The 237,959-nt window shown below is 59.0% G+C and overlaps 21 protein-coding genes and 1 long non-coding RNA gene across 110 annotated transcripts; 14 read left to right on the top strand and 8 right to left on the bottom strand.

Annotated features, from left to right (window-relative positions):
- Positions 1–754: 754 nt before the first annotated feature.
- Positions 755–4,506, bottom strand: LOC147649195 (uncharacterized). The gene is made up of 3 exons (XR_015279545.1): positions 4,401–4,506; positions 1,254–1,467; positions 755–1,101 (listed from the first exon to the last, which is right to left on the bottom strand). It is a non-coding gene; the product is annotated as an uncharacterized LOC147649195 (long non-coding RNA).
- Positions 4,507–17,212: 12,706 nt separating this feature from the next.
- On the bottom strand, positions 17,213–20,790 carry NEUROD2 (neuronal differentiation 2). The gene is made up of 2 exons (XM_086864416.1): positions 20,418–20,790; positions 17,213–19,295 (listed from the first exon to the last, which is right to left on the bottom strand). The coding sequence occupies exon 2, from the start codon at positions 19,288–19,290 to the stop codon at positions 18,214–18,216; it is 1,077 nt and encodes a 358-aa protein (XP_086720542.1). The 5' UTR covers positions 19,291–19,295; positions 20,418–20,790; the 3' UTR covers positions 17,213–18,213.
- Positions 20,791–31,372: 10,582 nt separating this feature from the next.
- On the top strand, positions 31,373–35,934 carry PPP1R1B (protein phosphatase 1 regulatory inhibitor subunit 1B). The gene is made up of 8 exons (XM_086864345.1): positions 31,373–31,547; positions 32,621–32,681; positions 33,169–33,191; positions 33,909–33,981; positions 34,072–34,179; positions 34,749–34,817; positions 35,275–35,421; positions 35,503–35,934. The coding sequence occupies exons 1-8, from the start codon at positions 31,467–31,469 to the stop codon at positions 35,589–35,591; spliced, it is 651 nt and encodes a 216-aa protein (XP_086720471.1). The 5' UTR covers positions 31,373–31,466; the 3' UTR covers positions 35,592–35,934.
- A 655-nt stretch (positions 35,935–36,589) lies between these two features.
- STARD3 (StAR related lipid transfer domain containing 3) lies at positions 36,590–57,106 on the top strand. Of its 2 annotated transcripts, none has more exons than XM_086864286.1 (15): positions 36,590–36,699; positions 42,487–42,737; positions 45,517–45,594; positions 45,786–45,863; positions 45,955–46,008; positions 46,111–46,228; positions 47,241–47,336; positions 49,056–49,111; positions 49,768–49,860; positions 51,027–51,089; positions 52,024–52,119; positions 52,599–52,678; positions 53,011–53,115; positions 54,251–54,344; positions 56,222–57,106. In XM_086864286.1, the coding sequence occupies exons 1-15, from the start codon at positions 36,594–36,596 to the stop codon at positions 56,324–56,326; spliced, it is 1,473 nt and encodes a 490-aa protein (XP_086720412.1). In that variant the 5' UTR covers positions 36,590–36,593; the 3' UTR covers positions 56,327–57,106. The 2 variants fall into 2 exon arrangements, with proteins under 2 accessions (XP_086720412.1, XP_086720413.1); XM_086864287.1 differs by lacking the exon at positions 36,590–36,699 and adding an exon at positions 36,879–36,993.
- A 779-nt stretch (positions 57,107–57,885) lies between these two features.
- TCAP (titin-cap) lies at positions 57,886–59,301 on the top strand. Its single transcript, XM_086864364.1, has 2 exons — positions 57,886–58,042; positions 58,692–59,301. Exons 1-2 carry the CDS (start codon positions 57,897–57,899, stop codon positions 58,945–58,947), a joined length of 402 nt encoding a protein of 133 aa, XP_086720490.1. The 5' UTR covers positions 57,886–57,896; the 3' UTR covers positions 58,948–59,301.
- Positions 59,302–60,294: 993 nt separating this feature from the next.
- Positions 60,295–63,328, top strand: PNMT (phenylethanolamine N-methyltransferase). The gene is made up of 3 exons (XM_086864362.1): positions 60,295–61,236; positions 61,406–61,613; positions 62,749–63,328. The coding sequence occupies exons 1-3, from the start codon at positions 60,966–60,968 to the stop codon at positions 63,182–63,184; spliced, it is 915 nt and encodes a 304-aa protein (XP_086720488.1). The 5' UTR covers positions 60,295–60,965; the 3' UTR covers positions 63,185–63,328.
- A 578-nt stretch (positions 63,329–63,906) lies between these two features.
- On the bottom strand, positions 63,907–68,555 carry PGAP3 (post-GPI attachment to proteins phospholipase 3). Its single transcript, XM_086864354.1, has 8 exons — positions 68,327–68,555; positions 67,564–67,661; positions 67,336–67,488; positions 66,557–66,619; positions 66,385–66,446; positions 65,626–65,762; positions 65,013–65,217; positions 63,907–64,459 (listed from the first exon to the last, which is right to left on the bottom strand). Exons 1-8 carry the CDS (start codon positions 68,511–68,513, stop codon positions 64,396–64,398), a joined length of 969 nt encoding a protein of 322 aa, XP_086720480.1. The 5' UTR covers positions 68,514–68,555; the 3' UTR covers positions 63,907–64,395.
- Positions 68,556–69,863: 1,308 nt separating this feature from the next.
- ERBB2 (erb-b2 receptor tyrosine kinase 2) lies at positions 69,864–80,195 on the top strand. Of its 2 annotated transcripts, XM_086864276.1 has the most exons (27): positions 69,864–70,063; positions 72,649–72,800; positions 72,880–73,066; positions 73,331–73,468; positions 73,543–73,611; positions 74,199–74,311; positions 74,446–74,587; positions 74,657–74,773; positions 75,176–75,302; positions 75,381–75,454; positions 75,535–75,625; positions 76,038–76,237; positions 76,324–76,456; positions 76,545–76,635; positions 76,717–76,877; positions 76,976–77,023; positions 77,102–77,240; positions 77,330–77,452; positions 77,529–77,627; positions 77,706–77,891; positions 77,967–78,122; positions 78,216–78,291; positions 78,369–78,515; positions 78,603–78,700; positions 78,773–78,943; positions 79,087–79,345; positions 79,443–80,195. In XM_086864276.1, exons 1-27 carry the CDS (start codon positions 69,982–69,984, stop codon positions 79,778–79,780), a joined length of 3,717 nt encoding a protein of 1,238 aa, XP_086720402.1. In that variant the 5' UTR covers positions 69,864–69,981; the 3' UTR covers positions 79,781–80,195. The 2 variants fall into 2 exon arrangements, with proteins under 2 accessions (XP_086720402.1, XP_086720401.1); XM_086864275.1 differs by having other exon boundaries at positions 76,545–76,877.
- A 432-nt stretch (positions 80,196–80,627) lies between these two features.
- Positions 80,628–82,665, bottom strand: MIEN1 (migration and invasion enhancer 1). The gene is made up of 4 exons (XM_086864420.1): positions 82,543–82,665; positions 81,912–82,009; positions 81,539–81,615; positions 80,628–81,300 (listed from the first exon to the last, which is right to left on the bottom strand). Exons 1-4 carry the CDS (start codon positions 82,629–82,631, stop codon positions 81,217–81,219), a joined length of 348 nt encoding a protein of 115 aa, XP_086720546.1. The 5' UTR covers positions 82,632–82,665; the 3' UTR covers positions 80,628–81,216.
- A 1,171-nt stretch (positions 82,666–83,836) lies between these two features.
- Positions 83,837–90,642, top strand: GRB7 (growth factor receptor bound protein 7). 5 transcript variants are annotated; one of them, XM_086864525.1, is made up of 15 exons: positions 83,837–83,889; positions 85,973–86,111; positions 86,211–86,355; positions 86,830–86,986; positions 87,063–87,184; positions 87,266–87,340; positions 87,429–87,566; positions 87,647–87,757; positions 87,874–87,972; positions 88,740–88,820; positions 88,890–89,006; positions 89,084–89,144; positions 89,229–89,316; positions 89,652–89,745; positions 89,820–90,642. In XM_086864525.1, the coding sequence occupies exons 2-15, from the start codon at positions 85,981–85,983 to the stop codon at positions 89,964–89,966; spliced, it is 1,566 nt and encodes a 521-aa protein (XP_086720651.1). In that variant the 5' UTR covers positions 83,837–83,889; positions 85,973–85,980; the 3' UTR covers positions 89,967–90,642. The 5 variants fall into 5 exon arrangements, with proteins under 5 accessions (XP_086720651.1, XP_086720650.1, XP_086720649.1 ...); XM_086864524.1 differs by having other exon boundaries at positions 83,845–83,889; positions 87,263–87,340; XM_086864523.1 differs by lacking the exon at positions 83,837–83,889 and having other exon boundaries at positions 85,581–86,111; positions 87,263–87,340; positions 89,087–89,144; positions 89,820–90,056.
- Positions 90,643–90,916: 274 nt separating this feature from the next.
- On the top strand, positions 90,917–98,412 carry LOC111942956 (retinol dehydrogenase 8). Its single transcript, XM_086864583.1, has 6 exons — positions 90,917–91,013; positions 91,085–91,246; positions 91,738–91,917; positions 91,989–92,082; positions 92,169–92,352; positions 92,961–98,412. The coding sequence occupies exons 1-6, from the start codon at positions 90,917–90,919 to the stop codon at positions 93,198–93,200; spliced, it is 957 nt and encodes a 318-aa protein (XP_086720709.1). The 3' UTR covers positions 93,201–98,412.
- On the bottom strand, positions 96,863–134,911 carry IKZF3 (IKAROS family zinc finger 3). Of its 50 annotated transcripts, none has more exons than XM_023942682.2 (14): positions 134,719–134,893; positions 134,515–134,602; positions 133,539–133,661; positions 132,333–132,434; positions 131,863–131,925; positions 127,819–127,920; positions 127,406–127,512; positions 126,429–126,482; positions 125,083–125,193; positions 111,754–112,014; positions 110,918–111,085; positions 109,850–109,966; positions 102,996–103,112; positions 96,863–99,347 (listed from the first exon to the last, which is right to left on the bottom strand). In XM_023942682.2, the coding sequence occupies exons 5-14, from the start codon at positions 131,907–131,909 to the stop codon at positions 98,644–98,646; spliced, it is 1,788 nt and encodes a 595-aa protein (XP_023798450.2). In that variant the 5' UTR covers positions 131,910–131,925; positions 132,333–132,434; positions 133,539–133,661; positions 134,515–134,602; positions 134,719–134,893; the 3' UTR covers positions 96,863–98,643. The 50 variants fall into 50 exon arrangements, with proteins under 50 accessions (XP_023798450.2, XP_086720663.1, XP_086720654.1 ...); XM_086864537.1 differs by having other exon boundaries at positions 127,819–127,899; positions 134,719–134,890; XM_086864528.1 differs by having other exon boundaries at positions 134,453–134,602; positions 134,719–134,857.
- ZPBP2 (zona pellucida binding protein 2) lies at positions 134,895–144,264 on the top strand. Of its 8 annotated transcripts, none has more exons than XR_015279552.1 (10): positions 134,908–134,991; positions 135,884–135,961; positions 136,434–136,559; positions 136,876–137,037; positions 137,786–138,004; positions 139,190–139,275; positions 139,858–140,035; positions 141,189–141,235; positions 141,310–141,609; positions 143,176–144,264. XR_015279552.1 is itself a non-coding variant. In XM_086864581.1 (9 exons), exons 1-8 carry the CDS (start codon positions 134,910–134,912, stop codon positions 141,197–141,199), a joined length of 942 nt encoding a protein of 313 aa, XP_086720707.1. In that variant the 5' UTR covers positions 134,908–134,909; the 3' UTR covers positions 141,200–141,235; positions 141,310–144,264. The 8 variants fall into 8 exon arrangements, 2 of the variants coding, with proteins under 2 accessions (XP_086720706.1, XP_086720707.1); XR_015279551.1 differs by having other exon boundaries at positions 142,950–144,264; XR_015279550.1 differs by having other exon boundaries at positions 140,571–141,235.
- Positions 144,265–146,182: 1,918 nt separating this feature from the next.
- LRRC3C (leucine rich repeat containing 3C) lies at positions 146,183–177,265 on the bottom strand. Of its 21 annotated transcripts, none has more exons than XM_086864589.1 (8): positions 177,070–177,208; positions 176,717–176,802; positions 174,128–174,311; positions 173,831–174,035; positions 173,068–173,300; positions 172,753–172,912; positions 162,364–162,496; positions 146,183–148,827 (listed from the first exon to the last, which is right to left on the bottom strand). In XM_086864589.1, exon 8 carries the CDS (start codon positions 148,771–148,773, stop codon positions 147,979–147,981), a length of 795 nt encoding a protein of 264 aa, XP_086720715.1. In that variant the 5' UTR covers positions 148,774–148,827; positions 162,364–162,496; positions 172,753–172,912; positions 173,068–173,300; positions 173,831–174,035; positions 174,128–174,311; positions 176,717–176,802; positions 177,070–177,208; the 3' UTR covers positions 146,183–147,978. The 21 variants fall into 21 exon arrangements, 15 of the variants coding, with proteins under 15 accessions (XP_086720715.1, XP_086720712.1, XP_086720711.1 ...); XM_086864586.1 differs by lacking the exon at positions 174,128–174,311 and adding an exon at positions 165,480–165,570 and having other exon boundaries at positions 172,753–172,931; positions 173,831–173,996; XR_015279555.1 differs by lacking the exon at positions 146,183–148,827 and adding an exon at positions 158,513–159,885 and having other exon boundaries at positions 160,582–162,496; positions 172,753–172,931; positions 177,070–177,239.
- On the top strand, positions 153,890–163,402 carry ORMDL3 (ORMDL sphingolipid biosynthesis regulator 3). Its single transcript, XM_086864601.1, has 4 exons — positions 153,890–153,989; positions 157,813–158,013; positions 159,166–159,317; positions 159,446–163,402. Exons 2-4 carry the CDS (start codon positions 157,840–157,842, stop codon positions 159,579–159,581), a joined length of 462 nt encoding a protein of 153 aa, XP_086720727.1. The 5' UTR covers positions 153,890–153,989; positions 157,813–157,839; the 3' UTR covers positions 159,582–163,402.
- LOC111940114 (gasdermin-A-like) lies at positions 164,002–170,850 on the top strand. 2 transcript variants are annotated; one of them, XM_086864576.1, is made up of 11 exons: positions 164,002–164,119; positions 164,217–164,315; positions 165,418–165,682; positions 165,846–166,041; positions 167,372–167,537; positions 167,610–167,703; positions 168,101–168,154; positions 168,378–168,532; positions 168,728–168,878; positions 169,585–169,658; positions 169,794–170,850. In XM_086864576.1, the coding sequence occupies exons 1-11, from the start codon at positions 164,081–164,083 to the stop codon at positions 170,028–170,030; spliced, it is 1,530 nt and encodes a 509-aa protein (XP_086720702.1). In that variant the 5' UTR covers positions 164,002–164,080; the 3' UTR covers positions 170,031–170,850. The 2 variants fall into 2 exon arrangements, with proteins under 2 accessions (XP_086720702.1, XP_086720701.1); XM_086864575.1 differs by having other exon boundaries at positions 164,217–164,319; positions 165,422–165,682.
- Positions 171,505–176,394, top strand: GSDMA (gasdermin A). Of its 3 annotated transcripts, none has more exons than XM_086864577.1 (10): positions 171,505–171,595; positions 172,692–172,955; positions 173,119–173,314; positions 173,559–173,724; positions 173,797–173,890; positions 174,288–174,341; positions 174,565–174,719; positions 174,915–175,065; positions 175,771–175,844; positions 175,980–176,394. In XM_086864577.1, the coding sequence occupies exons 2-10, from the start codon at positions 172,736–172,738 to the stop codon at positions 176,214–176,216; spliced, it is 1,347 nt and encodes a 448-aa protein (XP_086720703.1). In that variant the 5' UTR covers positions 171,505–171,595; positions 172,692–172,735; the 3' UTR covers positions 176,217–176,394. The 3 variants fall into 3 exon arrangements, with proteins under 3 accessions (XP_086720703.1, XP_086720705.1, XP_086720704.1); XM_086864579.1 differs by having other exon boundaries at positions 171,528–171,595; positions 172,669–172,955; XM_086864578.1 differs by lacking the exon at positions 171,505–171,595 and having other exon boundaries at positions 172,376–172,955.
- A 213-nt stretch (positions 177,266–177,478) lies between the features above and the next one.
- On the top strand, positions 177,479–182,901 carry PSMD3 (proteasome 26S subunit, non-ATPase 3). Its single transcript, XM_086864526.1, has 12 exons — positions 177,479–177,763; positions 178,654–178,844; positions 179,574–179,711; positions 179,876–180,012; positions 180,100–180,290; positions 180,470–180,573; positions 181,216–181,330; positions 181,552–181,671; positions 181,747–181,850; positions 182,061–182,216; positions 182,311–182,361; positions 182,448–182,901. The coding sequence occupies exons 1-12, from the start codon at positions 177,592–177,594 to the stop codon at positions 182,523–182,525; spliced, it is 1,557 nt and encodes a 518-aa protein (XP_086720652.1). The 5' UTR covers positions 177,479–177,591; the 3' UTR covers positions 182,526–182,901.
- Positions 182,902–185,121: 2,220 nt separating this feature from the next.
- Positions 185,122–187,918, top strand: CSF3 (colony stimulating factor 3). The gene is made up of 5 exons (XM_023942526.2): positions 185,122–185,229; positions 185,656–185,825; positions 186,177–186,284; positions 186,401–186,547; positions 186,951–187,918. The coding sequence occupies exons 1-5, from the start codon at positions 185,214–185,216 to the stop codon at positions 187,119–187,121; spliced, it is 612 nt and encodes a 203-aa protein (XP_023798294.1). The 5' UTR covers positions 185,122–185,213; the 3' UTR covers positions 187,122–187,918.
- Positions 187,919–190,009: 2,091 nt separating this feature from the next.
- MED24 (mediator complex subunit 24) lies at positions 190,010–207,442 on the bottom strand. 2 transcript variants are annotated; one of them, XM_086864761.1, is made up of 25 exons: positions 207,019–207,442; positions 204,682–204,764; positions 204,130–204,168; positions 202,713–202,786; positions 201,429–201,652; positions 200,836–200,947; positions 200,199–200,349; positions 199,884–199,997; positions 199,228–199,275; positions 198,990–199,072; positions 198,570–198,656; positions 198,172–198,283; positions 197,481–197,623; positions 196,773–196,810; positions 196,072–196,154; positions 194,659–194,837; positions 194,477–194,576; positions 193,982–194,157; positions 193,326–193,590; positions 192,985–193,166; positions 192,669–192,762; positions 192,235–192,334; positions 190,703–190,780; positions 190,441–190,589; positions 190,010–190,321 (listed from the first exon to the last, which is right to left on the bottom strand). In XM_086864761.1, exons 1-25 carry the CDS (start codon positions 207,146–207,148, stop codon positions 190,205–190,207), a joined length of 2,961 nt encoding a protein of 986 aa, XP_086720887.1. In that variant the 5' UTR covers positions 207,149–207,442; the 3' UTR covers positions 190,010–190,204. The 2 variants fall into 2 exon arrangements, with proteins under 2 accessions (XP_086720887.1, XP_086720888.1); XM_086864762.1 differs by lacking the exon at positions 204,130–204,168 and having other exon boundaries at positions 207,019–207,435.
- A 4,567-nt stretch (positions 207,443–212,009) lies between these two features.
- Positions 212,010–226,178, top strand: THRA (thyroid hormone receptor alpha). Of its 2 annotated transcripts, none has more exons than XM_086864225.1 (10): positions 212,010–212,125; positions 217,484–217,529; positions 219,782–220,001; positions 221,157–221,218; positions 222,849–222,949; positions 223,029–223,176; positions 223,528–223,733; positions 224,330–224,476; positions 224,577–224,835; positions 225,593–226,178. In XM_086864225.1, exons 3-10 carry the CDS (start codon positions 219,949–219,951, stop codon positions 225,841–225,843), a joined length of 1,227 nt encoding a protein of 408 aa, XP_086720351.1. In that variant the 5' UTR covers positions 212,010–212,125; positions 217,484–217,529; positions 219,782–219,948; the 3' UTR covers positions 225,844–226,178. The 2 variants fall into 2 exon arrangements, with proteins under 2 accessions (XP_086720351.1, XP_086720352.1); XM_086864226.1 differs by having other exon boundaries at positions 212,028–212,125; positions 217,481–217,529.
- A 2,726-nt stretch (positions 226,179–228,904) lies between these two features.
- NR1D1 (nuclear receptor subfamily 1 group D member 1) lies at positions 228,905–235,223 on the bottom strand. 2 transcript variants are annotated; one of them, XM_086864223.1, is made up of 8 exons: positions 235,104–235,223; positions 232,176–232,517; positions 231,999–232,087; positions 231,770–231,914; positions 230,686–231,149; positions 230,343–230,528; positions 229,394–229,604; positions 228,905–229,115 (listed from the first exon to the last, which is right to left on the bottom strand). In XM_086864223.1, the coding sequence occupies exons 1-8, from the start codon at positions 235,129–235,131 to the stop codon at positions 228,916–228,918; spliced, it is 1,665 nt and encodes a 554-aa protein (XP_086720349.1). In that variant the 5' UTR covers positions 235,132–235,223; the 3' UTR covers positions 228,905–228,915. The 2 variants fall into 2 exon arrangements, with proteins under 2 accessions (XP_086720349.1, XP_086720350.1); XM_086864224.1 differs by lacking the exon at positions 235,104–235,223 and adding an exon at positions 232,625–233,872.
- Between the last annotated feature and the right edge of the window lie 2,736 nt (positions 235,224–237,959).

Here is a 237,959-nt window from a genome sequence, read left to right as displayed (position 1 = left end):
TTGGCCCCAAACCTTCTCCCAGCTCCTGGCAGCCCTTTGGGCACCCCGGGGTGTCCGGAGGGGATGGATTGTGCTCCAGCCTGAGCCAGCAGGGCAGGGAGAGGGAGCTGTGCCATCCCCCCATCCATCCCTTCCTCCGCACAAACCCCTCCGTGCCTTTTCTCTCCGCTGCTCCCAACCCCATCGCGGCTCCTGAAGGGCTCGGGAGGCTCTGTCCCATCCCCCGTGCGCCGGGCAGGGATTTGGGATGGTGGGAGCCAGAGCTGCTCCTGGAATCGCCTCCTTCCAGCAAACCGGGACACTCGGGCAGCCCCTCCCTGAGGCTCGGGGGGGCTCTGTGTCCCCCGGGCCGTGTCCGTGCCTCCATCCCCGCAGAGCCCGGCCGCCGTCTCCCGCTCCAGCCCCGGCTTTCTCGCTCTCCTTTCGCCTGGTTCCGATCCCTGCGCTGACACGTCTTAAAATATATCCCTGTGCAGATGGTGGGGGGGTGGCGGCGGCGCCGGGCGCTTCCCGGTGCCTGGGAAAGCGGGAGCGAGCCCCCAGCGCCCACCCTGATTTATGGAGGGGGCAGCTGGGCCCCGTGCACTCGGCTGGATCCCTAATCCAGCCCTCCTGGTCCCTGCCCGCGGCTCCGCCGGGCTCCGGATGCCATCCCGAGCATCCTCACATCCCACCTTCCCTTCCCGCTGCCGCCAGACAAAGCCCCACGTGGGCCCGGCTCCTGCGGCATCCCGATCCAAAGGTGACCAGGCCGTTTTATGCCATTTAATTTATTTTGGCATTGAACTTCCTCGGCAGCAGCTGCCGTGCCAAATGGCCGGGGGCTGCCCGGAGCCGGCGCTGTAAATCTCCGGCGTTCCCGCTTGGAATATGCTCGTTGGAGCGGCGGCTGCTCCATCCCGACATTCCTGGCTGCTCCATCCCACCGTTCCCGGCTCCATCGGCTCCAAATGCGGGATCTGGCGCAGTTCTCCTCCCTCCTCATGCCCGCGGTGCTCTGGGGGCCTTGGGGATGTGCTGGCGGCTCCATCCAGACCCGCCGGCTTCGGGAATATCCCGGTGCTCCGGGCACGCTCCGGGAACGGGGATGGAGATGGGATGCTGAGGATGAGGAGGAGGAGGATGAGGATGAGGAGGAGGACGGGGCCTTCCCACGGAGCGGATCACCCGCGTCCCACGGGCTCCTGCCGGAATCTCCAGCTGGAGGAGGCCTCGCACTTCCCGGGTGGATGTCCCGGGGTGTGCGCACACACCTGGGTGCCACACGCGTGTTCACACGTGTCCGGGGGGGGGTGACTGTCACCAGGTGTCGCTCTCGGCACGGCCACCACCTCCCACCGCGTCCCCGTCCTCCTCCTCCTCCTCCTCTCCGGCTATATTTGTCCTTCCAGCTGCTCCGGCTGTCGGCATTAAAGGTTTTTCATCCAATTTAGACGTTTCCTTCCAAAAATCCGTTCACACCTTTCCCTGGCATTTGGAAAGGGGAAAGAAGAAAAGGATTGAGAAGGATAAAACCACCCCCAAAAAAAAAAACCCCTTGGAGGTGTTGGAGGCCACGGATGGGGGGTGGAGGAGGTGTTGGGGTTGGGTTTTGGGGGGAAGGATGGGGGTGTGAGCCCCCCCAGCATTACCCATCCCGTGGCATCCCGCATTTTCCATCCCTTGGCATCGAGATGCCGCATTCTGCGGGCACGGGCGGCTTTTTGGCACAGGCGTGGATGGGGCGCGGGCTCCTCGGGCAGGGTCTGGGGGCGCGGGAGGAGGATGGCGGGGGGGTGGCACCGTCCCTGTGCCATGGGGCCACCTGGCCGTGTCCCCTGGCCCTGGCAGCTTGATGAAAGCGGCGGCGCTGGCGGTGGCACAGCTGGTGCCTGCTGCCAGCACCCGGAGCGGGAAGCGCCCGCCATTAGCGGCTCCAATTAACGGGAACGCGGAGCCGCCGCCGCCCGGGGGGTTCCCCGGTGGGCACCCCCCGCTGCCACCTCCCAGGGACATCCCAGCCCCCGTGCCGAGGAGGCGGCAGTGCCACCACGTTCCGCCCAGCCGGGGGTGAGCGCGCCTCGATTTTGGGGACGTTCCCCCGGCGGCTGCCACCACATGCCACCTGCCATGCCCGGCCTGCGGGAGGGGGACAGGCGGGGTGACCCCACCCCAGCGCCCCAAAGAACGTCCCGGAGGGGACAGGGCCTGGCGTGGCGGCGGTGGCAGCGGGGACAGGAGCTGGCACCGCACCCCGGGCGGGCACATCGCCCTCCCCGCTGCCACCGGCGCAGCTGAGCCAAGGCGCGGGGGGACTGTGCCTGCACGCTTTCACCTGCCATTTAATTGGATGTATTTTTAATTAATGGCGCCTCTGGGACCAACATGAGACAACATGATCTCTGAATAGGGGCAGGGGAGGAATTGGGGCCGCGGGAGGATTGGGCCGCCGGGTGCCCTTACGCGCCAAACGCTGCCATCAATCACCCCCTACTTTTCGGCTCTGGACTTTTGGCTGAGGCTCAAGGCGGGCGCCGGGGCCACCCCCGCTGTCGCCTGGCACACGAGTGATGAGCGCCACGTCCTCAGCCGCGCCTGGCGACCGTGGTGGCGGAGGCAGAGCCGCTCGCCGCTGCTTTTGCCAGCAAATCCTGCCCCAAATCTGCTCTTGGGAGGATCTTGGGCTCATGGGTGGCATCTGGGGAGCTCTCAGCCCCTCTGCCCCCCGCCCCAGCACGGTGCTCCCCGCGCCTTCATCGTTTTGTCCCTCCCGCCTGGCTCTGGGGAGGGGACACAGCTGGGTCTGGCGTGTCCCCCCCACCTTCTGGCGCAGTCCCGGTGGTGCCGGGGCAGCCGCTCACCCCCGCGAGGGCCGGCGGGGCTCGCCCGTGGCAGGTGCGGCGGCGCAATGTAGGGCAGCATTAATATTTAGCGACACTGGGGGGTGGCACAGCTGCCTCCTGCGCTGGAATGCAGACGGCAGCCAGCGGGGACAGCGGCCACCAGTGCCACCGCCTCGGCCACCACTGCCACCGCCTCGGCCACCACTGCCACCCCCTTGGACACTGCTGCCACCACCTCGGCCACCACTGCCACCGCCTCGGCCACCACTGCCACCGCCTCAGGCACCACTGCCACCACCTCAGCCACCACTGACACCTCCTCGGTCACCACTGCCACCCCCTTGGACACTGCTGCCACCACCTTGGCCACCACTGCTACCACCTCGGCCACCAGTGCCACCACCTCGGTCACCACTGCCACCACCTCAGCCACCAGTGCCACCACCTCGGTCACCACTGTCACCGCCTCGGCCACCACTGTCACCCACCTCGGTCACCACTGCCACCACCTCGGCCACCAGTGCCACCACCTCGGTCACCACTGTCACCGCCTCGGCCACCACTGCCACCTCCTCGGCCACCACTGTCACCCCCCTCAGTCACCACTGCCACCACCTCGGCCACCAGTGCCACCACTTCGGTCACCACTGCCACCACCTCGGTCACCACTGCCACCCCCCTTGGCCACCGTGGTCCCCATGGCCCCATGCACCCCCAGCCTGCCCGGGGGGACATCACGGAGGGGGCACAGCCCCCACAGATCCAAGCTCTTGGCACATGGTGGCCAAACTCCAGGCCCTAAAAGCCACCGGCCACATGAGGGGGGATAGGAAGCTGCTGGGGGTCGTAGCCCGGCCCTGGGCCCGCTCCCCGCTGCTGGGGCAGCCAGCCACAAAGCCATCGTGGTGTCAGGGTGGCACATGGTGGCCTTGGCGTTTTCCAGGGAAGTGTGGTGTCACCAGAGCCTGGCTCTGTGACAGCGGTGACAGTGGCCATGGCTGGGGAGGTTGGACCCATCTTGTCTGGCATCCCTGGATGCTGTGCCGGGAGCAGGCGGGGCCTGGGCCACCAGCCCTTCTCTCTGGTGAGTGGGGGTGAGCCCTGGGGGTGGCCCTCACCATGGCTGGACCCTCACTGTGGCCAGACCCTCACCATTACCAAACCTTCACCATGGCTGGACCCTCACCGTGGCCAGACCCTCACCATGGCCAGACCCTCACCATGGCCAAACCTTCACCATGGCCAAACCTTCACTACGGCCAGACCCTCACCATGGCTGGACCCTCACCGTGGCCAGACCCTGACCATGGCCAAACCTTCACCATGGCTGGACCATCACTGTGGCCAGACCCTGACCATGGCTGGACCATCACTGTGGCCAGACCCTCACCATGGCCAAACCTTCACCATGGCCAGACCCTGACCATGGCTGGACCTTCACTGTTGCCACAACCCTCAGCATGGCTGGACCATCACCACAGCCGGACCCTCGTCCTGACCAGACCCTCGCCATAGCTGGACCCTCACCATGTCCAAACCCTCCCCATGGCGGGACCCCCACCCCAGTCAGGCCCTCACCACGGCCGTCCCCTGCCCACGGCCGGAGCCCGGCGGTGCCCGGGCGGTGCGGGCGCGGTGCGGGCGCGGTGCGGGCGGTTGATTAGCGTGATTCCGGCATTGTGATGCAGAGGCGGTCGGGGCACCAGCTGCTCCTGCCCGGGTGTTTATTGTTACCTAGAGACGCCCCTGGCTCCCGCCCAGCTCCCCCCAGCCCCGCACGATGCAAAATTTATAGCGCGGCGGGTCCCGCGTTAACTCTCTGCCTCCCGGGCGGGGGGCGGCGGGGGAGGCTGCGGGAACCCACCGGGGTGGGCACGGCCGGGGGGCAGCGGCCGGGCAAAGCCACGACGGGCGGTGCCACACGGGGGGATGGCAGGCTGCACCGTGCCGTGTCCTGTCATGCCACCGTGCCGTGCCGTGCCGTGCCACCGGAGCCTCAGGCCTGCAGCACGGCGTTCCCTGCGGAGTCCGTATCCATGGCACGGCTAATCCTCCGGCCGGGCAGGGAGCCAGCCCGTCCGCGGTGCCCGCCGGCTGCCAGCCCGGCTGCTGGAGAGGACACGGCCCCGGCTACCCCCTGTCCCGGGCGGGCGGTGCCAGCCCAGCGCTGCGGTCCCTCAGCCCGGCTACCCCAGCCCTGCTCAGGGGGACAAGAGGGTCCCCACACGTCCCGGAATGTCACCGGGCGGGCAGAGGGGACGCGGCCGGGAGGGTCGGGCAGGATGGGCTCTCACCGCGGGGATCCGCTCGGTGCCCCGGTCCTGCCCCTTCCCGCTGCCGTGGGGCGGCACAGCCCGGCGGGGAACGGCTCAGCGAGGCTCCGCTCCGCACCGAACGGCGCAGCACGGAGCGGCACAGGCGGTGCCATCTGCCCCCGCGTGACCCTGAGCGCGGCCACTCCCTCCGTGTCCCCGGCCAGCCCCGGTGACACCGGTGTCGCCGTCACCTGCCCCCAGCCGAGCCCCGCCACACCGGGGGCCACCGGGACCCCGCCGTGTCCCCCCGCCGTGTCCCCCCGCCACCGCTCCCGCTTCCCCCCCTCCCCTCCCTCCACCTCTCAGCAAGTTTTTTATGTGATTACAGGCACTGCATGGTAATTAGTGCTAAACTCATTTGCACAACTACAGTTAATTGGCTACAACAATTAATTAATGTGTTGGAAATTTGGCACTGGAAAAAAAAAAAAAAAGAGAGAGAAAAGGGAAAAAAAAGTTTGTCATGAGAGGGGAAGAAGGGGGGAGAGGGGAGGATGCACCCACCTGCACCCACCTGCAGCCCTGCTTCTTCCCCTAAGTTTCCTCCAGAGCTGCAGTTCCTGCCTCGCTCTGTGCTTTGTTTTCCAGTTTTCTTCCTTCTTTTCCATTTTTTCCCTTTTGTTGTTGTTTCTTTTTTATTTCCTCCCTTTTTTTCCTGTTTTCCTGCTTTCTTTCACCCCTTTTCCCGTTTATGTTGTTTTGTTGTTTTGTTTTTTTTTTGCAACTTAAGCAAACTCATTTCCCTGATAAAATACAGCATGACTAATGACTGAAGCATGTAAAAATCATTGGGAAAATGTCCTTGGAAGACGAATGCATTTTCAGCAGAATAATTAACTTAATTAACAAATTCACATGCATATTCATCAGGCTATTAATGTCTTCTCAGCTCAGCTTGACGAACATTGCGGTAATAACCATCTCATTTGCATATTGCATTCTACTGCTATCCAAAAAAAAAAAAAAATTAAAAAAATAAAAAAAAAAAAAAGAGGAGGGAAAAAAAATTAAAAAAAAATAAGGAAAAAGAGGTGGATGCACACGCGTGTGCTCCCGGGGGACGGCCGGTGGGTGGGGTGTGTGTCCCGGGGAGGCTTCGGGCCTCGTGTGCCGGGGTCCGCGTGCCGGCGCGGAGCGGAGCGGCGGGAGGCGCGAGGCCACGGCGCCGTGCCGGTACCCGCCGCTCCCGGCCCCGGCATCTGCGGCAGGCGGCGCTGAGCGGGCGCGGAGGGGGAGAAGGACCCGTAGCAGCTGTCGGCCTAATTCGGCAAACGTGCTGCTCGTGGGCGGCTTAGAAAAACAGATTAGGCGCCTGCGACAGGCACTGATTCCTGACATACGCTCGGGGTCTGCGTCTTCATCGGTGGAGAGTGGAGGAGGGAGGGTGAGGAGGGTGGTGGGGCCGTGGGGAGGGTGGGGGTGGTGGGGGTGAGGGGGATGACAGGGATGAGTGGGGTGGTGGGGAGGATGGGGAGGAAGGGAATGATTGGGGTGATGAGGAGGATGAGGATGATGAGGATGATGGGGTGAAGGAGGTGATGGGGATGAGTGGGGTGAAGGGTATGACAGGGATGATTGGGGTGATGAGGAGGATGAGGAGGATGGGATGAAGGAGATGATGAGGAGGAAGGGAATGATTGGGGTGATGAGGAGGATGGGGGTGAAGGGGATCATGGGAATGATGGGAGTGATGGGGTGAAGGGGATGACAGGGATGAGTGGGGCGATGAGGAGGATGAGGATGATGGGAACGATGGGATGAAAGAGATGATGGGGACGATTGGGGTGATGAAGAGGATGAGGATGATGAGGATGATGGGGTGAAGGGGATGACGGATGAGTGGGGCGATGAGGAGGATGAGGATGATGGGGATGATGGGGTGAAGGGGATGACAGGGATGATTGGGGTGGTGGGGAGGATGAGGATGATGGAGATGATGGGATGAAGGAGATGATGGGGATGACAGGGATGATTGGGGTGGTGGGGAGGATGAGGATGATGGAGATGATGGGATGAAGGAGATGATGGGGATGACAGGGATGATTGGGGTGGTGGGGAGGATGAGGATGATGGGGATGATGGGAAAGATGGGAGTGATGGGGGTGACAGGGATGAAGGGAATGTGGAAACGAGGTGGGAATGGGGATGAATGAGATCATGAGGATGATGGGGGCGATGGGATGAAGGAGATGATGGGGATGACAGGAATGATTGGGGTGGTGGGGAGGATGAGGATGATGGGGGTGATGGGATGAAGGAGATGATGGGGATGAAGGGAATGATTGCAGTGATGAAGTGAAGGGGATGATCGGGATGATGGTGAGGATGGGGATGAAGGGGATGATGGAAGTGATGGGTTGATGAGGATGATGGGGGTGATGAAGATGTTGGGGGTTGTGGGGAAAATGGGGATGATGGAAGTGATGGGGATGAAGAGGATGAAGAGGATGAAGAGGATGATGATGATGACGATGATGAGGATGATGGGTGTGGTGAAGGCGATGAGGATGAAGGGGAAGATGGGGATGATGATGAGGATGATGAGGATGATGGGTTGATGAGGATGATGGGTGTGGTGAAGGCGATGAGGATGAAGGGGAAGATGGGGATGATGATGAGGATGATGAGGATGATGGGTTGATGAGGATGATGGGTGTGGTGAAGGCGATGAGGATGAAGGGGAAGATGGGGATGATGATGAGGATGATGAGGATGATGGGTTGATGAGGATGATGGGTGTGGTGAAGGCGATGAGGATGAAGGGGAAGATGGGGATGATGATGAGGATGATGAGGATGATGGGTTGATGAGGATGATGGGTGTGGTGAAGGCGATGAGGATGAAGGGGAAGATGGGGATGATGATGAGGATGATGAGGATGATGGGTTGATGAGGATGATGGGTGTGGTGAAGGCGATGAGGATGAAGGGGAAGATGGGGATGATGATGAGGATGATGAGGATGATGGGTTGATGAGGATGATGGGTGTGGTGAAGGCGATGAGGATGAAGGGGAAGATGGGGATGATGATGAGGATGATGAGGATGATGGGTTGATGAGGATGATGGGTGTGGTGAAGGCGATGAGGATGAAGGGGAAGATGGGGATGATGATGAGGATGATGAGGATGATGGGTTGATGAGGATGATGGGTGTGGTGAAGGCGATGAGGATGAAGGGGAAGATGGGGATGATGATGAGGATGATGAGGATGATGGGTTGATGAGGATGATGGGTGTGGTGAAGGCGATGAGGATGAAGGGGAAGATGGGGATGATGATGAGGATGATGAGGATGATGGGTTGATGAGGATGATGGGTGTGGTGAAGGCGATGAGGATGAAGGGGAAGATGGGGATGATGATGAGGATGATGAGGATGATGGGTTGATGAGGATGATGGGTGTGGTGAAGGCGATGAGGATGAAGGGGAAGATGGGGATGATGATGAGGATGATGAGGATGATGGGTTGATGAGGATGATGGGTGTGGTGAAGGCGATGAGGATGAAGGGGAAGATGGGGATGATGATGAGGATGATGAGGATGATGGGTTGATGAGGATGATGGGTGTGGTGAAGGCGATGAGGATGAAGGGGAAGATGGGGATGATGATGAGGATGATGAGGATGGTGGGGTGATGAGGATGATGGGTGTGGTGGAGGTGATGGAGATGAAGGGGGTGATGAGGAAGATGGAGATGAAGGGGGTGATGAGGAAGATGGGGTTGAAGATGAGGATGAAGATGAAAGTGATGGTGGGGATGAAGGTTGTGATGGGGTGAAAGGGTCGAAGATGATGATGATGGGGATGATGAGGGTGATGAGGATGAAGGGGATGATGAGGGACAAAGAGGATGATGGACGTCACAGGGATGAAGGTGATGAAAGGGATGACGGGAAGGATGGAGATAATGGGATGAAGGGGACTGTGAGGATGATGAGGATGGTGGGGATGAAGGAGATGAAGAGAGTGATGAGGGTGATGGGGGCATCAAACAAATCCCACCCCCAAGGAGACTCCACTGTCCCTCCCTGCGTCCTGCCACACCCTGATTGGCTCCACCCACCCACCCACGCATGTGCACACAGACGGATGTCAGCCATGGAGCACACGGGGATGATGGATGGATGGATGGATGGATGGATGGATGGATGGATGATGGATGGATGATGGATGGAATCCATGGATGGGTGGATGGATGGATGATGGATGGATGGATGGATGATGGATGGATGGATGATGGATGATGGATGGATGGATGGATGGATGGATGGATGATGGATGATGGATGGATGGATGGATGGATGGATGGATGAATGGATGGATGGATGGATGGATGGATGGATGGATGGATGGATGGATGGAATCCATGGATGGAATCCATGGATGGATGGATGGACAGGTGACAGGTGACCAGGTGGGAAGAGTGTGGCTGGACAGACTGGCATACAGGGTTGGACAGGCAGACAGACAGACATGATGGCTTTCCTTGGCCAGGAGCCATCACTGAGGGGACTCTGTCCCTGTGTTGCCCCCTACAGAGGGGACAGACTCCTCTGTGACCCCTTGGTGGCACCCAGGACCTGGAAGGGGACATGGAGCTGTGACCCTGGGGTCAGGTGTGAGCCCTGGGACAGGGCTGGGACAATGAGGGGGGTCCCTGGGACACCCATGTGTCCCCATCACTGGGAGGGCCACCAAGGACCACCTGGACACCTGGGATGGACACAAGCCTCAGCCAATCCCCATCCAGGGCTTGTGCTGGCAGCCAATCCCCTGCCGGGGCTGGTGCTGCTGACCAATGACAGCCTTCCCTGGATTTGGTCCCGCCCACCCTGGGTATATAAAGCCCTGACCGAGCTGTGCCCGAGGGTCCTTGGTATGTCCTGAGTCCTTTAGGGTCACTCTGGGGTCTCTGTTGTCCCTCCTGGTTCTTCCCCATCACCACATCCCCAAGGAAGTGGATGGACCAGGGCAGGACCCAACCCCCCTTGTCCTGGGGGTGTCCCCCAGCACCCTCAGCTGTGCCTCGGGGTCCCCATTCATGGGGGGACACAGCCCAGCGCCACCATCCCTGTCCCCACAAACCCCTCTGGTGTCACCGTGCTCCTGGGGCATTGTGGTGGCAGAGGGTGGGTCACTGGCACGGGGTGGGACATCAGGGATGGGGCCACCCCACGTTTGCTCACGGCTTGTGAGGTGCCACCAACCTCCCCCCCAACCTGTCTGTCCCCATGGCCACACTGGGGACATCCCCGTGGAGAAATGGGGAAACCGAGGCACGGGTCACCCGGGGTCACCACAAGGCCAAGGAACAAAGCCACCCCCCATCGTTTCCCCAGGACCCCACAGGCATCCCTGGCTGCTCACACCCGGACAGAAATATCCCAAACCGATTCCCAAAATGGGGGCGGGGGGGGGGATCCATGGGGAAAAAAGGGGGGTACGGATCCCTCGGGAGGGGGTGGAGGGGCGAAGGTCGGGTGAAGGGCGCCGGAGGAGGGGCGGGGGAAGCTGCGGGCGCTCCGTGCCAGCTGTATCCAGAGAAAGGCAAATAATTCAGCGGCACCAACCGGAGAGGAACCAGCCCGCGGAGCCACGTGCCAAAATACCAGCAGTAAAGTAGTTAAATGGATCCAGCGCGGGAGCGAGGAGCTGCGAGAGCGCTTGGGCCCCCATCCAAAGGAGTTAATGTCCCACAGTATGATCGATTAGTTGTCAGACGTGATTTCAAACCAATACAAGATGAATGGCATCATTTTCCTTCCCTCGGTTTCGGCGGAATTAAGAAGCCATTAGCTAACACAAATTTTTGGCAAGTTTAATAAAAAAAGAAAAAAATTAAAAAAAAAAAAAAAAAATTAAAAAAAAGAAATGAAGAAAAGCTCCGGTGTACGTTTTGTAACGAACGTTCCCTGAGGTAAGGGCCGGGGTGGAAATGTCACTCCGTGTCACACCCGGGTGACAGCGACCGTGGCGGTGGCGGTGCCAACGCCGTGCCCACCATGGCAGGTGCCAACAGAGCGTTGTCTCCCGAGCAGAGCCACACTCCGAGGCTCCCTGCCCTGCTCGTGACGGTGCCACGCGCGTGACAAGCCGGGGGTCTCACGGCGGTGCCGGGGGGCTTTGTGCCGGGGTGGCAGTGCCAGGCTGGGGCGGCCACGCGGGGACTTGTCAAGGACAAACGGCGCACAAGCTGCTCCTGCCCGCGTGCCCGCAGGCGCGGGGCCTCCGTGCCAGCCCAGCCGTGGCCATTACGGCTCCGTGCGCCAGCTGCGGCCGCCCGATCCCCCCCTGTCCCCAGGGATGGCAGGGGGGGCTTGGGCACCGTGCCACCGCCCAGGCACCGGGGCAGAGTCGCGGCACGCGGCGTCCGAGAGGTGACGGGGTCAGACAGGGCGATGGGCAGCGCTGATTCGGTGACCGAGGGTGGGACATCCCCGTGGATCCCAAAGGGTCGTGTGATCCTGTGACTCCCCGGGGATCCCCCAGGGACCCCCAGTTTTGTCACCTCTGTCGTGAAAGGACAACCTGGAGGGCAGAGCTGGGCCACAGGCACCCCCCGACCCCAGCTTTCGCTGCCGGATCGCCGGATTTTAGGCACTAAATGGGGTTGAATTAGGATTATTATCACAGCTGCTCTAAATGTAATTAGTTTTGCTCAGAACTTGTTTGCTTTCCCGGGATTACGGCACAATCCTGCCGCCCTTCCCGGCGCTAACTTGGGGAAGGCTTTAATCACTCTGATAACGCCGCTGCCGGGTTAATGCCACGATTCCAAAGGTGTGTTCTTCAATTACATTTAACAAAACGATTTGTAGTCGGGTAAAATTTAATTAGGAGTGTGCAGGAGGGTGGGGACAGCCGGGACACTGCTCACCGCTGGTGGCAGGACCTCAGCTCGGGCCTTGCTGCTGCCACCGTGCCCAGGTGTGCCCAGCCTGGCGGCTCCTGGTGGATCCCATCACCCCATCCTGGAGCGAGGGTGGATGGAAGGGGGGTCCAGCGTGATGTGAAGCCACCCACGTGCTGTCCCCAACCCCTGCCCGTGTCCCCTCCTGCCTCAGGAAAGGTGTTCCGGTCCCTCCATCCTGGAGGCATCATCTGGCCTCTCAAGGGCATCGGGATGTGCTGGGGGCAGATGGGATCCAGGGATCAGGGGAGCGTGGCCAGGGGGCACGGGAAGGGGCCAGGGGCTTGCGCTGCCCGGCACAGACTCCGGCGAGCCCGGGCGAGCCAGAGCTGCCAAGAGAAATGGGCAGATTATGGGATGAACGCAGGCCAAGGCAGGGCTGGGATGCAGCCGCCGTAAATCAGCTTTTAAGTAGCAACAAAATGGACATTTCCCATATGAAATGAGGCACCGGCTGCCACCGAGCGGGGGGAGCAGGACCCCGGCCCGGGGGCACCGGGACACGGTGGGACCCCCAGCCCGGGGCTCCGGAGGGGCTGTGGGGATGGGCTGGAGCCCAGGATGGGGGAGGGAAGGGAAGGGAAGGGAAGGGAAGGGAAGGGAAGGGAAGGGAAGGGAAGGGAAGGGAAGGGAAGGGAAGGGAAGGGAAGGGAAGGGAAGGGAAGGGAAGGGAAGGGAAGGGAAGGGAAGGGAAGGGAAGGGAAGGGAAGGGAAGGGAAGGGAAGGGAAGGGAAGGGAAGGGAAGGGAAGGGAAGGGAAGGGAAGGGAAGGGAAGGGAAGGGAAGGGAAGGGAAGGGAAGGGAAGGGAAGGGAAGGGAAGGGAAGGGAAGGGAAGGGAAGGGAAGGGAAGGGAAGGGAAGGGAAGGGAAGGGAAGGGAAGGGAAGGGAAGGGAAGGGAAGGGGGCTGGGCTGCTGTGGGGTGCTCAGGTGGGCACCACCTGCTCTCCAGTGTTCCCAGCCAGAGCTGGCCTGGTGTCTGCTGGATCCATCCTCCCCCTCTGCCCCTGCTTGGGTTTTGTTCGTTTGCTCCCTTGGAGCCCGGGAAGGGCTGAGGTTCCCTCCTTCCCACAAACCTTGGGGCTGCAGACCCCGGGCTGCTCACAGAGTTCTGACCCCCCAGGTGCCCCCAGCCCTGCCCTTCCCTTGGCTACCACCTGCCCCCTTTGCTCTCACCCCTCCCTGTGCCCCACCGGAGTGCAGGGCCCTCTCCTCACCCCCGTACCCCGCGTGGGGCTGTGGGACAGGACTCAGTGGGGCAGGGGGTAAATGGGGGAGAACAACACGACCCCCACGGGGCTGCGACTGGCGGGGGCACGATGGGGACAGACACAGGTGGGGACACTGCCCAGCCGGGCCCAGGCCCTCCTGGCCTCGCAGCCCTCGGGGCCGGGCCGGGGCTCCGGGCGGAGCTGCCGGCGGTGCCGCATTCCGGAGAAGCCGCCTCCGCCGGCGGCCGGTGCCAGCAGGCGCTGGCAGGTTCGGAGCTTCGCAGCGATTCCAGGCACAGATGTCCTTGTTTTAACTCCTCTGCGATGGAGCCTGGCAGACCGGGCGGGGGAGGGGGCGGCTCTGCAGCCCCCGGGGCGGCGGGGATCGTTGCCAGCCCGGCCCGCCCCGGCCGCGGCTCCGGGGACCACCGGGACCCCCCGCTCCCCACGGGGGTCGGCGTTCTGAGCTCCCCATGGCACAAAAACGGGGACAGCCCCCCCCCCTCGGACCCCCACACCCCTCCAGGTCCCCCACGTCCCTCCCGACCCCCGGGCAGCCCCCGGCCCCCGGAGCGGGGCCGCCTCCGCAGCGCGGCGAGCGCCGGGCGCCGGGAGCCTCCGGTTTTTTATGGTATCTGCAATTTTGGCAGAAATCTGTCTTTAATTTAGCTGTCCATATAAAAATCCGCACTGTATAATAATGAACAGATGCCATGAAATTTAAACTGAAGCAATGACTCCTCCTCCCCCCCCCCCCGGCTGGCACTCGCCGGTGGCAGCGGCGACCCGGAGCTGGCGCTCGCCCCGCGCCCCCGCCGCGCTCCGCCGGGCCGGGAGAGGGGCCGGGCCAGCGGGCACCGGGGGCACCGCGGGCACCGGGGGTCCGGGGGAGGGGGGGGAGGCACCCACCGCCATCTCATCCCGCTTTGAAACAGCGGGGCTGGGTCCGGGAGCGCCGCCACCGCGAGGTCCCCTCGGTGCTGGCCGAGCTCCGCTGCCCCCGGTGCAGCCGCGCGGGGTCCCGGCAGCTCCCCAGACCTCCCCACACACCCGGGCTGAATTTGATGCCACGGTCACACCAAACACTCGCAGAACTCGGCGGGGCGGCGGCTGCCGACCTCCCGCTTCCCTCCCCGAGAACCGCCGGGCACCGGGGCCGCTCGGCGGAAGGGCTGGGCACCGGACACCGGAGCTGTGAACCGGGCCGGGCACCGGAGCCTTGAACCGCCGCTGTGTTTCGGAACCGGGTACCAGCACCGGGCACCGGAACCTCATAGCGAGGCCGGGAACCGGAGCTTTGCAACGAAACCGTTCACGGGGACCGTGCACCAAAACCTTCCACCGGAGCTTTGCACCGGGGCTGTTCTCCGGAGCTTTGCACCGGGGCCGTGCAGCGAGTGCGGGGCCGCATTGCGGGGCCGGGGCCTTGCCGGAGCAGCCGGGCCGGTTCCCGCATCTTCGGCGGGGCCGGGCGGGCACCGGGGAAACAAAAATCCCGACAATTGAACATAAACCGTAGCCCCGCCACCGGGGCCGGCACCCCTGGCATAGCCGGCCTCGGGAGCAGATGTCGGCGGCCCCCCCGCAGCCCCCGGCCCCCGCTTCCCCCTCCTCCCCTCCGCGGGGGCATCCGCCCTTCGCCGCCGCTGCTCCGGGCCGCGGCCCCGGTGCCGCTGGTAGCGGATGGCGGCAGAAGGGCCGCACATCGACAGCCTCGGCCCCACGGAGCCTCCGACCCGCCCCATCGATTGCCCCCGGGTCCTCCCGGGGCTTTTTCCCCCGAGAAACGAGTCCCGGGAGGTTGTTGGGGCCAGAGCCGTCGGAAGAGGAGCCGCTGCTTTGCGGAGAGCGGCGAGTGCCGGGGCCCGACCGGGGGCTCGTGGGGTCGTGGCGGATCCGCTCCCCGGCCCGGGCCTGACTCCTCGCTGCCGGCGGCTCTGGGACGGGACCCAGCACGTCGGGGCTGCGCTGGATCCGGCCCCAGTTTGCAGTCACGACCCGACCCTAAACCGGCCCGGTTTATCCCCAAAAACCGCGGGGCTGCGGGGCGCGGTACCGGACACCTCTCCCGGGAGGAAACCGGTGGCTCCGTCCCTGCAGCCCCGGTGCGGCCCCGGCGCACGGTGATCCTGCGGACAGCCGGTCCCCACGAGCCGCGTGGCCGGTGAGACCGGGAGCGCAGTGCCCGCCGCTGCGCGGGGCCGGCGGCCGTCGGGCGGCGATGAGCCCCGGTGCTGCGGACGGGAAATAAACGGACGGCCGTTGAGAGGCCCCGGAGCCCGTTCAGCACCGCTGCAGCGGACAGCTCCGCTCCGGGCACCGACACCGCGCTCCCGGGGCTCCACCGGGCACCGGCACCGGGTACCGGGAACGCCACCGGATATTGGGCACGGGCAGTGGCACCGGAGCCGCATCGGAGGTCCCGGGGCTCCCACGGGCACCGGCTCCCTGAACCGGCGCGGGAGCTTCCGGGGCTCCAACGTGCGCCAGCGCCGGGAACCGGCACAAGCATCAGCGCTGGCACCGGCGCTGGCACCGGGCACCGAGCCGAGGCGCCATCGGGAAGCAGCACCAGGAACCGGCACCAGCCCCGGGCACCGCGCCGGGAGCCGACCGAGGAACCCGGCCTTGGCTACCGGCACCGCGCGCCCTTCCCGAGGCCACGGGCACCGCGGCCCGGTGCCAGCCCCGGGCACCGAGCTCCGAGCTCCCGCTCCCAGGGGACCGGAGCGGTGTCACCGCCGGTGGACCGAGCCGGGCCGCAGCACCGGCTCCCGGTGCCTTTATTGGTGAGGGGGGGACACCGCCTCCCCGGTCCCGGGGGGGACACCCGTGGGGCAGAGCCGCGTTATATCAGCGCCGCCGCCCCGCGGGCCGCGCATTCGGGCGGCGGGAGCGGCGGTGGCACCGCCGGGGGCGGGGGGTGGAGGGCTCGGCCCGGTGCCCCCGGTGCCCCCGGGGCGGAAGGAAAGCGGCGAAGGCGGCGGAGTCAACATTGAATATTTATTAATCGCCGTCGAAGGACGCTCGGTAATTACAGGCTCGCCGCGATCGCACCGGCGGCGGCTCGTCACGGCCGACGAGTCCTGGCGGGGCCGGGACCGGGCCACGAGCGTCCAGCGGGGCCGGGGGGGGGCGGCCCCGGGAGGGAGGGGAGGGGGCCGGTGCATGCAGTACGGCCGGGCCCCCCGGCCCCGCGCCCCGCGCTCCGCAGCCGCCGAGCAGTGTCCGGGCGGCGGGGACGGGGACCGGGAACCGGGACCGGGGAGCGGGAGCGGCGCCCGGCACGGGGGGGGGTCTTGCATATCGTTGGCCATAAATATTTATTAATCGAAATGAAACGGAACGGAAACACGAAAGCACTTCTGGTGTCGGGCAGCGGGTCCCCTTTGCTACAACGGTTTGTGGGTTTTTGTTTCTTTTTCCCTTTTTTTTTTGTTGGTTTTTTTCCCCGTTTTAGTTTCTTTTTTTCCCAAAACTTTTTTCTTTCCTTTTTTTCCCTCCGTTTTTTCTTTTTTTTTTTTCCTTTTCTTTTTTTTTTTTTTTTTCGTTTTCAGAACATTTCTCAGAAATCCTCCTCCTCTCCTCCTCCCTGGTCTCTAAAAATGCTGGTTTCTCGAAGGTGGTGCGGGCAGGTTCCGACAAAAAGAAAAAAAGAAAAAAGAAAAAAAAAAAAGAAAAATCAAAAAAAAACAAAGAAAACTCAACAAAAAAAAAAGCATTATCGGCTTCCCGGCGTCTCCCGGCTAAAGGAATGCGGCAAACCGGGACGGAGACCCCCGGGCCGGGCGCCGCGGGGGGGGCGCAGCCCCACCAGCCCCCCCGGAGCCCCGCTTGCATAGCTGCGGGCTGCGCTTCCCGGCTCCGCCAGCTCGGGAAAACCGGGGCGGCTCCGTGGGAGGGTTGGGGTGTAATTATTTTTTTTTTTTTCTTTTTAATTATTATCGTTATTTTTTTTCCTTTTTTTTTTTTCTATTTTTTTCTTTTTTTGTTGTTTTTTGTTTTTTGTTTTTTTTTCCGTTTCAAGTTTTTAAAACAGGTAAAAAACGTCCTGACACACGCGCTGCGAGGAGCTCCCGGGGCGGGGAGCGGGGCCGGGGCCCCCCCAAAGCAAAGTGCATCTCGGAGCGTCCGCCGGGCCGGGCCTCTTGCATAGATAGAAATTGGGGTTCGTTCCTCCCTGCGCCTCTTTATTGCTTCGGAAAGTTTCGCTCCGCGCCGCAGCGCGGGCTCCTCTCGCTCCCACGGGCCGGGGCAGCGGGTGTCCAATGCCGGGGGGGTCCGGGGGGGTCGGGGTTAGGGCTGGGGAGGGGAGAAACGGCCCAAAAAAGGGGTGGGAGGGGGGGGGGAAAAATATTTTTAAAAAGAAATATATAAAATTGAATTAAAACGAATTAAAAATGAAACGAAGCGGCTCGACCCAGAGGGTCGTGCTGGGCACCGGGGGGGCTCCGGTGGGCTGGATGGGGGGGTCGGCCCGTGAGGGGCATCTCCCCCTGGAAAATAATAAATTGATAATAATAATAATAATAATAATAATAATAATAATAATAATAATAATAATAATAATAATAATAATAATAGTTATAATAGCTGTGATAGTTATTGTAATAATAACGACGACAACAGCGATAATAATAAAAGAACTAAATAAATTACATTAAGCAATAAAGAAATAGCAATAAATAACGAAAATTTTAAAATAACGGAATCGACAATAATAATAAAAAAAATTAAGGAAAAGGGGAAAAATCCTCCCAAAAAAGCACTTTGTCCCCACGGGGCGCGGGGACCCGCCGCCGGGGCCGGGTCCCCATATTGCACCAAAGCCCACGGCGGAGCCCCGGGGGCCGATCCGCGGGGCTGCCGCGGGTTGGGGGGGGTTGGGGATGTGGGGGGTGGGGAATCTCCCCCCTCCCCGCCACCTCGGCGATGGGGAGGGGTGTGGGGAAGGGGTCAGTTGTGGAAGAAGGCGTTGAGCTCCTCGTACATGGGGCCCCGCTCGTGCGGGAGGTGCATGTCGTAGGGGAAGATGTTCTCGGAGTGGACCCCCCCGCGCATCCCCGCCGAGCCGAAGACCAGGTTATGGGCGGCGGGCCGGGAGCCGGGCAGCGCCGAGTAGTGCATAGAGTAGTGGTAGCTTTTCTCGTGGTCGGGGGATGAAGAGTCCTGCTTGAGGGAGAAGTTGCCGTTGATGCAGAGCGGGGGGCTGAGCCCCCCGTCGTACTCCGAGCTGTTGTAGTCGGGGGAGGTGTTGCCGTAGAGGCTCTCGTAGGCGGAGGCGCAGTAGCCGTGTGTCCTCAGCCCGTGCGGCCCGGGACCGGCGGCGGGCGGGCAGGGCGCCGCGGCCAGCCGCGAGCAAGGGTAGGGGTAGGGGTGCACGGCGAAGGAGGCGGCGTTGGGGCCGTGGAACCGACCCCCCTCCTGCCCCTGCTCCGTCAGGAAGTTGCGGGAGTTGAGCTGGAGGCAGCCGGCCACCAGGTTGGTGGTGGGCTGGGACAGCCCCTTGCACAGAGTCTGCACGTAGGAGACCAGGTCGGGCCGCTTGCCCGAGCGCAGGATCTCGGAGAGAGCCCAGATGTAGTTCTTGGCCAAGCGGAGGGTCTCGATTTTGGAGAGTTTTTGGGTTTTGGAGTAGCAGGGAACCACCTTGCGCAGGTTGTCCAGGGCCGCGTTCAGGTCGTGCATCCGGTTCCTCTCCCGGGCGTTCGCCTTCTGCCGCCGCAGCTTGGACCGCTCCAGCCGAGCCTTCGTCATCTTCCTCTTCTTGGGGCCGCGCTTCTTGGGCCGCTCGCCCTCCGCCTCCTCCAGGCCTTCCTCCTCCTCCTCCTCCTCCTCCTCGTCCCCTCCTAGCTCCCCTTCCTCTTTGCTCTCTCCCAGCGAACCCTCGGGCGGCTCCTCGGGAAGGGCGCAGCCCTTCCCCGCCCGCTCCTCCTTCTCGCTCCGGGCATCCTCCTCGCACTCCTCGGCCCAACCGGGGAATTTCGGGACTTCGGGGACCAGGCTGGGCTCGCTGAAAAGTCGCGTCAACATGGTGGCTGCAGCGGGGGGCAAAGAGCCAGGCGTTACCGGCGGCCCCGCCGCCCGCCCCCCTCCCCGCCCCGCTCCCACCCGCCGGGACCGGCGAAAACGAATTGGGCGCGGGGCCGCCCGCCGCTGCCCCCCGCCCCGGCTGCCCGACCCCGGGGCCACCGGGGCTCTCTCGAGGCGCGGCGATTCCGCCCCGGCCCGACCCCCCCCCAGCCCCACCGCCGGGGTCCCCGCGGCCGCCGCCCGCGCCCCTCTCCCGCTGCTCTGCACAAACCCCCGGCCCCCCCCGCTCCCGGCCCGCCCGATGCCCCCCCCTACGGTGCCCCGAGGGCCGGGCCCGGTGTCGCCGGTCCCTCTTTGACGCCTCCAACTTTTCCCTGCCGCGGGCGCGGAGCAGCTCCGGTCGCGGCTCCGCTACCGCCTTCCCGGGGCCGGGGGGGTCGAGTCGAGACCTCCGCCCTCCCCCGCACCCCCAGGTACCCCCCGTACCCCCTCCGGCCCGGTCAGGCGAGCTCGGCTTCCCCTCCCCGCCCCGGGGCTCCCCGCGGCCGCCGGAGCGCGGCCCGTAAAATGCGGCGGCACCAACCGGGGGGCGGCGGGGGCGGCGGGGGCGGCCGGAGCCCCCCCGTGGGGGCGCGGGGGCCGCGGGCGGCGGCGCTGCCGGGGGCGCCCCCGGGGCCGGGCGGCGCGGCGGGGCCGGGGCGGGGGGCACCGCCCGGGGCGAGGGCCGGGGGCGCGGCGGGGGAGCGGGGGTGCGGCTCCGCCAGGTCGGGCCCCCCCGGGGCGGCGGCGCGGAGGCTCCGCGCTGATTTCGTTGATGCCGCTCGGCCGCCGCTGCCCGCTCCGTCCCACCGGGACCGCGGCGCCCCGGGCGTGCCCAGGCTGGGGGGGGGAAGACCGGGGGCGGCGAAACCCCAACAACCCCCCTTGGGGGAGGCTCCGGCGGGGGGAGAAAACCCCATCAGCGGGACCCGCGGGGAGTGGGAGAACCGAGGGCCGGGGGAGAACGAAAGACGGGGGGAAAAAAGGGCGAGACGTGGCGGAGAAACAAAATCAACATGGAAGTTGCCTTTTCTCCATTCAAGTTTCCTCCGCTGCCCTCCCAACCCTCCACTTCTTACATAACTCACCTTCGGGCGGACCGCAGGAATTCTTATTTCATTGTTCCCAGCATCTTCTGGGAGCGGGACGCGGCTCCTTGAGGTGCTCCAGCCTCCTGCAGTCCTCTATCCAAAAGGAGGCGAGAGTGGCATCTCTACCCAGCAAAGGGGGTACCAGCTCTGCTGCCAGTGCCATATGGTTGGCACGTCATGCGCGAGAGCTATCACATGAGAGCTAATGATTGACATGCGCTTGCATTCAGGGAGATTTGTCTCTCTGGGGAAGGAGGACTCGCCATCTGTCACTCTGTACTCTAAAAAAAAAAAAAAAAAAAAAAAAAGAAGAAAAAAAAAAAAAAAAAAAAAAGAAGAAAAAAAAAACCAACCTCTTCCAAATCTCCAGCTCTGCCTACACGCTGCAAAATGGGACCCGGGCGAGATGCAGGCGATGGCGGGGCCGGGAGGAACAATGGAGCCAGCGGGAAAACCGGCCATCCCGGCTGGGCCAAGCGTGGCGGGGACACAGGCGGGCGCTGGGGTGAGGGGGGAGATGCCACGGGGACCCTCGCTGGGAGCTGGCATCTGCGGCTCGCCGCAAAATGCCGCGGCGGCTCGCCCAGGTCCGTCCCCACCCTCAGCCAGCAGCCGAGCGGCGATGGCTGCGGTGGCGAGGGCCTGGAGCGGGCTGGGGGCTGCGGCCGGGCACGGCAGAGGTGGTGGCAGTGCCCGCTTTGGCCACGCCGGTGCTGGCGGGGGGCTGCAGGTGTGGCGTGGGCAGGGCTGGTGGCTGCGGGGCCGTGTGTCCCCATGCGGGTGGCACATGGACGTGCTGGCACCCCCGTGGCCACACGGCCACGCCAGCGTCCCTGCACCCCATGGCACAGCCCCACACACCCTCTGTGTGCATACACACCGACACACATCCCCTCGCACGCTCACAGCCTCCCTCAGCACATGGCGGATGAGCCTCCACGGATCCCGATGCCACCGTGGTGGTGGGATCCCGAGGCCCGGCCGTGCCAACGAGGCCTTTGTCTGTCAGGCAACTCCTCACGGCTCTGTCACCCTCTGGTCCCCAAATCTGTCCCCACCACAGTGGCTGGGCACCCAGAAATGGCCACTGCCCTTTTGGGGCAGCAGCTGGGCCGCAGAACATAAATGGGCACGCGGTGTCCCCAGAAGCCACTTCCCATCACCCGGAGCTCCGGTCCTGGCTGCATCCATCGAGGCCAATGCCGTGTCCTGGATCTCCTGTCCCCACAAAACCGGGGGGTCAGGACGTGCCCGGCCTGAGGGGCTGGGTGCCACACTCCAGCACGTGCCGGCCGTACGCGCTAGGCCAGGGTGGCGTGGACACGGTGACGGCGGTGGCTGTGCCCGCACGCACACAAAGGGCTGGCCGTGCCCGGCCACCGGGGCTTTGCCAGGGCCATCAGCGGTGCCCATTCCCCCCGGTGCAGGTGCCGGGACTGGCATGTGACAGAGGGGCTCCGCCGGTGGCGAGCGTCCCCCCAGCACGAACCCTCCGACTGTCACTCACGGCTGCGGCCGAGCAGATGGCACCTGGGCTGGAGCCGGCCTGCGGTGCCCACCCCGGCCCTGCCGGTGCCACGCTGGGCACGGCTTCACGGGCATCCTCCTGGCACAAGGCGTCCTTTTCCCTCAGCGCTGTTCAGCTCCCTCTGTCGCTGCCATCTTCGTTTTGCCGGTGGGTGACCCGCTGGGGTCGCCATGCTCCACGAGCCCACCCTCACCTGATGCCTGTGGCACGTCAGAGCCCGCTCTGGGTAAGTCCCCGCTCCTCTGCCATCGGTCCCCAGGCCAGGGGACACCCAGCCCTTGGAGGGTGGCCACGCCCCGGGTGTCAGGGCAGTGAGGCCATCGGTGCCCCATTCCTGGCATCAGACTGAGGGCCCGTGGGGCACCGATGGGGGCCCTGATTGTGCCTGAGGCCGAGGAGATGCCCCGGCGTGAGTGGCTGAGCTGGCCCGTGTGGGGACAAGGGACAGGGACGAGCAGCGAGGCCCTGGCCCAGTGTACCCATTACAGCCTAATTAGCAGCCGGTGAGCGCGAGGGTGGGCGCCGGCGTGAGGCTCATCAGCATGCGCAGAGCTTGGAGGGAGAAGAAAGTGGAGACATGAAACGGGGAGAGGAGATGAAAGGGGAGCAGGGAGATGAAAACCCAAACTGCTGCCTCGTGGCCGGGCTGTGCCTGGACACGGCCCCCAGAGAGGGCAGGAGTGGGGTCCCGGTGTTGTCCCTGTGCTGTCCCCTCCACCGTGGCCGCTGATGGCACAGGGCAGGGCAGAGCAGGGGCAGCACCATCCTCATCCTCGGGTGACTTTGGGAAGGGAGGTGAGCAGGGGATGGATGAGCAGCATCCATCCCACGGGAATTGTGGCTGTCCTGTGCAGCAGGGGCAGGTGAGGTTGAGGTGAACCCAGCACCAGGCACAGTTTGGGGAGCAGGGTGGGAGCAGGGCAGGGCTGGGTGCTGCCTTTTTGGGTGTGGGGGCTGGGGGAGATGGTCCCAGTGACCCCGGGGCTCTACTCCCCATCCCTCTGATGGTCCTCGTGTGCAGGGACCGGCTGTCCCAGCGCTGCCACCTCTGGTCCTGCTTCTGTCTCTGGTGGCCCCGGTGCCAGGCACACAGCGAGGAGTTTGGCTGAGGCATGAAGCACTTTCCTCCTCCAAAATCCATCCTCCAGCAGGAAGGCGATGGATGCAGACGGGGACCCTGCCTGCGGCAGCGACGGCTCCGTCCCCGAGGTGCCAGGGGACACGTGCCACGGGGAGGGACACGGTGAGGGCACGGAAGCAGCTCGGCGCTGGCGGAGCCGGCGGTGGGAGCCGGGTGCTGGGTGGTGCCGGGACGCGGCTGGGAGCCAGCTGGGCCCGTGGCGGCTCCAGGGGCCCCGCGTGGGGCGAGTTCGCCGGGGCTCAGCCGGTGCCACAGCCCCCGCGTGGGGCCAGCGCCTCGGCCAGGCCACGCTACCCCTCCCCGGGGTGGCACGGGGGTCATCCCAGCTGTCCCCCATGGCCGGGGGGGTCCCTGCTGCCCCTCGGCGAGGCCGATCCGTGCGGGGCCCGAGCGATGGATCCGGCTTCAGCATCTCCCCGCGAGCGGTGGCGGGGGGAGGCGGGGGCCGCTGCCAGATGGAGCCGGCTCTGCACTGCAATATTTCTGGGAGGTGAAGGCTGGGGAGAGATGGATGCGCTAACGTGCGGCGGAGCCACCGCCGGGAATGTCACTGAGGGGAGGAGAGCAGCGGGAGCAGGAGCTGAGCCCATCCCTGTCCCCATCCCTGTCCCCGTCCTTGTCCTCGCTGCCTTCGGGCCGGGTCCCTGGAGCAGCTCCTCCCTCGTAGGACCCATCCCTGGGCGTCCTCCAGTCACCGGGTGAGCAGGGCCCCGGCTGCGGGCGGGGGGCTCTGGGGGATGGGGAGGGGTGGGTGGTGCCCTGCCTGTCCCCGTGTCCCTAAATGTCCCTGCAGTGGTGACTGCAGGGTCATGGGTGGGGAGCTTGGGAGGAGGAGGAAGCTGATGGAGGAGGGAACTGAGGGAAGAGAGGGGGGGGCCCTGGCTGAACTGGCGTCAGGGGGGTTTGGGGAACTCCTTCATCTTCTGACAGAGGAGGATGGGGAGATGCTGTGCCAGCCCTGGGGCTGTGGTGTGGCTGCTTCACCCACTGGATCCTGCTGCCAGGGCATCCGAATTCCTGCTCATATCCCCCGCGGGTGTCCCCAACATGTCACCCAGCCTGTGTCCCCAACATGTCACCCAGCCTGGCCCCCCAGCCTGGCCCCCACACTCACACACAGGCCAGGGACTTGACAAGTGCTCTTTAAGCCACACGTTGTTAATTAGGAAAATGACACCTGGGAATTGCCCAGTGGGAAACTGCCAGAGCCGCGGCTCCGTGTGGCGCTGAGGACAGATGATCACGGGGTGGGGACACAGGGGACTCACACCCCCTGCCCCACGCTCCTCTGTCACCTGAGGGGGTCAGATGTCCTTCGGGGACAGTGAGGGGGCTGGGACAGGGGACCCCAACCCAGGGCTGCCATTGTGCCACCAGCAGAGCTGGCTGCTGCTGAGGTAACAAGGCCACACTGATGACGTCACAAAGGTCGATGTCATCACAACCGCTCTGTGACGTCACCAGGCTGCAGGACTGGCCACAGCAGCCTCTTCATGGCCACCGTGGCGGGTCGGGGGTCCCACACTGGCGGTTTCACCGTGGCTGGGCGGGTGCTGCTGGCAGCGGCCCCGGTCCCCCCGTGGCAGGTGGCAGCTGCCAGGGCCCGTTTTGGGGGGCTGCCAGGGCCCGGTGCTCGGGGGATGCGGCACGTGGGGGTGATGGGGGCTGCCCGTGGCCGTGGCTCCCTCCATCGTCCCCCAAAAGCAGAGACAGGCAGCGGGTGGCCCTCCCGGCAGTGCACTGAGTGTGTCAGGCCTCAGCCAGACGGGTGGGCACAGGTGAAGGGACACTTGGGTGGCACCAGGGACAAAGGCCAAGGGGCTGGGGGTGCCAAGCCGCATCCGCCGGAGCCTCAGGTCACATCCCTCGGGAGCGGCTCCAGGGCTGCCATCGCACAGCTCAGCCGCTCCCACCAGCCCCGGGGACCCCGGTGAGGGGCACCCTGGGATGCTCCCGCCATCCCCGGGTCCTCCAGTCCCGGGGGACCCCCATCCCACCTCCCGGGTGCCTTTGGAGACCCCCATCCCGAGAAGCAGCGCCCCCACCCCAGCCCTGAGCTGGGGGGAGCCCGGCAGGGAGTGGATTTGGGGAGATGGGGAGGGTCTCCATGGCGACAGAGCGCGATGACGACAGTCGCCATGGCGAGGCTGCGTGGCCCGGCCCGTTGCCATGGCGATGCGCCTGGCACAGCGAGTCGCCATGGAGATGGCCGAGGGATGGAGCGGTCCCCATGGCTCGGGGACCCGGGCTGGGATGGGATGGGGGAAAGGGGGTGACCCGGGGGCTGAGCCCCCCAAACCCCACGCGGGGCCTCGCCGGTGCCGCCGCCTGCCCGGTGCCGCCTCGTGCCCGGTGCCGCCGCCGCCGCCCGGGATCATTTTCACGAGGCTTTTCCACTCCAGTTCACACTCCCATCTGACAGGCCCAACTTCTCATTTTCAGAGTAATCACTCCACTGCACTAATTGCACATGCAAATATGCAAATTCGTATTAATTAATTACTATACTAATTAGTTCTGTGGTATTTGCGAGTAATAAATCATTCGGAGGGAGCGGGAAGCTGGAGACCTGGCCCATTTACACTTCGCATAAAAATTTAATAGGCGCTCCGGCTGATCCGGGACAGCCGCGCCACCGCACTTAAAGGGACAGAGCTGGCCTGGCACGGCGTGGGGGGCACCGGCCCCCCCGGCCCCACCGCAGCGAGGGGGTCAGGGCGTGCAGAGTGGGCGGGGAAAGGCAAAATTGGGGAAAAGCACCGGGGAGGAGGAATAGGGGTGGTTTGGGGGCGTGTGATGTGAGGGGGGTGATGGATGTGGTGGGCTCGGTGGTTTCCTCGTGGGGAAACTGAGGCAGGGAGGACAGGCTGGTCCCCACGCTGCACCCCGGTGTGGGGGGGTATTGCCTTGCCTGGTGGTGTCAGACCCCTCCTGGCACTCAAGGATGGGGGTACCCAGTGGGGTCACCCTGCTTGGGCAGCCGGGTGGGCTCTGACCGGGCACCGCTGCTGCACCGGCACGGTGACCACGCCACAACGGTGACCACACCTGCACTGCCACCAGACTGGCACCATGACCACACTGCCACCATGATTGTGCCAGCGTCACAACTGTGACCACACCAGCACTGCCACCAGACTGGCACTGTGACCGTGCCAGCGTCACAACTGTGACCACACCGGCACAGTGACCACATGCCACCACACGCCAACACGGTGACCACACCATCACAGCGACCACATTGGCACCGTGCTCGCTCTGGCACTGCCACCACTGTGACGCTGCCAGCACAGTGACCACGCTCTCAGGGTGACCACGCTGGCACCACGACCAGGCTGGCATTGCCACCACACCAGCACTGTGACCGTGCCAGCACAGTGACCACGCTCTCAGGGTGACCACGCTGGCACCACAACCAGGCTGGCACCGCCACCACACCGGCACCGCGCTCGCGCCAGCTCGGCGCAGCCGCTCCCCGCTGCCACCTTGGGGGATTTTGCGAGCCTTTAATTGTCGTAAGCACAGATTAATTAAGCAGCGATAAACACAAACCCATGCATTATTGATGAATAAGGGTGAGTTCAGGTTGGTGCGATCGGTGTAATTAAATATAAACCTCAAGCTGCCCATTGTTAACGGACAAATTACATTACTATTGCGACACGTGTCGGGGCGCCGCGGCCGGCGAGGGGCTCACGCCCTTGCACCTCCACCCACAGCCTCCGGAGAGGGGGTGTGGGGCAGGAATGGGGACCCCCCAGTGCCAGGGTCGGGCCCTTTCCCATCCTGGATCCGTGTGCAGCGAGGATGGTGCTCCATGGGCCCAGGGACGCATCACCAGCCCATGGATGCGTGCGGACGGCAGGAGAGATGGGGGGGTCCCTGCAGGGCCCCGCTGGGATGTGTGGGGGCTGTGTGGGGGCTGTGGACGGCACAGCCCTGCCCCACACACGGATGCACACGCATGAACATCTCTGGCACACACATGAGCACACACGTGCCCGTCCCTGGCGCACACACACATCCACACACAGCCAGGCTCCTCCTTCCTTGTTCCCTCCTCCCGTACCCAAACACCCCCCTCGCAGCAGGGACCCCCCCCTCACCGTGTCTCCACATCCCCGACCCCCCCCGCATGACCAGAACCCCCCCATGGGCATCACACGGTCCCCTGCGCCCCTCTGGGACCCCCCTGTGCCAGGCACTGTGGCCGTGTCCCCTCCCCGCAGGCACCGGGCTCTCCCCGTTGTGTCCCCGGGGACACCCCCGCACCTCCACGGGGACAAGTGACAATGACCCCGGGGGGCTGCGGGAGAGTGGCGAGCCCGGCTGTGCCCCCCTGGCCCCCCTCGCCCGGCGCGGGGTGGGGGTGCCAGCTGGAAGCTATTTATTAACCAGTCATGGTTAAATTGGTTTATAAATTAACAGATGTTTTAACTTTATTCTTTCTTCTGGGAATGGAGGCAGCAAACTGGTCTGTGCTGGCGGCCGGGACCCCCCCGGGGGGGGTCAGAGATGGGAGTAGGGGGAGCGGGGCTGGGAGCCCCCCTTCAGCCCACCCTGGCAGGGATCCGAGGGGGCACCAGGATGAGTTTTGGGCTCCCTTGGTGTCCCACCTCCGCAGCGAAGGGGGCGGGTGAGGCTTCAGCCTGTAGAGGCCTCGTGCTACAGGTGGGTAAACTGAGGCACGTGATGTCCCCCAAGCAGAGGAGACCCCCGGGGTGCCTCTTCGAGCCTCAGCATTGCACCCCTTCCCTCCTGGAACTCCCCAGACTTGCCCACGCCCCATTCCCCCTTTATCCTCCCGGTATTCCCCCGCAAAGTTCTCCCGTCCGAGGTTTGACCTCGTGCACACCCTGGCACCGGGCATGAGCCCCCCAAAGCAGCACAGCCCCTGCTTGGCTGGGTGCCCACCCCGGGGGTGTTGTCTCAGGACCCCCCAGTGCCCCCAGCCCCCAATCCCACCCCGCCGTGTGGCTGCGAGGCTCGGCACGGGCCGGTGGCCGGTGGCTGCCAACCAGGACGGCTCCGCTCCGGCCACCCTGTGCCAAAGCCCTTGAGCCGCTGCCCGGCCCACGCGGCCGTGCCAGCCCCGGTGGCCGTGCCAGGCTGGCCATGCCAGCGTCGGCAGTGACATCTGCCACCGCGTGCCGCGGAGCCCACGGGCACACGGGGCTGCTGAGGGCACCCATGGCACCGGGACCGGGCACAGCCCGGGGGGGCCGGGGGAACGCAGCCCCCTGCCCACCCTGTTGGGGGTTCAGGGGTGCGGCGACTCCTCGTCGTGCTTGGTGTGGGGACACAATACTCCATCCTGCCGGGAATCCAGGGAATCCAGGGACACAGACCCTCCTCTGGCCAGCCTTGGAGCCCCCGCACTTTTCCGGGCATAGTGTTTTGCAGACCACCCCCCATCATGCTAAAGACATGGGATTGGAGTCCCCCGATCGCGGTGGGCTATAGGGGTGCAGCCCCCCAGTCCTGCCAGCGCTGGTCAGCGCCTCAGTTTCCCCATGGCACCCCCAGTGCTGCCCAGTGACCCTGAACAGGGCAGTGGGTGCCCCTTCCCCAGCCCCCCATGAAGCCCCATTTAGGAAAGGTCTCTCCCAGGCCCCCTTTCCCTCTGCAGCCCCCCAGGGTGGTCGCTGGGGGGGTTCCCGGCAGCGAAGGGGTTAAGCCCCCTGATCACCCACCCCCCTCCCACCGCCCCCTCGGGCTCCCACGCGTGCTCTGCTCCCACGCGTGTTCCCACTCCCGGCATCTCCTCTGCACCCAGGGGAGCACCGGCCCCCACCCGCCGCCCCCGCTGCAGCTCCTGGGGGGCGGCGGCACCCACGGGGGGTCTTGGGGTGCTGGGGGGTCCTCGGGGGGCTCAGCCCAGGGGGAGCTGGGAGGGGACACCCCACGGGGCTGGGCGGGGACACCGGGCTGAGGGGAGCTGGGAGGGGGGTCCCGGCACCCCCGAGCCGACCCCCGCCCATCCTGTGGCCACGCCCCCTCAGTGCACAGGCCCCGCCCCCCCGACACTCACCCTTGGACCGTGCCATCGTCCCGGTGTGTTTGTCCCCACGATGCGCTGTCCCCGCAAGGCCCTGTCCCAGCCAGGTCCTGTCCCCGTGGCGCCCTGTCCCCCACAATCCTGCGTCCCTGATGCGCCACAGCACTGTCCCCTGCACACCCTGTCCCCACCATGCTCCGTCCCTGGGACACTTCGTCCTCACGGGACCCTGTCCCCGCGGTGCTCCATCCCCAGCACACCCTGTCCCCGTGGCACCCTGTCCCCACGACGTTCGGTCCCCCACCACCACAACGCTCCGTCCCCAGCTCTGTCCCCGACTTGTCCCCACGCAGGTCCATCCCCACACCCTCTGCCCCCGGGACACCGCGCCACGTCCGTCCCCACGGCTCCGCGGTGGGCGCAGGCTCCTGCTCCTCGCCGGTGCCCGCTGGCGGGGGGCGAGCGCTTCTTCCCTCAACCTGCTGCTATTTTTACTCTCTCTGCGGGAGGATTCGCTGCTGCGCGGAGCTGCAGCCCCCGCGGCACGGGCACGGGGACGGGCACGGCACGGGGACGGGCACGGCACGGGGTGCCCACGGTGCCGTCCCGGCGACGAGCGGGGCCATGTGTGCCACACGTGTGCCTGGAAGGTGCCCCCGTGTTCCGGGCCCGGTGCGGCCCCCCCGTGCCACGCTGCAGGTGCCACCCGCGGGTGACGGTGCGTGGGCGCGGGCGCGGGCGGCGCGTGCCGATCCCGGGGGGCTGCGGGTGCTGGCGCTGCCGCAGCGCAGGGAGGGGAGGGGGCCCGGCCACCCCCTCACACGGCGTCTTCGTGGGTGGGAGAAGCGGGAACAGCAGCGGGATGGAGCCCGGGAACCTGTTGCCATAACGACTCCGGTCCCGGGATGGGGACGATGCTCAGAACCTGGCACGGGATCACCCGGCACAGGGTGACCGAGGGATCCCTCACTTTGTCCCCAGAGTTTGGTCTCCATGAGGACACTGGGCTCTGACGGAGCCTGGCTCTGATTTGTCCCCACCTGCGTGGTCACTGCCACAGGGATAAGTTTGTCACCAAGAGCTAGGTTTTGTCACCCAGAGCCCGGCTTTATCACACAGAGCCAAGATTTGTCGCCCAGAGCTGGACTTTGTCACCTAGAGCTGGGCTTTGCCACTCAGAGCCGAGATTTGCCACCCAGAGCCGAGATTTGCCACCCAGAGCCGAGATTAGTCACCCAGAGCCGGGCTGTGCCGTGTTTTGCCGAGCTTTGCCGCGTGGTGCCGGGCGGGCGGGAGGCTGGTCCATGGCTCGGTGCCACTCGGGTAAATATTTTGCTGGAGCGGTGGCTGCTGGCCCAGGGCCACCCGCAGCCGTTGGAGCACCGGGAGATCCGGGGGACGGAGCCAGTTCCCAGCTCCCCCTTCCTCGTTCCTGCTCAGAGGCGGCTTCCATCGACACCGCCCCGGGACATCCCAGGAGGGGACGAGCCAGCGCTCCGGCTGCTGGCCACCCCGCTGTCCCCCTGCCTGGGGACCCCCTGGCTGTGCCCCTTCAGTGGGGCAGGAGAGCTGCCCTCGATGTCCCCCGCTCCCTGCCTGGACTGTGCAGCCCTGGTGCCCAGCGTTGCCCTGGGGGATGAGCCCCCGCTTCCCCAGGGGGAACATTTTGTGTCCCGTGGGGTTTTCTATGAGGAAAATCTCCAAAAGCTGGGGAAGAGCCAGGGCAGGTGGGCACAACCCTGGCTGAAGACACAGCCCCCCTACCCCCGACATCCCGGGGGCTGCAGCTGAGGGTGGGGGGACCCCCAGCACACAGGCGATGGGATGTTTTGGGAGTCCCATGTCCCCACCGATGTCCCCTGCACAGATCCCCGGAGTGGTGTCCCCGTCTCGTGTGGCACAGAGTAGCCGGGTGGGGGGAATTTTGCCGCTGCCCACACAGGGGTGGGAGCGGCTGTCCCCCCGTCCCCTCTCCCCCACCTCTGGGGAGACTCGGACATAAGGGACAGGGACACACATGGAGCCACCCGTCCCTGTCCCATCCCAACCGGCCACCGCCGGCGGGGTCCCCCATGGCAGGGAAGGGGTTAAGGACCCCCCATAGGTTGGCTGAACCCCCTGGGGGGCTCCCCAAGGGCTCATTACCGCGGCCTCAGCCCCCCTGCCCGGGGAGGGGGGGATGAATAATTCAGCGCCTGGTAGGAAGACGTGTCCTCCCTCCCTCTCCTTCCTCCTCCTCCTCCTCCTCCTCACCGGCTCTGCCTTTCCCACCTCCCGCCACTCTCATTCCTCGCCGTACCGAGCCCCGGGTGCCACCGAACTCCGCTCGGTACCGGTGCCAGAGACCCCCCCCGGCTCCGGTGACTCCCGGCCAAGGCCATGGACCCCAAGGAGCGCAAGAAGATCCAGTTCTCCGTGCCGGCCCCCCCCAGCAACCTGGACCCCCGCGCCGTGGAGATGGTGAGGGCGGGGAGCGGGGACACCCCGGGGGTCCCTCCTCTCGGCCAGGGCCAAGCGCTGCCGGTGACCTCCGGGCACGGAGGGACCCCCGGGATGACCGTGTGGGACGGGAGGGGGACGCGGGAGAGCCGCAGGAGGGAGGCGGGGAAGGACGGGGACACTGGGGATGGGATGGGGACAGAGCGGGACAGGAGGGAGGGGATGGGACAAGGGGGATCGGAGGCGACAAGAGGGACGGGATGGGAGCGGGAGAGCAGAACGAGAGGGATCGGAGGGGACAGAGGGGACAAGGCAGGGGATGGGACAAGGGGGATCGGAGGGGACAAGAGGGACGGGATGGGAGCGGGAGAGCAGGACAAGAGGGATCGGAGGGGACAGAGGGGACAAGGCAGGGGATGGAAGGGACAGAGGGGACGGGGGGGATGCGTTGGGACAGATGGGATGGGACAAGGGGGAGGTGGGAGGGGACAGAGGGAGGGAGGGGATGGATCCGGGAGGAGATCGGAAGGGACAGAGGGGACAGCAGGGAGAGGATGGGACGGGCAGGGCGAGGGGGATCGGAGTGGGCAGGGAGGGACAGACCGGACGGGACTGCGTGGGGGACACCGAAAGGGACGGGAGGTGGGAGAGACGGGGACAGACGAGAGAGCTCCAAGGTCCCCGTGGAAGCTGCGTCCCGAGAAGGAAGAGTTGTGCCGGGGGACAGGGACAGGGACGGCACAGGAGAGCAGGGAAGGGATGAGACAGAGGACACAGATAAAGACAGAGTTGGGATGAAGGGGACGGGACACGCTGGGAGTCGGTGCAGCCACCCCCACGCGTTGTCCCTGATCCGAGGGGACGTCCCCAGCACACGCCGGACCCAGAGCCCCCGGGAGGAGCTGGTCTGGGGCTCTCATGGGGCTGGGACGCACTGAGGACACCCCGGGGACCCCGCGCCGGGTGGGCTCGTGGCCCTGCACCCACAGGCGCACACACGCTCACACACGTGCAGACACGTGTCCCTGGGGCGCAGGGCAGGGGACAGGGGGACCCGGGGCGTCCCCAGCCGGTGACACCCCGCTGTGCCCCAGATCCGCCGGCGGAGGCCCACGCCGGCCATGCTCTTCCAGCTCTCCGAACACTCCTCACCAGGTGAGCGGGGTACGGGCGGGACACGGGGCAGGGGATGTCCGGTGTAGGGACGGGAGGCGGTGGCAGGGATGGGACACGGTGTCTGTCACACGGTGTGGCATGTCTGGGATGGGACACGGTGTCTGTCATACACCGTGTGGCATGTCTGGGATGGGACACGGTGTCTGTCACACGGTGTGGCATGTCTGGGATGGGACACGGTGTCTGTCATACACCGTGTGGCATGTCTGGGACACGGTGGCAAGGAGGGGACGTGATGGGGGGTGGGATGTAGTGTCACCTGTGGAATGGGATGTTTGGGAAGCGAGACGGTGGCAGGGAGGGGACAGGGTGTCACATAAGGAAGGGGGTGGCAGGGAGGGGACGCGGGTCTCCGGCGGGCAGGGAAACCCCTGGAGGGGGGGTCCGAGGGTGGGTAGGGCCCTGTTCAGCTCCGCTCGGTGCCGGTGTCCCGCTCACCCTTCTCTCCCCGGCGCCGCTGACACAGAGGACGAGAATCTGCCCTACCAGGTGAGTGGGCGCCGGGACCCCCGCCACAGCCCCGCTCCCCCGTCCCTTGTCCCCCGGGGGGTTATCGGGGCCCAGCCCCGGCGCCCGGAGCTTATCGGCTCCTTCCCGGCACGGGCACACGGCGCCAGCGCCGGGGACGGGGACACGGGATGGGGACATGGAGCCGAGCCAGGCTGTGGAGTTTGGCCGCGGTGCAAACCAGCGCGTGACCGCGGCGGGGTCACCCCTCCAGTGTCCCCAGTACTGTGTCCCCAGTGCCACATCCCCATGGTGGGGTCCCGAATACAAGGTCTCCGTAACAGGGTCACCAACAGGCGAACCCCAAAATCACGGCCCCAAGGCAATGTCCCCATAGTGGGGACACCAATGCCACGTCCTCATGGCAGTGTCGCCTCAATGGGGGTCCCCAGCATAGGACCCCCATGACAGGGTCCCCATGGAGGGGTCCTCAGGACGGTGTCCCCAGTACCCCACCCCCAATGCGAGGTCCCCAACGCAGGGTCCCATCATGGTGTCCCCAACTCCGTGTCCCCAGTGCCACATCCCCTTAGCAGGATCCTCATTGCTGGGCATGGGGTGGGTGTCAGCCTTGGGTCCCCATCGCGAGACCCCCATCGCAGCCCCCCACCTCGCCGGGGGGGTTCCCGGCTCTCCCGGGGCCGCGGTGACCCCCGTGGGGACACCAGACCCCCCATCCCGACACCGCTCCCCCCGCAGCGCTCGGGCGAGGGCTGCCTGCTCAAACCAAAGAGGACCAACCCGTGTGCCTACACCCCGCCCTCGCTCAAAGGTACCGCCCGCGGGGGGCGCGGGGACAGCGGGGGGACTGGGGGGACACCCCGGTGCTCCCAGTGCCCCCCTGACACCGGCGTCTCCCCAGCGGTGCAGCGCATCGTGCAGTCCCACCTGGAGAGTGGCATGGGAGGGGGTGACAGCTCCGACGGGGAGCCCGATGACGGCTGCGACCCCGACAGTGCCCTCGAGTCTGGTGAGGGGGACGGGGGACGTGGGGATGGGGCTGCCGGAGCCCAGGGGACGAGGGGACATGGATGTCAGAGCCTGGGGAGCACAGGGACATTCTGGAGCCCGAGGGATGTGGGGATGTGGTGATGGGGCTGCTGGAATCTGGGGGATGGGGACATGGCACTGCCAGAGCCCAGGGGACCGGGCGACACTGGGGACACAGAGACAAGGATGGCGGAGCCGAGGGGATGTGGGGACAAAGGAACAGGGCTTCTGGAGCCCAGAGAACGTGGGGATAGGGTTGCTGGAGCTTGGGACTGGAGTCGTTATCCCATGTCTTCGGGGACGAGGCGTGTGCCGGGGCTGGCACACGGACTGGCTGCTGCCTGTCCCTGCTGCCGGTGCTTCTTGTCCCCCCTGCCCTCTCCGGGCACCACGTCCCCCCGCCGGGCCGTGTCCCCGTCCCCCGCGGGGCCGGGTGACGCCAGCCGGACCCCCGGCCGCTGTCTGACGCGGCAGTGCCCGGTCCCGGCGGGGCCCCGGTGCCGCGCGTGCCTCGCGGTGCCCCGGCCTCATCGACCCCCGCCCGGGCAGCCCCGGGGAGCCAGGGCAGAGCCGAGCGCAGCTACTTCCCCGCCGGGCTCAAGGCGCACAAGCGGAAAGGTAACGGGATGGGGACGGGGGGTGGCGGAGGGATGGGGATGGGGACAGGGAGGGCAGGATGGGGATGGATGGGGGTGACGGGGGGACAGGGACAGCGGGGGATGGGGACAGCCGGAACATAGGGACAGTGGGAGGAACGGGGATGGCAGGGGGACAGACGGAGTGGAGGTGATGGCGGAGAGACAGAGGTGGCAGGAGGATGGGGACAGTGAAGGGACGGGATGGGGAAGGATCTGGGGGCGGTGGGAGGATTGGGACAGCAGGACAGGGATGGCAGAAGGATGGGGATGAAGGGGACACGGGGACATCGAGGGGACGTGGCTGCTCCCTCGCCCGCTGCATCCCCTCGCCTGGGGATGCCGGGCGGGCACCGGGGCTTGGGGTCGCGTCCCCCCCGCGCCTCAGCGGGGTCACCTCACGCTGTGGGTCCCTGAGGCCACCGTGCTGTCCCCTCCAGGCGGACAGAAGGTGTCCTTCGCCGGCGGCATCGACGAGCGCGAGGAGGACCTGAAGTCGCTGACGGTGTCAGAGATCCCCGAGGACCCCGAGGGAGCGGAGGGTGACGAGGAAGAGCCGGGGCAGGAGCAGGACGGTGGCACCGGGGGTACGTGGGCCGTCACCCCCTTGTCCCCGCCTGTCCCCGGTGCCACCGCGCCCGGCGCTGACGCCCCGTTTGTGTCCCCAGAGCGGCGACACGTTGGCTTCGCCGAGGTGCCCTCGCGCCCCATCGGCACCGAGCGCCACTCGCCCACCTTCCCGCTGGGCACCAGTTAGCTGGCACCGGGCACCGGGCACCGGCCCCCCGGCCCCCCCGGCCCCCGCAGCTTCGCCTGTGCCCCCCGGCTGCCCCCCGCCCGCTGCCTGCGCTTCGTCTGCCGTGTGCCATGTGCCGTGCGCCATGTGCCGTGTGCCGCGCCATGCTGGGCCGCGCCGGGACACGTCGGGACCCCCGGCCACGGCCGCCCCCTCCCCACGGGCCTCGTTGCCCCCCCGGCTGCCGGCGCAGGAGCCGGGGATGGGACCCCCGGGCGCTGGTGGGGTCTGGGCCCCCCCTGGCTGCTGCCCCCCGGCCCCAACCGAGCAGAGCCCCCTGCCCGCAATAAACGGCTGTACAGAGGCTGGAGCGTGTTTGGGGGGGCTGCGGCCATGGGGGGCTGCGGGCTCTGAGCCCCTTCGGGGGGAGGGGGGTTCTGGCCCTTGCTGGGGGGGTGACAGACTGGGAGGGTGGGGGTCTGCGGGCCGGAGCAGGAGATGTGGGACAGGGCCACGGGACACCCCGTGAATCCCCCTCTCTCACAGGAGAATGGTTTGTCCCTCGCCCCACTGATTCCCCCCATGTGCGGAATGGTGTCTCCCAGCCCCATGGATACTCCCCTACCACGGAATGGTCTCTCCCAACCCCATGGTCACCCCCCACTGGAGAATGGTCTCTCCCAGACCCATTGGCACACCCCCAAAGGGGGGGAATGATCTCTCCCTTGCTCGCCCCACACACGGGGAGTGGCATTGCCTTCACCCCACTGATTCCGCATTTTGGAATGGTCTCTCCCAGCCCTACTGATTCCACCTCCCACCAGGAATGGTCCTTCCCAGCTCCACTGATCCCCCCCGCATAGGAAATGGTCTCTCCCAGTCATAGTGATTCCCCCTCCCGCGGGTAACGGTGGTTCCCAGCCCCACTGATTCCCCCTCCCGCTGTGAATGGTCTCTCCCAGCCCCACTGCTCCCCCCCTGCTGCGGTGAATGGTCTGTCCCCGGCTCCCCCCGCGGCCGGCGATGGTCGGTGCCGGCGCAGCCTCGCTCTGGGGTTTCCCTTCCGGGGTCAGAGGTGGCGGCGGGCCCGGAAGCGGCGCCCGGCGGGACTCGGAGCCGGCACCGGGAGGTACCGGGGGGGACACGCGGGGGCAGCCCAGGGGGCTCAGGTGCATCCCCGAGCCTGGGGCGGGCGGTGCCGGGCGGTGCGCGGACCCCCGTGCCTCAGCCTCGGTGGGGCCTCGGTGCCACTCCCGGGCCCGGGAGCGCAGCCGCCGGTGGGAGCGGGACGGGACAGCGCTGTCCCTGCGGGTCCTGAGCTCCGTCCCGCCTCAGAACGCCGTTACCGGGTTCGGCCCTACGGCTCCGGAGGCCTCGGGCAGCCCCGGGGGTGCAGTTGGGGCCCTCCCCGGAGAGTCCCCAGGTGAGCCCCGGGGGCCGGGACGGTCCCGTTATAACCCCCGGGCCCCGCTTCACGGGCGCTCCCGGCAGCGAGGCCCGAGGGGTGGCAATCGCTCCGCTCCGGGCGTCTTTCACCGGTGTCAGCTCCGGGAGGCTGCGGGGAACGGGAGCCCAGGACCGGGGGGTGTTTGGGGGGCTCTTTGGGGGGCTCGGGGGGCCCGAGAGGCTCTCGGGGGTCGGGGGCTCCGAGCTGGGTCTGTGCCGGGATCCCGGGCTCTTCCCGCTGCTCCGGGATGCCGGAAAAGCCCCCGGGCTTCGTTCGTGCCCTGCTCGAGGAAGGGCAACGCCGGCAGCACCCCGGGGACCCTTCTGCTGGGGGAGGGCAGCGTGAAACCCCTCCCTGGTTCCAAATCCCACCCCAAATCCAGCCCCACATCCCACCCCAAATCCAGCCCCACATCCCAAATCCAGCCCCACATCCCACCCCAAATCCAGCCCCACATCCCAAACCCAGCCCCACATCCCACCCCAAATCCAGCCCCACATCCCATCCCAAATCCAGCCCCACATCCCACCCCAAATCCAGCCCCACATCCCAAATCCAGCCCCACATCCCACCCCAAATCCAGCCCCACATCCCAAATCCAGCCCCACATCCCACCCCAAATCCAGCCCCACATCCCAAATCCAGTCCCACATCCCATCCCAAATCCAGCCCCACATCCCATCCCAAATCCAGCCCCACATCCCACCCCAAATCCAGCCCCACATCCCACCCCAAATCCAGCCCCACATCCCAAACCCAGCCCCACATCCCATCCCAAATCCAGCCCCACATCCCACCCCAAATCCAGCCCCACATCCCAAACCCAGCCCCACATCCCATCCCAAATCCAGCCCCACATCCCATCCCAAATCCAGCCCCACATCCCAAATCCAGCCCCACATCCCACCCCAAATCCAGCCCCACATCCCACCCCAAATCCAGCCCCACATCCCAAACCCAGCCCCACATCCCATCCCAAATCCAGCCCCACATCCCACCCCAAATCCAGCCCCACATCCCACCCCAAATCCAGCCCCACATCCCAAACCCAGCCCCACATCCCATCCCAAATCCAGCCCCACATCCCATCCCAAATCCAGCCCCACATCCCACCCCAAATCCAGCCCCACATCCCACCCCAAATCCCCTTGGGAATGGTCTTTCCCGACCCCCGGGGGGGGTCACAGCACGGGGGTCCCCAGCGCTGAAACCCCCGAATGTTGGGCTGGGCTGTGCCTCCTGCTGGCTTTGGGACACAGGGAGGAGAGCCCTAAATTTCACCCCAGAACCTCTGGAAATGAGGGAAAACACGGGATGCTGCAGGATCCCACAGCTGGCTCCAGGACAGAGCTGCTTTTCCTGAGGCTCTCCAAGTTTCGGTGCCAGGGGAGAACAGGCTCCCGGGGGTTTCGGTGTCCCCACTTTGCACTGAACCGAACTCCAGCGCTTTCCCAAAACCGCTCCTTCCCTTTTTTTGTGGATGGAGGTTCCGTGTCTGGTTTAATGTTGACCTTTTTTGCTGTTTTAAAGGGAAGCTCAGACTCCCCTTAGTGCCCAGAGCAACAGTTGGGGTCTCCATCCCTCTGGTTCTCCAGGTGTTCTCTCACCTGGCAACCTCCTCCCTCTGGAATATCCCACATTGATCCCGTGTCCTTTGCCCCTGGGATGGCTCGGGGGGCTGCAGGGGTTTTGGGGGTCCTGCTCTGGGTGTTCCCCGTTCCCGGGAGAGGGGACAGGAGAGGCGACAGGAGGAATTGTCACATGAGCTTGGGGGAAGCATGGGAGGAAGGAGAAGTGGTGTCACAGGGTGGGAAGATGGGTCATTAACGAGCAAACAGGGCTAACGAGGGGCTGGGGAAACAGGAAAGCAGCTCGGAGGGGGTGACACGGGGCTTGGGGGGCTGTGGTGGGGTTGGGACATGCCTTGGCACAGCCCCTGGGAATGTTCTGGTGGCCAATGTCCTGCTGGAACTGGGCTGACGGGGTTTTGGGGTGGTGGCACTGGGCTGTGGTGGCACTGAGCTGTGGTGGCACTGGGCTGACGGGGTTCTGGAGTGGTGGCACTGAGCTGTGGTGGCACTGGGTTACTGGTGGCACTGGGCTGTGGTGGCATAGGGCTGCTGGTGGCACTGGGCTGTGGTGGCACTGGGCTGTGGTGGCACTGGGCCATGGTGGCACTGGACTGACGGGGTTCTGGAGTGGTGGCACTGAGCTGTGGTGGCACTGGGCTGTGGTGGCACTGGGCCATGGTGGCACTGGACTGACGGGGTTCTGGAGTGGTGGCACTGAGCTGTGGTGGCACTGGGCTGTGGTGGCACTGGGCTGTGGTGGCACAGGGCTGCTGGTGGCACTGAGCTGTGGTGGCACTGGGCTGTGGTGGCACTGGGCTGACGGGGTTCTGGAGTGGTGGCACTGGGCTGTGGTGGCACTGGGCTGTGGTGGCACTGAGCTGTGGTGGCACTGAGCTGTGGTGGCACAGGGCTGCTGGTGGCACTGAGCTGTGGTGGCACAGGGCTGCTGGTGGCACTGGGCTGTAGTGGCACAGGGCTGCTGGTGGCACTGGGCTGACGGGGTTTTGCTGGGTGTTGGTGCTGACTATCAGATCAGGATTTCACCACCCGCCTCTCCTCTGCGTTTGTTTCCTGCTGGGATCTGCAGGATGTGGCATCACCCTCGTCCCTGCCACCCCTGCCACCTCCTAATCCCCAAACCAGGAGGTTTCCCCAGCAAAACTCCTTTCCCAGAGCCTCAAAATCCCCTTTTTTCAAGTCAGAGAAGCCCACAAGGGTCCCTGGAGTGTCCCTTGGGCTGTGATCTGTCTCCTGGGGTGTCCCTTGGGCTGTGATCTGTCACCTGGGGTGTTCCCCAGGCTGTCATCTGTCACCCAGAATGTCCCCTGGGCTGTCATTTGTCACCCAGGGTGTCCCTCAGGCTGTGATCTGTCACCTGGGATGTCCCCCAGGCTGTGGTTTGTCACCCAGGGTGTCCTCTGGGCTGTGATCTGTCACCCAGAGTGGCCCCCCCAGAAGTGTTTGTCCCTCGCTGGAGTGGAATCCTGGAATCATTTAGGCTGGAAAAGCCTTCCAGGATCATCAAGCCCTTAAACCCAGCATGACCATGTCACCCCACCCGTGTCCCCAAGTGCCACATCTGCACCTTTTTAGCATTCCAGGGATGGTGACTCCACCAATGCCTGGGCAGCCCCTTCCAGCGCCTGTCCGTCCTTTTGGAATAAATCCCCTGGTGTCCACCCTGACCCTCCTCTGGCACATCTTGAGGCCTTTTCCTCTCATCCCATCCCTCGTTCCCTGGGAGCAGAGAATGAGCCTGACCCCCTCCTTCCCAGCGCCTGGGCTGCCGGAGCGGGATGCGGAGGATGCTGGAATGCATAATGGAGCACTCAATAATTCATCTGTCACCCAGGAACAGCCACGTTTCTCCACATCCAGCCCCTGCTCCGAGCTCTCAGCTCCAGGGGAAGGAGGGGTGGGGGCTTGTCTGGGATCCAGGCATTCCTGCTCTGCCCCACAGCGCGGGTTCTCCCTCGGGAATTGGATGGTTTGGGAGGGGTGTGTGTCCAGAACAGCCTGAACCTCCTCGGGAAGGCTGGGATTGATGATGGATGAGCTGCACCAGGGTGCTCTGGTGCCGTGTCCTGCCGTGTCCTCGTGTCCTGCCATGTCCCAGCACCTCACCACGACCCCGCTCGGCCCCCCAGGATCGGGTCCCTGGAGCCTCTCTGGGTGATTTTAAAGCGCTGTGAAAGTTGGGGAGGAGCTGCCTAAGTGCAAAGTGCTGTTGGAGGGGAGGAGGAGGCGACAGCAGCCCCAACGGGGGGGGATTTATTATTTATCCCTCACAGATGTCCTTAACTTTTGTCACTTCGAGCCAGGCCCGGCGTGAGGAGCAGCTGATCCGAAGTGACAAGGATTCCAGCTCCTTCCCAAGTGCCTTTGAGAGGGACTAACGGGGATTTGACAGGAGTCCAGCTTTGTTTCCTTTCCAGCCCCGGCACTCCCCGGGGGTGGGATGCAAAAACCGCTGGTTCAGGGATCCAAACTGGCCCTAACTGCCCCAAATCGGACTGTGCTCCTGCAGGTGCTCCTGGAACACGCCTGGCTTCACATTCCTTGGGATTTCCACTTCCCACAGATCTGGCCACAAGCTGGTGACCTTTTTTCCGTGGGTGCTGCAGCCTCCTGGGTGTGACGAGTGGGATCTGTGTTGGGCAGACCTCGATGGGATCCCAGCAGGCACAGAACCGCTGGGGCAGGAGCTCACACCACGATCCAGGGTGGGATTTTTGGAGGCAAAACATCCTGGAGCGGGAGGATTTAGCAGGGAAGGAGTTTGTGGCTGTGCCGTTGCCGTGGGTGACAGATCCCTGGCCCGACCTGTTTTGGGATCCTCGTTCCGTGTTTGTCTCCCGCGTGCGCTCCCGTCACGCTCCCTTCCCACAGGGGCCTCCTTGTGCTGCGCTGACGGAGAGGAAAAATTTCAATACAATGCTTGGCACAGCTGCAGGAAAACAGCCCTGGCCTTCCAACACCTCACTCGTGCCGGGATCGTGTGCCCGGCACTGCCAGGCGGGGCTGGGACACGGAGCAGCTCCTTCCCTGCTGCCTCCTGATCCAGGGACATGGAGCAGCTCCTTCCCTGCTGCCCTTTTCCTGATCCAGGGACATGGAGCAGCTCCTTTCCTCCTTTCTCCTGATCCAGGGACACAGAGCAGCTCCTTCCCTGCTGCCCTTTTCCTGATCCAGGGACACGGAGCAGCTCCTTCCCTGCTGCCCTTTTCCTGATCCAGGGACATGGAGCAGCTCCTTTCCTCCTTCCTCCTGATCCAGGGATACAGAGCAGCTCCTTCCCTGCTGCCCTTTTCATCCAGGGACACGGAGCAGCTCCTTCCCTGCTGCCTCCTGCTGCTGTGCCTGGCCCAGGCATCAGCCCCAGGTTTTGTCCTGGCTGTGCAGGTTGGGATCTGTTCCAATGGGATGTCTGGCTCCCGAGGCTGTGCCTTCCCTGCAGAGGAAGGCTGTGAGGTGGCTCCATGATTTCAGGGAGTGCTCCCAAAACATCCTCAGACCCCTTTTCGTGTGTCCACAGTGTCCCCGTGGGGTTTGGGGCCCTTTTTTCTTCTTCCACAACATTTTCATGAGGTTTGCAGCTCCTTTCCCTGCTGCCTTGGCATCTCCGTGGTCCCTTTTCCTACTGCCATGGCATTAAATCCCATCCCCTGCCATGGGCAGGGACACCTTCCACTGTCCCAGGGTGCTCCAAGCTCCATCCAACCTGGCCTTGGACACTCCCAGGGACAGCCACGGCTTCTCTGAGCACCCTGGCCTGACCAGCCTCACAGGGAGGAATTTCTCCCTGGGATCTGATTTGCTCCTGGGATCGTGATCCCCAGAGCGGGGACAGGAGCAGGGGTGTGGCGAGGCCTGAGTGTCCCCTGCTGTGTCCCTGCAGGTGACGCTGCCGTGGCCGATGTCCCCGGAGGCCGGAGGATGAGCAAGCCCACGGACCTGCAGCACGACCTGGAACGCAGCCTGCCAGCCATCTCCTCCATCAGCTCCTCCTTCTCCCAGAGCCAGGGCTTCTCCCCGTACCTCTTCTGCCCTGAGAAGAGAAAAGCCATCTCGGATGTGAGGAGGACCTTCTGCCTCTTCGTCACCTTCGACCTGCTCTTCATCTCCCTGTTGTGGATCATCGAGCTGAATGTGAGTTGGAGGAAGCAAACCCGGGGAATCTTTGCCCTTTTTAAGCTCAGTTCCCTCCGTTAATTGCTGTGTTTCAGCACTCCCGGGACAGATCTTTGTTTGCTGTTCCCAGCGCTGGCCAAGGAGCCGCTGTTCTTTAGTGTAAACTAAAGTCCAGCTCGTTTCCTGCCCCGGGGCTTTGTTGGGGCTGTCCGGGGTTGTTAACACCGTCCCTTTGTGGTGCTGTAACGAGATCCAGGCCCTCTGCAATCACCAAGCTGAGCCAAATTCCCCTCCTGCTCCCCTGGCCTGACACAAAGCTGCTCCCTGGGTTTGCTGCTGACGTGTTCACAGATCAGCAGAGGAGCAGGGGAGGATCCTCCAGGGGTTTTGATCCCAAAATTCTGCTGCAAATCTCAGTTTTGGGAAGCTGGAGGTGCTGCTCCACCTCCCAAGGGATTGTTGAGGGGGATGTCAGTGGTTTGGTTTCCTCCGAAGCGACTCACAAGCTGCTGTGTTTGCTCTGTGTTGCAATAACAGGGAAAATCCAGTTTATTTACCTCAGTCCCACCGAGTCCAAATCCCTCCCTGGGCTATATTTTGTTTTTATTTTCCCTGAACTGGCCCTGGCTGGTTTCAGGTACTGCCTGTCCTCCCTTGGAGCACCCAGAGCAGAGATGAACAGATAGACCCTGAGCTCTGGCCTGCATTTATCAGCTGGATCCTGCTGCTCCCTCAGCAGCTCTTATCTCTGCCCTCCTTATCTCTGGGTGTCTGCACTTAAAAAACCATCCTGGCCAGCAGCTCCTCACCCTGCCCCGATCCCCCTGCTCCCCACCCTCCTTAGGAAAAGCCCTCTCCCAGCCAGCATTCCAGCCATGCCGACGGTGTCCTGCCTGCCCAGCTCGGACCCCGGCCCCCTGCCCTTGTCCCAGTCCTCTCTTGAGAGCTGCTGGAATTCCAGCCCCCAGGAGATAATCCTGGCTCGGTCACCAGGGTGATGCTGAGCGTGGGTCGTGCAGGTAGCCATTAATGAGTGACTAAGTGCTGATATTTGGGCCCCGAGCTGAGATGCTGCATATTTAAAGCCATTAGAGCAGCTTATTTGCCTGGTTATGAAGGTTTGATATCATGACTAATGCCTTTTTTTGATTCTTTTTTTTTTTTCTTACCCAACCGTTTCCTTCGCTGCGAGATAAGCCGAGCAAATTGCCCCTCGTTAAAAGCAAACCGTAATTGTGCAGGCTGGCTGCTCTCAGAGCCAGGGAGATGCCTCAGGTGGTTCATGTGCCTGGTGTACAGCCTGTGTTTAAGCTGAAAACACTCCCCAAAATCCATCACCCAGAGCTTTCCCTGTGTCTCCTCCTTCCTGCAGCATCCCATGGAGTCGGGGTGTGGGGATGAGGCTTTTGGTGGCCACTCAGCAAAGCTGGTCCAAGTCCTGTGGCCACAGCCCAGCTGGAGACACAGCCCAGCTTTGCCACACTCTTTTTGGCCCCTTTGTTGTATATTAAGCCCCATCCCAGACTGGGAGGAATCCCTTCCCATTCCTGCTCTGTTCTGCCCTTGGGGTGCCAGGACACCCCTCTGCCAGGGACTGGCACCCACCAACTCCTTCCTCACAGCCCATCCACCACAAACACCCCCCAAAATCCATCACCCAGAGCTTTCCCTGTGTCTCCTCCTTCCTGCAGCATCCCACGGAGCCAGGGAGGGGGGAGAGGCTCTCGATGGCCGCTCAGCAAAGCTGGTCCGAGTCCTGTGGCCACAGCCCAGCTTCACCCCCCTCTTTCTGCCTCCCTCTCCCTGGCTTTTAAGCCAGAGCCCTGACCCAGAGGGATCCTTTCCCAGTGGCTGCCCTTGGAGTGCCAGGACACCCTGGCTGCCAAGGACTGGCCCCAGACCCACCAGCTCGTTCCTCACAGCCCATCCAACAGCTGCCGGCTCCACCAGCTCCCGGCCAGCTGGGCCCCGTCCAAAGCCATAGCCTAAAGGTGAAGCATTTGTTCCAGTTACCTGAGCCCTCCACTTCCTCACAGACAGCCATTCCAGACGCCCAGGATTTATGGTGGCCAAAGCACCAGGGCTGTCAGAGCCTGGATTATCTCGGGATGAGTTTTTTTCCAGAGAGTGTTTTTGCCTCTCTCAGATTCCCCTCGCAGCCCGTGGTTGCGCATCCCCCTCTCCTCCCTCTTCCCCTTTGCCAGCACGTTTGATCCTGCTGCTTCCCTTCCTCCATCAGGTTTCCTGGAGCACTGCTGGGAGCTGTGGGAAGCCGGCTGGAGGGAGAAGGGACCCCTCAGAGCTTTGCATGAGGAGGATCCTTAAATCCCCCCAGGTCCTCAGTGACACCGAGAGCCCCCCACAGGAAGGTGTTCAGTGCCTTAGTGAAGGTTCCCGAGGAGCGTTTTTCCTGTTGTTTTCCTTTTTTTTTTTCCCTTTTCTCCTCCCATCTGCCACCTGGACGAGGTGGGCAGCAGTGGCAGCTTCACATCCAGGGGCTCCAGGCTGCGAGGAGCTGCTGGCACCACCAAGGATTTGGGATTTGGGTGTTGGAAACCTAAAGGTGTTTGATGTCCCTCCTGCCCCACCTCGTGTGGATCCCAGGGGGAAACATGGTGTGAATCCAGGCAGGAAATGTGCCATGGGATCCTCCCAGGTCCTGTGCTGGCCTGAGGGACCATTTGTATTCCAGGAGCATTCCCTGACCTGGCCATAACCCCGGGCACTGCTTAGCTCCTTCTCCCATGAGTTTCTTATCAGTGCACTCAACAGCTTCCTGCTTCCCTGTCTCCCTCAGACCAAGGAGGGCATCAAGGAGAACCTGAAGGATGAAATCATCAGCTACAAATTCAAGACCTCGTTCTTTGATATCTTTGTGAGTATCTCAGCCTCCCTGCAAGGCTCAGTGGGGCCGGGAGGGTCTGGGGTCTCCCCTTGCCCACCTCGGTGAGTCCCTCCTGCCGCAGCCTTGGCCCATCTGTTCCCCTGGCACCTGTCCCTGCCCTCCCAGCACCTGGCAGAGGGACAAGGGCAGTGACTGGTGTGGCTGGGTGTTTGTTGTTGCAGCTCTTGGCTCTGTTTCGCTTTCTTGTGCTGCTCTTGGGCTACGCCATCGTCCGCCTGCGCCACTGGTGGGTCATCGCGGTAAGGAGGCACTCCTGCCTTTCCTCTGGGGAGTTTTCCCTCTCCTCCTGGACTTCTCAGGGATCTGAGCTCTGTCCACTTATTTTTTCAGGTCACTACCCTGGTATCCAGTGCCTTCCTGATTGTAAAGGTCATCCTCTCCGAGGTCGGTTTCCCTGGGCTCGCAGGAAGTTGCTCTGTGATTTCTCAGTGCTGTTTTATTCCCTCTCTGGCTCATTCCCTGAGGTTTCTGCTTCTTCCCACACAGCTTCTGACCAAAGGGGCTTTTGGGTATTTACTTCCCATCGTCTCCTTTGTCATTGCTTGGCTGGAGACCTGGTTCCTGGATTTTAAAGTCCTAACTCAGGAAGCAGAAGAGGAACGATGTGAGTATTTTTGCTCCTCTCTGGTAGGAGCTGGACAAATCCAACCAGGCCTGGCAGCACCTTGATGTGACATTTCTGGAAAAGGGATCTCCAGCCTGGATGGGATGGGAAATGCCTGACTCAGTTCTGTTATGGTCAACAAGTCCCTTCAGGGGAAGAAAACACCAGATTATAAAAAGCATCTTTTAATTGAGGGCAGGAAAAATGTGCCAGATTTCCCAATGGCTGGGTCCTGCAGCCAGACGTGCTGGAGACAGAGCTGAGCTCTGCATGGGAGAAAGTGTTTGGAAACAGGGAGGCAAATGCCAGGCAGAGTGTTGGACTCCCTGTCCCTGATATCTGTGTTTGGATCTGGCTGCAGCCCTTTCCAGGAGGGCTGCTGGAGCCACAGACACATTCTGTGGCACAGGGTGAGTTATGGGGTGTGAAATTCTGCGACCTGTGGCCTCTGAGGTCACACTGAGCAGGGATTGGGGCTGACCTAATGCTTCACACATCACCCTTTAACTCCCAGGGTCCTTCTAGGGAGCTGGCCTGGATTAGCTGCCCATTCCTGCGGCGGCACGAGGAGCTTGTCCCTCTCCCAGGAGTCACCGCCTGGGAAGTGGCACCAAACTAAAAAGGGACATTTGTCAGGCAGGGCTCAGTCAGAAATGCTCTGACTGGAAAGCACCAGAGGATGTTTGGGTCTTGTAAGGAGGCTTTAAGATGAAAAATGATCAAGTGTTTAATGCCTCTATTGGATTAGGCTCAGGTTCCAAATTGCTTCCAGGGGAAGCTCTTATTTAATTAGATGCTTAATCGCCTTTGGATTATTTGACAGGCAGAAGAGCCCATTGATCTCCGGGGCAGATAAAACGTCTCAGACAAAAGATGAGGCAACAGGAGCTGAGGCTGGCTGGTGTCAGTGGGAAAAGACATGGGGAAAACGTGGGAAAAACGAGAGGGTGTTTTGGCAGGGCTGCGCTCCCAGAACCTGCCAGGTGTTAAATCCTCATGCTCCCATTTCCAGGGTTCCTGGCAGCCCAGGCTGCAGCCTCGAGGCCACTGCTGTACCCCCGAGCCCTCTCCGAGGGACAGTTCTACTCCCCACCCGAGTCCTTCGCAGGTAAGGTCACCTGTGCCATCACCTTGCTTCCCGTGCTCATCCCACCATGGAATTCCTCACCTCCATCCTCTCTTCCCCGAGCTCTGCCTCATTATCCCAACCCTTGGCAGAGCCTCCAAGAACTGACACTGCAAAACAGAGTCCCCTCTGCCCTCTCTGTGCCTGCAGCTGGGCAGGGGTGGCACTGCCACACTGCCCACACGACACCTTTTTATCGGAGCCGCCCTCACCCCTGCGAGCCGGGCTGCAGCTCCGTGGGGAACCAGAGCCTTGTGGGGGCTTGGGATTAAATCCTCTGAGCTGTGTGCTTGGAAAACGTTGCCCTAGGGTGGGGGCACGGGGCTGGGTGTCACAGGCAGGTGAGGGTAAGGGCTGGTGGCACGTCACTGCCCCGTGCCAGCACTGGAGAGCTGCTGGCGTGGGAGTGGGGACATCTCAGCTGGAGTGTCCTGGTGTAGCTGACACCCAGAACAAGCTCAGCTCCCTGGAACACTGTTCCTGGTGTAGCTGACACAGGGATGAGCTCAGCCCCCTGGAACACTGTTCCTGGTGTAGCTGACACAGGGATGAGCTGAGCCCTCTGGAACATTGTTCCTGGTGTAGCTGACACAGGATAAGCTCAGCCCTCTGGAACACTTTTCCCAGTGTAGCTGACACCCAGAACAAGCTCAGCTCCCTGGAATATTGTTCCTGGTGTAGCTGACACCCAGGATGAGCCCCGCTCTCCAGAGCAGTTGTCCCAGTGTAGCTGACACCCAGGACAAGCTCAGCCCTCTGGATCACTTTTCCTGGTGTAGCTGACACAGGGATGAGCCCAGCTCTCTGGAACACTTTTTCCAGTGTAGCTGACACCCAGGATGAGCTCAGCCCCCTGGAACACTGTTCCTGGTACAGCTGACACCCAGAACAAGCTCAGCCCCCTGGAACACTGTTCCTGGTACAGCTGACACCCAGGATGAGCTCAGCCCTCTGGAACACTGTTCCTGGTACAGCTGACACCCAGGATGAGCTCAGCCCTCTGGAACACTGTTCCTGGTACAGCTGACACCCAGGATGAGCTCAGCCCTCTGGAACACTGTTCCTGGTACAGCTGACACCCAGGATGAGCTCAGCCCCCTGGAACACTGTTCCTGGTACAGCTGACACGCAGGATGAGCTCAGCCCTCTGGAACACTGTTCCTGGTACAGCTGACACCCAGGATGAGCTCAGCCCTCTGGAACACTGTTCCTGGTACAGCTGACACCCAGGATGAGCTCAGCCCCCTGGAACACTGTTCCTGGTACAGCTGACACCCAGAACAAGCTCAGCCCCCTGGAACACTGTTCCTGGTACAGCTGACACCCAGGATGAGCTCAGCCCCCTGGAACACTGTTCCTGGTACAGCTGACACGCAGGATGAGCTCAGCCCTCTGGAACACTGTTCCTGGTACAGCTGACACCCAGGATGAGCTCAGCCCTCTGGAACTCTGTTCCTGGTACAGCTGACACCCAGGATGAGCTCAGCCCCCTGGAACACTGTTCCTGGTGTAGCTGACACCCAGGATGAGCTCAGCCCTCTGGAGAGCCAAGCAGGTGCTCAGGGAGACAGGGCCAGAGTCACCCTCAGCCCTTCCTGTTGGACGAGGGACAGGGATCAGACACTGTCCCCCAGGAGAAGGGAGGGAGGTGGTACTGCTGGGGTGTTCATTAACTGTGAGTTAATTGGTGCTTCCCCATAGGCTCAGACAACGAGTCTGATGAGGAAGGCGTGGGGAGGAAGGCCTTGACAACTCAGGTAAACAGGGCCTGGCCCTGCCTTCAGCTCCAGGCTGATTTGGGGCTCTGGGAGTCTCCCCAGCCTTGTGGTCCCATCAGGTTCTGCTGCCCCCCAATCCAGACCCCTCAGCTCTGTGTGGCTGAGCCTGCTCTGAGCCCCCCACTTCCATCCCACTTCCCCAGAGCTGTGTGCTCTTCCCTGCAGCATCCCACAGGGATGTGCTCTGGCTCTGCTCCTGCCTGTCCCTCTCCATTCCCCCTTCCATGGTCTCATTCAGGGACGGGCTCACCTCACCTGTCCCCATGGCCTGAGGCCTCGACCTCCCCAAAACCCGGCTGGGCACAGGCTTTGTGCCCTTTTCCGAGAGATCCTGCTCATGTTCAGCCCCAGTTCTGGCTCCTTCAGGAAGGAAGCTGCACATCCCAGAGCCCTTTTCCTGCTGGAAGCTCTCCTGCTAAGGCGGGAGCCGCCGGGAGCAGCTGGTGTGTGGATCCAAGCCAGGGCGGGGAGCGTGACTTGGAGCTCCAAAATGAGGCCTCTGTGACCCAAATTAAGAGATTTCTGATCCCCTTTCCCTCTGCCAGCCCAGGGAGGGGGGAGCAGCCTCACACAAACACACACACTCCTCAAGCTTCCTGCACGCCCAGCTAATGAAATCCTCCCTTCTTTCCCAGGAAAAGGAGTATGTCCGACAAGGCAAAGAGGCCATGGAGGTTGTGGACCAAATCCTCGCCCAGGAGGAGAACTGGAAGTTCGAGAAAAACAATGCAAGTGTGGTTTTTCCTCCCCAGCTGGCAGAGGGCATGGATGGCTTAGCAAAAACCGGGACAAACGAGGCTTTGGAAACCTCATTGCGCCATGAAAAATTAACAAGCGTTACAATTACCTGATTGAATTAGGAATCTATTCCAGTTCAGTTAAATGTAAAATCCCCTCTTATTTAATTAGACGTTTAATTGCCTTGCAGTTTGTCAGGAGAGGGTCCTTCCCTCCTCCCTGTGTCCGGAGAGTGGGATGGGGCCGGCTCACCTTTGGGATGCAGAGCCATGGGAAAGAGCAGAGGAATGCTGATCCCACAGCCCTGCCCTTGCTCCATGGCCAGGTGCCTTTGAGCCAATCTGGGCTCTTGGCCCGTGTGGGGCACTGACTGCTCATCCCACCCCTAAAGCCACCGGTGTCCCCCTTCCCCAGCACCTGCAACCTGGGTGGGTGCTGGGGTGTAAATTTGGGATGTGGCTCTGCCTACTCCAGGCTTTTCTGGGGTGCACAGAGCTCTTTTCTCTCCCTGAAGAGCAGACAGAGAGAGGAGGGGGGGGTTTGCCCCCCAAAGCCAACCTTGTTTCAGGAGGTTGAAACACGACTGGGGCAGGGGGTGCGAATCCTGCAAACTGCTGTCTCATCTGGTGTTTCAAATTCCCCTGTCAAGTGATCCTTTGTCTGATGCCAAACTAGCTGGGCAGATTGTTTTCTTTTTCCAAAGGGGGATGGATTTAAATAGACTAATCAGAGTTTAACACAGGGCTAACGATGAAAGGTTTTCATCTGCCCATCCCTGGCCCCTCCGGGGAGGGCTCCTCTCGGCCCTGGGTAACACCAGCAGCGCTGGCAGCGAACCCCCTTCGCACCCCGGTGCTGCCACAAAGAGAATGTGACCTTGACGTGGGGTTTGCAGCCTGGCACGGGGCGGATTCTTTTTCTGTCTCATCCCTGCTGCCTCTCTGGATATTGTTTTGTTGATGGAAATTTAGGCATGGCCAGCTGAAACGTGCTGGGGGCGGTTTTGGAGCTGAGGTCGCTGCCTTTGTGTGGGGGGCAGGGGGTGGTTGGGGGCTGCAGGGGGTGACAGGAGCCTCAGAGTTTTAGCAAACTTCAACCCTAAATAGAAACAATCCCTTTCACTGGTAAAAATACAACTTTCTCATCTCTTGCACAGGACTTTGGTGATGTTGTTTACACTTTTGAAATCCCTTTCCACGGCAAGATCTTTATTTTAAAGGTAAGAACATCCTTGGGCCGATTTCCTTGGTCTCTTTGGCACGGGGCAAGACCCACAGCTCAGCTTTCAGGACAGCTCAGGCTGCAGAACACGCTCCCTGTGCTTGAGATAGATGAACAGCACCAGGGAATCTCTCCAGGAAAACCCCTTGGCCAGCAGACAAACTCCCCAGTAAATATCCAAAGCCCCAGACTCTGCTGGTAGAATCGGGAGCAGGTGACTGCAAGACTCGCTTCCAACCCCAGCATCTCGGACTAATCTGACCAAGGAGGCTAATTGGAACTAATTGCCAGCGAGGCCAGGGCTGGGCGTGTGTCTGCTGCTGCCTGGCATCGGGCAGAGCCGCTCGGAAGTGCCGTGCTCCGTGCCCTCTCCCAAGCTGGAGCGGCTTGGCCGGGAACCACGCTTTAATGAAGCGTCGGTGCTGCCGTGGCTTTTCTTTGTTCCAGTGCATATGTTGCCTCGCTGGCAGGAGCTGCCAGTGGAGCAGCTCTGTGTTCACCAGCTAAAGCTGGATGGTCCCACTTTGCTGCGTTAACCATTCGCCTCCGAAGATCCCCGCTCCCCTGGGGGCTGGGGGGGAATGGAATGGATGCTGTGTGTGCTGGAGCTTGGGAAAAAAAAAAACAAAAAAAAAACAGTCAAAAATGCAGCTTCCTGAAAAAATGGTGCTCAGGGAGCTGCTGAGGGTGGGAGAGGGGCAGACAGACAGGCCGAGCTCAGCAATTCCCAAATCCCGAGGTCTGTGTGCCCTGGGAGCACTGGCACAGAGGGGTGACAGCCTTGGCTTTGCATGCAGGGGAGCCAGGCCGGCCTCACCCTTCCCCTCCCCTCTGATCCCACTTGTGCTTTGTGTTTTCCCCTGTTTTTCTTAAAAATAATCTCCCCCAAGGGGAGCAGAGGGGCTGGCTGACTGCTCTGGCTCTGTCCTCAGGCTTTCCTGCAGTGCTCTCCTGAAATGGTTTACCAGGAGGTGATTCTGCAGCCCGAGAAGATGATCCTGTGGAACAGAACAGTGGCAGCTTGCCAGGTGAGCGTGCCGGACAAAGATGGCTTAATCACAGGAGCTCCTTGGAGCGGAGAGCTGGAGCTTCCCCATCCAACACGGGCTGCTGGCGGTGCTGGAGCCGAGCTGGGTCCCAGTCATCGAGGCGTTAAATCTCCGCCGCTCATCCGTGCGCTCCGCGCGCTCCGCGGCAGCCGGCTGCACGCCTGTGCCCGGCCAAGAGCCCCAGAGGTGGGCAGGGACAGGGGCCAGGGCTGAGCCAAACCTGCCTCTGCCTGGTGGGAGGGTCTGGGGCTCGTGGAAGGGAGCTGGAGGTGACACCTGTGCCCCCGAAAAACTCAGGAGATGAACCCGTGCTCATCGCCCTCCGCCCCAAAAGACCCTCTGGTCTGATCCTGGTGTTGATTTGGGGAGGGGCTGTGTCCTCCTGCCACGTGCAGGCTTGGAGGCACAACCTGAGCAAATCTCCCTTCTCTTTTATTTCTTCCCCTGCCCTTCCCCAGATCTTGCAGCGGATTGAGGACAACACGATCGTCTCGTACGACGTGGCGGCCGGAGCTGCCGGCGGGGTGGTGTCCCCAAGGTCAGTTCATCCCACACTGCCCCTAAACACCCCCCAAACCACGGGGACACCCCTCTAGGGCACTGGGAATGCTCTGGGCTGCTGGGAGCTCTGCTTGGCCCTGCAGGTAACGCTCCCAAGGGTGAGCAGCCCCTGAAATTTCCTCCAGGCACTCCTGACAGGACTCTCAGAGCTCCAAACCTCGGTCAGTCGGGCTCCCCGATCTCGAGGCTTGGCTTTGTGCTTTGTCCCTGTGTTGACACAGCCCTGCCACAGCCTCTCCCAGCAGTCCAGAGAGCAGGATCTGCCCCCTCCACACCCCAGGTGTGTTTTTAAGCTCTTCCTTTGCACAGGGATTTTGTGAACGTGCGTCGGATCGAGAGGAGGAGAGACAGGTACGTTTCCTCAGGGATGTCGACCACGCACAGCCTGAAGCCTCCGCTCTCCAAGTACGTCAGGTGAGAGGCAGGTGCTGTTTTTTTAGCTGGGATCACGCTCTCCTCCAGAGCTTCGAGGCAAAGAGCCACTTAACTGCAAGCCCTGCTGCCTTCCTGGCAGGATTTGCAGGAAGCTGAGCTATTTGTGGAGCTTCCCTTGTTCGTCTCCCTTTGTTCAAGAAACTCTCTCTGCACTGTCAGCGGTGCTGGGGCGTTTCCCAGCTTGGGGGAGTGGAGGTGCTGACCAGTAACAGCAGCAGCCCCATCCCAGCCCTACATCCTGTTTATGTAACAGTTCATTCCCAAACAGGGATTTCTGAGGGGCAGTAAACAGCTGGCTGTGGCTCCGAGCCTCTCACATGCCTTTTGCTCCTCGTAAACCGCTCGCTCACCGAATTTGAGGCACTGAGGGATGAAACGAGGATGGAGCAGCTCCCAAAAATCTCAGCAGGGCTTTGGCCTCTCCCCTTCCCAAGGGACAGGCTGGTGATGGATCCCGGCGGGGTCGGGCTCACCAGACAAGGACTCCTTGTTCCTGCCGGGGCCCAGCTGTGCCGCCGCGCACTCCGGCTTCGGTTTTCTCAATAATCTGGTTAAAGTAATTGACATTTTATCTCAGAGCCCTTGGAGCTGCCTCAGTCTATTTAGGAACTGGGGACTTCAAGGCCTGGAAAAATCCTTTAACGAAGGCACACAGCAAAAATAGCGTGTTCTGAAGAGGGAAGGGAAATCTGTATTTGGGCTGCGTGTGCACAGCTCCCGTCTCAGAGACGGATCAGATGGTGCCGGGAAGGATCTGGGGGCTGGAGTGACAAGTGCTGAGCCTGTCCTGAGCACACAGAGCTTCCTGGGACCTTTTGTTTGTACCCAGGGAAAGCTTCCCATGGGGAACAGCTGGCAGGATCCAGAGGCAGAGCTGCTGCTACAGCGGCGGCCCTGGCACCGGCGCTGCCAAGGCACCTGTGGGAAAGCTGCCCTGCCGTGCTGGCTTGTGTGCCTGGAGCCAAGGCACACACCTTCCCGGGCTCCCAGCATCTGCTCCTGCCCCACTGGGCTCTGGCCTTTGCTGCCAGGCTCAGCTCCATGCGGTGCATCCCAGAATCCCAGCCAGAATTCCAGCCTGGCTCTGCCTGACCCGCTTGGCTTTCCTCCGCAGGGGTGAGAACGGACCTGGGGGATTCATCGTCCTGAAATGTCCCAGCAATGCCAAGGTCTGCACCTTCATCTGGATTCTCAACACGGATCTGAAGGTAAAGGCAGCTCCTGTCCCCAGCACAGCTCTCCCCTCTCCCCAGCAGCCCCAGGCCCTGCTCCCAGATCCCGCAGCCACAGAAGCGTCCCCTCAGCAAGCACTGCCCTGAAGGGACTCAGGTTTGGCAGGTGGGGGTTAAACCACTCCAAAATCCTCCTCCTTTCCCAGTGGGAGTTTGGGAAGCTCTTCCTTAACCTGGGAGCTCTTCCTTATTTAAGATCTCACTTAAGGGTTTCACCTGTGAGTGCAGGACTGGGGGGAGAGGGAGTTTTTATCCTCACTGCTGACCAACACCAGTTCGAGGCACGGCAAGTTTTGTGCCTGCTCACTCCCGGGACACACTCCCGAGGGGCAACTCCCTTCTCCCGACCCCATCCACCCCACATCCCCCCCCGGGGGAGCGAGCTGCCGCGGCTCCGGAGCTATTTGCGGAGCTGCGTGTCCTTGCCGATGTCCCGGACAAAAGGCAGCGCACGGAGGGACCGGGATGGGGCGGATGCGGGAGCGGGAGCGGAGCTGGCCCCGTTCCTTCCTCCGCGGAAGGTTGACGTGGTAACGGCGCTGCCGCAGCAGCACAAAGGCTCCATTCATCCCTCGGCTGTGCTGCAGCGCTGCAGCCCCCTCCTCTCCCCTCCCACGGCCCCCTCCCCTCCCCCAGAGCCCAGCGTCTCCTGCCTGGCTTGCCAAACGCTTCGGGAAAGCTTTGGGGAAGCGCCGGGATGGAGCAGAGCGTGCCCATCCCGCCCCGTTGTGCCAGGGATGTGTTTTCCCTTTTGTGGGTCTGGCACCCGTCGCGGGCAGGTTTTGGGGAACGAACCCCCCGTGCTGGGCTCGCAAAGAAAAGAGGTTTCTTGTGTTATCCCGGGCCCGGCCCCGCCTCTGCCGTGCAAGGAATGCCGAGCTATTAATAACCCCCAACTGCTCCCACCGCCTTCCCCAGGGGCTCTGCCAGCGCCCGGACCCCCTCGGCAGCTCCTCGCTCTTCCCTTTGGCCCTGGACGGGTATTTATAGCCCATGGCTCATCCCTTCCTGCTCCTCGGGGGAGGGAGGATTCCACACGTGTGTGTGTTTGGGTCCGGGCTGAAACAGCCCCAGGAGCGGCGGCCTCCAACTTTTCCTGCCCCTGTGCCCGAGGGAAAACCCACTCCAGGAAAAGCTGTGTGCTGGACTACCCCAGTCCCGGGGGAGGAGAGCGTCCTGTGCCTGCCTGACCCTCAGGATAGCTCCACTCATCCCTCCGTGCCTCTGGAGCCGTTCCCAGCCCTGCCTCAGCTCCCTGCCCCCCCAGAGACAAGGATTATTATTTTTTCATGGATCTCCCACCACGGAGCCGAGGCCGAGGCGGGTGGGGGGGGGTGAGTCGTGCAGGGCTTTTTTAGAGAAATCCAACCACGTTGCGGTTCCTCCCCCGGATGGAAGCTCCCCAAGAGCCGCAGCTCCGCGCAGCGGTGCTCCTGCATCCCTGGATCCCTCTGGGGTGGGATGGGATAGGGGCAGACCCCAGCTCCAACCCCCATTCATGGCTTCTGCACCCCTGGGATGGGATGGGGCACAGCCCCCAGCCCTAATTTCTCCAGGGCAGGTTGGGTGCAGCCCCCAGCCCCAAATCCTCATGTCCTTGGAACACCCTGGAATGGGATGAGACCGACCACCAGCCTCGTTTGTGTGTCCCTGGAACCTTCCAGAATGGAATGGGGGCAGCCCCCAGCCCCAACCCCCTCACTGATGTCCTTGGAACCCTCCAGAATGGGATGGGGGCAGCCCTGGTTGATGGCCCTGTATCCCCATCCCTGGAGCCTCCCAGGGCGGGATGGGGGCAGCTCCCAGCTCCAAACCGTCCCTCCTGTCCCCGTGTCCCTGTCCTGTGTCCCCAGGGTCGCCTGCCCCGCTACCTGATCCACCAGAGCCTGGCTGCCACCATGTTCGAGTTCTCCTTCCACCTGCGCCAGCGCGTGGCCGAGCTCTGCTCCAAGCCCTGAGGACATTCCAGAGCCCTCTGTGCTCTGTGGGGATGGGGACAGGACCCTGCACCCCCCCAGGGAGGGGTCCCCCCACTACCAGCCATGGGCTGAGGCCAGGGGGGCTCAGCCCCTCCTCCCACCACGGTTGCCCTCGGTGGGGATCCAGGACCCGACTGTTCCGTGCCAAATCCCTGCCCCCGCCCCTCCCCACGGATGGGCTGGGGGCTCAGCTGGCACCCCCAGATTCCTGTTGCTGCGCCCCAATTCTGTGAGGAAGAGGGGACAGAGGTGGTGGCCATGTCAGTGAGGGCTCAGCTGAGCCCCGGGCCGGGCTCTGCCCCTCCACCAGCAGCTGAAGTTTGTGCCCCCCCCACACCCACGGTGACCCCGGGGCTGTGCCCCCCCACCCTGGGGACAATGCTGGGGACCCCAAAAACCTCCCCTTGGCGCTGGCCGAGCCCCCTCCTCCTTCCCAAACCTGCAGCTCCTGGCGGAGCCAGCGCGGGATTTGCCTTAAGCAGAGACTCGGATCCTTTTTTGGGGGTGTTGTGGGGGGTGTTGGGGGCGGGGGGCGCGGGGGCGACTGCGGTTTCTCTACCTGTGAGCGCCGTGTGCTGCTCTAAAAACAGCAGCAGCAGCAGCAGCAGCGCGGGGCCGCCCGCACGCGGGGGCTGCGCTGCGGGAGGGGGGCACCCACAGCCCCCCCCGAGCTCTCTGCACCCCCCCGGGGGCCTGGGGGGGGTCCGGACCACCCCCCCCAATCTGTGGGGGCTGAATTAAAGCCTTGCACTGTTTGCAGCTCCGTGTCACCCGTGTGCCCTTTGTCACCAGTGAATGGAAGGGGTGGGGGCAGGTGTGGGGCTGGGGTCACCCTGAGGACCCCCCCCAGCGCCAAAGGATGGGGGTCTCCAGGCTCCTTGTGCCACTGGGTGTGGGTGGCACTGTCCCTCACCCCGTGGTGGCAGCGGCAGCTCCATCACCTGGAGTATTTCTGTCTGCACCAGCTGTCCCCAGTGCCCTGGGTTCATCCCCTGGGGTGGGACCCCCACGCCTGGGGACAGCTGGGGGGGCTGGAGCCCCTCGTCCTCTCTGTCCCCAGCCTCATCCCCGTGAGCCTTGTGTCACGGGCACCCGGCTGTTGGCCCTACAAACAGCCCATTGGGGGTCCCTGCAGCCCCACACCCCTGTCCTGGGTGCGGGGGGACACTCTGGGAGGGACCCCAACCTCCCTCTGAGGTCAGCGGCTGCCGTGGGTGGCACGTGGGTGGCACAGGGGTGGCACAGAGGTGGCACAGAGGTGACACGTGGCACCCCAGCGCTGTTGGGGGACAGGGAAATGCCAGGCGTGCCCTGGGTGGGTGCCAGGGGGGTCCTGCCGGTGCCAGCACGTTGTTGGCAGGACCTGCCCCTCATCCCCACGGCCGTGAGAAGGGGGGGGACACACCCGTGTGTGCCACACACGTGTCCGAGGTGCCACCGCCCCCGCTCTCCCCCCTTGGCAGCGCCCGGTGCCAGCGGCGCGTCCCAAAATAGCCCCAGCGGGGCCATAAAAGCGGGGCGGGCTCAGGGGAGGGGGGAAAGCGGCACCATGGTGGGCCCTGGCGTGGTGGGGGTTTCCAGGGGGCTGCTCTCGGCTCGCCTGGGCTGCTGTGTCCAAGAGGAGGACGTGGGGCGGAGAGAGACCTTCAGTGCTGAGTGGCTGGACCTGGAGCTCAGCTCCCGGCCCGAGGACGGGTGAGGGGTCTGGGGGGGTCCGGGGGTGCTGGAGGATTGGGGGTTTCGTTGTGGGGATTGGGCTCGTGGGGGGCTCCAAGGGTTCAAATCGTGGGGTCCCTGTAGCGTTTTGGGGGGCTCCAAGGGTCCCAAAATATGGGGTTTTCATGGGTTTGTGGGGTGGCTCCAAGGGTTCCAAAATTGGAGTTTTCCATGGGAGTTTGGGGCTGTAGGAGACTCCAAAGCTTCCAGTGGGGTTTTGGGCAGCCTAAGGGTCCCAAACTTTGGTGTTCCCATGGGGTCTTTGGGTTGTGAGGGGGCTCCAAGTGTCCCAAATGATGAAGTTTCCAAGGGGTCTTGGGGCTTTGGGGGTTTCTGAGGGTCCCTGTGGTGTCAGAGAAGCTCCAGGGAGGTGGTGGGGGGTGTCCAAGAGGGATTGGGAACCACAGGGGTTCCTGTGAGGAAATGGGGTTCTTTATGGGGCTGGGGGAAGCCGGGGTTCCACAAGGGGCCAGGAGAACACGGGGGTCTCCAGGGATCCCTATGGGGCTGAGAGGGTCCATGGGATATGGGGGGTCTCCAGTGGTCCTGACGGGGTGGGGTGACCCCCAAAGAGTCAGAGCAGGACACGGGGGTCTCTGCCGCACCCCCACGAATGCCCGGTGCGCAGGTGGTGCCGGCGGGAGGTGGACACGCAGCGCCGGGAGACGCTGGAGCAGCGCGGGGCCGTGCGGCTGCTGCAGCAGCGCTCGCCCTGGGGGCTGCTGCGGGTGGGGGTCCTGGGGCAGCCCCTGACCCAGCACCTCCTGCCCTACGCCCGCACCCTCCCCGTGCCCCTCTTCGCCCCCTCAGACCTCCGCGGAGCCAAGGGGGGAATCCCCCGCACCCTCTCCCGCTCCCTCTCCCACGAGGCCCAGCGGGGCTGAGCGCGGCGGAGGGGCCGGGGGAGGTCGGGGGGGGTGGGTGGGGGGCAGGAGGGTGATGTTGGGGGGCTGGGGGGACCCACGCGCCTGGGTCTGCTCAGCCGCCCCGAAGAGGCAGCGCAGGAAGGCGGGGGCAGGTGGGGGTGGGCTCCCATTCACCTGGGACCCCACCCCGCTGCGGGCGTCGTGGAGGCCGGTGGGGATGAGGACCCCGCGGGTCGGGGGTCTCCCGCCCTTCGGGGGGCTCCCGGCAGCTCCGGCGTGACTCAGTTTCCCTGGCGAAAAGAAGGGAATGCGAGGATGAGGAACGCTGAATCCTGCCCGGGGTTGGGGGGCGCCCTGGGGGGGCTGGAGGGGGGGTGGGGGGCTGCGGTGGGGTTGTACCAACCCTGGACTTTGTACGGCAATAAAACGCCTACTTTGGCACGGCAGCGTCTTTTTTGGGGGGTACAAGGGTGGGGGGAAAAGATTTAGGGGGAGAGGGACCGTTTTGGGATGGTGGAATGGAGGCACAGGGGGAAACTGAGGCACAACAGCTGGAGGGACCCGGTGTCTTATGGGACTGGGGGTGTCTGTCGGTTGGGGGGGTTGTGCTTGTATAACACCCCCCCCTCACCCCCCCGCATTGCCCACCCGGTGCCAGGATCCGCAGTGCCCAGATTAGCTGTTCCCACTCTGGATCCCGCTGTCCCTGGGCCCCCGCCAGGCCCTGTCCCCTCCCGGAGCCCGGCCCCATCCCTCTCCTTCCTCCCGGGAGCCGCTGACCCTCCACCGGCACCCCCCTACAGCTCCTGCACAGCCAGACCCACCCTGCTCCTTATCCCGGGGTGCTGGGGGCTCTGGGGGCACTGGGAGCTCTGGGATCACTGGGAGCACTGGGAGCACTGGGAGCACCGGGAGCTCTGGGATCACTGGGGGCACTGGGGGCACTGGGATCACTGGGAGCACTGGGGGCACTGGGAGCTCTGGGGGCACTGGGAGCACTGGGGGCACTGGGAGCACTGGGGGCACTGGGAGCTCTGGGAGCACTGGGAGCACTGGGAGCTCTGGGAGCTCTGGGAGCACTGGGAGCACTGGGGGCACTGGGGGCACTGGGAGCACTGGGGGCACTGGGAGCTCTGGGGGCACTGGGAGCACTGGGATCACTGGGAGCTCTGGGGGCACTGGGGGCACTGGGAGCACTGGGAGCACTGGGGGCACTGGGAGCACTGGGGGCACTGGGAGCTCTGGGAGCACTGGGAGCTCTGGGAGCACTGGGAGCACTGGGGGCACTGGGATCACTGGGATCACTGGGAGCTCTGGGGGCACTGGGAGCACTGGGGGCACTGGGAGCACTGGGAGCTCTGGGAGCACTGGGAGCACTGGGGGCACTGGGAGCTCTGGGGGCACTGGGAGCACTGGGATCACTGGGAGCTCTGGGGGCACTGGGGGCACTGGGGGCACTGGGGGCACTGGGAGCACTGGGAGCTCTGGGGGCACTGGGAGCTCTGGGAGCACTGGGAGCACTGGGGGCACTGGGATCACTGGGATCACTGGGAGCTCTGGGGGCACTGGGAGCTGGCAGAGGCGGTGCCGGCTCCTGCCAGAGCTGGGCTGAGGTCCAGCAAGTTCAGCTCATCGGTGATGGAGAGTCCAGATGGGCCCCATCCCAATCCCTTCCCATCCCAATCCCAATCTCATTCTAATCCCTTCCCATTCTCATCCCCATCCCATTCCACCCCAATGCCTCCACCTTTCCATCCCCATCCCTTTCCAATCCTTTCCCACTCCCTTTCCTGTCCCTTCCCATCCCATTTCTGCCCCTCTCCCAATCCCTCTCCATTCATCCTCATCCCATGTGCTCACGAGGGAGCACAGAGGGGTCACAGCCCCCTCTCGGGGTGGGGGGACATTTCCCCCGGGCTCAGGGACAGGATTCCTGGATGCCCGCAGCCCGGGAAGGGCGGGGAGCCGTTACCAGCTCCGGGATGGATCCGGCCGCGGCCCCGGGGCGCTGGCGCTAACCGGGTTAGGCGGGCTGGATGATGGATGGAGGGATGCGGGGTGGATGGATGGGGCCGTCGCGGCTCCCCGCGGCCCCCCCGGGCCGGGCAGGGATAAAAGCGGCGGCGGCGGGGCCGGAGCCGCAGCCCCTCGCCATGAACAGCCCGGCCGCGCTCCGCGAGGGCTACGAGCACTTCGACCCCCGCGCGTACCTGCGCAACAATTACCTCCCGCCCCGCGCCGACTTCTCCTCCGAGGAGTTCGTGGTGCCCTGGAAGCTGCGATGCCTGGCCGAGACCTTCGCCAGCGGTGAGGGGAAGGCGGCGGGGAGCCGCTCCAAGCTTCGCAGTGGGGTGGGGAAACTGAGGCACGGAGCACCCGCCGCACGCAGGGGCAGCTCCTCTGAGCTTCCCTGGCTTTCCCTCTTCCCCGGATGGATGCGGGGACCCCCCACACCTATGTCCTGTCCCCCTGCCAGGTGAGATCCGGGGGAGGACGTTGATCGATGTGGGCTCGGGCCCCACCATCTACCAACTGCTGAGCGCCTGCGACCACTTCGAGGAGATCGTGGCCACCGATTACCTGGCGGTGAACCGGGAGGAGCTGGGCCGGTGGGCGCGGGGCGAGCCCGGAGCCTTCGACTGGAGCCCCTTCATCCAACACGTCTGCAAGATCGAGGGGCGCGGGTAGGGGGGCAATGGGGGGGCATGGGGGGGCCCGCGGGACCGCAGGAGGAGGGTGGTGCTGGGGTGGTCCCTGCTGGATTGTGTCCCTAAAATCCACGGGATCACAGATCCAAGTCCTCACAGATCCTGGGCTGATCCCTGTAGAACGATGTCCCTGAATCCCTTGGGATCACAGCCACATTTTCCCACAGATGTTGAGGTGATCCTTACAGGACCACGTCACCAAAATCCCACGGCATCACGGCCCCACATCCTTACAGGCACTGTTCCCAAATCCCATGGGTTCACAGCCCCACATCCCTGCAGATGCTGGGGTGATCCCTGCAGGATCCCAGCCTCACATATCCATGGAATCCTGTCTCTCTCCCTGTGGGTGAAGGGTTGATCCCCATAGGAATCTATCCACATGTCCCAGTTGATCCAGTTCCCACGTCCCTGCGGCTCTTGATCCCTCCTGGATCCCATCCCCACATCCCTGCAGCTGCTGGGTTGATCTGTCCCTTTGTCCCTGTGGGTGTTGGGTTGGTCCTGGTAGGATCCTGTTCCTGGGTCCCTGTAGGTTCTGGAATCGGCATCCCAGCCCACAGCCCTGCAGGATCCTGCCCCCATATCCCTGTGTGTGCTGGATTGATCCCATCCCATATCCCTGTGTGTGCTGGATTGATCCCATCCCCACATCCCTGCAGGATCCCATCCCCACATCCCTGTGTGTGCCAGATTGATCCCATCCCCGCATCCCTGTGTGCCAAATCCATCCCATCCCCGCAGGATCCTGCCCTCATATCCCTGTGTGTGCTGGATTGATCCCATCCCACATCCCTGTGTGTGCCAAATTCATCCTACCCTATCCCATCACCGCATCCCTGTGTGCTGAATCCATCCCATCACTGCATCCCTGTGTGCTGGATTGATCCCATCCCCACATCCCTGTGTGCTGAATCCATCCCATCCCCACATCCCTGTGTGCTGAATCCATCCCAACCCCACACTCCCCTGGCTGCCAGCTCCATCCCATCCCCTTATCCCCATGGATACCGGATCGATCCCATCCCCAGCTCCCTGCGTTCGCCGGGTCAATCCCCTCCCCACATCCCCCAGGGCCCCATCCCACTCCCCTTTCCCCCCCGCCCCTCAGGGAGCCGTGGCAGGACAAGGAGCGGCGCCTCCGGCAGCGGCTCCGGCGGATCCTGCCCATCGACGTTCACCGCCCGGAGCCTCTGGGGGTCCCGCTGCGCCCCCCGGCCGATGCGCTGCTCTCCGCCTTCTGCCTGGAGGCCGTGAGCCCCGACCGCGCCGCCTTCGTGCGGGCGCTGGCCCACGTGGGCAACCTGCTGCGCCCCGGGGGCCACGCCGTGCTCCTGGGAGCCCTGGGCGAGTCCTTCTACCTGGCGGGCCCCGCTCGCCTGCCCGTGGTGCCGCTGGAGGAATCGGACGTGCGGGAGGCGCTGGCGGCCGCCGGCTTCGCGCTGCGGGAGCTGCGGAGTTACGCGATGCCCCCCGCGCTCCGCACCGGCGTGGACGATGTGGATGGAGTGTTCTTCGCCCACGCGCAGAAACCGCTGGAATCCTGAAGGGAATTCCCGGGAAATGCCGGGAAATGCCGGGAAATGCCAGCCTGCCCGGCAGCCCCAAGGTTGGGTGAGGTGGGCTGGAATCTGCTCCGGCTCCCCTGGCCGGTTGCGGGCTCGGTGACAATAAAGGCTGAGGTTGTGGCAGAGGATGGAGGCGCTGAGGGGTGTTGGGAGATCTGGGGGGAGGGAAATGGGGTGAGAGCAGGGTGGGAAAGGGGGTGCAGGGCAGGGGGAGGATGGGATGGGATGGGATGGGATGGGATGGGATGGGATGGGATGGGATGGGATGGGATGGGATGGGATGGGATGGGATGGGATGGGTGGGTTCACAGCAGGGGGGATACGGGGCACAAATGGGGGCAGAGGGAGCGAGAACAGGGTGGGAAAGGGGGTGCAGGGCGGGTATGGGGTGGGTGGGGGATATGGGGTATGCTGAGGGGGTTTGGGGCATATGGGGTGGGACAGAGTGAAAGCAGGGTGGGAAATGGGGTGCAGGGTGGGTAGGGGGTGAGTGGGGGGATTGAGGTGGGGGATATGGGGTACACAGGGGGATGTTGGAGGGGGCACAGGGTGAAAACAGGGTGGGAAATGGGGTGCAAGACAGTGGGTGCACTGTGGGGTGACAGGAAAAGGGAATGGGGTCCAGTGGGGTGTGGGGAGGGCACAGGGTGCCCTTGGGGCAGGGAGGGGACACGGGGAGGGGACAAGCACCCAGCACTGCACAGATTCAACTCGGCTTTATTCACATCCCACAGCACACCCGGGGAGGGGGAACGGGGGGGCACAGCCCCACTGAGCTGGGAGGGGGCACACCCAGCCCCAAGGCACCCACACAACACCCCCCACCCCTGCCAGAGCCACCCAGCAGAGCCCCCCATGCACACTGACCCCCCCCAGTCACCCACGTGTCCCCTACGCCGTGAGCCCCAGCAGCCACTGTCACCTCCTGGGGGTCCCCAGCTCAGCACGGGGAGGGTTTGGGGGGTGGGTCTCAGCTCTCTTTGACCCCTCTGTGCCCAGCAGTGGGGGGGTCCCCACCCCCATGGGGAGATGGGGGGCACGGGGGTCGGGGGAGAAAAACAAACCTCAGAAGGCAACCGGGGGGGGCAGGAGGCTGTGGCCGGGGGGGGCCGGGAGGTCGCTTGGCACAGGGCAGGGCACGGCCCTGGGGGGGCACGAGGGGTTTTGCCCTCCACCCCCCCCCAGAAGCTCTAGTCCACTTTGAAGAGGTCGGAGTTGGCCTTCAGGAGGTAGAGGCTGTCGTCCATCAGGAAACTGGGGGGACAAGGGGGGCTGAGGGGGGGGTTCAGAGCCGCAGACCCCCCCGGCTGGCTGAGCCGGGTGGGAAGGGGGGGACTGGGGGAGCCCTGAACCCAACATTGAGCACAGCAACCCCGGGGCTCATGGGGAGCAGCAGAGGGGCCCCTCCAGCACCCCAAAGGCAAGAAGGGGGAGCCTCAATTTCAAGGGTGAGACTCCCAGCACCCCGTGAAAAACTGAGGGGGACCCTGAGCACCTGAATTTTAACAGGGGGGTACCCAGAACTCTGATTTCAAGGGTGACACTTCCAGCACCCCACGGATCTGAGCACCCCAATTTCAAGAGGGGAGCTCCCAGTACCCCAATTTCAAGGCTGAGACTCCCAGCACCCTATAGAAAATTGAAGGAGGCCCCAAGCACTCCGTTTTCAGTCCCCCAGCGATCCAGCAGGGTCCCAAACACCCCAATCCCCTCATCCCCAGACCACAGCAGAACCCCCCCAAACCCCCCTGGGGAGCACGGGGAGCCCCTCACCCCTGTTTGAAATGGTGAGGGGGGGGTCTCTGACCTGTAGAAGAGCACGTTGAGGGGGATGGTCCCGATGTGCCAGAGCGCGTGGGCGTCCAGCACCCAGAGCAGGGGAGGGAAGTCGAGGAGCTCGAGCAGCGCCAGCGCCTGGAGCAGCAGCACGGCGGCCGCGCATTTCCACACGTGCGGGAGGCGCCGGCCCTGCCGCAGGCACCACCGCAGCCACCACGCCACCGTCAGCATTCCTGGGAAAACAGCGGCACCGGGGGCTCAGGGGTGCCCGGGGGGGAAAGGAAACCCCAGTCAGAATTCATGGGAAAACAGGGCGGGGATCAGGGATAGGGGTGTGCACAAAAGCTGTCGGCATTCCTGGGAAAATGGGGAGCTCAGGGACAGGGGGATACCCAGCTCCATGGTCAGCATCCCTGGGAAAACGTGAGGATTCAGAGACAGGGGGATACCCAAACCCCTGGGCAGCATCCCCTGGGAAAATGGGGCTCAGAGATGGTCTCAGGGATGGGGAAGGCACCCCTGACACAGCCCCAGTACAGCCCAGTGGCTCCCAGTACAGCCCAGCACTCCCCAGCCTGGTCTCAGTAGCTCCCAGTGCAGCTCCAGTGCCTCCCAGTCCATCCCAGTGCCTCCCAGCTCACCAGCAGCGGCGTTGGCCACCAGGTTGTAGCCGTAGTCGAAGCGCACGAGGCTCAGGTAGGAGATGTGGCCGGCGAGGAAGAGCAGGAGGAAGGCCCTGAAGATGCTGATTAAGGCCGGGCGCTGCAGCCCCAGCGTCCTGTGGAGGAGGAGGATGGTCAGGGTCCTCCCAGTACGGCCCAGGGTCCTCCCAGGTGCTCCAGCCATGCCCAAACTGGTCCAAAAGAGGCCAGAACCTTCCCCAGCAAAGTCCAGTAGCCCCCAGGAGAGCCCAGTGGCCCCCAGCACCTCCCAGTATGGACCAAGAACAAGCACCAGCACAGCCCAGTCACCAGTAGAGTCTGAGCAACCCCCAGCACAGCCCAGTAGCCCCCAGAACAGAACCAGCACGGCCCAGTGGCTACCAGTATAGAAATGGCAAAGTCCAGTGACCCCTCCCAGCATGACCAGTGCCTCCCAGTACATCCCAGTGCCTCCCAGTACACTCCCCAGTCTAGCTGTAGCTGGCCCCAGTGCCTCCTGGTCTGGTCCTAGTGCGGCCCTGCAGCCTCCAGCCAAGCCTCAGGATAGCCCAGTGCTCCCCAGTCCATTTCCAGTGTCCCCCAGTCCATTCCCAGTGCCCCCCAGTCCGTTTCTGGTGCCCCCCAGTCCATCCCCAGTGCCCCCCAGTCCATCCCCGGTGCCCCCCAGCCCATTCCCAGTGTCCCCCAGTCCATCCCCAGTCCGTTCCCGGTGCCCCCCAGCCCGTCCCCGGTGCTCACCTGACACAGCACAGGTACACGGAGTGCAGGACGACGGCCGAAGCACAGAAATAATCCAGTTTCTGTGGGATTAGGGATGGCTGAGCCGTGCTGGCGGTGTGGGAAGTGGGGAGTGGGGGCCGGGACAGGACCCCCAGGGCTCGGGGACACTACGGGGGTGCCACTCCCTCACCTCCGTCAGCGCCGTGTCCCTCGTGTGGAATATGGTGGACCAGAACCAGGCGTTTAAGGAGACCTGGGAAAGGGGGAAATTTGGGATGTGGGGAGTGAGGGGATGTGGGTCGGGGTCTCCCTCGCCCCTCATTTGGGGGATGAGGGCCCTGGGAATGGGATGGAGGGCGGAGCAGCTGGAGCTGGGTGGGATCAGGTGGTTATGGAAGATCTGGGGGAAGGGGGAGAGAGTGGAAAAGGGAAGGAGGGGAGAGGGAGAAGGAAAAGAAAGTAAAAAGGGAAGAGAAAGAAGGGGGGAAAAGAGGAGAAAAAAGGAGGAAAAGGAGAGGGGAAAAGAAAAAGGAGAGGGAGGAAGAGGAAGCGGAAGAGGAAGCGGAAGCGGAAGCGGAAGAGGAAGAGGAAGAGGAAGAGGAAGAAAAGGAGAGGGGGGAAAAGGAAAAAAGAGAGGGAAAAGGAAAAGGAGAGGGGGAAAGGAAGAAAAGGAAAAGGAAAAGGAAAAGGAGGGGGGGAAGGGGAAAAGGGAAAGGGGAAAAGGGAAAGGGGAAAAGGGAAAGGGGAAAAGGGAAAGGGGAAAAGGGAAAGGGGAAAAGGGAAAGGGGAAAAGGGAAAGGGGAAAAGGGAAAGGGGAAAAGGGAAAGGGGAAAAGGGAAAGGGGAAAAGGGAAAGGGGAAAAGGGAAAGGGGAAAAGGGAAAGGGGAAAAGGGAAAGGGGAAAAGGGAAAGGGGAAAAGGGAAAGGGGAAAAGGGAAAGGGGAAAAGGGAAAGGGCAGGCAGGGCTCACCCAGGCGAAGGCGACGCAGGTGGGGTAGGTGGGGGCGGCGGGGGGCACGGCCGCCCGGTAGCGCAGCAGCATGACCAGGCTGGCCAGGCCGTTGAGGAAGGAGGCGAAGGCGGAGGCTGGCTCCTGGAAAAACAGGAACCGGGAGAAGGGCCACTGGGAGGGGACGGGGGGGTCAGCGGGCACGGGGGGACCCCGAGCCACCCCCACCCCCCCAGGAGCTCCGCTCACCTTTCCATGGAACTGGGGCACGCGGTGGCCGCCCTGCTGGTACAGCCGCACCGTCAGCCACATGCACTCGTACTTGCACTCGTCCCGGCACGTCCAGCCTGCGGGACACACCAGTGCCTCCCAGTATGCATCAGTGACCAACGGGAGCGCCAGTGCCCACCTCAGGGCAGGGGGAGCGCCTGGGGTTCACCCCGTGGCAATGGGGACATCCCCCCTAGGCCTCGCTGAACAATCTGGGAGGACACCCAACTGTCCCCATGGTGACCATGCACGGCCCAGCAGCTCCCAGTATGGCCCAGTGCCCTTCCAGATAGTTCAGGGATGCCCAAACTGGTCCAACACCTGCCCCAGCAAAGTCCAGTGTCCCCATAGTCTGGCTCAGTGACTCCCCAGTGACCCCACTTCATAGCCCAGCACCTCCCAGTGTGTACCAACATGTGCCCAGTAGCCACCAGCATGACCCAGCGACAACCAGTATAGGCCAAGCGACCCTTAACACAGCCCCAGCACAGCCCAGTGACCCCAGCAGAGAAGAGCGGGGTCCAGTGACCCCCCAGTATCAGCCAGGGCTTCCCAGTCCAGCCCAAGAGCTTCAGACCAGCCCAGGGCTCCCCAGCACCTCCCAGTTCAGACCCAGTGCTCCCCAGTGCCCCAGCCCGGCGGGGGCGTGGCTCCAAAGGGGGCGTGGCCTCGGCGATGTTGCGGGTCCCAAAGGAGGCGTGGCCCTGGGATCCGCCAACCAATGAGCGAGGGGGGGCGGTACCTGTCAGGCCCATGTAGAGCGGCTGCCGGGCCCGGAAGTGCCGCAGTGCCGCCCCCGAGCAGTTCTGCCGCTCGCAGCGGCTCAGGCACTCCCGGTACAGCGGTTCCCGGTCCCCCTGCGAGCCCCGGGCCGGGCCCGGCGCCGCCGCCGCCATGAGAAGCAGCAGCAGCGCGGCCCGCGCCGCCATCGCCGCCCGGCCCGGCCGCTTCCGGCCCGCCCCGGAGATGGGGCCGGCGCGGGGCACTATGGGATATACCGCCCCCGCCGGGCGCGGGGGGTGATGGGGTATATCCCCCCATGGGGGCTCATGGGATATATCCCCCCGTTACCTTGCGCTGAGGCTCATGGGATATATCCCCCCGTTACCCGCCGCTGAGTCTCATGGGATATATCCCCCCATGGGGCCCGCGGATCCCAGTGTCCTGCGGGGACCCTCCGGTGTCCTGCGGGACCTGAGGAACTGAGTGGTCCCGGCCGTGCGGGACCCCGGCAGTGGCCGTGGGATGAGGTCCCGGTGGCGGCCTGGCCTCAGGTGACAGCGATGTGCTGGATCCGCACTCCTGCCCCCGTGGCAGGCGGGACCCCAACACCGAGAGTCCCCGTGTTTGGGGGCTGCTCCCTCGTGGCAGCCTCGGTGACACACGTGGAAGCACAGCACGGGCTGGGGTGACACAAGAGTACACGGGGGCCAGGTCCCGGTTCCCATCCCGGCTGCTCCCGGTGCAGTGTCTGGCTCTGCCCGGCCGGGTTCGGGTCCCATCTGGGGGAGTCCCCACCTCTGGGGGACCCCACGTGCCAATTCCCTCCGTGTGCCCAGGGCAGCAGGTGAAGGTGGAACAGGTGGGGGACAGGTGCCAGCTCTTGGTCACCTCATCGGGGTCCCGTTAGATGCTGCTGGACTGTCGCTGTCGCCCAGGACTGTCCCCGAACCCCTGCAGCATCCCGGGGTGCCAGGGCTGGCCCCCCATCCCCTGGGGCTGCCCCCCAGACCCACGAGTGGTGTTTCTGTCCCCCTCCCCACATGGGTGGCAGTGACAACCCCAGGGAGGCACGTGAGGGGACAGGGATGGAGGACGTGTCCTCCTCGCACCCCGAGATCGCAGCAGGACCCCAGGAGAGCTCCGGGGCTGGGGAGTCCCTGGTGCCCCCCACGGAACGGGAACGGGGGACTCCGGATGGGAAGTGCCCGGTCCGCGGTGCTGTGGGGGGATGGACTGGGGGGGAGAGGGGTTCCTGGTGCTCCGAGGGGGTGGAAAGTGGGATCAGAGCCGGGGGGTCCCCGGTGCTCCCCGGTAATGGCCGGGGGGGCCTGGGGCGGGGGGCACCCGCTGCTCCGGGGGATGGGGAGGGGGAACGGGGAGTCCCCGGTGCTCCCGGGGGATGGACGGCGGTGATTCCCGGTGCTACGGAGGACGGGACAGTCCGGGCGGGAGGTGCCCGGTGCTCCGGGGGGTTGGGCGGGGGGGTCTGTCCTGGTCCGGGCCGGCGGGAGCGCGCGGGGGCGGCGGGAGCGCGCGGCGCGCCCTCGCCCGGGGCCGGGACCGGGATCGGGATCGCGAGGCGGAGCCCGGGAGCGGCGGGAGGCGGCGGCTCCAGCTCCGCAAACTTTCCCGGAGCGGCGGCGGGGCCATGGGCCGCGGCCCGCGCTGAGCACCATGATCGCGGCCGGGGGCTGCCCCGGAGCCGGGCTGCTGCTGCTGCTGCTGGCCGCCCTCTGCCCCCGCTCCGCCGCTGAAGGTGGGTCCCACCGGGGAGCTCCGGGGGGCACGGGGACACCGGGAATCGGGAGGAGCCCGGGCCGCGGGAGCGTCCCCCGCGCAGCGACTTCGAGCAAAGTTTTGCACGGGACCGACAGGGACCGGGGGGGCACCGAGAGGGAGAACCGGGAAAGGGAGGGGGGGACACGGGGGGCGTGACCGAGAGGGCACCGGGGGGACATCGGGGGTGGGACCGAGTGGAAAACCGGGAGGGGACCGTGGGGGGAACCGGGGGGGCAGCGGGAGGGGATCGAGGAGGCCCCCAGTTGCGAACGGGGGGGGGCACCGGGGGTGGGAGCGGGCAGCTCTGGGAGTGGGTCGAGGGGACACCGGGCCGCGAGGTCTGGTGTGCCCGGGGGCTGCACGGTTGGAAGTGACGGGATCGCCTCCCCCGGTCATTCCCCAGTCCCCCCGCTGCCCCCTCGGCGCCCCCGGTTCTCCCCGCCGCGGGCAGCGCGTCCTCGGTGTCCCCACGCCGCGAGTCCCCGCCAGGACTGGGGACCGAACTGGTGTGTACTGGGAGGCGCTGGAGCCAAGGAGAGGCCCTGCCCGCTGCGCCTCGGCCCCCCCCTCGAGCGGAACGACCCCCGGTGCCGCTTTCCCGGGAGGAATTTAGGAATTTAGGCTCCGGTAAACCCGGAGCGGGGACCCCCCTCTGCTGCAGCCGGTCCCAGGGCTCCGGTACCGCCGGGAGAAGCGGGATCGGGGGCCCCCAACTTGTGGGGGTTCCCTTCCCGTGGACATCGGGAGGCTTCGGGGTGCGGGGCAGGCGCGGTGCCCCACGGAGCGGCTGGGTGGGCGGCTGGGTGCGTCCCCGTCGCTCCCATCCACATTCTCGACGTGCCGCACCCAGCCCAGCCCCGGGGGGAGCGGGGAGCCCGGCCCGACAGCCCCCGGGCCTCGGCCAGGCACCGCGCCGGGGCTGGCAGGAACGTGGCCAGCAGGGGATGGAGCTGGTGGCCCCAAAGTGGGCACCAGCAGCCCAAAAAGTTGGACCCAGCTGCCTCCCTGTTGCGGGGCCAGCTCCGGCACCGGGTGTTTGGAAAGGGAATGCCCGGTGGGACCGAGCCGGTGTGAGGTGCTGGGACAGGGACGGGGGGACACACCGGATGCCTCCACTGCTGGCACCCCACAGTTCGCTCTGCTCGGAGGGTCAGTGTGAGGCGAGCTCCTGGGTGGGGACACGGCGGTGTGTCCCCTCCCTGGGGCCGGGTTCGTGTCCGGCAGCCCCGGCTCAGGGCAGCCCGCAGGCACGTGGCCGACGGGCTTTGCCGGACACCCGCGGGCAGCCGAGGTGCTTCACGGTGGAGTGAGGCCGGCAGGATGGATCAGACCCTTCCCGGTGCCCAGCCACGGACCTGGGCGAGCAGACAAGGCCAAATCCTCGGGCACGGAGCCGGGATCCCACCAGGACCTGGCGCTGGCGCTCACTTGTCCTTTGGCCCGGGGAAGCCCCAGCTCCCCGTGTTGTGCCGCTGCAGGTGTGGGCAGAGACCTTGAGCTTTGGCCGCCCCACACAGCGGCACGTTTCCTTGCGGGGTTCCCCCTGTTGCACAGCCGGTCGGGTGGGAGAGAGCTGAACCCCAAATTCGGGGGGCTCCCTCCTTCCTGGCCGTGTGTTTCCTGGCTCAGAGGCCTCGGAGCAGGCGGGGGAGGCGAGTGCCAGCCGGGTCCCCTGGACGCAGCTGCCCAGCACCGGGGGCTGTCACTCAGCCCCAGAGCAGCCGACCGGCACACCGAATCCCCGGCTGGCCCCCGTGTGCCCCCCTGCCCCGTGCTGGGATGGCAGCGCCTCAGGGCCGGTGGCTCTGGGAGTGACGCTGCGGTGGCGGCAGGGTCACCGCCGGGCTCGGTGTCGGAGCGGGGCTGGGGTCCGGCGCGGGGGCTCTCCCGGGCTCGGTGTTGGGGTGCCGGGGGCCGCGGGCGCGCCGGGGCTGGGCCGTGCCCGCCAGCCCTGCGTCACCGCTGCTCCCCAAACACGCCCGACCTGAAAAGGCGGTTCCAGCCGGGAGCGGGCGGCCGGGGCCCTGTGCCACCCGCGCCCGTGACTCACTCGCCCGGGGCCCGGCACCCAGGGCGGGCTCCCGCGCCCCCCACCCCGCCCGGACGCCGCGGGGATGCTCGCCCGGCCGGCAGCCCCCCGCAATGGGGCCGGCCGGGCCCCGCAGCCGTCGCCGCTCAACAATCGGGTCTTGTCTCGTCGCGGCCGCCCCGGCGGCGTGGGCAGCGCATTCCTGCCCGCGGCCCCCGCTCCGGCCCCGCCGCTCTGGGGGTCCCATCCCAGCCCCCAGCAGTCCCCGGCCCCCGCCGCGGGCACGGGACGACAGCGGTCCCCGTTGTCCCTCGAGCGGGGCCCGGTGCCAGAGCCGGGAGCAGCTTTGCCGCGTGCCGGGGTGGGAGCCGGGGGAGCCACGATCCAGGAAACCCATCGGAAGCTGTTGGGAGCAGCCCCGGAGATAAACGGCGGCCGCCGCATCCGCGGCGTTTCCTGCGGGGGCCGCAGCTCCACGTCCCGCGGGGGAGAGGAGGGGTCGGGGACCCGCTGAGACCCCGCTGTCCCCACAGTCTGCACCGGCACCGACATGAAGCTGCTGAGTCCCTCCAGCCCCGAGAGCCACTACGAGACCCTGCGGCACCTCTACCAGGGCTGCCAGGTGGTCCAGGGCAACCTGGAACTCACCTACCTGCCCGCTGACGCCGACACCGCCTTCCTCAAGGTGCGCAGCGGGAAAATGCCCCGAGGAAGGGGGGGAAGGACGGGGGTCCAGCCCCTCACCCGTGTCCCCCCCATCCCAGGACATCAAGGAGGTGCAGGGGTACGTGCTGATCGCGGAAAACCAAGTGAGCGGGCTGGAGCTGCAGAGCCTGCGCATCATCCGCGGCACGCAGCTCTTCCAGGAGCGCTTCGCCCTGGCCGTGGTGGGCAACGCCGGCCCCGCCGGGGCACCGGGGCTGCGCCAGCTCGGCATGAGGCACCTCACAGGTGGGGGAACCCCCGGCTGGGGCTGGCACGGGGTGTTTGGGGATGGGGGTTGCTGCACCAGCAGTTGGGAGCTGCCAGCTCTGTGCTGGGTGGTCCCATGGGGTGGCGGGTCCCTGTCCAGGTCTGGGTGTCCCCGTGGTGGGTCCCCACCCAGGATTGGGTGCTCCCATGGAGTGGCAGGTCCCTGCCGAGGACTGGGAGTCCCCACGGGGCTGCAGGACTCCCCTGTGCCCATGCTGAGCCCCCCTACCCGTCCCCCCACAGAGATCCTGAAGGGAGGGGTGCGCATCGAGAGGAACCCTGAGCTCTGCTTCCAGGAGACAATCCTCTGGAGCGACATCTTGCACCGGCACAACGAGTTCCGTGCCGAGATCCAGGTGGACACCACCCGCACCCGCAGCTGTGAGTGCCCCAGGGAGGGGTCTGGGGGTTCCAGCCCCCCCTGGCACCCCCTGCTCACGTTTCCCCCTGCGCAGGTCCCGACTGCCGGGCGCTCTGTGCTGAGGGGCACTGCTGGGGCGAGGACAAACGGGACTGCCAGACACGTGAGTGAGGGGCCCACAGAGGCTCTGACCCACCCCAGGGACCCCCAAATCCCCTGGGAACCCTTTTCTTTCCCTCTGTATGCCCCTGCTCTGCTGATCCTCACTTGGCACCAAAATCTTTGTCCCAGAGACTCCCTGGACCTTCTGCTTGCACTCCCACATTGCTGCCCTACTTGCCACCTAAGTCCTGTTCCCAGAGACCCTCTGGACATTCCATTTTCCCATTTTCCCTATTTGCCACCTAAATCTTGCTCCCAGAAACACCCTGACCTTACTGTTCCACCCCCAAATCCATGTTCCACTGAGCCCCACGTGGCACCCAAATCCTGGCCCCAGAGATCCCCTAAAATCCCTGCTCTGGGAGTATCCCCCCACACCCCAATTCTCTACCCTGAGGACCTCTGCTTACACCCCAAATCCTGGCCCTGGGAACCCCCCAGATTCCTGCCCCACTGCCCCCACTTGGCACCTGAATTCCCACCACCCAGATTTTTGCCCTGGGAACCCTCCAGCCCCTTATCCTGGGGACTTCCCCCATTGCCTGGAGGGGATCCTTGTCCCCAGCGTGTCCCTCCGTGCCCCCGCAGTGACCAACAGCATCTGCCACGGCTGCCCACGCTGCAAGGGCACGAAGCCCACGGACTGCTGCCACGAGCAGTGCGCCGCCGGCTGCACCGGCCCCAAGCACTCCGACTGCCTGGTGCGCAAGGGACGGGGGCACCGCGGGTCCTGGGGGGCACCGGGGGGTCCTGGGGGGCACCAAGGGGTCCCGGGGGGCACCAGGGGGTCCTGAGGGGCACCAAGGGGTCTCACACAGCTGTGTCCCCGCTCCAGGCGTGCCTGAACTTCAACCGGAGTGGGATCTGTGAGCTGCACTGCCCCCCGCTCGTCGTCTACAACTCGGACACTTTTGAGTCGATGCCCAACCCTGACGGGCGCTACACGTTTGGTGCCAGCTGTGTCAGCCAGTGTCCCTGTGAGTGACACCCTGGGGGGGTGCAGGGACAGCCAGCGTGGCCCTGACCACCCCCCCTGCCCCCTCCAGACAACTACCTGGCCACGGAGGTGGGGTCCTGCACCCTCGTGTGCCCCCAGAACAGCCAGGAGGTCACAGTCAACAATGTCCAGAAGTGTGAGAAGTGCAGCAAACCCTGCCCAGAGGGTGAGAAACTCCCCCAGGCCAGGCTCTGGGTGCCCTGGGAATGGGGGTGAGCAGCCCCCAGAGGCTGGGGAGGGGGGCTCTGGAGACTGCTGGATTGTGGATGAGCAGCTCCTCAATGACCTGGGGGGCTCATGGGGTTCCAAAGGTTGTGGGTGAGCAGCCCCTCAGTACCTGGACATGGCTGGGGACCCCAGGGGTGCAGGTGAGCAGTGCCCTGGGGGCTGGGGGCACTCTGGGGACCCCAGGGATGTGGGTGATCAGTCCCCAGTGCAGCTCTGGGGGCTCCAAGGCTGTGTGGGGGTGCTGCTATGCACTGTGGGGTACCTCCATGGCAGGTGGGGCAGTGTTCTGGGGGGCTCGGGGGTCCTGGAGGAGCACCCCAGCCCTGCTGTGCCCCCACAGTGTGTTACGGGCTGGGAGTGGATTTCCTGAAGGGCGTCCGTGCTGTGAACGCCTCCAACATCCAGCACTTCTCCGGCTGCACCAAGATTTTTGGGAGCCTGGCCTTCCTGCCCGAGACCTTTGCTGGGTGAGTGCCTGATTCCCCCCACTGAGCCCCCTGAGACCCCCAGCAGGACCCCCCCAACCTCCCTCCCATCCCTGGCAGGGACCCCAGCACCAACACCCCACCCCTGGACCCCAAACTGCTGCGGATCTTCGAGAGCCTGGAGGAGCTGACAGGTGAGAGCTGGGGGAGCTGGGGGGATCAAGGGCTCTGGGTTTGGGGGGGACAGGGGGTGGTGACACTCAACTCCCCCCAGGCTTCCTCCACATCGCGGCCTGGCCGCCCGACATGAAGGACCTGGGAGTCTTCCAAAACCTGCGAGTGATCCGGGGCCGGGTGCTGCACAAGTGAGCGGGGCCGGGGATGCGGGGGGACACGGGGGCACAGGGGGACGTGGAGGGGTGCAGGGGACACGTGAGGGTACACGGGGATGTGTGGGGGGACACGGGGGCACAGGGGGACGTGGAGGGGTGCAGGGGAACACGTGAGGGTACACGGGGATGTGTGGGGGGACACGGGGAGTCACAGAGGGGACACAGGGACACAGAGGGGATGTGGGGAGGTGTTGGAGCACAGGGGGACACGGGGGGCTGCGAGGGGTATAGGAACACACAGGGAAACACGGGGACATGGGGGTTGACAGGATGACATGAGGGGATACGGGTGGGACACGGGGGGATGCAGGTGGACACGGGAAGGACACAGAGGATGTGGGGGGACACGGGGACACGCGTGTCTCACCCCTGGCTGTCTCGGCAGCGGCGCCTACTCGCTGATGCTGCAGGACCTGGCGGTGCAGGCGCTGGGGCTGCGGGCCCTGCGCGAGATCAGCAGCGGGATGGTGCTCGTGCACCACAACCCCCAGCTCTGCTTCCTCCAGAAGGTGCCCTGGCACAGCATCTTCCGCAACCCCCGCCAGCGCCTCTTCCAGACCCACAACAAGCCCCCCGAGCAGTGCGGTAAGTGGGGCCTGGAGGGGTGGGGGGAGGCGGTGACCCCCCCATTGCTGACAGACCCCCTGGTGCTGATGGTACCCCCCTTGCAGAGAGCGAGGGGCTGGTTTGCTTCCACCTCTGCGCCCAGGGGCACTGCTGGGGCCCCGGCCCGACCCAGTGCGTGGCCTGTGAGCGGTTCCTGCGCGGCCAGGAGTGCGTGGCCTCCTGCAACCTCCTGGATGGGTGAGCGACCCTTGGGAGTGGCAAACAGAGTCCCCACACACACTGCAGGGTGGGGCCAGGACCCCATTCCTGCCCCTTTGCCCCGCAGAGCCGTCCGGGAACACGCCAACGGGACGCGGTGCCTGCCATGCCACCCCGAGTGCCAGCCCCAGAACGGCACCGAGACCTGCTTCGGATCGGTGAGGACAGGGACATACGCTGGCTGGGGTGGGGGGCGCCCCCAGACACCTGGGTCCCTCAAGCCACCCCGATTCCTGCAGGATCCAGACCAGTGCGTGGCCTGTGCCCACTACAAGGACGCCCAGCAGTGCGTGCGGCGCTGCCCCAGCGGCGTCAAGGCCGACGCCTCCTTCGTGCCTGTCTGGAAATACCCGGATGAATTCGGCGTGTGCCAGCTCTGCCCCACCAACTGCACCCACTCGTGAGTTGGGGGTCCCCAGCTGGCAAGGGGGTGGCCAAGGGGGTGCTGGCAGCTGCAGGGGGCCGCTGACAGCAGGGGGCTACACCCTGTGTCCCCAGATGCACGATCCGGGATGAGGACGGATGTCCTGTGGACCAGAAGCCAAGGTAGGAGTGCGGCTGTGTTGTGCCAGCGCCACTCTGGGTGCTGGGGGTCCCCCACACTGATGGCCTCTTGCCACGCAGCCAGGTGACGTCCATCATTGCTGGTGTGGTGGGGGCTCTGCTGGTCATCGTCCTGCTCCTCATCACCGTCATCTGCGTCAAGCGCCGGCGGCAGCAGGAGCGCAAGCACACCATGCGGCGGCTGCTGCAGGAGACCGAGGTGGGGATCTGCCGGGGGGCAGGAGCAGACCCTCGGTGCCTGGGAGGGATCAGGAGCCTGGCCCCCCCTCACCCCTCCGTGCCCCACAGCTGGTGGAGCCGCTGACGCCCAGTGGGGCCCTCCCAAACCAAGCCCAGATGAGGATCCTCAAGGAGACGGAGCTCAAGAAAGTGAAAGTTTTGGGTTCCGGTGCTTTTGGCACCGTTTATAAGGTGAGGGTTGGGGACAGCACAGCGGGCCGTGACCCTCCCTGCTCTGCACACCCTCACCTGCTTGTCCCCACCTCAGGGCATCTGGATCCCCGATGGGGAGAGCGTGAAGATCCCGGTGGCCATCAAAGTGCTGCGGGAGAACACATCACCCAAAGCCAACAAGGAGATCCTGGACGTGAGTGTGGCCACGGCACTGGGGAGGAATGGGGCTGGTGGTGTCCCCTGCCCACCCTGACCCTGCTCCTGTCCACAGGAGGCCTATGTGATGGCAGGGGTGGGCAGCCCCTACGTGTCCCGACTGCTGGGCATCTGCCTGACCTCCACGGTGCAGCTGGTGACGCAGCTGATGCCCTACGGCTGCCTCCTGGACTATGTGCGGGAGAACAAGGACCACATCGGCTCCCAGGACCTGCTCAACTGGTGTGTGCAGATTGCCAAGGTAGGACAGGGGACCTGGGCAGCTCTGGGGGATCCCGGGGGAGACCAGGGACAGCTGGACATGTGCCACCTCCAGGGGATGAGTTACCTGGAGGAGGTGAGACTGGTGCACCGGGACTTGGCCGCTCGCAACGTCCTCGTCAAGAGCCCCAACCACGTCAAGATCACCGACTTTGGGCTGGCCAGGCTGCTCGACATCGATGAGACCGAGTACCACGCTGATGGTGGCAAGGTAGGGCTTGGGGACTCAGGGACTGTGCTGCTTGTTCCCCGTGGTGACAGCCACCTCCTGGTCCTGCTCACCTCTCCATCTGCCCTGCCCCAGGTCCCCATCAAGTGGATGGCGCTGGAGTCCATCCTCCGCCGCCGCTTCACGCACCAGAGCGACGTCTGGAGTTATGGTGCGTCAGGGTGTCCCCACCCCGGGGGGTCTGGGGAGTCCCAATGCACTGCTCACCCCCACACCTGTCCCCTCCAGGTGTCACCGTGTGGGAGCTGATGACGTTTGGGGCAAAGCCGTACGACGGGATCCCTGCCCGGGAGATCCCGGACCTGCTGGAGAAGGGCGAGCGGCTGCCGCAGCCGCCCATCTGCACCATCGACGTCTACATGATCATGGTGAAATGTACGGGGAGGGTACACGGGGACAGGGAGGGGACAGGGCGTGCTGTCACCCTGCTCCCGGCCCTGATGTTGCCCGCCTCTGCTCCAGGCTGGATGATTGACTCCGAGTGCCGGCCCAAGTTCCGGGAGCTGGTCACCGAGTTCTCCCGCATGGCCCGCGACCCCCAGCGCTTCGTGGTCATCCAGGTATGCAGGTCCCCGAGGGTCCCGCCCCTCGCCGGTGCCCTGGGCCAAGCACTGACCACTGTGACCTCCCAGAATGACCTGGTGGGGCTGCCCGGCTCCATGGACAGCACCTTCTACCGCGCTCTGCTGGATGAGGAGGACATGGATGATCTGGTGGATGCCGAGGAGTACCTGGTGCCTCACCACGGCTTCTTCAGCACCGACACCTCCACCACCTACCGCAGCCGCATCTCCTCCCTGCGGGTACGAGGGGAGTGCTGGGAGGGAGCTCCTGGTCCTGGACAGGCGTGGGGGTGACCCCGTGCCACGTCTGCGAGGTGCAAAGGGCTGGGGCGGTTCTCAGGGTGGGCTCAAGTGCCCCACTCCATGTCCTCTCCCACACCCAGAGCACAGCGGAGTCTCCGGCCAAGGTGGAAGAGGGCGAGGGCTTGGCCTCCTTCCCGTTCCCTGCCCAGGAGCTGGCAGAGGAGCCGGAGGAGCCCATCCCAGAGGTGTCGGACGGGGACAAGGTGGCCCTGCAGAGCCCCCCGGGGCAGGAGCCTGGGACCCTGCCCCGCTATAGCGAGGATCCCACCGAGCTGGTGGCCAAGGATGGAGGGGACCCCGAGGGTTTCACCGTCCTGGCCCCCCACAGCACCATGCCAGGTAGGGAGGGCACAGCCGGACCCTTGGGGAGGTGGTGGGGGTGTGTGCCTGTCCCATGACCCCTGGGGGGGTCCCTAACATGTCACTCACCCTGCAGAGTACGTGAACCAGGCTGGGGAACGTCCGCCCCGCAGCCCCTGCAGCCCCCCATCCCCGCCGGACAAGCCCCGGGGGCACCAGGGGAAGAATGGGCTCATCAAAGACCCCAAGAACTCCTTCCCAGGGCCCTTCGGCCACGCCGTGGAGAACCCCGAGTACCTGGCACCCCACGGGCCCCCCACCCCTGGCCCCTTCAGCCAGGCCTTCGACAACCCCTACTACTGGAACCAGGACCCCGCCAAGGCCGGGGGCCCCGAGGGTGGTCCCAGCACGACGCCCACGGCCGAGAACCCCGAGTACCTCGGCCTGACCAGCCCCGACGCCACGGCCGTATAGGAGAGACCCCCCCCCAACTTCACCGAGGCAGCTCAGGGAAGGACAAGCCATGGCCACGGGGCTGGGGGTCCATCCCCTCTGCCCGGGGGTGGCACCGGCCACGGAGGGCTGGGAGAGCCCAGGACGCTGTGGGACAGCGCGGCAGCTGAGCGGGGACACAGGGGTCACCCTCAGTGGTGGCACTGGGGGCCTGCACGCCGGGGGGTGCCTGGAGCAGCCCAGGGAGCTCGGACCCAGCACGGCCCGGAGGAGGACAGACCCTCTGCCATGCCCCCCACCCCAGGGCTGTCCCAGTGCCTGGGACACGTGGACTTGCACTGAGGGCAGCTGGACTGAGAGCAGTCCTGGCTGCTCCGGGATTCTTTGGAAGCACCGGGATGTATATTTGATAATTGTACATTGCTTGTTTTTTCTACTCTCGTGGTCTGTTTGGTCTCTTTTCTGTCACATCCAGCTGTCTCCCAAGGACCAGCATGTCATATCCCTTCCCTTTTTCCTCATTTTTTTCCTTCTCTTGTTCCCTTTACCCTTTTCTTTTTTCCCCCCTGATTCCTTTCACTTTTCCCCTCCCTTTCCCCTTATCCCTTTTTTCCACTTTTTCCTTTCCCCTTTTCTCTTTTTTCCCCCTTTTTCCTTCCCTTTTTCCTCCTTGCATTCCTTTTTTCTGTTCCATTTTCCCGTTTTTCCATTCCTTTCTTCTTCCCCCTTCCTTTTCTCCTTTTCCTTCTCCCACTCCTCCCTCTTTCCCCCCTTCCTTCCCCTCCCCTCTGTCACCCTTCCCTGAAGGATAAAATTCCTGATTCCAGGCGGGATCCACCCCCCCATTCCTGAGGGATACCAGGGGAGCCACGTTCTCCATCCTTTATTCTACCCAGGCCGTTGGGTTTATACACAGTATAGAATAAATAGGGGGCCAAGGGCAGGGTCATTCCAGGCAGGAAGCAGGAGCTGGGAGCCTGGGAATGGGGAGGGGGGAATGGGAACACTCCTGTGGCCGTGGGGCTGGGCTGGGGTTCCCATGGCCGGCCCCTGCCCCGGATTAAACAGTGACAGAGGGACTTTAATCATTAACAAATCCCAGGGAAGTTACAGCCAGTGGATTCCCCTTGGAATGAACCTGCTGGGAGCTGCTCCTGCGTGGCTACCCGTTCATGGAAGACCCCCAGATTCCAAGGGGGTGAGGGAGGGGAGAGGCCACCACAGAGAGATGAGGGTGCCACGGGGACCCCTTTGTGCCCCCCAGCAAGGTGCAGCTGATGAGGGGGGAAGGCAAAGGCAGGTGGGAGAGCCCCCCCAGGCCACGGCTACACCCCACAGCAGGTCAGCAGGGGACAGAGTGACCCCCCGTGCCAGGATGGGGGTCCCCAGGAGCTGCCCCCCAGTTGTGCAGGGATTGAAGGAAGGCGGCGCGGGGGGACCCCACCGGCCCCGGGGGGTTACAGGATGACGCAGGGGGGGCGGCTGTTGGTGATTTTCTCCAGGGGCTCCCCATTTCGGGCTCTGCGGATGGCCTCGATCAGCTGGGGAGACACAGCAGGGCAGGGCTCACAGGCTTGGGAGCACCCACAGGTGACAGGAGGGACAAACCCCGGCCACACTCTCCCAGCAGGACCTGCAGCAGGTCCTGGCAGGGCAGCAGGAAGGGGAACAACAAAACAGGGACCCCGTGGGCAGAGCCCATCCCAGGGGGGGCTCTCTGCAAACCAAACACCCCCAGCCCAGCCTGGCTGACCCCGGGAGCCCCGGGTGGGTACTCACGTCCTTCTCGTAGGGAAAGCCCCCGTTCTCCAGCTTGGAGAAGACGAGCTGCCCGTTGATCTCGATCTCGAAGGCACCTGAGGGCACACACGAGGCCCAGCCCTGAGCTGTGTCCCCCCCAAACCCCTGGTGGCATCCCCAGCCCCCCACGGTAGCAGCGGGCTGGCCGAGCACTCAGGGCACCCCCAGGGGCTCCTGCAGACCCCCAGCTCTGCCCCCAAACCGACCCTGCTGAGGGGCAGCAACCAGGGCACGGCCCCCTCGCGCTTCCAACCACGTTCATCCCACCCCAGCCCCTCCCCAGAGCTCAGCATGGCGCTGGGGGTGGTCTGGGGTGTCCCCCCGCGAGGCCGGGGGTGCTGTGGGGTCTCACCGGTGCCCCCCAGCCGTGACTCGATCTCGATGTCGGGGTACTCGTCCCGCACGGCGCTCGCCAGCTCCTGGTACGTGGCCTCGAAGCCGCAGGGCTCGCTGGGGAGGGGGGAACCGGCTGAGGAGGGGTCGAGACACGCTGACTCCCCCCAAAACCATCCCCCCGCCCCCAGCCCGTACCCCCACAACAGCTCTGCTGCCTCCTGCACCCCCAATTCCCAACGCCCCACTCCCCAAAACCCCCTGAACGCCCCTTCCACACCCCCCATACCCTGAGCCCCCATAACCGGCCCCTCATTACCTCCTCAGCCCCCCAAATCCTCTACAACCCCTCCCTCAGCCCCCGAATTCCTCTGTAATCCCCCTCAGGCCCCCCTTGAGACCCTCAATCTCCCCAGAACCCCCTCCTCAGCACCCAAACCCCTCTAGATCCTCAGCCGCCCCTTTCTCCCCCCTCAGTCCCCTCCACGCCTGCACCCGCCGCACGCCTCACCCCAGTTCCCCCAGTTCCCGCTCCCGCCGCCCCAGTATCGCTGAGGGCCGCTCCCCCGCCCCGGCTCGCTGCCACCCCCGAATGCCCCAGGATCCCCTCGCTTCATCCGCCCCCGGACCCCCGCGGCCGCGGCGCTCACCAGTACTCCACCACGATGCGGACCCGCCGCTCGGCCCCGCTCTCGGCCCCGTTCCCGTCCCCGGTCGCGCCCCCCGCCCCGCTGCTCATGGCCCCCGGTCCCGCCGCGCCGCCGCTTCCGGGTGCGGTCACGTGACGCGGCACTTCCGGCCGCTCTGCACCGTCGCGCTGCTCGTCTCGTCTGCTCCGAGACCTCCGGGAGAGCCGCCGTGACTCCGGTGACCCCCGGGGGACCAAAACTGACCCTCAGTGACCCTCGTGAGACACACAGTGACCCAAAGTGACCCCCAGGACACCTCTGGTGACCTAAAGTGACCCCCGGGGAGCCCAGACTCACCCGTGTGTCACCTGCAGTGACCCCCAGGAGCCGCAGGGGACCCACACAGTGACCTCAGTGACCCCCGTGTCACCCGCACCCACCCCTGTGGGACCCAAGGTGACCCCCGGGGGACCCAGACGGAACCCGTCGGACCTGAAATGACCCTCACAGGAACTGTCTAGTCCCGTAGGAACCCCCTCTGCTCCATGGGACCCACACCTAAAACCCCCGTGGGGGTTGTACAGGGCCTTGTAGCCCCCCCACAGACCAAGGGAACCCCATGGAACCCACAGCGATCCCTGAACCCCTCTATGGGGACACCTCTGGGACTCCATCACCCCGTGGCACCCCAGACCCCGCGTGGGGACACCCACAAGGGACCCCCACAGGACACACACAGAGCTCCTAAGGGACCCCACGTCCCACTGAGTTCCCCCCAGTTATCCCAAATACTCCCCCCAATCCTCCTGGAATGGCCCCTGACCAGCATGAGACCCACATGATCCCCCCACCACCCTGTGGTCCCACCTGGCAGGGGTCCCTCAGGGGACAATGGGGACATCCCCCACCTGTCATGGGACCCTTCCAGCCCCCCACCCTGGGGATCCCAGGGGAGCCCCAAACCCCACACCCTGGGGCTGGGGATGCCCAAGGGGTGGGCTGGGGGGCTCTGGGCTCTGCACCCCCAGGACATCCCAGGGGACCGAGGCCCCGTGTCCCCCCACGGCTCCAGGGGTCACCCCAGTGCATTGTGGGAAACTCCCCATCACCACCTCGGGGGGTCGTGGGGGGTGGGTTTTGGGGGGATCCAGCCCCCCGAGACTGGGCCGGGGCCAGGCTGGACACCCCACCCAGGGGCCGGGGGGCCGGGGGGCTCCCCTGGGTGTTGGTGGGGGGCCGGTGCCGGGCAGCAGGCCCGGGGCGCGGTGATGTCAGGCGGGGGCGGGAGCAGGCGCAGGTAGATAAAGCCGGGGAGAACAGGAATCCCTGGTCCGGCGGGAGGCTGCCGGGACGCGGCGGACGCTGCAGGTAGGAGCGGGGCCGGGCTGGGGACTCCTGGGGGGCTCCTGGGGGATCCTGGGGCTGGAGGGTCGCTGCTCATCCCGGGGTGTTGGCCCCATCCTGCCGGGAACAACCCTGGACCTCTGACTGCGCCTGCACCCCTTCCCTCCCTCCTTCCCGCCTTCCTCCCGGCTCTTCCTCCTCCTCGGCCGTCCCGCCATGGCTCCTCTGCTGCCTCTGCACCCCTGGGGAGCCCTGTCCCCCCCAGCCCCGGCACACACCGGGACCCCCGCCCACAGCTGGGATCCTGTTCCTTAATCCTGCTGGTCCCCAGCACCCTGTCCCTTACCCTGGTGACCCCGTGATTCCATTCCCTAACCCTGGTGTCCCTGGGACATCATCACCCCCGATCCTGGTGGCTCTGGGATCCTGTCCCTCAGCCCTGACCTCATCCCCTCCATCCGGTGCCTCTGCCCCGCTCCACAGCCCTGGTGGCCCCGGGGCCCATCCTGGTGGTCCTGACCCCCTCCAGTCCCCCACCCCATAACCCTGATGGCCCCTGTCCCTTTGCCCAAAGCCCTGTGTCCCTGTTTGTCCCACGCCCCCGGGACACCCTGTGTGTCCCCACCCTGCTGGAGCCCTGCCAGGGCCACCAGGACAGAGCTGGCACCTCGGGGTGACCCGAGGCCGTAGGGCTGGGCTGGGCTTGGAGCCAGGGCAGCGTCCTGCTCCCTGTCACATCCCCCCGTGTCCCCTGCTGTGTCCCACCAGCAGCATCACCCTGCCTGACCCCGGCTGTCCCCGTGTCCCCAGATCACCCCGGGGTCTGGCCAGGGAGGGGGGCCCGGCCCAGCCGGGACAGGGAGTGGGGATGGAGCAGAGGGTCCTGTGGGACGCTGGGATGGGGACAGGGACACGGCAGGGACAGGAATGGCATGAGGGTGACATCAGTCCTGCCCAGCCATGGACTTGGACCCCGAGAGGTGGCAGGAGGTGGGGACAGGGACGGGCAGCGGGCGAATGATTAACGCGGCTGTACCGGCGTCCCGGGACCGCCGGCTCCAGCGCCCGCGGCCACCGAGCGCCACCGTGGGTGCCACGTGTGTGTTACGTGTGCCACGTGCTGCCGGGGCCGGGGCGCACCCCGGTCCTGCTGCGGGTCGGCCTGGAGCCGGTGTCCGAGCCCGGCCGGTGTCCGAGCGTGTCCGGTGTCCGAGCGTGTCCGATGTCCCAGCCTGGTAGCACGGCCGGTGTCCCAGCCCGGTGTCCCAGCCCGGTGGCACGGCCGGTGTCCCAGCCCGGTGGCACGGCCGGTGTCCCAGCACGGTGTCCCAGCCCGGTGTCCCAGCACGGTGTCCCAGCCCGGTGTCCCAGCCCGGTGTCCCAGCACGGTGTCCCAGCACGGTGTCCCAGCCCGGTGTCCCAGCACGGTGGCACGGCCGGTGTCCCAGCCCGGTGGCACCGCGTGGGCGCTGGCACCGGCGCGGGTGGGGACACGGGGGGGCTGTGCCAGCGCCGGGGCTGGCGGCGGTTCCCACGGCGGCTCCCTCGCCCCCGGCTCCCGGCGCGGCCGCCCGGGCCCGGATGCCAGGGCGGTGAGGTGGAGCTGGGAGCGGCCGCCAGAACTGGTTTGGCCGGACCCGAGGAGGTGTTTGGGCTGAGCCGCCGCCGCCACGCTCGGCTTCCTGCTCCCCACGGCGCCGGCACGGCTCGGCCCGGCAAAGCTCAGCCTGGCAAAGCTCAGCCAGCGTCTCCCAGTACCCCCAGTGCTGATGTGGGGTCACTGGTGAGGGTCCCATGTGCGATGTGGGGGATTCTTGGGGGTCTCATGGCTGTGCTCGCCGTCAGTGTGATGCTCCGGCCCCCAGCACCCGGACTGGACTGGGGGGACTGGGACAGCCCTGGTGGCCACCTGAGGCTCAGCCAGACCCCCAGGGCTGGGGTCCTGCTTGTCTGGGCACCAGGAAAATACCCCTGGGTGGGTGCCAGGGGTGGGAGCCCACATGGAGCCCGGCGTGGTGTCCTGTGGGGGCTGCACACACCCCTAAATGTGGCCATGGCCCCCCTAAAGGCACGAGGACCAGGTGCCAGACCCCCTCTCTCCCCACAGATAATGCCATGGAGGGGGGGGCTCAGCAGAGCAGCCTCTGGGAGCCCCCCGAGCAGGATGGGGGTCCTGGTGAGCGGGATGGGGGCGAGGGGCTGCCCGAGGTAAAGCGCTCCCAGCCCCTCCTCATCCACGGCAGCAGGTGGGTGTGAGGCCTGGGGGGGCTGGGAGGTTAAGGGGGGGTCCAGGGGGTGCTCAGGGGTGTCACAGGGGCACCGAGCTCACCCCCCTGTGCCTGCAGCCGGCAGCCGCCACAGGAGGAGCCACGGGCGTCGTCACTGCCCAGCATCCCCAACCCCTTCCCCGAGCTCTGCAGCCCCTCCAACTCACCCATCCTGAGCAGCCCGGCCCTGGGACAAGGAGCCCCCCGCGAGGGCACCTCCCACGTGAGTCTGGGGGCTGGGAAGGGGGGCTGAGACATCCCTGGGACAGGGATGCTGGGGAGGGGATTCTGGGTCTGGGGGCAGGGACCTCCCCAGCGAGGGCACCTCCCATGTGAAGTGGAGTCAGGGGGCTGGGGAGAGGGGAGGGTCTCAGCTCTGGGGCAGGAACCGCCCTCCATGTGAGCTGAGGGTCTGGGAAAGGGTCTCAGCCTTTGGACAGGGACCACTCTACAGAGGTCCCACCCTCCTGAGCCAGGGGTGAAGGGGCTGGGGAGGGGGGATCCCATCCCTGGGGAAGGGACCACCTCCCACATGAGTCAAGGGGCTGGGGAGGGGGGATCCCATCCCTGGGACAGGCAGCACCTCCCACATGAGTTGGAGAGCAGGAGGTGGGGGGGAGGGGGTGGTCTCACCTGCAGGTTCTGCAGGGTCCCCTCGTGCTGGGGGGGCCCTGACAGCCCCTGTCCCACCTGCCAGGTGGTGAAGGTGTTCGGCGAGGACGGCGCGTGCCGCTCGCTGGAGGCGTCGGCGGGGACCACGGCGCGGCAGCTCTGCGAGACCCTGGTGCGCAGGACGCGGGCTCTGCACGACCACAGCTGGGCCCTGGTGGAGCTGCACCAGCACCTGGCCCTGGGTGAGCGGCCGTGGGAGCACGGCAGGGGCACGGCCCGCGGGACCCCCGGCCCTGCTGACCCCCCTGTCCCCCCCAGAGCGCTGCCTGGAGGACCACGAGTCGGTGGTGGAGGTGCAGAGCTCCTGGGCCCCGGGTGCCGACAGCCGCTTCGTGTTCCGCAAGAACTTCGCCAAGTACGAGCTCTTCAAGAGCAACGCGGTAGGTGGGCGCCCTCTGTAACCCCCCCTTGGGGACCCTGAGCGCCCCGAGGGTCCCTGCTGACCCCCTGTCCCCCAGCAGTCGCTGTTCCCCGAGGTGATGGTGTCCAGCTGCCTGGAGGCCAACAAGAGCATGGCACACTCCGAGCTCATCCAGGTACGGGGCACCATGCCTGGCCATGCCCTGGGGACCCTGCTGTGCCGTGGGGACCCTGCCGTGCCCCTCAGCCCTCGTGTCCCCCCAGAATTTCCTCAACTCTGGGAGCTGCCCTGAGGTCCAGGGCTTCCTGCAGCTGCGGGAGGCCGGGCGCAAGGTCTGGAAGCGTTTCCACTTCTCCCTGCGCCGCTCGGGGCTCTACTACTCCACCAAGGGCACCTCCAAGGTGAGGGCAGGGGGTCCCGAGGGGAGGGGGCATGGCCAGGGGGTGCAGCAGGGCCAGCCCTGACACCCCCCACCCCCCAGGACCCCCGGCACCTCCAGTACTTCGCCGACCTCACCGAGTCCAACATCTACTACGTGACGCAGGGCAAGAAGCTCTACGGGACTCCCACCGAGTTCGGCTTCTGCATCAAGGTGGGGATGTCCCTGCCTGTGGCAGGGTCATTCCCTGCGCCTCCCCCTGCCAAGGGCTCTCTGTCCCCTCAGAGCCAGCCGGGGCTGCCCCGTGACGGCTCCGGCCTCTCCCGCAGCCCCACAAGGTGCGGAGCGGTGTGAAGGGCCTGAAGCTGCTCTGCAGCGAGGATGAGCAGAGCCGCAGCTGCTGGATGGCCGCGTTCCGGCTTTTCAAGGTGAGCCCCGGACGGGATCTGCCGGCCCCGTGCTGGGGGGACGCCAGGACGGTGGCTGGGGGACACCGGAGGGATAACGGGGGGATTCTGGAGGAATACTGGGGTGATGCTGGGTGGTAGCTGGAGGGATGATGGGAGGAAGTTTGGGGGATACTGGGGGGATGCTGGGAAGATGCTGGGGAGATACAAGGCGGGGCGGTGTGGAGGGTTCTAGAGGGATGCTGGAGGGGTGATCCCATCCCAGTGAAAATGCAGAGGTCCCCAGCCCTGCTGTGGGTGGCTGTGGAGGTCCCTGGGTGGCCCGGGGTGCTCCCCCAGCCCTGCTGTGGGTGGCTGTGGAGGTCCCTGGGTGGCCCGGGGTGCTCCCCCAGCCCTGCTGTGGGTGGCTGTGGAGGTCCCTGGGTGGCCGGGGTGCTCCCCCAGCCCTGCTGTGGGTGGCTGTGGAGGTCCCTGGGTGGCCGGGGTGCTCCCCCAGCCCTGCTGGGGTGGCTGTGGAGGTCCCTGGGTGGCCGGGGTGCTCCCCCAGCCCTGCTGTGGGTGGCTGTGGAGGTCCCTGGGTGGCCGGGGGTGCTCCCCCAGCCCTGCTGTGGGTGGCTGTGGAGGTCCCTGGGTGGCCGGGGTGCTCCCCCAGCCCTGCTGTGGGTGGCTGTGGAGGTCCCTGGGTGGCCGGGGTGCTCCCCCAGCCCTGCTGTGGGTGGCTGTGGAGGTCCCTGGGTGCTCCCCCACCCCACCTCAGGGCCCCCCAGCTGACAGGGCTGTTCTCCCAGTACGGGATGCAGCTCTACCGCAACTACCAGCAAGCTCAGGCACGGCTGAGCCAGCCCCCCTGGATCGGCCCCACGCCCCTGGTGAGTGTCCCCTGTCCCCGCAGCCCCTGGCCCGTGGGGACCCTCCGGTGACCCCCCTGTCCCCCACAGCGAAGCGTCTCGGACAATGCGCTGGTGGCCATGGACTTCTCAGGGTGCACGGGCCGGGTGATCGAGAACCCCAATGAGGTGCTGACCGCAGCCCTGGAGGAGGCACAAGCCTGGAGGGTAAGTTGGGGTGCTGGGGACTGAGGGGGTGACCCCTGAGCCCACCCTAACGTCCCCTCCTTTCTTTGTGTGCCCAGAAGAAGACGACGCACCGGTACAGCCTGCCCGCGGCCTGCCACAGCTCCCCGCTCAGTGCCGGTGAGATGGGGGGGTCAGTGCCCAGTGGGGGTCCCTGGCCCGGGCAGGGGGTCCCCCCCAAGCCTGACACCCCTCTCCCCACAGCCATCCACCGCACCCAGCCCTGGTTCCACGGGCGCATCTCCCGGGAGGACACCCAGCAGCTCATCGGCCGTCAGGGCTTGGTGGACGGGTACGGGAGCCTGGGGTGGGGGGGTCGGGGGTCCCCGGGGCTCCTGGGGCGGACATGGAACTCCAGGGAGGTACAGGAGCCCAAGGGTGACAGGGTCTTGCAGCTCCTGGGGGGATACAGGATATGTGTGGGGGTGAGTGATCCCAGGGTGTTGTGACTCCCGGGATTTTGCAGGGTTTGGGGGACACACAGGCTCCTGGGGGGGGACACAGACTGCCAGGGGGCACCAGGCTACTCCCAGTTCTTCAGAGGAGGGTTTGTGGCACCCTATGGGTGACACTGGGAGGGCAGAGGGGACCTGGGGCCAGCAGTGACACCCCTGGGGCGTCCCACAGGGTCTTCCTGGTGCGGGAGAGCCAGCGGAACCCCAAGGGCTTTGTGCTGTCCCTGTGCCACCTGCAGCGCATCAAACACTACCTCATCCTGCCGGTGAGTGCTGGCGTGGGGCTGGGGGAGCCGGGGGGGGCCGGGGAGAGGGGTCCTGACCCGCAGCTCCCCGGCAGAGCGAGGAGGAGGGTCGGCTCTACTTCACCATGGACGACGGGCAGACGCGCTTCGCTGACCTCATCCAGCTCGTGGAGTTCCACCAGATCAACCGCGGCATCCTGCCCTGCAAGCTGCGGCACTACTGCACCTGCGTGGCCCTCTGAGGGCACCATGGCAGGGTTTGGCACAGCCTGGCACCACCGGCATGGCAGAGTTTGGCTCAGTCCGGCACTGCCGGCGTGGCTCGGAGCAGTCTGGCACTGCTGGTGTTCTTTGGCTCGGTCTCACCATTGGCACGGGATGGCTCGGCACAGCCTGGCACCACTGGGATGGTTTGGTGCAGCCTGGCCCTGCTGACACGGCACGGCTTGGCACAGCCCAGCACCACCAGCGCAGTTTGGCACAGCTGGGCACCACTGACGTGGCACAACCCAGCACAGCCTGGCGCTGCCGGCACAGCTTGACACAGCCTGGCACCAGTGGGATGGTTTGGCACAGCCCAGCACCACCAGCGTGGCACAGTTTGGCACAGTCTGGCATAGTTGGGTGGTTTGGCACAGCCTGGCACTGCCAGTATGGCACAGCTTGGCACAGCCCACCACCAGGACCCCCACACTCAAGCACTTTCTCCCCTCTGCCCTGCAGCACCAGCCCCGAGTGTCCCTGCGGGGGCCTGGCACTCCCTGCCCCCACACCAGGGGGGTTTTGGGGTCCCCAGGAGCGGGATCCCGGGGTGTGGGGGTGAGGGGGGCACCCATCACCGTGTCCCCCGCGTCCCCACATGGCCAGTTGAACTGGGACGTGTTTTATACCAGTGATAATAAAGGTTATTTTTGCAGAGCTCCTGCCTTGTTCCTTCCCATGCCCAGAGCCCCCCAGTGCTGGTGGCAGCACTGCTGGCAGTGTCCCCGTGTCCCGCAGTGTCCCCACAGTGCCCGGGTCCCACACAAAGGCCCCTCTGTGCTCCCCGGGCACCACGTGCGGCTCAGCCACGCGGCCGCCGCAAATCCCCGGGCGGGGGGATTATCCAAGAGGGATTAAGGGCCCGGATTTGGGGGGGCTGGGGCGGCTGCTATAAAGGCGGGGGGCTGGGGCGCGGGGGGGAGGCCGTGCCATGGCTCCCAAGACGGTGCTGATCACCGGCTGCTCCTCCGGCATCGGGCTGGCGCTGGCCGTGCGGCTGGCCCGGGACAAGCAGCGCCGCTTCCGAGGTGAGCGGGGTGGAGGGACCCCCAAGCCCCCGGGGAGAGCCCGCGGGGGCTGAGCCGCCTGTGCCCCCCAGTCATCGCCACCATGAGGAACGTGGGCAGGAGCGGGGCGCTGGCGGCGGCGGCGGGGCCGGCGCTGGGCCGGACGCTGGAGATCAAACAGCTGGATGTGTGTGATGAGGGCTCCATCCGCGCCTGTCTCGACAGCATCCCCGGGCGGCACATCGACATCCTGGGTGAGCCCCGGGATCCCCCTCCCACCCCGGTGCGGAGACCATCCGTGATGGGGACCCTGCACTGGCGGCTGTCCAGCCAAGCTTGTCCCGTGCTGGGATCATTTGTGCTCCCAGCGCTGGGACTCTCCCAGCCAGGGACACCTCATGACCCTGAGCCCGTGTACCGGGGACGGTCCATGCCAGGGACCCCCTGCACCAGGGACCCTCTGTGCTGGGACAGTCCCATACCAGGGACCCTTCAAACTCAGGACATCCCATTGTGGGGACCCTCTGAGCACTGTCTCCCCCCATGCCAGGGGCTCTTCACTCACAAGGAACCCCCTGACCCCACACACCTGTGACCCTCTATGCCAGGGACACCCTGCACCAGGGACCCTCCACACCCAGGACATCCCATGCTGGGGACACCCCGAGAACCAGGGACACCCCATGCCCAGGGTGTGGGATCCCCCAGCCCAGGGCACACCCCACTGATGTTCCCCTGCCCACAGTCAGCAATGCCGGGGTGGGCATGGCGGGACCCCTGGAGTGCCAGAGCCTGGCAGCCATGCAGAGCCTCATGGACACCAACTTCTTCGGCCTCGTCCGCCTGGTCAAGGAGGTGCTGCCCGACATGAAGAGACGCCGCGGCGGCCACATCGTCGTCATCAGCAGCATCATGGGCCTGCAGGGTAGGGGAAAAAGGGGTGCCCTGGGGGGACCAGCCCCCACTCAGCCCTGACTGGGACTCCCAACCATCCAGGCATCGTCTTCAATGACATCTATTCGGCCTCCAAGTTCGCGGTGGAGGGGTTCTGCGAGAGCCTGGTGGTGCAGGCGCTGCGCTTCAACGTGGCGTGAGTGCGGGGACAGGCGGCCGCACAGCCCCTGGGGCCGGGGGGGTCTGGGGGTGCCCAGTGCCCAGTGCCCCATCCCTGGGCAGGATCAGCCTGGTGGAGCCGGGGCCGGTGATGACGGAATTCGAGACCAAGTTGTACGAGGAAGCCGAACGCGCCGACTACTCACGGACCGACCCCGAGACAGCCAAAATTTTCACCGAGCTCTACCTGAGGAACTCCAGGGATGTGTTCACCAGCCTGGGCCAGACCCCTGAGGACATTGCAGAGGTGACAAGCGGGCAGGGGGCCCCAGTGGGCTGGGGGGGCCTGGGCTGGACAATTAGCCAGTTAGACTTAACAAGGATGCCCAGCCAGCAGTGGGGCAGCTCGCACCCAGACAGCTCCATCCTAATGGGGCTGAGCATGGCTGGGAATGGGAATAGGAATAGGAATGGTGATGGGATGAGAATGTGGATGGGAATAAGATGGGAAGGAACTGAAGATGGAGATGGGAGGGAAATGGAATGGGAATGAGAAGGGATGGAGATAGGGGTAGGATGGGATGGGGCCGGGGTGGGATAGGCTAAAGAGGGATAGAATGGGAAGGAGTTTGGGATGGGATAGGAATGGTGATGGGGTGAGGCGGGATGGATTAGAGATGGGAACAGGATGGGAAGGGCTTGGGATGGGGACAGGAAGTGAATGAGGAGTTGGGATGGGAATGGGGATAGGAGGGGAATGGGAAGGGAGGAGATGGGAATGTCATTGAGGATGGAGGTGCAGATGGGGATGGGATGCAGACAGGGTTGAAAAGGGGTAGGGGTGGGATGGGAATGGTGGAGGGCTGGGGCTGGGCTATGGGGACAGGAAGGGGACAGTCCCATGCCCACGTGCAGCACACCCTGCGGGTGATCGAGGCGGCGCGGCCGCCGTTCCGGCACCAGACCAACGTGGCGTACACACCGATGGCCGCGCTCAAACACGCCGACCCCAGCGGCGCCCTCATCACCGACGCCTTCTACAAGCTGGTGTTCAAGTACGACGCCGTGCTGCGGTTCGGCCTCCGCGCCATCCGCCTGCTCCGGTGGAAGGCACAGAAGGTCAAAGCGGGTGCGCGGCTCCTGGGCTTCAAATAAGCCCTTGTGACCCCTGGGCACTGCCCAGCCCATCCCGGGGCGGGGGAGAGGGGCCGGGACCTGTGCGGGGTTTCGCTTCCTGTTGCCGGCTCGGAATAGCTCCTGCCGCCGCCGCATTAAAATGGGGAGGGTATTTATAACCAGCGCCGGGTGAGCAACGCAGAGCAGCTTCCTCCGGGAGTGCAGCGGCCGTGACGGGGCTGGGAAGGGCTGGCAGCTGCCCCCTGCCTGCCTCCTGCTCCCCTGGGGCACCTGGACCTCCGACCCGCGGGCGTGTGACACCCTGGGGACCTCGCCCCCCGTCACCTCCTGCTGCATCCTCCTTCCTCCAGGCACTGCTGTGGGGTCGGGAATGTCCCGCGGTGGAGGATGCTGTGTCACCCCTGTCTGGCACCGGGCACTGGGGCAGCACAGGGGGTGCGGGAGGTGTGGGGAGGGCAGAGAGCAGAGTGTGAGGGGTGTGCGGTGTGCTCAGAGGGGCACAGGGCTGCAAAGGGGGTGCAGGGGCCGGTGCAGAGGAGGGCTGGGATGTATGGCAAGGGCTGGGTGCTGGGTGGGTGCAGGGGAGCCCAGCAGCACACGCTGCCCCGGGGGTCCCCTCCAGCTCCCGCTGGGTGACGGCGGGGTGGGTTCACCCTGGGCGCTGGCGTGTGGGCACTTGGCGTGACAGCACCGGGAGGTGAGCGCGGGGGGAAACCGCAGGAGGCTCGGCCTGAATCAGCCCCGCTGCTCAGAAACCTTCCTGGCTCCCCCCGCGCTCCCCGGCGCAGCCTCCGGAGCCCTGGAGGGACCCCCAGCCCCACGCGAGAGGGCTGGATGGAAGCGGCTGCAGCTCCGTGTGCCTCGCACGTGGCTTCTCCGAGCCCCCCCCGCTCCAGGGACCCTGGGGACAGGATGGAGGTGGGGAAGGAAATATTTTTGCATTATCCCCCCTTCTCGCACGAGTTAATGGCAAAGCGGCGGTGGGACCGTGGCCCCGGGGTGATGGCAGCACCTGTGGGACGTGCAGGGGTGACATCAAAGCGGTGACAGTGTCGCTGCCTCCCCCCACTGCGGTTTCTGCAGATTTGACTAACTTTCTCCGCTTGGGGGGCAGGATGGGGGGGAGGCGTGACTCTGCCCGGCCCCGGGGAGCAACGAGGGGGCCCCCGGCACAAAGCCACAGCTGTGGGAAACGGGGCTGAGGGAGGACAGGAGCCCTCTCGTACCCCCCCCCCCCCCCCAGCCCCGCGGTGCCCTCCAGTGCCCAGGGGAGCAGCAATGGGGCTGGTACTGGGGGAACTGGGGGGAGCAGGATGAGACACAGCGCTGGGGGTCTGGGGGGAGCAGTGACAGCCCCAGCCCCGCTCCCAGCTCCTGCCGTCTGGGGCAGAGACAGGAGGGAACAGGGAGCTGCTGTGTGGGTGAGGGGATCCCCAAGCGCTGGGGAGCACCTGGGTTATGTTTGAGGCTGAGGAGCATCACCTCCCACCTGGAGCATCCTCCGTGGCCATGGAGCACCACTTGGAGCCCAGGACTTTCACCCCCAGCCCACCCAGCGGGTGCCGGGGTGGAGGCGTTGCCGCAGGGGCCGGGCTGGAAGTAGATTCTTCTAAAAACAATCATCTGCTGGGACTTTCCTGTCTCCGGCGTGTGACAATTGCCAGCCGCTCCCCGTGTCCTCGATCCCCCGAGGATTTCGCTGCCAGGTGCCGACTCGCTGCCATGCAAATGTGGCTGGAGGGGCTGGAGGGGCCGGTTCGGCGGCTCCCCGGGGGCTTCACTTCCCTCCCGGCGCACTGAGGGGGGCACCAGGCGTGACACAAGGCTGCTGTCCCCGCGGTGGTGGCCCGGTGACAACCACGGCTCGTGCTGCACCCGCGTGTCCCGGTGGGAGCACCGGGGCTGCAGAGCTCCCCGTGGCTGTGCCAGAGCTGGGGGCACTTCCCATGCCCCTTCCCTCCCTCTGCTCACCCCCTGCCCCCCGGATTTGGGAACCCACGCGGAGGGTGGGAAACGCCGCCGGGTCCCGCCGTGACTCAGTGCACGGCCGGGGAATGGGGACACGGAGGAGGTGGTGGCAGTGACTCAGTCCTCCCTGTCCCCTCCCGGCACCGTCGGGTTTTGGGTGCCGGACGGCTCCTCTCGGGAGCAGGAGCCGGCCGGGATGCTCCAGGGATGCAGACCAGCACCCGGAAGAGTTTGATGGGATTTTTTTGTGCGTTAAGAAGCGTGTTTCAACACGACGACAGGAGAAGCGAGTTCCTCTGTGCTCTATCACGATTACAGCTATCAGCAGATAAGGATCTCTCTGTCACAACACCAACTGAAGGTTTCTGTAAGCCTTTAAAGGAGTTTGTCTCCGGGCAGGAGAAGGCTGAGGGGTTTTGGATCAAACCAATTCTTATTAAGGGACAAACCAGGATGGGAAGACTCCTGAGCCCCCTGTGTCTCACCCAACCCTCGGAGTGTCCCGGCAGCAGAAAAGACCCCTCAGTGCTTGTGTCGCACCCGGGCTGGGAAGGAAGTGAAGGGAGAAGAAAAAAAGGATCCTCTGACTTTCTTCTCGGTTTTTTTCGTTTCTGTTTCTCAAGCGTGTCCAGCTCTTGCGGCAGAAGGTGTCGGGGGGAATGAAACAAGCGCGAAGAACGTCAGCCTGGTAAAGCAGGCGCTAAAAGGGCCGGGGGGCTGGTGTGAGCCTCCACCCTCTGCCGCAGGGATGTTTCCACCTGGCTGACACAGCCCCGGCACCCCCAGGAACCACGAGCCCACCCCACAGCCCGAGCGTGGGGCTGAGCTGCCTTCACCCCACAGCTCTCGGCTTAAATCGATCCTCTATTAACCAAAACTGTGTCTAACACCGTTTTCCAGCAGTCAGAGGAGCAGACGATGTTATTTTACACCTCTGACGGTATCAGTTACTCCGCTGATACTCAGCACAGCCTCCACCGTGGCTCAGCACCCCATGGGGACACGGCACAGCCACAGGTGTGCTGCTCACAGCTTCCATCACACCCGCGGCATTTACAGCTCCCAGAGGTGACAGCACCAGCAGCTCCAGCCCCAGCACTCGCTCCCACTCCTCAGCCAGCTCTGCTGGGCACTCCCAGCTCTGTTTTCATGGCTGATAGAGTGGACATTTATTTACTGACATTTTAAAAACTTCAATAAATCTTTAAGCACCAGAAGCTCATTTTGTGGTGCCAAAAGCTCCTTTCCTGAGCCTCCCCTGCCCACTCTTGGGGTGTAATTCATCAGTAAATGAAGAACCAAGCGAGACTGATGCACCAAAGCACTGGAGAATGCTCCAAACCTGTTCCAGACCAAGCCAGGAGCAGAATAAATCAGGCTCCCAACCAGTACCAGTGGTTTTCCTATCTGTTTTCCCAGACAAAGTGGTTTCCAGAGCTCTTCCAAGCTCAGAGACCTGCCCTGGACCAACACAGCCCCTCAACATCCAGGCACTGCCCAGTGGGATTCCCACCTCCCAAGCCAGTGGCAGCTCTGTGGGACAGGGGTGAATGATGGGGTATAAAGGGACAATTAAAGTGTATTCTTAGATGAATCCATTACCCCATCCACTTATGGAAATTAAGATGTTTAGATGGCTCCAGAAGACATCTCTCTGTGGATCCCTTTAAGAACCTGCCTTTGCCTGCCCTCAAGTCAGGACATCGTCATTATTTAAATATTTTATTCATTTATTGACAATTCTTTGGTCTTGAAAACTAAGCCATTGAAAAGCAAGCTTGTCACAAAATGAGAAATTGATAAAGACAACCACAATGTCCTAAAAATGTCGGACTTAAAAACGTCAGGGCAGCAGCGGAACCTTCTTTTTGTCCTCTGGGAATTCTCTCACTCCCTTCCCCTCCCTTTCCCTCTGTTTTGTGGACCCCAAGGTTTGGCCTTTGGGGCTGATCCCTGATGGAACTGCAGCCTCCCTCACAGGAGGAGCATTGGTCACATTGTGCTCACTGGGGGAGAGCAAACATACACCTTTCTCATGGTGGGGCTCTGGTAAACATCCTAATCCTGCTTTACAGCTCCACACATAACAGTAAAAGAGTTCTCCTCAGGGATAGCAGGATCCTGGATTAGAGCTTCCACAGCACTCTGGATACCCAGGCACGCTGCAGGCTGATTTATCCCTCTCCAGACCCACTGTTAGTGGGAAAAATGAACATAAATTTCTTATTTTGTACCTTAACATTCAGGGAGGAAATAAGTGAGCGAAAAGAATTCAGAGGGAGGGATGAATTTCAGTATTTCTTGTCCCTCAGCCCTCCAGCCTTCCCTCAGGGAAGTGATTGGATCACCAAGGATAACACAAAAGCAACACAGCTCTCAAATCACACAAGGGATGCAGAAAGTCCATCAGAACACTCCTAACTACGGGATGCAAAAATACTTTGCAAAGACTAAACCTTCACTCAGCAAAGCCGTTACCAAACCCCTCTCCAGCACAGGGACACCGACACAGCTGCGGGGCCATGGGGAGATTCAAAGAACTGTTGTAAAAACCAGCTTCAAAGGGATGGCACCTGCTCAGGGTGTGGAGCAGCACCTCCCAAGGGCTGCCCCGCTGCAGGTGTGGCTCTCACACACCTGCCTGAGGTCTCACCTGCCCACAGCCAGCCAGGGCCACCCTATGGGGACATGTATGGCATGGCCACATGTCCTGCTGTGGGAACAAGGCAGAGAGGCACAACACACAGCACAGCTTCATCCTCCTTCTTGGCACCCATCAGAAAGGAGGAGTTTCCAGCAATGAAAATTGGGATTTCCCCCAGGCCACATGGATGAGCCAACCAGTGACCTCACTGGGTATCCCAAAAATATGTACTGTTAAAAAAATCTCAACCCCAATTAAGTCTCATTTCTTATTTTTCTCTTACAGAGTAACTTTAAGGAAAGTCAGCAGTGGGTAAGAAAAATGAAAGTGTGCCACACTCTTGTTAGGGCTTGGGGGGAAAGCTTAAAGGAGGAATTAATAATCCCTCCCTTTTCCTGCCCTCGTTTTCCTTGTTTTGGTGATGAGCTACTGGGATTATAACTAGGAAAATCTCCTCCAACACAGCTCTGACTATACACCTGAATGAGCAGGGGAATTGGCATGAAAACCTTTTGTGCTGACTTAAAGCAAACTCTATAAAAACAAACACAAGTTAAAAATTGAAAACATCGTAAATGGCTCTGAAGTTTCACAAAAATAAAGTTCATATCAAACCCCGTCTCTGCTCCTGGTGCTTCCCACAGTCCCACTCACCACAGCAGCCAGGCAGAGATGCTACAGAACACTGAATTATTGGGAAAGACAAATTTAAAAAGGTGTCACCACCTTCTGACACACTTAAAACTGGCCTAGAAAAATACTCAAGAAATTTCATTATACTAATTAAAAACCCAACCAACCAAGCCTCCCCTCCGATGGGGAGCCTTTGACCTTGGAGAACCGGTCCTTTCACTTGAGCACGACTCTGTGCTCTCCCCGAGCTATGTGTGAGGAGAACTCGTAGCGGTCGTGGCTCCGGTAGCCGCAGACGTTGCACTCGAAGGGGTCACGGAAGCCGTGGCAGCCCATGTGGATGGTGAACATGACGTAATCCAGGAAGAGCACGCGGCAGTGGTCACAGCGGTACACCCCGATGGCCTCCCCTTCCTTGTTGATGACCTTGAAGGCGTCGCGCGGGCAGATGGCGGGCGGCTTGATGATGTCGTACGGCCTCGAGAAATCCTTCAGGGCTTGGAGGCCGTTGCGGGTCGGAGCCGGGATCACCTGGCTCTGGTGGAAGGTGGGATTGGGCCTCTCCTCGTGGTTGCTGTCAGTGTCTGTGGAGTCGTGGCCGCTGTTGTTTGGGGAAAGGCCCCTGTCGGATGACAGGCTCTTGTCCCTGAGGAGGCCGTGGCTCTTCTCGCTCTCCGGCGCGGCGCCGTTGGGGACGTCGGCGCGGGGCAGCGGCAGCGGGTACAGGCTGCTGATGACCGGCACCATCTCAGCCGTGGGGGCCGGCGAGGTCTGCACCAGCGGGCGCAGGGCCTCGGCCCCGAGGTAGGTGATGGCATTGTTGATGGCCTGGTCCATCATGCGCCCGTGCATCATCTCGCTCTCCTTTTCGTACAGGAAACTGGAGTTATAATTGACATCGAAGCTGGGCCGTTTCTCTCCTGCAAGAGACGAGAGGTGATAATTACCTGGGTGGGTAAAGAACTGCTTGAACCCCGTGAAGACTTTTCTAAAGGGCAGAAATCTCTGGGAATGGGGCATGATATGTTCTCTGCTGAAAGAGGCTGTTCGTACACATTTGGGTGTTGATTTTTGTTTTTTTCATATTTTTTTAAACCTCAGGCTTAGAAGCAAACCAGTCTGATAGAAGAGGTGGTGAGGCCACCTTTCTGAGAGATTCACCTTTGAAAAGTCCTTGGACACTGAAGTCGGTTTTTCCCCACTGTCCTTTGACAGCTACAGCTTCCTCTGCACCACACCTGAACCTCTACACAGGAATTCAGGTAATCCAATACTGGCAGATATAAATATATCCACAGTTAGGGTCACTTGATACTGGGTTAATGAAAAGAAAAATGTTTTCCTCTGGGTGTGATGGGGTTTGGAAAGCTCTGGACTGCGCAGAAGTGGAGGAGAGTGAAATTCTGAAATTCTGCTTACGCCTCTTTGGGCAGCACAGTGCAACTCCAGTTCTCTGTGCCAGCTGCAAGGAGGAAATAAACTGCACCCCAAAAAGCACTAAAAACATTTTGGAGGTGAATGTCTAGAAATAAGTAACTGAATTCTGTGGTTACTAAAACCATCAACTTGTTCATAGCTTAAGAAAAATACAAAAAAAAAGAGCAGATGAAAGGTTTCACGTGCAAGTGACTCGCAAACATTAGATCCACGAATCTCTTAGTTACGGTAACTCGACTGGTGCAGATGTTTATCAGTCACCTGTCAACGCCGTGACTCAATGTGTATGAAACTCGTGGGGTTTCACTGCAAAGGCAGAAAACCAGGAGCTCACGTTTCTCCTCTAAAACACTCCAAGAGGTTAAAGAACCACAAGAGTGTAACTGCTTCCAGCCCACAGCACCACTCGTCGTCCAGCCCCGCATGGAAGGAAACAAAATGCCGCAGTACTTTTGGGTGACTCATAAAACCAGCTTTGGGCAAGTGAAAGATGTGAATAAATTGGAAATTTAAAAAGAAAAAAAACAAACCCAAACCAAGAAAAATAGACAAGACTCCCTAAAAGTGTTGGTGTTAAGATTCACTGCTGTAAAGTAAGATAAAAAACCACGATGTATGATCATAGGATTGAGGAATATCCTGAGTTGGAAGGGACCCACCAGGATAATTGGGTCCAAGTCCTGAATGATCACTGAGGGTCTCACAGTGCTCTGTGATTCCACTGTGCTGGTGGATTTTAAGTCCCCCCAGGAAAAGGCTCTGAAAAGGAGCCTGGTGCAGAGGTGAAGAGCCAAGTGCAGGGGCTGATGGTCCCTGCCCTTGTGTGGGACTTTTACTGGTGCACACGAGGCAGCTACTGGGGTTGGAAATGTGAAAAATAAAGTGGGTGAGACTCCTGGTGCTTGTCTGAATCTCTGCAGAGCCCTCCAATTAGAATAAAGGGGTTTTTCTTCCAATCAATGGACTTCATTCAGAGAAAAGAGCCAAACAAAGATGCCTTGTTAGTGTATATCCCTGTCCCTGCTTCCTGGCTAAATGAGATATCAGCACTCATTCCCAGATTTCCCAAGGAATCCCCATGCTGGCCTGGCAGATCTGAGCTCTGACAGGGACAGGTCAGAAAGGCACAGGAGTCAGATCAAGGTCGGACAGCCTGCTCCTGAAAACATCATTCCCAGGGACACAGAGGACTGAGGGGGGAGGATGTAATTATTAAATTACAATTTCACGTGTAATTTAACAAGAAAAATCACAGAAGTCCTAGAAAAACACCAAGTTTCAAAATTTGGTTATTTTGTGCCTTTAGGTGATCTGTGATGGGTTCTCCAGCTTCTCCACACAGTCACCTGTATGTGCAGTGCCAGTTCATGCCATCCAGAACTAGCACAAATCCCAGAGGATCTGGGCCACACAGGAACTCAGTGGCTAACAAAGGAAACCCCAAACCCGCTCATTCTTCACGTTAGGCTCATGCTGAGGGGGTGCATCCTGCTGCAGGCATGTTTAATAAAATACATAAAGGTCAAACTGGTGGTGATTGCACAATGAGAGAGCTGAAAAAAAGCTAAAATAGAGGAAGCTAAAGGATTACAAACCCATTTGCATTAGTATTGCTTTTTGAACCACAGCAAGAAGTGTAAGGGCTGAGCCCCACGGGCCTAGTTTCAATCCTGAGCACCAAAGGCACGCAGATAGAGCGTACTGTGAACACTCAGATGTGTGGCTGTGCAGTGACGTGACTTTTAGAAAGCCACACTGATGTAAAATAAATAAATGAGACCAGTTTTCATAGATGAAAGCCCAGTGCTACCCACCAAACCCACTAAGAGCTCCATTACCTTCAAAAACTGAGTTTTTGAACACATCCTGTATGGATGGATCTCATGGCTCACCTTTACCTGGATGGATCCAGCTGCTCATCTTTACCTGGATGGATCTCACAGCTCACCTTTTCCTGGATGGATCTCACAGCTCACCTTTACCTGGATGGATCCAGCTGTTCACCTTTACCTGGATGGATCCAGCTGTTCACCTTTACCTGGATGGATCCAGGTGCTCACTTTTACCTGGATGGATCCAGCTTTTCACCTTTACCTGGATGGATCCAGCTGCTCATCTTTACCTGGATGGATCCAGCTGCTCACCTTTACCTGGATGGATCTCACAGCTCACCTTTACCTGGATGGATCCAGCTGTTCACCTTTACCTGTCTCTGGACCTCGTGCACCCCGTGCTGGGAGTTTGGCTGCAGCAGCTGTGGGAGCCCTGCCTGCACTCCCAGCCCACATCTCTCCCTCCCACATGGGCTCCACTCAGAGGGTGAACTTTATATTGAGCCATAAAATTAAAAAAAACACCACTTGTTACCTTATATAACCCTACAAAGAGCACAAATAAGGCTTCATCAGCACCAATAATACATAACTGCTGACTAAGGGCTTTCCTGAGGACACAGGGTTGTATTTTATTTTCTCTAAAGGTAGGTTGATGAAATAAGACTGGCCAAGAGGGTCAGGTGTTTGCTGAAACCCAGAACCTGCCCAACTAGTATTTAAGATCCTCAACATGCAAAACTCTGATCATGTACAATTAAATGCAAAGAAAATACTATGGAAACATCTGCTTGCTTAAATTACCACAAGAAAGGATTTGATACTTTTTAACCATAGACAAATTTAGGAGGATGACTAAGAGAAATCCAATACTTTTCTGTCTTTAGGCCTTATTCCACACATGAATCCTGCAGGAATCTTCAGCTCCTGCTGAGAAAACATTAATCTTCCTGTTCTTTGCCTGTTCTAGATCCTAGCAGAGAACATTTCAAATACATAGGTACAGAAATGGCACGTGGAAGCTTATAAAACGTATTTATAAATCACCTAGATAAACACACAAGGCACAACAGTAGCTTTCACCCAGTTTAAACAGCCAACAGAATAAATTGTTTTTATTTTAATCAACCCCTTACAACAAATCACTAAAACCCCATCACAAAAATCAGTGTTACTTTATTCTTTTGTATTAGATGCTAAGCTTGAGCAGGATATTTAAAAGAAGCAGAGGCATTGTACTGTTTGTTACCGACCCACACGTATTTAACTGTTGCAGATGAAAAGGGGTTTTGTTCTTACCAATAAATTTCTGAGGCATTGAGCTTTTTCTCTTTGCCACGTTGCTCGCTAGCCTGTCCAGCACAAGGGCTCTTTCAGTTCCCATCTCTGCCTTGATGTGCCTTGCCTCCACGCTGGCTAGGTTGGAAAATGAAAAAAGGAAGGGAAAAAAAAAAAGAGAAAAAAAAAATACAACACGTAGGTGAAGAGGAAAAATAGAAAGATTAAAAAAAAAAAAAAAGAGCTGACTGGTTTAATCTCCAGTCAGCAACATAACTGGAGGAAACAGTTTGGAGATATAATGCAAAATTGGTTTTGCTTTTTCTGTCATTCCTGCTCTCTGGGCAGCCGTTGTGGTCAGTGGCAGCACAGCCCTGAGCTCACTCAGGGGGAGCACAAACCAGAACAGTCACCAGCCAGAGGAAGTAAATGAACTGGCTGAAAGGTTGGTTAAATTGTAGATGGAGATAGAAGCTCTGCTGGCCTTTCTTTTTTATTCTGAGTAAGGCTGGGTGACACCTGCACACTCAGTGTTTCGAGCTGCAGTAGGAGACACTCAGTGCTCCTGCTTAACTTTTCAGATATCAGTCATAAATGTCTTAACGAATCACTAAGAAACTTGTATGATATATATCAGCGTTCCAGTAAAATAAAAGTAATAAAACCTTTCAAAATTCAAAATTTCTGACTCTTTTTTCCCTAGGTGGTACTATCACTTAATATTTTTTCCAAAATGCTACAGCTCTAATTAATTATTAATTAATTTATTAATTAATAAAATTAATTATGAATGAATGTTTCCTCTGTGTTTTAAAGCTTCTTACAGCCTCCCATATTTCTAATTTTTGGAAAAGTACCTGTGACACTCTTGGGACTGGGCCGGTTAAGGCTCTTTCCATATCCCAGAGATCTCCTCAGATGTGCTGAGCAGTGCCCAGCACTGCACGGGATCTGTGCTTGCTCTCTGCTCCTGGAGGCTGCAGAGGCCTTGAGCTGGAGAGCTGCCACCTCATCTCGCTACTACCACACTAATACTGATCGTAACTGCTGTGGCTTCCCCCCAAACCCTGCTCACACCTCAGCAGCACCCATCTGACCTGGTACTTCTATGTCAGAAATTATAATAAAGAGTAAACTCATTGCTGGGAGTACCAGGGATCACTGTGCTGAGGACTGGACACGTCTTAATGGACTGCCCAAGCCTGTAGGAGTTGGGATCTACAGGCTGAGGACAATGAGGGGTGATTTACTTTCCCAAGGTGGTATGAAAGGTTGGATCTCGCTGTGATAGAGCCCTGGTTGCTGTGTTTCTGTACATACACCAACATAGGTAAACATAGAATCGTGGAAACATGCAATGATTTGAGTTGGAAAAGACCTTGAAGATCATCCAGTGCCTCCCATTGCCATGGGCAGGAACACCTTCCACTCTCCCAAGTTGCTCCAAGCCCCATCCATCCTGGCCTTGGACATTTCCAGGGATGAGACAGTCACAGCCTCTGGGCAACTGTGCCAGGACCTCACCACCCTCCCAGAGAAGAATTTCTTCCTAACATCCCATCCAACCCTGTCCTCTGTCAGTCTAAAACCATTGTCCCTTCTCCTGTCACTCTCTGCATGTAAAAGAAAATCCTTCTGCCTCCTTTTTATAAACCCCTTAAGGCACTGGTAGGCCAAAACGAGATCTCCCTGAATATATGGAGCATAACCTAAGCAGTGCCAGAGGAAAGCGATAGGAACACTTTGATATCACTTAGTCCTGCTAAATACAGATTTATTAAGTATCAGACTTGAACTTCTGTTTGCCCAGTAGAGCAAGTGCTGAAAGTGCAGCTTCATCCTTCCCAGCTCTGTGCAGCCTTTCCCTGAGCGTTTCAGTCCGTCCTCTGTACCTGTTTGTCAGTACTGCTCCTGATAACATGAGTTTCAGTCAGCACAAACCATGACTCACCAAACCTCAGCCAGAACTATTTGTTCATGTTTGTTCAGCAGTTTGTAAACGTCAAGTGTTTCAGAGGTTCTTGGTGCCACAAACACCGGCTACAAATATGAGTCAGGGAGGATGGGATAACAGAGCCTGGCTGCACTTGGTCACAGCCCTGGAACCTTGGGATGTACGTGGCAGCCAGCCCTGTGCAGGGCATGAAGTGCCTTGAAGGTAATAACACACTGCTCTTCTAGTCTCAGTTTTATTCCAAATTATTCCAGTGTGCTTGGAGGTTCCCATAAATATATTCATCTCTTCTCCCAGCATGAAATACCCAGACACGATGTAAGAGCTGCCCGAAGTGAGACAAAACACGAGGTTAAAGTGACACTTTGAGGGGAAGGGAGAGAGGTAGAGTGTAATCACCTGCTTGGGCTTGGGCCAGAAGCTCTAGTTTGGTTTTGAAAACTATAGGGTTTTTAATTTCAGGACTTCAGTTTAATTCTCATGATCCAAAGCCTGGAATATGCATCTTTATATTAACTTTAGATGACTGTAGTGCAAGGTTTGAACTACCCCCAACCCCAAACCTCATAATCATGGCTGGATCATTGCACAACTCATTAACAATGGTAATCTAAATTTTAAAAACCCCAACAACACTGAACAAAATATGGTGCTGTATATTCAAAAATGTATTTTTTTCTTTGTAAAGAAAAAAGAAAGAACACATAGTTCACCCATATCATGAGCGCAGCTCCCTGGTCCCTGCCAGCTCTTTGTTTTTCTGATTTTGTTGTTCTAGTTCCTCTTTTTCTCAGTCTTCACCTTCAGGAGTTGCCCTCTGAGGACCCGTGGGTTGCTCTAGTAAAGCTTTAATTCCACATTTTCTGAGGTTTTCCCCTATCCTGGCAGGACCCAGAGCAGGGCTGCTCTCAGCCCTCCCAGCCCCAGGAGCACACTGGAAGCTGCATGTAGCACATCAGGGATGACTTGTCAACGTTATTTATGTGCCACCAAGGGAACTTTAATTGTTAAATTAATGTCAGGAGGGCAGACAAGGGCTTCCTGCAGGGATAACAGAGCCTTTCCTCAGAGGAGATCTGCAGAGACAGTAACTATTGACCTATATAACATGTTCTGGGACTTCTGTAGAATCAATCTCGCAGCTTCATGGTTCTCTGCCCTTTCATTTTAATGCTGAGGGTCTTTGCTTTCACATTTAGATTTTAGACTCCTTGCTACTGGCTATTTTTTCCTAAAGAAAAAATAATCTCTATTTGTGGGCCACAAAAGGTCTTTGATGACATTTTCACAACCCAGCCTTAGGGAAACAGTGTCTGCTCCCAGTAAGATAGAGGTGGTTATACAGGTTCTCACCCACAACACTTCTCTCTGTACCCAGAAACTAACTGGAAATTGTCTCATCCAACTTTTTCTTCTGGATCACATGTTAAATGATCCAAGAATAATATTTAGCATTTAAGAAACTTTTTTTAATCACTCCAAATTCTCTAAAGACTTCTCAAATACAGAGATGTAATCACGCCCTGTGTCCTTTTTCAGTTATCCTCCCTCTGGATGATTCCATTGCACATGATGATTTAAATAACTAATTATGTCACTATAACATGGATCTAAAAATAAAATTCAGGCTGGACTAAGAGAAATGGTCAAGTGCTTTGCTGAAAATTACACTGAGAAAAAAACAAATAGAGAAAATCCAGAATTCCAATGTACAGCAGCCTGGGATCTTGGGTTATCCTGCCAGCTCAGGGATCTGATGGCTCAGCTGCAGGGTCAGAAAGCAAAAAATCCCTCTGAGGCAGCTGTAAGAAACTCTGCAGCTCCAATAAATCCCCTTGGTTAGATCTGATCAGTGACTCTGGAATTACATGTGAAGTTGAGCTCCTAATTATGGAATTTTATTTGTACACAGATGGGGTTGATCTCACCACTTTTAAAGCTGGGTGTCCCTCTCCTGCTCAGCCAGCACCAGGCTGAGGATGGTCATCCCTCACCCCCACAAGAGGTCTCTCTGCTGCTCCCAGTGCTGCTGCCTGTCTCAGTGTGCATTTCAGGTGTAATCCTGCTTGCACAAAACACTTCCAGAGGATCATTTCCCTGCCACTGTGAATTATCCCTTATGGAGGACTCTTTATGTTGTCTTGTGAGTGCTGGGTGAGGAGCCACCTCTCCAAACAGTCCCTTGGCCATCATGGGTTCACTGCGTGGTTTGGCTTGGGAAGGACCTTAAGGATCACCTTGTACCACCTCCCTGCCGTGGGCAGGGACACCTTCCTCTAGCCCAGCTTTTTCCAAACCCTGTCCAACCTGGCCTAGAACGCTTCCAAGGATGGGACATCCATCTCTGGGCCACCATGTCATCCTGCAGCTGGAGAGAGAGCAGCTGCTGTCCCAGCCCCAAGCACACACCAGCACTGAGCCGTTCCCATAGTGTGGTTTCTGCCACACCAACCAATGTGAGCAGAATTTTTAGTAGAATGTGCAGATATTGTTAGCAAAGCCCTCAAGTACAAAGCTGAAATTAGAAGCATTGCTTCCTGTAGCATCTCTGTGTGGTCACTCGGGAAGGGAGAGTGGAACTGAGCTGGGTGATTTTGCAATGAGAGCAATGTGAGAGATGGTTATCAGGGACAATGCTCCAACTAGATTGTTACATGAAACTTTTAGAAATATTTCCACATTTGGAACATGCAAACATAGCGCTGAAAAGCAACTAGAATGGTTACTACTGTCCTGATGCTTTTAAATATTTTAATCAGTTAGGAATGATGGTGTGTAGAGTACTTTTGTAACTAAAGATGGCTCCATGTGAGAATCCTAAAATTCCAAAAACCAGTCATAGAATGGTTTGAGTTGGAAAGGACCTTAAAGGTCAGCCAGTTCCACCCTCCTGCCACGGACTGGGACACTTTCCACCAGACCTGCTTGAGGAGCTTGAGGGGAATCCAGAAAAACACCAAAATTCAAAGTGATGCAAAGAAGTAGGGAAAGGGTCAGTAATGGAAAGAGGATGTTTACCAAACAGAAATGCAAAGTGCTACACTTAGGGAAAAAAAAAAGCCCAGAATGAAGCAAATGACCTCCTGAGAGTCTTTCCAGCTTTCCCTCTCCCTGGTTCTGTCACCCAACATCCTGTTGATTCCAGGGAATTGGATGGAAATGCCCCAGGAATTCCCATTTTTCATAAAATTTCCTACTTCCCTAACAACACCACAGTACATGTAAGGGTGTGAAGGTCTCCAAGGCAGGGGAGCAGCCACCTCTTGGCACACTGGGAATTTACATTCCCTGTGATCAGTTAAGGCTCCCTGCACTGCTGCAGCAAGGACTGCACCACAGGCTTGGGGGAAGGGGGAAATATTGCTATTCTGAAATGCATCTAAACCATGAGAACAGTTTCAAAAGCAGAAACCTGCAGCAGGTCTCATGTTTTCCATTTTCACGGGTGGACATGTTGGGTGATTGCCATGATGTGAGTGTGTACTGTAACACAAACCACAGTTACAATGCGTAAGGGTTCTCACAAAACCCAACATTTGCTGATCAGCTGATAACCAGTTACTTTTAACTAATGCTCTAAGAAATATGTCACTTGCTGACAAAACTATAAAACTATAAAACTATTAAAAAACTCTGTGAAACACTTTGTTAAATCATGGTTCTCTGGGAGGCTTCCTGTGTGTGTCACAAAGCCTGAAACACCAACTTACTCACTCTGCACAACGTAGGGATTCCTGTACCCAAGGTTTTCATCACATACCAATGGCTCTTCACACTGATTTACAGGCCTGGCTTGTGATGATTCCTGCAGAATCTTGTTCTTACTGTTATTGGTAGAGTTATTAGGAGGAAATTCCTCCCTGTGAGGGTGGTCAGGCCCTGGCACAGGGTGCCAAGAGAAGCTGTGGCTGCCCCTGGATCCCTGGAAGTGTCCAAAGCCAGGATGGACAAGGCTTGGAGGAACCTGGCCCAGTGCAAAGTGTCCCTGCTCATGGCAAGGGGGGGCACTGGATGATCTTCAAAGTCCTTTCTAACCCCAACCTGCTGTGATTCCATGTTTCCATTATTTGGTGTTTTATCAAGGCTGCATAGCAAAAGATGGGAGCCTGAATTCTGAAATTGTAGCCTCAGCTCTGCTTAAATCAGTCATAGAATCCCTTGGGAGGCCACAGCAATGCCCTGACTCTGAATGGGAAGAGCAATTTTTTTTCTTGACTTACTGGTGTGCTGTGAGACTCAAATCAGACAGTTCATTTTAGGATTTGAACAGTTCAGGTAAAGCAGAAACAAAGATTATGGTAATTACTTTTCACCAAAGTATTTTGGAACCACAGCACTGAGATTGCCAAATGGAAAATAAGAAAAAAACATGTTTTGATATGTTTCATCTTTTCCAAAGGCAGCTCTATACTCAAAGCAGCCCTTTACCTCTCACTCCCTCCTAAGTTGATCTATCAGTGATTTTTGGGATACCACTGCCTTTTCTTGCCCTGCATCCAGGCCAAACTGCTGCAAATTCTAACAGTTCTTATTCTAAAGAAAAAAATCATCAAACACACCGAGACAGGAACAACAGTTGTCAACAACTCATCCTGTGAAATGACCCACACAACAGCATTAATGTAGGAATAATTTAACTCACTGAGCATCACCTCCAGAAATGCTAGGTACAAGGTATTTTAGATGTTTTACACAAAGTAACTGTTAAAGAAAAAGGTGATTAAAATAAAAGCATTCTCTAACTACCCGCCTGAGGGCTACGATGAACCAGCCCCTTTAGACTGCTGTAGCCCCTCAGGTTACTGAAAGGGAGTGTAGGAAAAGCTGTTCCCAGGCTGTGGGTTAACAGCTCACCAGATGCCCTTTTATAAGCCCTGTAATGTACCAAAACCCCAAAACCACTGTAATGTGATAAACTCACCAGCCTCACACATGCCAGCGTTCTGCAGGTAAGTCCGGCACCGCTCCTTGTGCTCCTCTAATGAGCTCCTCTGCTTGTAGCTCCTTCCACAAAACTCACACTTGTATGGCTTCTCCACTAGAAAAAGAAACAATAAAAGAATTAAAATAACCACAAGGGACCACTAAAACACTGTCTTGCTTGAAGCGTGATGGTTATAGCACTGTACTGGTGGGGGACAGCTCCGCACTGCTGGTCTTGATTAAATCAGAATCTCATTTATCCTTGGCAGATAAGCTCATTTTTTACTTTGATTCTTTGTGAGGTTGAATTTTTTTCTGTACAGTGCAGTGCAGAGATAACATCTATCATTTAGAATCAAGGTTTTCTTTCTGAGCCCATGTAGAACACAGGATACAGACAAATTCAAGGGCAAGCACAACCTGGCTCCTGCAGAACTGAGGCAGCTAAGATGGAGTTATATCTGACTTGATATCCAAGTCACCTCAGCTCTGTGCCTCCATTTCCCCATCTGTGAAATGGACAGAACACCCTACCAGGCTTGAGAAGAAACATTTATTGAGCATTTTAAGAGATCGAGATGAAAGGCACTACACCACAGTCAGGTGGCAATAGTCATCTGCCTGCGATTATGCTCCTGGGATTTTCCTCCTGGGATGGGAGGAAGTCCCAGCAAAGCGTTTCTCACACTGTCCTCAAATTCAGAGCTTGCTGGCACAGCCAGCTCCACTCATATGAAAATGAGCTGACAAGGTGGTGATGAGTCAAAGGTTGGACTTGATGATCTTGGAGGTCTTTTCCAACCAAAATGATTCTGTGATTCTGTGGAAATACCATGGTGTTATTTGTGCAAGCAGGTTTGTGGGCTGTGACGTGGATTCCCGTGGCCCCTCTCTCTGCACCAAGAGCAGAGCCAGTCCCGAGCTGCTTCCAGGAACACCAGTGAGTGGTCACTGCTCTGTGTTGAGCCTTTCACAGGCTGAGCAAACCTTGCTGACTGTAATTTCCACACCGAGTGTCCCAGTGACACACATCCAAAACACATGGAGTGCCTGTGAAGTCACTTACCAGAATGTGTCCTTAAGTGACCCGTAAGCGCATCCCTCCTTTGGCAGGCATAACTGCACAGGTGACACTTAAAAGGTTTTTCCCCTGTGTGTAGTTTAATGTGGCGGAGGAGGTTTCCCTTCTGAGTAAAGGAAGCTCCGCACTGATTACACTGGAATGGCCGTTCACCTTAAAATGACATACAGAAAAGGACATTTAATGGTTACGTGGGTATCATGCTGTCCTCTGCCTTTTGGGAAGAGGAAAGAATGAGATATTGGATCGATTTCTTTCTATAGAAACACACAGAGTGTGACTTCAGTGGGAGGGAGGTGCAGCCCTGTTGTCAGAGCTGCTTGTAACATATGTAGGACTATGGAAAGCACTGCACAGTTCTTCCATGGAAAGAAGCACTCCAGAGGAGGCTGATTCCAACAAGCCAGCAATTTTTAGAAGGGAAAAAAGTCTTATCATACTGCAGGCTGAAACTTAAGATGCTCATTGGTTTGTTGCCAAAGTATGGCACACAGGAAAATTTATACACAGACTGAAAATGGCAGCACAAAACCAAATTAGCTTTTGCTTTGTGCCAGAAATACTGCATTACATAGTGCCTTTCATCCAAAATTCTTAAAATGCCTCACCAACTTGCTTTTAATAATATTCAGTCCCAATAAGAAAGATGGGTAAAGTGAGGCACAGAACAGTGAGTAACTTGATAAAGATCACATGTGGCATCAAGGATGGAACAAGGAAACCCTGATTTTGGTATCCTTTTTTAAAAATAACTAGTCAAGATTAAAAATTATCATCTTTGCAGTACTCAGCTCTTACAAGAACAACAGAGGGATATTTACCAGTGTGGCTACGCTTATGAACCATCAAGACATTGAGGCTAATGCAGGCTAATCCACAGATATCACAATTCATCTTTCCACTAGCTGGCCTGACGTTGTCATATGAACCCGAGTGTCTTTCCAGTTTAATGCTCTCATATTCGTTATATTCTCTGGGATATGTGTAAGGCAGCTCGGATTCTTCCAGGTTTTCCATAGGCTCGGAATTTAAAACACTCTCCTCTCTTTCAGTGTATTCACCTTTCACTTTAATCACATTATCTGCAGGTAAAACAAAGCACAGGAATGAAAAAAGGGTAATCTTATTCACAGTGAAGTACCTTAGGGAAAAAATGCATAAAATTTTATATAAAAAGGCAGTATTAATCTTTCTAAAAGTTTTATTGAAATATACAGATGAAGAAATGGAGATGTAAAACTTCACTGGCCAAGTGCACTTAGTGTTCAGTGAGATAACCCTTGAAAGCAATTAACCTGCCTGGTAATTACCTTTGATGGAGAATTTCCTTCTACAGATTATGAAAGTACAATACAGTACAAACATCTCCTGAGATTACTAGCCAGGATTCAAAAGAAAACATTTTTTCACACCACTCACAATTATTTTTATAGAAATCAAGATTTCAGGTTGTTTCTGTGAATTGGAAATACAGAAAGACACAAATTAAAAAGAGTAATTATATCTTATAACTTATACCTTCTTGTGGAACCTCTGATGCTTGGAACCAGCCCAGGAAATATGTCTGATCAGTGTAGGACTCCCATTTTTCCCATTAATAGATTCTCACCCTAATCAATAATCCTAATTTTCACTTGCAAATCACAATTTTTGTCCATAGCTCTCAGATGTGTGAGGAGCTGTTGATTATCTTGATTAACTATGTGAGTAAAACTAGCAGAGGCAGGGTAAGGGTTTCCTGATAGATAAATGTATCCCAGAAATGCCTGAAGTAATTTTGTGAGGATGTTGCAAAGAGCCTGATGCCTCCTGAAGATCAGCATCCATGGCCTTCAAACAGGTTCCTGGAGCTGTAGTCAGTCCAGAGGAATCCAGAGGCATTGCTTAAATGAATGCAGCTCTGTGACCAAGGTGGATGTAACAGGCAGCTAATGATTTACTAACACAGTAAAAATGCAAGCACACTCTATAAACAGCTGATGATTCCCAACTTAGGGTGATGAATTTCCTTTCCACAATTATCTCCAACACTACCAGCACTTCCATTAAAATCCTTAATAATTACCAGGACAATTATTTTTCTGTTTAAAGCAGACTGAGAAAGTTGGGGCTGTTCAGCCTGGAGAAGAGAAGGTTTTGTGGAGACCTCGCAGCACCTTTCAGTGTCCCAAGGGGTCACAAGGCAGCCAGAGAGGGACAATTCATCATAAGCTGGAGTGACAGGACAAGAGGGGATGGCTTTAAGGTGAAAAAGGGAAAATTGAGGTTGGGTATATGGAAGAAATTCCTGTTTGTGAGGGTGGGGGTCCCTGGCACAGTTGCCCAGAGAAGCTGTGGCTGTTCCTGGATCCCTGGAAGTACCCAAGGCCAGGGTGGATGGGGCTTGGAGCAGCCTGGGAGAGTGGCAGGTGTCCCTGCCCAGGGCAGGGGGTGAGACTGGATGAGCTTTAAGGTCCTTCCAACCGAAGCCATTCCGTGATTCTCTGAGGAGGGACAGACTAAGGTAGAAACTCAAGTCGTGCCTCAAGCTACCCAGTGAAGACAAGTGCCATGAGATGCACCACATGGCTTCCTGTTTGAAAGTCTTGTTCTCTGGCCACCTGCTCCTCCCTCCAGCCGAGGGTTAGACAGTTCAATCCGGCACTGAATCACTTGCCTTTCTCCAAAGTACAGAACATGAACTGCTGAATATGTATTAGCTCTGGTTCTGAGTAATAAACCACATCAAATGCCGAGAACAAACAATGGGTGGCAGTGAAAATGAGGTGGTGACATAAAAGCAACGTTGAAAAAGAAAGATCTGGCAACCTAAACTTTCATGAAATCAAAATTCTCAGCTACATTTTAGGGAGAAAATCACTCCTCTGTCCTAACTGGTTGTATTAAACCCTGCCAAACTGTCTGACTTTGGGCTGAGCTGTGGGAAATAAGAGGGTGATGGTTTCTTTGTCCTACACAAGACTCCACAGTAGTGTGGAAAACTCTGAGATCCCTCTTGTGCTCTCCTTGGGTGGGGATATTGATGGAAGAATGGGGTTTTCTCCCACACTGTGTGTTTTTATCCTCTATCCAGGAAAATATTTCCATTTTGCTATTGGGACTTACAGCCTCCATCCTGGATGAGCTCAAGGGGGTTTAGGTGTTTGCTAAGAGGGTCAGAGGGAGCTCCAGATTCACCCCAAAATGGGCTGTATTCCTTTCTGGATCCTTCACATCCCATGGATTCCTGCTTCCACAAAAACAAGGCTTCCTCTGCAGGTGCCATCTGCTGCCAACTCCATGTCCAAGGGTATGAGGGTGATCTTGCTATCAAGACTCCTTCAAAATTAGTTTATACTACCATTTCCATCATTCCAAAGAAAAAAAGATTGCCAGTTGCTGAAGGCAGATTTCAACACCCATCCTTTTTCCAGAAAAAAAAAAAAAGCAGCTTTTTTGGTTGGTTGGTTGGTTGGTTGTTTTTTTCCCTCTCAAAAGGAAGCCGTTCCAAAATAATTTGCTACATCCTGCCCAGCATGGTAAAAGGAAGTACCCAGTGCAGCTGCACCTTGTTGGTGCTTTCAGAAACAATTTCAATTCCCACTTTCTACTTAACGTCTCACCTTTTGTCTGCATCACACGCTGTTGTTCAGCAGTGGAGGCCGAGCTGTGACCTCCAATGGAGGATTCTGTGACTTTTGCTGCTCTTTCTCACAGTTCTTGGCTCACAGCTCCAGAGCTGTACCAGGGTCTGTGTGGCATGGTGTGGGTGCTGGTTTGAGCCCCCCATGACACATCCTTGGGGACCGGTGCAGACTGGGAAAATCAGCTTGATTCCACCATGGAAAATAATGAGCTCTGCAGTTTCAATACTGCACGTAAAGCTGGTGCTTCCTTGTAGTAACACAGGAGGATGCACCTGAGTTTTGATCAAGGCTTTTCCATCACTGCCTCTGCAAAAAATGGGGGCTTGTTGAGGCTGTCCATGGCAGTGTTTTCCTGTAGGTATTTAAAGGATTTCCACAGAAAAATTCACCTTCTGATGATTTGGACCAGGAGAAGGGAAGAGGCTTTTTTGATTCAAATTAGAAGGGTTGGGATTTTTTCACCTGTTATGGTTTAGAAGCTGTTTCACTTCCTGACAGCCAGACAGGAGACAGCTTTTGTGCAAAGCAGTCTGAGGAAAAAATGGCTTGGTATAGTTTGAACTAAAATTAACTGTGATTGCAGAGTCTGGAGCCACCAGATTACTTTTTCAGTCCTGACTTTTCTCTGTACTGGCATGTACAGGGAATACCATGTGATCAGGAGATTGGCAGCTGTGTGGAAGGTTTGTATCTGTCACTTAAAAATCATATCAACATATTTTATTAGATCAGGGAGTTTCCAGGCTGGTCTGCCTTAATCAAAAGGAAGGAAGCTGTGACTTCATGTAGAATAGGGAAATTTAACTGAAGAAAAACACAATTATCCCTAAAAACACTAACAAAGTTCCCACAGTGGTAAAAATAAGTGCTATCATGTCTTCTATTAGGCAAGTAAAGAGGTTGTAAGAGAAAAAAAAGCATTCATGGAGTCCAAGCCAGGGAGCTATTTTTCTTGAGGCAGTTAATAGAGTTAATATACACAGAGAAAAAAAAGCTGCAGCTTTTAAAGAACAAAGTGCTGGTGTGATGCGTTAGGGCTGATGCACATGGTTTCATTTCCTGGGGAGATGATTACAAGATGAAAGACATACTCCAGAGTAATATTTTTGTTTCACCTGAAACACTGTAAAAACAATGGGTTCTGGAAAAAATCCAAAATAAAGATGTGGTGGCAATTTCAGACTGAGTCACCACCCAAACAGTGCTTGTGTGTGCTCTATAAAATGATAGAATCACAAAGGGTTTGTGTTGGAAGGACATTAAAGCTCATCCAGTCCCACCTCCTGCCCTGGGCAGGGACACCTTCCACTCTCCCAGGTTGGTCCAAGCCCTGTCCAGCCTGGCCTTGGACACTCCCAGGGGTGGGGCAGCCACAGCTGCTCTGTCCCAGAGCCTCCTCACTCTCACAAGAGGGGTTTCTCTCATATATCCAGCAAGAATTTCCCATTTTTCAGCTTAAATCCATTCCCCCTTGTCCTGTCACTCCTGTTCCTGATGCAGAGGCCCTCTCTGCTTCTTTTTAGGTCCCTTCAGATACCGGATGGCTACTCTGACATCGCCACACAACCTCTCTTCTCCAGGCTGAAAATGCAGAAATAAAAAAGTCAAGAAAGCCAAATAATTATGGCAAGTTGAAGGGTTTCTGTTTCTTAGATGTTTTCTCTAGAAAGGTGTTTCAGAAGGAAAACTCCTCAAATTCTCCATTTCATCTTGGACTCTGGCATCAAACACAGAAGAGAAAATATAAGTTTTGTCCTGTTGTTAAGCAAAGTTTATCAGGAGTGATCAGAAGAGCACAAGGAATAAAACCCAGAAGCCATTAAAGACAACGGCAGGAAAGGGTGATGTAGCTCAAGTGTTTTACAAGGAGTGGGGTCATAATCGTGAAATCCTCAGCACATGCAAAAAGTCAACTGGGTAACAAAGAAACTTAATCATCTTAATGTGGCATTTTAATGATGCTGCTGATTTGCTGTGCCAATTCAGAGATAATGAGCCCCTAATGCTACAGATGTTCAGCCAGACTAAAGGGAAAAAAAAAAGGAAAAAGGAAAGCTTTTCTTGTATGCCATTTCCTAACTATCCAATTAAACAAATTGTGAAAGCATATAAATAGTTTACCAGATTTTGACAGCTGTTAATGGGATTCAGATGCTGAGGAACAAGAAGGGAGTCGATACGGGCCATATTGGAGGGTTCTTGTGACTACCTGGGTTTGACAGGTATTAACTGATGATTCATCACCGTTATCCCCACAAAACCCTACAGACACATGCCAGAGCTGCTCCCCGCCCAGATTGAGAGACTCCTGTACCTAACCCAGCCTGAGACAGAGTGGTGAAGCTGAAAAAGTCAGCGGGGTTTCCAAATTCAAGGCAGATTCCTGCATGTTTGTGAGAAACACCTCAGCGATGCAATCAACACACTGGGGGCAAAGATAAGCCATGAATAAAATATTTCCACATTCCTTAGTGAATAAAGAGTGTAGTACATCCCATAAAAATAATAAACCAAGGGAAAATAATTAAAATAAACAATGCTATGCCCAAGTCTTTTTTCCTCAAACAACAAGAAGAAAACAATTACATGTATATACTGAGACTGTAATTAATGGAGAATTATAAAATGTGAAATGACACAACAGCAACATGATTTTTTTTTTTTTTAAATGAGGCAACACTATCAGAGTTAAGACAACTTTTCTCCATGTTTTTCTTCTATCCCACTGCAGATATCCATCTAGGGAAGGGAAAGGATTTCAAGCCCTTTTGGCCCACCCGGGTTTGTTTTCTGACTCCAGTCCTCCCTTTTTCCCAACAGCTTTTATGAGATCATTGTTTGCCAGCAAAGAGAGAGCAATCACCTCACAGCAGAATTAACTTCCAGCCAGACAGCAGAGACAACCATCCCATCCAGGACATAGTGACAAGAAATGCCCTTGCAGGGTGCACACACTGGGTCTGTCCCATTCCTTGGGTCCCTTTTGGCGTCATTGTAGGCCAAAGCAGAGACTTCTGTACTAAAAGTCCCAAATACTGTGTTTATTACTTGGATATATTTGCTTTAGGTTTATTTTATCCTTGTGCCTTTTGGTATTTTCTTAGTACTATTGTTCAATAGTCATTTTAATACAAAAATCCTAATACTTATTTTGTTTAGATACTTTATAAAGCAGACGTGAGTGGTAATTCCTAAACGACCCAATGCAGAATGCACCTGGTGGAAATTTCACTTCTAAATATAGGAGAGAAACTTTGATCATTCCCCTTTGTGGAGTGCAGACTCAATGGTAATGAGTCTCCTTGGTTTTATTGTGACTTGAAACAAAAATAGAAACAAATCAAATTGAAATGCAGCACTGAGAATTGAAAAGAAAATAAAAAAAATCAGCCAGGCATCATTTTCCAAGTGCTCAGATGTGTATTTTCTACTTCATTAATACCAGTGCCTCTCTATCATTAAAGCATAGTGTAATTTATCTAGTTGTACAATTAATTGCAAAATAACACCAGACAAACAACACACACACTTTCCAAGCTCATGTGAGTCAGGAAACTTGAATTTTTTAACTGGTTCTTCAAACATCTTACTTAAAACAATGATTTTTCATAAAAAGATTAATATTCCTGTGGAAATCTATGATATCACACACAGTATTTTCTCTTTATTATTATTTTCTGCCTAATCATACTCCAGTTTTTTTCTAGGATTTTAATTCAGGTTTCCGAATTATGCTGAAGTTATACTAACAGAATTAGGGGTAAAGGAGAAATGTTTCCCAAAACTGAGAATTCCCAAAGCTGGAGTAAAACAGGACAAACTGCACAGCAACATTGTGCAGTGCTGCATTTAGAGAAGGAAATGGAATTTAACTTTATTTAACTGCATTTAAATGCTCTTAACTGAAACTACAAACAGAATTTGGGGAAGCAGAATGACCTTCCCTGGGACAAATTGTACTAGGGGCTGGAAAACTACGGCTAGTGCATGCTGAAACTACCATGGGATTTTATTTTGGCTGTTAAATTTTAAAAAGTGGCAATGATTTGCCTTTTTTACTCAACTTTCTACACCTCCAGTGCTGGAGGGGACCACAGAGGGAATGCCATCCCACATCCTCAGACCTGCAGGGCAGAGATTCTCCAACACCTGTCCCAGATGAAATTTGTTTTAATTTTGACACCTGTTAACATTATCCTTTCAGACTTGAATATCTTTGAAGTCTCCCTTTTAGAAAAAAAACACAGAAAAAATGAAAATGCACGAGCTCTTCCCTTCCTTTGCCGTTAAGATACCATCACCCAGAGAAAACATTTCTAAAATTACAATTCCTGAAGTCCAGCAAGACAGATACAATCACAACCGTTAAATCAGACTTCAATGAGACAGCTAATCAGAGAACATCTGGACCCAACAGTCAGACTGAGAAAGGCCACATGTTAAATTCAGATAATCGCTGGCATTACTTATATCAAGGGACCAATCACTAATGTGACCACTCAGGCACAGTCGGCTCTGGTCAACTGTGCTTCAAATGAACTTCAAACCTGAGAAATTCAAAGTATCATTTCATTTAATCTTTGTAAATTCATCTCCCAGGAGCCTTCTTGACAATGCAATATAGTCTTGTAAGAAAAATTAAATATGGAGAGAAAATAAGATAAAATAATATGAAGAACAGGGAAATCTGTCATAAAATATCTGAGGGATTTTACCACATATAGGCTGAAGGCAGGAGCTTGGTTCAGGTATTCTTGAACACCTTGAACAGTGCACTGATTTGATTGAACTATTAAAAAACTCCAGTAGTAAATAATCTTGACTTGAATTTTAGATTACACCTGTGTCATCTCCTACTTGAGGTTCTTTAATCAAATATTTGTAGTTTACTTTTAGCATAGCCTTCTAGAGGAGCGGGTGCATCCGCTTTGTGTTCCCTTAATAAAACTGATCTTACAGCTCTTTCCCAGCCTCGACGTTCCCAGGAGTCTGCGATTCAGACCAGCACAACAAATCCAACCTTCCCTGGAAGACCGGGATTACTCAAAGCTCCCGTCCGGGAGCACCTGCAGCTCCCAGAGCCGCTCCTGGAGGTGGAGCTCCTGCACCAGGAGAGGCAGGAGAGGAGCGGGCAGGTGAGCGCAGCCACCGCTGCTCCGCGGGAGTACAGAGCTCCGAATTTACAAAATTCCTAACGCTCCTGCAGAGCAGGAGAAGGAAGTAAAGCCGGAACAAGAACGGGAGCGAATGCAGCGTGATGGGAAACGGTGCTGAGAACACGGCAAAGCCGGCCCGGGGAGCCCCAGGTGAAACAGGCACCCAGCACCCCGTGCAAACCCTGCGTAGTTCTGTTAAAATTCGGTCAGTAACAGACACAAGAGCCTTCAGTTCCAATGCTCAGGGAATTATTTGTATATATTTTAGCAAACTTCTGCTCTTGCGGATCTGTTTCCTGATACTTTTCCAGCAGCACAAACAGTGAACCTGTACCTCCAACTCCCATTTTGTGCCGAATGAACAGCCTGGTTTGAGTGCAAAATGTGACTCGCCCCCATTAACTGATTTCCTTTTCACCAATCTGTATTTCCAAAAACTGATTATTTCCTACAACAACATGTGATTTGAGTTCCCAGGGCGATTTTCTGCATCACTTGTTTTCTGGTGAGGGGAGTGGGGATGGATCACAACTCATCTGTCCTGGACTAGATTTAATTTTGATGTCAAAGGAATAAATATTTCTCTCACCTGTAATTACAGGGAATTATTTTGTATGGATCCAAGATACACATTGTAGAACAAGTGGAAAAAAAAAAAGTTTTAAAAGTTATGGAATGAAGCCCATCATCCATTGAGTAACTGTGCATCCATCCTCTTTCCAGCCCTTGTTCTATCTGAGAGCTTCCACTGGGAGTCAGGATATCTCAAAAGTAAATTTTATTTTCTAATCACTACAATGGGTTAATTAGAATGAGAAATATCTGCACTTTCTGATTATCTCCAGGCAATCAGAGCATCCTAGTGTCTGTGTCAGTGCTGAGTGCTCAGGATAGTCCAGCTGATGTCAATCATTTACAGGCTGGGTGACACCACCGCCCCGTTGATGTCACCGAGCGTGCCTGGCAGCATTCCTGCCGCTGACGGCACAGTCTGAAGAGTTCAAACAAAGTCGAGGATCGTTTGTTGATAAGGAAAACGCAGCTTCAGTCCCAGTAGAGCCCCCAGAGAAGCCCGACCCTTTGAGCACAGGCTCCTTGTTGGGTTCAACACTACAGAAATCCCCTTGCAGTGAACTTCTGCTGATGTTGTGAGATAACCCCAAGTCCCATGAGCTCCGGGGCTCGAGCTGGGCTTGGGAGATGTAATATTCTGATAAAAAACGGCACTTCCTTTCCAGGCAGATAAGTGCATGTTCTTGCAGCACCACTGGAACCTCGCTGAGCGCCCCAGTGAGGCTCTGTCACCTCTCCTGTCTCACTCCAGCCTTTCAACCGCCCCCCTCACACACCTCAGTGCAGCAGCAATTAACATCCATAAACCACAAATGTGGCTTTTATCTCTTTTTAGCTCACAACCATGAAAGCTCGCTGACATTCATAACACCCCAAAAGTTGTCTGCCTCAACAGCTGAGAGAATTAAGACATAATTAAACATTTGTGCTTGACTGCGACTCCCAGAGGGAAGAACGCGGGTTTTTTAATTTAATTTTTAAATTAAAGATGCATCCACTTTGGCCACCAAAGGTAACAGTGTTGGGGGCACATAAAGAAACAGGGGAAATCAAGCGCTTCCCCCCTGCTCTCATTGCTTGTCTCTTTTCAGACTAGACACAGGAAGCACCATGGGAACGGTGTATTTTTATGGTTGCAGGCGAGCGTACACCATGTGCACCACAGCGTGCAGCTTCCAGTCCCTTGAGGCAAGAAAAGGGGGTTTTGCTTCTTTTTTTTCCTTCTTCCCCATCAAGCTTTTAATTACCATTTTACTATAGCCTGCTGCCTAATTGTTTGCCCGATACTTAGTGCTGATCATCATGGAAGCCTGTTTAACAGGGGGGTGGAATAGGATGAGTTGTTTCCATGGAATGGCATCTCACCTGTGTCAGGACACACATAAAAACACCATGAACTGGTGTGTTTGCACAGGCTCAGAGAAGTACAAATACGGGACTCTTTGCTGGAGAAGTGGAATTTTTTAATACCAAATGAGCCCCAGTGATGGTGTTTCAGCCCTATACATTAATTTTGTGCTTTTATGAATTGCATGTAAGCTTTTAAAAGGATCCCAGTGCCACTTTCAGCATAAAAGGCTCCACCAAACCAAATCAGACTACATCTAGATTCAAGCATGTCCAGCTCCTGCTCAAAGCCTCAGAATAATTTCCCACAACATACTCACAGTGTCACCCATGAATAATGCAAGAGTCACAAAAACATGTAGTTCAAGAAACTAGTCCTACTCACTATGGATGGCTGACAAGACATGGAAAAACCAGACATAACTGTGCCGGAGAAAAACATGTTACAGACATACTAAGGCAGTGGAAAGCAGGTTATCGAAGGCCTGATCTCTCTCCATGAGTCAGTGGCCTCATGTTCCCATGATGGCCTTCAGCAGATGGAACAAACCCCGGGGGCACGGATCATGGGGGGGTTCAGGAGAGAAAAAGGAGAGGTTTCTGTGTCACAGGCTGTCATCAGCGATGAATTGGGAAGGTGCTGGAGTGGAATTGCTCACTCACAAACATGATTAACATTTAGGAGAAACACATAAACATTTTTCATTATTTCTATTTAAATTTGATATAAAATGAGGGGATTAGTGATCATATCAACATGCCAAATAAAGAAATGGAGGGTTGTTTTTTTTTATTAACCAATAGGTTTTTCAGGTGTAGGCAGGACATAATCCTTTTCCCAAAAGCCATCACCAATACTGATGATATTTCTATTCTGTGATCCTGGAGAATATTATATATTCATTTTTGCCAGGGTTAGTGATCCCCAAAAGATAATCCTCCCACCAGGACAGCACTGTCAGAATGTGGTTTCATTTATAGAAGTCAGACAGTAGTTAGTGACCCACAAGGACTTCTCAGGGACTAACAGAGCTGCTGCTATTTTATAGAGGGCATGACATGAAAGCTGAGATTATTTGTGAATTTCAGTCTCCAACAGCAACTGAACTGGTGTTGTTGGGAGGAAATTTAAGTGCACCTACTGATCATTGCACGGCCTGGAGTACTAGCACAGCATGCTTAAATATTTAAGATTTATTGTGCTTCCGGTATCAGAGTGACTGCTGAGAACAGTGTGTGTGTGAAGCACTGAAGCAAACACAATGTATATTTTATTTTGTGCCATTTTACATGGAGATGATGGAGGTACCTTTTTTGTGCATTTGAAGCAGCTTTCTCCTTGCAGTCATGGCTTTATTCCTACAGTGAGCAGCAAGGAATGGGGCACTGTGGTACTGAAGGTTCATACTCGCTTTATAATGAATGAGCTCTAATGGTAAGGGAGGCTGCTGGAGGGGAATGATGTTTTATTGATATTTATAGCATTGTCTTTGAGATGTAAATTTTCAGTGTTTGCATTCCAGAACAAATGGTAAAGAGACTTTTGGAGATCAGCAGCAATATAAAATATGAATGGTAAGAGCAGTACCGACACAATCTCTCAAGTGTCCAAGTTGTTCCTGACTTAAATGTATGGAAAAGAGAGTGAGAAATGGTACTGCAGGCACAGGGCAGAGAGAAAACAGGAAAAGGACTGGCTTCATGCCTGGATGCTGCATACGAGCAGTATGGACATGGTTCCTGGAATGGGAAGGTGGGAAGAAGTTACAGGAACTCCTCTTAGGAGGTCAATACTGAGGTGTTTGGGAAAGAAACCCTGTCCTGGCTTCCTGCACCCACAGCTCTGTGAGCAGGAGGAGTGAAGGGCTGGGACACTGGGAAAGCACAGGGAGAAGTGAGCTAGTGAGAGTGGAATTGGTGCAAGGGGTGGACAAACAGCTAGAGCATGGCTGTGAATATTTTATGTCCTGTGGGATCTGAGAGATCAGCTGCCTCAGATGTAGAAGATGGCTCAAGTCTTCCATATTCTGTCTATTCTATTAAACTTCTGTATTTAGGGTAAGCAGAGCAGAACTCACCTGCCCAAGGCAGGCTCTATATTGCAGATATCTATAATGAGCTAATCTCAACTGCAGAATCCTGCTAAGCAGCAATTGCTCTGGGGACACAGAGCTTTTCATCTTAATCCAGACACCCAAATTTGGTCAGAAAAACAGTGTGGTATCTCTCCATACATTGTCCAGAAAGGCCAGACAGCAGGAGAGTTCCACATACTGCCACTGTAGATCCTTGAGTGAGATTCATCTCACAACTCCCTAGAGTGTTTTATATTTGCTTGCAATTTGTTAACCAATAAAAACATTTGATCTTTAATAATGCAGAAGTATAACCTCTTCAAAATAATCACATTAATGTTAGAGGGAACAACCAAAGCTACTTGCACAACCAAAACACATTAATTCTTTAGTGATTTACTTGGTTCATATGATACAAACTCTACCTCAAACTCCTACCCAAAGCCACAGCCGTAATTTCCCTTGGTGCTGCTGCACTGCCAAGGACCTGTGGCACAGAAAGGCCCTGTGAAACTGCTAACACCATGTGTGCTGTCCCCAGGACACGTGCCCCACATCCTCTACCAGGCACACTCCTCACTGGCTGTGGCTGAGGCCCCTGGCACAGATGAACACTCTCAGATCACGGGCAGGAACTGTTGTTAATGCTGAGATTTCAGTTTAGGAGCTTCTACAGAAGAATCTCAACATCTATGCCACAGACACATGTAAACCCCTGAGCTCTGAGGGCTGTAAGATTGCCAAGTTTCAGGAGCTGTTATCTTCTCTCTATAAATGAAGAGGGACTGCTGTTTTTTAAAGACAGTACATATTAGTTTACTATTTTAATTGATCCTTATGTTTTTTTCTCAGACCTGTAGGAAAAGTATTTTCTTCAACAATAATCATGGAAAACTGACCAACCTTCCCTTCACCTACAGCTTAAAGTACAGCATTGCTGCTACAGTTTTAAATTTTACAGGTCTGAGTGTTCCAGTTTGAGGTAACTTGTTCTTTCTTTCAAAAAAATGAATAAATTATCAAATTATTTTTTAGGTATGAAAGTACTTAGCAGCACTAATAAAAATTGCAGTCCTAACAGAGGATTTACCTATGCAAACTGCTCTTAGGAACTTGTTACCACACACATTAAAGGCTCACCAGATGTACTTGCTCTTTTTTCTTCCCGTCCATATTTCATAGATCTGGTAAAACTGACCTTGATAAAATGTACGTGAGGTTCCCTAATGGGAAAGTGTTGCTCCTCCTTAGAGTGTGTTGAAATGCTCCAAATTAATTGTATTGCTGTTCCTTTTAAAAACACGCTCTCATAGCATAATCAGATTAATAAAAAGACAAAATGCAACTATTATTTATCAAAACTCCAACTCTACCTCCTGCTTCTTCATTAGACTGATTGTGTTCCTTCATATCTTCCACATTATCCATGCGTTCCATTTCCTCGGATTTGTTCAGATTACAGTCTGTCAAATCCTCTTGTTCTTCTGGGAAAAAAAAAAGAAAGACAAAAAATAATTTAACTATTTATTCTCCAAGAATATTTCCAGGGGATTCCCTCAAAGAAAGCACCTGCACACTCCCAGGACTGCTGGCAGTACCTAAAAGTGTTATTTCTACAGATGCACTGGTTGTACTTAGGAGAATGATTTTACTTCCCAAAATCCTACACAAACTCTCACACACACCTGGAACCCATTTTCAGCTTTTGCTCAGATCTAAATATTCTGGAGGTTGTTCCAAATGACAGCAGGAATAAAATCCAGTATATCTAACTCTATCATAAGAGCTCTGACAACTGCTGTGAACAGGGATGGAGCTCCTTGGAGCAAGGCAAAAGAATCACAGCTCCACTTTGTTCTTTTGGGCAAAATATTAATAATTCTGGCCTTAGGCCAGAAAACTGCTCAAGCACATGTAATCAAGGCCTCTTTGAACCCACTTGCACTTCTCTGCTTATTCCACGTGTGTATTTTTAAATATCAACATTATCATGCAGATCAGCATCCCAGAGATCCCAGCCTCTCTCCTCGGAAATAAAGACACATTTTTAACTGTAGTGAAATTTATTCGGGTGAAGTGCTTCAAATAAAGCCTCTTTCATTAACCTCATGATGCAAACTAGCTCCATATTATGTCTGTTTCTGTAAATTTCTGATCAATATTTCATTAAAAAAACAGACAGTATTTTCTTCCAAATATTATGGGAATTTTTAAAATTTGCAGTAATGCTATGAAATTGCTGGTAAATTCTTTAACCTACTGACAGCTGAATGGTAACACCCCCGATCCTTCTCAAGCTAAATATTACATTGCAGCTGAAAAGAGGCTCGACTTTTTGATTAACAAGAAAGTGAAACACTTGTCAAACTCACTCAGGAGGTTTGTTTTCATATTTTCAGAAAAGCAGTCAACCAAGAGAATTGTATTATTCTTGCTTCCCTAATCAAAACTTTCAGCTTTCTCCTGAAAATCTTTCCTTTCATTCTATACAGTCTTTTTTTCCCACTTCACTATCATTTTCCAATTTTATATTGAACTTCCACGGTTTTATTTCATCTCTAAAATTTACTATTTTTGCCTTTAATGCCTCTCTTTGTACTTTTGACTCTGTTATTCAGTGTCCTGGGACTCTAAACCAGCTGCAATTAATTTCTTTTTCTCCATTTAAATGTAAAATTGTCAAGAGAGAGTGGAAGAACACAACTGAACAGTACAGTACCTGCAGCTAGGGGCTGTTCCTGAGGGTTACTGAGGTCCATCCTGGGCTGTGAATCTGCGAAAGACAGAAAAGCAGCCTGAGGTGTCTAATATTTAGAACAGTTCACTATACAGTTGTTACAATCTTATAAATTCCTGTTTTCTTGGCTGAAAGTAAAATTGAAAAATAAAACATATCAAAGAAATAAAAACCAAATTAGTAGCATGCTTCACTTCTTTATATCCTGAGCATGTCCCTTCTTTATGTCCAGGCCTGTGCCCAGAAAAGGGATTAAGTATGGTTTTCTAACTTCAAAAATTGTATAACAGAGTACCTTATGCTTTCAGTTTACTCATTGAGTACCCTGCGAGCACAGTGCAGCCGTAGTAACTCTGTAGGAAGTTAATTTCTCTAAAGCACAAAGATATTTTACATTCCTTTTCCAATTCAAAGGGAAACCCCCATTAACTTCACAAGATCTACTTGGTTTTCATGGGAATGCAAGTATAATTCCCGCTGAGAAATTCCAAAAGGGATCAAATGCTAGGAATTTTAAAAATTTTTCGGAGGACTACCCTTGAGGCCTGGTTTCCCAGCGTGCAGGGGCTCAGCAGAGCTCTGAAGCCAACACAAGCTGCAGGTATTCTCATTGCCCACTCCAGTGGCCAAAGTTCAGCTGTTGAGTTGAACTGGAGGCACAGACCTGAGCTGTCCCATTATGTCTTTACTCAAGACCTCCCTTTCTTGAGATTTCATTGTAAGGAGGCTGAATTCTTAACACACTTTACCTGCTTCCTTCCTCCTTTCTTTCTGGTAGCTTTTTCCCATCTCTTTATTTTTTACATGCCATAACATCTTTTATCAGCTTTGAACCTAAAAAATAATTGTTTCTGGACCGGGAAAATTTCTTCCTGGCAGTTACATAACAGAAACACCCAGGCAGCGGGCATGAGGTGTTAACCACGGGTGACATTTACCCCATAATTATCTGTCTTTACCTCCTCTGCATATGGAACTTTTTTGTGGTCTCTGCAACGTTAAAATATAAAGCTCTGGTAACTCTCCAACGAGGCAGACTGGTATCAGAAGAGGTACTCCAAAAAAACTGCATGAATAAAGGGGGGGATAATGTGTGCAACAAAATAAAGGCCTTGCATCATAAAGATAGTCACAGAATTAAATGACAAAAAGTTCAGATATTTACTGAATCAATATTTTGAAATATATAAGAAAGATCAAGGAACTGTATAGTTATAGCCCTTAATTTCTCATTCACATTCTATGATGCCAGAAAAATTGAGGTACAAAGAGGCAAATGGACCCATTTATACAGCAAATAATGATGAGAAAACAACAGTAAATTCCGGGTAAATGAACAAAGTTTTCTCTAATATTGATTTTAACTCTATACCGCAGTAAGTTGTCTAGAGAAGCTGTGGCTGTCCCATCCATGGAAGTCTTCAAAGCCAGGCCGGATGGAACTTGGAGCAACCTGAGGGAGTGGAAGGTGTCCCTGCCCATGGCAGGGGGTGGAACTGGATGAGCTTTAATGCTCTTCCAATGCAAAACATTCTGTGATTCCACAAATACAGACACTTAAATTACACAAACCCTGGTAATTGTGCACATAATTAAATTAAATCTCCCTTATTCTGCAACATTTGGTTTTGGTTTTAATCGCATTTAGAATCCCTGCACAGTTGCTCCATTTTGATGATGGGGGTCAAAGCCCCAGGTTGAAACCTCGGCAGCAATCCTGATTCCCCTGAGCTCCCAGGAGGTCATGGAAGAAAGAACCAGAACCCCTGCATGACTGCTTGAATTCCAATGATTCTACATGTATTCCTGGATAACTATATATTTTTAGAAACCACTGGAATCCTCAGGTTTCCCTGGCAGGACAACTTGCTGGAGAACAGCACTGCTCAAACCATGTGAGAACCGAGCAGGACCTGCTCAGACTCCTCAGAAATTCATCTCCTTCCTGCTGAGATGGAATCTGTGAATTTATTCATATTTTGTTGAACACAACAGTTTTCATGCCCATGATGGCTGCTGGGCAGGACAACGCTTTGGAAGAGATAAGAACAACGACACACCGTAGAAGGTTTCTCTTCTTGCTTAAGAAACATCCTGGTCTTTGTCTCACTTTCAAACCTCCAACCTCCCTGCACCAGCATCTGGTTTCTTTACAGCATCAGTCTCCAACAACTTCTTAGAGCCTTAGTGGTCTCTTAATATTTAATATAATAATACTTATTAAAATATTTCTATAATATTCTCTTTAATATTATAATATTTAATATTAACCTTAGGTCTCTTTCCTGACTATCCTAAGCCAGATTCTTCATGGTAACAGGAGAGCATGTGGGTAGATTCTACACCAATAAGGCCATTTTTCTACCAAATTTTCAGAAAAATGCAAGGCAGGAAATCACTTACAGAACACATTCGTCTTCCCAAGATTCAAAGAACTCCACTGGCTGGGGTGCATGGGAAGAGGACGCCTGTCTCTGTGTGCTGCAGCTGAGGCACAATGTGCATTTACAAAGCAGAACTAAAATTCATGTGCTTTCGAAACCAATCCTTGGCCATCCTGTGTTCTATGCCAATAGGCAAAGGGAGCCAAAATATTCAAATAGTTTGCTAAAAAAGTGCTGTGGTATTTTAGTATGCAACACTATTCATACGTTATCCTGGCATTTGACCAGAACAGCCAACCAGAAATTTAACTGTCCTAAAATGGATATTTTTCAGATCACTGATGACCCTGATTACTTTCTGTCCTTAATACAGAATGGGAGGTATATCTTGAATTATTATCATTTCACCTGTTTGTCCCCAAAATGAAACCAGCATGTTGCCTTTTTCCTGCCAGCTGCACTTTTCAGCCCAACAGCACAGGGAAGGGAACGCCTTTGAAAGTCCCATTTGCTCTTAGTCCTTCCATCACAGCATGTGGAGCAGAAACAGCCAGTTTCCTTCTCTGAAGTCAGTGCCTTCACTACGTACACTACTCAACTTCATCCACCCCAACAAGTTTTTCACCTTGAACCCACACTGGGCCATTAAGGAGAGAAATTCTAGCTGATGTCTCCACTGGATATACTTCTCCAGCATCCACAGCATCCATGGCTTTCTGAAGAAGGCACCTGGGCCAAGTAAACTCTGACACTTTGCTGCTCTTAAGCACCATGCAATGTGTGAAACGTCACGGGCATTTTAAGTGCACGTGTCATTTTGGGAAGAAATCCTGACCAGCAGTGTATAACTAAGGAGATTTTTCTCGTATTGGTGCATACAACCTTCTAAACTCAGCAGAATAATTCAGTGATTCAATGATTCAATATCCTGAATAACCCAAGTCAAAAGATCATCACTAAGATCATCAAAATCCGACTCCTGATCTAACCTGTTGATCCCAGCCCAGAACCTGGAGCTGACAGCTCCAGCTGGACAGTTCTTTCAGTAGTTGCAAAACCAAACCAGTCACAGAGAGATACAATCAAATTAACGACAAATTTTGGTTCAAACATCCATTTTTGCCAGGGCCTGTCTGCCGCTCTGTGACCCTACCAAACCTACACACACACTGGGCGTGGAAAATCCAAGTCAGCCATGTTAGCCCTCTGTTCTCAGGGTACCCAGATTTGCCCAAGACCCACAGAAACACTCCTGGAAGTTGCTGTATCCAGGGATAACACATTACAACACTGTTGCACTAACTTCATCCCCAGTGCAACAACCATAGGAATGTTAATGGATCCTCATCATCCTGAAGTACAGACCAAAAAACTGAAGGATCATTTCCATCTTCACTTTGAGCACACAATAAATAAGAACACCAAAGAAAGGACTTCTTAGATAACCTCAGTTATAGTGAAACCCTGTTATTTTCTAATGGCAGACTTTCCACTCCCAAAAAGACAGTGATCCCAACCCGATCAAGAAAATTAAGCTGAGTGTTTAAGTGCTGAAGAGTCCTCAAACCCATTCTTTCAAATCATTAGTTACTTCTCTCAAACAGCAGCTTTCTCGATTCAGATTCAATGAGTGATTATTTACAGGTAAACAGTTAAAAAGCCTTCAGCAAAGGAAAATGCATTTTTAAATAGGTATCTGCAGCTAACTTAACATAATCAACAGCCTCAAGTCATTGAGACAGAGCAGAATCTAAACAGGAGCCCTTAAAGTACTGAGTTGAAGTCAGAATCTCCACCTTTGAAATAAGAAACCAAGTGATGCTTTGCAAAGCTTCTTTGCCAGGATGTTGAAAACACCAGAAATATTGCTTTTCTATGACAGGTAATTATTCCAGAACCCAATATTAACTCCTAGATTGGTTTTTGCTGGCTCTGAATATTATGGGCACACTTCACAGGTGAAAAGAGAGAAGACATCCCTGAATTCGTTAAACCCCAGAATACGAACAACAGATAAAGCGTGCTCTAAACCCCGGCTTTATCACACGCCTCATGGTATCTCTGAAATTAATCAGAGAGGGTGCAAAAAGCCCCGTTCGTTTCCCGTTTAATTGCTACACACGATTCGATTTCTTTTCCAGAGCCTGCGATCTGTTTGCAGCAAGCGCTGAAGAAGCGGCTGAAAGCCCCCGGGGGATAGAGCCTCTGCGGGCCCTGACGGGGCAGAGGGTCCTAGGTAAGAGTGGGGTCGTTTCTCACCTTCCATGCTCTGTTCGCGGGTCCCAGCTCCACCTGCCCGCCCGGGCTCGGGACTGGCAGCGGAGCGCACCGGCCTCGCCTCCCGCCCGTCACCGTGACATCCGGCTCGGCGCTCGGCGGGCGGAGAGCGGCGCCGGGTGGCGGGGAGAGGAGCCGACCCGGTCCCGGTCCCGGTCCCGGTCCCGGTCCCGGTCCCGGTCCCGGGTCCGGACTCACCTGCCTTGGAGCCGCTGTTGATACCGCTCTCAGGGGACTCCCGCCCCTCGGGAGGGGCAGGGAGGTTGAGGACACAGCGCCTGTTTTGGGGGGTTTCGGGAGCCCCTGGCCACTTTAGTCCCCAGAACGGGAACACCTCGAACTGTGTGTTAAAGTTAAATGGCTGAGATAATAGTAAACAGAGCTTAGGTTGAGATGGTTTTCTTAAGAAAACAATGTTGCTATTTAGCAGAAAATCAAAGTACAAAGTTCTTCAATAAAATAAAACAAATATGAATTTCAAAGTCCTCTAGTACAGACTCCGAAAAGAGGCTCATTCCACACCGGGCCCGAACAGGGCTTTGAGAGACCTGACCAGCTGCAGAAATTCCTGCTGAGGCAGGGGGCAGCAGTAGGTGACATTTAGGGGTCAGTTCAGGCCCAAAACCAGTTAATGAAGCGAGAAGTGAAATTGGGATCTGAGCTCATCACTTGGATCCAAACCCAAAGGCAGTAAGAGCAAATTATCATAGATCAGGAGCAGGATAACAGCATGGAAACATGATTCTCCTACTCACTTCCTGTGTGGTGCCAACGGCTGCTTCTTATGCTGTTGCTTTTCCATTGCTTGGAAAAAGACTCTAGAAATAAAATTTGAAAAAAAAAAGTATGTGTTATAATCAAGCAATTCTTGGTTACTTGGTTATTCCTGACAACCTCTGCAGCCCCCTTCCAGAATAATTTAATAATTAGGCAGGTTTCCTGGTTTTACAAATTTAAAAGGAGTCCTGGGATTGCTGTGCAACAATCAGAAACCTCTGGTTTCTATCCCAGGATTATCCATGGACATTTTCTTGTACTGCCAGATTTGCTCTCTGATTTAAATCTCTACTTTCCCTCACATTTACCCCCAGGGAAACAATTGTATCTTCACTCTGTTTTTATTTTAAGGGCACAAATCAAGCAAACCTGGTTTACCCAGCCTAGAAAAATACCCCTGTGCTAATTGTGACCCTCCTTTTTGTGATCCCACCTTTGGATCACTCACCTGAAAAATCAGAGACAGAACTTGTGGTCTGCAGCCTCTCCAGAGCCCTGCAACAGGTCCTTCTCCTGACTCTGCACTCCTGGAAATCTCTCTATGTATTTCCTAGGATAAAATATTCACCTTTTTAATATCTACTTACTCCATGATCAAGTTTACAACTGCAGATTTTTTACCTTTTCTATCATTTCCTACTGATACTCTATTAAGCAAAAAAAAAACAAACCCCAAAACCCAAACAAAACAAACAAACAAAAAAAACAACCCCCTCCCTCCCGAAAAAAATCCCGAAGAACCAACAAAGAACCAAACCCCAGTAATCCAGGTTTTAAACATGCATATAAACACCCAAATTCAAATTTTGTCCTATTAAATCCTCCCTGTAACATGACCTGTTCTTAAAAATAACCCATTCCCCCTCCTCACCCCCCCCCCCCCCAAAAAAAAAAAAAGCATACAAATCTATAAATGACAATTTACCAGTCTGGGACTTAGAAATGTTATAGCATTGAAAATAATTGAGTCATTTGGCTAAAGACACTGACTAAGAGTTTATAAAGAACCAAAATTGCAGCCAAAGCTTTATAGTAGATATACTATTTCATAATAATTAGCAACCTGGGGACTGATGGGCTGTGCAGAATCTGAAAGGAGCTATAAACTTCCTTAGGAACTGAGGCTGCTGGGGCTGAAATATGACTCGTTTATAGCAGACACGTTACAAACTGAATCATTTTGCCTGCATGGTGTAAGCATGAAATGTTCACTTTGAGTAAAACTGAAAACATTCAGCACATGGGAACGTGGGATTGTCTGAGGTGGTCCAGGTTCTGACCTGCTCAGCAGCTCAAGGACATTAAAAATGAAAACCCTGAGACAGTTCTTACAGCTTAACCGACCACTTGAATTAATGTATTGGTCTAAGGAAAAAGAAAGCTTAAGTAAAACTATTTTCCATTAACAACTTGATACCTCCTTTTTCACACTTTTTTGTATTTTTACCAAATCTTTCTTTTCTTTATTAAAGGAAACTTAAGTGCTTTTTTTTACAAGAATCATTGAGTTAAAACTTTCACAGCTCTCTATAAAAATAACTCTTATTCCTGTGTTGGTTGGTTCCATATTTGTTATGCAAATACTATGACATCATTTTTGGACAATAGCATGGTCTGGAGTGATAAATATGATCTAGGTAGGTAGGATAAATACTATTTTGTTAATTTCCAGAGGCTTGGCCACCGTTCTGGTGCGTTATCGAGTGCGCTTGTGTGGTCAAATGTAAGGACCCTCCTTTCCCTGCCGGCAGCTTCCTTAGTTTTTGTATCACCTGCTCTAGAAACAAAGTAGTTACATATTTAAAAGTTTCAAAGACATAGCAAGTTTTCCAAAACATGTAACTGACTTGGAAGTACTTGCAGTGATACTGTGGCATTTGGCTTCATTTTCAAGCCAACGCTATTTTCCCGGGGCTTGCTTTCAATCACGAGTGGCAGAACCACCGAATCCCAGAAGAGTCTGGGTTGGAAGAGATTTTAAAACCTTCCAGTTCCACCCCTGTCGTGGCAGGGACACCTCCCCCTATCCCAGGTTGCTCCAAGCCCACTCCAACCCTGCCTTGGACACTTCCAGGGACAATTTCCCTTGTAATTCCTTTCCAGGCCCTCACCACCTTCACAGAGCAGATTTTCTTCCCAATATCCAATTTGAATCTGTTTTTAGTTGAAGCCGTTCCCGTTGTCCTATCACTCCAGACCCTTATCCAAAATCCCTTCCCAGCTCTCCTGGAGCCCTTTTAGGTACTGAAAGGGATGGGTTTTGTTTTTAAGTGGAAAAACACACGTCCTGTAATGACTTTCTCCAGAAACCTGCAGCTGGAGAACACCCAGCACTTGCAGCCCCTCAGGAGGAAAAGCCACAGGACGTGCCCAGCTCTTACTTTCAGTCTTTGTCACAGCAAGTGACAGAAACACAGAATCACAGAATGGTTTGGATTGAAAGGGACCTTAAAGCTCATCCAGTCTCCCCTCTCTCCCCCGCCATGGGCAGGGACACCTTCCATAGTCCAGGGCAGTGACAGATAAAGCCATGACAGAGCCTCTTTCCCCCTTGTTCCCCTGTATTACCCTCTCCTTGTCCCACAGCCGGAAAAACCACTTCAGAGTCAAAAACACAGCTCACTGCGCACTTTGGAGGAGTGATGTGGGGCTGAAGTGTGACAACGGGCGCGGAGGGGGTGGCAGGGGCCGTCCTTCGCTGCCAAGCGCCTCAGTGGCCTGAAAGCGAGAAAACAAAAAAAAAAAAAAATCTCCCCACAACAAAACACTGCTTAAAAAACACAGTGGAGTGCTGGCGAGGAAGCAGAATGTTTTTAAAACAGTATAAAAAGTACCGGGTGTGGGCGAGGGAGCAGAGAAGGAGCGAGGGAGCCCAGCGAGGACTCTCCACCCTTCCCGCCCTCAGCCCTGAGGGGAGGAAAAAGGGCGGGAAGCGCCGTGCGCGCGCGGGGATGGAGGAGGGGGGAGCGGGGGCCGTTAGCGCCCCCTCGCGCCCGCGGCGGCCGTTGTGAGGGGCGGCGGGAGGATGGCGGGGGGCGGCGGGCGGCCCCGCTGCCCCCCGGGCGCTCTCCTGGGAGTGGTGGCCGTGGTGGTGGCGGCGGGATGGGGTGAGCGGGGCTAGGGGTGGGAAGCAGGGTTGTGCTGGTGTGGGGCCGGTCCTCTCGGAGGGTGGTAGAGGGGATCGGAGCCCGTCAGCGGGTCCCGCTCTGCTGAGTGTGGGGGGGGAGTGCCCACAGAACCTTCCCTCAGAGTGGCAGATGGAGGCCCTGGTAGAGGGGACTGAGTGAGCTCCAGCGACACGCCACTGGTGGGTGTGGGGGACAAATGTCCCCAAAAAGCTTTACCTCAGAGTGGGAGATGAAGCCCCCAAAAAGTGGACAGGTGGGCTCCATTAACACCCCATTGATGGGTACTGCTCCAGTTGTCCCCCCAGAACCTTCCCTCAGAGTGGATAATGAAGACCCTTAAGAGGGGTTGGCACAGGTTCCAGTGACACCCCACTGTCCCCCAAGCCTAACCCTGGGACACAACAGTCGGGCAGGACCACCCCAGTGTGCCCATGGCTTGAAAAAAACTCTATTTCCAATAATTTTCACTCTCCTGGGGATTCTTGTCACAGAAACCTTTGTGCCCGGCACTAATCTGCTGTTCTGCAGAAGGGAAAGGGCTGAGAGATCCCTACCTTGTGTCATCTCAGGGTCACACTACAGAGCTTTGATAAAAACGTTATCATTTTTATAACTACTCCAGTTATAAAGAGGAAGGCTCATCTGGTTTGGAACATGATACATCCAGGCAGGTTTGTAACATAGGCACTAAAACAATGAAAAAGTGACAGGTCAAAAACAAGGACTCCTGCTTGCTGCTAAGAAAAAAGCATGGGGAAAAAAGGAAAGTAAGACAAAAGAAACAAAACTAGGCAAAAAACAGGGTGAAATAAAGGATCAACAATCACACATTTAGACTGATCTCTAATATTCCAATTACTTTTCCCTACAGTGAGAGCAGAACCGAAGGAAGAGCAATCTATTGATTTAATTGGAAAGAATGAAGTTTATGGTGACACCAGGCATGAAGGTAAATTTGTCCTTTTTTCTATCTATATCTAGTTTTCACTGGAATTTGGGATTTTAAGCCCAGGGATCATTATGTAGCACCAGTATACGTGGAACCTTGTATACACAGGAACAAGAGAAAGGAGATGGGGATGGAAATATATTTATCCCACAGTGCTGCTGGAAGCACTGATGAAAATTTAATATCTAAATGAGGGTTTCAGTGAAAAATTGTGTGCTTTTTTTACCTCCTGCACCACAGTTTGTGTGTGGGATACACGTGTCTCCCTCTAACAGTCAGCACCAGCCACACTGTGGACAGTTCCAGGATACTAATTAAGAACAAATGGAGATTAATCTTTAATATTACACTTTGCAAGTCGAAAACTGAAAAATACACTTTAAACACAGTTTTTAATTAGGGTTTTTGGGTTTTTTTTTGTGACTTCATTCAATACCAGCATTTAAATCATTTACCTGTTTCTGTATTGCAGTGAATGTGTACGTTAAGGTGTTCACGAACAGCCCATTCCTGGTCTGTATGGACTTGGCTCTTTCTCAAGAAAGAGTAATAGATCCCAACTATTTGTGGATTGGTCCAGATGGAAGAGATTTACAAGGTTAGTTCAGGCTAAAAATATCACATATTTTCCTTGTTTCTATTCACACCCCTCAGTGGTTCCAAATAGTTCCTTAGGCTTTTGCCAGATATTTCCACAAGTTCTGACATTAAACTCTGTTTCTCTTCTCCCTCTAGAAGTTCCAAATACTTGAGCTAAAAGGAAATTTGTAGTAAATCCTGAAAGTAATAAATTTTAGATCTTTCCAGGTTAACACTAACCAGCATCATTATGCACAAGAGCAAGATTTCATCTTCAAATATTCTAAATACATCAGAAAGTGGACATTTCCAGTAACCCAATATTTCTGTTTTAGGGCAAGGATATGTGAATCTGACAGAGTCAGGGAAGCTGATGGTGATGGGTTTCATGGTGTCGATGTCTGGTGCCTACACTTGTACTCTCTCCCACAGAGTCATCGAAACTACAACACAGGAAGAAACAGAAATTGTTGAAGCTTATAAATTCATGGTTTATGGTAAGATTGCTAAATTAGGAGCAAGCACATGGCCTTTGTAGATTGGCAGGTTTCTGTACTCTGTGTTTATTGCAATGCTTGATTTAAAAAACACCAAAATAATTAGTTAAAATTTTATCCCAGAATAGAAAATATATTTTTTTTTTATTTATACATAGACATGAACCCTCTCAAGGTTTTGGGAAAAGTTTAATATTACTGCTCCCAAGAATGCATGGCAATAAAATAATCTCTACCCTTAGGTACAGCATTAACTGCAAGAATTCCAGAGTTATCTGAGATCTGCATCCAGCCCCTTCCATGTCTTGTAACTACTCTTCATCAACATCACTTCCCACCCACAACATAACAACCCAAAAATACTTGAGAAACACCAACTTTTAAAATAATAATAAAATTACTCCTACACCATAATTGCATAGAATTGGCACCAATCCATTTCAGACACACAGCTTTGTAGACATGCTGGTTCTGTGCCATTTTACTATTCACCTCCTGTTTTGTTTTTATTATTTGGGAACAGAATTTCCAGTAAGTACCTAAATTCCTGTATACATCAAACTAAAATGTGTCTTACTATTGAGTCAGCTCTGTCTAGGATGAACGTGTTGTGACATAATTAATGACTGTGCTTTATTTGTTTACTTAATTTTGAATAAAAGCCCATGCTTCAGATACAAAGAACTGATAATCTAAGATTTGATCTGTGATTACACCCCAGATTCACACCCAAGCTATTTCCTCCCAGCCTACAGGGAAGCTGACCATGCCTATCAGGTGTCTGTTCGCTTTAGCACAGTGCACTGCAGACTGAAAATCAACGACTTGTTCGTCGACAAATTAGCCAAAATCCTCAGCAGCACCATCTCCTACCTGAACTGCCACATCACAGAGTCGTCCTACAAGTGCCACTCTATCAGGACACCAAAGAACAGGCTCCAGTATGAGCTGTTTGTTAATTTTCTAGGTAACCGATTTCAGTTATTTGGGAGGGATCATTTATTGTTATGAACAACTTGTGAGTGCTATAAACACTGAAGAACAGCAGAGTCAAGAGTACCTCTGAAAGTTGTTCTGGGGTCTTTGTTTTGATTGTGTGTGGGTGGTGGGTTTTTTTGGTTAGTTTTTTGGGGGTTGTTTTTGGTTTTGGCTTGGTTTTGGTTTTGTTTTTTGTTTTTATTTTTGTTTTTGTTTTCTGTTTGGTTGATTGTTTTGGTGTTTGATTGGTTGTTTGGTCGGTCGTTTGGTTGTTTGTTTTGGGATTCTTTTTGTTTGGTTTGGGTTTTTTTTGGAGTCCCTGTAATTTTTTTTTGTTACCCACAGATGGAGCTAAAACGCAGTTTTTAGGTTAAAAGTAGTGTTCAACTTTTTACAATCCTAGAGAGAGCAGCTATCACCAAGGTTAGAGAGGATGGTTGGAAGGAGACAGCCCATAATATGCCCTAATGTCACTGTCATATTTCGGTTTTTAGTATTTGATTTTTAGTAAGCCTGAGACCACTCTGATTTTAGAATTATAGGATGGTTTGGGTAGGAAGGGACCTTAAAGCTCATTCAGTTCCCCTCCTGCCACAGGCAAGGACATCTTCCTCTAGACCAAGAGGAAAGTCCCATCCAATCCAGCCTTGAATTTTTTTCTTGATTCCAGGAAACTGCACAGAGCCAAAGCAAAAACCTCACAGCTCCCTCATGGCAATACTGAGGTGGTTTAACCTCACAAACAAATCAGCCCTGATGCAGCCTTGAGTTAGAGATGGTTTATCACTGAGGGAAGGAAGTTGTTCTTTAATTATCTGACCACTTTCACTCCTGTATCTGCTCTTACCACACACCAAGAGGGACCATCCAACAGGTTATGGAACAGTTTTGTGGATATTTTCCCCTAAGTAAAGTCAAGAAACTTTCATGACAAACTGAGGACCCAAAGATTTTTAGCTTTACATAAAACTTTAGCTCTTTCGGGACGCTGAAGGTGCTATGTGAGAAATTAGCTCCATTACCTCAGCTTAGCATATTTCCCCCCTCATCCCCAATTTTATATTGGTTGACCTCTGACTCTTACTAAAAAAAGGAAGGAACTGGATAGAAACCACAAGGACCTAAATCTATCTTTTCCCCCCTTTTCCATGGATCTTTTTTGCTCCATCCACAGTCAATCCATTTGTACCAGAATGGGAAGAATTTTGCCACAAGGATCCTTACGATTGTGAAGATGTGACAAACAGGAAAGTCCGACAGGTTCTGTGTCAGTCACCTCGTGTCTTCTCTGCCTCTTTAACCCCACCTCTGCCTTAGCTCCTGCAGATATGACTGGTAGTAATCCATCTTTACCCAGATTTTGTGGGATTAATATTGTAAATGATGATTTGTGGATTTTAAATAATTCCATTCAGGAAGAAAAATGGGTTTAGAAGTAAAATTGATACAAATAGCTTAAAAACAACAGTTAAAAAATCAGGCTCATTACTTGCTTTGTATTTGCTTCTAATAATAAAGAAGGATAAACATTATTATTTATATCGAAATCCCAGTACTCTAAATGAAATTTTAAATTTATGATTTGGTCAATGGAATGCAATTTAAAGTAAGTCTACTGTAGCCAGTTTCTAAAATCTGTTCTCTCTGCCTTTTAAATATTAAATCCTGGGATCAGCTCACAACCCAGGTCTGATTCCAGGCTCCTTGAAGCCAAGGAAGACTCACAATTAAGGTGACAAGTCAGTGTGTGGAAATCAGGACTAGAAAATATTTCCTAATATTTTTAAATCAACAACAATCAACCAACCATGTTTTTATTCTCCCAATACTTCTGAATTTTAGGCAGCAGAGCGAATTGGGAAGTTTTTCCATCAGCTGAGGCACGATTTGAAGCATGAGTTTCCCACTGTTCCTACAATACATTATGTGGACAACAGCTTTTCCATGACTCCCATCGACAGCTGTCGTCCAGGTTTTGGGAAAAACCACCACACCCACCAGAACTGTGCCAGCTGCTGCGGTAAATATAAAATACATCCATTTAAATATAGCTCATTGATTTAAATATAGCTGATTAGTGCTGGGCACAGAGCTCTGGGGAGGATTAGAGAAATATTGGGGTCAAAAGCAGGGATATTTCTGTTCATCCTTTGGGAAGACATTCGCATTGTAGATTTAATGTAATGATAGGAAATGAGACAGTGGAGCGTGTCAGTGCACTCACAGGTGTAGCTGCATTTCCAAGCAAAGTAGAAGCAGTGCAGTGGGTTTTTTTCCTTCCAGGTCACTTGTGTGTGACAGTCCTCAAGATCCAGAGCACATAAGAAACAATTCCCTTCATGGAAGTCCTGCTAGAAAATTCTCTGTTGATTTTTCAAGTTCTTTTGCAGCACCTGCTGCAGGTTGTAGAGTTGGGGGGATTTAGCCAGAGGTTCAGGGAGCTCTGGGAAGGGCAGGAGCTCCCACAGGACACTGGGAAGGCTCATGGGGATGTCTGCTGGCCCCCCTGAGATGGGGGGAAACTGGCTGGAACCCCAACTCTGTTCTCTTCACAGTGGTTTGTGGTCCTGGAACTTACAGTCCCAACAATGAGGTGACGTGTCGGACCTGTGCCAGTCCTCAAGCCAGAATGTACGGAGCAAAATCCTGCTATTAAACTGGCAGAGACTGGAAAACCAAAAAGCAGCTGTGAAAGAATTCTTGGTGTTGTGGTGTTCTTTTCATTTTAGCTGCCAATCCTGGAATCCTCTGCTCTCTTTGGAACAAAACATCCTCATTCGTACACCCCTAGGTTTTCCTGTGTTCAGGGACCCCTTAGACTGGAAAATGCTCTGCTTAAAACACAGTGCTGATGCAAGGAAAAGTAATTAAATGGGAAAAAAAGGAAGTTTGTCACGTGGCTTAGTGCAGAGTCTGTTTCTTGGTGGTGACACCAGACACGCCACAGCTTTGTGCTGCTCAGAGAACACAAAGGAGCTACAAACAATTCCAGGCAGGATGGCAGGTGGCTGTGGTGGAGTTATGTGCCAGACTGACATATGCCAAAATCTCTGTGAGGAATTTCTAGCAGATATTAACACAAGTATTTGATCTTTGAGATTTAAAAGCATTACGTTCCCCCCTCCCCCCTTTTTTTTTTCCACATTTCTTTCACTGTTTCTGAAATGTTCCAGACTGGGCATGAGGAGAAAGGAAAATCAGGTCTCCAAGACAAAAGAGGGTGAGTAACAGATTACACAGCCCAGCATTCAGGAGGATTAAGGACCCAGGTTATGGTTCTCTTCTTGTCCCCAGAATAAAGAGGGACCATTCCAGAGGGAAGCAGAGATTCTACAGAGCCTCTTCCACCTCCTCCTGCTGCATCTTCCCCTTCAGCTGCACCAAACCCTCGCGCAGGGCCCAGCTGGCCCCAGGTGCTGCAGGAACAGACGATCCTTTTACACCAGCTGTGAATTCCTGACAAGGTCACCAGATGATACAAATTGCCAAAGCACTGAGCTAATGGGAACGTTTTCTTCCCAGAGAAACCTCACCCCAACCCGCTTTGGAAGGTTAGCTGCTGGATCTGCAGCGATCCATCAACCTGCTCACAGAGTGAGTAAAGATTATTTGATCACTATCAGGAACTTCATGTGTAACGCCAACTGTTTCCAGCCCCAGCTGAGCCTCCCGTGGCACAGCTCCTGGAACACAGGCTTTCAGAGCTTCTTTCTAAGCTGTTCCCTGTGGGAGTTTCTACCTTCCAGACTCACTTTGTTGAGGGACATCAGAGGACTCGGTTTCTGTGCACACACTGAGCTGTGGAAAGCAGTGCCCAGCTTTCCTCCTTCTTTTTCCCAAAGGAAAAGTAAGTCAAGAAAAAGAAGCATCTCCCACTCAATAACCCAAACTTCTTACAACATCTCAAAATTCCTTGGTGGGTATTCATCCAAAAATCGACCCGATTCAACCCAGTTTAACTTATCCATAGTGACAGGAACACAGCAGGAGATGGCACGGGCACAGACCCCGCTCCGAGCTTTTCAGAGTCATTACTTATTAAATACTGAGGAATAAAGTGTGCTGTAATGAGCATTTCCACTGCCCTTGGGCTGATTATCCTCGCTGCCAACTGGACACCGCGCACGGCTCAGGCTGAGACAGATGAAGCAGCCGGGCTTGGCGGTGCTGCCCGGTTCTCTTGGCCTATTTCAGCAGGAGGAAATGCCACATGCATCAATTATGAGGGGAAAAATCTCTAAGTACATACTGAGTGCTGTGGAGAGTCACAAATGAACTGTACTCCCTCCTAAAAGCTCTTACAGCACTTCTACTTCTTCAGTGGGCCTCAAACTGAGTGGGAAAACAGAGGAAATCCTTCCCTGTGAGGGTGGTGAGGCCCCAGAACAGGTTACCCAGGGAAGCTGGGGCTGCCCCTGGATCCCTGGAATTGTCCAAGGCCAGGTTGGGCAGAGCTTGGAGCCACCTGGGATAGTGGAAGGTATCCCTGCCCTGACAGGGGGTGCAGCTGATGAGTTTTAATGTCCCTTCCAACCCAAACCATCCTGGAATTCTATTATTCTAAAAGTAGAAAAATAGCTCAAATATTTAAGTATCACATTGCAAAGGAGTTTATGTCAGTAATTCTGTGGAGACTATAAAAACCTGACAGGAAGTGGCTTCTCTCTGACCTTTCCTGTGTGAAAGTCCTCTGCATCCGGCCAGAGCTGGGTGCCTGGGGTTGCAGCAGAGCCTTTTGTTGCTGATACCATCCCTCACACCTCTCTCCTCCCTGTCACACCTCAGGATATACAAATCCCTGTGATCAGCTCTCACCTCAACTGTTCCCATCCCTCTCTACCTCCCACAGCTGCAACAGCTTGTGAGGAACTGCAAAATCCTTTCTCACTGCTTTAAACCAAATCCTTCTCTTCTGCTTGGCTTTGGCTGTACAGGAGGAATCATGGAAACCTGGGCTGTGCCTGATGCTCTTGGTGATGTGGAGAAACTCCATCACCCCTGCAAGGCTCAGTCCTTTGAACCTCCACTTTAACCTGCCCTGGTCCCACAGTTCCCACCTCACTGTGTGCCAAGGACCTCTACAACAGCCTGAGAGCACTAAGGAGTCCTTACAAATAATAAATTTAGAATGTCAAACTTCCTGTCCTCTGCTCCACACAGACCTCTTGGATCTCAGCACGTACTGACAGCACACGAGAGCTTTGAAACATCCACAAATGGCAAAAATAACAGGAATAATCTGCCAGCTGGAAGCTGCAGCCCATTGTTTTCCCATCAGAGCTGCCTGGAACAACCTACTTGAGAAACACTTAAGGAACACGCGTTCAAACGTCCACTGCAGAGCTGCAAGTGGTGATGGGACTCATCCATCGGGTGACAGTGACACTTCTGCTCCGGTGGGAAAGTTGTCTTAACTCCCTGCAGCAGCTTCATTAACCCACAACTGAGATTTTCCTCTAAATTTAAGCCAACAGGAGTTGAAGGAACCACAGACCTAGCCAGGACACAGCTCATGGCCCCCACAACTGTGGGAAGATTGGCACATCCCAGGCACTCAGCACACCTTGTGGTGCAGCCCTGCCTAATCCAGCCCCCAGGAATTCCTCCAAAGACACTTCCAGGAGCTGTTTTGGTGGAAAGTTGCTTGAAAACAAAGCTTAACCAAGAGTCAAGGATGTTCTAAGAGTACCCAGATTACACTGAAGGTGGCACAGCCACAGGCCACAGGTACTTCCACAGGAGGATGAACCTGACCATAAAGACTGACTGCCCTGGGTCTCCTGAGAATACCTGAAACTATGACATTTTCCTCTGAGATGGAAAACTTTGAGGGTCACGCAACTTTATTAATTGGTACAACTTCATCTTAGAAGAGCAGCAGTTGGAAAATGATCCCTGGACTCAGCCATGCCTGCCTTGGATGAGTGATGAGAGTGAAAGATCACCAGGGAGTCTGGAAGAGAGTGTGTGGCTGGCTGAACCACTGAGCTCTCTACCACAGGCACAGGAAGTGCTATTGTGATTTTTAGCTCTGCTTCATTTTCCTACCCACTGAAATTAAATTTTCTCCTGCCCAAGCCCAGTGACCACACAATGTGCCCAGCAGCCTTCCTAGAACCACTGGTATCATCAGATTAATGAGTCCTGTGCAGGCAGTGAATAAGGATGATTCATTATTGGCAGCAACGCAGCTGTACATGGATTTTTTTTGGGGGGTGAAAAGAAATAAATAAGGTCCCTGAGTGAAAAGCGGGTGATGAAGTGTAGCCTGGCTTTAATCCCAGTGTAATCGCTGCCATCACTCCTAATTATTGATAAATATTTTTCTAATTGTGGAAATTAAACAATTAGACATCCTTCCTTCCCCCTTGGAAATCTAATCAGTTCAAAGTTCAGGATGCAGTCTGGGGCCACTGCCCACTCATGGGCAGGGAAAAGCAAGGCTTCTCCCAAAATTTTCCCAAAACTTTCTCCCCAGATTTTCTCCCAAAAGCCCCCCAAAGCCCCCCCCTGCTACCAGCCCTGCTGCTAGGAGCACAGACTCACGGGCAGGGTGTCCTTTTGGATATCCTGGGGGTTTCCCAGGAGCATTCCTCCATCCCTGTGCTCCCAAGGGATTTCAGGACCAAGCAGGGAAAGAGTCACCCCTGCCAAGAGGATTCAGGTCGTAGACCTTGCCCCAGTGACACGTTTTCCTCCATCCTGGAGAGGAGAACAGGCCAGTTAATGACCGGGCAGGCAGAGCTCCTTGGAAGTTAATAACGGAGATTTACCAGCGTGCTGGAACGCACAGAAGGAGGTCACGCTGTTAATTGTCCTGCTGCTGATCCCTGCAGATAAATCTACCCAGAGAGGGGTATTGAAAGGAATGTTTCTAATTCCTTGCTGAAGAAGTGTTGCCTTTGACACTGAGCCCCTTGTACCCACCGTGCCAAGTGTGTTCTCAGCAGGATCTGGTCCACAGCTGGATACCTCACAACTGGAAAGAGTGGGATGAGAAAAATCCCTCCTTGAGATTTAAGCCATCTGACAGGCCGTGTCCCCCTGCTCCCAAGACCCCAGGTTGGCCACAGCACCCTCAAGAAATATCCCCATAAACCCATTTTTCTGTTCTTCCCCATTCCCTGTCACACCTGATTAAATATCTGACAGTACTGACAGCCTAAATCCAGCATAATTCCATCCATCCCACAACAAGTAACCTTCCCAAATCTCACTGCAGATTTTTGTTATACTTCTCATGTATTTTATCCCCCTGTACACCCACACAGGCCAGTGGCTGTTCCACATCCAGACAAACCCCTGGAATCCACTTCCTTTCCCCCGTGCTCATCAGTGTGGGCTGCAATGAGCCTGGTGGTTTCCATTCAAGTAATTCCACAGACGGGATCCAGAGCAGGGCTGACGCCGAGGGACTCGGCATCATCCAGCCCCGTGAGAGGGGACACCGGCAGGGCTCCGGGGAGCCACGGCCCCACGGACAGGGTGGCAGCTGGGGCCACGTGTCCTGCGTCTCCCCCGGCCCTCCCCAGCTGCTCCGGGAGCCGCGGGACGAGAATCCCCAGGGAGTGACCGGAGCGGGGGACGGCAGCCATCTGCTCCAGAGCCCGGGGTCCGCGTCTGGAGACAGCCGAGTGACAAACAAGGTTAATGTCCCACGAGCAGGAGCTGTCACTCTGCGTTAGGACCCGGCTTTCACCTTCCATGGCACAAGACTCCAGCGCGGATCATGCGGGAAGAGGTGCCGGCAAACCGGGTCGGGGCTGTGACCGGAGATGCCTCTTGTGGGGACCGGCTGGACCGTGGTGTTGGAAGGACCCGTCCCTCGGGGCCGTCATGATCCTCCCCGTGTGCCACGCGGTGCCGGGGGCTGCTCCTGGGAGAACGGGAGGGCAGGGAGCGGAGCCGAGCCCTGGGAAACCGCTCCACGGGGTCCTGGGTGTCGCGGGGACCGGCACGGTGCCAGCGACCTGAGCCGAGCCGCGGGTGTTCATTATTGAAGGCTGGGACAGGGTTACCGGAGGGACGGGTGTCCTGTTTCTTCTGCAAGCGCCTGCCCACAAAGACATCGGCTGTCGCCGGCACCTCCGTCTTTCCTTTGCAACCACAACGTCACCAGGGCCCGGTGACCCACAGACACACACCCGAGCACACGCCGGCCACCGGCTCCAAAGTAAAAGACAACTTTATTGTCGTATAAGACAAAATTTAGTTAGAACTAAAATGTCCCTTAGCCCAAACACGGACGGGTCGGGTGGTCCCGGCATCCCCCGTGCTGCTGACACAAGCGGTGGTCTGGGGGGACCAGCCTGGGGGGATTCAGTCGGGTCCCCCCCAGCCCCTTTTCTCCTCAGCCGGTTGTAGAGGGGGAAAGAGCTACAGGGGCTGCAGGGACGCCCAGATGGGAGCTGGTGCTGAGGTGTTTGTGCGTTGCAGAGCTCCTGCTCTGTGCTGGAATTAGGCACTTGTGGAAGGGCGGGGGCCCTGCTGCTGGCCAGCTCAGTCCCACGGCTCCCACCGGCACCGAGGCACCAGGGCACAGGCAGAGACCTGCCTGCACCGCAGTGTGCTGTCCACACGTGGGGCTGAGGCTGCGCCTGGCAACAAGGCAGGTCTGGCCTGGTACAGAGGAGGTTCCAGCAGCTTTGGTTGGTGCTCTTGGTGAGTTAAGGCAATTTAGCATTGGTTGGTTTAAAAAAAGGCCAAAACCAGCAAAACCAGATGTCCCAGAGGCCAGACAGGCAGGTGGAAGAGTCTGGGGATACTCTGGCTTTGCTCTGAGTTGCCACTTGGACCCTGCATGCCCAAAAAGTGGGCACTGAACCCTGCCTGTCCAGCCCTGTGCTCAGCATCACCTCCACCGCTGCCACCAGGAACCTGCAGCCCGATACTGGAAGTGTCAAGAAGGGACTTTGGGATATTTTAGGGGAGATTCAGCTCCTGACAGCTGTGCGGGAGTGGGGAGAGGACAGAGGAGCTGTGGCAGCTCCCTCTGTCCTGCTTCCCATCACAGTGACCGGTCAGCAGCTTGTGAGGTGGGAGCTCCCCTCTGGCAGTGACACGAGCAGATGGCCAAGGGTGCTGCAAACATCCTCCCACGCTGTCCCCGAGAGCACCGAGGGGAAACTCGCTCCCCCAGCATCCCAGCAGGGCTGGACCCACTGCCAGAACCCGTAGCTGCCCCTCCATCAGCACCCACATTTCCTTGGCAGCCTCAAAGGGTTCTGCCCCAGGGAGTTCATTCCTCGTTTGGTTCTCGCTCCCCACACTCCGATGGGAAAGGCCCTGGGTTTGCCCATCAGCGATCCCATGTCTGAGTGGAGACCCCCACACCCCTTGCCCCACCTGGCCTGAGAGTGCCGGGAAAGGGGCAGGGAGATGAATCGGAAAATGGGGCGGCACCAACCGGTGTGTCCCCACCCCCTGTCCCACCTCTTGGTCCCGCTGGTTGTGGTCACAGCCCGTGACCGTGCAGGGCACTGGCCTTGCACCTGTACTGCTCCTCCCCACTGCCCTCCCAGCAGGGACCCAGGCCCAGGCTGCCCTGGGCTGCCAGACCATTCCTTGGGCAGCCAAGGGGGAGCCGGGGAGAGATGAAAACACCAATTCCATTAATGCCCCAAGGGATCTCTGCAAAGGAAATATAAAAAGTTTTAGATGAAGTCCAAATGTCCAGGTCAGTTGGAGCAATGGCCACATGCCAGGAGCTGCTCCAGGTTCTCCGTAACTTGGGAGGATGCTGCAGATGCTCCATGCTCATGGCTGATATCCATCCCTGACCTCAGCCACCAGAGCCAGGGACTCAGCAACCGTGGCTGCTGCTGCCAGGAGGAGAACAGAACAGAACATCTGAGGAGAACAGAATCCATGAGCATCTCTGTGCGATGCCAGTGGCCAGTGACAGCCCCTGGCGTGGCCGGTCCACAGCTCCATTCGTCCCCATGTCCTGCAGGATGCTGGTGCTCACACCACAGTGCTGATGGTGGAAGACTCCTCCGATCGCCGCTGTTTGCTGGGCAGTGACTTGAGATACTCCAGGTGTCTCCGGGCGTCCTCCTGGTTCTGCCGCACGTAGTAGACCAGGTAGGAAATCACCATGGCAAACCAGCCGAACATGGTGACCAGCATGGCAATGTCCGTGGTCTTCTTGTACACGTTGCAGAAGTCCGTGTCAGCAATGACCTGCAGGAAAGCTTTGCCGACGTGCTCCTCCTGCGTGGAGGAGTCACACATGATGCCTCCTGAGGAGTCGGCTGCCAGCTCCACTGCGCGGATCAGCTCCTGCAGCCGACAGTCACACAGCCATGGGTTGTTGGACAGGTTCACCTTGGCTTTCAGGTTGCTAAAGGTGTCTTTGCTGACCGACACCAGCCTGTTGGAAGACAAGTCCAGAGAGTGCAGGTGCTCTGCCAGGCTCTGGAAAGCCCCACTTTCGATTCTGGCGATGGCGTTGTGGGACAGGTCCAGCTCCAGCAGGAGTGGCAGGTCCCGGAAGGCATCACGAGGCAGGAAGCTGATTTGGTTGGAGTCCAGGTAGAGCTTGTTGGTGTCATTGGGGATGTCTCTGGGGACCTCGGTCAGCTGAGCGTTGCTGCAGCGAAAGGTCTTCAGCCCCTCCTCTTCTGAGGGGTAACAGCCCTTGGGGAAGGCAGCGGCTGGGTGGAGGCAGGAACCCAGGAGGAGGAGGAGGAAGAAGAGGTTCTGCAGGTGCAGTGTCATGGTGATGGGGCAGAGGACAACCCCCCGTGTCACAGTCATGGTGCTGCACTGCCTTCCTCACACCCACAGTGGCTTCAGCTGGACTTGGCACATCTGAGACAGGGACAACAAGGGGACAGTGTCAGGCTAGGGGAGACGGGGCAGAACCGTCACTGCGCTGCCGTGAGCACCACATCTGACCCTAGCCATGAAGCAGGGACAAGGATGGGGACCAGGACAGCCTTCATGGCTCACGCTTTCCCCCGTGCCCGGCCATCACCTCGCTCTCGGTTCCTGCGTGGCAGGATCAGGCCCCAGGGGCTGGGCACGTCTCCCGCGCCGGCAGCTGGGTTGTAACAACCGGAGACGCTCGGGCTGAGCCAGAGGCGGGGTGAGCTCCCGCCCTGCCAAGGTCACGGCGCCGCGACCGCTGCTCGCAGGAGGCCGATGCGTCCTGCGGCGGCCGGAGAACGCACCAGCCAGAGCCTCGGCTCCGGGCGAGCGGCCGCTGCAGGCGGCCCCCGGGGAATGCCACGGAAAACATGTGCAGGCAGCGGCTCAGCAGGTTCCTGCTCCCGGCTCCACTCCCCGGGAGCGCCCGGGGCACACGCGGACCGAGGGGACCGGCACAGGTGGGTGCTGGGTGCTGCTGTGCTCTACCCACTGCCACCCCACCGTGGGGTCGGGCCGCTCACACCACCCCGTAACCATGGGCCCCATCCAGCCCTTGATTCCGGAGGGGAAAAGCGTCAGCAGGAAAGAAACAAAAACAGAAAAAGGAAATTCACTGGAGCTGAGCGTGCAACGAGTTCCCAGGGTGGTGGCAGCAGATAAGGGCCATGTCTGAGCGCTCCGAGCGCTGCCCGGCTCTCTCAGCCCCGGCTCCCACCACATCCAGGGGTCCCAGCCTGTCCCTGCGCCGGCCGTGGCAGCGGAGCTCTGGAGGCAATATCCAGGTGCTCTCCCACCATCCCACAGCCAAAGCCACTGGCGCTAACAGGCACTTGTGTCAGCCGCTCAGGCAGAGCTCAGTGCTGCGGGAGCCCCGAGCTATGCCACCAGCAAAGCTGCCTGCGGGTCCCACTGCTCCCCGGAGCACCCCAACACCGGCAAACGCGCTTCAGGGTGCTGACCGGGGCTCCTCGGTGTGCTGCAGAGGTGGCCATCCAAGGGTGGTCCCCACAGCACAGGCAGGTGAGCACCCCGAGGGCTGGGCACTGTCACACAGCCCTGCCGACACACCCCAAGGTCACACCTGTGCAGAGCTGACCCCTGCACTGCCGGAGCCCCGGGATCCAGGAGGGTCCCGAGAGGGAACCAGAGCTCAGGACACATCGCTGGCACCGAGACCCCGGAGACCCACACTGCACCAGCCCCCCAGTCTTCCAGAGGTAACCTGGGACAAACACACCTCTTCCCGCTGCCCGGGAAACCACCGGAATGAGCCGGGAACCGGTGTCCAGGGACGGGGCTGATTCGTCCACGGAACAGGGACACCCCTGCGGGTGGGATGCGGACCAGGCACGGCGATGACAGCCAGCCCTTGCCCCACCGCAACAGGGCTCGGGGATTCCCAGCCCGACCCCGGGGGTCGCTGCCAGCCCCAGAAAATGCTGTTGAGGAGCGGGGGCAGGGCGGACGCCAGGATTCTCCGTGAGCCCGGGGATGCCCGGGGATCCCCCCGGCTCCGCTCAGCACCGGGGGCGTCGCAGGCGAGGGAAGTCCCGGTGCTTCCCCGGGGGAAGCTCTGCTCTGCGCGGCGCTGCCAGCCCTCCCCTCCCCGCCTCCCGCCCCGCCGGAGGTCCCGTTGCGGACTCACCTGCCCGTGCAGCCCCCGGCGGCGGAGCGGCCCCGCGCCCCGGGCCGGAGCGGCCGCGCCCCGCGCAGCGCGGCGGCCCCGGAGCCGGCGGCGGCGGCGGGGCCGGTGGGCGGGATCCTCCGCCCGGGCCTCCCCGGGGCTCTCCGCCCCCGGCCCGCCCCGCCGGGGGGGCCGTGCAGCGCCGAGCACCCTCGGCCCCGCGCCCGAAGCCTTCCCAGCTCTCGCCCCACGGCGAAAGAGCTGCCCCGGGTCCTCAGGCAGGGAGGCGCGGAAAGACACCGGAGAGACCCGGTGAGGAGCTGCCGAGACCCCTGAGCCAGGGGCAGCTGATACCGAGGCGTCCCGAGGCACTCCATGGCCTCCGCCCCGCCGCGTCCCCGCGAACTCCGGTGGGAGCCCCCCCCGGCTCTGCCGGGCCTCCCGGGCCCTCGGTGCCTCCGGTGCTGCCTCCGCAACCCCCCAGGAATCCCCTCATCCCCTCCCCAGCTCTTTGCGGGGAGCAGGACCCCCCTACTCTCACTCCGGCGGGCTCACGGTGCCTCCCCCCGCCCTGCACCGGCATCGCTTACTCGGGGAAACCCGACCCGCGGCGGCGGCACCGGGCGGGTTGAGATCCAGGCGAACCGGAGTGGGCCCCCAGCCCAGCTCCCAGCTTTCCAGGCCGGGGACCGCCGGGCTGGGCTGCGGCTCGGGGTCCCGCCGCCCCGGGGCACCGGCGAGGCTGGCTCAGGACCATGGAGAGCGGCCGCCGTTACCGGGCCCCGAGGCCGCCGGGAGGGACGCGGCTCCCGCTGGCCCGGTCCTGAACCTCCGCGGCGGGACAGCCCGGCCCCGGGCACTGGCGTTCTCCCGCTGCTGAGGGAGGATAAACCGTTTAGGAGGCGCCTGGCCTGGATCTCGCCTCAATTAGGAAAAGGAAACCTGACGGCAGCCAGACACGGCCTCGGACAGATCCTCCCCAGAGACCCCCGCATTCCCCGGAGCCCCCCGCTCCGGGGAATTTCTGAGTCTGGCACCCTGGAAGTGTTCAAAAAACGTGTGGATGTGGTACTTGGGGATATGGTTTAGTAGTGAAGGTGACAGTGCTTGGTTACTGATTGGAGTCGATGATCTTAGAGGTTGTTTTGATGTTTCCGTGCCTGTAGCCAAAGCCGATGCCGGACCGGTGCCGGGCTCACCGGGTAGGGTTGTCCCGGGACGCTGCCGGGAGCCCGGCAGGCAGCAGCCGGCAACCACAGCTGGTGCTCTTGAGCACTTCTTTGGCATCTCCCCGTTCGGCCGGGGAGCGGAGCAGTCCCGTGCTGCCCATCACCGTTCCCAGCGCCGCCGGGAGCTGAGCACGCAGCGGGAGCAGGGATGGCCATGTCGGGATGTGGCGGCTCCGGTGACACAGCCACCCGCCGCGGGACGGGGCCGAGGGGCCCAGGGGACAGGAAGGGGCATGGCGGGACTGAGCTGGGACCCGGAGAGGCGGTGGGCGATCCCGGCAGTGGAAGCAGCCCCAGGGCTGCACCCCTCGGGGGACCCATGTGGGGGACACGGCACCCACCAGCACAAAACCTGCAGTGCAGCACGACCCGCGCGGACCCTTCCCACCGCAGGATGGCTAAAAATAGCTGGCACCGGCTTCTCGCTGCCACCACGGAGCTAAATATAAACGGCATCGACCGAGCAGCGGGACCGGCAGCCGGCAGAGCGGGAGCTGAGCACGGCCCGGCACCGGCAGCGAACGAGGCCTAGGAATCCACACGGGAACGGCCCCCCTGAGCACGGGGGGAGCGCGGGGGCAGCTGCCGGTGAGCGGATGGGGCCGGATCCCCCCAGGGAACTCCCCGCCCCCGGTGCCGGTGTTCCCTGGGCGGGTGAACGCGGTGTGGGGAGCCCAGGGAGCGGGTGGGCCCCCCCCCCGCGCTCCACCGGCAGCGGCGGCTGCTGCATCACGGAGAGCGATGAATATTTATGGCTTTAAAAATAGCTGCTGCATTGTGCTTCCCCCTCACGTGCGGAGCCAGCGGGGTGCGGGGAAGCTGCTAAATTAGATGTCACCGCGCAGAGAGCTGCTCAGTCAGGCAGGAGCAGGATAAAAATAGAGCCTGCTGTGCGTGCGTGGATCTCCTGCAAAGCAGGAGCGGATCCCGTGGGATCCCCCGCCTCCGCACGCCGGCATCCCCGCACCGCTCCCTGCCAAGAGGGCACCGCAGAGGAGCCGGGCAGGGACAACGCGGTTTTACCGGGTGCCAATCGGTGGCTTTTCATCTGCTTTACCCCACATGTGCTTCTCTCCGCGCCCAAAGCCCTCTGGAGGCAGACATTGCTCTGGCTCCGGCAAGTGACCCCGTGCCCTGCCAGCAACACGGTGGCAGCATGTGACACCCGGGCAGTCCCGGAGCCCGCGGGGTGTCCGTGCTTCCGCCGTGCCCTGTCAGGATGTGCGGCTGGAGCCGGCTGGATGCAGACAGGGTCAGGACACACGGCTCAGCATGGAGGCACAGAGACACTCGATGCTGTGACTCCACCTGGGTCGACCCCCAAGCCCACGGTGGGCAGTGCCGAGCTGTCTGTGCCAGCTGGGGGCTGCGAGTGGCGCCGGCACAGCCACACGTGCGGGCAGCCGGGAGAACCTCGCTCGGGCTCCGCACATTGCCAGGGGCTCTGCTCGGCTCCGGCCGAGGGATTTGCAGCCCAAAGCGGCTCCGGCGCTGCCCCTCCGCTGCTGGAAGAGCCGGCAGCAGGCACACACAGAGCCCTGCACAGATGGCTGTGGCACCCGTGGGCCGTGCCAGCCCCACGCGATGAGCTTTGATGGTTGTGCAAACAAAAGCGGAGCCAGATGGTCTCCCCCGCGCTCCAGCGCTGGAATCCTGCGCTCTCTCCCAGCCCCGACCTTGGCCGGGTGTCCTGCAGCGCTGCCGGCCTGTCCGGGCTGTCTGCACAATGCTGCTGCTGGGATTTTCATGGTATCACGGAATCAGAATGGTTTGGGTAGGAAGGGACTTTAAAAACCACCCAGTCCCACTCCCTGCCGTGGGCAGGGACACATTCCAGTATGCCAGGACGCCCCAAGCCCCCTCCAGCCTGGCCTCGAGCACTTCCAGGGATGGGGCAGCCACAGCTCCGTCGGGAAGCTGCCCCAGTGTTCCCCTACCCTCGGATTTCCCTTGGGAAGGGCGGCAGGCGGGGCAGCCCACCCTCCCCGGGCAGGTTGGACGCACCCAGCCAGCTCTGGGGCCCCCTGTGAGCGGAGCGGGGGTCACTGCAGCCCCCGATCCCCTTGGAGCCGCTCCCGCCGCTTCCCATGGCGGCTCCGCCTCCCCCGCTGCTGCCGGACTACAGCTCCCGGCGTGCCGCGGCGGGGCGGGCCGAGGGGCCGCCGGGAGCGCACCGGGAGAGCACCGGGAGCGCGGCGGAGCGAGCGCCGGCCCCGCCGAGCCGAGCCGGGCCGGAGCGGGCGGGAGCGGTGAGTGCGGGCCGGGGGCGCGGGCCGGGACCGGGGGGCTCAGCCCTCCTCGGGGGCGGCGGCGGCCGAGCCCCGTGGCGGGGCCGGGGGAAGGTGCCTCGCATGGGCCCGGCCCGAAAGGAAAACAGCCCAAAAGAGAGAAGCGGGTGCTGGGATGGAGCTGCGAAGCGGCGGGGTGGGAATGGGGGGTCCCAGCTGGGTAGTGCGGGTCCCCACGGAGGGGTCGCGCTGTGCGGAACCCGGCCCGGAGCGGGTCCTGTCCCGGCCTCCCGGGGCACCGTCCTGTCCCGGGAAAACCGGGAGGAAAGTGGGGTCTGGGACCCCACGTGAGCCCGGAGGAGCCCAACCTCGGCTTTCTCTTTCTGTCCAAAATTTCCCGTTAAATTCACTAGGAAAGGCCGAGGGGGAAGGATTCTCGCCCTCACCCGTGTCCTCGTCCCCCTGTTCCCTGTGTCCCCTCCGGGACTCTGGCACCCCCGGGCCCCCCGAGGAGGAGCCGGGCAGCGCTGGGGCTCAGACATGTCCAACACGGCCCCGGGCTGGAGGGACACGGAGCGTTGTGTTCCCAGTGTCACCTCTCACCCAGCACAGCCCAGTTCACCAGCGTCCCCCATGTCCTCCGTGCTCCGGTTCATCCATTGCCAGCGGCAAAGAAGGGTTTAAAAGATTTGTTTGGGAGGTGGCAGCTGTTGCTGCTAGAGATTGGGACCTGTGATCCGTGGATCATCACCTTCAGTCTGGGAACACTCAAGATCAAGATAAATACCTGAGCCCTCCTTCCCTCACCAGCCCAGTGAAGATCCTGCAGCATGATCCTGAAATCCCTGGGGAAGGGTGACCGCACTGCCAAATCATGGGATCATTTATTTAGGATGAAAAAGGCCTTTAAGATCATCAAGTCCAAGCATTAAGGAAGGGAATATGAACAGAGGGTGGTCACCACCCTCGGGACAAAGAGGTGTCCCACCTCTGGGGACAAAGGTGAGGAAGGAGCTGGATAAGGGGCAGGACAGGCAGGATGAGGCAGAGGAAGGGCTCAGCTCCACCGCCACACTGTGCCCTTTGCCACTGGCCACAGCTCCGACTTTTCCCCTCCTTGGATGGCCACTGTCCAATGTCAGCGCAGCCCTGACCTTCACCCTCAGCCTGGTGCAACATACAGGCTTTTCTGTCTCCAAAAGGAGTGGGAAAGCAGAGCCTGGCAGCAGCTGCTCTGGGAAGGGGGAGCTGGAGTCCTTCCCATGGTGGGCTGTGCCTTTGTCCTGCAGGTGAGCAAATCCTGGTGTGGAATTAGAAGGCAAACATGGGATGTGGGATGGGGGCAGGGACAGAGCTCTGAGAGCTTGTGTGCCCTCAGCCAGGCTTGTGCAATCCAAAATTTGGGAGAGCTGGGCCAAGGGCTGCAGAGCCCAGGGCAGAGCTGGTGAAATATTTAATGTGGGGAAGGACAGAGCTTGAGATGGGGAATCACCCTCATTGCAGTAGTGAATGCTTGGTGTGTCTGTATCTCCTACAAGAATGAATTAACATCTCATATATTCCAGCATTCCAACCCTCTAATCCTTAATTTTACAAGGAAGGGAAACTGAGGCACAGGAAAGAGAATTGCTTCACATACAGCTTCCAAGTTGGGCGCTTTCCCACCCAGCTGTGGGTCTGCAGAGGAGACCAAGTCCAAGCTGCTCTTAGTTTCTGGAAGTTACAGTCATGGTTGGAAATTCCACAGCACCAGCCACGTGCTCCTCTGGCTGCAGGGGGCTTCCACAGCCCTTGGATAATGGTATCAGGAAAGACTCCTGGAGAGGAGGTTTTTATCTGTTGATTAAAGTAGATTTTAAGGCCTCCAGCAAGAGCTCAGATCCCTTTCTGTGGGCAGTCCCTTCCCACATCCCTCCTCCTGCACCCCTGTGTGGTTCCTCCTGCTGCACAGCTGGAATCCCACAGCCACAGCTCACTGTGGAGTGTCCTCACGCCTGTCTCCAGCATCCTCCAGACTAAACAAACCCGTTTCCTTCCAGCTGTCCTTGCAGGTCATGTTTTTCCTACACCTCTGCTCATTTTCTCCAGCTCCTCCCAGGACTGGACAGTGTTCACCCAACATCCAGGAGAACTATTTCCCATGTCTGGCACTCAGCACTCCTGTTTACACATTCCATAGGGTGTTTTGCTTTTTGTTGTTGTAACAATCTGACTCTTTTTGACTCATTTATGTTTCACCCCAACCCCCAGTTTTCCTTCTGAGAGCCCTTGGGAATTGCAGCAGGTTTAGGACAGAGCTGCTCCCTCTGCCAAGGCTGAAGCACTGAACTCTGGCTCCCAGTCCTGTTCCCAAACTAAACTCTAGGCTTTTCTCTGGAGTATCCAGAAGCTGGTGAGCTGGGAGGTGGGCAACAAGGGAGTGAGCATCCCACAGACCTGCAGCCTCATTCCTGGAAACAAAATCCTTCTCCAGGTATGACCCCCTGAAAGAGTGAGGTGAGGATCTGCAGCAACAGCTGCCTGTGTGCGTGGAAGAGGTTTGGGAGTTCCTTGGAGCATTCCAAGAGCTGTGGAGTGGAGGCTGGCTGTGAGTCCCAGCCCTGGGCAGGAGCGGGGATGGTGCCAGCTCCTGAGACAAGGCAGGCCCAGCACTCCATGAGGGAGCTGGGAACAGCTGGCAGTGAGGAGAGTGAGATGTTGGATCTGGCTCGGGCTCGCCTCTGGAGAGCTGGAGGGAAAAGCAACACGGCTTCCAGCTGTGGGAAGCAATAGCAAAGCCATGAGGCCAGACATCAGGAAACAGCCTTCACTGTGGGGTGCTGTAGCCAAGGAGGATGAAATGGATCATCTCATCAAACTGCTCTTCCATGGGACACGAAGATGATTTTACATAAGAATTTCCCTGATCTTGGTGTGAAGACATTCAGCTTTACAGTGGGTTTAGTTTGTGCTGTTTTCTGTAATCCCTGGATACCAGTGAGCCAGAGGTCTCCTGCTGCCACTGGCACTGTGTCAGTCCAGAAAGCCACTTGATACCTTCAGTGTCTCAGGGGCACCACTCCAAGGACTTGCTCTGAGAAGGTGACACTCTCTTGCTTCCTCTCCTTCCTGGCATTGTCCAGAAAACCATCTTTATGCTCCTCCTACATGGCAGTTGTTCTTTCCAGGTAGGGGAAGGGCCGACTCCTCCACAGCTCTTCCTCCTGAAACATCCTCCCAAGGCACTTTTCATTATTATCTCTCCCTTTTTACGTTCCTCCAGAAGAATCTCATTCCTTCCCTGGGGGGCAAATTCTTTTCTGTTCCTCTTTTTTTCCCCCCTTTGTAAGTCTTAAATCTGAAGGCAAAACACGTGAACCAGAGTAGACCAGCAAGGAGACCTCCCAAGCTGTGCAGAACCCTGTTAATTTAGTTAAATTAATTAGGAGATCTGTCGATACAGAACCTTTCCTCTGCAAATACTCTGTTCTCTTCCATCCATAAACATGCAGGAAGCTTCCTGTGCTGTGTTTCCATGACTAACACTGTGATTTGAAAGTGCTTAAAAGTATTGATTTGAGTTTTGTCAGGGATTGAACCTCAACACCTCGGCTCCAGGAAAACATCTCAAATCACAAGAAGCTTCTGTCACAGACAAGCTTCCCACACATAATTCCCAAATCTTAACCACTCCCGGAGTCAGCGACGTCAGCTCTAAGAATGGCAATAACGAGTGGCAGAGGAGGGAACTGACTTGGGATTTTTATAGCAAACAGCAGATTTTGGGTTTGCTTGACAACCAGCCGGTGCTCAGCCCCACTGAGCAGTTTGGATCCGGGCTCTGAACTCAGTGTTTCTGTTCCAGGGGCTCCCGTCAGCCACGAGAGTCAGGATGAACGTGGGAACGGCGCACAGCGAGGTGAACCCCAACACGCGGGTCATGAACAGCCGCGGCATCTGGCTGTCCTACGTGCTGGGCATCGGGCTGCTGCACGTCGTGCTCCTGAGCATCCCCTTCTTCAGCGTCCCCGTGGTCTGGACTCTCACCAACATCATCCACAACCTGGTAAGGGAGCGGCATGGCCCGGGGCACATATGGGGAGCCTTGGCACAGCTGTTCCCCTGAGCAATCTGCTGGGATTGCTGTTGGAACAATCCCTTTGTGTTTCCAAAGATGCCGGCTGAGTTGCTCAACCTCCAGCCCTCAGCCTGTTCTGGTGCCTCTGGGACATGGATTTAAATCCAGCCCAGGTACAGGTGAGGCAGCAACACCTGGTGAGGCTGCTCAGAGGGGACATGGATTCATTTCCTGTAGGGCAAGTCCTTTGTCGTGTCCCCTTCCCAAAGGGGTCTGTGACAGGCCCCAGACACTGGTAAGACATCACCGGGGTTGGTAAAACCTGAATTGGCCTCGTGAGAGTTAAGAAAAAACAAGATTAACTCCCAGATTTTGTTCTGCTTAAAGTAAAAGATTAGTCTAGGAACTGATTTCCCCCTCTGAAGATCAAGTCCCCACATAGGTCCCTTTAGGCACGAGGGACAAAAAACTTCAGGGATAGAGCAACTCCTCGTGCATCTTTTATTTTAAATAATACCTCAGGCTGGGACTATTCCAGAGACAAAAATGACAGGGATTGAGGACCCTCATGATAAGTTATTACTAGAGAGGGATAAAAACCTCCACAAACGCCCAAACTGGAGCTGCTCAGGGGATAAAAACAACCACAAATCCCCAAACCGGAGCTGCTCAGCACTCAGCTCACGAGCTGCTGGCTTCTCATCATCTTCCCTGGCAGCTTTAGGTTCTGGGGACAAAAAGGAATTTAAAGGCCAGGAGTGGAGCTGTAGCTGGAATGTTTGTGACTTGTGTTCCCCTGGTAATCAGGGGGTGACAGACCTTCTCCCAGCACATTTTCAGGGAGCCTTTCGCCGTGCCGCAGCAGGCAGGCTCTAATCTCCCGATCGCAGAGATCCCACGGCTGTAATCTTGCCACCGCCTCCTTGGCTCACACCCAGGAGCCGAGCGAGGCCTGACGTGGAGCAGCCGAGCTGCCCCGGCCTTTCCCAACTCTCCTTTTCCTGCTTCCCTGGCCGCTCCGGGTTTTCCAGCGGCGCCACATCCCTCTAGTGGAACGGCGCGGGGGTGCAGGCTCCCGGATCCGCTCCCTGGATGCTGGGTTTTTGGGATGCAGTGTGCCTCACGCTGTGTGTCCCGCAGAGCATGTACATCTTCCTGCACACCGTGAAGGGAACCCCCTTCGAGACCCCGGACCAGGGCAAGGCCCGGCTGCTCACGCACTGGGAGCAGATGGATTATGGAGTCCAGTTCACCGCGTCCCGCAAGTTCCTCACCATCATGCCCATCGTCCTGTGAGTATTCTGGGCTGGCTGAGCTGCCTCGTGTCCCAGTACCCATCAGCGTTCTGTCCTGGGAGACGCACACACGGAATGGCACAGCTCAGTTTGCCTCTCCCTCTGTTCCCACCCTCCCTTTCCAGGTATTTTCTAACCAGCTTTTACACCAAGTACGACCGGATACACTTCATCATCAACACCATCTCCCTGATGAGCGTCCTGATCCCCAAACTGCCTCAGTTCCACGGAGTCCGGATCTTTGGGATCAACAAGTACTGAGTGGCGTGGCCGGAGCGGATGGCGGAGGAGCGGGGCCAAGGGGGGATCCCTTCTCTCCAGCCCCGTTTCCTCCCCCACGCAGACTGGGATGTGGTTTCGCAGCGGCTGTTTAAATGCAGATCCCAACAGATACATTCCGCATGCTGGATCCTCGTGCCCAATGAATCCAAACCAACTCCAGAGTAGAGTTTAGTGCGGAGCAGGACGCGCGACACCGGATTTCTCTTGTCCCAGGGTGATCAATAGATGGAAAACCACTGAGACTTTGAGGTACAACAAGGATGAATTCTGGGAAGAGTCTCATCTGTTCCAGACATGGAATGACGAGGATAGGGATGAGGGGAAAAGCTTTTAGTGCTGGTACTATTGCTGTGGTAAATGCACTTTAAAATATGTTTTCCCTTCCTGAAGCTGGGTGCTTTGAGCAGAACGTGAGGGAAATCCAAAGGGATACAGCCAGACTTTCCCAGGACTGGATTGTTTTAGGGTCTGATTTCCAGTTTTAGGTGGGAAGTGGGAGGGGGAAGTGAATGACAGATTTTTATTTTGCAATTGTTGACACCACTGAGAAGGGAAGTGTTTTTCCTAAAAACAGCACAGGAAGGAATGACCTGCAGTTTGACAAAGCTTTTGGTTTCCTACAGCCTAAATCATGCTTGTTATTTTCAGTTTATACCCAAATCTACCCAGGTAACTCCTCTCCCCACCCCAAACTGCTGTTTTTAAGTTCACAAGGGCTCAGTGGGCATTTGGATCAAGGGCTAGGGGCAGGTGATTTAATGACTGATAAAAATGGAGCTCCTTAGAACATGGACATGGACAGATGTGGGAAAGGCTGACAATGGGCAGGTACAGGAGGAGGGCTGATTGCTCTAATCAAGCATGCAGCTATCCTTGACTTGGAATTTTTCTCCTCACTTCAGCTCCTTGGTTAGTTTAAGTGCATGTGACTGGGATTTGCCAGTTCTCCATGGACTCAAGGGTTGGATTTCTGGCTTACCTGGAAATCTGTCCCTCAGCTCCATGCCCAAGGGCTGTGTGAGCAGCAGCACCAGCAGCAGATGAATTGACCAGCAGAAGGAGTCAATTAGTCACAGATAATAGATCTTTTCACAGAGGAACAAAATCAAGCCTTTTTCCTCTAAAATTAATACCTAAATAAAGCAGGCTTAGGTTTTCTGGCTGAGACAGATTTTACTGTTTTACTGAAAATCAGAATGACCTGATTTTCCTTTGGGTTGTGTCCCAGATGAAATGGGTTTTCCTTCACTCTTCCCCTGTAACCCCATGAAAACCTGTATTTTTGTTGTCTTAGTGCTTATATTATCTCACCTTTTTTGACAATGGTATAAATCTTTTAAATCTTTTAAATTTTTAAATTTTTTTTTTGTCCCTGCAGTAGCAAATCCAGCTTTAGAGGCCGTGGTGGAGAGTGTTGAGGTTTTGGATGGTCTGAGCATGGACATGAAAGGGGGAAATTCAGATCTGTTACTACTCCATGCATAATTTTAGACAAGTTGCTTCACTTCTCTCTCAGACTTCCTATGGGACTGCTACAGGGAAGGGAAAATATGGAGTGTACCTCAGAGGGCTGCTGGAATGCAGGAAGAATCATTCCCTAATGTGTTTGAAAATTGGAAATCCAAATGAAAAGGAAGTTTTCAAGCAGGTAGAAGAAGAAGAGAGTCTGGCTGGAGACACCAGGGTATTGAGAGATGTGCAATTTCCTTGACGGGCAGTTTAAACCTTCAAACCTAGGATAGAAGAGCTGCTGCTTTAGCTGAGGTACTCTCTACCCTAATCGGCTCTTTAAGCTACTAGACAATGATAATTGTGATAAAAATAGAGATATTTCATCAATCAGCTGAGAAATGACACGGACATAAGCAGTATTCTTGTGGGAGAGGCTGCTCCAAGGAGGGGCAGGTCCTGGCAGGGCAGCTGAGGCTGGACCTGAAATGCTGACTGTGATGCTGAACAGACCTGAGTGTCTGCCCAGACACCACTTCCATCTCAAGGGGAAACAAAAGAAAATTAATTATTGTCATAGAAAACATGGGGAAAAACGTCTTTTTTTGCAACAGAAACGGCCTCTAGATGCTTTCAAACATGACTCCTCACAGACAGACATATGCTGGATATTTCTAAGCATATGCACATCACAGATCTGTAAATTTAGAATAATTATCAATTGAAAGGATTGACTTTTTTTATGAGATACAGCAATTCCCAGAGTCTCCTTGAAGGCATTAACACAGCTGTGGGTTTGAATATTTGTGTGCTCACTGACACTATGGACATCTGACCCTGTTTGCTTAAATTAAAGATCAACTGGGATGCAGAATGGGATTACAAACTTCACAAATAAGCAGGTTCTAAAGCCTAAAGCCCCAAACTTGTAAATAAGACTCTGCCTAGCAACAAAAGTAAACAACATTTGATTTCTCTCCTTCACACAAATGATCAAAACAGGCAATGCCAGTCATGTGACACTCATTACAACACAGGTGTGGCATTTTTCCATGGAATAACCGAGATTAACCTGGGCTCAATTAATCCAATCAAGGGAAACATAAATGGAAATAGAAGAAATATGAAAAGAAGTGAGATTTCATGTTCTGTTGTGGTGAGTTAAGCATCTATATATGATTAATAAGTATTTGAACAATTACACATCAGGTAGCATCTTCCTTAAGATCCCAACTTAAGGATAGGTGTCAGGATCAATCAAAAATAAAAAGCAGGAAGTTAATTGTAATTAAACCACCATTCTTTTGTGTACCTGAGGCAGTCTGAAGTGAAAGGACAGCATGAGCAGGCTGAGGGTTGGTCAGACATGTCCTGGCAGGGGATGGATCGGGGTGAAGCCACATTGTGGGAGGAGAAACAAAGCGTGAGCAGAACTCCCCAGGTGCCTGCATGGAGGAGATAACTGATTGTTACTGATTTTAAATGGGATTCTGATTGTTACTGATTTTAATGGGATTCTGATCACATCACACTTGACAGATTTCCTCTACACTTGCCCTGTATCATGTTCAGGACAAGTTTCTACCTGGAGAGATCATATCTCCTGTGATGGAGAAACAATCTGTGGCAAGAAGGTATTTGAAGCTTTTCTGTTTTGTTCTGCAATGAAAGAGAAAAGCTTTTGAAAGGCTGGAATCCTTCTCAGGAACTGGCAGCAGCTTGTCCCATCCTGTACTTAGCAAAGCCTCCTCAGCCACTGTCAGCACCACGCACGTTTCCATGGGGTACAGCAGCCCCTGCTCCAGGACACTCAGAAAACCAGCAAGTCCTCCCAGCCTGATGCTCCTGAATCAGGGATCCTGACCTGGGAGTCCTTTCAGAGCTACCAGGCTGGCAAATAGTCCAAACTTTTGTAGGAAAAAGCCTCTAGAATAAACTAAATGGAGGGCTACTTATTCTCGAGTACTTTTATGTTTGAATTACTGTTCAGTTTTGGGTTGTTTTTAGCTCGGTACTGGCCCTCAAGGAGGGGACAGCAGTGGGTTAACACATTAATATTTCTCCTTGTGACTTATGTTGCTTTATCATTGCCTAGAATATCTTTAAGCATGCGAGTGTTGGTGTGTCCATACCCTCCTTGGATCAGTTAAATCAGCTGAATTAGTTGGGAGGGTTTTTTAAAGGAATGTTCTGTACAAAGTTTTAGGGTTTTTTTTCCCATAGCCTTCTTTTTGCTGTGGATACAGAAGTCTCATGTAGAGAACTTTCTAAAATAAAGTGTGAATATTTTTATTACTCCTTTGTACAGTATTCTAAGAGAGACTAATAAAAGTGAAGTATTCAGGTAAAAATGTGTGCTTGCCTTCTGGAATCTTCACATGGATGGCTTTTGGTGTCAAATATGGCAGTGATTATGGGAAACATGGAATGGTTCAGACTGAAAGACATCTGAAGGCTAATCAATTCCTGCCTTCTGCCATAGGCAGGGACACCTTCCAGTATCCCAGGTTGCTCCAAGCCCTGTCCAACCTGGCCTTGGACACTCCCAGGGATGGGGCAACCACAGCTTCTCTGGACAATTTGTGCCAGGGCCTCACCCCACTTCCCATGGAGGAATTTCTTGACAATATCCCCTCCTGATCCCATTTCTCCATCTGTAAAAGAGGAGCAACATTACCTGTCTCAATAAGGTTGAAGCATGGAATGATGGAATGATTTGGCCTGAAGAGACTTAAAGCCCATCCAATCCCACCTGCTGCCAGGGGCAGGGATACCTTCCTGTCCAAACTGATGTTGGACACTTCCCTGGATGGGCTCACATCTCCTACATCTGTAAAGTTCCAGTTATCCACAGCCCCAGTAACAGACTCTGCTCTAGGAAGAGTTACACCAGCAATGGCCATTTTGAGGAAACAGAACACTGGGGAAGAGGATGGTAAATTGTTCCAGCTGGGAATAACTCTGGGCAATAATAAGTCTGGTGTGAACAGCTGGGGATCTACCAGCATGGATCAGATCTAACATTGCCCATGCCCAGGGGTTGCTTTGGGGACCCTACTGTCAGCAAGGTAAGAGAAATCAGTTTACTGTTTGCTCTGGGTTTGTGATGATGCCAGCTTCCTGTGGCACTCCCATACTTAGCAAATATTTCCACACCTTTGGCAGAGAGACAGAGAACTTCTCCCCAGTCCTGCTGCTCTCCAGAGGCTGCATCACCTCAGCAGCTTCACGCTCTGCTCTGCACATCCACCACCCCACAAACAGGTAAGTGCATTATCCCAGAGCTTTGGGTAGGGGAGGGTTGGTGGGAGCTCTCTTATTTAAGTGCTCTTGTTTGGTTTTCCTCTGCTCTTGGAGACTTCCAAGGGAAAGAGTCTAGAAGCGCTACTAACATTGAGCACACAAAGATACTTGTCTTTGGAATGGTTCAAACTGTAAGAAAGCAGGGTTAGATGGGATATTGGGAAGAAATTCCTCTGTATGAGGGTGGTTAGGCACTGGCACCAGCTGGCTGACATCCCTGGCAGTGTCCAAGGCCGGGTAGGATGGGGCTTGGAGCAGGCTGGAACAGTGGGATGCATCCCTGACCATGGCAGGGAGGGGAATGGGATGATCCTAGACGTCACTTCCCACCCAAACCATTCTGGATTGCTCAATTTCTCAATTGCTCTCCACCTCCATCCTGTAAAACACCAGAAAAGTGAAACTGGAGCTTTTTGATAAAAACAAGCCGTGTCAGAATAGAAACAGGGATTTCTTTCTGGCCCTCAAACACCATCTGTCCCCTGCAGACCACCAGGGTCTGTCCAAGGAGCTGGACTGGGCTGATTTCTCTCTTATTTTGGTGGATATTTGTCCCCAAAACCAGCATCTTCAGAGTCTGCCAGCTGTGTTGTCTCTGTATAATCACTGGGGTTGTACAGAGCAAAGGCGAACAAGCCAAACAACCCACGGCCCCTGCTGCTTCCTCTCCAAATGCTCTCTGTAACAACCCTGTGAAACTTGTGTCCCTGGGTAATATCGGTTACTATTTTGAAAATAACTTAATAATTAAACTAACACTTTGTTACAACATCTTGCTTAAGCTGCACCAGGGGAAGTTTAGCTTAGACATCAGGAAAATATTCTTCACTGAAAAGGTGATTGGTGACTGGAATCATCTGCCCAGAGAGTTGGTAATCATTCCTGGACGTGTTTAAAGAAAGACTGGACGTGACACTCAGTGCCATGACTTAGTTGATAAGGAAGTGTTTGGTCATAGGTTGGACTAGGTGATCTCAAAGATCTTTTCCATCCTAGTTCATTCTGTGATTCTGTGCTATTATTTCAAGGAATTTGGCTTAATTTGTGTTGCCTCTTTCCCAAGGCAGAAATCCCCTTCGCTTTGTTTCAAAACCTCAGCCACAGCAGAATGTTTAAAAAACTCACCAAATTCCTTGTAAGTAAAATGGATCCATGCAAAGAATTGGTCCCTGTCGAGAGCATCGCAGACAATGAGCATTTCAGGCCTCTCTGTCTACTGATAGAAAGAAGAAAATCAAACCGCATATTCCACTCAGCTCCCTACTACCAGAGGACAGGGTTCACACTGGAAGATGTGCTGCTGCCTGGAGAAGATGGTAAATGCATAGGTAAGCCCCAAATTTATCAATAGGAATTTATCAAATACCATAGATAATATTTTTTAATCATTTGTGGCTAAGCTGTACCATGTTCCAGCTCTCCTGTGTGTGATATACTTACAGTGCTGAGTCTGTGTAGTCCTGCCTAAGATAATGCATGGAATTATTTCAGAGTCTCTCCATCAAGATTCCAGCCAATTTACCCTCAGAAAAACCAGCGCTGACCAAGCTGATGGAGGTCTCAGCATTGCTTTTGACCCTGCAAGTGTTGGGCTGCAAGGAGGTGCCTCCTTGTCCAAAGAGTTTTCCATTACACCACAGAAGAAGAGAGTACCACTGGAATCACTGGAGGCACTGAGAAGAGGAAGGTAAGGAATGACAAAGGGAGCACACCCAAGGTCAACAGCCTGAAACCAAGATTAAGACCTTAGGGCATGAATTTCCCCTAACTAAGCCAGGTTAGACAGGGAATAGGATGACAAGGTGCCCCTGACTCTCCTCTTCTACAGGCTTATCCCCCTTTTGTGGTTTGACACTGGCCAAATGCCAGACACTGACAAAAATCACTCATTTTCTCCCTCGCTACAGCTGGGCAGAGGAGAGAGAAAATATTAAACAAAGAGTTCATGAGTTGAGATAAGGACCTTGAGAAAACACTCAAAGGGTAAAACAGGCTCAATTTAAAAGTACAAAGTGAATTTTTTACTAACAAAATCAAAGAAGGATAATGAGAAATTAACTAAGCCCTTAAAAACACCTTTTTGTTCTCCAGCCCCTCCCTCCTTCCCACCAACAGTGCCAGGGAAAGGGCATGGGGGTTTTGGGTGGTTTGTTTGGTCAGTTTTTCTGGGGTTTCCTTCTGCTGCTCAAGGAGAGGAGTCTTTCCCCTCCTATGCTGTGGGGGGTTCTTTCCCATGGGAGACAGTTCTCCATGAACTTGTCCAGTATAGTTCCAAGTCTCACAAGCAGCAGTCCTGCTAAAACTGCTGTAACAGGAATCCTTCCCATAGGCAATAGTCCTCTCAAAACTGCTGTGGTGTAGATGACTCTTCCATGGGGTGCAGTCCTCCAAGGACAGGCTCCAACCTGGAAGCAGGGGCCCACTCTCTCCACCAGGTCTTTCACTGGATCACAGCCTCCTCCAGGCATCCACCTGCTGTGGCATGGGCACCTCCCCCATGGGCTCTGGGTGGATCTCTGCATCCCCTGTGGATCCCTATGGGCTGTGGATGGAGCTCTGCATCCCCTGTGGATCCCTATGGGCTACAGAGGCACAGCTGCTTCACCGTGGTCTTCACCACAGCCTGCAGAGGAATCAGGGCTCCAGCACCTGGAGCACCTCCTGCCCCTCCTTCTCCACTGACCTTGGTGTCTCCATGCTGTTTCCCCCACATGTTCTCCCCTCATCCTCTTCTCTGTCTAGGAAAAAACTGTGTCCCAATTTGTTTTGATTTTCTTCTTAAGTATGTTAAAACAGAGCTGTTAACAACATCTCTAATTGGCCCAGGCTTGACCAGCAGCATGTCCATCTTCAGAGCCATCAGCCATCATGGTAGAATCTTCTGGCAGCTTCTCACAAAAACCACCTCTGAGGACCCCTGCTACCAAAAACCAGGCCATGGAAAACCAACACATCCCCCTCAGCTGTCTCAGCCACTCCTGGTGATCCAAACCCTTCCCATCCTTTTCCTCTTCCAGGGAAATCAACATGGATCATTCCTTCATCCAGCAACTACGGAGAACAGACATCAAACTATGTATGGTCACTGAAATCCTCGAAGCCTCAGAGGAGGCCGTCTACAGGGAATCCACCAAGGCAGACGGGGGCATCAAGGCCAAATTTTATGCCACGTTCTGTGCACAGGTTTGGCTCCTCTCTCCTTCCCTCCCCAACACCTGCACCCAGGTGTTCTAACAGGTGCTTTTTCTTGACCAGGGCACCAGGGAGGACAAACAAAGCATAGTCATACCCAAGGGCTGCACCCTGGCCTTCAGGATCATCCGGCTACACATCAGAGATGGAACATGGGGTAAGCAACTTGCAGAAATTACCAGTTCCTCCATTCCAGAAACAGTGCAGAAGAGGAAGAATATTTTATGAAGTATGACTTGTCCCCAGAGCTACCCTCAGCTTGTCTGCAAAGAGGAGGAGGCAGTGTGAGGGACAGCAATCACCTGGGAAAAGTCAGATAACACAGGCAAGGTCAAAGATGCTCTCTGGGGGGAGGGGTCATTAAAGAAAAGAAAGAAGGAAGGCTCAGATTTACTTTTCAGAAGCTGCAGAGCTCCAGTTGATATATGGCACACAGAACAGAGTTTCAGTGGTTTTTTTTCCTTTCCTACTCAGGAGAGTCAGGGACGAAACTGGGTGGGTGACCACCAGTGGGAAGGCAGGTACAGAAAACAGTCCCTTTTATCCTCTTTCAGATCTGGATTATTTCCCAGCAGAACCTGTGAGAAGGGCAGCTTATGTAGCTGATGGTATGTATTTTACTGATTTCACATGCACATTTAATTGCTTTGAGTAAGATGCAATCTCCCAGCATAAAACAAACCAACAGGAGAGATGCATTGCCCTCTTCCTTGAGACATCACAACTGACCAAATTCCATATAGTTTCCTATGAGTGTTTCAGACTCAGTTTAGAGCTGCCCCTGAACTCCTAGAACTCAAGTGACAGATTTGGTCTCATTCTGGTTTGCAGATGAATTACCAAGAGTATTGGAAGTAGTGGTGGCAGAAGTTAACTACTCCTGCCGAATTTTCCCCGAGCTGTCTTCTGACCTGCTGGTCATAGTCTTAAACACCATCAAAGCTGGGATGAGAGACAAGAACCTCCTGCAGGAGCTCAGACAGAAAGTAAGTGAAGCTTTTCTTACTGACACCATTTATAAATACAGACACACCCAGGAGCACACCTCTTGCCCCACAAGCCTCCTGCCCTGTGCCACAACTGTCCAGCCAAAATTCTCTCACTCAGCACATCTTCTGCTCTGGACAAAGCAGCAGCCTCTGCCCTCAAATCCTGACATTTCTTTGCCTTGTTCCTTGCAGATGGAAGAAGTTCCTGAGCAAAATTATGGTTATGAACTGAAAACTGAGAGCCCACACTTAAAAGATCTGTTCAGCACCTTACAGCACTCTCCAAGAGATCGTCTCCTTCCGCTGGCAGAGGGAATCACCTACGTCCTTGATGCTTTGTATGGTGAGGCCTTGGGTCTTTAAAAGGGAAATCAAGGCAGGGATGACTCCCAGTCCTGTCATTCCCTCCTGCCTTCTTCTCACACTCATCCTCCTCCTCAAGTGGAATCTACATCCAAGTCCCATGGAGGAGAGACCAGAGAAATCCCCTCTGCACCCATCCAGGGCTCCCTGCTCCCTCAAAGTCTGGTCACAGCTTCCTCTCAAGGGACAGCCCAGATCTCTGCTCTGGTGACCAGCGACAGGACCTGAGGGAACAGCTGGAGCTGAGCCTGGGATGGTTTGGTTGGATATCAGGGAAAGGTTCTTATCCCAGAGGGTGCTCAGGCACTGAACACACTCCCCAGGCAATGGGCACAGCCCCAAGGCTGACAGAGCTCCAGGAGTGTTTGGACAATGCTCTCAGCACACGGTGGGATTGCTGGGGTGTCCTGTGCAGGGACAAGAGCTGGACACCAATTATCCTTGTAGGTCCCTTCCAACTCCATATTCCATGATCCCGTGAGTAACAGCCAGATCACTCCCACAGGGAGCCTGCACAAATCTTTTCTATTAAAGCATCCAAAGAACTTCTGACCAAATGGGCACTGTTTACAAGAAATGACCACCCTTCCCATTCTCTTCACTCTTTCCTATCCTGTTCTCAATTCCCATCCCACCACTAACTGTGGTGGGAGGTTTTGGATCCAAAACCCAGTTTATTTCTGCAGAGTTAATGGACGATCAGCTGCTGCTGCTGCTGGAATCCTTGGAAAGGAAGATTGTGTCCCAACAGCTGAGGCTGGTGAGAACACAAATCACATTTCGCTCCTTTCAAGGGGGCACGGACTATTTTAATTCGAACAACATCTCCATAGTGATATCACAAGTTGACAACTGATTGAAATTCTGATTTTGCTTTTTCTATTGTTGTTTAAAGGTTGAAAACCTCCTGAATCATGACCTGGATAAGGGGAAGGAGACTTTCCATTTTGATGCTGAGCTGCTTTCCTTCCCACACGAGGAGGAACAGAGGTTAACCATGGAACTGGTGGAGCTGAGTGGAGTGCAGCTCCAGGAAGATGGATCAGCTCTCCTGAGGGATCAACCCTTTGAGCCCATGGCAGCCTTGTTTGTGGCTCTGTACGCCCTCAACCTCCTGAGTGGCTCTGAGTAGGAGGTACCTGGCCCTGCCCAGGGAACTTCTCTACAATGTCTTGGGAAATCTCTGCTCTCAAGCCAGCTTTCTGTCCCAGTATCATCCTTGTTAATGCTCAAGGCTGCTTTGGCTGGCAAAAGCAAATTTAAGGCTGGAAAAATCATTCTGGATGCTAAAGGCTGGATATCAAAGTGGATTTGTCTGCCTGTCTCCCTGAGAATACTGAGGGATAACAGGAAAGTCCACAAGCCTAAATAATCACAGGCCTGGCACTGGTGCCTCATGTAATCCTGCTTCCCTCAAAATGCTGCTGCTGCTTCTGTAATCAGTAACTGGGGAAGGGAAGGGGAAGGGAATGCAGAGGGAAAGGGGAGATGCAAGGGAAAAGGGAAAGAACATACAAAGGCAAAAAAGAAATGCAAAAGAAAAGGGAGGAAATGAAAAAAAAACAAATGGCAAAGGAAAACATCAGCAGTGATTCATCCTGGTCCCACTCTGGTTCAGCAGGGACTCTGTTAACTGCTGGTTGTAGGAAGGTGGGGTGATCCCAAAGGCTTCACTGACACCTCCCTGGTCCCATCTCCCCGAGATGCTCAAGAGTCATGGGCAGCACTTCAAAGAAACACTACAAATACTCTCTTTATCACTTTATTTATAAAGAGCAGCTTCTTGCTAAGCAATTGGGTGTTCTCTAAGGCAATTTATTAATTTTGTGTCTTTTGGGGCCCATGGTACATCTGACAACCTCAGGATTGAGGCTGTACAAGAAATAAGGGCCCTTGATGTGGATACAGCAGTCTCATGTAGAGAACTTTCTAAAATAAAGTGTTAATACTTTTATTACTTGTTTGTATAGTATTCTAAGATAGACTAATAAAAGTGAAGTATTCAGGTAAAAATGTGCACTTGCCTTCTGGAATCTTCACATGGATGGCTTTTGGTGTCAAACAAGCAGGGCAGTGACTATAGGAAACATGGCTCGGGTTGGAATTCAACTTAAGACTCATCCAGTGCCACCCCTGCCATGGGCAGGGACACCTTCCACTATCCCAGGTTGCTCCAAGCCCTGTCCAACATGGCCTTGGACACTCCCAGGGATGGGGCAACTACAGCTGCTCTAGGCACCTATGCCAGGGCTTGACCAGCCTCACAGAGAGGAATTTCTTCCCAATATCCCCTCCTGAGTCCATTTCTCCATCTGTCAAAGAACAGCAGTGTTATATGGCTCAAAAAAGTTGAAGCATGGAATGATGGAATGGTTTGGCCTGAAGAGACTTAAAGCCCATCCAATCCCACCTGCTGTCCAGTCTGGTCTAGGACACTTCCCTGGATGGGCTCACATCTCCTACATCTGTAGAAGTTCCAGTTATTCACAGCCCCTGTAACAGACTCTGCCCAATGAGTAAAAAAGGAAGTGTTATGCAAGCAACAGCTGATTTGTGGAAACGGAACACTGAGGATGTAACATTGCTGAAGTGACCTCACAGCTGGGAACAACTTCTGAGAAGCTGCTACAAACAGCCAGAGGTCTTCCAGGTCTCTCCTGTCCAGCTGTTTCTTCAGTGAACCCCCCGTGTAGCAAGGTAAGAGAAATCAGTTTACTGTTTGCTGTGGCTTTCTGGTGGTGTGAGCTTCCTGTGCAGCTCACAGCTCCTGTACTTCGGAAACACTTCCACACCTCTGAGCACAAGGGAAGCCAGAGAAATTCTCCCCAGTCCTGCTGCTCTCCAGAGGCCACATTACCACAGCAGCCCCACTGCTCTGCACACTCATCACCCACAAACAGGCAAATGCACTATTCCAGAGCTTTGGATAGGGGAGAGGATTGGTGGGAGCTCTCTGTTAAGAGCTCTTCATCAGTTTTTCTTCTCTTCTTGGAAACCTTCAAGGGAATGAGTCCTGCATGGGCTAAGCTATTTGTCTTTGGAATTTGGCAAAGAGGACAGGGTTAGATGGGATATTGGGAAGAAATTCCTCTGTATGAGGTTGCTGAGGCCCCAGAACAGGTTGCCCTGTGAGAAGCTGTGGCTGCCCTATCCATGGAAGAGTCTATAGCCAGGCTGGGCAGGGCTTGGAGCAGCCTGGGAGACTGGAAAGTGTACCTGACCAGGGCAGGGGGGGGAATGGGATCAGTCTTAAGGCCCCTTCCCATCAAAACCAGTCTGGATTGCCCAATTTCCCCTCCCCATTTCCATCCCGTAAAACACCAGAAAAGCGAAACTGAAACTTTTTGGTGAAAGCAAGCTGTCTCAGAAAACAAAAAGGGATTTTTTTCTGGCCCTCAAACACCAGCCTCTCCCCTGCACATCACCAGGGTCTGCCCAACAAGGCTGGGCTGGGCTGATTTCTCTCTATTTTGGCAGACATTTGTCCTCAAAACCAGCACCCTGAGGGCCTGAAATCTTTGCCAACTGCACTATCACTGGGGTTCACCAGCAAAGGCGAACAAGGACAAACAACCCACAGCTCCTGCTGCTTCCTCTCCCTGTAACAACCAACTCTCCCTGTAACAACCAACTCGCCCTGTAACAACCCTTTAAAACTTGTGGCCCTGGACCATGAAGGGGATTTTGAGTCATTATTTTGAAATCTTCTTAATCATTAAAGTCACACTTTGTTACAGTGCCCTGGTATTATGTCAAGTAATTTGGCTTAGGTTGTTTTCCCTCTTTCCCAAAGCACAAATACACTTGGCTTTGCTTCAAAACTTCAGCCACAGCAGAATGTTTAAAAAACTCACCAAATTCCTTGTAAGTCAAATGGATCCATGCAAAGAATTGGTCCCTGTCGAGAGCATCGCAGACAATGAGCATTTCAGGCCTCTCTGTCTACTGATAGAAAGAAGAAAATCAAACCGCATATTCCACTCAGCTCCCTACTACCAGAGGACAGGGTTCACACTGGAAGATGTGCTGCTGCCTGGAGAAGATGGTAAATGCATAGGTAAGCCCCAAATTTATCAATAGGAATTTATCAAATACCATAGATAATATTTTTTAATCATTTGTGGCTAAGCTGTACCATGTTCCAGCTCTCCTGTGTGTGATATACTTACAGTGCTGAGTCTGTGTAGTCCTGCCTAAGATAATGCATGGAATTATTTCAGAGTCTCTCCATCAAGATTCCAGCCAATTTACCCTCAGAAAAACCAGCGCTGACCAAGCTGATGGAGGTCTCAGCATTGCTTTTGACCCTGCAAGTGTTGGGCTGCAAGGAGGTGCCTCCTTGTCCAAAGAGTTTTCCATTACACCACAGAAGAAGAGCGTATCGCTGGAATCACTGGAGGCACTGAGAAGAGAAAGGTAAGGAATGACAAAGGGAGCACACAAGTTCCTGTCATCCCCCTCCAGCACACATAGGGTCAACAATGGTGATCAACAGACTAAAACCAAGATTAAGACCTTAGGGCATGAACTCCCTCTATGCCACGTTAGGGAATGGGATGACAAGATCCCCCCAGAGCCTCCTCTTTTACATGCTTATCCCCCTCAGCTGCCTCAGCCACTCCTGGTGATCCAAACCCTTCCCATCCTTTTCCTCTTCCAGGGAAATCAACATGGATCATTCCTTCATCCAGCAACTACGGAGAACAGACATCAAACTATGTATGGTCACTGAAATCCTCGAAGCCTCAGAGGAGGCCGTCTACAGGGAATCCACCAAGGCAGACGGGGGCATCAAGGCCAAATTTTATGCCACGTTCTGTGCACAGGTTTGGCTCCTCTCTCCTTCCCTCCCCAACACCTGCACCCAGGTGTTCTAACAGGTGCTTTTTCTTGACCAGGGCACCAGGGAGGACAAACAAAGCATAGTCATACCCAAGGGCTGCACCCTGGCCTTCAGGACCATCCGGCTACACATCAGAGATGGAGCATGGGGTAAGCAACTTGCAGAAATTACCAATTCCTCCATTCCAGAAACAGTGCAGAAGAGGAAGAACATTTTATGAAGTATGACTTGTCCCCAGAGCTACCCTCAGCTTGTCTGCAAAGAGGAGGAGGCAGTGTGAGGGACAGCAATCACCTGGGAAAAGTCAGATAACACAGGCAAGGTCAAAGATGCTCTCTGGGGGGAGGGGTCATTAAAGAAAAGAAAGAAGGAAGGCTCAGATTTACTTTTCAGAAGCTGCAGAGCTCCAGTTGATATATGGCACACAGAACAGAGTTTCAGTGGTTTTTTTTCCTTTCCTACTCAGGAGAGTCAGGGACGAAACTGGGTGGGTGACCACCAGTGGGAAGGCAGGTACAGAAAACAGTCCCTTTTATCCTCTTTCAGATCTGGATTATTTCCCAGCAGAACCTGTGAGAAGGGCAGCTTATGTAGCTGATGGTATGTATTTTACTGATTTCACATGCACATTTAATTGCTTTGAGTAAGATGCAATCTCCCAGCATAAAACAAACCAACAGGAGAGATGCATTGCCCTCTTCCTTGAGACATCACAACTGACCAAATTCCATATAGTTTCCTATGAGTGTTTCAGACTCAGTTTAGAGCTGCCCCTGAACTCCTAGAACTCAAGTGACAGATTTGGTCTCATTCTGGTTTGCAGGTCCCTCACAAGGAAAATTAGGAGCAGTGGTGGCAGAAGTTAACTACTCCTGCCGAATTTTCCCCGAGCTGTCTTCTGACCTGCTGGTCATAGTCTTAAACACCATCAAAGCTGGGATGAGAGACAAGAACCTCCTGCAGGAGCTCAGACAGAAAGTAAGTGAAGCTTTTCTTACTGACACCATTTATAAATACAGACACACCCAGGAGCACACCTCTTGCCCCACAAGCCTCCTGCCCTGTGCCACAACTGTCCAGCCAAAATTCTCTCACTCAGCACATCTTCTGCTCTGGACAAAGCAGCAGCCTCTGCCCTCAAATCCTGACATTTCTTTGCCTTGTTCCTTGCAGATGGAAGAAGTTCCTGAGCAAAATTATGGTTATGAGCTGAAAACTGAGAGCCCACACTTAAAAGATCTGTTCAGAACCTTACAGCACTCTCTAAGAGATCGTCTCCTTCCGCTGGCAGAGGGAATCACCTACGTCCTTGATGCTTTGTATGGTGAGGCCTTGGGTCTTTAAAAGGGAAATCAAGGCAGGGATGACTCCCAGTCCTGTCATTCCCTCCTGCCTTCTTCTCACACTCATCCTCCTCCTCAAGTGGAATCTACATCCAAGTCCCATGGAGGAGAGACCAGAGAAATCCCCTCTGCACCCATCCAGGGCTCCCTGCTCCCTCAAAGTCTGGTCACAGCTTCCTCTCAAGGGACAGCCCAGATCTCTGCTCTGGTGACCAGCGACAGGACCTGAGGGAACAGCTGGAGCTGAGCCTGGGATGGTTTGGTTGGATATCAGGGAAAGGTTCTTATCCCAGAGGGTGCCCAGGCACTGAACACACTCCCCAGGCAATGGGCACAGCCCCAAGGCTGACAGAGCTCCAGGAGTGTTTGGACAATGCTCTCAGCACACGGTGGGATTGCTGGGGTGTCCTGTGCAGGGACAAGAGCTGGACACCAATTATCCTTGTAGGTCCCTTCCAACTCCATATTCCATGATCCCGTGAGTAACAGCCAGATCACTCCCACAGGGAGCCTGCACAAATCTTTTCTATTAAAGCATCCAAAGAACTTCTGACCAAATGGGCACTGTTTACAAGAAATGACCACCCTTCCCATTCTCTTCACTCTTTCCTATCCTGTTCTCAATTCCCATCCCACCACTAACTGTGGTGGGAGGTTTTGGACCCAAACCCAGTTTATTTCTGCAGAGTTAATGGACGATCAGCTGCTGCTGCTGCTGGAATCCTTGGAAAGGAAGATTGTGTCCCAACAGCTGAGGCTGGTGAGAACACAAATCACATTTCGCTCCTTTCAAGGGGGCACGGACTATTTTAATTCGAACAACATCTCCATAGTGATATCACAAGTTGACAACTGATTGAAATTCTGATTTTGCTTTTTCTATTGTTGTTTAAAGGTTGAAAACCTCCTGAATCATGACCTGGATAAGGGGAAGGAGACTTTCCATTTTGATGCTGAGCTGCTTTCCTTCCCACACGAGGAGGAACAGAGGTTAACCATGGAACTGGTGGAGCTGAGTGGAGTGCAGCTCCAGGAAGATGGATCAGCTCTCCTGAGGGATCAACCCTTTGAGCCCATGGCAGCCTTGTTTGTGGCTCTGTACGCCCTCAACCTCCTGAGTGGCTCTGAGTAGGAGGTACCTGGCCCTGCCCAGGGAACTTCTCTACAATGTCTTGGGAAATCTCTGCTCTCAAGCCAGCTTTCTGTCCCAGTATCATCCTTGTTAATGCTCAAGGCTGCTTTGGCTGGCAAAAGCAAATTTAAGGCTGGAAAACTCATTATGGACATTAAAGGTTGGATGTTGAAGTGGATTTCTTTCACTGACACCTCCATGGTCCCAACACTGCCATCATCCCTGAGATCCTCAAGGGACACAGGCAGCACTTTAGAGAAGCCATACTTTCATTACCACTTTATAAAGAGGACCTTCTTTCTAGGCAACTGGGTGTTCTCAAAGTCAATTTCTTAATTTTGTATGTTTTGGTCCCACAGCACATCTGACAAGCTCGGGATGCTGTATGAGAAATACAGGCACTTAGCCCTGGGGGGAAGTCGGGAGTCCCTCAGGCTCTAGGGCCCTGGGAGGGTCCCTGGAGGACAGGGGTGCCTGCAGCAAGGGGCAGCACTGCTCACCTGTGTGGCCACTGACGACTCTGGATCTCCAGCACCAGGCGCCAGGCTCTGCCTTGCAACAGCAACGAGGGCAGCCCGGCCCCAACCTGGAACCATCGTAGCATTGGCACCAGACCAGACCCCTCACAGAACCCCCAGCTTCAACCTGGCCCCCCCATGAGACTCCCCCGGCCCACATCCTCACTGGACCACTCACGGGATTCCCGAGGCCAGCCCAGCCCTCACAGGGGATCCCCAAGCCCACAAGGGACACTTCACGGGATCCCCGGTCCAGTGCAGCCCCTCAAGGGACCCTTCACGGGATCCCTCACAGAATCCACGATCCCAGCCCAGCCCTTCACGGCATCCCCGACCTGGCCCTAGCGCGGCCCCTCATGGGACCCCTCACGGGTCCCCTCACAGAATCCTCGGTCACAGCGCGGCCCCTCACGGGACCCTTCACGGGATCCCCCACCACAGCCAAGCCCCTCACGAGCCCTCGCGCTGCGCCTCAGAGAAGACTCGCCCTCGCCCGCGCCCCCAAAAGGCGGGAACGGCTCAGCGCCCGGCGGAAACACCCGAAAGCTCTACGGAGATCCCCGAGGGAGTGAGGCGAAAGAAGCCGATCGATGCCGGAACTCTCCGAGAGGTCTCGGCCGAAACCCCCGAGATGGAGGCGAAAATCTACGAGTAAAGACGGAAATATCCGAGAGCGACACGGAACTACACGAGCGAGCGCGACGGAACTCTCTGATTGCTGCCTGAGATTGCCGAAAGCGGGGCGGAACAACACGAACGAAGGCGGAAACGGCCGAGCGAAAGGCGGAAGGAGACGATCGTATGTGGCTCGGCGCTCGGCTGGTCGCGCCTGGCGGCCCGTTGTGCAGTGTCACGCCATGAAGCAGGACGGAGCGTCCCGCCGCCGCGGCGACAAGGCCAAGGCACCCCCGGAGGGACCCCCGCCCGCGCCCCCCGACGTCGAGATGCACGAGGAGGCGGCACCGGTGGCCTCTGAGGCGGCCGGAGAGCGGCAGCCGCAGCGGGAGCTGGACGCGATCACGCTGGAGGGTGAGGGGGGGGGTGTTGTGGTAATGGGGGTGTCTGTGGCGATGAGGGGGGAACTGGGGGGTCTTGGGGGTAGAAGGGACCTGGCACAGATTGGTGGAACCCCTGAGAGGGGGGTGTTGGAGGAAGGGGACTGGGAGGAGGTATAGGAAACCCTGAGGGGGTTGGGGAGGGGGTCAGGGGTTGAGGAGGGGTGGGAAAGAGGCTGGAAAGGTGTTGGAGGAGGGGAATGGCGGGATCAGTTTGGGGGGGCAGTCGGAGGGGACTCTGAGGGAAAGATAAATGAGAGGCGAGTTTAGGGTGGGGGAACACTTTGGGGAAGGGGAGTTGGGGGGCAGCATGCGGGAAAGGGAGAGGGGAGGTGTGTTTGGGGGGGTGTCACTATGGGGAAAGGGATTTAGGGGGCACAGAGAGCGAAATGGAAACGGGAGGTGTGTTTTCTGTGGGGGAGACACTGTGGAGAAGGATATTTGGGGCAGTGTGTGAGGAAAAGGAAGGAGGAGGTTGGTTTTGGGGGCAGTCACTGAGAGATGGGAGATGGAGTTGTGTTTTGGGGGGGTCAGTGTGGAAGGGAATTGGAATCTCTGAGGGTGTGTTTTGGGGACAGACTGTGAGGGACAGGGGAGCTGCGGACCTGCTGTGCTGGGACCCCACGGGGATGCAGAGGGAGGCTGGAGCCCTTCAGGAGGAGGGAGAAGACTCTGCAAGGGCCTCGCCAGCCCCCTGCTCCAAGCAGGGACAGCCCTGAGGGCAGGGCAGGTCACTGGGGACACCAAGGCTATGGGCAGAGGGAGCTCAGAGCAGCAGGACAGGGCGAGGGGGCAGCCCTGGCTTTGCTCCGGGGTGCTCCTGTCAGAGGATTTGAGGTGAGGGGTATCCATGTGCCCCCACAGACATCAAGGAGCACGTGAAGCAGCTGGAGAAGGCGGTGTCGGGGAAGGAGCCGCGCTACGTCCTGCGGGCGCTGCGGGCTCTGCCCTCCACCTCCCGCCGCCTCAACCCCAACGTGCTGCACAAGGCCATCCACGGCTTCTTCACCTCCAACTGCACTGTCAGGGACTTCCTGCTCGGATTCCTGGAGGAGGTAGGGGCAGGGGTGGGGAAGGGATGCCTGCCCTCACCTCTGCCCTGCTCTGGTGACACCCCAGCCCAGGGGTCCCAGCACAGGAAGGATGTGGAGCTGTAGAAGTGAATCCAGAGGGATGGAGCAGCTCAATTGTGAGGAAAGACAGGGAGAATTGGGATTGTTCAGCCTGAAGAAGAGAAGGTTTAGGGGTGACCTAATTGTGGCCTCCCAGTATCTGAAGAAACAACAGGGAAGATGAAGAGGGACTGTTTACAAGGGCTTGGAGTAACAGGACAAGAGAGAATGGCTTGCCACTGACAGAGGGCAGGATTAGATGGGATATTGGCCAGAAATTCTTCCCTGTGAGGGCAGTGAAGGACTGGAATGGATTTCTGAGGAAAGCTGTGGCTGCCCCATCCCTCAAAGTGTCCATGGCTGAGTTGGACAGGGCTTGGAGCAGCCTGGTTTAGTGGAAGGTGTCCCTGCCCATGGCAGGGTGTGGGACTGGATGAACTTGAAGGCCCCTTCAACCCAAAAAAGTCTGGGATTCCATGATTCTTTGCCTCTCCAAGGAGCCTCTGGAATACGGCAGTGGGGTTTGGGGACACTGGGGACGTGCAGCCCCTCTGCTCAGACACACATGTGAGCACGGACAGGCCCTTGCAGTCCTGGGCTGGCTCCTGTCACACCTGGAGCAGAGCTGTCTCCACACAGGGACAGCGATCCAGAATTTCTCTCTCCCCTCAGTCCATGGACACAGAAGCTGAGCTGCAGTTCCGCCCACGGACGGGGAAAGCAGCCTCAGCCCCTCTCCTGCCAGAGGTGGAGGCCTACCTGCAACTGCTGCTCGTCATCTACCTGATGAACAGCAAGAGGTACCCCGAGGTGAGACCCCTGAGCTGCCCCTGCTCCCCAGGCATCCCCTGGCTCTGCTCCACTCATCCCAGCAGTGTTCACTTGCTCCCCCCAGTTCAGCCCCACAGCCCAGGTGGTCTCTGCCCCCTCCTGGGATCAATCCCCTTGCTCTGACCTCCCTTCCCCTCCTGCAGGCTCAGAAAGTGTCCGATGACCTGATGCAGAAGATCAGCTCCCAGAACCGCCGGGCCCTGGACCTGGTGGTGGCCAAATGTTACTATTACCACTCCCGCATCTACGAATTCCTGAACAAACTCGATGTGGTCCGGAGGTGGGATGGCTCCTGTGGGGGGGCTGTCCCTCAACTTGATCCCCCTGTTTTCCTCCCTCTTCCCTGACTCCCTGTCCCTCCCTGCAGCTTCCTGCACGCCCGGCTCCGCACGGCCACGCTGCGCCACGACGCCGATGGCCAGGCCACGCTCCTGAACCTTCTCCTGAGAAATTACCTCCACTACAACCTCTACGACCAGGCTGAGAAGCTCGTCTCCAAGTCCGTGTTCCCCGAGCAGGCCAACAACAACGAGTGGGCTCGGTACCTGTACTACACAGGTGAGCACCGCTCGGTGCCTGCCCTGGCTCCTGGCACCCTACGCTGAGGGCTCCAGTTCCTCAGAGAACCCCTTTGAGCAGCTGGAGGTGGGGCTTCCAGGCAGGATTTGGAGCCCCATCCACGTAGGTCAGGTTGGATTCACTGGGTGGCTTTCCCCACCCGCCCCGTGTGGGCGCAGGGCGGATCAAGGCCATCCAGCTGGAATACTCGGAGGCGCGGCGGACCATGACCAACGCCCTGCGCAAGGCCCCGCAGCACACAGCCGTCGGCTTCAAGCAGACGGTGAGTGGGGAGGGAACAGGACCCCCCTGGGTTGGGTCTGAGACCCCTTGGGGTTGGGATCTCACAGGGCTTGGATGTGGGACCTTCTGGGATGCCAGGCCCCATGGAATTTGGTTTGGGACCTCTCAGGCTTATGACCTTCTGGGGTGTCAGGCCCCATGAAATTTAGTTTGGGATCTTCCAGGTTTGGTACCACCTTGGATGTCAGGCCCCATGGTGTCAGGTCCCCTGGGATTTGGTACTTCCCACAGTCAGGACCAGGACTCCCCAGGGGTGGGCTCCACAGGAATGGTTCTGTGACTTCCCAGGCTTGGCACGTTCCAGGATGAGATCTGGGACCCCCCAGGGTTGGGCTATGCAGGGACAGCTGTGGGATCTCCAAGGGCTGGGCCCCATTGGGACAGGTTTGGGACCTCCCAGGGTACTGAGCCCTGCAGGGATGACAGGTGCAGGATCTCCTAGGTTTGGAACTTCCCAGGGGCAAATCTGGGACCTTCCAGGCCCCACAGGGACAGGAACGGGTTTGAGATCTCCTGGGGTCTTGTGCCCTTGGGGGATGGGTTCGAGACCTCTTGGAGTGCACGGGGACAGAGATGGTTTCAGGCCCTGTGGGGACTCACTCAGGGTCTCGCTGTGCCCCAGGTGCACAAGCTGCTCATCGTGGTGGAGCTGCTCCTCGGGGAGATCCCAGACAGGCTCCAGTTCCGGCAGCCCTCGCTCAAGCGCTCGCTCATGCCCTACTTCCTGCTGACCCAGGGTACGGCCACCCACCCCTGCCTGCCTCTGTCCTGCCTGCAATGTCAGAGAATCGTGGAATATCCTGAGTGGGAAGGGACCCAGTGGGAATCCTCTTCTCTCCCCTTGATGGGACTTGGATGCAGATGCCACTTGGGAAGGAGGAGAAGGAGGAAGTCAGCCAGCCCTGACTCACTTTCCTCAGCCTTTCTCCTTCCCCCATTCCCACCTTCTTCCCTCCAGCCGTCAGGACAGGGAACCTGGCCAAGTTCAACCAAGTCCTTGACCAGTTTGGGGACAAGTTCCAGGCCGATGGCACCTACACCCTGATCATTCGACTGAGGCACAACGTCATCAAGACAGGTAGGAGGGTGTTTGGGGACCCCCAGCAAGCTGGGCAGGCCTGGGGAGCTGCATCCCATTCCCTTCTCCCTGCAGGTGTCCGCATGATCAGCCTCTCCTACTCCCGCATCTCCCTGGCCGACATTGCCCAGAAGCTGCAGCTGGACAGCCCCGAGGACGCCGAGTTCATCGTTGCCAAGGTACCAGCACAGGGAGTCCCATCCCTATGGGGTCCTGGGGTGCCCACAGCTCCCCACCCTGCCCCGTTCCCCCACACCCCCTCCCTGCAGCACCGCTGGGTTTGGGTTGAGGCTCCTCCAGGGCAAACTGGGGACTCTTGGGGGCACCATATCCCCACTCTGTGAGCCCTCGGGGACACCCCGTGCCCTGCCCCGTGCCCGGGCTCACAGGCCATCCGGGACGGCGTGATCGAGGCCAGCATCAACCATGAGAAGGGCTATGTCCAGTCCAAGGAGATGATCGACATCTACTCCACACGGGAGCCCCAGCTGGCCTTCCACCAGCGCATCTCCTTCTGCCTCGACATCCACAACATGTCCGTGAAGGTGAGCACAGCGTGTCCCCAGCTCCTTGATGGGGACAGCAGGACGTGGCTCAGGGCTGGCTCAGCTCTGAGCTCCTCCTCTTCTTCTTCTCCAGGCCATGAGGTTCCCACCCAAATCTTACAACAAGGACTTGGAATCTGCAGAGGTGAGATCTCACCACGGTCTCTGCAGCCACAGGAAGGATGTGGCTCCTGTCCCCACCTGCCGCCAACCTCGGCCTTTGCTTTCCAGGAGCGCCGGGAGCGTGAGCAGCAGGACCTGGAGTTTGCCAAGGAGATGGCAGAGGACGATGACGACGGTTTTCCATGACCCTGGGCCTGGCTGTATTTTTTTATTTGTCCCTTGGACAGATGGTGGCTGAGCAGGGCCCTCCGTCCCCCCCCAGACCCCCTTTTATAAATCCCTGCATGTCTGTACTGTGGGAGGGGACATGGGGGGTTCCCTGGGCCCACACCCCCTGACCACCTGCACTTGTGGTGGGACCCCCCCGTCCCCAAAAAACATCCTTAAAAGGATCCCTGTGGTGACATCGGAGCCGATGCCAGGGGGGCTGCGAGGGGAGCGGGGCTGGAGGGAGCAGGAGTGGGGTCTCCACCGGTGCCCCCCCAGCTCCCACGACAACAACGGGGTCAAACTTTGTTAAACTTCAATTATGACTTTTAAAATAAAATATGGAAAAACACCAGCCTGGGTGGCTCCTGCTGTGGGTTTGTTGGGATGGGAAGGGGCGTGGGGCTGGTTTGGGGTCTCTGCCCTCTCTCTGGGGCTGGGCACCAGAGATAGGATTAGATGTGGTCAGGTCATCCTGGGGGCTTTGTCTCACTTTGTCTCAGTGGTGCTGGGAGCGGTCCCAGCAGCTCCAGGATGGTATCTCAGGAGAATTCCATTGGGACAGGCACAGAGCCCCCCTTGTGCCCCACAACACCACCCCTGGGGGTGATGCAGCCACTCCAGGTGGGGTCCCATCAGCATCTGGGGTGAGTTCTCTGAGAAAATCTGGGAATCTCCCAGTCACACCCATGCTGGGATGGCAGCCAGGGCTGCAGGTCAAGAGCAGGGCTGTCCCAGCCCATTCCCACTCTGGGGGTCTCTGGGGGAGACCAAAGAAGGCAAGAGCCCAGCCAGAGGCACTGGGGCTGGCACTGGGGACACAGGGACATCCCAGGAGCACTGGTGGAAAGAGGCTGAAGAGGAAGGGTGACCACGAGGCAGAAACACAACGGCATGGGTGCCCAGGACAGTCCCTGGACCGAGCAGCTCTGGCCCCATGGTGGGGGGGTGGTTTGCTGGGCCAGCTCCTTCCCCCACCCCCCAACACCCACAGTTTCAGATTTGAAACCACTTCCTTCCTTGGAAAGCTGACAGGGCCTTTGGGCGCTGATTCAACCCCCCCCACACCCCCATCACAATTCCTGAAAGCACCATCCTGCTGAGAGGGCAGCTCTGGGGTGATCCCGTGGCTGCTCCGACTGAGGGGACCCCGCTGAGCCCCTCCATGGCCTCTGGCTCTCCCTGGCTCTGGGCTGGGGACAGGCAGAGCTGGGGGGGCTGTTGCTCCCAAAAATCCCATGAACAGCCTCTTATTGCCAAGGTCCCTTCACACATTCAGAGCGCAGAACGTTGTGTGCTGCCAGGTTTGAAGGGAGGTCAGCAGCAGGTTTTAGAGCACACCTGCCAGGAAGGCTCAGCTTGGTACTCATGGATTGGCTGCAGCTGATGGGGGTTTATTTCCCAGCTGGAGGCAGGAACTTCCAGGACTTCCAATTTCTGGAGCTGGTGCTATGGCTGTACCCCACAAACTGTACCCACAAAGTACCCCACTGGATGTGTGGCCCATCCCAGCGCCCACCAACGCCTGCAACCTGCAGACACTGGGTTCCCTGTCCCCATCCCTGTCTCCATCCCTGTCCCCATCCCTGTCCCCATCCCTGTCCCACAGCCTCCAGAGGGGCAGCGATGGGACCCATCCAGGGCTCAGGAGTGCAGAATGAGCCTCCCCAGCCCAACGCTGCTCTGGGATCACCCTGTCCGGAGCTGTGAGGGGAACGGGTGCCTCTTGTGCCCCGACTGGCCCGTGCAGGGCAGGAGCCGGCCAGCTGGCACTGGCCCAACAGATCCTGGAAGGACTTGCGGGAACCAGCACGAGCCAAAATTCCCTCGTCAGTGCAACGGGGCCAGGAGCAGCCACCCCTTGCCAAGGGCTGCCCTGGAAGCCTCTCCCCTGTTGGGCAGAGTGGGGGTTGGCCCCTCACAGGTGGGCTCAGCCCGATGTGACCAGTGCTTGGTGCTGCTCATGGGGACCCTGGGCACAACCCTGCCCCACAGGGCCCGGCAGGATGAGATCTGGCCCCGTGCTGCTGCCTCAAGGAGCCAGGCACATGCCTGGATCAGGTCACACCTTGGCCACCTCCAGCTGGTGCCACCACCGTGAAGGTGACACCGCCAGCACCCACCAAGATGCCAGAGTGAGGGTCTGGGGCAGCTGTTAGGGGGTGCTGCCTACATGGGATGGGGACAATGCCAGGGTGACAGCAGCAGCGAGAAGCCACCATCCCCTTGGCTGGTGGCGAATGACCCTGAGAGCGACCCTGCACGTGACCCTGCTGTGCTGGGCACTGGCCCACCTGGCCAGTGGAGTGGGAGCCCGGCGAGCAGGTTAATGAGTCACCAAGGCACCACCTGCCCTGTCCCGGCACCAGCCTCAGTGCCTGGGCTCCTCCGGGCGGCTGCAGCCTCCCCGAGGGGCACCGCTGCCCACCGGCCCCGGGAAAACCCCACGGTGTGGCCGCGGCCGAGCAGCCGGTTCGCGAGATTTGCATGCTGTGATTAAGGCAGTGAAGCAATCGCGCTGTTGCCTCATCGGTGAGAATCCCCGAGGCCCGTGCGCTATAAATGCCCCCGATCAATGAGCACAGCCGGGCAGGAGCGAGCGGAGCCGGGCCGGGCTGGGCAGGGCCGCACTGAACAGAGGAGGAGACTCCGAGCCGGGCACCCACCATGTGCTTCCTCACCCGTGAGTAGCCAGCACCCAGTGCAGCACCCTCATCTCCCACTGCTCCCACTACACCCGCTTCCCCCACTGCTCCCGCTGCGCTCAAACCATCCCAAAACCTCACTTTGCCCAGAGACCAGCTGCACCCACTGCACCCAGACCACTCTAAGAGTAGCACCCACTGTCCCCACTGCACCCAGAGCACCCATAAACCCACCCTACCTGTGGCACCTGCTGCACCCGCACACCCACAGCCCCCTGCTGCTGCCCTCGGCACCGGTCGGATGCAGGAAACACTGGTCCCTCTCCCTTTTTTGGGGTCTCCGCCCCTTCCCCAGGCCACGCTGCTGCCACCATCCCCAGGGTGGTCCTGGTTGCTGAGCCCACCCTGGCTGAGGGCTCGGGGCTCCCTGGGGTGTCGGGGACGCTGAGCCACTGTTCCCGCAGGTGGGCTGGCGCTGCTGCTGGGCGCGCTGCTGTGGGCGCCGTGGCGAGCGCTGCACGGGGCGCCACTGACCGAGCTCTCAGGGGACCAGGACTTCCAGCTCTTCCTGCAGAGGAACCTCGAGTTCACCCGCAAGATCCGTGGGGATGTGGCCGCGCTGCAGCGCGTGGTGGTGAGTCCCACACGCTGCGGAGGGGGGATGGCAGCCACTGTGAGGTCACAGATAAGGTGACCTTCCCCTCCCTGCCCTTATCGGCACCGCAGGGCCAGGAGCCAGCAGTGTCCCCTGCACTGCCCAAGGCTCAGCCCCGGGGTGTTGGGGCACCCACCGGGGACACGTGGTGACCTTCCTGCACCTTGCCAGGGCAGCCACAGCTCCGTCCCCGTTACACCGGGCCCACTCCATCCCCTCCCTCCTCCTGGCAGGGCTGCACAGGGTCCCACACCCCAGGGATGGGATGCTGGGGGGCGCTGGGGGTGTCGGGGTCCTCTGGTGTCCTGACCCTGTCCCCTTTGTCCTCAGTGTGACACCTTGCAGCTGTGCAAGGAGGACGAGCTGCTGCTGGTGCGGCAGCACCTGGACATCGCCCAGGCGCCGCTGGAGCAGTGTCACAAGAGAACCTTCCAGGCGGTGAGTGCGGGCAGCCCACCCTTGCCAGGAGCTGGTCAGCTGTGTCACGGCTCGGGCCACCCCAGAGTGCCCCGTGTCACACCCAGCCCCTCTGACCACGCCGTGCCCCCCCACAGGAGACTTGCTTCAGCCAAATCCGTGCCGGGCTCCACATCTACCAAGGCTCTCTGGCCACCATCCAGGCCCTGCTGCCCGGGCACGCTGGGCTGGTGGAGACCCTGCAGCTGGACATGGCCAACCTGTCCTCCAACATCCAGCAGCAGGTGTGGGGGCAAGGGGGGAACTTTGTGGGGCAGGTGGGTAAAGCAGGGGCTGCATCACAGAGGAGGAGTGGGCATGGTGGGGGCTCCATTCACAGGGAGGGGTGGGCATGGTGGGGGCTCCATTCACAGGGAGGGGTGGGCATGGTGGGGGCTCCATTCACAGGGATGGGTGGGCATGGTGGGGGCTGCATTCACAGGGAGGGGTGGGCATGGCGAGGGCTGTATTGACAGGGAGGGGTGGGCATGGAGAGAGCTCCATTCACAGGGAGGGGTGGGCATGGTGGGGGCTCCATTCACTGGGATGGGTGGGCTTGGACAGGGCTGCATCCCCAGGAGGGGCACACTTGGGCAGGGGGGCATCTCCAGGCCTGGAGCTGATGCCTCTGCCTCTGCCTGGCTGCAGATGGAGGACCTGGACCTGGCCACAGTGACGTACCCCACAGAGAACCAGGACCCCCTTCCCACCTTCTCCTCCCACTTCCACCACCAAGTCGGCGGCTTCTTCATCCTGGCCAACTTCCAGCGGTTCCTGGAGACAGCGTACCGGGCGCTGCGGCACCTCGCCAGCCTCTGACCCCTGTTTGTGGATGTCCCAGCTGAGGGACATCCCGAGAGCACACCATTTCCTGCTTATTTAATATTTATGGCTATTTAATATTTATCTGTCTGGGGATGCTCCCCCACCTGCGGCCCCGGGCGGGTGCCAGGGGATCCCGCGGTGGATCCGTGCACAGGTACCTGTGCAGCATCACCCTTGTTTAATATTTAAACAGAAGCGTATCTCTGCTATGAGGTTCTGGAGCTGGGCTGAGCCCCCACAGCTGCTGCAGGCACTGCCTGTGCCTCAGTTTCCCCACAGCTCGCACTGCTGGGGCTGCTGCAGCATCCCACAGGAAACCACCTTCATCCCAGGATGAGGATGCTCCAGAGCAGCATCTCCCTGTCCGGGCTGCAGCCTGCAGGGACACATCTGATGGGTGTTACTTCTAGTAATTAATATTTATTAGCCATTAGGGAGGGAGGGGAGGCAAAATGGAAGAACCACAGGGATGCAACAGCCTCACCAGGATGAGGCTTTTCCAGGGAGCCCCAACACTTTGGGGAGCTGCATCTCTGTCCCCCTTCCCTGCTAAACTCGGAGTACTTATTGCAATTTAACTTATTTGTGCCCACCCCTGGCCGGAAAGAGCCACTTGGACACATTCCCATCCTCCTGAGCCTGACGCAGCCCCGGTCCCGTGGCTGTGTGGGAGCTCTGGGTGTGGGGGGTTTTTTGTACTGTATTTATTGCTGCAGCTGGGTGAGCCCTAAGAAACACCCGCTTTTTTCTATGTGATAAAAAAGGAAATAAACTCTATTTTTGCACTCTCTCTCTGTTCCACTGTCTCCTGCTTGCGTGGGAGGGAGGCAGAGTGGCCAGGGTGTGGGGATGTAGGGACAGAGACACGGGGGATGAAGGAATGGGACTTTGGGGTGGGACTGCTGGTCTCAGCTCAGAGAGATGAAATGCAGCCCCCCCAGTGCCCCCACCCCACCCTGAGCCCGCTGAGGGCCAGGAGGCACCATGGGACAGCTGCTTCCTCCCTTGCCCAGCAGCGCTGCTTGGGCAAGAGCCGATTCCTAGAAAGCTCTGGAAGCTTCCCGCTCTGGCAGCGCCCGCCGAGGGCACCGGCACCATGCCCAGAGCTGGCTTGTGGGCTCATCCTGGGGCTGGTGGCACTAGGGGGGTCCCCAGTCACCCTTTAGCTGCTGTTGTCACACAGGGAATCTGCCCCAGAGCTGCACAGGGATGTGCCCAGAGCTGCCACGGCGGGAGGAGGCTTTCAGCAGTGAGGATGGACAAAGGAGGCAGCTCCCAATGTGGCTGAGCAATGTCAGGAGAGCCCTGGGCATCTCCCCTGCCCCAGAAAGCCCCTAAGGGCACCCCCAGCCTCTCCCCAATGGGTGTTTGCCCACCCTGGGCTGTCCCAGCTCCACCAGCCCCATTTCCTGCCATCGGGCCCACGCTCACATCCCATGACCACCAGCATCCCTCACCACACTCATCCCAGTGATGATCCCAGACAGAGCCCAGTGCTGGAGCGTGCCAGGGCTCCCAGCTCCTGCCTCCTGCCAGCCCTGGCACAGGCTGGAGCCCCAGGGTCACAAACCGCCCGGGGGAAGCCCTCGCCCGTGGGCATTTGGCTGCACACACCCCACGGGCAGCAGTTCCCTCCTTCCTCCCTCGCTTACAGAAAACCCCCTTCTCCTACTCCAGCCCCTTCCTGTAAGGGGAAGCTCCGGTGCCAAGGCCAGGCATGGGGCTGCCTCGGCCAATATTGACAGAGCCGGGAAGGCCAAGCCAGGTCCTGCTCTTTGCTCCGGGATAACGGTAAAGAGCTGCCCCTGAGCGAGCAGAGGTGCCCGGGCGGGTCGGTGCCAGCTCAGGGTGGGACTCACAGCAGTGTCAGGCTCGGTGAGGGCACCCCGGCCCATCCCGGTTCGTGCCAGGCTCTGTGCCCCACCCAAGCCCGCAGCTGCTCCCGGCTGCCCCGCGTTGGGATCACGGGCTGGACCCCTGGGGCCAGTGGGAAGGGGGAGGATGCTCTGTGCGTGAAGGCCAAGGACCAGCAACACCTGCAGCTACCCCAAGTGCATCGGGGTCTCTCCCTCCGGCAAATCCTGGGAGCTGCCGGGAGCTGAGCTCATCCTGGGATCAGATGGGGTCAGCCCGGTCCTGAGTCACTGTCCTGCTGCCTCCTCCTTGGCCTGTGGCACTGCTCCAGCATCACCCTGTGCCCCAGCTCCCTTCAGAGCCTCCCAGAACAGGGCTGGGAACCCCACTGATGCCGAGGGGGGCAGAGGCACAGCCCAGCCCCAGGAGTGGGCTTGGAGTCACGGTGCCCTGAGGGAAGGGCTGGTGCCCGCTTTCCCCTTTCTTGTGAGTCAACGCCAGTGGAAGGGGCAGAGGTGCAGCCGCCCTGGCCCTGCCACCCCCTCGGGGACAGGAGCTCGTGACAGCTCTGAGAGGATTCACTGCTGGAGCAGCTGATGGGGTGTGGGGACAGTCCCAGGGGAGCCTGTCCCAGCACGAGGCCGGTGTGGTGCTGGCAGGGTCACGGTTACTCACCCACTGCCCCTGCCGTGCTCACCGCGGACTGAACTCACGGGGAGGAATTCCAACAAAAACTCACACTCATGGAGAGGAATTCCAAGTAGAACTCACTCTCACGTGGTGGAATTCCCAACAAGACCCCGCTTGTGGCTGACAGCGCAGCAGGGAAGCATCCCTGCCCCACCCAGTGCAGCGCCCACTCCCAGTCAGAGCACCACAGGCTGCCCACCACCCATTCTCAGGTGTGGGACAGGGTGAAGATCTCCCCTCCTGCCCAGCACAGGGCTTGGCCACTGGCTCCCCATCACCCCCAGAATCAAGGGGGTTTTGGGCAGTTCCAGGAGCCCAAATGTAGATGAGGCAAAAGCTGGTTGTACAAAAGGATTGATTTATACAACTAAAAAAATTAGGGGGGTGTCTCAGTCTCAAAAGTGCCACGAGGCAGAGCGAGGAGATGGGAGATGGCTCTGTGTGCTGAGGGAGCAGCTCTCCAGCAGCTGCAGTGACTGAGTCCATCCCAGCCATCAGGAACATCCCTGGGCTCCTCAGGGATCCCCCCTGGATCACAGTGCAGCGATGGCCTTGGCAGCGACACGACGGCCCAGGGGCAGGCTGAGGTCAGTGATGGCCAGGACGATTTTGGGACTGGACATGGTGGACACCTTCACCAGCTCTGACACCTGCCCAGGGAGAGAGGAGAAACACAGGTGAGTGTCAGCAGGAGCCTGGGATGTGCCCATCCTGTGGGCCCCAGGTGCCCCCCAAGCAGGGACAGGGGTGTCACAGCTGCTGGACCCACCATGGTGAAGGGCATGAACTGGAGGATGCTCCCACGGCTGCCCTGCTCCAGGCACTCCACACACTCCTCCATGAACCACTGGACAAACTGGGTGTGGGTGCCAGCTGTCTTGGCCCCCAGGATGGAAGAGATGAGCAGGAAGAGGTTTGCTGTGGGGACAGGGAGAGAGCAACTGTCACTTCTGGCAGGCTGTGGGTGACCTGAACTTCCCAGAGGTGTGCCAGTGGTCGGATGTGACCCCACAGACCCATCCCCACCTTACCCAGCACCCGGTTCAGCGGGTCCCTCATGCTGACGGTGTGGAGCTGGGAGGCAGAGAGTGAGCTGCTCATGGAGCGATCTGTGGGCAGGAGCAGAGAGTCAGGAACAGCCTCATGGCCCCTTTGGCTGAGCCAGTGTGCCCACGCTGGCCAGCTCTGGCCACTCGAGGTCACCCAGCTCTGGGAGAGGCTTTGTCCTGAGGCAACTCTGTGGAGCAGAAGAGCTTTAGGTCCCCTGTACCCGACAGAGTCTGTGCCAGCAAAAACACACCTGGACAGGGTGAGGCAAAAACACAGCCCAGATGGTCTCTGCCCCATCCCTGTCCCCTCTGCCAGCCCCCACGGAGCCCAGGCAGGTTTCCCACGCTGCTTTCGGGGTGTGATGCGTGGTGTCACGATCAGGAGCGCAGGAGAACGGCAGCGACACACACGTTACACATCCTGTGTGCAAGCCAGATGTTCAACAGCTGCACAGCAGCCCTCCCATCTCACTGTCAGGGTGCAATCCAGCTACCAGAGCTGAGGCACGTCCAAATCTAGCGGCAAATCATGGGACAGACCAGGAGGATTGAGCTGACCCCAGCTGGGCACTCCTGTGGGAAGAACTGGGTCAGGTCCACTCCAGCAGGATGGGAATCCCCTTGGGAAGGCTCTTGTGCCCCTGCCCAAATCTGCAGGATCCACCTTGTGCTGCTCTGAGGATGCTCACCAGAAAAAGAAAGCCCTCCCACACTTTTCTCATGGAATCACATGAGCTACATGGTGGCTGCAGGAAGCGGCATTTCCACATCGCTGCAGCAAATAGCCCAAAAAAGTCCTGAATGTCACTGGGGAGAGGTGGGACTGCCTCAGGAGGTAAAAGAAGATAAGTGAAATAAAGGGAAAAGCCCGTATTTCAACAGTAATGAGACCAACTGAAACTGAAGGCCAATGGATGTGTCGAAAACTAATATATAGAGTAATTCGGGATGAGGAGAGAAACAATGGCCTGAGAATGTCCTGACTCACTGCTCAGGAGTGTGGACAATCCATGTGGGAACCGTGACAGCACCCACTGGGCAGGACATGGACGCCCCCAGCAAATCCCCCCCGGAGCTGTTGCAACCCGTGACCCTTCAGGGACACGGATGTGAGCAGGGGCCTCATCCGCTCTGCTTCAGTCTTGTTAACAGCACTGGAATGTCAGGATTTGGCCCCAGACACCAGGAATGTCACCTCCAGCTGAGGTCCCATGCAGGGTGGCTGGAGGGACACAAAGCCCCCAAGCCTCTTGGGTGTGGGGTGTTGGGCTGGGGGGAACTGGCACGAAAGGAAGGTGTAATCTCACCCTTTTTTAGTTGTTCTGATCAGAAAAACAAAGAAATTGACCTTTTCTAAATGCAAAAACTCTAAGATAACTCAAAATGCACTTGAGATCTCTAAATCCTCACCCAGCTGGTTTGGGAAGGGAAGGGGTTTTGTGCAAACACACATTTCACACCCAAAAGGGACAGCAAAGCAGGGGAGCCATCCCCCCCTCCCCTCCTGCACTTACTGGGGCTGGAGAGGATGTTGGAATCCTCCTCGTTGGAGCTCAGCAGCCGCATGAGCTTGGAGGGTTGTGTGTCATCCAGCGGGAACAGGCTGATGTAATCCTGGGGAGAGAGACGGGGGTCAGGCCCAGCAGCCCCTCACCCTGTCCAGGGCTGGTGACCCACCCATGGCTCTGCACAGCCTCACAGCCCAGGATGTGATCTCTGTTAACCCAGTCTGGGCTGGACACACGCTGAGCAGCTCAGCCCCTTGCCCAGAGAAGAGAAGAGAAGAGAGAATCCTGAATGTTAAGGTTGCAAGGCCTCAGAGAACCCAGAGAAGCTGGGCAGGGAGTCTGGCTTTGCCCACTCATTCCTGCCACCCTCACATTCCCCAGCCACTGCTGCTTTTGGGCACAGAGAGCCCCCAGCCAAGCCCTGCTCCACCCAGACACACCTCGATGTCCTCCCGGTGCCTCTTCTTCTGCCGGGCCGAGGCCTGGACCTTGCTGTGGGAGGAGTAGGAGCTCAGGGCACACCAAACAGAGAGCCTGGGGACAGAGCAGAGACACAGCCAGGTGCTGCCAGCCCACCTGACAATGGGGTGTGGGACACAGCAGCTTCCTCTTCAGAGGGGGACAGCAGGGAATGGGGACCAGAGTAGGAACTGCTGGCACTGCCGAAGCCAGAGTGGGGTTTAGGCAGGTGTGATCTTCATCCCAGCACAGACCGTCTCCCCCCAACAGGCCGTCTCCATGGGTCTGGGGTCTTACTTGGCCAGGGCCTTCCCAGGGGGGTCCATGAGGGTGTGCCACTTGGAGGAGTCCGTCAGCAGGTTGGGCAGGATGTGGCCCAGCAGCGTCAGCGTCAGCTGCTGCATGTCCAGGCAGAAGATGGCATAGAGCAGCTCCACGGCCCTCAGCGTGTGCTCCTTCCGTGTCTCCTTCAGCAGCTCCTGCAGGGCAGCGGGCAGAGGTGGGCCTGCCCCACTCCCCTCCACTGCCAGAACTGTCCCTGCACCCAGCCCAGGGCCAGCCAGCAACACAAACCAGTCCCACCAGTCCTGGCCTCAGCACCCCACCCAGCACCAGGGATCCCTCCTGCCCCCTCGTACCTTGACCAGGTTGTTGCAGAACCAGTACACGCCCCCCATGTGCAGCAGGGTGTCGAAGATGTGGATGGAGCGGCTGTCGACCCAGCCCTTCTCCAGCACCTTGGTGAACACGCTGGTCAGCACCTCCTTGATGGGCTTCTTGGGGGGCAGAAGATTCCAGTAGGGAATGGTGTCCATGCCAGTGGCAGGGAATTTGATCTGCGTGGCCGTTTGCTGCAGGACATCCGCGCACATGTGCTCCAGGATGGAGCTCATGATCACCACGCTGTGACGGAGAGACGGTGTCAGGAGGGCACCGGGAAGGGACAGCAGGGCAGAGAATGGCACGGCTTGGGAGGTGTAAGCTGAGCAGGAAATGGAATGGCTCCAGGAAATGGAAACAGGAGATTACACAGCACCGGGGAAGTGGAAGCAGGGCAGGAAGTGGCACGGCACTGGGAAGCAGTAACAGGGAAGATGGCATGGCACTGGGAAGAGGAAGAAGGGCAGGAGACAATGGCACTGGAAAGTGGAAATGGGGCAGGACGCAGCATGGAACTGGGAAGTAGGAGCAGGGCAGGAGATGACATGAGATCAGGAAGTGGAATCGGGTCAGGAGGCCATGGCACTGGGAAGTGGCCGCAGGGCAGGAACAGGCCCTGTGTCCCCGAGCTCACCGCTCGTTGTAGAACTGGAGCGTGTTCTCTCCGTAGAGGGGGGTGGCGAGCTGCCGGATCATCTGCAGGGACTTCTCCCGCTCATCCAGGCCCAGCATGCGGACGTGGGCCACCAGCCAGGCCACGGCACACACCGCCATGCTGCACACCTTCCCCTTGATGTTGTCCGTGATTTTCTAGGAGACCGAGCAGAGGATGAGCACAGCCAGGTGGATGCACAGCCATCACCTCCTAGGGCTCTGGGTCCTGACTGCAGGGTCCAAGCCCTTCTCTCCTCCATGGGTGACACTGTCCCTGCCAGTCCCACTGCCACCCACAGGGTACTTTGAACAAGGGGATGGAGCCACATCAGTTTCCCACTTCCGAGTCACAACAAACCCCAAGGCAGCTGCCAGAGAGATCAGAGCAGGAGAACAGGGTACCCCAGAACTTCTGGACCCTTGGCCCCTCCTCAGGACACAGCACAGCTCCACTCTGCCCCCCCACCAGCCTCACCTGGATCGACTCAAAGCTGAGGACTCCATTCTCCCAGGCATTGAGGATCTCCAGTATGGCAGCTGAGATGCTCAGACACACCTCGTGCCACTTCATCTGCCTGTCAGGGTGAGAGGGAGATTCAGACACAGCTCTGGGGCCAGGGGAGCTGGGCTGGGGTGGGCACATGGGTGGGCTCTTACACCAGCTTCATCTCGGAGGAGTTGTTAAGGAGCGCAACCAGAGACTCCACCTTGGTGGAATCCGGGCGGAAGCAGGGGTGGTCAGGGTTGAGGATCTTCCCCTCCTCGGGCATGCAGGTCAGCATCCAGGTCTCGAAGAAGGGCACCTCGCCCGGAGAGTTGGAATCTGACAGGATCACCTGGGAAGGAACAAGCACGGGGTCTGCATCCCACAGGAACCCTGCTGGGGACCCTCACCCTGAGGCTTGTCCTCTACCCTGGGGTCTGTCCCCCACCCTGGGGTCTGTCCCCACCCTGGGTCTGTCCCCCACCCTGGGGTGCTCGTGGCCGCGGGAACAGCGCCGCCCTGTGGCCCGAAGGCGGGACAGGCACTGGTCAGTCCCCAGCAGGGCACTGGTCAGCCCCTGGGAGGCACTGGTTTCTGTCTGTGGGCTGTGGTTTCCCCCAATACCAGGGAGCTCCCCAGCAGAACACAACCCAGCTCAGAGGAGAGAAGCCAGCTGCGAGTGTGGCCACGGGGTCACAGCTCAAACAGGTCCCTTGTCCCCCTACCCCACCAAGTACAGGGTCCCCAGGGTGGGGGTCACACAGCCCAGCTGGGGGGGGGTCCTGTGGGGGCCATGAGCTGGGAACCCCACACGTCACTTCCTCCCCTCAGCCTGTGTCACCCAGGGGACACTATTTTTATCCAAAAAAGTTTTGCACATCTGTTCAGCAGCAGCTGGGCAGGAAAGTCACAGGGCTGGGAAGGGGGGGAATGAGGCCTCATTGGACAGCCCTGGGCACTTCCCTGCCTGGTCCCCACCCCCTGCTCCCAGGGCCAGCTGGGCAGGACCCCTCTCTCCCCCTCTCTGCATTCCCAGTGTTTCGGTATCGTTTCGCCTCCCAGCACACACAGATGTCGAAACCTGGAAAATTTTCATGCAGCAGAAGTGCTGTTTCCTGAGAAGGGCTGTGAGTTCCTCCTTGGACGGGGAGGGCTGACACTGCCTGGCCATGAAACCCCCCCCAGCCAACCAGTGCCAAACTGGAGGGGCAAACTGGGAGCTGTCTAGTGAGCTCCAAGGCCACTGAAGCAGCATTCCCACTGATCCCACTGCCCATCAATGGAGCACAGCCCAAGTCCTCAGGGAGGCAACAGCCAGTCCTGCTCCATCACCTGGCACCCAGAGAGCCCCAGGGACAGATTTCCAGGTGACAGGTGCTGGGTGCTGTGACCTGGGCTATGAAGTGGCTGCAAGGACAGGAGGGACAGAGGAGACAGTGGCAGGCTGGCCACTAGAGGAGGCTGAAAGGCCGCAGCAGCGCAGGGGCTGAGCTGGCAGGGTGAGAGCCCCTGTTAGGATCCAGCCTCATCCTTCCTCACCCTCACAGGATTCATCCCACCCTCTCATCCCCTTGGAGGATCCTTACCTCCGAGCCATACGTCTGGGCCACATGGCACAGCATGAGGAATGAGATGTCAAAGAGCAGAGCCCGGACTGGGCCACTCTTGGCTGAGGGAGGAGAAATAAAGACCTTGGAGCTCTCTGGCCTCAGCAGGAGAAGGGAAGCAGAACCCCACAAGAGTGAGGCCAAGGCCTTGTTTCCCCCACACAGCTTTTCCAACCCCCCCCCAGTGCTTCTGTGTGAACGAGGGGATGTGCCAAGTGCCTCCCCCCAACTCATCTGCTTCTGCTCGAGCCCCCAGAGCAGCTCTGGCCTCCCTCTGGCAGCCCCAGCACAAGCGGGGCCCCCCTCACCACGGAAGGTCAGAGCACTCCCCAAGTTTCATCACACGGAGTCAGAGTCCTTATCTGGGCTGTGCTGACACATCACCCCTTCCAGGGAGGGAGCCAAGGGGCCCTCGGGCTCAGCTGGGGAGAGGGAGCCCATGGGAACACCCTGGATTTGGGATGGACATGCACATGAAGGCAGCACGTCCCCAGGAGCCCAGATCCCCGCTGGCACATCCCCACCCTGCCAGCTCCCCCAGCCGGGCCTGGCACAGCTCAGCTTGCTCTGGTGCCACAGCCAGTCCCAGTTTAATCCTGCCAGGCCCCAGAGCATCCCAGCACGGGAAGCAGGAGGGGCACAGCTCCAATCACCCCACGCACAGACGCACACGCACTTACAGATTTCTCCGGTGATTTGCTTGGTGAATTCATTCAGCCTGGAGGGGCAGAGAGTGGCAGCAAAGCATCATCAGTCCAACCAGACAATTCCCAACCCTGAGACAAGCAGGGGGCTGCCTGGCCTGCAGACCCCTCCCCAAACTCCAACCCAGCAGAGAGGGGTAGGAGACTCAAGGCCCAGCTCTGCAGACACCCCCCAGTCCCACAGGGACAAGTCACCTCCTCCCTGTCTCTGCTCCCTGTGGCCACACAGGTCCAGCCACGCTGTTCACCCCACACCAGTGAGCTCTCCCCAGAGCCAGCTCTGTGGGCGTTTTGGAGCACAGACCCCCAAGCAGGCCCCCCATGCACGCCGAGGCTGGTGTGGGTCCAGCCACCTTGTGGGGAGCCCATCACACAGCCCCACGTGTGAGCTGGTGCGTGTGCACTAACCAGGACATGTGTGTCTGTGAACAGCAGGGACACTGCCCTGCATCCAGGGCTCTGCCAAATGTTCAGTATTCTCAACACCCCCAGACCAACCTGGATCCAATTCTCTGTCCCGTTCATGCAAAGATGGGGTGCAGCCTCCCTGAGATCCCAGCCCTCCCCAGGGCTCCACAGGGCCAGAGGCACATCCAGCCCTGCCTAGGGGGCAGTTTGGGGGGCTTGCCTGTTCCCTCCAGCCCCCTGGTCACCAGTCACAGTGCCACCCAGGTGGACACTCACTTGACAAACTTCCGAGCGAAGGATTTCAGCTTCCCAGTGGCTGCTGCCGCTGCCAGCAACAAGTCCAGACTTTTCCCAGACAGCATGTGACCCAGGACCCCCAGCAGGCCCTCAGGGGACTTGGAGTGATCTGCATCCATGGTCTACAAGCAAAAGAGTAAGAGGAAAGGGAAGTCACAGGGAATGTGTGCCTCAGAGCAGCAGCAAACTCCAGCTTTTGGGGTGCAGAGTTGATCAGCTGCAAGAGCTGTCCCTGAGACCATAAGGAGCTGGATTTGGGAGAGGTGGGATGAGCTCTGAGCTCCTGCCACCAGCAGGAAAACATCCCCTGTCACTCAGTAGCAGCAAAACAACCAGAGTGACACAGGGACATGAGGAGTCCCCAGGGAACAGGGGAGATGCACACAAGGAGCAGCTGAGCAGGACAGGCAGAGCTGGCTGGGCTCAGGCTGCTGGCACTGATGACATGCCACATGACAGCTCCTCCAGCTTCCTGGGAAGCAGGAGGGGAGCTCCTAATCTCCACAATGGAGCAGCAAGGCTCCAGTGATTCCTCCACTACCCCAACCCAGGGCAGGGGGAAATCCGGTGCCTCCCAATTGCCCTGGCTGCCTGGTTAGACCGATGCTGCTGGCAAAGGGCTCCAGGCCTGAGCCCAGCCAGCCCACCACGGCTGCAGAAGGCCACTCACCTTCAGGATGTTGGTGACAGTGGGCTCAGCCCTCAGGATGAGCCCAGGGTTTGGCTGGATGTTGGCATTCTCAGCCGATTTCAGGGACGGAGAGTTCTCCTTGTCTGCAGCCCTAGGGGACCCCACAGAAGGGTCAGTGTGTAGGAATCCATCACTCTGCCTCCCTCCCTCCACCCCCTGGCCCCCTCAGGGGACAGCCACTGCCTCAGGCCACCACCAGCTGCCTCTCTGAGGGGACAGACTGCCTGTACCCAAGCTATCCCAAAAGCAGCATCCCGTCCCCACAGACCGCCGTGTCCCAGCTGCAGTCCCCCAGTGTCAGCACACTGCTCCCTCATGCTCCCCCCAAGACCAGGCCCTCACTCCTGGGGGTTTCCCAGACTTTGGTGTGGCTGTACCGTTTTTCGATGAGGTTGTTCATGTTGGCCTCAGAGAGCAGCCCCTGCTTGCTGCACTCCTGCAGAAGCAGGCTCATGCAGTTGCAGCTGGAAGAGAGAGGAGAGCTGTAGCCCCAAGGACAGCATTCCTGTCACCCCAGACAGTGCCACAGGGTAGGGGGGTTTGTGAGATGCCCTCCTGGCCCTGTCCCACCCCTCTGAGGGTGCTGCAGGGTCCAGAGCAGCTCTGGGTGTCACACACGTGACTCAGCTGTCACACACTCACTGCCTCATTCATGTGGCAGCAGCAGGTCCTCGGGAAGAAGAAATGGGATCAGAAACTAACCCAGCCCTGCCAGAAGCTGCCCCAGCACCCCACACTGAGGACAGGGTGCTTGTGGCATGTGGCTACGTGGCACTCTGGCCATGGTGAGCACTCACTTGCAGCGCTGGTCAGCTTTGTCGAGCAGAGGGGTCAACTTCAGCAGGAACTCAAAGGCACAGTTCACATCCTCAGTGAAATCCTGACAAACACAAAGTCAGACACTCAGCTCACCGTGCTACTGGCACAGGCCCACCTCCCCCTGCCCCATCAGGGACATTCTTGGGACAGGGAGCATTTCCCCATGCAGGCCAGGCACAGCACCATGGTGACACACAGATGGCCCTCCAGTCTCACCTTGTCCCCTTGGGGATACTTCTTGAGTTTAACCAGCACTTGGGGCATCTGAAAGACACAAAGCACAGAGTGACATGAGGGCAGACCCCATTCCACAGCTGGGACCCCCCAGCAGCACCAGCTGCACACAGCTGTTCTCCCAGCCCCAGGAAAGCAGCATTTCTGGGGCAGTGTGTGCACCCAGGGGACTTTGTGCCCCTGTTCCCCTCTGTGGTGTCCTTCCACCATCACCTGGAGCCACATTTCCCATCTCAGGAAAACTCACTCTGTCAAACAAAGTGAGGCTGGACTGAAAGGAAGTCCCTGACAGTGAAGTTGATGCTCAGTGGAGGAGGACTGAAATGGACCCCAAGGGGCACACTGTGAGGCGTGGGGGGCATACTGTGAGGGGTGTGGGACACATTTTGGGGTGTGAGGGTACCCCAAGGGGCATCCTGAGGGGCACACTGTGGGTGAGGGGCACACTGTGAGATGGGGGACACCTCGAGGGGCACACTGTGGGGTGAGGGGCACACTGTGGGGTGTGGGCACCCCAAAGGGCACACTGCAAGAGAGAAGGAATGATTGCTCCAGCAGAGGTCAGGGCTCAGCAGGAGCCAGACCTGCAGGGAAAGGGCAGCAGCAGGCAGGGACTCGGTGCTGGGGCTGGGCCCTACCTTCAGGAAGGTGAAGGCTGTCCACTTGAGCTCCTCTGTGCCCTCGGGACACTCGATGAGACCCACAAAACAGGCCTTCCAGATCTCCAGCACGAAGAGCGGGGAGGGGATGCGCTGTGGGGCACATACACAAATCCTCCCAGTGCTGGGCTGGCAGCAAAGCACATCCCCCAACACAGCCAAACCCCAAACCCCTGCAGAGGTGTTGATGGGCTCCTGCTGCTCCCCTGGACCAGGACCAGCACAGGGAAGGCACATGGCATGGAGCCCCACAGCCCCAGGCTGCCTGAGCAGAACACACTGTCACTTCTGTACCTGCATCCTCTTCACCATCATCAGCTGCTCCACTAGCGGCTGGGTCTCTCCTGTGAGGTTCATGGTGCCCTCCAGCAGCACCACGGCATGCACGGTGGGGAAGCCTGTCTTGTTCAGCTGCTCCGAGTGGACTGAGAGCATGGTGGGGATGCTGGGTGGAAGAGGACAGCCCAGGGTCACTGGAGCCCTGCAGGGACAGATTGCTGCTCCTCCTGTCCCACTTCCATTCCCTGGCCAAACCCCTGACCTTTGCTGCCCCAGGGCAGGACACTGGAACACCTGTGCCTGGCAGCTCCAAGGCACAGCCAAGCCCTCAGGGCCTGGGAGAAATTCCAGGGGGATCCAGAGCAGGGACAGCAGCTCTGGTATGGCCAGAGCAGCTGAGGGATAGTAAAAGGTCTCAGGGTCACCATGAACAACTCCTGGGTAAGACTCTTCTGCAACCACTAGCCCTCTCCTCTCCTGGGCAGCCCCTGCTGGAGCAGGGGTCTGAGCTGGGAAGGGTCAGGAAAGCAGGGAGCCAGTGTGGAGGGAGGCAGGAGCCTCTCAGTCCTCAGAGCAGGGAGTTTGGGGGACTCAGAGTGGGGCTCAGACCCATTTTGCCCCTGGAGCCCATGGAGCAGCAGCACACAGACACCTCTTGATGAGGGACACGCAGTCATCAGCCTGGCTCCTCAGCGGGGAGCTGCCAAGGTTGTTCAGGTTCTCTCCCAGCTTGACAAGGGACTGCTCCACGGTGCTCCAGGAGGCTGGGGAGGGAAGGCAGGGATTCAGCAAGGGAACAGGGGCACATGGGGAAACCAGGCAAGGCCTACAGCAGCCCAGACAGGCTGAAGAGGCTGGGAGTCCCCACTGGTGATGCAAGCCCAACCCAGGGGTCTGTGTACTCCCAGCAGGTCCCACTCCAAGCCCAGCCTGGCACAGCCTCCTGGCCAGACACAGACACAGGCACAGGCGTGGGGCTGTGCCAGGCTGTCGGAGCACAGGGCTCGCCACGCACCCAGAAACAGCTCATGCAGCCTTCACATTAATTCTGCTCCTCTTCCAAGGGCAGCACGGAGGGGAGGGGGCAGAGAGTGGCACACAGCCAGGGAGGAGATGGTTACAGCCACAGGGCTGGAAGATGGATAGGCTTGGAGCCGCAGGGACAATGCGGCAGGAGCCGGGCAGGGGGAAGGGAGAGGTAGCAATGACATCTCTCCAGGGCCAGTGCACGGGGCAGGGACATACATGTCTCCTCCAGCTTGGCGATGTGGATCAGGGCACGGTTCTTGGTGCTGCTGAGCACCTTCTCCAGCCGCTCCAGGCACATCTTCAGCTGGTTCTCTGCTGCCGCCTGCTCCAGTGGCTCCTTCACCTTCTCAGCGTAGAAGGCGGCGCAGCGCAGGAGCCAGGTGAGGGCACTCAGCAGTGCCCGGCACAGGCTGATGCACTCCTCGGCCTTGCCGTGGCAGCTGGGACAGGAGAGAAGTGGGAATATGCTCACAGTGTGTGTGGAAACTGAGGCACGGACACTGGGTAGGCTGGGGAACCCAAAACCAGGCCTCGTGCTCCCAGCCCACTCCTCTGCTGCAGATTCCAACCTGCTCATCCCACCAGCATTCCTGCTGTGCCCGGGGGAAGGAGACACCCCCAGCCCCCACCATGCAGCCTCCTCGCTGGCCTCTCCACTACAGGGAAACTTTCCAAGCTTTTAATCAAATTATCTTGCTAAGAGAGGCTCAGCATTGATCAGCGCACTGCAAGAGGTGAACACTTTCCCCTCCTGATGCACAAATCATAAGGGCCAGAAGTTTTGATCAAATCAAGCAGAGGATCAGAGCAGGCAGGAGCGGATTAAGGGCTGGCTCTGCAGTTGGCCAGCGACAACTCCTTGTCAACATCTGCCACTGATGCATATTCATTGCTGATGCTTCATTTCATCTCACTGAAGAGCCTTCCTCATCCTCCTTCTCCTCCCACTGTCCCTGCCACACGCTCCCGCCTGCCAGAAGAGGCTGTCAGGGGTTAACAGGAAGATTTCTGAGCTCTCTAAAAAAGTTTTTGTGGCCTGAATTGTCTGGAGTCCCCTGGGTCCTGCAACACCAGCGGAAGAGCATAAAGGAAAAAAACAAGGCAGCGCCTGGGGCAGAACAGGCAGGACCAGACCGGGACACACAGCCAGGGCCTGGGAAGGTGCAGAGAGAGAGGAAATAGAGACCCTCAGACCACGGGTCTTACACCCACCCCATCTATCTGAACTGGGCAAGAAAGCCACAGTGAGGTTTATTCCAGAACAGGGGGGTTCCAGCAGCTTCCCACAAAGCTGGTGAGGTTTGGATTCCCTCTGCTGTCCCCGTGCTGGCACTCACGAGGCAGCGACTTGGTAACGGACACAGCTGGAGGGGGAACCTGCTCTCCTCTGCCAGGATGAGTATCCTGGGATCAGACAGGACCCCCAGGCTCCGCTGGTTCCTGGTTCTGCCCGTGGCACAGCCAGGGCAGAGATGGAAGCGCTGGAACATCACACAGTACCTGAGGCGGTCACAGAACATGTCCATGATCTCCAGGAGCGACTGGACACACAAGTCCCGGGAGAAGTCATCGAACTAGAGCAGGGGAACACAGAGAGGCTTCAGATGGGGGCTGCTCCAGCAGCTCCCGACACAAACTCAAGCCCTTCCTCCAGGGCCGGGCCAGGCGCTGCGGCCGCAGGACACTCCCCCTGGCAGCTGCCCAGAAGCCACTTGAATGAGAAGTAGGTCAGGGCTGTCTGTCGGCCAGGTCGTGCCCTCCCGGGGTGGCGAGAGGCAGCGGGGCCGCGGCAGCAGGGCCGGGGCTGGGTTTCCTCGGCAGCCTCGGGCCGGGGCTGCGCTGCCCTGGCCGGCCGCCAGCCCCCTGCCCACCCCCGGCTCGCTGGGGCTGGCAGCGCCAACAGCCCGGCCGGCCGCGGGGCTGGGGGCGGGGGGCAGCAGAAGCGCGGCCCCCCCGCCTCCTCCCGGAGCAGATGGGGAGCCCCGCCGGGCCGGAGCTTGCCCGCAGCTCCGCGCTGGGCCCACGCTGCGCTGAAGGAGGAAGGCTCGGCTGTCAAGGTCAGCGCTGTGCCCGCCCCTCCGAACGGCCAGCGACGCGGCTCCCGGTAACAGCAATGAGCCCTTCGGAGCAGAGCTGGGCTGGGCTCGGCTCTAGCCTCCCCTCCGGGTCGGTGCTGGGACCGCTGGAGGGGCCCCCACCTCGCCAGGGCTTCAAGGCACAACTCCGAGCTCAGCCTGCAGTTCCCCAAAATTTTCAACGCTGACTGCCAGCGGCGTTCTCCTCCCATTCCCGTAACAACAAAGAGGTGGGGGAAGAGAAATCATTCCCCCTGACATCATTCCTCCTTTGGTCACCCTGAGTAGGGCGCCTGAGGTGACCCTGACAAGGAGGAGAGTCGGGGGATCTGTCACAGTCTGTGAGGGGCTTCCCAACACCAAGCAGAGGCAGCTATGGAGGGTGCTCAATGTCCCCGTGGAAGCAGCACAGGGACACAGAGCACCCGTGGGAAGCCACAGCTGAGCGTGGTGTGTGGCTGCAGGCGCATGGCCCAGGCCCTGGCAGCTCCTCCACGGCCAGCTCCGATCCCCACAGCGCTGCCAGCACCGCCGGCCGCAGCGGGATGTGGTTTCCGGCGCTTGGGATGGGGTTACACGCAGGCCGGGAGCCTGCCAGGCCCCCCAGGGCAGAGAGACCAGGCACTCACACCCCCAAAACCCGCTGGGACCCACGGCAGCCCATCCCCAGGGGGACACAGAAAGGCTCGGGCGCTAATCCGCGCTGGCTGCCCGCTGCTGACTCAGCCCAGGACGTCGCTTTCCACTTGACCTATATTTGGTGGGAGTTGTGGGGAGGGAAAGGGATTCGTGGGCTTGTGGGTAAAGAGTGAAACCTCTGAGAGCACCTGCCAGCGCCGTACCTTGCTGATGGCCATCAGCACCGTGGAATAAGACACCATCTACAACACAGAAAGGCAAAACAAGCGCGGTGTCACGGGGACTGTGTGCCAGCACCGCGCTCGTTGCTGAGGAACGGCAAGGTCAGGGCACGGCCCCACTGCCTGTCACCGCAGACAGGGCCGGGGCCGGGGCGCTGACCCGGCACAAATCCAAACAGACATTTTTAGGTGATCGCTGATGTGTTTCACACAAACTTTAGGCGATATTAAATGCCAGGATATGAAAGCGTGGAGCTCACAGCGAGTGCAGAGGCTCTTGGGGGGCAGAATTCCCACCCTGGGCGATGGCAGAGGCTATTTATGGAAACATCCCTGCCCAGGGCACGCGCTGAGCCCTCCACTGCCTGCCCCGGCCCAGGAGAGACTCAGATCAGGGATTTGGGGTGTCTGCCCAGCCCAGGAGAGGCTCACATGGGGGATTTGGAGTACCTGCCCACCACCAACACCCCAGTTGCTCTGCCCAACCTTGCTGAGGCTGCAAGGTGACCCCCAGCAGCACCAGCAGGTCCTTACCTGGGAGCTGATGGCATATTTCAGGTAGGACAAGATGAGTGGGTTTGGGGATGGCCCGATCATGGCCTGCTCCAGGAGAGCCTCTGCAAGGAAAGAGGGTCCCAGGTCAGCACATGGGGACACACAGACACACTCTGTTCTCCCCTCATCCCACAGGGAAGCTGGCAAACTCCAACTGTACCAACCACAGCAACTCCACACCAGTTTTCTCCTAAATTCACTGAATCCCACAACTTTCTAATCCCCTGATGGGCACAAGCTGGTGAATAATTCAGGCAGAACACGCAGCCTCCCCAGGCGCTCCAGCCCCAAAACTGCTGCTGCTGCTGCTCTTCACATTCCCCACCCTCCCACTTCTTGCCAGAAGGCTCCTGCAGCCTCCACCGAGTGGCTTTTGCCCAGGCACCTGGGGCTGAGCTTGGGGCCACCAGTCCCCTGCACTGGGCGCAGCCCTGCCTGTCTGGCCCTCGGTGGCCTGAGGGGCTCTGCCCGTCCCATATGCTCAGCCAAGCCTTTAATTGCCCATTTGAACCATGGCAGAGTGCAGGAAGCACCTCCCGAGCAGGCCCCGGGCTGTGGCACAGGCTGCAAGTAGGTCAGAGCACCCAGATGTAAAAGGGGGAGCAGCAGCCGGGTGGGAAGTTGTCGCCCCAAAGCCGAGGAGGAGGAGCCGCCGCCGGATCCTGAGCGCGGGAGCAGGAGACTCCCTGGGTCTCACTCCAAGGCTGAATCCTGGGCCAAGAGCATCTAGGATGAGGACAGAAGGCTGGTGGCAGCCGTCCCCTCCCCAGCCCATCCCAGAGTGTCACCACGAGCCAGCCACATGCTGCTCCCCGCTGCAGACGTGTCAGTAGCGATCTGCCAGGCCCTGCCGTGATCCTGGCAGCTCGTGCCAGCTTTCCCTCCTTTGTACTTCCAAGCTGAAAGGCACGAGCTTGGGAAAGGACAGCTCTGGGGGCTGTGGGGAAGAAGGGAGCTGCTGTTCCAGCCATCAGGATCTCGGGAATGGGCTCTCCCTGTGTGCACACAATGCTCAGGGCCAGCGTTCTGCCCCCGTGGCTCCCAAAAGGAAAAGGGGACATGGCTCCTTCCCCTCCTGGCAGAGGAGCTGCCCCAAAGAAGCCATGGAGCCCTGGCTAAATGTGGGCCAGGAGAAACCCGTTCCTGCAGAAATAATAGGGAATTATCATCTCTGTGTCTGTTTTTGGGGATACACAGATGAGCCCAAGCCAAGCACCCCGCAGGCCTCGCTGCCAGCAGAGCAAGAGCTGGTGCCACCAGGGTAGGAACAGGCACCAGGGAGTCCCAGGGACCAGCTGGGCAGCAGCAGGACTGGCCCTCGAGCCAACCACCCCCACCCCCAGCAAATCCATCCAGAGCAAATCCATCTCCCCACAGCCACAGCTCCACTTGGCCCCTCCAGCCACACCTTGGAGATGACAAACCCAGTAGGGGCAGCTCAGCAGCGGGGACAGGGTGTGACAAAAAAACAGACACTGACAGAAAACCCAATGGGAGGATGGAGAGAGGGGAAAAACATCCACAGGGGAAAGATCCCCACACTCAGAGGAGCGAGAGCTGCTGCCTGTGTGGGGCTGGTTCCTTTAAACCCCCTGGAGCAGCAACCCCCAGCTCTGTTTATTTATCTGTGGACTTGTTGCACAGGGAAAATCCCAGCACCAAGTTTCTATAATTAGCAGGAGAGGCTGGCAAATCTTTAAACCAGTCCTAGCCTTTGGCAGGATTTCTGTGAAATGCCCTTGAATTGGGCTGGGAAGCAGCCTTGGGAGCAGCACCTGGCTCCTGTGCAGCGCTAGAACCGGGAAATGGGGGAATCATTGAGGCTGGAAAGACCTCCAAGAGCATCTCACCCCTAACACAAGTCCCCAGGAGCCACATCCACATGGTAACTCCACCACAGCCTGTTCCACCACGCCTAACCACCCTTTCAGCAAAGGAAGTTCTCCTAATTCCCAACCTAATTCTCTCCTGGCTCTCAACTCGAAGCTGCTTCTCTCATCCCAAAAGCCAGGCTGTGCTGACCCCTGAACCATCCCGTGGGGAAAAAGGAGGGAATGACCCCAAAATGCAGCCAGAGGGGTGGGAAAGGGCTGGGGAACATTTGGGAACGAGCTGGCATGGTTGGGAATGGGCATTTTGGCGTAAAAAGCGGTATGGGATCGGGGGAGCCCAAAATGCAACAGGGACCCCCTTAATACCCCTGTCTGCACCCCAGAGGGGGGAACACTGGGAGCAACACCCCAATACCCGCGTGGGAGCCCCCAAAGCAGCCCAGTGTGCCCAGTAAGGAGGGGGAACCCCCCGCCTCCCCCCGACCTGCCAAGTTGAGGATGTCCCAGGTGGCTCCGCGGGGGAAGAACCGCTTCATGTTTATGGCCCATTGATAGTCGCTCCAGCGCTCCTTCCAGGCCTGCAGAATGGCCTGCTTCAGGTTCACCACCTTCATGGTCACCCTGCGGACGGACAGCTCAAGGCGAGGGGGACGGAGCCCTGACCCCACCGGGTGGGGCGGGCCGGGGAGCGCGGGGAAGAGGCCCAGGGGCTTCGGAGGAGCGCAGCTGGGGGTCTGCCCGCTCCCTGCGCCTGGGGGAGCTCGGAGTCGTCCCGGAGCCCACCGAGGTCCGGTGCCCGCGGGTTCCGCCGGGTCCCACCGCCCCTCACCGCGGCCCGGCGCCGCCCTCAGCGCCTGGGCACCGCCATTGCAGCACCTGCCAACAAGCTGCGCGCTGATTGGGCGGCGGGGCACGGCGGGCGCGGGGCAGCATGGGAGTGGTAGTTCGGAGGGGTAGGCCGGGCGGGGGTGGTCGTGAGTGTGCAAGGGGTGGGTGGAAACGGGGGCCGAGTGTGCAAACATCACGGTGAGAATGTAAAAACCGTGTGGGTGAGCAAACGGCGGAGAGTGAGCTAAAATGGGATGTGTTTGTGTTGAAACACGGGGCTGAGTGTGGAAATTAGTACTTCACTATGCAAACACCCGAGGTGAGTGTGTAAATAGGGTGTGTGTGCAAACACGGGGGGGTGTGCAAATGGAGGGTTGCAAACACGGGGGCGTGGAAACAGGGGCGGGTGCGCAAATAGCAGGGGTGTGGAAAGGTGGGGGCGTACAAACACGTGGGGAGCGTGCAAACATTGTGTATACGTGAAAATGAGTCGTGCAAAAACAGGGTGAGTGTGACAACAGGGGACGTGCACACAGGGGGTGAGTGTAAAAACAAGGGATGTACAAACACGGTGCAAAGGGGTGAGCGTGCAAAGGCTCTGGGGTGGCAGCACGGGTGTCCCAGCAGGTGTGTGCGTGTAGGTGTGCAAGTGTGTGCATGCACACGGGATCGTGTGTGTGCACACATGTGTGTGTGTGTGTATACATACATGTACAGGTGTTCATGCACACGCACACGTGAGCACAGGTGTGCACACAAGCGTGTGAGCACAGAGGCGTGCGCAGGTGTGCACCGGGGACCGCGTGTGACACAGGTGGGTGTCCCCACGCGTGGGGACACACAGCAGCGCGTGTGTGTGTGCGTGTTCCTGCACACGCGTGCGGACACCGGCACCCCCGGGAGGGGTGTGCACGCAGGTACCTGTGCAGGGGTGGGCACACGCGGGGTGTGCACGGCCGTGTGCCGCAGACACGCGTGTGCACACACGTGTCACAGCCATGGCCCTAGGCTGCCCCCCCCACCCCCTCCCTGCAGTACCAGCAGCTAAAAATATCCCCAGGGATGGTGCCAGCCGTTGCTATGGCAACGGGAGGATGGGGAGCGGGGCCGGGGGGCAGCCCCCCACAACCGCCAACCCCCCCAAAACCCGAACAGCCTCAGTACTCCCAGCACATCAAGCCCCCCAGAATGCCCCCAGTAGCCCCCCAACACCTCCAGCACCCCAGCATCCCCAGAACCCCCTGGGACCCAAACACCCCCAGGCCTCGGCACCCCCAGAACACTCCCAGCCCCCCCCCCCCGAAAACCCTCAGCACCCCCAGCACTCTCAGTACCCCCAGAACTCCCCAGGGGAGCCCCCAAGGCTCAAGAGCAGGGCGAAGGCTCCCAGGGGGCTGGGGTGAGAGCTCAGTCACCCACTGCCCCCAGTGCTCGGGGGGCGGGGGGGGGCTTCGCGGCCCCTTAATTCCCCGGTTAATCATTCATGGGGCCGGGGCGCAGCAAATCCCCCCGTGCCGGGGCCGGGATTAGGCGGGCGAGCGGCTGCCCAGCCGGCGAGGGGCCCCGGCAGCGGGGGGGGCCCGCCGGGGGGAGCCCTATCCGTGAGGAGGGATTTCCTGTGCAGGGGGGGCCCACTTCCCACAGCTGGCGGGGGAACAGACACCACGGGGGTCCCCCAGGCAGGAGGGGCTCGGAGGAGCCCTGCTGGACACCCCTCTGGCACAGCGCTCCCAAACTCTGGGGGCAGGGGGCCCTGGGGGGGTGGCAGGGGGTGTTCGGGGGGTCGCAGCTCCCCGGGGCGCCGCGGGGGCGGCCGGGTGGGGGGAAGGCGTCGAGGCTTCGGCGCCTTGGCAGGGCGCCCCGGCACAGCTGCCTCCGGCCCGGGGCCGGGGGGGCCGGAAGGGGCTGGGGCCGTTCCCAGCGCCGGGGGCAGGAGAGGGGCGAGCGGGGGCCAGCGTGGGGGGCTTCCCCTACCCACGGGGTCACTGGGATGGCCGGGACCTCTGATGCCGCATCCTGCTGGGGGGCACATGGCTGGTGACTGGTGTTTGGTGGGGTGTGAAGGAGCTGATCCGGGGCAGGGGGGCACCCCCATGGGGCCATCCGGAGCCCCCGGCTGGTGGCGGGTGCCGCCCCCCGGGGGGGTCCAGTGCTGGGGATGGAGGTGCCTGGTGTCATCCCCTTTCCTGGGGGTCCGGGGGGGCACCACTGCTGACTTGGGGCTATATTTAGTGTCTGTGCCGCAGAGCAGCAGGATGAATTTTAATGAGCATGTTCCGGCCGACTGCCTGCGCCCCGAGAACAGCACGGCCCCCTCTAAACCCAAAATCCCCCCGGATCAGGGTCTGCCACAGAGCACGGGGTCCCCACCCTGCTGGGGCAGTGCAGAGAGATCTGTAGTGGCACTGGGGACACCTCACAGGAGACGGGGAGCTGGTGATGAGTGCCCGTCCACGTTCCAGAGGGGCCAGAGGCGAACTCCAACCCTGCCTCAGTTTCCCCACTGGGAAGCCAGCCAGCCTCCGGCAGGGGGATCTGGGGACATGTTGTGGTGTTGAGGTGGCCGAGCCCCATGGGCTGGGGGCAGGCAAGCTCGGCCACAGCCTTATCGCGGGCAGACGGTCGCGGGGGGCCGTGGCCGTGCCGTGTTTGCTGAGGATAAAGTGTACGGAACAGGCGGGGAGGGACGGGGGGGCCGTCACGCTGCTGCTGCCCCGCCACGCTGGGACCGCCAGCCATGCGGATGGGGACCCCAGGGTGACACGGGGACCAGGGGATCGATGTGGGCTATGGGGAACACAGCCCATGGGTGATCAGGGGCAGCAGGAGGTCCAGGGGTCCATCGGGGTCTGTGGGGACACCCACCAGCAGTCCCAGCTGTCACTCTCCTCCATGTTCTGGGTATCCCCATCCCCTGGGGACCACCATCCCCTGGTGGGGAACTCTCATTACCTGGGAACCACCATCCCTGGGAGCCACCATCCCCTGGGGACCCCCGTTCCCCGGGTAGAGCTGTCCCCTTGTTGTTCCCATTCTCAGCAGCACCGTGCCCTGAGAGCCGCTGGCCCTTGGGGACCCACCCCCCCCACCCCCCCCCCCCTTCCCTGGGTGTTTCCTGCGCGCCCCGAGTATGGGAAACCATCCCCTGGGTACACCCCTCCCAAGGAAACCTTCATCCCTTGGGGACCCTCCTCTCCTAGAAGCCTTCATGCCCTGGAGACCCCCATCCCCCTCGTCCCCTGGGTGTCACCGCAGCACCGCCTGCGCAGTCTAGGGAGGGGGGTACCCATGGGGCTGGGGGGCGGGGGGCGGCCAGGCTGAGCCCCCCGGGGGTCCCAGGGCCGAGCTGCGGGGCGCCGGGAGGGGGTGGGCGGGGGGGCGGCAGAGCGGCTTTAAGCCCGGGCATGACGGGACGTGTAGTCCGGGGACGAAAAGGGGGGGGCTGGGAGCAGGGACTGCTGGGAAGGGGGTGGGGTGGCACGGGCGGGTCGGGGGGCTCCGGGGGGCGACCCTCAGCGCCCTCCCCAGTGGTCCCCCCGGGCTCCCAGTGCACGCCGCCATCCCTGGCCCCACAGCAGCTCAGGCTCCGGCCCCACAGCAGGGTGCGGCCCCCGTCCTCCCCAGTGCCACACATCCCCCGGGGGGCGCAGGGGCAGGGCCCCCCGACGTGCGGGTGTCCTGCGGGGCCGGATCCTGCCCGGGGCGGTGCGGATCCGGGCGGGACCCCCGTGTCTGGTGTTTGTGCCTCCCCGGGCCGGGCTGGGCACTCCGGGGTGTGGAGATACCCCCTGCCCCGTGGGCACTGCCACCAACCCCCGTAGGGACCGTCCCAGAACCGCCATGAGCATCAACTCCACCCCACCGCCACCCAGTGAGGGCACCGTCCCAGCCCCTCCTGGGTGCTGTCCCCAAATCCTGTGGGCAGCCTCCCCACTCCCCACTGTCACTATCACAGCATGCCCGTGGTCCCCAGTTCCCTGCGGGTGCCGTCCCCTGCCCTCGTGGACACCAGGTTGTCACTGTCACAACATCCCCGTGGGTGCTGTTCCCGGTCCCTGTGGGCACCATCCCCACACCGCCACGGGCATCCCCCTGGGCCTCCCTGGGCGCTGCCTCCGGTCCCCCTTCGGTACAGCCCCCCGCGCTGGGGTCGCCATGCCCCGTCCCCGTTGTCACTGTCACGACATCCCCGTGAGCACCGTCCCAAACTCCTGTGGCCACCAGCTTCAACCCCCCACGGGCACCATCCCGGGGACCCTGAGGGCACCGTCCCCAAACCCCGTGGGCACCTCCCCTAGCCCCCCACCCCCCGCACGCAGCCCCCCACCCTGTGTTCACCATCCCCCGTCCTCGTTGTCGCTGTCACCACATCCCCGTGGGCACCGTCAGGGCTCCCATCACACACCCGGCCACGGCCACCGTCCCCACCCCGTGATCCCCGTGTCCTGCGCTCCCCATCCCGGGGTCACCCTCCCACGGTACACCCGGACCCCGCCGCTCCCCCGTGGGTCCCCACGCGGGGCCGGGCGCGGCGGGTGCAGGGAGCGGCTGCGGCCGGCGGAGGGGGCTGCGGCCGCGGCGGAGCGGAGCGGGCGGGCGGCGGGGCCGGGAGAGGGAGGAGCCAGCTCCGTTCGTCCGCCGCCGCCGCCGCCGCCGCCGCTGCGCCCCGCTCCGCTCCGCTCCGCTCCGCGCCCCGCACCGCCCCTCCGAGCCCCGCTCCGCACCCCGCACCGCCGCTCCGCGCCCGCCGCCGTCGCCCCCAGGTACGGCCCGAACGGCCCCCCCGGCCCCGCCGCCCCCCGGTTGTTTACCGCCGCCCCCCCGGGCCCCCCCGGCTGAGCACGGGCGCAGTTCGGTGCGTGGAATAGGGGGGTGAGGGGCGATCGTGTCGGGAGGCTCGGGACCCGCGGAGGGCTCGGGGGCCGCGAACCGCGAGGAAAAAACACGGGGAAAGATTTTTTTTTTTCTTGGAAAATCCGGGCGTTTGGCGTGGGGCGGGGGGGCCGCGTTCCCCCGTGGGGGCGGGGGTGGGGGGGCACCGCGCCCCCCACCCTCACCGCACCCTCCGCTGCTGCATGCGGGGCACGGCGCTGCCCCCCGCCCACCACGCCACGCCACGGGGGCAGCCCCCCCCCGGCTGTGGCCCCCCGGCCCCGCGGCCCCCCCGTGGCCGTGGCGTGGCGGCGTGGCGGGGTCCGGGCCGCGGCGTGGCTCTGCGGTGATGGGCGCGGGGCCGCGCCGTGGGCAGGTCGCGGGGCCGGGCCGTGGGCAGGCCGTGGCCCTGTCGCGGCGGGAGGGGGGGGGGGGGGGGAACCGTGGACGGCCGGGCCGTGACGGCGCCGTGGGGTATCCGTGAAAGCTTTAGGGGCCCCTGTGGCCGCTCCCCCACACCCACCCCGCAGGGCGGCAGGAATGCTGCGATTTTTTTTTATTTTTTAAATTTTAAAATATTTTTTTAATTCTTTTTTTTTTTTTTTTTTTGCGCCGAGAGCAGAGCGCGGGGGGGGGCGGGGGGGGGGCGGTTCGGCCGCTCCCGGTTAGGGCGGGGGCAACGGGGGGGCGTCCCCGGTGCGGCGGGGCGAAGGGGGGGGCTCAAGCCCCGCACCACAGGCTTCGCCCTGAGCGGGGCGCGGGGCGTGGCGGGGGCTCCCCTCTCCACGGCGCCCCGCGGTCCCGCGGGGTGTCCCTCACACCAACCCCGGGGTGGGGGCGGATCCTGCCCCCGGTCCGGTGTCTCCTCCGGGGTTAGGGATGCGGTCCCAACCGGACTCTGATGCGTCCCCTCTGTGCGATGCGGGGAAACTGAGGCAGGGGCGGGCGGGCGCCACGGCCAAGGTCACCCCGGGACCGCGACCTTCAGCCGTGACCCCCCCGCCGGGGGCTGCCACCGGCACCGGGAGCCGCACCGGGAGGCCGGGCTGCGCCTCACCCTGCCTGACCCCCGACGGCACCGGGGACCCCCGCGGCTCCCTTGGAGCTCTAGGGGGGCTGTGGCTGCCGTGGGGCGCGGGTAAACCCCGGTGGAACCGGTTTGGGGGGGCTCCCCTGCCCGGGGGTCTTGGCGCAGGGTGGGGGCGCGGCTCGTCCCCCCCCTCCCCACAGCAGTGCCGTGCGGCTGCATGTGCCCCCCGCAATGGTGCGGACCCCGCGCCCCGCGGAGCGGGATCCTCGCCTGGGGGTTCTCTCCGGCACCCCTTACCCTCCCGCCGCCGTGACCTTCGCGGGCCCGCGGCGTGGTCGTCCCGCGGACGGGTCCCCGGAGGGGGGAGCGCGGGCCGTACCCGCCCCGTGCCCCGCACCCTGCTCCGCAGGGACTGGGGGGGCTGCGGGCGCACCCCGGACCCCTCCTGACGGGCGGCGGCTGCAGGAAGTGGGACCCCCCGGCTCGGCTCCTCGCCCCGCTAGCGCATTCCCGGGGCGGCAGAGACCGAAGCAGCGGCGGGGACGCCCCTGGGGTGCCATCCCGCAGATCCCCGGCCCCGCCGGACCCCGCGCAGCCGCCGGTGCGTGGGGGCGGGGCCGGACGCCTGGGTCCCCCTCCGGACTGAGGGGGAAGAGGAGGAGGAGAAGGGGGGAATGCGGTGTAGGCGAAGGAGGGCGCGGGCTACGCTCCCAGGGCCCCGCTCAGGCTGGATGCGGGCGGGGGGCTCAGCGGGGTCGGGCCCCCAGGGGCGGTGCCGTTCGGGATGTCCCCCGTGCTGCAGACCCTCGGACAGGGTCGGGTGACTGCAGGAAAACCGCGAGGAGTGTCCCCCGTGTCCCCTTCTCAGGGGGGACGGGCTCCCACGGGCGGTCTTGGTGCTGTGTCCCGGTGCCCGTTCCCATGTCCCGGTGCCTGTCCCTGTGTCCCCTTATCGGTGCCCGCACTGGACACCTCGTGGCGGCCTCCTCCCTCCTTCAAGCAGGGTCCCCCGGGGAGGGGACCCAGGAGCCCCCCCACCCCCGTCCCCGTGCACGTGAACCGGAGCCCCCGATTTAGAAACGTCCCATGCTGTGCCAAGGGCTGAGAATAGCTCTTGGCGTCCCGGCACACCTCCTGGGGCCAGGGGCACCCCGCGGGGCTCGGGGCCCGCAGCCACCCCAAAGGGCTGAGACTGGGCACACCCAGCACACACCAGGTGCTCGGGGGTCCCTCTTGGATGACCTTCGTGGCCTGGACAGGCAGTGACATAGGGATGAGGCACATCCCGCGTGCTGGCACAGGGGACGCGGCGCTGGGGATATGGGAGTATGGCTCTGCCGGGCAGCTCCGGTGGGATGGGAAACTGAGGTGGGATGGGGAAAGGGAGGCACAGCTGAACGCTCAGACTGCAGGAAGGAGCTGGCCGGTGTGGCCTTGGTTGGATGTGGTGTTACTGGGAGTCCGGTGGGGTTTGTGGGGGCTGCGGGGCCGGGGGCAGGTCATGCTGCAGGTCCCCACGGTGGTGATGCAGGACCCGTCGGACACAGGACCCATTGGAGGCTCAAGGCCACAACATTGGTTGCCCAGTCAGTGTCGGGACAAGTCACCAGCCCTGCAGCCACCAGCCGTTGTCCGAGTGGTGGCTTCTCTGAGCCGCGAGCTACAGGGAGAACACGAACCCAGGCTCAGCCATCCTCTGCCACAGCACAGCCCAGACCCCACATGTGTGGGGAGGGGGCACCACGCAGGGCTCCCGTGGCACTGGGTGGGCTGCCCTGATGTCAGGCCCGTGGCATCCCCCTTGCTCGGGCTGCCCAGCTGCTGCGCATGCCTGGGATTCCTGCAGCCTTCCCGGCACAGCGCGGCACAGCGCAGCGCAGCGCGGCTCGCTGTCCCCGCTGCCACACGTGCCCAGGGCACCGGGCACCGCCTGGCCCCGGGCACGGTGCGCTGGACACTGGCACAGGTGTGTGTGTGCGATGAGCTCACAGCTCCAGACGCAGACACGCGTGTGGCACTTGGCACAGCCTCAAACGCGGGCATCGGCGCGTGCCGGGTGCTGCCAGCCGTGGCACGGCAGGTGCCCTGTGCCTGGCCACACTCCCGTGGCACGGTCCTGCCAGCCGGTGCGGCCAGGCTTCTTCAGGCGGCGGCGGATTTGTACCACGCTGGTGCCCACCGTGATGCTGCCCCGGTGCCCACCAAGAAGCTGCCCTGGTGCCCACCGTGATGCCGCAGCGCCCGCGATGACACTGTCCCGGTGCCCGCAGGGCCGGGCATCGGTGGCCGGTGGCCGCGGGTCTGCCCTGCCCCCAGCCCGTTCTAATCACACTAATTGGCACCGTGGCTAAAGCGCTTAGGCCCTCACCTCTCTGACCCGGCTGGCAGCTGGGCTGGGGGGGGGGGTGCTGGGACCCCCGGAGCCCATCTGTGGTGGGGGGCAGGGACGCGGCAGTGGCCCCCTGGGGCGGCCCCGGTGTCCCGCACCCACGTCCGGCTGCACCGAGGCGGTCAGTGCCTGTGTGGAGGGGCGTTCCCATTGTCTGGGGTCCCCGTTCCGGGGGTCTCCGGGGGTGGGGTCTGTGGGGAGCGGGCTGCTGGGTGCCCCCACTAGGGCGAGGTGGCTCCCGCCGTCGGCCCAGCCCCGGACTTTGCCCCCGGGTTGTTTTCAGCCGCCTGCAACCACCCGACTCAGCAGAAACGCTCCCCTGGGCGTGGGGCTGGGCTGGGGGGGCGCCGGGGGGGCTCCCGCTGGCTGCCACCCCGCTCCCACCCAGCACCTGGTGCTGCAGGTGGGACGCGCAGGTTTGGGTGCCGGCGGCGCAGGGTGGGCTGAGACCTGACTGCGCTCATCACACGTGTCCCGCTGGAGGAGGAGGAGGAGGAGTAGGAGGAGGAAGAGGAGGAGAAGAGCCGCCTCCCGTGTCTGTCTGTCTGGGCCGCCCCAGCGCGCCCGGGATTCCTCGAGTGACGGTTCCTGGAGCGGCACCGCAGGCTCCGCCGGGTGATCCCAGGGTGCCGGTGATGCCGGGGATGTCAGGGGGCTGCTGGGGTCTCGCTGGGGTGGCGAACCCCGACCTAACGCCGCTGCCCCCCGGCTGAACCTCTCTCGTTTGGGGCTGCACCCACCAGGCCACCTCAATGGGGAAACTGAGGCGGGGTTGCCTAGCCCACCCACCGCACAGTGGCTTTGGGGACACCCCATATTCCACCCCACAGTGGTTTAACCGCGACGTCGATGCACCCCGAGCCCCACACATGCACCGAGCGTGTCGGGGCTCTGCCGGCGCGCGGGGTCCCGCGGGAGAGGGGCGGGGGGCGGCGGGGGGGCCGGTGCCCGGCGGGGGCCGCGCAGCTCTGGATCCCTGCCAGTGCCTATACTTGGAAGTTCTCCGCGCGCCGTTCCCATATGGAACAAACATTTGCTGCAGCCCCCGGCTCTATAGGTACCGCCGGCCCCAAACCCGGCCTGAGGCTGCGGCGAGGGGCGCCCAGGCCTCATGAGCCCCCCGAGGCGGGGAGTGTACCCCGGCGTGCTGGGATGCGGTGCGCTGCCTCAGTTTCCCTGAAGAGGCTGGTGCAGGCGACGCCCCCTCCTCAGGCGTTCTGGGGGACCCCTCGTGCCAACCTCCCCCCGTGCGGCTCAGGGTGCTCTGTGCACCCATGGGTGCAGCATCCCTCACCCCCCATCCTCCGCTGGTCAGGGTGTCCTCGGCTGGGGGGGGGGGCAGCAGCAAGGGGAGCCTGCCGGGGCGCCCCGTAGCGTGGGGGTGTCGGAGCGGGGGGGGCTCCAGCCCCGTCCGCCGCGTTTTAAATCCGCCGGAGGAATTTCTGTGGCGGCCAAGACAAACGTGACCTACTTTCTGCTGTCCCCGCGCGGAGCGGAGGAGCCCGGGGCTGGGCACCGCGCCCGCCGCGCCCCCCCCGTGTCCCTCCCGGCGCGGGCTGAGGCCCCCCGCGCCCCTCACACCCCTCCGAGCCGGGAGGGTCACCGGGAGGTCACGGGGGGGGGGTTTGGGAGCAGGGCCCCCCATCCGTGGCGCTGGATGGGTGCTGGTTGTCCGTGGGATGTGGAACGGGGTGGGCACCGAGAGCCGGGGGTGCTGCCGCCGTCGTGCTTCGGTGTCCCCATCACGGGGGGCCGGGGGGGGTGTCGGGGGGTGCCCCTCGGTGCTGCCCGTGCCCTGACACCCCCTACAACGTGTCTTTGCCACAGCAGAGCTCGCAGAGGAGGGATCTCCTGGACCCCCGGCGCCCCCCACCCCGTAAGTCACCCCCACCCCATAGGACGCCCCCCTCACCAAGAGTCACCCCCAGCCCCAGATTTGGGGGTGTTCAGCCGTGCAATGAACACATCAGGGCTCAGCCTGGCTCCCGAGCGCAGCTCCCGAGGGGCTTACCTGGGTGGTGAGGGGCTGCCCTCTGCACCCCCTCCCCACCGGGCTCCCCCCACCTCTTGGGGAGCCCCCCCAGCCCCGCCCCAAAGGTCGGGGGAGCTCCCTGTGTGTGTTTGTGCTTTGCTGCACGCTCCCAGCCCTGGGCATGTTCTGACAGCGCCTTGAGCCCCGGGTGTGCTTTTGCACACCCACCCACACCTGTGCACACTCACACAACCTTGCACACCTCTGCACACCTCTGTGTGCGTGCTTGCACAACCCTGAACGCATCTCTTACACACTTTCTGTGCTGCCACGGCCTTGCACACCCGTGAACACTCTTGCACACCCATGCACGCACTCCCACATGCCCTGCACACTTGTGCGTGCTCTCCCACGGCGTGGCACACCTGTACACACACTTGCACACCTGTGCACGCTCTTGTACCTCTCTGCATGCTCTCCCACAACCCTGCACACTCTTTCATTGCCTTAATGCTCTCACAGCTTTGCACACCTCTGCACTTCACCCCACTGTGCACACTCTCACCCCGCTGTGCACACTCTCACCCGGCTGTGCACACTCTCACCCCCTGTGCACACTCTCACCCGGCTGTGCACACTCTCACCCCGCTGTGCACACTCTCACCCAGCTGTGCACACTCTCACTCCCCTGTGCACACTTTCACCCCTCTGTGCACACTCTCACTGTGCTGTGCACACTCTCACCCCCTGTGCACACTCTAACCCCGCTGCGCACACTCTCACTCCCCTGTGCACACTCTTACTCCCCTGTGCACACTCTCACCCCCCTGTGCACACTCTAACCCCGCTGTGCACACTCTCACCCCCTGTGCACACTCTAACCCCGCTGTGCACACTCTCACCCCCTGTGTACACTCTTACTCCCCTGTGCACACTCTCACTCCCCTGTGCACACTCTAACCCCGCTGCGCACACTCTCACCCCCTGTGTACACTCTTACTCCCCTGTGCACACTCTCACCCCCCTGTGCACACTCTCACCCCGCTGTGCACACTCTCACCCCGCTGCGCACACTCTCACCCCCTGCGCACACTCTCACCCCCTGTGCACACTCTCACCCCCCCGCTGTGCACACTCTAACCCCTGTGCACACTCTCACTCTGCTGTGCACACTCTCAACCCCTGTGCACACTCTCACTCCCCTGTGCACACTCTCACCCCTCTGTGCACACTCTCACCCCCTGTGCACACTCTCACCCCTCTGTGCACACTCTCACCCCCTGTGCACACTCTCAACCCCCTGTGCACATTCTCACCCGGCTGTGCACACTCTCACCCCGCTGTGCACACTCTAACCCCGCTGTGCACACTCTCACCCCTCTGTGCACACTCTCAACCCCCTGTGCACACTCTCACTCTGCTGTGCACACTCTCAACCCCTGTGCACACTCTCACCCAGCTGTGCACACTCTCACTCCCCTGTGCACACTCTCACCCCTCTGTGCACACTCTCACCCCCTGTGCACACTCTCACCCCCTGTGCACACTCTCACCCCGCTGTGCACACTCTCACCCCTCTGTGCACACTCTCAACCCCCTGTGCACACTCTCACCCCTCTGTGCACACTCTCACCCGGCTGTGCACACTCTCACCCCGCTGTGCACACTCTCACCCCTCTGTGCACACTCGCACCCCTCTGTGCACACTCTCAACCCCTGTGCACACTCTCACCCGGCTGTGCACACTCTCACCCCGCTGTGCACACTCTCACCCCGCTGTGCACACTCTCACCCCTCTGTGCACACTCGCACCCCTCTGTGCACACTCTCAACCCCTGTGCACACTCTCACCCGGCTGTGCACACTCTCACCCCGCTGTGCACACTCTCACCCCGCTGTGCCCTCTGGCCCAGCCCCGGTGCTGTCGCACACACCCTGCACGTCGCTCCCTCCTTGTGTTCTCGCACGTCCCCGGTGCCCTCGCCCAGCCCTGGGCGCCCTTGCACGCTCCACACGCTCCTGCACACTCACACCCAGCCCTCCCCGGTGTCCGCAGCTCCTGGGGGCACCCCATGGCTTCACACCCCTCCCTGGGGGTCCCGTCCGTGTCCCCTTGCCCCCTCCCGGAGGTGCGGGCTGACGCCGCTGTCCCGCAGGGTCCGGCCCGGGATGCTGCGCGGTGCTGAGCACTGAGGGGCACCATGGGGTGCGCGGCGTAGCCCCCCGCCGTGGCCGCCCCGCCGTGGCCACCCCGCCGTGGCCCCCGCGTGGCGCCGGAGCCCCCTCGGTCGGTGGTGAGCGCTCCTTGATGGAATTGCGGTGAATGGAACAGAAGCCCAGCACCCTGGACTCGCTGTCGGAGCCAGAGGACACCCGGTGAGCCCCCACCCCAGCACGGGGACACGCGGGGGACACGTGTGGCACCGCGCCTGGAGTGTCCCTGCGTGGCCTGCGCCTGGCTGTGCCCTCTGTGTCCCCAAGTATCCCCGTACCTGCTGCACCCCTGTGCCCACTGCGTCCCTCGTGTCCTCGTGCCCAGGGTGTCCCCATGCATCCCTGCATTGCCCGTGCCCTGGGCATCCCATGTCCCTGTGTCCTGGGTGTCCCTTGTGTCCCTGTGTCCACCCGCTGTGTCCCCACGCGTGTTCCCAACCTGGGTGTCCCCATGTCCTGTGCATCCCCGTACCCCCCATGTCCCCAGTGTCCCTGTGTGCCCTCACGTTCTGGGTATCCCCACGTGTGCTCATGTCCTGGGTGTCCCCCCTGCACCCCACACGTCACCAGGTGTGTCCATGCCCAGGTGTCACTGTGTCCCCGAGCCCACATGTCCCCACTCGTGGCACTCCCAGCCGCCCCCTCCCCACGGAGACCCCTCGCCCCCCACGCCCGGGACTGTTTCGGGCCCCCGGTGGGGGGTGGCGGTCCGGGGTCACCTTGGGCTGGAGCCCCCCCGGGGGGGGTGTGGGGGTCCTGGGGGCGCTCCCCCGCCCCCCCCCCCGCAGGTGCCGGTCCCCGCAGCCTCGGGGCCCCCCCGCGGGGACGGGCGCGCGCGGACCCCCACCGCCCGCCATTGGCTGAGCCCCCGATGACGTCACTTCCCCGCTCAGCCAAAAGGACATTTTGTCTTTGACTGTGAATGAGCCCCTCCCCCACCCGCCCCTCCCCCAACCTTCCCCGCCCCTCCCCCACCCCCCCACCCTTTCCCTTCCCCTCCCCCACCCGCCACCCTTTCCCTTCCCCTCCCTCACCTCCCCCTCCCCACCCGGTCCCAGCCCCCCCGGGGCGGTGCCGTGTCCCGGAAGGGGGGTCCCGGGTGGGGTGTTCTGGTTCGGAGGTCCCCAGGGCCCTCTCCTACCCCCCCATCCCGCACCCCAGGGCCCGACCCCACCTGTGACATCGCCGGGCGGGGGCTGCCCCCTTCCCAGCAAAGAAGGGGGTCCGAGAGGGATTTTGGGGGGCTGTTGGAAATTTGGGGGGGGCAGCGGGAATCCGTGAGCACTCTCCCAGCCTGTTCCCTCCCGGCTCCCGCAGGTGGCTGGATGGGAAGCGCAAAAGAAAGAGCAGCCAATGTTTGGTGAAGAGCAGCATGTCAGGTACGGGGACCCGCGGCACCCGCCGAACCCCCCCGGGCACCCCATGGCCCCCCCGGGTCACCCAAACACCTCGCCAAATGTCCTCGCCGTGTTCTGCGGGCACCCCGTGGTCCTGGGGGCCACCCTGGGAGCCCCGAGTCCTTGCCGGGGTCTCCTGGACACGTCGTGTCTCACCTGGGTCCCCCAAAGTCTACGGACACCCCTTGTCCCCCATGGGCACCCCAGGATTCCTTTGTCCGTGCACTCCAGTATCCCCCGGAAACCCCAGGTCTCGACTGGGCTCCCCAGAGTGTCACGGACACCCCTTGTCCCCTGTGGGCACCCCAGGAGCTCCGTCTCGTTGCCAGGGTCCCACGGACACCCCCCGATCCTGGTGGCCAGCCCGAGGTCCCCCTGTCCCACCCCAGAGTCCCCCCCCGCACCCCACACCCCTGCAGGGTCTCCCGGGGTCCCAAGTCGGTGTCCCGTGGGTCGGGGCGGTGCTATCGGGGCGGCAGCGCCCTGGGGTGGGCGATAAGGGGGGCCCCGCGGGCGCTGCCCCCTGCCCTGCCCCATTCCCTGGCGGGGAGCGGCCGGCGCCGGCGGGACCTGGCGGGGGGGGGCCGGGGGGAACCCGTCCAGTCCCGCCCGTCCCCTGCACCCGCCCCGCTCCGGGAGGGAGGGAGGGAACGCCCGCGGACCCCCACACCCGGCACCTGCAGAGCGCCGGAGTGGGCTCGAGGGGTCCCCACACCTGGGTTTGTGGGATCCCGGGTGGGTGCTGGGGTGCTGGGGACACCACCCCGAATTATGGCTGCTCTCTACGGGGGGGGACCCGGGCGTCCAGCCCCCTCCCCATCTCTCCCACCCCTCGGGGACTCCCACTTCCAGCATCCCCAAAACACGAGGGTGGGCTCCTGGGGGGACACGAGGAGTCCAGGGTGCTGGGGACCAGCCCGTGCATTATGGATGATCCGTGCCTCAGTTTCCCTGAGCAGTTGGTGGTGGGGGGCTGGTCCCCGGGGCTGCCAGGCAGGGGGACCCCGGACAACGGCGGGGACAGTGGGTCTTTGTGTGCCAGGGGGACGGGGACCCCCCCGCTGCCGGTCCCTGGCCGGATAATGGGATAATGGGGGCTTTATTGGTGCGGGGGGCTCAGGCACCCCCCACACACCCCAGCGTTAACCCTTCCCGTGCCGGGGCATGGGCAGTGGCAGGACAGACAGTGGTGGGTGCAGAGGGGAAACTGAGGCACAGAGAGGGGAGGGCGTACTGGGCATCCCTGGCATGGGGGGTGTGCGGAGGGTCCTTCATGCTGCATGTGCCAAGGGTCTCTGATGGGGGTGTGCAAGGGGGTCCCTGAGTCAGGGCTCCTGGGGGGGCCCCGATGGGGGGGTGTGGGAAGGTCAGTGGTACAGGGTGCTCCAGGGGTCACTGATTTGGGGTGCCCTGGGGTTACCCTGCCATGGAACACCCCAGAGGTCCCTGACTTGGGGTGCTCTGGGGGTCCCTGACACGGGAATTTCTGTCATGGGGTGCTCTGGAAGTCTCTGTCATGGGAATTCCTGTCATGGAGCACCCCACGAGTCCCAGCTGTGGGGGGCCCTGCCCCGGGGTGCCCTGGGGTGCCCTGACTCGGGGGTCCCCACAGGGTACATCCCTAGTTACCTGGACAAAGATGAACAGTGTGTGGTGTGCGGGGACAAGGCCACCGGTTACCACTACCGCTGCATCACTTGTGAGGGCTGCAAGGTGAGTTGGGGCAGGGGGGCTTGTGGGGCTCCGGAGGGCTCAGCAGGGCTCACTGTGTCACCCCCCGTGCCCTCCCCAGGGGTTTTTCCGTCGGACCATCCAGAAGAACCTGCACCCCACCTACTCCTGCAAATACGATGGGTGCTGCGTCATCGACAAGATCACCCGCAACCAGTGCCAGCTCTGCCGCTTCAAGAAATGCATCTCCGTGGGCATGGCCATGGACCGTGAGTTGGGGGGCTCAGGGGGGCTCAGCTGGTGGGGCAGGTTGGGGTCCCAGCACCGTGGGGAACATTGGGGTACCCAGATCAGCTGCAGGATCAGGCTGGGATGTCAGGTGCTGTGCTGAAGTATACGGTGGGGTGAGATGCATGAACTGGGGGGTCCTAGCTGAGTGGGGGGGTCCCAGATGACAGTGGGGGGTTTTTGGGAGCTGGGCTGGAGGCCTGGTGCTATGGGGCGAGTTGGGGTGCCCAGAGCAGCCACAGGAGGAGGCGGGGGGGTGACCATGGGGCGCTGTGCTGCAGCTGTGGGGTGCATGGGTGGGGGGTCCCGGCTGATGCTGGGGGTCCCGGCAGTGGTGCTGGATGACTCGAAGCGGGTAGCCAAGCGGAAGCTGATCGAGGAGAACCGGGAGCGGCGGCGGAAGGAGGAGATGATCAAGTCCCTGCAGCACCGCCCCAACCCCAGCGCCGAGGAGTGGGAGCTGATCCATGTTGTGACAGAAGCCCACCGCAGCACCAATGCCCAGGGCAGCCACTGGAAGCAGAAGCGGAAATTCCTGGTGAGGGGATGCAGCAGAGGGACTCTGTCACCATCCCGGTCCCCACCCTGCCCCCAGCCCCACTGGGAGCTGCTGATCACGCACACACACGTGGCGGCAGTGCCAGGCTTTGGGGTGTCACCGGTGTCCTTGGGCAGTCGAGGGGGGTTGGGACATCGCTCAGTGTCCTTGAGCTGGTCACCCCCGAAGGGTTCAGGGGTGAGCAGTGACCGAAGGGGACAGCTGTGCCCGCGGGTGGCCCCAGCCCTGCCACTGGCCCTGTCACTGTCCCTGTCACACAGCTCCCTCTCCTGGCTGCTGCACCGGCCCTGCCACGACCGTTCCCGGTGACACGGGGGTGTCACAGGGGGACAGGGTCACATCACGGCCCCCCGGGGGTCCCAGGGAGGGGGAACAGGATGACACCGCACCCCCAACACCACTGCCCACCATGGGGGTCCCAGAGGGTGACACAGTCATGCTGCACCCCTCAATGTCCTATCTGCTGTGGGGGTCCCAGGGGTGACGTGGTCACATCGCCGTCCCCAGTGCCACCATGGTGGTCCCAGGGGGCACACGGTGACATCACATCCCCAACACCACCGTGTCCCCCACAGCCTGAGGACATCGGCCAGTCCCCCATGGCCTCCATGCCCGACGGGGACAAAGTCGACCTGGAGGCGTTCAGTGAGTTTACAAAAATCATCACCCCGGCCATCACCCGCGTGGTCGACTTTGCCAAAAAACTGCCCATGTTTTCAGAGGTAATGGCGGGCTGGGGAGTTTGGGAGGTTCTGGGGCAATCTGCCCAGGGTCTGAGTCACACCAAACCCCCCCCCAAAACCGTTCCCATGTCCCCCCCAGCTGCCTTGCGAGGACCAGATCATCCTGCTGAAGGGGTGCTGCATGGAGATCATGTCGCTGCGGGCGGCCGTGCGCTACGACCCCGAGAGCGAGACGCTGACGTTGAGCGGGGAGATGGCAGTGAAACGCGAGCAGCTCAAGAACGGCGGCCTCGGCGTCGTCTCCGATGCCATCTTCGACCTGGGCAAGTCCCTCTCTGCCTTCAACCTGGATGACACCGAGGTGGCCCTGCTCCAGGCTGTGCTGCTCATGTCCTCAGGTAATGGGTGATGGGTGGAATGGGGTGGGCACCCCGGTGCCCTGGGAGTCAGAGGGTGTTGTGTTGGGTGGGCACCTCAATGCTCAGAGCTCTCCCTGTCCTGGGGGTGTGTTGGGTGGGCACCCCAATGCTCAGAGCCCCCCAACAACTTCAGAGTGGTTTGGGTAGGAAACTGTGCACCCCTGGATTTTGGGGGGATTTGGGGTGGGTACCCCAATTCCCAGAACTTCAGGCAGCTGTGCCAAGCTGGGTCCCAGGAGCATTGAGTTGGGCACCCCAGTCCTGGGTACCCAGGAGCACAGGCTGAGCCTCTTGGTCCCCTGGGGACCCCTGCCAGGCTGATGTGGGTCTGGGGGGTGAGCACCCCAAAACCCAGGGGGACACTGGGTGGGACATTCAGCCCTGTGAGAGGGACAATCCCTGCAGGTGCTGGACTGGGAGAGGGACTCTTCCATGGGCAGAGAATGCCAGGACAACAAGGAGAGGTTTAAACTAAAAAGGGGAGATGGTGATGGGGTACATGGAAAAAATTCCCCTCTCTGAGGTTGGTGAGGCCCTGGCACAGGTTGTCCAGAGCAGCTGTGGCTGCCCCATCCCTGGAAGTGTCCAAGGCCAGGCTGGAGCAACCTGGGCTAGTGGAAGGTGTCAAGGTGTCCCTGCCCATGGCAGGGGTGGCACTGGAGGAGCTTTAACGTCCCTTCCCACCCAAACCATTCTGAGATTCCACAATCCCCTGAGCATTCCCTGCTTCCCGCAGACCGGACGGGGCTGATCTGCGTGGAGAAGATCGAGAAGTGCCAGGAGACGTATCTGCTGGCCTTTGAGCACTACATCAACTACCGCAAACACAACATTCCCCACTTCTGGCCCAAGCTGCTGATGAAGGTGACGGATCTGCGGATGATCGGCGCCTGCCACGCCAGCCGCTTCCTGCACATGAAGGTGGAGTGTCCCACCGAGCTCTTCCCCCCCCTCTTCCTCGAGGTCTTCGAGGACCAGGAGGTGTAGGGCTGACACCCCCCACCCTGTGCCCCCCCAACCCCGCTCTGGCCCCCCCAAAAATCTTTCTCATCCCCCTGTAAGGACAAGGGGATGCTGTGCCCAGGGTGGGGGTCCTGCTGTGCCCCCCAACAGCCATCCCCCCCGCCCCAGGACTTGACGAATTTTGTTTGTTTGCACAGGGAAGGGCCCCGACGGTCGAGCGTTCCCTTTATTGTCCTTCTCTTCGTAGATTATTATTTTTTAAGCATTTATTTCCCTCCCTGAGAGGCTAAAATATTAAACTAACTGCACTTTGGAAGGAGGAGGAGGAGGAGGAGGAGGAGGAGGAGGAGGAGGAGGAGGAGGAAGAGCAGGGAGGAGAGGAGGGGGCTCTGGGCTGCACAGGGAGAGGCTGCCCCGGCCGGGGGGCCGTGGCCATATGCACTTTTGGCCGGGCAGCAATTTGGGGGGCTGGGGTGGGGGCCAGGACCCCCCCCCACATAGCAGGGCAGGGGCTGGAACCCCCATCCCCCATAGTGGGGTGAGGGCCAGGACCCCCCTATAGCAAGGTGGGGGCCAGGACTCCCCCCCCACAGCAGGGCGGGGGCACAGGGGGGGCACAGGGGTGGCGAGGGGGGGACCCCAGCCCATCGGGGTGCAGGGCTGGTGGACCTCCTCCCCAGCCCACTGGGTCTGCCCCGGCTGGGGTGATGCCCCTGTGTGCCGCCCTTATCCCCAAATTTGGGGCCAGATTTGGGGTTTTGGGGGTTCTCTTGTCTTTTTTGGGCTGAGAGGAGATGATTTTGTGCCAAGCGCCGTGGATGGTGGGCGCTGCAGGACACTGGGGGGGGGGGGGCACTCCCCCCCCTAAACCCCCCCCAACTTTTTCGTTGTCCTTTTTTTTTTTGTTGTTTTTCCCCTCGTCCTCGTGGGTTTTGTCGTGTCCGTCAGGAGTTGCAAAGGCCCCGGAGGCACCGGCAGGGGGGGCGGTGGGTGCCCCCCCGGGACCCCCCACTGCACTACTGCCCCGGCCCCCCGGCAGCAGCACTTTGGGGGGGCTGCACCCCCCAACTGCCCCCCCGATGCTCCCGGGGGGGCCGGGCTGAGGTGGGGGCCGGCAGGGGGAGTCCCACAGGGGGCTTTGGTGGGGGGGGAGGTGGCACAGCTGCAAGGGGGCACCCGGGAATGGTTTTATCACCTTTTTCCGCCCCCCCCCCCCAAAATTTAGGTTTGTGAATTTTTTCTTACCTCAGGCGGAGGCCGAGGGGGGGTGCGGGCCGGGGGGGGCCGGCGAGGCAGGCCGGGCCCACCTAAGCTAATATATATATATATATATATATATATAAATATATATAAAATATATAATTTTTGTAATTAAAAAAAAAATCTTTTTACGGGTCGTTTAAAAGCAGAAAATCCCAACACCAGACACGTCCCCCCACAGGCACAGGGGGCCTGGCTGGGCTCCCCCCACACCCCAGACTCCCCCAACCATGGGGGGTCGTGTCGGGGGACCCCGCCAGACCCCCTGCAGCCGGGTTGGGGGGCACAGCGGGGCTGTGGCACCCCAGGGTGCCCTGGGTGTGGGGGCGCCCGCCCCCAGCCCCAAGCACCAGCGCCGGATTTGACCTTGGTGCAAAATGTCTTAAACCCCGGCCCGGGTGCCCGGCTCGGGGGTCCCGGCAGCACCGGCTGTGGGCGGTGCAATAGGAGCCGAACACTAACGCCCGCAATGGGGGGCGCAGGGCTCGGGGGTTCGCCCCCCACCCCTGGCAGCACCGGCCCCAACACGTGCCTTCGGGCCACGGCTGGGGCCGCGGCACCCGGGGGATGTCGGTGATGCCGTGACCGTGCCGGTGCCGTGGCCACGCGTGCTGGGCGTTGTGGCAGCGCCGTGCCGGTGCCGTGGCAGCGCCGGTGCCAGGCACGTTGGTGCAATGCCGGTGCCACGGCCACGCGTGTCCCGTGCCGTGTCAGTGCCATGGCAACTCCTGTTGGTGCAATGATGGCGCGGTGCCGTGGCCGTGCCGGTGCCGGTGCCGGTGCCGTGTCCCCACGTACACTCCGTGTGACACCGCGCGCTCCCGCCGCGACACGGCAGCGCCGTCGCGGGACGTGTCTTAATCAGCCCCCGCCGTGACCCCCCCACCCCCCGAGCGGCCACACGGGGCAGCTTGTCCCAGGGTGGGGGGCTCAGCCCGGCCCCCCTCACCCGCTGCCCCCCGCACGCCCCCCCCAACCCTGTACTCCCCCCACCCTCCCCGCGCCCCTCCCGGGCCGTCCCCGCGTCTCCGTCTCGCGTCGCCATCGCACGTCCAGCATCCAGCGTCGGTCCCGGGGGGCCACACCGGTGCCCCCCACCCCTGCGCCACCTCCCCCGGGCCACCCCCGCCCCGCGTCCCCCGTCCCCGCGCCCCCCGCCCCCCCCCCCCCAAGCACATACCTCATGGCTCCCCGAGCTGCCCCTGCCCGCGGGCGTCGAGCCCGGCCGGCACCTGGCCCAGCACAGCCCCGGCACGGCCCGGCTCGGTGTGCCCCACCAGGGGTCCCCCACTATGCAGGATGCCGGGGGGGCCGCGGCCGGCGTCGCTGAATGTAGGGGCGCGGGCCGGGGGGGCCGCGGAGCCCCCGTGACAATCACAGTCTGTGACGTGCGATTTTAAACCCTTTTGTGTTTTGGTCAGGATTTTAAAGAAAGATATTTTTATGGTAATTGTTGCTGGTCTATTTTACTATATATTTATGTAATAAATATATGATGAAAAAAAAACCAACCAACCAAACCCCACCCCACCCCTCCCCGTCCCACTCCCCAGCGCGGCTGGATCCGGCCTCTGCGTCCCACCCCCGGCCGCCAGAACGGGGGTGTCGGGGTGAGGGGACCCCCCGGCGCTGCCAGCGGAGCCGTGGGGGCGGTGCCCGGTTTGGGGTGGGGGGGTCCCAGCATCCTGGCGCCCACCTTGGGGTGAATCCCTGCGAGTCCAACGGGCGCCACGGGGTCGGTGCTGCCCCGGGAGGGAGGGGGGAGTCTGTGTGTCCCCCCGCTGTGGTGTATGTACAGGGGTGCGCGGGGGGGTTCCGGGGGGGGTCCGGGGGGCACTACTGGGCGTCGATGCGGAAGGAGAGCAGCTTCTCGGAGTGGAGGTTGTTGAGGGTGCGCAGGTCCGGCAGCTTCAGCAGCAGTTTGGTGAAGCGCGAGGTCTCGGCCGGGCGCGTCTTCAGCACGAGGGCGCGCAGGGCCCGCAGCAGCGTCTCCTGCAGCTGCTCCACTGATGCCGTGTCCTCCATGCCCGAGCGGTCTGTGGAGGATGGGGGGTCAGGGGCAGGGGAGGAGACACCCCAGTTCCACCCCCCAAAACCCTGTGATCCCACCCCAGCATCACCCCGACCCCAGCACTGAACCCCCTGATACTCCTCTGATACCACCTCAGTGCCACCCCATCCCATCCCTGAGTGCCCCAAACTCCCCACTAATCCCCTGATCCCAGTCCCAAACCCCTCGATCCTTTTCCTCTTCTGACCTCAGCCCCAAACTCCTCAATTCCCCTCAAAACTCCTCAAACCCTCCCGTGCCCACCTGCCGAGACAAGGACAACGGCGGTGAAGAGCCCCAGCTCCTCATCACTGAGCTCAAGGGCGCTGAGCTTCTCGCTGAAGTCGAACATGGCCCCGAGGAGGTCGCCCATGCCCATGGCCCACAGCTCCTCCAGCCCATACCGCGTGCGGCTCATGAACGTCACTGTCTGCTCCTTCACGTCGAACAGCGACGCGAAGCGAACCATCAGCACCTGTGGGAGCGGGGCAGGATATGGAACGGGGCACCAGGCAGAGCCACGGGCGCTGCACTTCATGCCAGGGACACCTGTCTTCGTGCCACGGCTCCTGAGTGTGGGGCACTGCCGTGCCATGGGGCACCAGACAATGCCAGGAGCATCGTGCCATTCCATGGGGCTCCGTGGTCCATACTGTGACCACCAAATGTGGGGTACCATGCCATGGGTACTGTGTGATGCCAGGGGCACTGTGTTTCATGCCACAGCTCCCAAATGTGGGGTGTTACAATGCCATGGGACACGGGGCAGTGCCACGAGGTTTCGTGTCGGTCCGTAGTTCCAAAATGTGCGGTGCCATGCCAGGGGTGCCCCACGCCACAGCTCCCAAAAGTGTGGCACTGCAGTGCCATGGGGAACTGTGTAATGCCAGGAGCGCTGTGCTGCATGCCACAACTCCTATTTGTGAAGCACTGCAGTGCTGCAGGGCTCCGTGCCAGTCCACAGGGCACTGTGCCATGACACTGTGCTCTGTGCCACAGATCCCAAATGTGGGGCACTGCAGTGCTCTGAGGCACCACGCAATGCCATGAGTGCTGTGGCTCCCAAATGTGGGGCACTGCAATGCCACGGGACTGCTGCCGTGTTCTGAGCCACTGTGCCCACACTCTGGGGCTCCAGGCAATGCCATGGGGCATCCTGTCAGTCTGTGGGGCACCGTGCCGTCCATCGAGCCCTCGCCATTCCGGGACGTACCTCAAAGGTGCCAGCCTTGAGCAGGGTGACCTGGTCGTGCTGGGAGAGCGCCTGGAAGCCGGGAATGTGCTTGGCGAACTCAACGACCTCGCGGACAGCGGGGGTGAAGCTGAGGGAGAAATCCTCCCAGATTTCCTGCACGGAGCGCCCGCTGCGGCCGGGCACGTGGCTGTTCATGGGGCACGCCTGCGGGTGACCAGGGGTCAGCGGGCACCGGGGACTCCCCCGGGCTCTGCGGGGCTCTTGCTGCCACAGAAGGGAGGGGCACCGACAACGGGGGGGGGATTAACGTGATTAACGGCTAAAAATAACCGGGGGGGAACGGGAGCCCCCGGGCGCTCACCGGCAGGACGTCCTTGGGGCTGCGGGGCCAGGGGCACCCCCGCGGGGCCGGGGGCTCGGGGTAAGCGTTGGGGCACAGCCGGGGCTCGGGGGGGCCGGGAGCCCAGGCGGGGGGCGCGTCCCAGCGCAGAAGACCGCTGTCACAGGCGGGAGGGGGTCCCAGCTTGTCGTGCGCGTAGATGAAGATCTCCTTGTGGGCCTTGGCCACCTGCGCGATGACATCCTCGGTGGCCCCCCCGGGGCTGGGCGAGCGGGGCGGCGTCAGCTGCTGGGGGAACTGCGAGAAGCAGGCGGGGGGGGCGAGCGGTGGGGGGCCGGGGGGCGGCGCACGGCCCCCGCCCGCGGCGGGACCCTCGCCGGGCCCCGGCATCGGCGGTGGGGCACTGGCCATGCCGCCCATGGCGCTCTGCATCTCCGCCAGCATCCGCTGCTTCTCCCGCTTGGGGATGCGCCCGAAGCGCACGGCTGAGGGGGGACAGCGGTGTTAGGGGGGCATCAGTGGCAGGGTGACCCCCACCCTGGCCCCTCCAGACCTGCAACATGAGGGGACAGGGGCTAATGGGAGCGGGGCTGCATCCCTCCCCCAGGCTTGGAGGGGACACACAGCCCTGAGCACGGGAGGAACTCATCCCAGGAAGGGACATGCAGCCTTAAAAATGGGAAGACCGGTCCTGAAGGGGACATAGAGCACTGAACAGAGGGATACCCATCCCGAGAGGGGATGTAGGGACCTGAGCACGGGGGAAAAGCATTCAAGGAAGGGACAGATAGCCTCGATGTTGGGGGACCCTTTGTGGGAGGGGATCCATGGAGGACCCATCCCAGGAGGGGACGTGCAGCTCTGGGCACAAGGCACCCGGTGTTGGAAGGGACACGCAGCCCCACATATGGGGGAGGTCCCAGGAAGGGGGGACACATCCTTGGGGACAGCCCAGCACAGGCAGGGGGACCCAGCTCCAGAGGTCCAGAGGGGATGTACAGCCCTGGATACATCCCGGGAACGGAGCAGCTGCCTGGGCACGGGGAATCCCACCCCCAGAGGGAATCCCCAGCTCAGGACGTCACCGGGGTCCCTCAGAGCTCACCATCACGGGACATGCCGACCAGCAGGCACTTCTTGAAGCGGCACTGCTGGCAGCGGTTGCGGTTGATGCGGACGATAGAGCAGTTCTCGTTCTTGAGGCACTTCTTGTACTGGATGTTCTGCTGGATGCTGCGGCGGAAAAAGCCCTGCAGGGCGAGGGGGAGGAATCACCGGGGGTCCCTTCAGTGTGACAGGGGCTCCGTGCCCCATCCCCGGCCCCATCTCTCTACCTTGCAGCCCTCGCAGGCGTGGACGCCGTAGTGGAAGCCGGAGGCGACGTCCCCGCAGACCTTGCAGAGCAGCACCATGCCGTTGAGCTCTGCGGGGGGGTGGGGGTCAGCGGGGTCCAGGGGTGCCTGCCGCGGGGTGGGGAGACCACCCGCCACCCCCCCGCGAGCCCCACTCACTCGTGACGGTGCTGCCGGCTTTGCTTGGCGAGCTGCGGCGCCGCTCGTCCGCGGGGACCGGCTGCACCCCGGGGAAATTCACCGAGGAGCCGTACGAGGAAGAGGAGGTGGAGGAGGAGGATGAGGAGGAGGAGGAAGGGGAACCGTCTTCATGGGGGGCCAGCGTGGCTCCACCATAGGCGCGGGAATCCTGGAGGGAGCCGGTGGGTGACGGTGGGAAGTAGGTGGGGAAGGGCTGCGAGCCCGACTGGGAGCTGCCGTTGGAGCTGTCGCTGCAGAGGGACACGGGGCTGGTGCGGGTGGGAGAGGCGCCGCTGGAGCCCACGTAGCTGATCACCCCACCTGCAGAGAGAAGGAGCCACTCATGCACCGAGCTGTGCCGGGCTCAGCCTCCCCCGACTCATGGAAGTGGGAACCTCCGGAGGTGGGTGGGATGCCAAGGGAAGCACCCCGAATCCATCGGCAGTGAGGATCCATGGGCAGCCCGCGCAGCCACACGTGCACTGAGCTGTGCCAGGCTCAGCCTCTCCCAGCTGAGGAGGGGGAAACTCCTTGGAGGGGGAAACCCCCTGGAGGGGGATTGCAGCCGCAGGTGGGGTGGGATCCATAGGGAAGCATCCCGGGTGCATCCCGGATCCATGGGCATCCCGGCGGGCCGCTTATATACTGAGCTACAGCAGGCTCAGCCTCCCCCAGCCCCGGGGGGGTGAGGGGGAGGGAAGCCCCCTAGAAGGGAATCACAGTCCCACGCGGGGTGGGGTCTCCAGGGAAGCAGCCCGGATGCATCCCGGATCCATGGATATCCCGCTGCGCCGCACGTGTGCCGCCCACCCTGAGTCAGGCACCGCACCCACCGGCCGCCACGGGCGACGGCCCCACGTGGGACGGGGACAGCCGGGTTTATCCGGGTGCGTGCCGGCTGGGGACACGGGCAGGGCACCCCGGAATTGCCTGCAGGAGGAATGTGGGCTGGGAACCCTCTGGAGAGGTGAAATCAGGAGGTCACAGGAGTTACACTCCTGCCGTTCCTGGCTCCGTGCCCGCAGCACAGCCGGGCTGCCGCCCCACAGCTCCCGGGAAGTCCCACGGCGCAGCCCCCCATGGTGCAGCCCCCTGCGGCACTGGGGTGCTCCCTGTGCAGCCCCCCATGGCACCGGGATGCTCCCAGCGCAGCCCTCCCCAGCTCGGGGGGTTCGTCCCCACTGCAGGACTGAGCAGCTGTGCGAGGACCCCCGAAAGTGGGGAGCAGCATGGGGGGACGGACACACGCGTGGCCCCTGGCTGAAGTCACAGGCGTTGTCACCCCACTCACGGGGCAGGGACAGCAGCACCGGGACACGACTCCGGGCTGGGACACGTGGATGGTGATGTCGGGGACACACGGGATCACCAGGGCCATGTGTCTCCCGCCGCACACGGTGCTGCTGGCACAGATGCCACGCGCCAGAGCCAGCTTGTCACCATCCCCCCTCACTGAACCGCCTCCCAAGGGGGTCACTGAATTGGGGACAGTGGGTCCCACCTCCAGGGCAGCTGATTCTGGGGACCCCCCGCTGCTAAGACACCGAAATAATTGGGGGATCCCCACACCCCAAAGCCTCGGGACACCCATTTTAGGTTTTGGGGTGTGGGGATTCCCCCTAAGGACTTTCCCCAGAGCGAGAGAAACTTTTTTGACCCCAAAACAGAGGGAAACCCCCCAAGCAGCCTCCCCGCAGCCCCCCCCGAGCTCAGGCGGCCTCACGCCGCCGCCCCACGTGCTCCAGCCGCACGTGGCCCCCCTAGACCCCGCCCCTTCACGCTTTACCACGCCCCCCTCCATCTCATTGGCCAAACTCCGCCCCGCCCCTTCTCGTTGCCCCGGAGACAGGGCTCCCCCCCAATGAACGGCGGCGTCCCCAGATCCGTGTGTGACGTCATCGCTGATGTCATGTGCCGACCAATGGGAGGGGGCGGGGCGGGGCTGCGGGGAAAACAAACTCCGCACGTGGCAGCGGCGGGGAGGGGGACACGTGCGGGGGGGTGGACACGGGGGAGGGGGGGGCACCGCCTCCGGTCCCCCCTCCGTCCCTCCCGGTGTGCGGGGAGCCCCGACACGCGCGGCACCGCCTCGGCCGTCCACGGGCTGCCTGGTGCCCGTGGCCCCGGTGCCGCTGATAGGGACAGCCCGGTCCCGCCGCCGTCCCCTTCGGCCGCCCTGACCGGTCCCGCCGCTCGGGACACACCGATCCCTGTGCTCTGCCCTGCGGTCCCGGTTCCTGGGACACCCCGGTCCCGCTGCTCCGGACTCATTTCAGTCCCCTCCGGTTTCGCTGTCCAGAGGACAACAATCCCGGTTCTCACCCGTCCTACCCCTGCGTCCAGCACTCTCCGGCGTTCGGGAATCCTAGGTCCCGGTCTCTGGAACACCCGGGTGCCGCCGCGCTCCCCTCCGGTCCCGCTGCCCAGGACGCCCCGGAACACCGATCCCTGTTCTCAACCTTCCTACCTCCGCGTCCAGCACTCCCCGGCGTCCGGGACACCCCGGTCCGGTCTCCATCCCTTCTGCCCCGAGCACCGGAGCACCCCCGTGCCGGTGTTCACGTCTCCCCGGTGTGCAAGACTCTCGGTACCGGCGCGCAGCCCTCCCTACCCTCCTCCCGGGGACACCCCGGCCCCGCTGTCCGAGCCTTACCCCGCTCTGCAGGACCCCCCGGTCCCGGTAGGACGGAGCCCCGTTCCGGGACGCGGTCCCGGTGCGCATCCAGCCCGGTCGGGCGTGCGGGACCCCTCGGTCCCGGTGTCCGGACCCCTCCAACTTGCGGTCTCAACACGCAGCCCCTCGCCGCGGTCCCGGGGCGCTGCCCCCCGATCCGCTCCGGTGCTGGGGACCGGTGCCGGTGCCCGCACGGTGGTCCCGGGGGTGGGGGGCTCCGGCGGGGCACTGACCTGTGCTGCCGGCCTCGGGGGCCGCCATCCTGTCCCGGCCCCGTGAGCCTCCCGGAGCGGAGCCGCGCCGAGCCGTGCCGCGCCGCCGCCCGGTGCGGGCTGTTGTGCGCCCGCCGCCCGCCCCGCCGCCCCCCGCACCGGCCGCGGCTGCGCACTGGGCCGCACGCGGCGCCGCCGCCTCCCCCATGTGATTCCCGGGGACAGCCTCGTGCCCCAGTGACACACTTTCCGCCGGCGGCCCCGGCCCCGCGCCGCCGCCAGGGAGCCCGGGCTCGGCGGGGACCCCCGCACCGGGGCCGCCCGACGGACCGCGGGGACCGGTGCCCGCGCTGGTCCCTGCACCGGGGACACGGGGTGCCCCGTCACGCAGCACAGCATTGTCCCTGCTCTGGGAACCCCCGGGCGCTGCACTGTCCCCTGCGCTGCAGACGCTTGGGTGCAGCACTTGACACATCTGTCACCTGGCAGACACTATACCCCGCACTGGGGACCCCCAGTCACGGCACTGGCAGCTCTGTCACCTTGCACAGCACTGTCACCTGCACTGGGAACACCTGAGCGTGGCACTGGCTGTCCCCTGCAGCGGGGATATCCAGGCATAGCGCTGTCACTCTGCGTGGCACCTTCCCCTGGGGACACCTGGGTGCCGATGTCACCCCGCACAGCACTGGGGACACCCAGGTACCCCTGTGACCCCTCAAAGCACTGTCCACTGTCCTGGGGACATCCAGGTACCCCTGCAACCCCACGTGGCACTGTCCCCTGCACTGGGGATACCCAGCTACCCCTGTCACCCCACATGGCACCGTCTCCTGTGCCCACCTGTTCGGCTGGAGCACCGCAGCCCCCCCGTACATTGTACATCCCCCGGTACAGCCGCTGCCCCCTCCCGATGTTCCCCTGCCCAGCCCCTGCTGTCCCCATGCTGCCCACGGCGGGTGCCCGCTGTGGCACGTGCCTGGCATCCACGTCCCAGCCTGGCCCCACTCCCGGCTGCCGCGGGGGCTGCGGCATCGCGGTGCCAGGGCAGAGTTGGTGGCAGATCTGGGTCGCGGTGCCGGCCGGGGCCAGCCCAGCCCGGTGGCACCGGGGGCTCCGTGGGTGCTCCTGCTCCCGCCGCGGGGAGGGTTTTGGGGGTGCCAGCACCCTCCCGGTTGCCATGTGCCGGGCGCTGCCCTGGCTCCCAGCCAGGAGGAGAAGGAGCAGAGCACGGATGTGCCAGCGCCGGGAAATCTCCGTGCTAATCCCACAGGAGGGGCGGCCTCCGGTGCCCCGGCTGTGCGAAGTGCCCGAGGAGGGGCACCAGAGCTCTGCACCCCAAAGACCCCCTGGAACCCCGTGGGTGACGAGACCACCCCTCAGCTGGGGATGTCCGGGGGTTGCTGTGGGTGGTTCCGGATTTTGGGGCTCCCTAAGGCACTGAGACCGTGGGAACACCCCGACACCCCACAGGACGTGCCCTTGCCCTGAGTCACGGGGCGGTTGCACGGTGCCGCGGCAGCTCCGGCCGGGAGAACCGCGGCAGCTCCCGGAAGGATGCGTGGGGCCAGGCTGGCACGGGAATAGGGGCACCCGGGGGGGACACCGGTCCTGGGATGAAGGGACCCGCCTGCCCGCGGGGCCCTGCCCGGACCGTGCAGGTGCCCCCGGCCCCACGCAGCTCCTCGTTCCCCTCCCGGCACGTTCCCGGTGATTATCCGTGACTCAGCCGCAAGTCTGGATTGGGAAAACATCCCCGCGCACGGCGCTGCGGCACACGGCGCCTGAGATGCTCGGCTGAAACCCTGGTGCCCCAGGAATCCCCGGGACGGGAGGGGGGCTGGGAGGGACGGGGCAAACCTCTTGGGGTCTGTCTGTGGGGTCCCGTGAGGCTGGGAACCCGGCACGGGGGGTCCTGGTGAAGGTGCTGTGAGCAGCAGGCTGAGCACAGCTGCGATATTTCCGGGATATCCCGACTCTCGGACCACCCATGGGGAGCAGGGTGAGGGAGAGGGGCCACCAAAGCCACCGGGAGGGGAGGGGGGGATACTGCAGCTGACGTGCATCGGGAACGCCCCCAGAGGCCGGGTCTGTACCTCGGGGGGCTTCCCGCGGCTCCCTGTGCACCCCGTCACGGCAGTGCCCGTGCCAACCGGTCCGTGCGCGGAGGTCGCCACATGCAACCAGATTCACCCCTAAACCCTGCACCTCCACCGATCTGTGCACCCCTGCGACCCCAAACCCTGCACCCCCAAACTCTGCATCCCTGCACTCTCCTGGAGCCCCTGCAAAGCCAGACCTTGTCCCACTTTATCCCGCACCCCCGGATCATGCATCTCCCGGGGTCCCTACTCCTCAATCCTCCATCAATGCCCCATCCCGTTGTGCCAGGACTCCATGGGGTACCCCCACCCGCCGTGGGGTGCCCGGAGTGGCGGGGGGACACACACGTCACCCCGTCCGTGCCATGGGCTGTATCCCCCCAATTGCACCCCTCGCACTCCCCCACTTCAACAGCCCCACGGGGGATGCAGCCCGCACTTCCCTCCCTTGCCACTGCTCCCGGGGGCAGGAGGCAGCGGAGGGGCGGTGGGGCCGGTGTCGGTGCGGGGTGAGCCCGGTGCCCGGTGCGGGGTGCCCGGTGCGGGGTGAGCCCGGTGCCCGGTGCGGGGTGTCCGGTGCGGGGTGAGCCCGGTGCCGGTGCGGGGTGAGCCCGGTGCCCGGTGCGGGGTGCCCGGTGCGGGGTGAGCCCGGTGCCGGTGCGGGGTGAGCCCGGTGACGGTGCGGGGTGCCCGGTGCGGGGTGAGCCCGGTGCCGGTGCGGGGTGCCCGGTGCCGGTGCCGTGGCCGTGCCGCGTGACGTTCGCCCCGCTTCCCG

This window comes from Cyanistes caeruleus, chromosome 27 (genome assembly GCF_971803275.1).
Source record: "Cyanistes caeruleus chromosome 27, bCyaCae1.hap1.1, whole genome shotgun sequence".
Classification (NCBI taxonomy): Eukaryota; Metazoa; Chordata; class Aves; order Passeriformes; family Paridae; genus Cyanistes; species Cyanistes caeruleus.
Note: the sequence above shows the minus strand (reverse complement) of the source record. Positions and strands in the feature narration are given on the sequence as shown.

What these genes read in the sequence shown, in the direction of transcription:
- LRRC3C (XM_086864592.1), bottom strand. Translation starts at nt 148,773, where the DNA reads ATGACTGTGACACGGGGGGTTGTCCTCTGCCCCATCACCATGACACTG.
- THRA (XM_086864225.1), top strand. Translation starts at nt 219,949, where the DNA reads ATGGAACAGAAGCCCAGCACCCTGGACTCGCTGTCGGAGCCAGAGGAC. An exon ending in GGTGAAGAGCAGCATGTCAG is followed by an intron (nt 221,219 to 222,848) that starts GTACGGGGACCC and finishes GGGTCCCCACAG; the next exon opens with GGTACATCCCTAGTTACCTG. An exon ending in TGTGCTGCTCATGTCCTCAG is followed by an intron (nt 224,836 to 225,592) that starts GTAATGGGTGAT and finishes TGCTTCCCGCAG; the next exon opens with ACCGGACGGGGCTGATCTGC.
- PSMD3 (XM_086864526.1), top strand. Translation starts at nt 177,592, where the DNA reads ATGAAGCAGGACGGAGCGTCCCGCCGCCGCGGCGACAAGGCCAAGGCA. An exon ending in ACAGCAAGAGGTACCCCGAG is followed by an intron (nt 179,712 to 179,875) that starts GTGAGACCCCTG and finishes CCCCTCCTGCAG; the next exon opens with GCTCAGAAAGTGTCCGATGA. An exon ending in TCGGTACCTGTACTACACAG is followed by an intron (nt 180,291 to 180,469) that starts GTGAGCACCGCT and finishes GTGTGGGCGCAG; the next exon opens with GGCGGATCAAGGCCATCCAG.
- TCAP (XM_086864364.1), top strand. Translation starts at nt 57,897, where the DNA reads ATGGTGGGCCCTGGCGTGGTGGGGGTTTCCAGGGGGCTGCTCTCGGCT. An exon ending in AGCTCCCGGCCCGAGGACGG is followed by an intron (nt 58,043 to 58,691) that starts GTGAGGGGTCTG and finishes CCCGGTGCGCAG; the next exon opens with GTGGTGCCGGCGGGAGGTGG.
- GSDMA (XM_086864578.1), top strand. Translation starts at nt 172,571, where the DNA reads ATGAAGGGGATTTTGAGTCATTATTTTGAAATCTTCTTAATCATTAAA. An exon ending in CGTCCTTGATGCTTTGTATG is followed by an intron (nt 175,066 to 175,770) that starts GTGAGGCCTTGG and finishes TTATTTCTGCAG; the next exon opens with AGTTAATGGACGATCAGCTG. An exon ending in TGTCCCAACAGCTGAGGCTG is followed by an intron (nt 175,845 to 175,979) that starts GTGAGAACACAA and finishes TGTTGTTTAAAG; the next exon opens with GTTGAAAACCTCCTGAATCA.
- PPP1R1B (XM_086864345.1), top strand. Translation starts at nt 31,467, where the DNA reads ATGGACCCCAAGGAGCGCAAGAAGATCCAGTTCTCCGTGCCGGCCCCC. An exon ending in ACCCCCGCGCCGTGGAGATG is followed by an intron (nt 31,548 to 32,620) that starts GTGAGGGCGGGG and finishes GCTGTGCCCCAG; the next exon opens with ATCCGCCGGCGGAGGCCCAC. An exon ending in CGACAGTGCCCTCGAGTCTG is followed by an intron (nt 34,180 to 34,748) that starts GTGAGGGGGACG and finishes CCGCCCGGGCAG; the next exon opens with CCCCGGGGAGCCAGGGCAGA.
- LOC111940114 (XM_086864576.1), top strand. Translation starts at nt 164,081, where the DNA reads ATGCCCAGGGGTTGCTTTGGGGACCCTACTGTCAGCAAG. An exon ending in ATGCCACGTTCTGTGCACAG is followed by an intron (nt 167,538 to 167,609) that starts GTTTGGCTCCTC and finishes TTTCTTGACCAG; the next exon opens with GGCACCAGGGAGGACAAACA. An exon ending in TGTCCCAACAGCTGAGGCTG is followed by an intron (nt 169,659 to 169,793) that starts GTGAGAACACAA and finishes TGTTGTTTAAAG; the next exon opens with GTTGAAAACCTCCTGAATCA.
- NEUROD2 (XM_086864416.1), bottom strand. Translation starts at nt 19,290, where the DNA reads ATGTTGACGCGACTTTTCAGCGAGCCCAGCCTGGTCCCCGAAGTCCCG.
- STARD3 (XM_086864286.1), top strand. Translation starts at nt 36,594, where the DNA reads ATGGTCGGTGCCGGCGCAGCCTCGCTCTGGGGTTTCCCTTCCGGGGTC. An exon ending in TGTGGATCATCGAGCTGAAT is followed by an intron (nt 42,738 to 45,516) that starts GTGAGTTGGAGG and finishes TGTCTCCCTCAG; the next exon opens with ACCAAGGAGGGCATCAAGGA. An exon ending in GGCGGGGTGGTGTCCCCAAG is followed by an intron (nt 52,679 to 53,010) that starts GTCAGTTCATCC and finishes TCCTTTGCACAG; the next exon opens with GGATTTTGTGAACGTGCGTC.
- NR1D1 (XM_086864223.1), bottom strand. Translation starts at nt 235,131, where the DNA reads ATGGCGGCCCCCGAGGCCGGCAGCACAG. An exon ending in ACGCCTGCGAGGGCTGCAAG is followed by an intron (nt 231,915 to 231,998) that starts GTAGAGAGATGG and finishes CTCGCCCTGCAG; the next exon opens with GGCTTTTTCCGCCGCAGCAT. An exon ending in GCCCCAAGGACGTCCTGCCG is followed by an intron (nt 230,529 to 230,685) that starts GTGAGCGCCCGG and finishes GGTCACCCGCAG; the next exon opens with GCGTGCCCCATGAACAGCCA.
- MED24 (XM_086864761.1), bottom strand. Translation starts at nt 207,148, where the DNA reads ATGAAGGTGGTGAACCTGAAGCAGGCCATTCTGCAGGCCTGGAAGGAG. An exon ending in GGACATCCTCAACTTGGCAG is followed by an intron (nt 204,765 to 207,018) that starts GTCGGGGGGAGG and finishes CTTTCCTTGCAG; the next exon opens with AGGCTCTCCTGGAGCAGGCC. An exon ending in CTCCAGTTCTACAACGAGCG is followed by an intron (nt 193,591 to 193,981) that starts GTGAGCTCGGGG and finishes TCTCCGTCACAG; the next exon opens with CGTGGTGATCATGAGCTCCA.
- GRB7 (XM_086864521.1), top strand. Translation starts at nt 85,660, where the DNA reads ATGTGCGATGTGGGGGATTCTTGGGGGTCTCATGGCTGTGCTCGCCGT. An exon ending in CTCCTCATCCACGGCAGCAG is followed by an intron (nt 86,112 to 86,210) that starts GTGGGTGTGAGG and finishes CTGTGCCTGCAG; the next exon opens with CCGGCAGCCGCCACAGGAGG. An exon ending in CAGCTCCCCGCTCAGTGCCG is followed by an intron (nt 89,145 to 89,228) that starts GTGAGATGGGGG and finishes CTCTCCCCACAG; the next exon opens with CCATCCACCGCACCCAGCCC.
- LOC111942956 (XM_086864583.1), top strand. Translation starts at nt 90,917, where the DNA reads ATGGCTCCCAAGACGGTGCTGATCACCGGCTGCTCCTCCGGCATCGGG. An exon ending in CAAGCAGCGCCGCTTCCGAG is followed by an intron (nt 91,014 to 91,084) that starts GTGAGCGGGGTG and finishes TGTGCCCCCCAG; the next exon opens with TCATCGCCACCATGAGGAAC. An exon ending in GCGCTGCGCTTCAACGTGGC is followed by an intron (nt 92,083 to 92,168) that starts GTGAGTGCGGGG and finishes ATCCCTGGGCAG; the next exon opens with GATCAGCCTGGTGGAGCCGG.
- ERBB2 (XM_086864275.1), top strand. Translation starts at nt 69,982, where the DNA reads ATGATCGCGGCCGGGGGCTGCCCCGGAGCCGGGCTGCTGCTGCTGCTG. An exon ending in CTGTGTCAGCCAGTGTCCCT is followed by an intron (nt 74,588 to 74,656) that starts GTGAGTGACACC and finishes TGCCCCCTCCAG; the next exon opens with ACAACTACCTGGCCACGGAG. An exon ending in CTACATGATCATGGTGAAAT is followed by an intron (nt 78,516 to 78,602) that starts GTACGGGGAGGG and finishes CCTCTGCTCCAG; the next exon opens with GCTGGATGATTGACTCCGAG.
- PNMT (XM_086864362.1), top strand. Translation starts at nt 60,966, where the DNA reads ATGATGGATGGAGGGATGCGGGGTGGATGGATGGGGCCGTCGCGGCTC. An exon ending in GGCCGAGACCTTCGCCAGCG is followed by an intron (nt 61,237 to 61,405) that starts GTGAGGGGAAGG and finishes TCCCCCTGCCAG; the next exon opens with GTGAGATCCGGGGGAGGACG. An exon ending in TGCAAGATCGAGGGGCGCGG is followed by an intron (nt 61,614 to 62,748) that starts GTAGGGGGGCAA and finishes CCCGCCCCTCAG; the next exon opens with GGAGCCGTGGCAGGACAAGG.
- IKZF3 (XM_023942682.2), bottom strand. Translation starts at nt 131,909, where the DNA reads ATGGAAAAGCAACAGCATAAGAAGCAGCCGTTGGCACCACACAGGAA. An exon ending in CCGTTGGCACCACACAGGAA is followed by an intron (nt 127,921 to 131,862) that starts GTGAGTAGGAGA and finishes TGCCATGGGCAG; the next exon opens with GGACACCTTCCACTCCCTCA. An exon ending in AAGTTCCATATGCAGAGGAG is followed by an intron (nt 126,483 to 127,405) that starts GTAAAGACAGAT and finishes TGTCTTTCGCAG; the next exon opens with ATTCACAGCCCAGGATGGAC.
- PGAP3 (XM_086864354.1), bottom strand. Translation starts at nt 68,513, where the DNA reads ATGGCGGCGCGGGCCGCGCTGCTGCTGCTTCTCATGGCGGCGGCGGCG. An exon ending in CCTGCGTCGCCTTCGCCTGG is followed by an intron (nt 66,620 to 67,335) that starts GTGAGCCCTGCC and finishes CCCCTTTCCCAG; the next exon opens with GTCTCCTTAAACGCCTGGTT. An exon ending in GTGTACCTGTGCTGTGTCAG is followed by an intron (nt 65,763 to 66,384) that starts GTGAGCACCGGG and finishes CCTCCTCCACAG; the next exon opens with GACGCTGGGGCTGCAGCGCC.
- ZPBP2 (XM_086864580.1), top strand. Translation starts at nt 134,910, where the DNA reads ATGGCGGGGGGCGGCGGGCGGCCCCGCTGCCCCCCGGGCGCTCTCCTG. An exon ending in TTATAAATTCATGGTTTATG is followed by an intron (nt 137,038 to 137,785) that starts GTAAGATTGCTA and finishes ATTTCCTCCCAG; the next exon opens with CCTACAGGGAAGCTGACCAT. An exon ending in GCTGTTTGTTAATTTTCTAG is followed by an intron (nt 138,005 to 139,189) that starts GTAACCGATTTC and finishes CTCCATCCACAG; the next exon opens with TCAATCCATTTGTACCAGAA.
- ORMDL3 (XM_086864601.1), top strand. Translation starts at nt 157,840, where the DNA reads ATGAACGTGGGAACGGCGCACAGCGAGGTGAACCCCAACACGCGGGTC. An exon ending in CCAACATCATCCACAACCTG is followed by an intron (nt 158,014 to 159,165) that starts GTAAGGGAGCGG and finishes TGTGTCCCGCAG; the next exon opens with AGCATGTACATCTTCCTGCA. An exon ending in ACCATCATGCCCATCGTCCT is followed by an intron (nt 159,318 to 159,445) that starts GTGAGTATTCTG and finishes CTCCCTTTCCAG; the next exon opens with GTATTTTCTAACCAGCTTTT.
- MIEN1 (XM_086864420.1), bottom strand. Translation starts at nt 82,631, where the DNA reads ATGAGCAGCGGGGCGGGGGGCGCGACCGGGGACGGGAACGGGGCCGAG. An exon ending in CGCATCGTGGTGGAGTACTG is followed by an intron (nt 82,010 to 82,542) that starts GTGAGCGCCGCG and finishes CCCCCTCCCCAG; the next exon opens with CGAGCCCTGCGGCTTCGAGG. An exon ending in GTCACGGCTGGGGGGCACCG is followed by an intron (nt 81,616 to 81,911) that starts GTGAGACCCCAC and finishes GTGTGCCCTCAG; the next exon opens with GTGCCTTCGAGATCGAGATC.
- CSF3 (XM_023942526.2), top strand. An exon ending in CCGCGCTGCAGCGCGTGGTG is followed by an intron (nt 185,826 to 186,176) that starts GTGAGTCCCACA and finishes CTTTGTCCTCAG; the next exon opens with TGTGACACCTTGCAGCTGTG. An exon ending in CCTCCAACATCCAGCAGCAG is followed by an intron (nt 186,548 to 186,950) that starts GTGTGGGGGCAA and finishes GCCTGGCTGCAG; the next exon opens with ATGGAGGACCTGGACCTGGC.